We start from the raw sequence: 226,165 nt of genomic DNA, 5'->3' as shown, positions 1-226,165 counted from the left end.
CTAAGAATACATGAACTTCGTAAGGTCAGGAACCTGCCTTATTTATTGCTGTTTGTCAAAGACTCAGTGGCAGGCCCACAGTAGGTGTTTAATAAATTATTTTTGGATATTCTTGAATACGTTATACTGACTTCCAAGAATCCTTTCCTCATTAGAATCACAAAGTTGTTGTAGGACAAAGTTTCAAAACATCCTTGGAATCATGAAGGCATCGATGTAGTAAGTTAGGATTGCATGCTACTTCTTACGTTTTTTGTGCTTTAAGTTTTATGAGCTTTGCAGCAAATTAGGACTCTCAGTATCATTGACCAAATAGGCATTTATCTGACAAAAATTAAGACATCTCAGAATACCATGTGTTGGAAAAGATACTGATCAACATGTATCACTTTTATATTTTGGATGAGAGTGTACTTTGGTTCAACCACTTTGGAAGCTAGTTAGTTGTGACCTTGTAAAGTTAGCATTCACATTTCACATGGCTCAGCAATTCTCTCCCAAGTGGATATCTATGAGAAACTGAATCATCTTGCACCAAGAGATGGTGCAGGATTGTTCACAGTAACCCCATTTATGGCAGTAACAACAATGGAAATAACTCAAGTGTCTAATGACAAGAAAATAGACAAGTTACGTGTGCTCTAGAAACTTTCGAAGCCTTGAAAAATGAATTTACAACTACACATAAAAATCTAGAAGAACCTTAGTAATATAATCCCAAATTAAAACAAGCAAGCCCCAGAAGATTATATAAAATCTAATGCTCTTTTAAGAATGTTTATTTAAACACCCCTAAACTGTTTAGAACAAAAAGAACAAGAGAATGGTAAACTCAGCATTCCCCACGGTGGCTACCTTGGGTAGGGGAAAGGAGGGAAGACTGGGAAGGAGAACACAGTTAAATGGCAGTCGTTGTCAGTGTTCTGGTTCTTGGATAGTTTCTGGCATTAAACCTCCTGCTTCAACACCATTATTTCATATTCCTCCCTCTGCAGGGAGACAACTATAGGAGGTAGACCCAAAGGTGACTCTTACAGGATAAGCTGGACCCAGGGGCATGTCCGCTCAGCTTTGTATTCCCAGGGTCTGTGTACAGTATCCAGCAAAACACAAATCCTCAGTGAACAAATAAGTGAATAAATATGAGGAAAATGTAAAGTTCTTTTGGTTAATACTGCGTGTAATCCAAGTAATCACTCCGCGCCAGACTTTACCCTGCCCCCTACACATAGTGAATTGTGTAACCAATTTCCTAATTCATTGAAAGTAAAAAATACTGACATTTTCCCAGGGTAGTAAAAAACCATAGAGCATTTCCCATATAGACTACTTCACAACACTCATCGATACTAGGATGTGTAGGGACAAAATGATTTCAACTCAAATACAGTACAGAAAAAGCTTTTTAATGCACTTATTTTTTTTCCAGGCAAAAAAGCTTCAGAAAACATCCATCATTAAGTAGTTTTACAAATGGCACTTTTGGCTACATTAGAGAATTGGAGACGAGTCCCATGTGTTCTTTTCTGATAGGTTAGCAGTTGATCAGCTTTATAAATGCAACCCTTTCTTAGAATAAAAAATAGCTAATTTGTTCTAAAAGACAAGAAAAGTGAAACCCTAAAGTCACTGTTTTAAAAATTTAACATTTATTTCATGCTCTACTATCTATTTTCACCTTATCAGTTTAAGTATTATACTACAATTTTTAATAAAGGGAGAACATAAATTTCAATCTAATTTAAAAATAAGCATATATACTAAGTACATATATTAATGCATTTAACAATACCATACGCTAACTTTGATGATGATCTTCATTTTGGCACACTGCAGATTTGTCCTTTTGGTATTGAACTGAGGAAAAACATTATACCTGAAATTCTGCCTTAAATGAGTAAAACCATAGTCAATGATATCAGTAGACTCCAACCAATCAGCAAAACTGAAAAGAGTTATTCTGATCATTTATGAACAAAAATGAAAATGGGATTAATACTCAACAGGAGAGAATAGTTAACATTATTAGTTTAAAATAGGTCCTGAAAGTGGATTATTTTCACAGCATATTTGAAAGGAATGAGTATGTGAAAATGTAAGCCTCCTCTTTGAACTGAAAGCAATGATTTTAATTTATTCACTGCTGCCACTCCAACAGTCACCTTTAAGATGGTGTGAAGTCGATCTCATCTAATCTACTCAGACGTGGATATCTTCTTCATGTTATCCATCATTTCTCAACTAGTCCCCTGATCAATTTATATAATTATTTAACAGACATTAATGATAAAACATCAGACAGTAGGATCAACCTAAAAGGCATTTTTCTCTCTACAACAGAATTAACAAACATATCAAAAGTGTTTTCTCTGGGAACGAAGAATGCCATTTCAGGGATTCTAATGAGTGAAACCTTAATGCAATACACTGCTACACACAGACACACACGTACACTGAAATAAAAGTTCTTAGAAATACTGCTTACTGTTAATTGATAATAATTCTTGGTGTTACATTTAGGGATGGAGTTTCTAAAGGTTAAAGTAGTTCTACTGTCAACATACCACATGAAATACTTATATTTTTTTAAAGGATAATTTAACAACCTGAGTCAATTAAAATGTATACCCTTCACCCACCTTCACAGGTACATGGCACCATTCGCATTTTATAAGTACCCCAAAGCCAAAGGCCTGTTTTCACCAAATTACCCTACACTGCAGAACACCAGACTGGAAATGACATAGGATTGGGGGCCAGGAGACTGGAGTTTGGCCCAGGCTATGAACCCAACAAGCCTCATGATTTTGGACATGCCAGCTGACAATTTCACACCTGCTTTCTCATAAACAGGACAGGAAGATTAAACTGTGTGCTCCATGGCTCCATGTAGCACTATCATTTTAGCATTTTCTGACTTTGAAGTTTTTATTAGGCACTGGGCTTTATTCAGAACTTAATGTTACACTTCTACCCAGTGGTTGGTCAGTAATTTGCATCTGGAGAGCTGAAGTCTTTCAATAACTGGGCAACTCCTTAGTCCTTTATTCAAAAAATAATGTGTACCTACTCTTGGTGGAGTAAAAATAGCCACAAATTCTTTATAGCTCCTCCCATCAAAGGTAGAGGCTACTTCCCTACCTCTTGATTCTTTGTGACTTGCTTTGGACAACCAAATGCTATGCAAGTGACACTGTGTGACTTCCAATCAAGTCCATGAAAGGTCAGGCAGTTTCCATTCTCACCCTCTTTGACCTCATGAGGCCTCATGAGGAAGCCTGGGCTAGCTGTGGGGAAAGGCCACGAGGAACAGAACTGAGGCACCCCAGCCAACAGCCCCAGCCAACTGCGAGACATATGCATGAAGTCTTCCAAGATCAGCCAGCCCCCCACCAACTATTCACTGACCACAAATGTTTGTGTAAACCCAATGGGTACCACATGGAGCAGTGGCTGGCCACCCCAGCAGAGCGCTGCCCAAACTGCCAACCATAGATCATGAGCAAATAAATAATGCTAGAAGGCATGTTTGGGGGTGGTTCGTTGGACGGCCATGGAGAGCTGCCACACTACTGTGTCAGGGCTGCGCTAGGCGAAGGGAATACCTGGGTAAGAAGACCCGTCCATTTTCTGCAGAAGCTCAGAGTATAGTTAGGGAGACAGACATGCAATGCGACAATTTCAAAGTAAATGTCATCAGTGCTGGAATTATAGGTGGTTGGCGCATGAGGGTACATGGGAATTTAGAGAAGGAGCGTGAATCCCAGAAGTAGGGAGCTGGAAAAGGTTTCTCAGAGGAGACAATATCTAATGGGAATTAATGAGACAGATTTTTCCAGGCAAAGGAGATAGAAGGATATTCCAGGGACGAGAAGCTGCATGTGCAAAGGCTGGAGGGAGCTAGATAGGCCCCGCAGAGGGGTGGGAGCATTCACTTTAATCACAGTGCGAGGATCCCACGGGTGGGCTGGAGGAGTAGCTAAGGTGAAGCTCTCTTTGCCCTAAGTAGAATTCTCTAGCATTTGGCCTTTAAACTGAAAGTGATGAGAGCCAAAGGAGAAAACAGTCAGTCCCTCCCTCCCTCCCTTCCTTCTTTCCTGTTGATATTCATACAACCAAAGATATCAATGACACTGCATCAAGTAAATTTCGCAGGCAGGAGGCTCTGTGGAGTAAATAAAGCCGGACACTGACTTCTCTGGTGCTTAGACTGGCTAAAGGGAAGTGATATTGTGCCAGGGTCCAAGATCAAGGGCATTATGACATGGGAAAAATGTACAAGTAGCAGGCAAGAAGATGCCATTTCCCGAAAGGTGGTCCTTCTCTTGTCAATTAATGAATACCTGGGGACAGAAAGCATTTAAGGCTCATCTTTGAAAGCTGTTATAAAAATTTTTAAAGCCACACACTTACTAGTTGTGTGGCCTTGAGCATAAGACAAACCTCTTTGTGGGTCAGTTTCCTCAGTTGTGAAATGCAGACAATGGCATTGACCTCACAGGTCAATTGGAATAAGCAATGTACAGTTTAGCACAGCACCTGGTACAGAGCAAGCCTTCAACAGAAGGTCCCTACAGGGGGGTAGGCTGGGGGGTGGTAACATGGGCTTTAACATTAAACAAACCCGTGTTTGAATCCAGGCTACTATCACTTAGTAGTTCTTGCAGCTGGGTGAACTTAGACACCATTTTTAAACTTGCTCAGACCTAGTTTCCACAACCGAAAAGAGGATAATCCCTGCCTTGGGGGTTGTGGCGGCGATGAAAAGAGATCATATTTGTTAAGACGGTGGCACAGAGACTGGCATACAGTACAAACACACATACGATCATGTGTATGGAGATGATAATATTTCTCAAATGTAGATCGACAGTATTAATAGTAGCCATTCTATCTTACTTTGCAACCCTAGTCTCTGACTAAAGCTATAGATCAGATGTTGGATTACCAGAAACATATATATGTAGCATCTTTAACACAGTATGTCGATTCCACCAGTACCAAGACATTATGATAACCTATCACAAAATAATGGCTGAGGTACATCATTCATATTTTATTTTGTTAATACATAATAGGAAAGTAACCTCATCGTTCAGAATGCATTATATGAAATGAAGAAGAATTCAGCATTCCCTGGCTCCCTAATTTGGCACTTTGAGGAATTTCCTCTATACACCAAGCCTCAAAATTCATTCTTTTCTAGACCAAAAAAAGAAACATGCATATATACAAGCGAGCTGCAAAGTTACAACACAAAGCCTGCTTTTTGGCGAAAAAGAATCCTGCCAAATAAGCAGCAGGCCATTTCCTTAGAATACGTTCTACTAGAAAGCTAGTAAATATTCAGGCCAATAAGGCAATGTCGTTTCAAGTTTTATCACATATGGGCCAAGTTCTAGGATACTTCACTTAAGAGGGGACAACCTCAAAGTGAAATCTTGCCAGAGGCTCGATTCTGAGCTCTATGTGTATGTACAGATGCCTCTGTTTTGACATTCAACACATTCAGCATTAATTCTGGAAGATGCTGTAGCTGATAGAACAAAATGATTTTGGCTCAGACAGACAAAACAGAGCAAACAAGTTTAAGTAGCATCTCCCTATCTACTCACCCATATCATCACAGAGTTTTTGTTTTTTATCTAATGCCATAGTTGAAAACATATGTTAAAAGTTGATACTAAGGGCAGGAATTAAGAAAAAGCCATTTTTTCCATGGCTTTTAAGCTCTTGAATGCTTTAGAACCCCCTTCAAAATGCTAATCAACAGGCACCACTCCTGTGCTCGTTGCTTTAATTTGAAGCTCGGTGAAATCTACATTCTCTAATAAACAGTCCCATGCTCATTTCGGTTAGGATTCAATTTAAAGTCTATGAAAACTCCTCTACTGACTCTTAACGAAGGGGATTTTAGCATGTTGCTGTTTTGGCTAGAGAAGCATTTCAACAACTTTCTGCAAGTTAAGATAAGAAACAGTGGATGAAAACTACAAACAGAGATCAGGTAAAGCAATTCTACCCAGTAAGAAAATTCTGTCTCAGATCTTTTCTACACTGACGTAAGCTGCTGTCTGTAAGATGTATTACCCGGTTCTTCCACTTCATACAGTGTATGAAACTCAAATTCAGATGTGTGTGTGTGGAGGAAAGATCTGCACATCCAGGGCCGCCCAAGTGCATGGAAGTCTGGTCCTTGCACTGCTTCGCGTTGTCTCGGTGTTGCTCCTCTGCAGGCCCCTCGAAGCGCCGGGGGGCCACCCACTCAGCACTCTAACTCCTCCATGACTTCCATGACAATGGTCCGCGGGCCCGTCAGAATCAGATTGCTCACGGTCCGGTAGTCCACATGCAGCACGTTGAGCCCGTTGACAGAGACGACAAACTGACAGACCTGGAGGCAAGACAGAGAAAAACCAACTAGTATAGCTTCTGGTTTTCACGAGCTTCTAATAAAGACGTTGTATAGTTCTCACAGGTCATGTCATTCTTTTTTTTTTCTTTTCTTAATTTTTAATTGATATTTAGAAAGAGGAAGGGAGAGAGAGAGAGAGAAACATCGATCAGCTCCCTCCTGCACACTCCCTACTGGGGATCGAGCCCAGAACTCAGGCATGTGCCCTGACCTGGAATTGAACCAGCAACCTTCTGGTGCACAGGTTGATGCCCAACCACCTGGGCCACACCAGCCAGGGCCGTCACGTCATTCTTAACATACTCAACCATACGCAGCTGACACTGCAATTCCATAATTTCTAAGAAACTACATTTTTTCTGGAAGGCAATGTAACAGAAAAAGGATTTGTTGTGTCATTCTATAAAATTGGGTTTAAATCCTAACTCGGCAACTTACTAGATTAAGCTATAGGTATTTACATTTCTGAGCTTTACTTTTCTCAACTCTGAAATAGGGATGATTAATAATAACAATACCGCCCATAAGATTGTTGTAAGAATTAAATGAGGTAAAGTATGCAAAGTTTCTCCTACAGTGCTCTGAACCTATGGGGTACTCAATACATGATCACAGTCACAGTATTTATGGCTGTTATTATTCATTTGGACCTAATGTATAGGGGGACCTATGGCCTGGTGTTCCCAGGACAGTCCTGTTTTATACCTATTGTTCTTGCATAATTATTAGTAGTGCCTCCTTTGACTTGCCAAGGTGTCCCAGTTGAGATAATAAATTCCACACATTTCCCTATTTCCCATCCTTATGAAAATGGATGAGACCAACAAAGGTCAGCTTTTATGTGTGTGCTTTTTAAAACTGATTTTAGAGGGAGAGGAAGGGAGAGGGAAAGAGAGAGAGAGAAACATCGATGTGAGACAGAAACATCCATTGGTTGCCTCTTGCACACACCTGACAAGGGATCCAGCCCGAAACCTAGGCATGTGCCTGGACAGGGAATCGAACTGGTGACCTTTCGGTGCACGGGATGATTCTCAACCAACTGACCCACACCGGCCAGAGCCAAAGGCCAACTTTTATATTGTCAGTGTTACTTAATCTGATAGGAGAGAGAATTACAATAAGAAAGTAAAAAGGCATCATCCAGTAATGAGAGGCCACTCTGGGTATGACATCTGGATATGTCACAGGGACTGGATACTGACCCACAGCCACAGCCACAAATGGAAGTACTTTTCTTGACGTTGGTGGTGGCATCAGGTACTGGGCACTTTTCATTTAGCTGACACGCATGAACAGATGGCATAGCTGTTGTGCGTCTTGAAGATGTGGATATTCAATATGAGTGATCTGATTATGTCATTCAAGTAGAAAAATGGAGAGAACACAGATCTCTAGCTGTCAGCGATATGAGCAAAACAGAACCAACTGGCACATGGTAGGTACCTGTGGCAAACTAAGTAATACCCCAACCCCAAAGATGTCCACCTCCTAATCCCCAGAACCTATAATATGTTAGTTTATGTGGTAAGGGGAGTTAAGGTTGCAGATGGAATTGGGTTGCTAACCCGCTGATTTTAACAGAGGGAAATTTCCCTGGTTTATTTAAGTGGGCCCAGTGGAATCACAGGCAAGAAAGTCAAAGGCAGACGTAGGAGAGGTTACAACAGAAGCAAAAGGCTGGAGTGATACAAGGAAGGGGCCAGGAGCCAAGGAGTGCGGGCGGCCTGTAGAAGCTGAAAAAGGCAAGGAAATGGATTCTCCCCTCAGAGCCTCCAGCAGGAATGCAGACCACCTGCTGACACCTTTATTCCAGACTTCTGACTCCAGAACTAGAAGGTAATACATTTGGGTTGTTTTAAATCAACAAGCTAGTGTTAATATGTTACAGCAGCCATAGGAAACTAATAAATATTAGTCTCGAATGAATTAAATGAATACATGTAATAAGCAAAAAAGAAAAAAAAGCACAATTAGGGTTGAACATGAAGGGTTTCTTAATTCTGATAATTTATCCCTTCACTTACTGGGTGGCTTTTTGTGTCACTTAAAATCCTCAACAATATGTAAACTTAGATATTTGTTTCAAATTGTTTCCTTGAATGAGGCAAACACCAATAACAAAAAAGCGATTTTATCATGCTTATTTTCAAGGTCGTATTTTTAGAGTCAGGCTGTTAGGAAAGATGTCATCTCTCCCTAAGTGGTGCTAACAACTGCTGTGGTTCCAGCAGTTCCAATGTTCTGTTACTAAAGATGTACAAAATGATAAAAACATACAGGTAGAACTATGTAATATATTCAGTTAAATGGACTTTGATTTAGCGTGTACAGTACACTATGTTCTGCAAATAAACACACATTACAAGTAACCACAGGGAGCGTACAGCCCAGGGAAAAATCATTTTTCTTCTATATTAAAAAGCAAATACATGTAAACAAACAGGAACTGTGATGACCTCTGAATAGGCCTACCTACCTTAGGTGCATATTACCTCCTACCTGTGCTCAGGAGACTTAGAGGCCACCCATAGGTGGTAATGAGAATTCAAGTGAGGTTAAGATGCCTTTTTTTTTTTTAATCAGATCTGCCTTCTAAAATCTGATTACAATTTTCATTTCCCCAGTTCACAGACAAGAGATCAATCGTGAGCTCATGTAGCTTCTCTAAACTCAATCTACAAAAAAAGGAGTACCTTTACTTCAGAAAGAAGGCATATGAAGGACATTATCCTTAAGAAAAAAGGAGAACAAAACTTTCCTAAGTCATAGGTGAGTGAGGTCTCTGACCACAGTAGGTCTGGAGAGAGTTAACAGGGCGAGGGAGGCAGGGCTCGGAACATTTCAGGGTGTGATCGGTTGGGATAAACACCTAGGCTGAACTCCAGCCTTCCTCCTGATAAGGAGCCAAACCAACCAAATAATCTTGCCTCTAATTCCTCTCCCTGTGCCAGTCCTGGCAGATGTCTGACAGCCCTCCGGACAGATTGAGTGCCCGTGGGATTGTGCAATTGTACATTGGTTTTTCGTATGGCTGGAGACAGATCACAATTATTCAATTGTTTCATCCAAAGTGGGAGTGAGGCTGGGAAGAAACACTACACCTAGGATTGCACAAGTGTCCTCTCACTGCCATGGAAATCTGTATTCACCAGGACACTTCCCTGAAATGGCTGCATTCATGTGAATACTACTCTGGTCTCTCTCTACCCCCCACCCCCCCTTCCTCCGTCCCTCCCTTCCACTCTCTCTAAAAATCAATGGGAAAAAAATGTCCTCAGGTGAAGATTAACAACAACAACAAAAAAGAATGTGGCATTTGAGTTCTCCTTCCACCATCCCTGAAAACGGAATAATGTTCCCTTCACCATCATTATCACCACCACCATCATCACCATCATCATTAGCATGGAAGAGCATGACCCGGAGTAGTAAGAGGGCATTTTACTCTCTTAAGAATAACTCGAGCCAATCTTTACATCTGGGCCAGCCCTGGCGGGGGTATAGGTCGTCTTGTTAACCTCAACCAGAGTTCAAATAACCATGTTTCTTTATAAACTGCAGGAGGAGGAAGGTGCCTCTCACTGCAGGCGGCTTCGATCTTCTGCTGGGCTGAGGTGAAGATTAATGACTGCTAGATGAAGATTTTAAAGATGCCAGGGGGAAAAGACGTCACATGAATGTAGGATGCATAATCACCCTGGGTAAGCATATAATTCAGCCAGCAAGCCCCAAACCAGCCATTTGTCATGGTGATTACATCACCTCATCGGTGCAGTTAACTGGCATTACCAATTCCACTCACATTCCTTTTCTGCTGTGCAATCTTTGCTTCACAATAGAAACAGGAGAGCAGAAGATTGAGCAGACCATCTGTCTTCTGTAGGTGGGTGAGAATGTTGCTATCAGGTGATCAGCACAGCATGGGTGTTAGCACTTGCCTATAAAGCTTAGCTTATCCACAGCAGAAATGGATTTCCTAAGAAGTTTTTCTCCAGGGATTCTCGCCTGCCTGCCTTCCCTCCTTGCTCCCTTCCTCCCTCCTCGGTGAGGGTTTCTGCAAGGGTAAAGCTAAGCATAGAGTAATGGAGGAAGCACCAGGAGATAAGTTCTCGTCTCAGCTCTGCAGCCAGGGAGCTGAGTCATTTTGGATCACTTTGAGTCACTTCACTCCTCCAAGCATTAATTTTTCATCTGATAAGTTGGGCTGAAAATTTTTATATTTATTAGGGACTTTAAAGCACCTTTCAGTTCTAAAATTCAATGCAAAAAAAACCCCATTTCTATTTATTAGTGATTGAACTGTCTATTAACAACTTTTGTTTACTGGTTACTGATGTGCCAAGAACTAGGCTAGGAGTTCGTGTATGTTAAATTTGGAAAGGGGTTTTATTTTTAGATACGTAAACTGGAGTTCAGAACAATACAAATAAAAGAATGTAAGATGAAAATCTGTCTCAAGCACTTATATGTTTTAGATATATTAAACAATAACAACAAAAAGATCTAAAAGATATGTTATAAAGCTATATTCTGTTAAGACACTTAAGTAGTACTGATATACGCATAGAGACCAATGTAGCAGAACTGAAAGTTCAGAAACTGACTCTCACACTCAGGCATTTGACTTATGACAAAAGGGAGCACTGCAGAAAAGAGGGACACTTTATGATAAAAGGTTCAATCAAAAAAATTTAAAAATTATAAACATCTGTAATTTTTAAAATTTTTAGATTATAAACCAATGTATATACTAAATGTACATGCCTAACAAAAAGAGCCCAAAACACTAGAAGCCAAATTCACAGAATTCAAGGGATAAATAGATAATTCAACAATAATAGTTGGAGACTGTTCTGCTCCATGTTCAATAAAGGAGAGAACAACTAGGCATAACCCATGTGACACACGTTCGTAACTACGACCTAGCAATCCCGCTCCTAGATACACATCTAATAGTACAATCACAACGTAATTAATTCATATAAACTTAAAAAATAGACAACGAATCTATGGTCTTAGAATTCCTGGGTAATAATTCACTTTGCAATAGTTTGGGATATACATAAATAATTACAAAGTAATAATTTGTACATTTTCTATTTAGCACAATAAAAAGTTTTCACTCTCACCTTTATAACTTATTAGTGATGTGACTAAGCAAGCTACACATTTGCTGAGTATAGTTTACTCCTCTGTAAAACAAGGATCACATCTGATTAACTACTAAGCCCTGAGTTTAATTCCAGTGAATGTTAAATATTTACTGTCTTTTCCCATCTACCCCCTTCCTGCACAATCCTTCCCTCTCAAGTAGTCCAGTGAATGCAGATTGTTAAAAGAGAGACAAGCCATTGCCATGGGTCCATACCAGGAGAGTCAATTTGGGGTTTGGTTTGGGTAATAGAAATAGATGTTAAGTTGGCGTTATTCATTCAGCTCAAAAATGAAAAATAAAAATAAAAATAAAAACAACACAGGGTGATAGGAGGGAAACTTTTCCCACCATACAAGGATAGAGACTCCAGAAGCCACTGTAAAGTAGCAACATAATTTTAAAATAAACAGAGCAGTGGAATTCGGTTAAGGAATCTATGATCCTGTCCATAAGGTATTTGCTTAAACAAAACTGCTTCAGAACTGAAGGAGCCGAACAGTGTAACTAGACTCCTGGATGGTCTTTCCCCACAGCATTAGCCAGAGACATACGCTGAGTCAAAATCTGCTAGTTGCATCTATAGAATGAAGTCCTTACATCTAGAGAATGCTTTATGTTTACAAAAATGTCCACAGTCAGCATGGATACTACTTCGGAGTTCTGGACACTGCAGTAGTAAATAGATTGTGTGTCTATGTTTAGTGAGTAACAGCCCTGACAGCAGAAAACGGTTCTTGGGGAAAAAAAGAAAATTTGCAGCTGTGGGTTTGGTCCTATAAATCTCTCCACCAAATATGCAACTGGCTGGGGAGTGACTGCTGTGGGAGGAGGCAGGGAGCCAGTCCTTGGACAAACACAGGATTCTCTCTCCAGAGAATTACAGTCTCTAAGCTTTATGCACTTGAAGCATGCTGTATGGCGATGTGGTTCCCCGAAGAACAGACTGCGCAATTCGCCCTGAAGGAGAGCCAACCATATGCAAGAATGCTTTCTTTCACAATAAAACAACAACAAAAAGCAACACTTAAAAATTTTTTGTTTCAACTTGAACAATTCAGAGTGCCTGCTGGTTTCAAACAGAACCTACCCCTCCAGCCCCAATGGATCAAAGGTCTATTTCAGACCTAGGCTGGCCTTGGGTCCACTTTGCCCAGTTGCTGGTGGCGAGTGGGGGGGATCAGCCAAGGGGAGACTGCAGGGGGCGATATGAGGAACCCTGGTTCAGTTGAGAGTAGGTGGATTCCCAAAATTAGGAAGAAATCTTGCCTTCCTGGGGATTCTCTCTAGAGTTGTGAGTAAGGCTGACTGGAGGATCTGTGGCTTACCCTGGTGGTTCCTATCACCTTCCCACAGCAGCTCATGATTGCACTAGGACCACTTCCAAGATCTGTTTGTGCTAAGACAGACAGCATGCTCTCAAGCCAGTGATTTCCAAGGTTTAAGAAGTGGTTGGGCACTGAAGAGAAGCGACATCTGCACATTATAACCACAAGATTCCAGTCACCTGGGAGCCTGTATACCACAGGGGACATGCAAATTATCAATCCCACCCCCTCCCAGCTCCCCACACAAAGTTGGCTTACACTGTGGATACAGAAAGTTCCTTAGAATTCCCTGTCATTACCTCTTGGGGCTTCCAAGAGCAGGAAACACACTCGCAACACATATATCAACGACTCCCACAGGAGCTTATAGCTAAAAGGAAAGAGGCTCCAGAAGGTCAGACATCCGCCCTGACCCCAAATCCTTTCCTCCACAAGAATCTTTTACCCAACTAGCTGTTTGCCCTTACGATGTTTACTATTAGTCACTTAATATCCATAAGTTTTATGCTTTCTTCTGGATAATGTTAAAAATGCAAAATTAATGTATCAAAGATTTTAAAAGATAGATTATTCAATGAGATGCGGCATACATCAACATAATTCATCAGGCAAATAATTGCATTATAACTTTGCTTCCAAAAATGCAATGCTTTCTTCATCTATTATTTTGTTCATAAAGGGTGACATCTAGCCTCTAAAGGTGAGCCCAGTCTCAGTCCCCTTATTATTTTACCTCCAAAGAGTGTGTGTGTGTTTGTGTGTGTGTGTGTGTGTGGGGGGGGTGTACACATATACTTTGTAGAGACACACTGGCCACCATTTGTTGATAGTGTTTTGGTGGGAAAAGTAAAAGGATTATAAACAGAACTGAGCGTGGGTGTGATGAGATCTAAGCAACCTTAGACAGTCTTTGCTAAGGCTAATGGGAGCTGAGTGCCTCCAGGGGAGGGAGCCACGCCTCTGGTTTCTGCTCTAGAACCCCTTCATTATTCTGCCAGAACCTGGGTTATATGCAGGATCCAGGACCAAGCAATCTGTGGGCCAGAGCCATGGGTTCCCAATCAGGCTACTCAGGATTCTCAGTTCAAGAACTTGTGCTGGAGGATTGAGAGTTTTATGCTGACTTGGCTAAAGACTGGGAGCAAACCTTTCCACCTCCCAGGGTCTAGCAATAAACAGTGGGCATGGCCCAGTGTGTCATCTTCTAGATCAGCTCATCTTGAGGTGCCTCCCACACCAGTCCGAGAACTGCATGGATTTGAAGATTGGGGTTCCCTCCAATATCTCTACTCCTAGAGAAACATTAACCTCTGGCAGAGTTGCTAACATATTTGGCCAAGATAAGCCAGATGGAGAAAAACTGAGGACAAGAAAAATAATATAATTGGAACACATTTGAAGGGCACCATGATACAATGGCAAGACCATGGGCATTAGGTGCAGACAGACCAGGCTGACATTCTGACATTTAGTTGCACAGCCAGGGTCTATAACTCAATCTCTTTCAAGCTGAACTGTAAACGATAGCTAATATCCAGCTCAAAGGACTGTGACAAAGACTAGAGAAGATGATGACACATGTTAAGCAACTAGCACTGTCCCCAGAATGATGCTCAACCAAAGCTGGTTCCTTCTCCCCGTTATCTCTGTAGACATTAAGTTACATTCAGCGGTCTACCCTCCAGGCCAGCTCCCAAACCTTTGAATGTTTACTTCTTATGCCAAACCACTGGATTCTTAGCCAGGACCAAACTGCCCTGCTTAGTCTTCATGCGAGAAAGTGATTAATTTACAGGCTAGGCCTGGGACACTGACTTCCATTCTGGGCATTGACAAACGCTTCCAGGAACGTTTTCCAGATGGCCCTGTTTAGCCTGGTCATATTTCTTCTGTCTTTTATAAAGTAGCTGAAATAAGCCATGTTGTGAACACAACTAGAGTTCGCTAGAACCAGTTCTTTTTAGAAGTTTGGAGAGAAAAGGCCAGAGGAACCCTATCTTGAACATTTCATTGATTTGGGGTGCCTGCCCCAAGGGGCAAGAAAGAGGGTACAAGAAAGAGACAGTTTCTGCTCATAGAGACAACGGCAGAAAATCCTAGATAATGTCGTATAATTCCGTGCGCGGCATGTACGAGGTACAACACTCAAGGAAAGCCCTCTGCCCTGTATCAGGGCACCCTCTACGCTCCCTTCCTGGATGGGTCGCACGTTCCTTCTCCCCATCCATTGCGTGTGCCTGTCCTGAGGACAATTTGTCGGCCGGATATTAGGAAGAACACGAACACAAATAGGACTAAGAGGAGCTTTGTGGTGACCAAGCTAGAACAATGTGTCACACATCCCCTTTCCAGTGCTATTCCAGGCTCACGTTGAACCCAAGAAGAAATCAGCCCAGCCTCTGGAAGGTGGAAGCAGCTAACACTGCTCCTGGTCGCCATGGTTATACAGAGGCTCCCTCGGCTGCGGAGGCCCAGCCTGCCCTGGCTCTGCGGGGCTCCACGCCAGTTCCCCTGCCTGAACGACCGCCCTGATGACCAGCAGTGGCTTCAAGCCCCCCACCGGCCAATGAGGTCACAGGCTTCTAGAGAGTTCTTCACGAGTTGCCTTACAGGCCCATTCTAGACCCTTCAGGAATGAAAACTAGGGTCACCCAACCAGGAGTAAAGGTTTGGGAACCACGAACAACGGAGGCACTTGCTGAGGGCCCAGGGGATATGAAATTAGTAGAAAAGAGAAGCTATTAATACACATGTGGCGATGTTGACAGATGACACCTTGCTGTCACCTTCCTTTGAGGTGAGAGAGACATAAAGAGGACCTGGTAGCCCCCAGCTTGTCCTTGCTCTTCCCTCGCTCTGTGCCCAGCTCTTCCTCCCACTGCCAGCCCTGCTAACAGGAAGGAATCTCACGCCCACCACCAGACTCTCTAAGAGACGTGTAAAAAAGGAACTTGTCCCCCAGGCTTGACAAGTAGCGGTGGTAGAATCTAAGGGAGGCAAACAAGTGGAGGCTCATGGCACAGCGACAGGTTTGAGGGTAGAGGCTAAAGGTTAATAAGAGAAGCAAGTCTAAGGCGAAGGTGAGGAGGGACTCGGGGATAATAGCATGATGACATAGGCGGGCACCAGGGTCCAGGGTGAGATGGAACACTGGCCTGGAGCTCTGAGAGAGCTGGGGGTAGAATCCACAACCCAGAGGTGGCAGGTGAAGTGGTGGGCGCTGAACATGGGATTGTTACTACACAATGAGACCCCTAATTATAGACAAATGTCTATTTTTTCCAGTATTTCTCTCTGTATATAGGATGTCCCAAAAAATGTATACACACACTTTGAATAATTACAAAGGCAGTGTTTATTAAAATACATTTCATTTTCAAAATTGAGCTATCGGCTTTAAAGTACGCATACATTTTTGGGGGACACCCTGTATATCCTATTTCTACAAGATCCGAAGGCCCTGAAGAGAGTAACTTCAGAACCTCCCGAGTCTGAGGCATGTAAGTCATGCTCCACACACAGGCCCGCAGCCCTGGATCCCAGCTTTCACAGGCAGGGTCCCGTGGCGCTCCCCTTCCCCAGCCCTGGGGGAGGCAGGGGACAGCCATGCCTGCAAAGACACAGTGTGTGCCTGGTCCCAATGACGCCAGGCCCTGTGACATGGAACTTGATCTTGTCAGCCCCAGCTGTGGGCATGTGCAGGTGGCCACCCGCCCAGAACACAGTTTAGTTAGGGCACTGCGGTCCCGCTGTGGTTCCACAGCTGGTCACACGTGGCCATGACAAAGGCAGCTTTCTTCTCCGCGGCGCGGAGGGGCTCTCTGGGCCCTCCTTAAGCAGACCCTTGGCTTTCCCCACCCCAGCAGGAGAGCCCCATTGAAAACCTTGCTCTGTGAACTCCAATCAGTCAGCACAACTTCTGCCAAATCTGGGGGTTCCAGGACTAGGAATGAGAGGAAGGAAAAAAGTAAACATTTTCACCCATCTTTTAAAACTAAAGACCCAACGTATATTTGAATTAATATGAAGTTGACCTCCACCAGCCTTAAACGTTCCTTGTGACAGTGTATAATATATTATCCTTTCTTTTCAAAAGTCTCTGCTGCTCGGAGAGAACAGGGCACAGTGGAACCTCTCCAGGGGACAGGCCACAGCTGTTCACTGGCAGCCTCACCATTCATTGGGGTTGAACCCCATCCTGAAATTCTATCCCTGGGTACGAGACATGCAGCAGGGGCTGTGCTTTATGCTGGCAGTTAGGGGAAGCTGGGCTTTTTCTGAAGTTAAACTTTTTATTTTGAGATCATAATAGAGTCATGTGCAGTTGTAGGAACTAATACAAAGGGGAAAAGAAGGAAACAATTATACAGAGACCCCACGTACCCTTTACCCAGTTTTCCCACAGTGGTAACACCTTGTAAACCTACTGGGTTACTGAGGTTTGGGGGCTGCTTCTTTGCTTGTTTCGCTCCGTGCCAATTCTGACATCAACTGGAGCTAATATATTTTTAAGTGTGCTTCTCACTGACATGCTATAAGGAGATACCTCAATGCCCAAAGTCCACCATCCATATGCCTTCGCAATGCATTTCAAAATCAAACTGTAGAACACTGCCTTCCACCTGAATGTGAGGCCTTGTTTTCTTTACATATAAAATGAGGAGGTTAGACTGGGAGATTATTTTTGTTTTCTTTCAGTTTTATTGGAAGATTTATATTCTGGGGTCCATGCAAAAGTTTCAGATGATCCACAAACAGTATTAAACTGTGTACAATGTCACACACACACACACACACACACACACACACACACACACACACACACACCCCTTTTTCCTGGGAAGAACATCCATAGCTGTCACTGGATTCTCAAAGATGCGTATGACTCCCCAAATCATGTTAAGAACCAGCAGAATCTTTCTGGCTTGAAGTTCCTGATTATTGGTAGTGTAAGTAATACTACAATTGGCAATTCAACAGACATTTATATATGGGTGAACTTCAAACATATTTCATCTATAAATTTACCCAGCACAAAAGGTAGCAGCTCTTATCCCCACATGTGACTTTCCTGAACTCACCTGGAAAGGAACTGCTTTTAAAACACCACAGGCTGCATTTTTGGTTTCATCTGTGTCGATCATCACCCCACAATTTGCTATTTCAGTGCCTAACCAGTGTTGGCTAAATTAATTAGAAATTTCAGATGGTTTGCCCAACCTGGGCTCTCCCGGTTCAGGAAGAAAATTCCATGACATATACAGGTTTGTTGCCATGGGAAGGAAAGAACAACAGCAGGATACATTTTCCTCTAGATGAGAAATAAAAATTTTAAAAGGGGAAGTGGGGGAGAACACAATGACCACTAATTTCTTCTCTGACTCGGGTAGTTCTGTTTCTATGTAAATATGCAAAGAAACAAAGAGAGAAAAGAGGCCCCATAAATCCACATCCATCAATTCATCACAGCAGGAAACAAGAAAAGAAGCCAGGAGTTTTGAAATCCTTCTGAGAGCTGGCATGGGGTTGCCTGAAAACTTGAATACTGTTTCTCACAGGATTTAATTATTCCCACCAGAAAAAATAAACTTTCCAGAAAAGAGCAAGGATATCTTTTGTTCCTTATTTGTAAATGCAGCTCAAATTCCTTCACAGTCTGAGAGCTGAATGGTTTGCTCTGACAAGTGTTTGATTAAACTAACAAAAGTGAATATTTTGTATCTTTCACTTGGATGGCCCTGCAAGTTCTAGTCCTGACCTAAGTAAGGGGCTGGTGCCAAGAATAAAAATTATTTATTTGATCTTCTTCAAGCTGGCTCAGGTGACCATGTGACCGCCCTAATAATTCTTTACGCAAGAGACATGAAAGGTCACGCATCCCTGAGCAGTTTACAAGGCGTTCAAGGTTCTATTGGAATATATCTTCTATTGTGTTCTGCCTCACGGGTTTGTATTTTTTCTAATAACGCAATAGGAAGCTTTGGGATAGAGACCAGGTTTGAATCTAGCTCTGACATTTTCAAGCTGGGTGACCTTGAGAAAGAGATGAACTGGGTTTTGGTTTCCTCATTTGCAAAGCAGGGAGAACACAAACCACCCACCTTCAAGAGCTTAAGAACAATATGAAAAGATGTGTGTGAAATATGCAGGACACAATGCAGGTGTTCAATGAGTGAGTTCCTTTCTATGAAAACATCCATTCACTGGCTCACTCAACAAATTTGCTTCCAGCACTTCCTGAATGCCAGGAATTGTGCTAAATTCTAGGAATATAGTAGTCAAGGCAGACAATGTCCCTACATTTATGGAGCTCCTAGAAACAGATAGATACTGAACATCTAAGTACTATTATTATCAGATTCTGATAAATATTATGCTTTTTAAAAATAAGATAAGGCAATATGATAAAGAGTAACTGGAGGAAGACAGGGAGAGTATCAAAGAGTATTTAAAGAAGGCTTCTCTAAAAAATTAACCTGAGCCTTAAATGACAACAATAGAACCAGTCATCCAGCCTTAGGCAGGAATGAACTTGGTATTTGGGAGAGACAGAGGCAAGGCCAGCGGAGCTGTAGGTGAAACAGGGTAGCAGATAAGGCTATGGTCAGCAGGGCCCAGATCATGGACTCTGTAGGCCACAGAGAGAGTCTGGAACTTACTGTAACGGGGAAGAAGCCATTAGAGGATTTTAAGTGACAGAGTCATTTAACTAGATTTGCTTGCGGGGCAGACATAGGCACAATTATCATGTATTTGTGAAATTACCAGACTGAAGAATAACTACTAGAGGATCATGTAAAATAAAGTTATGATAGATAGTGTGATCCAGAAATGTTTTTAGAATTGATGTGATTAGGAAGGAAGGAAGGAAGGAAGGAAGGGAGGGAGGGAGGGAGGGAGGGAGGGAGGGAGGAAGAGAGAAAGAGGGAAAGAGAGAAAGAAAGAAAGAAAGAAAGAAAGAAAGAAAGAAAGAAAGAGAGAGAGAGAGAGAGAGAGAGAGAGAGAGAGAAAGAAAGAAAGAAAGAAAGAAAGAAAGAAAGAAAGAAAGAAAGAAAGAAAGAAAGAAAGAGAAAGAAAGAAAGAAGGAAAGAAAGAGGAAGGAAGGAAGGAAGAAAGGAAGGAAGAAAGAAGGAAAGGAAGGAAGGAAGGAAGGAAGGAAGGAAGGAAGGAGGAAAGGAAGGAAGAAAGAAGGAAAGGAAGGAGGCAGGGAGGGAGGAAAGATGTCATTAAAAGCTGTGAAGCCATATTTAAGTGAGTGACAGTCATTAGACTGTAGCCTGTGGACTAGCTTTAGAAGGAACTTTATTTCTTCTCAAAGCAGATAAAAAGAGGTAAGAAATAGAATTAGTCCTCCTGGAACAGGTTTCTTCCTTCAGGGTTTTAGTGTTTAGATGCTGGTATTAAATGAACTCATGCACAGAAAGGGCCTGGCACTTTGCACTGTCCTGGGCCAGCTCTTGCCAGTCAGAGGTACCAAGAGGAAGCTTCTGGCCAGAATTTTGGACAATCGCTACCAGCCAGACCAAGCAGCTTGATCGTGGCCCAGGTCAGGGCATGTTCCTGTAGGGTCAGCACCCACATTCCCACCTCACACAACCAGACACGCAGCCTGCAGCTTCCCACACAACGGCTGTGCTGATGAGACAGGTCAGGGAAATAAGCCTTGAGGATTGGATTACATAAGTGGCTCTTTATATAAGTGCAGTTATTCTACACACAATACATATGGTAAAATAGGAAATAATTTACTCAGTATTTTCTATAAAAAAATAATGTGCTGGGCAATTTAAATGAAAACACACAGGTAAGGTTTATGGAAGGGCATGGTATTCCCTGTCACTTTCATTTAACTAATCCTACAATTCAAACTACATATACAGATGATAGATGATAGATAGATAGATGATAGATAGATAGATAGATAGATAGATAGATAGATAGATAGATAGATAGATAGACAGAGATATATATTCATTCCAATACAGAGTTTGACAAAAGGCAGACTAGAACAATTATAGCGCTATATCTTAACAACCTTAAGATTCCACTGGTGTGTTTCTATTAAGGATAAAATGTTGTGATAGGCAATTTAAACAGTTTTCCCCCCTGCTGGATGTAACAGAATTTATAATATGCTAATGTGTTTTATGAATTTCCAAAAGAAGAATAAAGTATACAGCAGCTTCAAATTGTTTTGATCACAGAACCTTAGGACAGGATATTTTGTTGGACCAGAGAGCTGTGTAGCACGTTTTGGAAATGCTGCTCTAGTGAACTCTATACTGCTCTACAACACATGGAAACCACTGTACCACCCTCAAGAAGCTAAGAATATGAGCTTATGGAATTGAAAAAAATATACCAGGCTACCCATCTATCAGGGTATATACATTAAGGAGTTAATTAATTAATCAGTGGACAATGCCTAGAACAGTTATGCATGTTAATCAATGAAGATGCACTAAAATCAATACACTTGGCCAAGCAAAACAAGGTCTTCAGCTGCAATATAAATCCCTTGTTTTCCCCAAAGGAAATGAGCTTAAGTCAAAGCCCCGTGGGCAAGTGAGTGCACGCTCAGGACTAAAGCACCCTGCCAAAAACAATTTATCCTAGGTACTTTACTGTGGAAATAAAATATAAAACTCTTCCTACAGCCAAGAGTTCCATTAGAAATGAAAAAATCTGCCTCGGCACAGATACAAACGCTCGCCCTTTACGCTCCCAGCCAACTTTCCTGCTCTGGGATCCTTTGGTGCTGTGCCCTCTGCAGAACTGAGGTGGCAGGAAGGGCCTCTCACACGGACCACTTAACCAACAGGCTTCTGTAACCTGTGCAGAACACAGGACCTGGGGGGCCTGCGCCTCCCCTCCCGGTATGAGCGAGGTGTTCAGATTGGGGGGCAGAGTCAACCCCTAATCATACCAGCACTGACTACCCAGGCTGGCGGTGATCTGTGCTCTGTGCTCAGTGAGCCAGGCTCCACGCCCACCTTTCTTTTCCAGGAGGAAAAGCAATGCCAGAGGGAAGGTGCTGGAAGCCAGAGCTGTGCAAATCCAAGCTGTGCCTGTTGCTTCACTGGTTACTTCTCTAAGAAAAGGACTGATGGGAGGGGTGAAAGTGGTGAAGAAGTGGTCAGGGGAGTAATCTGTAGCCTTCAAGCCTTTTGTGTCCTGTGGCCCCAGATCATCATGAGATAAATGTCCTCTGCAGGATGTTTTACAGATGACAGAAAAAACCCCACTAAGCTACATAAAGGTGGTTTGAAGCAGAGAGCCAATGCACTCAACATTCTCTTATATCATATTTTGGTATAAATAAGAAACAATTTGCGTGTATATTTATATATTGATGTATATATACATATGTGTGTATCTATATAGATAGATACATATATATGCATACATGCAAGAAGTCTGGAAGCATATAAATCAAAATGTTAATGGTGCTACACTTTATTATAAGTCAATTATACTTCAATGAAGTTGCTTAAAATGTTAACATTGGTTGTCTCTGAGATAGGAAAGATTAGAGGCAATTGTAATTTTTTTCTATTTGTCTGTATTTTCCAAATTTTCCTGACTATGTATGTACTACTTTAGTACTAAAAATAAGTGAAAATTACTTTCAAAAATCTTACACAATTCATTCCATTTTTTGATGTTTGTGTAGTTCTTTGTATTTCATCAAGTGTTTCTACATAGTTAATTCCTAAAACTGCAGAAAGAGTATGGCTTTCATTCCAGAGTGGAGGCCTGGCTCTGAGATGTTACCAAACTAATTCAAAGTCAATGAGCTAGAAACCAGCAGAACCAAAACGTGAATCTAGATCTTTTCCCATGGGAATGTACTTGGTGTAGAACAGAAGTAGTAGAGTTATGATATAAGATTTACGCAAAAAGAAACCTTTTTCCAAGCTCAGTGTTGGTTAAGGGAAGCAATGTGAAAAACCACGGGAGGTTTGGAGACCAAGGAGGCACAGTGAGAGGGGCAGGAAAACTTGTCCTCCCAGTTGCTACCTCACACAGTCTTGGCTCCATTTCAACCCCATTCAGAAAGGGAAAAGGAAACTTGAAAAAAATGGGACCAAACACTTAGGGTGCCAAAGTTCAGATGGCACCAACAATAAAACAAAGCGAGAAGTGTTCAGACACCGCTTCACAGGAGGTACCTTCATTCCCGCGGCGGCCGCGGGGCCACTGGGGTCCACGGCCTGGATGTGGCACGGCTTACTTCCTCGCACCACGAAGCCCCAGCCCACGGCGTCACCGACAATCTGCAGGAAAACCACAAAGAGCCATCAGCAGGCGGCCCCTGGCAATTCGCCTGTCCTTCCCAGGCAGAGAAAGCCAGCCCAGGGTGAAGGGCCTGCCATGACAGATCTCTTCTCTGTTTTATCTCGACCCCGGCAGGAGCGGAAGGAGCACTTTGCTTCCATCATAAACACAGGCATATCGATGCAGAAAATGTGGTCAAGAAACACTTGTTTGGCAGAAAGCAGCTTCTTCTGCGAGGGCGCCACTCAGTAAATAACCGGCAGGTTGCCTCTCTCTCAGGCTGCTATACAATTTCATATCAGAGTCAAATGGGAAGTTTAGAAGGTTCTTAAATATGTGGTTGAATCTTCTCTCCAGAGCCAATTTCTGTTGGGTTGCTCTTTTCCCCTAAATCCAAATGATACTTTCTGGATGACCCTGCTACGTCCCTGTGGTCTAAAGTAACAATTTAAATTACTTATGGTGAGAAATGTGAAGAGTCTTGGCTTTCTCGAAACACAATTTTCTCCACCAACAAAAGAAAGTGAAAAAGTACACAAAGTTCACAATTTACAGGTAGATGCTGGTCTAAAAGTGTTTGAAACTGGAGGATGCCTTTTCCTATAGAATCATTGTTAGAAATGGCAGGTATGTTCCCTGGGCGGCTCCCAGGCAGGTCTTTGCAGTACGGATGAAACACATTCACAGTCAGTGCCTAGTGAGACTGGTATTGACATTTAAAATGAAAAAGAAATACTTTAAAAATACAATCAGCTGTCTCTTGAATGCTTAGACACTGAGGAAAGGCAGGAAACCAATGAAACGTCAGTGAACATTCTCAAAAAGACTTCGAGGCACTTCACTGGCTTTAGGGTTTGCTGCTATTAGTTCATTATACCTAGTTTCACCCCCAAATGCCGCTGACCTTTTCCCCTGAGGCAGGCATATGAGCAGTGCGTTTTCATACTGACTGGTTATGACTGGGACCATCGTATTTTAACTCCTCAGTGTTCAGAATGGGAAGGAGTCCTAGACAAATGTTTGCAGTGTAAATGGGTGTGCATAGATTTTTCCCCCCGAGTCCATAACACAAACGTTAGAGCAGAAGTGTTTTAAAGAGGAGGTCGATGGAGGGGTGAAGGGCCAAGGGAAGGAGGGTGGGTGAGGTGCTGTCAAGCAGAGCACTTAGATTCTGTTTGAGGAAAACCAATGGGGCAGGTAGGAGCGGGAGGAAGGCTGAGGGACCTCCACGAAGGGGCAGGTGGTCAGGAGGTGCTCACAGGTACGCAGTGCTCCCCAATCAGGTGTTAAGCTAACCTTGTCAAAAGCACCGTTCCTTATGGCAGAACAACTTATCCCACAGTTCTCGTTCTCTATCTAACGACTCCCTAATGTCTTAAATGATTTTTAGAATGAACTGTAACCCAGAAGGAATTATTGACTATTTGTACTGCCATTTGCCCTAAAATCTGTAATTATATTACACAATTTTTTTAAGGACACACCAAAAGGAGTTTAAAATGCTGTATTAATAATAAGTCATGTCAAGTCTTAAAGCATTTTAGTGCCTACAGGTCCAGAAAGCCCACTATTATAATTATGCCCAAAAAAAGGAAAATTAAGAGGTTGTTCAACTCCATCTGTAAAATGCATGCTGGCACACTGACATGCTGGCAAGTCCCCCAAAAAACGAGCAGCGCAAGAGAAAAACCAAACACTGAGCGTACCGTGAATGTCTTCCTTGCATATGGTGCTCCGGGAGTCAGGAGTTCCTCAGAGGTGACGGGCCTCTTTAACACTGTAAGACACACACACAGTCAAGGTGCACCCTTCTGAGGCCTCATTCATTCATCCCGCAGATATTTTACTGAAGGCCTCATGTGTGACCATCAGGGAACAAAAGGGGGAAAGATCCCTGCCTCACCGTTTATGCTCTAGCTGAGTAAAGACAGAAAACATTAGCAAGCGTAAGTAAGCCTACACCTGACTCAGAGCTATGGCAAGGAGAAGAAACGGAACCTGGTGGAGGGACGCGAGAGGGCCAGGGGGAGGGGGAAGGAGTGGATTAACATCCATCACCGCACGTAGTTACAAGGGTTATTTTCTTGGGATGAGAACTTTTAAGACCTACTCTCTAGCAACTTTCAAATACACAATACAATGTTATTAACTATAGTCGCCATGCTGTACATTATATCCCCAGTGTTTATTTTATAACTAGAAGTTTGTGCCTTTTGACCGCTTCTCCCATTTTGGCCACACCATCCCCCCACCTCCGGCAACCACCAATCTGTTCTCTGTATCTATGAGTTTTTTGTTTTTGTGTTTTAGATTCCACATATAAGTAAGATCATATAGTATTTGTCTTTCTCTGTCTGACTTATCTCACTTAGTATAATACCTTCAAGGTCCATCCATGTTTTTGCAGATGGCAGAACTTCCTTCTTTTTCACAGCTAAGTAATATTTATATATATATGTTATATAACTTTTATATAAATATTATATAAATGATATACATCTGACTTCTTTATGCATTCATCCATTGGTGGATGCTCAGGTTGTTTCCATGTCTTGGCTATTGTAAATAATAGTGCAGTAAGCATGGGGGTGCAGATACCTTTTTGAGGTAGTGATTTTGTTTCCCTTCAGATAAATTCCCAGAAGTAGAATTGCTAGATCAAATGGTAATTCTACTTTTAATTTTTTCAGGAACCTCCATACTATTTTTCACAGTGGCTGTACCAATTTACATTCCCACCAACACTGCACAAAGGTTCCCTTTTCTTCATATCTTCACCAACAATTGTTATTTCTGGCTTTTAACATACTTCACCTTTTTCTTCTGTTGAAAAATATAAAAACCTTGAAGCCTAGGGAATTATATTTTGGCTTTCTTTTTTTGCAGCCTTTAAAATGTATTTACCCATCACCATGATACCGGTAGATTATGGTAGTACCCGTAGCACTTTTTTTTCCCTCTGGTTTAGGGCATTTGTATACAGTACTGATGTATAAAGTATAAGGATTAAATTTAAATGCCTTAGTAGAAAGGCCTGTTTATCTGCTTGAAGAAAAAAAATCACAGATGAAATCACTGCATCTTGGGATCCCTCTTAAGAATGAAGGAGAAGCTTGTCAGAATATGGGTAAGAGGTAGGACTTCTGAATCACAATTAAGTCCTGATAGCTCTGGTCCTTAAAGACACCAAAAAGGGAACCCGACTTTTCTGCCTGCATATCAGCAAACATTTCCCTGTGAGCCAAGGGGCAAGAAGAAAGAGAAAACAGAACAAACCTGCCTCAGGGAAGATGGATTAATTTAAGTAATTAACGCTTTGTTCATATTCCACTATTGTATGCAAAAAACATGTAAAATGACTTAGCACTGACCCTTTCCTGAAAGGACCTCTTTCACTTCTAATATCAGATGTCTATCAGGACTTCCAATACCCTACTAGTAATAATAAAGTTCTCTTTTCTGAGTCTGCCTTAACAGAAATGCTACACTAATCAAAAAACCCAGTATACTTGAGTGCTCCACAATTTTCCAGCCAGAGTCAGTGTGGAAGCAAGTTTCTTCACTGACTTGCAAGTTAGAACTTTATTCTTACAGCTAACCCTCCAGAAGGCAGCAAAAAAAAAAAAAAAGTTAGGTTAAAAAAAATACCTGCCCTGGCCGGTGTGGCTCAGTTGGTCGGGCCGTCCCATGCACCGAAAGGCTGCCGGTTTGATTCCGGGACAGGGCACATGCCTGGGTTTCGGGCTCCATCCCCGGTAGGGGGAGTGCAGGAGGCAGCCAATCGATGTTCCGCTCTCACATCAATGTTTCTTTCTCTCCCTCTCCCTTCCTTTCTCTCTAAAAATCAATAAAAATATATTTTAAAAAAATACTCAACTGCCTACATAACAGTATTAGATGAGAGCGTTTTCTCGTAAAGCCCATCTAACAACATCTACTTGTCCTTCTCACTAATGCATAACGATTTTTCTTCTCCAAAGAGATGATGTGGTCACTGAGGGAAGGGTCATGACCTCTCATCTTTGTATCCCCAACATCTGGTGATGAGGAAACAACATGAACAAAGAAACAAAGTCTCTTTCCTGAAGGTAATATATTCAACTAAGGATGGACAGAGCACCAAACAAACGGAGTTGAGGGTATTTTCAAGGCAGTGGTTATCATGAAGGACCATGCAATCTAGTCCTGGGAAGGAGGGGGGTCAGGGGCAGTGTCAAGGTGGTAGTATCAGTGGATTACAGGCCCTTGTGGGGCTGAGGAGCTAATTAGGTCAAGGAAGCATTGCTTCTCAGTCCAAGTTCATCAACAATCTCTGTGCCTAGATTGTTTCTGGAATGTAAAGGCCACAGAGGTTGATGAGTACAGTCTGAAACCACCAGGCACCAAGAGTCAATTCCAGGTACAGTTGGGTTTGCATAGACCACGCTTCCTCCTTAGGGGAGCGGGGGCCCCACAAATCTTGGCATCACTTGCAGTCTGGGGAATCCCTAGTTCCCCCGCTGGGTGGAACACTGATATGCTGCTCAAACCCTACTTCAGGACTGACTGAGGGGCTCCTCCCGGCTGCTGGGGCTGCCAGTGGCAGACAGCTCTCAGATGCCAATGCTCTCAACAGTTTTTGCAACTATCTCTCTTGCTCAAAGTCACACCCTCCTCCCAGGGGCAGCCAACACCTAATGACTGGTCAACATGAAGGTACAAAGGCCCGGCCACCTCACCCCAAATCTGGACGACCGTGAAGGGCTATCCCCTGCAGCCTTCGCTGAGACGGCTTGCAGCTCAGTTCTCCTCTGCCCCACCCGATAGCCTTCTCTTCCAACAAACGGTCTTGACCCCAGGACGCTCGGTAGTAAGATCCCCACACACTGGTCTCCCGCGCTCTGAGAATCTGCTTCCCGGGGAACCCAGCCCCCACACATCTGCCCAAGCCCCCCAAGGGCACAGTCAGAAAGGGGCCGCCTTTCGCCACTCACCAGACTTGGGGTTGCAGAGCACAGGGGGGCTGCTGCTGAGGGTGGGGCTGCTGCTGAAGTAGCCGCTGCTGCCACAGCTGCTCATGCTGCTCCTCCTCACGGCCGACACGATCTTGATCTCCTTGCTGGGGCTGACTGCGGGCGGGAAACACATGGTCACCCGGGGCGGTGGTCCTGGTTCCCTAGGGCACGTGGGCTTTCAGCTGCAAGGTACAGCGAGCTGAGTCACCTGTGCCAGGAAAAGCACTCTGTCTTCAGGGTGAGAAAAGCAAGGATTTGTGTAGCAACTCTGCCACTTACCAACTGTACAACCTGAGGCCATTCCCTTCAGTTCTCTGAGCCTCAGTTTCCCCATCTGTAAAGTGGGAATGATGCTATCTCAGAGGATTGGTGCAAGGAGTGGATAATATAATATATGTAAGTACTCAGCTACATAAAATATTATTTCGAGAATGACTATGCCCATGCTGAGCAGTCCCTGGAAGGAAGTAAATTAAGTGCTGGCTATATACTTAATGAATTAACAGTACTAATAAATGCCTCCTGATTCCACATGAAATCATGAATCACCCAGAGCCACTGAAGAGGAGATTAAAATACACAGCACATATTTAGGCTTTGAAAGTGCATGTGAGACAGAGGCTTCAATGATCTGATCTGGTTCTCTCTGCCATGTAGTTGGCTGGCTCTCAACAAAGGAGAGGAGAGCCAGGTGTATATGATGAATGAAAGAAGCCATGGAGAGAACTCAGCTTAATGCCTGGCACATGAGAAGCACAAAATAAAAGCTGGCTTTTATGGTGACCATGGTTACTATTTCCTCCTTCCTATCATCATTACTTATTCAGTTGGGCCCATTTAAAAAACAGACAAACCTTAGTACTAGTAAGAACATGAATACTTCCTCCAAATTTGCAGAAGACCACAACTTAGGGCACCCATAAAACGGGGATAAAAGTCCTTCCTCTTCAAGTTTTTGTGAGAATTGTATGAGAAAATTCATGCAACCAAGCTTGACTCACTGACAGGGGCACAGAACATTCTCAATATAGTTGCAAGTGTTCTCAGTGTCACTCCCTATACATAGCCAAGACACCCGTGGAACATTTTGTCCTCAGGTTAAGCCCAGAGCTTCCAGACCTTAGGCCAACCATAGTCAACCTTAGGCCAACCTTAGGCTGACAATTGTTTATAAATATAAAGTAAATAAGGTGTGAGTGAGAACATGAGAGGTCTTCTATAATTCAAATACATAATTTTATAAAGCAGGCTTCATGATAATCTAATTTGACTCCCCAGGAACAACTTGGTTGTCTTTTTTCTTTTGCATACTTCTTGGTTACTAATAAATAAAAATTTGCTGGGGAACAGAATTTCACAAAGGGGAATTATGACTATACTATTTCTCAAAAGACAAAAACATGTGACCAGATAAACAATGAAACTGATTTACCTGACATAAAACTGGTAGATTTCCGATTGTCGTGGCTCTGCTTCCTCAGGCAGAAGGGACTGTCATGCGTTTCCTGGGAAGGGGATTTTTCATTGAGCAGCTCCATTAGTCTTCGCCTCCGCCGGAAGTTCATTCTGAACTGGTAGAGAAGATTGCTGTCCACAAATGGGTGCTTGTTGGACACTGGGGAGAAGAAGCAACAGATAAGGACTGTCTGAAATCCTGGCCACAGAGCACTGCAATCCAGAAGACTCCAGCCAACAGAGTCAGAAGGCTTAAAGAAAGAATTTAGTGTTTCCGGGCAAGATGGTGGCATACGTAAATATAACACTTGCATCCTCCCACAACCACATCAAAAATACAACTAGACTACAGAACAATCATCATGCAGAACCACCTGAAATCTAGCTGAACAGATCCTACAACTAAGGATATAAATAAGCGACATGGAGACTGGTAGGAGGGGTAGAGACATGGAATGGGCTGGTTTCATACCCACATGTGTCAGATAAAAAAACATCCCACAGGGGGTGTTGGGGGTGGAACACCTGAAGTGCCCAGCTCAGGTGAAGGAGAAGGTTGTGCCACTGGACCCTACAGGACACCTACTACATTAGGCTACTCTACCAGAGAGAATTTCAACAGCATAAAAAAGGACATGGAAACCATAAAAAAAGAAAAATAGTTGGAAATGAAGGATACACTAACTGAAATGAAGAATAATTTACAGGAAATCAACAATAGAGTACATGAAGCCAAGAATCAAAACAGTGATTTGGAATATAAGGAAGCAAAGACATATAACCAGAAAAGTATTCCCCCAAAATGAGGATAGTGTAAGGAGCCTCTGGGACAACTTCAAGCATATCAACATTTGCATCATGGATCAGGGGGTCCCAAAAGAAGGAGAGAGAGAGCCAGAAATTGAAAACCTATTTAAAAAAATAATGATGGAAAACTTCCCTAACCTGGTGATGGAAATACACATACAAGTTCAGGAAGTGCAGAGAGTCCCAAACAAGATAAACCCAAAGAGGCCCACACCAAGATACATCATGATTAAGACAAAAAAGTTTAAGGACAAAGAGAGAATCTTAAAAGCAGGAAGAGAAAAACTGTTCGTTACCTACAAGGGAGCTCTCATAAGACTGTCAGCTGTCACTCACACACTTGGCAATGAGCAGTCTTCTTGTGAAACCATACTGTAGGTAATGTGTGTGTGTGAGGGGTGATGATAGGGGAGCACATCTCTTTCCCCAACTAGGTCACTCGGCTTGGGAGCCCAGACAGTGTCTTAATCATTCTGGCATCTCAAATCCTGGACTACTATGTGTTCAGCTGAATGTGCTCCATAAATGGCTGGAAGGGAACTGTCATGGTGGGTGGCCAGAAGAATGAACAGCATGTCCCGAATACAGGGAACTTTGAACTACCTAGTTCTTGTATATTCCGCAGTTCCCCCAAACCAATCTGTGGGCTGACGGTAGGTCATGAAGAGTTTGCTGGGGCATGGAGAAATTAAAACATTAAGAACAATGCATTGAGTTTTTTCTATAACATTGAGTTTCATACATTTGCTTGGTTTGTGAGGATAGCCCTAGGTATAATAACATAGATCATCATAGTTACAAAAGTTGAAAGAGTGCAGGGAGGCATCCATACTATAGCATCAATCAATCACACATAACGCCCATTCATTTATTCAACAATCTGAGCACCTACTAAGTGCACATGTCCCAGCTATATATCTTAGCAGGATGAGAGGAATATGACACTTTCATCTGCTCATCCTTTCAGGCTTATCAATACCAAAGTCTGCTAAAAGAGACTCTGTTTCATATAAGAACAAACCAATTAGGTTGGGACTTTATTGAAAACTCTCTTATGCTGAATAACTTAGAGAATAATATGCAATGGAAAGCAAAGGTTCTAGCATCACCGCTTCAGTTTGATCCCATTTCTGCCATTTTTACTAGCTGTTATTTGGGCAACTTACGAACAGTTTTAAACCTCTTTTTTTTTGGCATAGTTTTTCTGTGAATGGGATAGTTTATGGAAGAGATTCTAAATGACATCTGACATATACAGTGTTTTAAGTGTTCTTAGGCTCCTAAAAATTGACTTCAGCCTTTGGCCATTTAAGCTCCTGCACAGAACCCATTTCTTCTGTGTGTTTTTTTCTGCCCTTCTTTCAAAGAATACTTTGTCCATCTCCCATGAGCATTTCTGTCACATCTTCACTCGTGAAAAATATGAAATCTTAACCAGACATCCAAGTCTGGCAAGTATCCCACTAGGAGATATTTCAATCTCAGAAGTCAAAGGAAAGCAAGAATTGAAGGAGTGAGTGAAGGCACAGGAAGTTTTAGAAAGTAACTACAATAAGAAAGCCAAACTTTTTTTATATATAGCCATAAATTACATATGTAGAGTCTCAAGAAATAAACAACAGCTAAACGACATAAAGTTTATATTCCAAAGAGAAAAAAAAGTTGATTTTTTCTACACTTCAGCATGGCATTCTCCATGTCAGACACAAAAACCCTTTGCTGCATAGGCAACTTGGTCTTTGTAAAATACAGAAAAAATAACCTAAGATCTGGGGGGGAAACTAAAGAGAAGGAAATAAAAATTAAGGAGAACAGTAACTGTTGTCTCTAAATTTTGCTTGTTCCAATTCTTCATTTTTCAGATTTCAGTGCTAACCAGAACCTTTATATTATGGTAAATGTTGTGACATATAAAATGTAACAAATTTCAGTCTTTGTTCCTTGAGAATTTTAATATCTAAACAGGAAGGCATAAATAAGAAGAGACAATGTTCAAAGCTGACATTTAATGTCTAATATTCTAGTTGTACTCATATCATCAGCTGTAATTGAAACTGACAATTTTGTAGTCATTCAATTGATAATTTCTGGGACTTTCCAAGCCGCCTCTGTTGCACTGGGGGGATTCTCTAGGGGCATGTCTTGGCATTAAATGAGAAATAAAATAGGAGGAAAACCAGACACAGCCAGAAAGCTGAAGAATGTAAATATAAAAGGATCTTATTGTTTAGGAAAATAGGGGCTCGAGAAGCACAATGCTGTTGATATTTGGTAAAAGAAAACAGATCCTTACTCACAGTGTGCATTTACTTTCCAGAAAGCATACGGGAGATGTCATGTAAGCTATCACAATAATAAAGTGACACAGTTCAGATATATTCTTCTTCCTGTGGATAATGTAGCTACATTTTTTTCCCTTAAAAATTATTAGGATGATTTTTAGCAAACATAAAGACATTTTTTTAAGCTGATTATCTAAAGGGAGGAAATTGGCTTCAGTTCCACCCACACATACAGTCCAGGAATGAAAACTTATCATCTTGAGCCCTACAAGCTTAGCTGAATATAAAGGACATTTTAGGCTACTTATCTAGTTGGAGGGAGGAAGGTCACATACTTTCATCCATCCTTGAAATGTTTTCTGGCACATGACATAACACAACAGGCATCATGAAACAAGGGAACTGAATCCAACAGTGTGATAAGACTGGGATGAGGGTGGGGGAAAGAGAATGCAGGTATCAACAGTTCCTTGGACGGCACATCAGGAACACTTTTTTGAAAAGGTGGTCTTGGATTTGGGAATCACATAAACAATTTAGTGGGGTAAAAAGAGGGCTTAAACAGAGAGGGGAACAAAGATACTGACTATTATAATGAAGAAGGTCAGTAAGGGTGAGGCTGGGGAGGCCAAGACTGCAAACCACTGTCAAAGCTAAAAGGTCTTCAAGGTCCTCTTAGAGACAGAGGACCCTCACTAGCTGCCACCTGTTTATCCTTGGAGTTTGTTGGTGCTCTTAAGTAATGTCTGTAGGTCCTAAGTGGTCCTCTCAGGAGGAGATACGGGGATCAGAAGGAGATAAGAAAGCACGCAAGAGGAAATGAAGCAAGTGGTAGCTTGGAGTGACCTCCTCGGTGGCTCAGAATGACCCTCCAGCATCCTATCATCACTACATCCCACAGCAGCAGAGCTGGGTGGCGCTCACCCCTTCGCTCAGTGTACAATGTGGCCGAAGGATCGTACCAACAAACTCCAAGGATCAATAGGTGTCAGACCCAGTCTTCCAACTTAGTGTTTCTAAAAGGCAAATAAATTGTGCAGTGAAAATGCTGCAACTTCCCTGCCAACAACAAAGAAGTGTTCAGTTGTTTCGCACATCCAGGGGTGCAACGGGCACTCCTTTGCTCCTGCTACATCAGAGTTTCTAGAGAGTTCAAGCCCCAGATATCATTTAGTATGTTGCATATGAAAAACGCCATCAAGACTAAAAAATACTAATATTATGCTTTTTAATCCTGTTGGGTGGAAAACAAAAACTGAGAATTAACTACAACAAAAGATTAAAACTATCTTTAAAAGGGAATCTGAGCCGTGGCTCAGTGGATAGAGTGTTGGCCCACCCACTGACGAGTCGCAGGTTTGCTTCCAAGGGCATGTACCTGGGGTGCAGGTTCATTCCCACCCCTGGTTGGGGTGCCTGTGGAAGGCAACTGGTCAAAGTATCTCTTTCACATGGATGTTTCTCTCTCTCCTCCTCCCTCCCCCCTTCCACTCTCTCTAAAACAAACAAACAAAAAGATCAATGGAAAAAGTACCCTAGGGTAAGGAATAACAAAACAACAACAAAAAAGAAAGAAAATCTGAGCTGCACTTAAGGCCATAACCATCCACCTCGAACCATCCCATAGGGATGCAGGAGCTGAAAGAGCCCTGCTTCCTAGAGCAGCCAAAGTCCTTGATTTAAGAGCATTAAGCAACTGTGCTTAAGTGCTCACGCCACATAAGGACAGGGCTTGGGACACAAAACTCTTCAAAAGGCAATAACAACAGTGAGTCAGAGAACTAAAATAATTACTTCCTGAGCACTGACAAGGGGATATGAAAGCAGGAAATTGTTTTAAGGCATGAAGTCCTATCAACTGATATAACTAAAACAAAACACTTCACATTCACAAAGTTAGAAGCCAAATATGCTTATTTAATTGATTGGCGAGAGTAGACAAGGTGAGAAAGAAAAGAAGAAAAGGGATTCAAAGTAAATTCAGTAAAGTCAGCAGGGGGCATGTAAGGTACAGCACAGGGGATGCAGTCAGTACTATTGCAGTGACTACGTGTGGGGCAGGCGGATAGCGGACTCACTGGGGTGATCACTTGCTAAATTATAATATGCCTAATCACTACGTCGTACACCTCAACCTAACATAATATCGTATGTCAAATGTAGCTGAAAAATAAAAATAATTAAATTTTAAAAAGGGAGCAGTAAGGAAGAAAATCAAAACACAGCGTTGTGATTACACAGGCTTAGAAAGGTAATAAACAGAAAGAAGGTTAGGTTATGTTTTATTCCTCTCCATGCACCATTAAATAACAGCCGGCTGCATTCTAGAGACTAGAACCTTTATTGTTAGTGATAAAATTCAGAGCAAGGGGTATGTTTCTTCAGAGAGGAGGCTGTTTTCAGAGCCTAGATCAGAATGGAAGTGCAGAGAGTTCTAAAAACAAGTTTATGTTGTCTGGTAAATGGAATGCTTCAGATCCATAATTCAAATACAGAAATGTGTAACTCTATTCTAGATCTTTTGGAGTGGTTGGCATTAATCCAAAGGCCTAATTAAAGCACTTCAGTATTGGTTTATGTAACAAGAATACATTCAGCATAGAGCATGTATAAGCTACTGTTTAAGACCAGCAGTGGGTGAGGCATCCAAGTTATATAAACTCCACCCAGCAAGGCATCGGACGAGGAGGATATTGATGACAACAATAATGATAATAACCATCAGCTAACATTTATTGAGTGATACTCTGTGCTGGGTCCTGTGCTAAATACACTGTATGATTATGTCATTTAGTTCTCTTAGCAGCGCAATGAGAGAGTTATTATAACTATTCTCATTTTAAAGATGAGAAACCAGGGATTATACAAGGTGAACTTGCCCAAGATCCCAAAGTCATTAACTGAAAGATCCAAGACAGAAATACTGACAAATTAACTCTGGAATCCATCCCTTAACTTCCTCAGTAGTCTGTCTCCCATCCAAAGATGTGATGATGCCAAATGTTGAGGCAGATGGGCTTACAAACATAAGAAAACAGAGTCCACTTTTCCCTCATTTATTCCCGTCTCCACCTTACAGACGGCAGTTTGGCTGGGCATGTTTTCTACAGAACTCTTCACCAGGGCGCAATGTTTATTGCTTTGGAATTGCTTATTACAAGGACATAGCAATAACACAGAACATGCCGCTCTGGCCTCAGATGGCCCTGGGCAAAACACCAGCTTCACTCTTTACTAAGTTACCTAACTGCCCTGAACTTCAGTTTTATTCATTGTAAAATGAATTCAGGCACAAGAAAATAATATAGGGCCCATGAGCATTTCTGGGTCACAGACACCCAATTAAGATTAGCCATGTGTGGGCTTCCGATCAAGGGCCCAGGGTGTCCATGCCCAAAGGTTGCCTTTCCAAGGTACAAGCCTTTACAGACTTCACCTATGTGTAGGGGAAGGGTCTTGAAGCAACTCTAGGTGGTCTGGGGGGAGGGGGGAAAGGAGGCATCCTACCTAAACCAGATAAACTCAGCAAGGCCAACAAACTCAGAGAGAGACATCCAATGTGGTGCTGGGGGTATTGGAGTCAAAGGCTACCCAGGAACCACTGGGTGTGAAAGCCCACCAAAGGCTCACTCCTGGATGTGTACTGTTCCCAGGAAGGTTACCACATTAACCTGTGGTGCTGTACTGCACAGTCATTTATCAGGTGTTCCTTAAGAGCTGAGGAGACTACACTCTCGAAGGAGGAAGCAGCAGACATTCAGAAAAAGAAGATATCAGTGGTGAGATTTAGTGTTTTTTCTTTTAAAATGGTCTTCATATATTTTCTCTATTATTTATATTTGTACTCACCTTCTCTTAAACCAAAAAGGAAAATAGAAGATATAGGAAAAATCTCACCTACTTTTTTTTTTTTTTCAGTAAGCTTTCTATTTTGGAATAATTTTGGATTTACAGGAAAGCTGCAAAGATAGTACAGTTCCCACAGACCCCTCACTCAGCACCCCTAATGTTAATTTAAGCATGGCCAAAACTAAGACATTCACATCGGTACACCTGCTTATTTTAAATCTAGCTTAGACACACAAGGAACTCAGTGTGTGGACACAGGAAGACAACTCTTCCTTGGAAGCTCATGTTTCATAGGGAAGGTCACTAAGTTACCTTAAAGAAATTTGTCCTTGTGGCCAACAAGGCAACTGCCTGCCCAGAACCCACTTCCCCTTTCTTCCACCTTTATAATTTGTTCAGAGCAACAGTGTGTCTGCCAAAAAGTATCTGATTCGCTGACTGCCCTCCAGCAAGGGGTGGCCATGAGGCGTAGCTCTGGCCCAAGCGACGTCGGTGGAAATCCCTGGGAGGGCAACCCTTCCTAAATAAAAAGCAGTCTTGCGAGGTGACGCCCTTTACCCTTTACCTCTGTCATTCCATCTTCTTCCTGCCCCTGGCGCAGCCACGTGGCACTCAGGACACCGGGTCCACTAAGAAGGGCAGAGCAGAGAGGCGGGTGGAGCCGCGTCCGCCTCGTCAGCCCAGGATGCCCCGCCTGGCGCAGCTCGGGCGGGAGGCAGAGGCGCTTCGGTCATTACTATGCTTTCTGGTATTTGTAGCAAAACACCATCTGGATACTGTTCCAAACTCAGGTCTGGAGACAGGAAATCAAAGGCTTAAAAGACAAATGCTTTCTATTCTCTTGCAGCCCACACCTTGTTACAAAACCATGCTTGACTCAGAGGCCAAGAATGATTAGACTGAAAGTCACTCCGGGGAATATGCCTTTCAGCAACTCGGCTCTGATTTCCCCACGACAGACTGGCTCTCGACAGTCACCGGGCCTCAGTTTTCCACCTGTGGGAAAGGAATTACAGTAACTTCTTTTATCAAAAGAAGTAAAATTAATCAACATAGGGGAATCCACAGATCTCTGGAAGACAGGGTCGTAATCATGCCAATGCACCAATAATATCAATCTGCTGTCAGCAAAAATCCAAACGATCCCACGGTGAAGACCAGAAATTTCTGAACGTGCTCCTGAATTTGGGGCCACGTAACTGGGTAATTCCTTTCTGGGCAAAAGGAAAACAGCCAATAATGCAGTCAGCTATTTCTGACTTGTGAAAATATGTTAAAAATCAAAGGAAATATTTAAAAATCAGAGGAGAAAGAAGACATGACTCTGAAATCACTGGGGAAGGGAGAACTGTCACCATTCTGGACACGTGTGTGGCCAGCACCCAGCTTTATTGGGGTTTCCAAACTGGGATCGCAAAATATGATAACAAGGTGCTTCCTCGACACAAACTTTCAGGAATCTGGGTGACAGGGGAACAAAGATCTCTGAGATAAGGGACTGAGAAATGAAATACAGCAGGTTCTCAAATAATGTCAGTTTGTTAGAACACTGATGAGATGCCATAGGAACTTAACTATTTTTATAAAGGTAATGCCTATATATGTGTGTGTGTGTGTGTATATATATATATATATATATATATATATATATATATATATATATATATATATTATTAATTTTAAGAGAGAGGAGAGGAGAGGGGAGAGAGAGAGAGGAACATCCATCAGGTGCCTCCCACATGCACCCCAACCAGGGACTGAACCCACAATCTGGGCATATGCTCCGGCCGGGAATAGAACCTGCCACCTTTTGGCGTATGGGGTGATGCTCCAACCAACTGAGCCACACTGGCCAGGGTGGAACTTAACTCTTTCTTATATCAATTAGCCTGTGGTAAAATTGGTTTCCTTGTACACTGTTTTGCTTAAAGTAGCAGAAATAACCAACGATGTTAAGTGAGGACTTTACTGTACCTGCTCACCAGGATCCCACCCTGCCCTGCTCTGGTTTCCAAAAGGTCTAGAGCTGTGCTCTTCAGGATGGCAGCTGCTGGCCAGACGTAGCTGCCACGCACTTGAAATGTGGCAAGGGCAAACTGAGATGAGATGTTAAGTATAAAATACACACTGAATTTTGAAGACTGAGCATGAAGAAAAGAACATACAATAGCTGACTGGTATTTTTCATACTGCTTATATTGTGAAATAATATTTTGGAGTTAGTGAGTTGAAAATATTATTAAGATTAATTTCATCTGTTTCTACTCTTCTTTGCTACGGCTATTAGAAATTTTAAGATTGCAAATATGGATGGCATTTGTGGCTTACATCACATTTCTACTGGAAACAGGATCAGTCTAGAGACTGGTATCCCATAGGAACAGACAAGTTAACCAAAAGACAGGTCCATCTTGATGAAATGGCTATGAAAATAACTGTCATAACTGCCCTAGGGGAGCATGGGGCCAAGACAGAAATTCCAGGATAACCTTCCCAGCTTCTGAGTGGGAAGGGACCAACACTTGAGTGATCAAGAATGGGACAGAGTCAGAGCTAGAAAAAACCCCACCTGTGATGAGAAACAGAATGGAGACGTTTCATTTCTCAAAGAACAGCCTCTAATTTTTTGTCCCACCTTTCCAATCCCACCTAGAGTGTTATGGTCAAGCTCATGTCCATCAGTAACCGGGACCTAATTACATCACAGGGCTTCTTGACCAGGAGGAGAAAGGAAAGGCACATCAGAATCAGAAGTCTGAACTGTCCATTCCACCCAGGAGACCCCAATATGTTCTAATAAACCTGAGACCCTGGCCTCTATGCCCCACTAAAAATGACCGCTAAAATCCCTGAGTCCTTACGTGACCACATAAGGCCAAGCTGTGCACTTAAGACTGCCTACCTTAGATACAACTGCGTGGACTGTGGGCTTGTGTTTTAAGACTTCCCCATACTGTTGTGAAAACTGCATTTGGGGAAACTGAGGATGACATGCTCCAGGGGACACTGAGCGACAAGCTGTCAACAGGGAGGCAGCAGTCGGGAGGAGCACAGGCCTCACAGCCACACTTGGTCTGCATCTATCAGGCCTGTTCTGTACACACGAAAAGAGTTATACTGATGTCAAGTAAGGAGAGAAATACTTACAGCTATGGCACTGTTCACAAAAGACCTCTGTTCTCTGTGCATAACACTTCTTTCTTTTGGAAGATTACATTAGATAAGGCATCTCTCCTCCCCTTCCCATTTTCTGTAAGTTAAGGCTTGGTGCAGCGACAGACCTATTTTACTTTAACCAAAATCAACACCATATTGTGTGCCAGCATGTGAGCCCTTGACTTTACCAAGCCACCTTGTTCCCTTCTGTTTGCATTGCAACAGCAATCTGGCTTTGTGCGCTTTCCTCCCTGGTCTGGACTCAGCTATAACAAAAAGTAAAAAGAGCCAAAACGTATCAGAGGGCACAGTGGGAAAATTCCCAGAAATTCTAAATGGAGAAAGTAAAAAAGTATTAGATTATGGCTGCTGACATAAGATTATGCTTAAAACTGGAGGTAGATTAAGAAAACATGTTCTACCCAGTCTTTATCTTTTTTCTATTCAGTCTAACACTTAGGAGCTAAGAATGATTACACTAGCTGCAAATGCCTCAACACTGTCATCTAAAACAGAAATAACAATACCAAGTGCATTAATTGGGGGGGGGGGGATTAAATAAACTAACAGCAATTTTAAAAAAACCATCTGTCATCTGTCTGTTGTTTTAGCCTGCTAAGCACTCATTTCTCTGTTGTAACAGAGCTTCCTCCAAAAAAAATTTTTTTTGGTAGAACTCCCACCCATCCAGGCTCAGCCAATCAGAGCTCCTCTGTAGAGTTTAACATCTGGAAATAGCGACTGTATAAGCAGAAAATAGCTAGGGCTGATTTATCTGGCTGTAGCTGGCTACAAATGATTGCCCCTTAGTCATTAGCTGCTGGCACCTGGATCCCCAAGGTCCAGTCTTCGCAGAGAATTCTGCTAAGTCAATTTAGTGAGAATCCCCTCACCATGGACATCTGAGCACTCTTTGGTAGATATATATTTTTAAATATGTTTTTATTGATTTCAGAGAGTGGAACAGAGAGGAAGAGAGAGAAACATCAATGATGAGTTAGAGTCATTGATTGGGTGCCTCCTGTATGCCCCTTGCTGGGGATGGAGCCCATAACCCTGGCCGGGAATCGAGCCTCAGCCTCCTAGATCATAGATCAATGTTCAACCACTGAGCCACGCTGGCCAGGTGCACTCTTGATATTTGATCAGGTTCTCCATCCTCTGTCTTTGATGTTTAAGTTCTTGACCTGCCATTAGCGAGAATTCTCTTAAGTCGATTTAGCAGGAATCCCCCTACCCTTGATGTTTCCTATTAATAAATTTCCATCCACTGACCTCCTCTCCCTGTTCCACAGCTATGAATCCCCACTTGTTCTTGTTGTATTTGGAGCTGAGCCCCATCTCCTTCCCTTAATGTAATACCCCTATTGCAATAGTCTTGAACAAAGCCTTCCTTACTGTTTTAATAAGTGTCAGAATAATTTTTTCTGTAATATCATATGATCTTGGGCAAGCTGCGGTTCTGACTGTGGCCTCAATCATCAGTGTCTTTTTATTCCCTTCTTTCTCCCTTCCTCCTGTCCTTCCTTCCCTCTCTTCCATCCTTCCTTTCCTCTCTCTCCCTTTCTTTCATGGGCTAGGCTATTCGAGGCTTAGGCTGAACTCCGTCAGTGATCTTCATTACTGGAAAGATGGGTAATTCCTGTCTGGATCTGGCACCTTGCTCCCTCTACAGCCCCCAAGTTCTTTCTTCGTGGCCACCGAGTGAATGTCTCATCCAGACAGGGGGAGACTGGGGCAAGCACAACCACCCTCAGCAGCTGGGAGGGCTAAAAAAATAATACGCGTAAAGCCGCTTTGCGTATTGCAAAATGTTATATAAATATACTTTTAAAACAAAAGGAAAAGAAAGGCGGCTTGATGAAGTGTTGAAATTGTTGAAGTGCTCTGACTAAATCTCTAAAAGAGGAAATTATACGCCTGGACACAGCAGCAGTAGCCCGATTGTTCAGGGTCAGCTGCTGCAGCTGTGAGCAATTTACCCACGTGATTATCTGGTTTCTATCTCCCTCCATTTAAGGATAAGATAGCTGCATAGCAGCTAATGCTGTTGAGGGAGAGAGTTTATGTAAATACAGAAATGTGTTCATCACTTTTGATCTCAAGGTACCTAGTGATGATTGCTTGCAGAAAGAATCTTGTATATTTTCAGGCTAACAGTTTCATAGGTGCAATATCTGCCAGACTGTGTGAGCTGATGCAATAAAAGTTGAGAATTTTTTTCCTGGTTAGTATAGCTTATAATTAGCATCCAGTCTTCTTTAGTAATTAAGAGCTAGAATGCCTTGATTTGAATCTTCAATCTACCATTTATAAACTCGTCTTCAGCAAGTTACTTAACCTCATCTTAAAAATGAGAATAATTTTGATATCTAACTCATGGAGTTATTGAGTGGAATAAATGAGTAAATGAGTAAAGTGATTAGAACAGTAGCTGGTGTATAAGAAGCTCTATAAATTTAAAGGTTATTCAGAGTTGATGAGATCACATGCAATGCTCGCAATGGAGGGCCATGAGAGGCAGACGCTGTGCTAAAAGCTTTGCCAACCACTATCATTAATTCTGACAGCAACTCTATGCAAGAAAGAGTTACCATAGCTGCCCTGGTACAGAACGGCCTGCTTGTGGGGCTGGTACATCACTAACATCTGGGAACTTGGCCTTCCAAAGAATCCCTAAGTTACTAACCGATAAGGCAACTTTGTCCACCTGGGGCATTGAACTCTGCTATACCAGCCCGCTTAGGTTGTTTGTGCAAACACTGTGATTTATGGAGAACACGTGCTTTCCTTCTGAGAGTCTGGAATGCTGGTAGTCCTGTCCCTGATGAAGGAAGGAGCAAGATCTGTATGGCCATGGGAGGGAGAGCAGAGGAAGCCTGAGTCTGGATTCTCCAGGCAGCACCTGGTATGTCTTTTTCCCTTATGGATCCTTCTCTGTGTCCTTTAACTGTCATAAATCTTAGCCACTATATGTTGAGTCTTCTAGTACATGTGGGTGGTCATAGGATCTCAAAAAACAAAAGAAAGCAAAACAAAACAATTCTCAGAGGTATACAGTGTGACTCTAATTTCATAAATTTAATAACCCGAGGAACGGAAGAGTTGATATGTCGACAGGGCCACTCAGTAGGTGAAAGAGCTGGGACCTATATCCTGCCTGTCTCCCTCCAAAGATCATGTTCATTCCGGTGTGTGAGGCAGCCACACCTGATTATACACATTCTGGGCCAAAGAAAACTTTCTAAGGCACAATGACTGGTAGCTACGGGCTAGTTATACAACCTTGGGTAAATATCTTAAAGGCTTCTGAACTTCATATGTATTCACTGTAAAACTATAATAATTATAATATCAGTATCATAGAATTGCTGTGAGGATTTAATAAGATTATATGTATATGTCATATGTGTGAAGCATATACATATTAAATACATAATATATTAAAATCTATAAAGTATTTAGCCCAGTGCCTCATAAAAGGTAAACCTCAATGAATGAAACAGCTAGATAAATATGTACATAGATGGCCAATATACATTTGCATAAATATGTACATATATACATATATTCATATGTATCAATAGATACATACATATGCGTACAAGTTAATTACTCATCTGACTAGTTCCAACTTAACTATATAACGTCATTCACTATTTACAAATGAAGCCAATTAGGCTTGTATAAGTGGGCCTGATTTTTACATCCACAGGTTTCAATCTAGGGGACCATTCTTACCCAGAAACCTTCTATTCAAAGCCTAAAAGATGACTTTCTTTAACGTTTACCCCGTGAAATTAATTATTAGCTGGACAATTCAGAGCTTTACTTAAGAAACTACATGGTATTCGTCATTAGCTCTAACATATATATAAGTGGTGGTCACATTTTCATAACTTACAGTTAGAACTGTGATCTAGCAATGAACTGCTGTGCTGGGAAACTGGAACTCCCTTAGAAACTCTAACTTCTATACAGAGAGAATATTCAATCCTCCTAAAACCATGGAAAGCAACCTCTGTGGTTAAGATCTGCTCTCAATAATGCCTGATTTTATCCCTTCCATCACGATTTTAGAGCATTTATGTTTACAGCATTACAAATTTATACTATACTTGAAGTATGATTACTCACTCTTTGAAAATCATTTGGAAACAATTCATGGCATCCTCTATCTTCCCTCTGAAGTCGAGATGTGCAATATCAGTCAGTAAATTGTAGCAGAAGAGGTTGGTTTTCTCCTAGAATTTGATGCCACCAAGTTTTCTTTCTGGAGCCAAGATGACAGAACTAATTCCAACCCAAACACACCATTTTTCTGTGGGAAGCCCCCATCACCCCAACCAACTTTGAGTTCGCATGTATTAGCAGTAATATCCATTTGGAAATTCCTACCCAAGTGGCCTCAGACAAATTATTGAACCTACTGGTGTCTTTGTTTCCTTTTCTGTAAAACAGAAATAATAAGAATACCTGCCCTATAGTTAACAACAAAATGTTGTGCATTTAAGCATTTAAAAACTTGTTAAGAGGATTGGCCTCATGTTAGGTGTTCTTACCACACAAAGAAATAAATTTAACAACAACAACAAAAATAATATCTGCCTCAAAGAGTTTAAGATATTTAAATAAGTTAATATGTGTAAAAATCATTAGAAAAGTACCTAGCACATAGTATTGAATGAATGAATGAATGAAAAATATATAGTATACAATTTACTGTTTTCTAATTGCTTCTATATCCATCTTATTGCCCCAAAAAGACTATAAGCTGTTTAAGACCAGGAGCCACAATGGCACTATATACATGTCTATCTACCTTCCACTCGCAGTGAACTTAACCCCAGCAGCAGACATATTAGGCCATTAATAAACAGTTGTGAGTTTGACTGTAGCAATATCAAATAGGAGAAAACACCCCAGAATACACTGAGTGCCTTTCTAACCAATGCCTTTAGATCAGTGGCTTTCAAAATACTTGACCCCAACACAATTTTTATGTTGCTAATCAATACACACATATGTTTATATAATGTGTATCTAACTGAAATTAAAGTTTTGCAGAACAATACTTAACCTTAGTACATAAAATATGCTCTGATGTTTCTATTCCAGTTAAATCCAGTCCAGGGCATCTCAAACTTTCATGGGCATTCAAATCACTTGGACATCATGCTAAAATGCATATCAGATTCAGCAGGACTTGGGTAAGATCAGAGTTTTCATTACTGTCATGCTCCCAGTGATACTCTGGGTCCACGGACCACACTTTGAGTAGTAGGAGTCTAGTCTAATCTATTTTAAAAAAAATTTAATGCTGGAATAGCTCCTTAAGTTTATTTCAAAGCCCAATAAAGAAAGAGTTGCAATCTGCTGTTTGTAAAACATGGCTCCAAATAATTTCAAGTGTCTTTCATTTATCTCTGTAATTCCACTGTTATCTTCCTAGCCTTGGGAATAGAAATCCTAGGCCTACACAGAAGTGGGGGTAGGGACTTCACAGCAAGAATGACTCAAGTATTACCTTTCCTGCCTGGCCAGCATGGCTCAGTGGTTGAGCACTGACCTAGGATCCAGGAGATCACGGTTTGATTCCAGGTCAGGGCACATGCCCGTGTTGTGGGCTCGATCCCCAGCAGGGGGCGTGCAGGAGGCAGCCGATCAATGGCTCTCTCATCACTGATGTTTCTCTCTCTCTCTCTCTCTCTGTCTCCCTTCCTCTCTCTGAAATCAATAAAGATATATTAAAAAAAAAAAAAAAAAGTATTACCTTTCCTCTTGACTTAGGCTGAAATGCCCATCTGTTTCCTGGCCCTTTTCTCACTGTTCAAACCTACACCTTGCAGCTATGTTAACAAATTGTTGAACACTTATTAAGAACAGAGCAGTGAACCAAGTACTTTATGTCTAATCACATATATTTCTGCAACCACCCTATGCAGGTATGCCCACTTCACAGAGGAGAGAAGGTAAATAGCTCATAACTGGCCGAGCTGGGATCCCAGAGATTATGTTCTTGTGACAGCCAGCCTCCAAGATGGTCCCAGTGATCCTTGCCTCCTGGTGTTCACACTGAATAGGGCTGACCTGGTAAACAATAGAGTACTGAGGATGTGACAGTGTGTGACGTTCTAGGCTCAGTTAGAAGCCATTGTGGCTTCTGTCTTGCACTCCCTCGGACAACTCCCTTTAGAAGAAGCCAAGTTGCCATGTCATGAAGAAGTCTACACAGCAATGGACTGAAGCTTCCTGCCAACGACCAGCACCAACTTGTTAGGCATACAAGTGAGCCACTGTGGAAGCAGATCCTCCAGCCTGTCAACCTTCAGGTGACTTGTAGCCCCGCTGACATCTTGACTACAACCTCATGAAGACTTCAAGAGAGAGCTATCCACCTAATTTCTCCCAAATTCCTAACCCACAGAAACTGTGTGAGATAATATTGTTTACTATTGTTTTATACTATTAAGTTTTGGGGTCATTTCTTATGCAGCAATAGATAACTAATAGAGTTCTTAACCAACAGGTTATATTGCATCATTAGGATTCAGCCCAAAAAGGAAAGTAAAAGTTTTATGAAGATCATTTGGATTACTTCACTGTGGCAGCTTGTGCCATGCAAGATTCAGCAAGTTTTCTTTCTTTTTTTTTAAATTTATTTTTCAATTGCAGTTTACATTCATATTACTTTGCATTAGTTTCAGGTGTACAGCATCGTAGTTAGACAATCATATACTTTACAAAGTGTTCCCACCTGATATTCCCAGTACCCACCTGGTACCATACATAGTTATTACAGTATTGACTATATTCCCTGTGTTGTACTTCGCATCCCTGTGACTGTTTTGCAACCACCAATTTGTACTTCTTAATCCCTTCACCTTTTACACCCAGTTCCCCAAGTCCTCTCCCTGGTTCAGCTAATTTTCAACCTTGCAACCAACTTTGTGAGAGGCATTACTTCCCCTTCAGACTTGACCAGATGACTTCCTGTAGCCAGCTGGGTATGGGAGTAGTAATGTTAAATCATATCGAACATAAGTTTTTATAGATACTACAAGGATCTGCCTGCCCTCTTTAGCTTCTGCCCTCATTTGTAAACACAAAACATTCCAGAGAATGGAAGTTCCTTTATGCTGGGTCCCAAAATGAGAAGCCATGGAATAAGTACCTGAACTTGACCCCTAGCTTGGGGACAAGCTAAGCTGAGCCCAAGCAGAGGCACAGTTGACTTACAGACCTATGAGTGAGAAATGTCTATGGTGGTAATCCACAAGATTTTAGGTTTGCTTGTTACCATGGCAAAAGTTGAGCCATACACTCACCGTGCTGAATGATGCCATACTCCATAAGCCGGTGGCATAGTTGCTCTGCTTCTTTCCTTGTGGTGGCCTCACCTTCCTGAACCAGCCAATCCAGGAATTCAGATGCCATGAAGGTCCGCTCGTACTTGACCCCCTCCTCTTCTCGGGGCTGCAGGAGTGTGTTTTCAGGGCTCATCAGCCTGGGAGGAAGAAAGGGACACAAAATAAACCTATACAAAAGGAAAAGAGCTCATTTGAAATCCTACATTATAGGCTTCTATGTAGCATCACAGCAAAGTTGTCAGACAGACAGATGTGGCTGTCACGTGCTCACAAATGTAATTCTTAAAAGAAGGACCTGCTTTAGACATGAACAAGATGCAGTTTCTCCTAGTAATTAGGAAAAAAACTGAAAATGCTACGGAAACTCTAGCATTAGCAGACTGCATTCAGATAAGCCATCTTGAAGACTCCCATGATGAAATTTCCACCCTTACAGGAAGAGCCCCAAGAGCCTGGCCGGGTAGCTCAGTAGGTTAGAGCACCATCCCAATATGCCCTGGTTGTGGGTCCAATCCCTGGTCAGGGCACATACAAGAATTAACCAGGGAATGCATAAAGTGGAACAACAAATCAATATTTCTCTAAAAAAAAAGGAAAGAAAGAAATAGCTACTAGGCTGCTTTCCAAGGATTAGTCACAGCTGAGTTGGTGTGAGCAATAAGAATTATATTTAATATAATAATGACCAGGCCCTTCTTAGAAGATGGAAAGGACAACTGCTACATATGCATCAACCCAAGTGACAGAATCATGAAGACATTTTCTAGGCAACTATGTGCAAAGATGGTCACACCAGCTCCTCTCATGCTTCTTTCCAATGCAACTCCACTGCTTCTCCCATCAAACGATGGAGTCTGCTTCCCCTTCCCTTGAACCTGCACTGGCTTTGTGAATTGCTCTGACCAATTACATGCAGTGGAAGTGACATATGAGACTTCCAAGGCCAGGCCTTCAGAGGCCTTGCAGCTCCCAGCTTCACCCCCTTGTAATGCTATGATGAGACTGCCATGTAAGGAAGCAAGGCTCATCTCCTGGAGGTAAAGAGGTCACAAAGAGAACTGATGGGCTCAGGCAACAGCCAGCACCAATTCTCGGATACGTGAACGAGGCGATCCTGGACCTTCTAGCCCAGCTGACCCTCCAGCAACCGTTATGAATGAGCCTGAGATGAAAACAGCAAGGGAAACGCCATGCAACCCACAGAATCCAGAGAAATAATACATCATTGTTGCCTTAAACTACTAAGTTTGGGGTGATTTGTTTTACAGGAAGAGATAACATTCATACCAGTGGGCAATGGCAAAAAGATGTGAAAACCCACAAAAAGAGGCATGTCACACCACCCAGAAAGTACTGAAGGAACAATGAACAAATACTGGGAGGTTCCGGAAATAAACTGCATGGAATAAAGCCACGTGGGGGCAGACCTGGCCACCTACATTGGTAATGGGACTCCAGAAAGGAGAACTGAAGAGTTCACGTGCATGCCCAAGTAGGCATACCACCATTTCAACCTTTCTTTTGACTCTCAAGATATTTTGGAGTGAAAATAGAGTAAAATTAGCCTAAGTTTTCCAGTTTCGTACATTATTTCATCTATGAAGTAGTCTGTAATTCCACAAATATGGACCATGTGCCACTTCCAAGGGCTCCCCTAGTTCCCTGCCAAATCCCCTTTCAGAGCCCTCGGGGAATCACCTACTCATAACTGTAAGCTTTTTGAGAAAAGAGTCCCTGTCTACGTGGTTCGGGAATGTTTCTAACACAATAGTTCCTAAAAAAGTATTTACTGAATGAACGACTGAAACTCATTTCTGTGCATTCCCCTGCAAGAGTGTATTAAAAATGACCCCCTTAGGATGTCCCCATGTGGAGGTGAGGTGAATCAAGAGTTTCCACCTTAGTGATTCCCTCCATTTAAAATACAGACACAGACGCCTGGCCTTCACCTCTGTTTCTAACCACTCTTCCAGCTCAGTGATTTTCCTTTCAGGGTATGAGGAGAACAAGTGGATGGGAGTTTACTGGTGTCACTTCTTATAACCAGAAACACCACCTGTCAGCCTTCTAGAGCTTCTGCTAAGTAGCTGGTGGCCTCCAGACAAGTGGCTGGTCAGCGGCTGCTGCCAAGAAAAGAGACCAGTTGGCAGGCTTGCCTGGATTAGCTTGGCTTGCCACTTTATTAAAACATGCACCACCACCCTCAGCTCTTCCTTATTTCATTTCCCCTTAAAATCAACTCATGTCCTCATCCAGGTTCCTCTCTTCAAGATAAAGCCTCTCATGGGATTTGATTTTAGTATTAATATGTAGTCACAGTGTTAAAGCAAGAATTTGACTTAGTACTTGTTCCAATTATGTTTTGCTATGTAACAAGCTACCCCTAACCTTGGCGGCTTTAAATAACCACCATTTAATTATATCCTAAGATTCCGTGGGTTGCCTGGGCCTCAACTGGGCAGTCCCTCTATCAGTCTTGCTGGAGGTAACTCATGCAATTGCAGGCAGATGGTGGCCAGGACAGGGTGTCTGGCCCTGTGGTGCTCCTGAGTCAACACAGCTTCCCTCTCCGGTGAGGCAGGCTGAACACTGAGGTGCGGCACTGAAGAGGAAGGAAGCAGATACTGCCAGGACACTTTAATAGTTTTATTGTGATATAGTCCACTTGCCATGCAATTAACTTATTTCATATGCACAATTCAATGGTATTTGATATATAAAGAGAGTTGGATATGCCACATTCATATACAAATTTTTCTGTGGACATACATTTCATTTCTCTTGGATATACACCTAGAAGTAGAATTGCAGGGTCATATGGTAACTCTGCTGATGTAATCTAATTTATCCATTTCTCTTTTGTCACATGTACTTTTCGTGTCCCATTTTGGAAACCATTCCTTACCTCAAGCCCATGGAGATTTACTCCTAAGTTTTCATCTAATTTTTTATTTAAATATATCTTTATTGATTTCAGAGAGAGGAAGGGGGAGGGAGGGAGGGAGAGAGAGAGGGAGAGGGGGGGGGGAGAGAGAGAGAGAGAGAGAGAGAGAGAGAGAGAGAAACATCAATGATGAGAGGATCGTCATTGATCGGCTGCCTCCTGCACGCCCGACTAGGGATCGAGGCTACAACCTGCGCATGTGCCCTGACCGGGAATCGAACTGTGACCTCCTGGATCCTAGGTCGATGCTCAACTGCTGAGCCACACCCGGCCAGGCTTCATCTAATTATTTTATAGTTTTAGCTCCTGCATTTAGTTCTATGATCAATTTTGAGTTAATTTTTCTACAAAGCATGAGATAAAAGTCCAACCTCACTGCTTTATATGCAGCTATCCAGTTGTCCCAGCGCCATTTGTTGAAATGCTTATTCATTCCCCATTGAATTATCTTGGCACTCTTGTCAGGTCAGCCAGCCATGCCAGGCCTTCTTAATGCCTAAGCTCAAAAGACACAGATGTCAATTACCCTGAACTACATTTGTTTGAGCCATCAGACACACGGTAGACTCAAGGGGAGGGGACACATGTGCCATCTCTTCATGGAAAGAACCATATCACATATAGGAAGAGGTGGATGTGTGGGGCCATCTCTGGAGACTAGCTATCATGTGGCTTTATTTTAATTAGTCAGCTGAAAGGCAATTCCAGTATGTATAGCTCATTCACAGTTTTGTGTTGTTTCTTCCTCATTTAATATTTTTTCACTTCACCTAAAGTGTGAGATAGTTTTAAAGACATGAGATCTAAAGACAAACATGGCTTAAGTCCTAACTCTGCACACTTGTTAGCTCCTTGACTCTGCTTCCCCAAGTGTAAGGTGGCTCCTTGGGCCATAATAATGGCACCTCCTTGGGCAGGTGTTGTGTAGCTTAAGTGTGATAATGCATGAAATGCTGCAGTCATGGTCCCAGTACACCATAAACACTGAATACACTTCAGTCATGGTGATGAAGATGATGATGATGGTGGTAATGGTGCTGGTGATGATGATGGTGATGGTGATGATAATGATGATGATGATGATGGTAATGATGATGATGGTAATGATGATGACAATGATTATGGTGATGATGATGATGACGATGATAAAAGTTTTCTAGATGGAGCCATTATTCAATAAAGCTAAACACCTTTCTTTGTGGCAAAATAAATTAAAATTGTGTGTGTATTTCTATAGACAAGAATAACAATTCCATTCTAATTAGTCATCAGAAATGTGTATGATGCTCTGAAACTCTTAGATTTTATGGAACAAATTCATTTTTAGTCCTTGCTGGCCTATAATCCCGACATAAAGCTACAGGCCTTTCGAGGTGTTAGGCATGGACACTCACCTCCTGCAAGTACTCACTAGATATTGATGGTGCATGGGAGCTGACTTCAGCCTTTCCTGGATATATGTGACTCAGATTTCCCAGACTCTCTTTAACCCGGGGGAAGGCGGCATTACAATAGAAGGAACTGCTACATTTAGGGGCCAGTACAGGAATAGAAATAAGCTGATAGTGATCTCCTTGTACATTGAAAAAAATTCAAACGAGCTGAAAAGGCCCTATATAACATGGGAACATTTGTGAATGGTATACAAGGGCACAGTCTAGGGAGGGAGTCAAAATGACCCGTAGGCTATTGAGCCAAGAACATGTTTTAGATTTTAGAGAGAATGCTTTTAGAAAAGTCAAGTGTTAATATAATGATAAATTGTTTTTAAAAGCAAAGTATACAACTCTATATTCATAATAACTATTAAAAATTAAAAATTCATTCACCCAAATAGTAAAAGTGCTACTTACCCCTGTGGGTAACTTATGAATAGTTTTTCTCTATTATTCAATTTATTCCCCAGAGAGAATGTATGATGTCTATAACTGTTTGTTATCAATAAAAAAGTAATATTAAGGTTAAGCTTATGTTTAACCAGATGACTTGTTCCTCACAAATATTTATATTAATTCCCAATATAATAAAGTAGCTCTCAAAGTACAAATTGTGTATTGAGACATATGCTTCCAACATACACTTTGAGCATATAACATTGACTTATGTGATTAGCAAGAAAGCATTAATTAGGGAGAAATACTTACATGAACATTGGTGTTTTTGAGCACACCTCTATTATTTATAGAACAGATGTTTTACTGATTGACATGATTTTCATAATAATTAGTTTGGGAACTAGTAAACAGAAAGCTGTTCAGCTAATATTTATGAGTAAAAATATTACATACTGGAAAAGGTAAGGGAAAGGGAGGAAAAGTAGCATTGTACACTCTGCCAACCAATATCCTTTACCTTCCTTCACTGTCTCCACGCTACACACTGAATTAAACACACTCATTCTCACCTTCATTCCTCAGTCTGTTCTCTCACATCTTCCCTCCTTCTTTTTCCTGGAGAAATCCAAACTTAAGAAAAAAGGGGGCTCTGTGTACAGTGATACAGGTTGTTCACTGCACCATGGAACCTGGCTTCAGGGAAAAACAAGGGCAGATGTCCAGCCCAGCTCCACGAGAGCAGTTCTGTATGGACGTGAGAGACCGCCCCCGCCCGAAGGCCAGGGCGAAGGGAGCCTGGTTCTCATTTGTGCGAAGGTGCTAGATGAGAGAGTGGGGCTCTGTGTTAAAAGGCTAGATTAAGTACTAATCCCCTTTTGAAAGTATCCCAACTAAAGAGCAAAACTACAGCCCTGGCCAGTAGCTCAGTGGATCGAGCATCGGCAAGCACATGGAAGAGTTGTGGGTTCAATTCCCAGCCAAGGGTATGTACCTGGGTTGCAGTTCCATCACTGAGGGGTCTCTCTCAGGCACCGATGTTTTTCTCTCTCTCTCTCTCTCTCCCCCCTCCTCTCCCTTCCACTCTCTCTAAAAATCAATGGGGGTGAAAATCCTTGGGTGAGGAGTAACCAGAAAAAAGAGAGCGATCTATACAGGTCTCTCTCTTTTTTGAACTGAAAGTCAGTGCCATGGTTTATATAGCCTCTCCATTTTTAATGTACTATATTTACCCCTCCAGCTAAACTAGAAACTTCTGAAGGATGGATACCTCATCTTAAATGCTTTTTATTTCTTAGAAAACCCAGCGCAGGGAGGGGGGTATATATTAGGTGCTTAGTAAATATTTGTTCAGCAACTGACTGGAAACTAAGACGACCACGAGCAACAGTCATGGAGAGTGTTAGTTGTCTTTGATGGTAAAACCCTTCCTCTTTGCTGGCTATTTAAAATTTGCTAGGAGCCAGAACTTTTTAGTGCTGGTTTTATGCCCTGAAGTGACTGATATTCTGGAACCTAAGTTGTAATTTTCATATTCCCCATGGTTTTGAGTGTTGTTCTATTAAACATTTTCAGAACTTGAACAGATTTAGATAGAAGCTGAGTGTGGAGTCCAAGTCCACGGCTGTCCTAAAAGGCTACATTCAGCTATGGTTTCATAACCGAAAAATTACACAAGAAGGAGAGACACCAGGCACTTTTATGATGAATTCAAGACAATTCAAATCTCTGTGAGTCTTTTCAAATAACTGTCAAGGGCAGCTGGGTTCTGAAACATACTATAAAAGCTCTTTTTAAAGGAATGGTTATTATTTATTTTGGAAGCTTTCATAATTATTAGAATAGAAGAATTTGTTGCCAGAAACAAAGAAAGAAAGGGGGTTAAAGGAAAGTTTAGGAGGGGTAAGATGAAGTAATGAAGAAAAATTGAAGACAATACCAGCTAGGGGAAATATGAATATATACATATGAATATATTTAAAAGAGGTAAAAAAAAAAGAGTGATAAAAAACTGAACACAATGACAAGTAGAGACAGGTTAAAGGGTTGGTGACAGAGCAGCTCTGTCCTGCATATTTGTGGAAATGATGTGAAAGAGGAAGGGAGACAGCCTCTGCAATTTTTTAAATCAAGGTCTTACATTGTACAATCATAAGACTACCTCTCTGAAACAGATTTAAAATCATGTCCTTGAGATGTTTATGGTCAACTGATTTTTTATTAGGGTGTCAAGGCCATCCAATGGGAAAAGGATAGTCTTTTCGACAAATGGTGTTGAGAAAATTAGAGTCACATGCAAAAGAATGAAGTATGGACCCTTACCTCACACCCTATACAAAAAAATAGCTCAAAATATATTAGAGACCTAAATGTAAGAGATAAAAACCATACTTCTTTTATAAGAAAACATAAGGGTAAATCTTTATTACTTTGGATTTGACAAAGGACTCTTAGGTATGACAAGAAAAGCACAAGCGAAAAAAGAAAAAATAAATAAATTAGACTACATCAAAATTTAAAATATTTATGCCTCAAAGATACTGGCAAGAAAGTGAAAAGACAACTCATAGAATGGGAGAAAATATTAACAAATCCCAAGTTTGATAATGGATTTGCATCGAGAATATATAAAGAACACTTAAAGCTCAGTATTAAAAAAAACACCCCAATGCAAGAGTGGGCAAATGATCTCACAAGACCAGAGAAGATATACAAATGGCCCATAAGCAAATAGAAAGATGCTAAGCATCATTAGTCAGCAGGGCCCTGCAAATCAAAACCACAGGGAGATAACACACCACACCCACTATCCAGTGGGGAAGCAAACATTAAAAACCTATGTGCAATGGGGGTGGGTGAAAGTGAAAGGGGGTACAGAGGGGATAAGTGGGGATGGAAAAAATAAAGTAAATAAAAATAAAAAACCCTTGAGCAAGGCAGACAAACACTAAAACAGAGCAAGAAGCATATACAGAATGAAAGGAAAGTAAGGAATGAAATACCTAAGTCTACCAGAGGGAGCTTTGAAGCTCCAGGTTAAGGAGAAATGGAAGCTGGCTTTGAGACAGTGAGACGATGTAGGATCAAGGAGTGGCCAGTACAAATGCACAGTATAAGGAGAGATCAGGACGAGCAGCTCAGTGCTGAGTTAGAGGCAGGACGGGGCAAACACGGGGGTGGGAGGGACCACAAAGTAGGCAGAGATAAGCTCGGGAGATAGGCAGCCATTGGGTCAGAAAGGCTTCAGATTCTACAGGTGACAGGGTGGATAAACTCTGAGCTCAGGCGTGTCACTGAGGATAACAAAGATGACACATAATGGTCCTTTGGTATGATGAAGGTCAGTCCCCATTTTGCTTTGTATTGTGGCCGCGGTGCTTTCAGCTCAGCAACTGCATCAGCACTTAATGAAGGCCCCACCCTGGGCTGGTCACTGGGTATACACAGAGTAAGTGAGGTTCCTACTCTGGAAGACCAAGAGGAAGCAAGGTAAACAAAGTTCGTGACAGCTTGAAACTACTCTGAAACTACTCTTACCCACTTTGACTTCGCCCACCTGCTGGAAACCAGCAGCAAGTCGTCAGCACCAAAGGACCAATGCTAATGGCAGTCTGGGGGAAATGGGGTGAGGAAACACTCCGAAAACTGGAGCCACTGTTGTTCATGCAGATCAGCGATTTTCAACCTTTTTCAGCTTATGGTGGCGCACATAAACTAATTACTAAAATTCTGCAGCGCACCAGAAAATGTTGCCCAACCTCAGTGTTCGAGCATCTACCCATGAACCAAGAGGTCACCGGTTTGCAGCCGATCAATGTTTCGCTCTCCCATCGATGTTTTTATCTCTCTACCCCTCTCCCTTCCTCTCTTTCTAAAATCAATAAAAACTTTTTTTTTAAAGTTATATTTTTTGCTGATCTGACAAAAAATAGGTATAATTTTGATTCATTCACACCAGACAGCTATTGTTGTCATATTTTTATTTGATAGTCTAAGGGGAAAAGAGGTCAGCGCCCCTGACTAAATGGTCAGGTGTTGCATGTTTTAAAAATTATTGTAAAAGGGACATATGCAATATTTTAAACAAAAAGAGAATTAAAAAAAAAAAATTCTTGCAGCACAGGTGTTGAAAATCACTGACATAGAAGCAGTCTCTTAGCACGAACCAGAGGGGAGGAAATGGTCTGCTAAAGTGAAATGCGATGGAAAGGTTAGACTTGAGTCTTCCTGAATCTATCTGTCCTGGTGCAGGAAGGAACTCGAGGAGTACAAAACAACATCCCAGTGACTGCAGGAGGAATCTGGGAGTGCGCTCACTAATTGCCATCTCTTCCTCTCGCCTTTTAGCATAACAGTTCCAGAGAGATAGTGGCAAAGGGAAGCAGTCCCGGGGCTGACTCTCCTGACTGTGGCATCCAAGCTGCTGTTGGGCTCTATAATCTTGAGTTTGTTCTTATATGTAATGAGGATAATGATGCTTACCTCAACGGTGTTGTAAAAATTAGAGCTAATCTGTATAAAGCATGTAGCACATCACCTAGCACAAAGTAGCAGTGCGCAAAAGATGTGCACAGCTACACTCTCTCTCTCTCTCTCTCTCTCTCTCTCTCTCTCTGGAAAGCTGACCCCTGTCAACTCTTGTCAATTCTTGTCAGGTTGGGCAATAGTCCAAATCATCCAGAAGAACCAATTCCAAGACTCTGGAAGAGGAGGTGCCACTCAAGTGACGGGTGAAACATAAAAAAGCCAAAGAAGTTCAGTTTCTTAAAAGGATATTTTATATTCTAGAGAATGCTAACGTTGATGCAAAAGTTAATTTTATTTAAGATGTTAAACCATGGTAGAATACAGAGGGCAAGTTCTAAAAATTACTATTTGAGTGGTTCCATAAGCATGTTCAGTTTATGAAAATTTGTTGAACAGCACACTTATGATATGGGTACTTAATATGTATTACACTTCAATAAATTTACCTTTGTAGCTAAACTTTAACAACAAATTGAACTTTAATAAAGTTTAAAATGTTATCTGGATTTTCTTTCTTTCTGGCTGAACGACTCTTTGTTAAGGGCTCTGAAATTATTAAATGCTTTTTGTCACTTTGGTGCTTTTTTGCATTTGGTGGAACAATGACTTTGCTTACACTCCCCAGCTTGTGAAAAAACTATAATTAAGCAGGGGTCTTTCCATTTAGCAAACAAAGCAAGAAAAACAACACAGCCACTACACCTCTTGGAATCATCTCTCTGTGCTTAAAGATAAAGCTACCCACCCCAGGAGCCTCCAAACAAAGCCTGAAAAATAGAATATCCCCCTCCTGTGAAAACTCTCAGCTCCGTCTCCCATTTGTATCACTCATGCAAGACCCACTTTTACTTTGCTTCCACGTCTGCCTCTTCTCTCAGAAGGTCCTCTTCCTCTTCTATTCTGAGGGTTATTTTTCCCCCTTGTTGCAGAATGTCTGGGGAAGCCTCACCCCGTCCCATCCCCCTTGAGCCACTCAGGCTAGAATCTCAAAGCTGAAAAACAAATGAGTTATTTCCTCTAGAAAAGGCCCTGGGTTCCTAATCTCTTCCAGACGGGAAGAAAATGACCTTTGATGTAAACTAGTCATTGGAGTTAAAGAATGCTAGAGATATTATTCAATTTCTATAGGTTCACTCACTGATTTTAAATTTTTAATGGCAATTGTGGGAAAGTAAAGAGCCTGCACTATGAGCAACTTTTGGCCAGTTACTCTTCAGCAACTGGAGATTTAAAGCATGTTACTTAGTCCATCTCAAATTCACTTTCCTCACCTGTAAATTGATGGTGAAAACCTCTCCCTCTCAGAGGTGTAGAAAGAATGAAAAGAAATAATGTGTGAAAAATACTTGGGATGGTGCCTAGAGCAGAGAAGTGCTCAGTAAATAATGGCTATGCTTATAATTCTTAGCCTTTAAATATTTATCATCAGAAGATACAATGAGTAAACATAATCGGAGTGATCTTACAATAGGAAATACATACTACTGGTTTTACTCAAATTTGAACGTTCCACAGGTTAGAGGAAAAACAGCCTGTCCATTGACTTCTTTCCATGCATCCACTTATCTATCTGTTCATCTCTTCAACAAACATTTATTGGGCACATGCTATCCTGGACATTGAGGCTCCAAAGATGTATGTGGCCTCAAGGTCAAGACATCAAAGAGCTTGTAGTCAAGCTGGGAGACTGAAACAGACACAATCACCTTGGAGAGATGGGTGCTCTGGTTGCTAGGCTAGAACCCAGGGTGATACAGGAGCAGAGAGGAGCCAAAATCATTCATTATAATCCAACTGCACTTCCTGCTCATACAACAGTGGCTACTGAGAGTACCCTGTGCCAGTTCTAATGCTCAGAACAAAAACCAGCAAGAGCAAGTGGCATTTCCACTGAGCGTGTGGACCTTTCTGCCTTCTTCTCCATTCTAGACAGGAAACAACCCGTTTCAGTTCCCAGGTGGATCTCACAGGCTCTATCAATCAGGGTCCCAGCAGGAAATGACAAAAATGTGCAAATGCGCTAATAAAAGGTAGTTTATGTAAGAGAACTCCAACAGCTATGGGCAGGATTAAGGGAAACTAAAAGGTATGGTGAAGCTCCCAGGCTGGCAGATGGTGGTGATCATCAACTTTAGGCTTTGGGAGAGAGGGCAGTTTCCAGAGCCTAAACCAGATACACACAAGGAAAGGGCTGCCTGAGAGGAGCTCTAGCCTTCAACAGCAGGAGAGGAACAGATAAGAAAACACTCTGACCTCACTGTCCTCCCTCCCACCTACTTGCTGCTAGTGCCTCCCACTGACCTAGTTGATTGCAATGGAGCCTGTTACAGTCCATATAAAACAGCCTTCTGGGGCCCAGGGTAGGTTAGAAAAGGGGAGAGAATGGATCTGGAAGACAAACAGAAATGTCCTGCATTTTATCATGCTGAATATAATTCTAGCATATAAAGGCTGTGTTTTTTTAAGTGCAACTTGGCTAACACAAGGATATTTTGACTACATGCATTTTCCCTTACATATTAAAAATATAACATATCCTGCATTAGATGAGACTCCATGGAATTTCACCTCATTTAGTCCTGATATAGGAATTATGCCTTTTCTTCCCATTTCACAGATGAAAAACGGACTCAGAAAGGCTGACTGTCTCAGTCAGTGGCTGGGAAAGAACTCTGACGCATGCCTCTCCAACTCTGGAAATCTTGAATGGCTTTTCCAAATCAAAAAGTAACTACAGAGATAGACTGACAAAAAATCGATGCTACAGAGACTTGGGTCGTAGCCTTACAGTCACACAGGATTAAGAACACTTGGCAGAAGTAACCAGTACAGTCAATCTCCATCAATGAACTCAGTCTACTGCTGAAGCAGCAACAGGTTTATCTTTAAATCAAGTCATTTCTAAATAATCAACCAGAACTAGAAATCTGTAGGTGACAATCAGGGCTGATGACTTCTGACAAGCTCAGCTGACCTGCTAGCTGCCCTGCATGTGAACAAAGCTCTAATATTATTGCCATATATTGTGTAGGAGGGGGAGGGTGGCATTGTCAAGAAACAGCAAGGAACATGCAATTTTCAAAACCAGGTCATGGTAAGAGTCAGGACACACACATTTTTCCATTTACATATCGATTACTTTGCGTATTGCTTGCCATTATTTAGTGGTGTTCACTATTGCTATCGCCTGTATCGAAGCTGTAGCATCTTTGCAAAGTAGACGCTGCAGACTGAAAACAGTTAAGATCATGGGCTCTGGAGCTGGAAACCAGGATTCAAATGCTGCCCACGCTTTCCAGCTGTGTTAAGGTAAGCACGTTAGTCTACCTCTGTTGTCTCAATTTCCTTATTTGCCAAAGGGACAGTGACAGTATTTATCCCACTGGTTTAGAATGAAGCTTTAATAAGACGACACACATAAAATACTTGGTATACAATAAACATCAATAATGCCCTATGTTTGCTGTTTTCATCATTATCATCAGAATCTTCAGGCTTACGCCACGGTCTCTTCAACTCCTATTGAGGAGAAAACCACAGGCCTAGATGAAATACCTGATCTAACTGCAGTTTCAGCCTCTCCCAGAAACACAATCTTAATCAACCAGTATGGAATTTTTTTAGTCAAGTCATCTGTCACATGGGCCCTCCCCATCCCCCATAGAGAGAAGAGGCAACCTATGTGATAAAAATCCTCCTCTTTTCCCAAAGAAAAGGTGTCTTGCCCCAAAATGATACTTTCTTTTCTTTTACTAATAGCTCCCTTGCTCCATCCTTCTTCCAGTGAAAACCTTCCATTTTGTACAACGCTTCCGGTTGCTAGATGGGATGCTGCCCAATTCATGATTCGCTTAAAATGCCAATTAGATTTTCCAATTTACTCAGCTGAATTTTGTTTTCTAACACTCCTCTGCACATAGAATGAAACCACTTAAAGTTTTGTTCTAAAGTCAATGTTAAATACACAGAAGAGATGATATGAGAAGAGATGATGGCCCTTTAATTTGTGCGTTTTGTTTTAGTTGTTGGAAGATAATTCTCCATGGGTCTCTCACATCTCTTCCTATCTTGCAGGCAGAAACACTGATAACTTATTTTCTAGACTATCTTTTCAAGAATGTCTGCATAATGAACAGGCTTGGAAGATAAAGGCAGTGTCTCCAGATTTGCTTATGGTCCAGTATGATACAGATAATGTCTCCTTCTGGGCCAGAGAGCAGGAGTGCTTGAAGGCTATTACAAAAGAGTCAGGTTCCTCAAGCTTGGGGTTCCTCTTCTGTAACCCAACCCAGGCAGGTGTCATATGGTCCTGGTTGTGCTGTTCTGTGGGAACAAGGCTTGGGGAACTGGTTCCAAAAAATGATGATACCTCTAGTTATTACTACTGCAGAAGGTAATAAACTGTCTTTTGTCCCTAACCCAGGGGTCTCGTGTTTTCTCCCAGCATCCATGAAACGGCCAGGAAACTTGTTGGCTTGCTAGTAGGGTAAAATCTCAAGACACTTAACAGTTCTTGGCATTAGTTATACGGTATCATAATCAACCCGTGTCATCCAGATAAGAGGTTGCAGAAAGTAACAACTCTTGACCCACTAACAATGCAATCTTTGGACACTCTTCAAATAAACCAAGAAGGCAGAAATTGTTTATTGCAAGATTCTATGAAGCTACTAATTAATTGAGCAACACAGGTAAACTGTGAAAATGCTGTACGTAACATATTAGAAACTATTTTTATTAAAGTTTGCCAAATAATTCAAACATATTTTCAACACAAAATTTGAATCAATTGCAGAACAAAGGATCTCAGTCTGAAAAGCGTGTCCATACCGGAGATGGAACAAAAGCTTGGAGACTTTTTTTTTTAATTCCATCTTCATGATTTAGAGTCATATCATTCATTAAACCTCTCTCTAGCATATGCTCCCCATCTCTGCTGTGGGATTAATTGTGTCTACTAGTTATAACTCACAGAGTTACATGAGGACCAAACATGTTAATATATAAGATGCTTTGTAAACCCTGAAGAGGTAAGACAAGGTCAACCTCTGGCTATCACTGCTTGTCATTAATAGCAAGCTCTCTGGAGCTCTTTCACAGTACAAGCTCAGCAGCTCACAGCCATCACAGTCTGCAGAGTCCTTTGTTCATTCAGCAAATATTTATTGTGCCAGGCACTGGGAGAGAAGGGGAAAAAGTGAATCTGTGTACACTCCCAGGGGCACATGGTAGAGAAACCTCTGATAAGACAAAACACACATGGGGTGGAGGGGGTCAATGGGGGAAAAAGGGGGACATCTGTAATGCTTTCAACAATAAAGATAAATTTTAAAAAGATAAAACATACAAAAGGGCTTTTCCCCTTTGGATACAGTTTTCCTTTATACTTCTTTTTCTGTTTATGGAAGACAGAATATAAAGGAAGCAGTAGGAACTCAACAGAGGTTGAATGGCATACAGGCATTTAAACCAATTCTTCAATCAGGTCTACACTCCTAGGGAGAATAAAGAGACTACCAGGGGTGGAGAGAGAAACTCAACAGCCCTTTAGATAAAACCAACAGCCCTTTAGATAAAAAACTAGACTAATGTCTTTATGAACCAGACCTAGAAGGGGTTTAACTCCATTTAAGACTGAGGTTAGATTAGAACTGAGAATCTCCTCTATGTCTGAAGATGAAATCAAGCTTAGTTTCAAATGTGGGGTTCAACTATTAGTTGTAGTAAGGAAAATCCACATTGTACCTCTAACTCATATTCTCTTTGATGGCTAATTCTGTTTATCAGTATATAGGACACTTAATAATCCAAAGTTCAACTTTTTCTTAAAGGGATCTATTTTTCTAACTGCTGAAAGATAACCAAGTTTTGTAGCTCCAAATGCCTCCCAAATATCTTCTAGCATGTGAAGGGAGTGTACACAGATTCACTGTTCTTTTAAGTAGCAGATATTGATCCTGCTTACAAAGGTTTTCCTTAAAAGCTAAAAATTGTACTGTTTGGGGAGAATGTGAATTATGTTCACATGCTATATGTCTGGGGTACTTGTGCTCATGCTAAATTAAGGGGGAAACTAAGCTCCTCCTGGAGAGATGTCATGCCTCACTCTTTGTATCTCCAGTCCATATGAAATGAAGGTTTAATGAAACCTTGTTGATGAAAAATGCATTGTACCCTGGATGTGCTCAGATGAAGTCCTCAAAATGACAAAGTCTGGGCACTAACCCAGGAGCACACACCCTCTCTCTCATGCTCCCTTCAAGCTGGCAGCTGGAGGTGAGCAACAGGATGCAATCACGCTGGGTCAGCCCTGTTCTGTGTGCTTATACTTAGTAGTTCATTTAATGCCCACAAGAAGTCTGTGAGGTCAACACAATCCTTATCTCCATTTACTAGATGGGCAAATGGAGGCACAGAGGGGTGAAACCACATGCCCAAAGGACCAGAGCCAGGATTCACACCCAGGTAGCCTGGCTCCTGGACTCCTAAGTACTACGCTAGACTACGTTTTAAAATAATGTAAGAATAATAGGCATCATTCACTTATATTATTGTTTACAACTCTAACAGCAGCAGCTCACATTTCTCAGGTTCTCACTGTGAGCCAAGCCCTGTGCTTAGCATTGTACAACCGTATTTCACTTAATCCACCCAACAGCGTTTCCATATGGGTCCCAGCCTTCTCTCTATTTAAGACTGCAGATCAGAGGTTCAGCAGCCTACTCAAGGTCACGGAACAAGAGGCTGTGACTGGAGACCAGGGCTGTGTGACTCCAAAGTCCATACCTGCCCTGACTCGCTGCACGGGAGGAGTCATGTCACCAGCTCACCTTAACTTTTCTCATATTGGGACAACTTGAAAGGGTGGGCTTCTGCCCCTTAACTAGCCTTCGTCTGAGTACCTCAAAGTGAAGGTAACTGGAGTGACAAAGACATTAAGAGGCAGCAGAGTCACTGAATTTCAGTTTTGATACCTAGATTTGTCTTATGAAATAGCTGAGAAACAGCACTGCGGGTGAGAAAGCCAGCGTACGCCCAAATCAGCAAGGCTCAGTAAAACCCCAGCCCGAAACCACCAAGTTTCACCAAGTCTATTCATAGCACAAAACAAGCAAGCAAACACAGAGCAAAAAGGAAACCCTGACAACACAGCCAGCCCCTTGGAGCTGGTGGGAGGTTGTGGAAGAGCAGTGGTCTGCACACCTGCCACCAGGATTCAGGCTTCTCCTCTGTCGCCCTCAAACTGCAGCGTCACCACCCAGAAATGACTTAACTGCTTCTGGTCCCAGAGGCTCCTCCCTCTAGGCCGTAATGTAATGTCCCGTCTAGTTTATATCATTACTTACTACATCATCATTATTATTACTATTTACTACTCTATTATTACTCTATTAAGGAAGTTCAGATAAAATAATCTAATGGAAGTGCTTTGAGGAGTGTAAGTTACAAAAAAAGGCACTACTGTTTTGATGACATTTAAGGAACACCACAAAGATTTACCATGAAGGGAAATCATCTTGCTCTCTTTTGCCAGTATCTGCTTTAGAATCCTGGGATATTATCAATAAATTTTTATAGAAAGTTCCATATCTGGATAGTTACAAACTCCACCTTACATTTTAAGATAAACTACATTTTGAAGTGAGCCTTGATTTTATTCATATAATCTCCACTAAAGGAAAATATTTATTAATAGCCTGGTAGCAATAAGTTTGGACTCTGAGCTCTTGGGTTCACATCCCAGCTTATTTTTACTAGTGAGGTGACCTTGGGTAAGAGACTTAGCCTCTCCCTGCCACATTCTTCTCGTGCATAAAGTGGAGACAATGATAATATAGAGTTTGTTATGATGATTAAATAAAATGGACTAGTCAGGATGTCCAGTACATAGTTAGCAATCAACAAATATTATCAGTTGTCATTTTCTTCAAAGGAAAACAACAAAAGGAATATACACAGGGTGGGACAAAAATAGATTTACAGCTGTGAGTACGTGAAACACAGAATTTATTCTTGTATTATTATGTTTTGTATTATTTTCCACAGGAATAACTGTAATCCTACTTTTGCCCCATCCTGTATTTTGCAAGACCTTCTTTCCCAAATGTTAGAGGTATCCCAAACAAGGGTTCTGGGTAAAATAATATCGAAAAAAACTTCAATTCTAAAATAAATAAAATACTTGAAAAGATTGAAAGATGAGCTATGAACAAAAGAAACAATGCAGTTCTTAATGTTATTTTTAAAAGTATCCAAAACTCACAAAATAATAATACATGCTGAGATTCATGGAAAAGACAGCCAGAGAAACAAGGAAAATGCATAAAATATAATTACATTACACAAAAACTGATCAAATAGGTAAACAGCATACCATCAATTCCCAAGGGCCTAGAGTTTGTTCCATGCATGATCCAGCAACCAAAAGTAGGGGCCAAGATTTGCGAGGTGGCAGCCAGTTCATGCAAGGTTAAGTACTTATTAAATTACTTTACTAGTGCTAATTTCACAAGCAGCTTGGAGAAATAACTTTACTTGGAAATTGAGACACTGAACACTAATGACTGGAAAGCCAACTGCACACAGAGAAAGTACAGCAATATTGATCAACTCGTCCAGGGATCAAAGAGCTTATTCATACTTTTCAGCAAATATTTACCATTTATAACTGGCCAAGCACATGGGAAACGATAAAAAATACAAAGTAGGATAAAGCAGTCCCTACACTTATGTTTCATAATCTAATGCACAATGAACGAAGAAAGACAAAATTTTAATACAGCTCTTTGATGGGTAAACACACAATTGCAGCACCTAATTCAGTCCTAAGGGGATATGGAAGGATTCACAGAGAAGGTCATATTGAACAGGAGGCCAGGAAGAGTCAGAGTGAACTAGGGGAAGGGGTGAGAGTAGTCTCAAGAGTCTTTTAGGCAGAGGGAACAGCATACACAAAAAGTACATCAGAATGCCACTTTTCTACTCCCTACTCTCCAATGGCTTCCCATTATACTTAAAATAAAATCTTCAATTCACATCATAGCCTTAAGGGTACTATATGATCTGGCCCCAACTCATCTACTGTTCTGACCACCCGGGCCCTCTCCCCCATGCACCAACCCACCCATCGCAGAATAGGCTCTTTTATGTGATACACATATTTTTAACTCCCTGAAACCTTGAAAGGCAACCAGAATTAAGGAGGGCATGCCATTACTCCTGCACTCCTTACTCTTATGGTTGCCCAGGGAAAAAAACAAAAACAAAAAAACCCCAGGAAGGTAGGATGGAATAGGGACCAGGGAAATAGCAGATCAGCTCAGAGACCACTGGGGAGATTCAAGATCCACCAACCAAATACTCCTGGGCTATGGTATATTCATTTCTCAAAACACAGAGAGATTCTTCCTCTTAGACCATCCTGCAATCTAAAGTTCATTCATCACTCATTTTTTTTACTTGAACTTAAATTTCCACTGCACTTGGCACTGCATCTCTAGCCATTTACAAGATGAAACCTCCAAGTTATAACAGCATCATTTCATGGCAAACATCAGGCTCCAACCTTCTGTTTTTACTTCTGGGGTCTTGTTAAATCAACTAAAATATAGAAAATACTACTTAAATAAATTGTGTTAAGAATCTTATGAAGTTGACTTCATTTCTGGCAAAGAGAAAAGCAAATAAGTGAGGAAGTTTTCTCATTCTTAAAGGAACAGTTATATAACCATCCCACATGGAAGAGCCAGGCTGAAGCCAAAATGATAAAAGACTAAAATAGCCCTGCTTCTCTCCAGAAGTTAAGGTTACAGTGGGGGATTTCACGGGCAACATACTTCTCATATAGCCTCTGTCCTCGCATGAAGGCCTTCACTTCGTTGTCCAGTGGGAAGGTACCGTCATCCTTTCTAAAGCGGTAGAAGAGTTTGACATCCTTGAATTCCTTGTGCTCGTCACACACTAAAACACAATGTTCAGAGAGGGGCAAATAAGAAAAAATGTTCTTTATTTATTCAAATGAATTAAAATGCTAACTAAGATTTGTTTTACTACCTAATTTCTCAAGCAACCTCCTATATGATTTAATACACACAGAGTATTTAGCACAGTACCTGGAACAGAGTAAGTGCTCAGTGTTCTTAGCTATCACATAATCATCATTATCTATTAAAAGGGTCACAAAATTCAACTCATCATTCATTCCACAAATTCTGCTTGAGCATGATATTGGGGTAGGCATCAACCATAAAGAATGTGAAATCTAGCAAGCTAAAGAGAAATGTCAACAAGTAATTAAAATATGGTGTGATGAGGCTATGAAGGAGGTGAAGAGATGCTGAGGGCCCCAAGGAGGAGTACCCAGTACCCTGGTAGCCTAGCTTTGGAGACTGGATGCTTCTCTGCAGAGTGCATGTAAGTGGAGACATGAACAATGAGTAGCAACTGGGCAAAAGTGAAGAGAAAGGGCATTCCAGCCCAAGAAGGGAACCGCATTTACAAGATCTTGGCCAGGGTTAGAGATTCCAAGGAGATATGTCCATGAATATTCATTGCACCATTGAAAGTAACAGCAAAAAGCTAAATGTCCATGGATAAATGTCCATGACGGCACAATTACGCATGGCAGACATAACAATGAAAATGGAAATCCAGGAGGTACGCTGTCAGTGTGGACGAGTCTCCCCAAAGCATGTTGAGCAAGCTGCAGAAGAATGAACAAGCATCTCTGTAATGATTTAAAACATTTCAAACAAAATGATATGTTGCAAAAAGATGCATATACAGAAAGGGAAAGTATAAGGAAGTCCATGGAAATAAACCCAAATGCCTCCTAGAGAGAGGAAGGAAATGAAGCTGGGGAAAGGTATACACGAGACAATTAAAGTAAAATGTTTTGTTTCTTAGTGGGTAGGTTCATATATAGAAGAGAAGATGCAGTCCTTCATTTCCCTTCAATGACTCTGCCTGCCACCTCACTTACCATGATGAATGATGCCCCGGTCTGCTAATTTCTGCATGAGTTTAATTGCTGTCTCGCGGTCAGAAGCCTCTTTGTGCTCAATCAGCCAGTCAATCAGTTCTTTTGCAACGAAACAGTTTGGGTAGGTTTTGAGATGATGTCGCCTATCTTTAATAACCTTTTCTTCATGCAGCCTGAGCCTGGAAAGAAAATTGGGCAATCGTTTTACAAATTTTGATGACAACACAAAGTATTAAACCAATCCCAGAGAGCAGTGACAGAACGGAAGCCTGAAGGTACCAGAGTGCCATTCAAACATTTCAATGTCAGTGGATGATTTCCACACTGTCAGAGCCCAGAGGTCCCAGAGAGTGAGCCATCCCCAGGCCTACAGGTGATACAGGTAAATGGGAGGGAAAACAACCAGACAACCTAGAGCTCTCCTGCCATTCAGGAGGCTGAGAAAGGCTCTCCCACCCCTCCCCTGCCTCGCTCCCTTCTGTTTCTCTCTCCACCAGTGGGCTTGTGGCTTCAACCAACCAACCAACAAACAGAAACTCCTGAAACCAGGTACTTCCTCTTCACAGATTGCTCGGACTCCACCATATTTGCATTCCCACTCATTCATATTACAAATATGAATTTACGACTATATGTCTAATCACCTGCCCATTAGGTACTTCCAGGCATTGAAGACACACATCAGAAAATACACAAAGATCCTTGCTTTTATGGGCCTTATTTTCTATACAGGCAACAGTTAATCCTTTCATGAGGTTTATGAGGTTCCAGGTGCTAATGTGAGCACTTTGCATAGACTGACTCACTTAATGTTTACAATGACAATCTCATCAGAAGTTATTGCTGTCCTCTTTATTTCCACCCCCCCCCCCCTTTCCTCCCTCCCTTCCTTTCTTCCTGGAGAGAGAACTGAGGTCTCAGAGACATTAAGTCTCAGAGACCTGCCTAAGGCCACACAGCCAAGATATGAACCCTGATGGTCTCATTTCAGAGTCCAGCTTTTCAATGGGAACATCATGCTGCTCTAGCTGGGGAGAAATAATCAAAAATACAGGAGATGGACAAAGCTGTTGAATGAATAAAATTTTTATGGGCTGATAGATGAGTGTGGAGGCAAGGTTGACACAGAGCCTTCCTCTATTCCCTTCAGAACTCAGTAACTTTTTTCCACAAGTCTTAAGCCTGTCTGGAAAAAAAAAAGTTTATCCCATTTATCTTGCCTTCTTTGATCACCTTGCATTTATTTACTTTTTAATTCTCAAGTGAAGGGTTTGAGTTGGGTGAACCATGAGGTCTGCTCTCCTCCTACTTCACCCACATAGCTCCTATGCTCCTTATACCAATTCTCAACATTGTTGAGAAACAGGAATGCCACAGGAGAAAATCACACAGCAACTGTGTGACCTGGGCAAGTAATTTAATGTCTCTTTCTTTCTCTGTAAAATGGAGACGATTGTGCCTACCTTGTCCTTGCAATGTTGAGATTTGGGGACATAATGTCTGTGAAGCACCAGCAACCCAGCATAGTACCTGACACACAACACGTCTCACCTTCCTTCCTGCCACTCCCTAAGGAAGGAACTGGATCATACTCTCACCTATTTTTTTGACCGAGTGCACAGAGTGATAATTAATGGGTTTTGATACCCCAAGGGTAGTGATTAGGAGTTGGGAGCGCTGAGGCTAAGCTACTCTTCCTTGTTAGACACTGTTATAGGTCGATCAGTGTTGCCCTAAAATTCAAATGCTGAGGCCCTAAGACCTGGTACCTCAGCATGTGGCTGTATTTGGAGACAGAGTCTTTGAAAAGGCAATTAAATTACAATGAGGTCAACACGGTGGGCTGGTGTCCTTATCAGGAGAGAAGGTGAGGACACAGACATGCACAAATGAAAGCCCATGTGACACACAGAGAGAAGGAGGCCATCTATAAGCCAAAGAGAGGCCTCAGAAAAAAATAACCCTGCCAACACCTTGATCTCAGATTTCTAGCCTCCAGAACTCTAAGAGTAAATTTCTGTTGTTTAAGCCACTCAATCTATTATACTTTGTTATGGCAGCCAGAGCTGACTATGAAAACCAACTGTTGAAGACTGGAGGCTCCTGAGTAGCCTGGGGAGGAAGGGCTCAGATGGGGTGTCAGGAGGGGGAATGGGACAGGAGAACAGAAATGACAGAGTCCTGACATCTGTTAACTGCATAGAAAGAAAAGAACCATTTTAATGGCATTCCTACCATATGCCCAGCATTGTACTAAGCATTTTCACACATGCTGACTTAACTAACTGCCATGGCCTGATGTCTGCATCCCCCCAACATTCCTGGGTTGAAATACTAAACCCCAAATGTCTAACCACTATGCTGTACACCTGAAACTAATATAATATAGAATGTCAACTGTAATTCAAAATTTGAGAAAAGATTTTTAAAATTAACTTTAAAGAGAAAGAAATACTAACCCCCCGAATGTCAGTTATGAGGACAGTCAGGAGCACAAGACTAGGAATATGGAGATGTGGCTGTCAACCTGACACTGTCTGTAATTCCAGGCGATCAACTTCTGAGCATCAGAGTCCTACTGGTAAAATGGCATCACCCTGATCACACTGTCACAAAGCTAACGGGGATAAAGTTAGCCTTTGAGCCTTAGCATGTGCTAGGCACAGTTTTAACTGCTTTATTGGTATTAATCCTCATGCCAACTCCCCAAGGCAGCTCATATAAAAACCACAAATGATACCCATGTAAAGGTGTAATTATTAATAAAAAATAAATGAGCTCTAATTAAAAAAAAAGTTCACATAGATGCACTAAAGTCATCACATGAATCCTTCTAATGAATTCAGTGACAAGGACACTGAGTAATTTGTTTAACATGCTCAAAGTGGCAGAATGCAAAACATTAATTTTTAGACGTGATGTCTGCCAGGAATTCAAGAATAATAAAGACCAATTTATTTAGAAAGTGAAATGCGGGATAAGCTACCATATAATTTGGTGGAGGGAAAAATAGGGTATGAGCCAAAAGAGGAGTTTTAGCTCCTGTAAACTTTCCAACTTTAAAAAATATATATTAGGTAATATTTATCTTTAAATACTACAGAATGAAACCTTTCAGTTACTTCCTTTCATGAACCCCAAGCTTGGTTCTAATTCTTGAGCATGTTTGATTCCCACTGGTCCCCACCCTGCTCAGTGGGAAAGCACTAGCCAGCACCCTCAGCCCACCAGGGTATGGTGCATTTCCATGTTTAGAAAACCAAGCAGAAATATGATGGAGAGAAAAGAACTCTGGACTGGGGACATAGCATGAAACTTGATATTTTTAGACATGTTACCAGGAGTTAAAAATGCTTAATAACTGTGCTACTATTTTTTTTCTTTTAATCTCAGAAACACAGATTCTAAAAATGAGCACTGAGCTCTGGCCAGGTGGCTCAGTTGGTTGGAGCACCGTCCTTACACCAAAAGGTTGTGGGTTCCATTCCCCACTAGGGTTCCATCCTTGGTCGGGGTGTATACAGGAGGCAACAAATCGGTATTTCTCTCTCATATCGACATGTCTCTCTGTGTGTCTCCCTTCTTCTCTCTAAAATCAATAAAAAACATATCCTCAGGTGAGGAAAATAAATAAATTAAATAAATAAAAATGAGCATTAAAAATTGTACATTCTAGTAAAAAGTCGCCCAATAAAGAGGTAAGAATTTCTACACTGCAAACACATCATTAAGTGTTTTGCCTGGCACCATGGGTCCTTAACATACTGTCTGCGATGTCCAACACCTTCTTTGAGTTAAACCGCCTTCCACCCCTTACCCATCCAAGCAGGGTTCAAACCCCCCTGTCTGTTTTCTTTGCCTGGGGCATCCCTGCCCATGCCCATGGGCAGGTCAACAAGGAGACCAGGGGCATAAGATTCTACCCAGTTTAAGTGACAATAATTGGCTAGGCCAAGCAGAATGGCTCCCTCCAAGATTTAAACTGGAGTGAAGTTTTCAAACTCCAGCTGTGCCATGGGGAACACTTTCCTGAAGCAGCCGTTGCCTGGACATCAATGTGTAGAACAGAGCGATGTGGGGTGCTCTCACTAACGGGGTTCGGGTGCCCAGGGCAGGGTGCCTCCTGGTTTCCCCATCCGGTTCTCCCACCAACCCTGCACGTCCTCCAGACTGTTTACACGGACTCCTAGAACAAAGGCCGAAAGTCTGCAGAACTAAAAGACACTGAGGGGTGGGAGGAGTGGGGTGTGACAGCAACAGGGAGGCTGAGGGGACAGAACGCCTGTGAAGCTGGAAATGAGAGATGGCGAGAGACAACCGTGGCTCTTTCGAGTTTTCCGGGCTTCTTCCAGCTATGCACACCCTACAATAACCAGAACAGGACCGACCCCCTCAGGTCCCTGTGTAAGCCTCGATTCCCTGGATCCAAAAGAACCTCACCTACCCAGGTGCTAAGGAGCGTGCTCTAGAACATATTCTCTTCAAAGGCCTTCCACCCTGACCCTGGGCCTCCCCCAAGCTTCCTGGCTTCTCTCTCACCTCCCAACCACAAGCACACCTGCCCTGCAGCCTGGACGCACTGAGCTCCCCTCCGTGTCTCTGATCCAGACAGGCCCCCCTCTGCTCAGAATGCGCCCTCCCTCAGGCTTCGATAATTCGAAAAATTCTACTTGCTCTTCAGCTCGAAAGGCACTCCTCTGTGGCTGCCCAGCCCACCAAAGCCAGGAAACAACCTGTCCCCTGTTTTCTCAGATTTTAATGACACTAATAAAGCAATCACCTCACTGTCTTGCAATTAAGTGAGGTCAGGAATACTCAGGGAGAGTCGCTTATTTAGTTTTATCATTCTAGTGCCTGGCACAAAGCAGGGGACAGATCCTCAATGATGTGAAAAACATTGTGCCTACTGTGTACTCAGGATCAATCCACATCAGTCAAATCACTCCACACTGCACCACTGGGGAGAGCTAACCACCTCCATTTCAGCTGCCTTTTCAATCCCACCGGCTAAGGAATTCCTTGCCATCATTCATCTCAGACAGCTGGTGTGCAGGCTTTAGATTCAAGGTGATTTTGTCATGTTCTATTCCTGTCCAGCTAACCAGCTGCCGAAATTGCATCAGACAATTTCCTCTTCCCGCCGGAGCAGAACAAACACTACTGAGTGCAGGGTGCTAATAATCTCTACGAAATTACCGTCCATCTGATAAGGGAAGGAGAATTGTTGGATTTTTGTTGTTGTTTTTTTAAAGAGCTTGCAGAGAACTGCAGCAGGTTGTGGAAGCGAAGGAACAAAGGGGAGGCAGAAACTACAGATTCTCATTTAAAAACAGCGTCATAAATCTCAGCCAAAGTAAATGGTTTAATTAAAAAACACAGCAAGCCAAACAGTGGGGCTGACAGTGTGAGCCTTGTGATTTGGGCCACAGCCCTGACATAAATGTGCTTTAAACCAAAGCTATTGTCCTTTCCAGATGTTCTGCAACAGCCAATATCTGTCCCTGGGGATCAGAGAACTCAGAGAAAATCACCCAAAAGGGTGAGAGAAGAGAGGAACAAGTGAAATCTAACATACTGCATTTCCTTTGAACATTTGCATTTATTTTAGAATTAAAATTTCAAATGATCAAAATAATACATGTTCATGGTAGAGAAAAAATTCAAATACATGTAATACAAAGTTGGGTAACGTGATTAATTGGTCCTTGTTGAAACTAGGAGACAGATGCGTGGGAGTTTGCTACACTATTGTATTTACTTTGGGGTGTGTTTGAAATTTCCATCAACCCCAAAGGAACCCAATATTAATAGCTGCATATGTATCCTTGCATTATTATGTACACACATATATGTGTGTTTTTATGTGAGATAAGATCCTAATACACATTTCATGTAGTTTTGCTTCAAGAAGATGTCTGGACTCTCCCAGCCTAGCCAAAACAACAAAACAAACACAGGCAGTGATCAGCAGGAAAGAGAATGGAATTGGTTAATATTAAGAGAGCACACGTGATTCTGGAGAGCCAGAAGGAAGAGGTCTTGGAAACACACACACAGACACACATACATAATATGCAGAAAGCTGCGGTAACCGCCTTCTACTGTAGCAACGTCAAATGGTTCACCAGCAAGGCTCCTTTTCAGGGGGCCTCTAAGCAATGGCTCTGTGAATGAGAAAGGCAGAGCTGTAAGTTCTATCCAGAGCCCTTCCAGGCCTCCTGTCAAGTCAGTACAAAGCAAAGTCCCATGTGTGCTGTGTGTCTTGTCACCACAAAGAACTGGGATAGAAAACACACCCAGGTAGAAAGCACGTTTGATTCGTATGTTGTTCACTATTTAAGATCATGATGAAGCAGTATTCGCAGAAATCATAACCGGAATACCTTACATCTGAAAGGAGCCAGGCACTGTCACAGCTGGGACTAACGATATCCCTGTGAATCCTGGAATCAGAGACCGCTGCTGATCTAGCACCTCACCAGGGAGTGGCCCACTGGCAAACTCATTTGATGGATAAGGGAGAGAGCCCACAAAAATTACAGTGATGTGATCAGTCACATTTTGAAAGGAAGAGAGTCAGGATTTGAACCCAGACCTTCTGATTTTTACGTGTGGAGAGCCTTCCATCCCATCAAATTATAAATGGCAGAAGCATCTGTCTTCTGCCTATTTTATGCTCAAACTGGCTAAGAAGGAAAAAACATTCTAGCTATGCTAGAGTGTCATGGCAAGGTGAAAATTTATACAATTTATATATCACACAGATCCTGCTACCAATGTAAATACAGATGGGGCTCGCAGAAGTGCCTGCAAAACAAGTCATCATATTGTCTTCATGTTGGCATTAATGAAGATGACACGCCTGGGGGACAGGGAATGGTCCTGGTGAGTTACACCATCCCAGGGAGTCAGCATCAGTTCGTGAGGGATATATAACAAATACTTTTTAATGACGTGCATAAAAGTTCAGAAGTCCCTTTCAAATCTCTCATGCCTAATAGCTATGTATGGTTCCAGATGAGTACTAAACTTATCAGGATGATCACTCTGCAAGGTATACAAATGTCTAATCACTATGTGGTACACCCGAAACTGATATAATAGTGTATGTCAACTGTAATTTAAAAATTAAATAAATAAATTTTTCATCTCATCCTTGAGATAAGGCATAAGTACAGGGCCACGATGGGAAGGTCCCAAAGTCAGCCTTCCTTATCTCATTAGACCTGAGATTTTCACCGCTTTCTTCCACATGGGCTTTTTCCTAAGAGGTCTCCTGTTCTAAAGGAACACAGAGCAACATATTGACATCGCCAGCTCTAATGTCATCCTCTGAAGACTCACAAGAGTGGTGCTCTTTCTGCTTGCACAGAGTCTTTCCAAGAAACTCCAGAACCCCCCCCCCCCCAAACAAGTCATTATTTGCTTACACACCACACCCAGGAGTCGCAGGCCTCTAATTGCCATTTTACAGGTGCAGAAACAAGCCCAGAGTGGTTCCCGGAACTCACCGAGGATGCAGTGACTCAGCACCAGTATCTAAAGGTCCTCGCTGTCCTGGTAAAGGACTGGGCAGGGCTCTCGCAGCTTGGCGGCTGCTTCCAATCCAGGCCCCCACACCCCATCCTGCCCCTCTGCAATCAAGGATGCTGTGTCCTGACTCCTTCCTCCCAATACACAGGGGTTTTCTTTCCACTTAGAACAGTGGTTATCAAACTGGTACACAGATCGCGTCCCTCCCTTTACCTCTGTTCCCCGTGATCTTGCACAGGGCTAACAACTGGTGCTGTTCAGGTGGCTGCAAGTGGGCGATAAGAAAGTATAGCTTTCAGGTAGGAATAGGAACTCAGGGGCACTAGTTAGCAAATTCACTGCCTGCCTCCCTCATTCCCCACTCATCATTCCCTTTGAGCAGCAAGGCTCAAAGACAGCCCTCAGGAAAATCACCTGGGGGGCTTTGTTAAACCATCATTCACTCACAGAAGAGCTGCAGAGCCAGAGTTCAAATTCAGGTTCCATCCATTATTCGCTGTGTAACTTTGGACAAAGCATTCAACTTCTCAGTGCCTCAGTTTTATCATCTACAAAATGGGACAAGGACACATGTCTTATAGTGGGGGGATTAAATGAGAAGCTACGTAAAGTGCTTAGCACGTAACAGGCTCTCAACTAACGTCAACTCTTGCTGAACTCCACCGCGCCCCATCCTGGAAACAGAGACCGCTGCTGATCTAGCACCTCACCAGGGAGTGGCCCACTGATGAGACAGCTGCCCTGGACTCTGCGACAACCTCGATAAGCATCTCCAGTAACCCCAGATGGTTCTCCCGGGTTGAGAAAGACACTGCAATCAAGAGTTGGAAACTGAAAACTGCTTCCCTGAGAAAACATGTCTCAGAGCCAATTTTCAGGCAAAGAAAAAAATATTTAGAAAGGTTAACTAAAGAAGATCATGAAATGATAACTGAAATGAATGAATACGAAAAATACATGCCAGGTGATCTGCAGCCTGAGGCAGAGATTCGAGTTAGGGAAGGTGAGAGCAGTGATGCTCAAAGACAGCTTCAGGAAGATCACCTGGAGGGCTTGTTAAACCGCAGATGGCTGGGCCCAAGAATGTGCATTTCTAACAAATGCCCAGGTGATGCTGATATGGCCCCATAGGGAGCACAGTTTGCAAACCACTGGGTTGCAGTGAAACAGAACCTACCAGGTGTTATGGAGTAAAAGAAGAAAAGTGCGATGGGAAGGGGCGGGGAGGGGAGGAGAGCGGCCCATTAGGCGTGTGCTGATCAAGCAGACCTTTGTGGGTCAGGGTGTGGTCAACGTGAGACATACTCTTGGGGAGTAAGTTTCCAGGCACTGAAGCACCTCCCTAGGGCATCGGGAATGGGTGAGTCTATGGCCCACACCTTGTAACAACCCTACAAAGCCGACAAGGGAACTAACTCCAGGCCAGATGTTTCATGTGATTTTTAGAGTCCCTCCTCTAAATGTACCTCCCCATCTGCTCACTGATGCAGGAGCAGCAGCAGGAGCACAGCCTTCTATCGGATAAGAAGTCTTTTTTTAAAGACAGCTCTTGGCTGAGAAATAGGCAACAAGCTTACTCGTATTAAATGTAATCAGCTAAGCAGCAAGTGTACGGGATGCTATTAAACCTGGTCCCATTTTGATTAAGAGGAAGGGAAGAAGAGGAAAGCATTGGTCCCACTGGTGCAAAAGGATGCCCAAAGCAAAAACTGGGCTGAGAAAGCAGACTTGGCTTCGTTCCAGACTGGGTGACCAACAGAAGCCAAGCACTGTGTTGTCTCCGAGAGGAATCAGGCCACTGGAACCGTAGTGTGTGCAGTTTCTGTCTACATACTGTGGCCGGGGAGAGGGCTCTTGTTCAATTAGGACCTGAATTTCCTATTCAGAAAAGGAGGAAGCTGACTAGATTTATCTCTAAAATCTCTTTCAACTCTGACTTCTCTGTTTTTATAGATACCCTGAAAAGCCTCCAGGATAAATCCTCGCTCAGAGATCAAAACAGAACAGGCTGTTTGGGGCACATCTTGTACCGAAAAGGTCTACCGCAAACCACAGCGCCAGGGAGCACGAAACAGCAAATTTCATTTCCTTTGGGCTCCCAAACGAGAATGAATGTATCAAAGAGCATCTTGTGCTGGGCATGCTGTACAAACACCGTGCAGGGTTACGATCGTCTATTTCCAGCTCACGGGACAGATGCTGGGGCTGCCAGAGGCTCTGGGTGCACAGGTCTGGAACACGAGAGAAAAAAACAAGTGTTCTCGGGGTTTAAAAACACTTGGAGAGTCCTCAGAAGTATTTTCAGTGACATCTGCAGCTAGTATGGAGGCTGCTTCCAGCTAAGGGGCTGGAAAAAGATTTTGCAATCAATACACATGGGTCGAGCCCCAACTGCGTAGCAGGCACAGCTTAAGCAACTGCTCGTGGTGAACCAATTTCTGTAATTCAAGGACTGTGTAACTGAAACGGGTATTATTTCTTCAAAATAAAAATGTCTTCTACGTGTATAGGACACACACACACACACACAAACACACACATACACCCCAAAGTATCCATGTTAAAATTGAATCTATCCAACATTATTTTCCTTTCCTCCCATCTCCTCTGTTTTGGCCAAATACATCACCCTTTCTGCCTCTGGCCTGAAATGTATGCTATTCCGTTTTCAGGATATGCTGCCCTCTTTTCCTACCCATCCATTAAAGTCTAACTTAACTCCACCTTCTCCCACTGTTTTCTCTCATCCGACCAGGTATCACCGCTTCCCTGACTCCTGCATGATATATTTCCTACAATGCTCATATTGGCCCATATATTCTTTTATATTAGTTTACTCTTATTTGCATACATTCTCTCTTCAACCATACTACAAATTGTATGAGTAAATAACTATCTCTTTCATATTTCCCAAAGTGTCTGAGATAGGACTAATGGTAAGCAATATTCAGTTAGTATAGGATATTCAGTTAGTATGGGTCTTCATCTTTGTTTTCAGCTGGGCTGAAAGAAACTTTGGCACAGTACGCAACACAAAACTTGAGTGTCTAGCCTTGGGCCCTTTGGTGGCTGTGCACATACCCATCCAGGCTGTACACACTCAGAAGCACTTCAAAGTGTTTCTGCCACTGCCTTTCTATTAATAGAAGGAGCCTCTCTCTGGACCACTTGTGCCTGTGTTTGGTTCCCTTGGATAAGAAATGTTAAACAGTTCTTCCTTCAGGAAGAGCCTATGCTATTCTTCCCAGAATGTGTATCCAGCAGGTTTCTGAGTTTTAGCTCAAGCTCTGTCTGCTGTCAGGATCCAGGCAGGTTTGGGCGGGCCTGGCTCAAGTGGGTGGATGGGGCTCTCCAGGGCTCCACTGACAGCTTTGCAAGGGAGCCAGACCACCAGGGAGGAAGGGAATTTGGAGCAGGCCACAGTACTGACAGCCTCAAGGAAAAGGAAGCAAATCTGAAGGTGTTGTGTTCACTCAAGTTCTGTGAGGTAATGGGCCAAACACAGCTCTGCTGGGGGAAAAAGATGACAAAGCTTCAGGGAGGACCCTAAGGGCAGATGTGACCATCCCTGACACTGTTGTATTGGTAGAGCCCAGCACCAGCCTGCACACTCCACACACACAGAACTGGTAGACACAAATCCATCATCATTTCACTGCTGCCCTCTCCCTCCTCCCTCCTTCCCTGATCTGCCTTCCCCCCAAACACACACATTCTCTTATCATCATTCCCCACTAAACTAGTTCCTCTTCCCAAACATCTGGTTTCTAGGAATGATTCCTCCATTATCCCAGCCACCTGCAACTAAGAACTCCTTCAAGACAGAAGTTAGGACTTAGCTCTTGTTTGCACTCCCCGCACTCTGTATAGTGCCGACAGAAGCTCTTTCTTGCACTCAGTTTCTTTCACCCCCATGTATAAGCTGTCACCAAGTTCTGCTGCTGACCCCTTGGAAATTTTCCCTGATGTGCCTTCATTCCTCAGCCACTCTTCCAAGTCCAGTCTCCTCACTTAGTCTCTGGATCTCCACTCTTCTGACATATACCTGTCGGCCCCCTCAGCTCTCCTCTGCGAGGACACCCAGAGGCTCTCTTTTCACCTTGTTATGCCACAGGCTCAGAGTCCTCTGTGCAGCAATAAAAGCTCCCTCCCTCTGCCTCTCCTCCTCGTCAGCCCTGTTTTCCTCTGGTCCCAGCCCCAGGCTCCTCCTCTAATCAAGCAGACACAGCTCCTTGGGCCACCCCACTTCCTCCTAGTATTCCCACCAGGAGTCCCATCCTTCTCTTCTGCGACTTCCATCTTTTCTCCTGTCCCACCTCACCAGGAAGCCATCTCCTTCTTTTGTAGGTCACAAGGATTTCTCCTTTCTACAACCACTGCTTCAGTTCTTCAAGGTCCTTCACAATATCTTGTTCAACTGTCCCCCATTTAAGCATGGGTTCTTAGTCTATTTCTCCACCTGAAAGTCATCTTCCTGGGGGCACAAATCATGCTTTCTTTCTTTTTTCTTATGTCTTTACTGATTTCAGAGAGAGAAAGGGAGAGGGAGAGAGAGATGGAAACATAAATGATGAGAGTCATTGATCGGCTGCCTCCTGCACACTCCCCACTGGGGATGGAGCCCACAACCCAGGCATGTGCCCTGACCAGGAATTGAACCACCATCTCCTGGATCATGCTGAACTGCTAAGCCACGCCCAGCCGGGCTGTCCTTTTTTCTTTTCTTTTCTTTTCTTTTCTTTTCTTTTCTTTTCTTTTCTTTTCTTTTCTTTTTTAATGTTTTTGATTTTACAGAGAGAGGAAGAGAGAGAGGGAGAGAGAGAAACATTGATGTGAGAGAGTAATGTAGATGGGCAACCTCCTGCACGCCCCCCATTGGGATCAAGTTCACAACCCCGGGCATGTGCCCTGAACAGAATGGAATTGGCAACCCCTAAGCGGACTGGATGATGCCCAACCAACTGAGCCACACTGGTTAGGGCATGCTGTTCATTTATTGATATCTTGTTTAATACAAACAAAACCTGGCCCCACAGGCTCTGTACAAATATTTGCAGGCTGAGTAACTAAAGATAAAATATTATCAGCAGACCTATGTATACAAAGTTATTCTGGGGAGAAAAAGATTTTTAAAAAGGACATATATATGTATGCAGCTCCTAGTTTCTCTGAAATTTGCTGAAGAAATCTGTTCTCTCTACGTACCTGAAAGTATGTAAGCTTAGCTCATCCATAATCAAATGTTAATTGCACTTTTAAAAAAAAGTTCACATACACTGCCTTAAATCTTGTTCAAACCCATCTATTAATTGCAAGGCACTGTTTGTTGCCATGTGAAAGAGAGTCTGTTGCTACAACATCATAGACCCTTGGATTCAAAAGTCCAATAGAAAAATATGCTTTAGATGTTGTTATCAATCCCAGTAAGAGCCATGGTGGGAAGAAGAATGGCCTTGTTCTCTCCAGCTGCTTATACAAGGGCTATTGACCATTCTGATAGGCCTTTCACCAGTGCCAAGTGCTTCACAACATCACTGTTATTAGTCACTCGCCACAAGAACCATGTGACGTGCGGGAATACTACTGTCCCGTTGAACAGCGTGGATGCCCTCATGAGACACAGAGAAATTATGTGAAGGACTTGCCCCCCATCCCAAGATAAGGAGTGAGAGTCAGAGCTTACACTCAAAGCTCTGGTATTCTGCTTAATCCCTGGGAAAATCTACAAAGGTCTTCCCTCAGTAAAGCTGAGACACACTTGTCACCAGCTCCTCGCTTTAGGCTAACTTTCTGACAATACTGGAAACCAACAAACATTTGTTGGGTGTCTAGTAATGCTAGACACTGTGCTAACCAGGGGGCACACAACAGTGAATCTGACACAGCCACCTGGCCTCCCTCATGGAGCTTAGAGTCTAGAGAGCAGCTTACAAATGAGAGGCCTAAGGCCATCCTTTGGGGTGCAACCAGAAAAGATCAGAATGTCTATATTTGTTTTATCTCACCTTTAAAATTTTAAAATTTCTATTTATGATGTACACAATGCATCGAAATAGTAGTGTGTGTGTACAACTGTTAAATTAATATGCTTGTGATGGGGGGAATTCTATGCTCAAAATATATTTATAGATAGAGATGGATAAACAGAAACATTTGAAAACCAATGAACGGAAGGACTACATGGACTTTCCTGAACATGCCACATTTCACATCTTAGAGTCTTTCTACTTGTTATTTTCTCTGCCTTAAATGCACCTCCCCTGCCCCCACTGCACCCTGAGTCAACTCCTTCAAAACCCAGCTCAGCTGTCACCTGCTCAAGGAAGTCTTCATTATCCCCCTCCCTGAGGCAGAGTCAGTTGGTTCCATCTAGTGCTCCCACTGTACCTTCCACATGCTCCTATCGCAGACATCACACTGTGTGTAATTGTCCACCTTTCCATTCTTGACACGAGCTGGCTGGAACCTCTGTCTGTGAGCTCCTTTAGGCAGGGGTCGTATGGTTTACCTCTTGTTCTAGCATTGGTGTCTGGCACATAAGAGACACTCACAGTTGATTAAGTGAGAAATGGATGCACAATTTTCCCTTTCTAACTGCAGCTGACTCGAAGACACAAGTTTCACATGGGCAATCGGAACGTATTTCACTTCCACCTGCCTGACCCTGTGGAGGAGTCAAGGTGCTTTGTGGGTGGGGAAGGGTCTTCATGCTCAAAGTGGTAGAATATAACCCCCAACACCCCAGTTAAGTAGAAAATTTAGAGCTGGATATAAGAAAGCTATACATTTTATTTTTACTTTTTTGTTAATCTTCACATGAGGACATGTTTTCCATTGCTTTTTAGAGAGAGTGGAAGAGAGGGGAGGGGAAGGGAGAGGAAAAAAAGAGTGTGACACATCAATGTGAGAGAGGCACATTGACTTGGTTGTCTCTGGCATGTACCCCAACAGGGGCCAGGGATTGAACCTGCAACCCATGTACATGCCCTTGACTGGGAATCGGACCCGAGACCCTTCGGTGCACGGGCTGACACTCTAACCACTGAGCAACGCCAGCCAGGGCAAGAAAGTTATTCATTTTAAATGTATCAGTGACGGCTGGCTAGTTTTAATCTTGCATTAAAGATGGAGACCAAGTACTGTTAAATTTGGGAAGAACAAATCGGAAATGCAAAGATATGCTACATTAAGGTGGAATTCTTGTGAATATGCCCATGGGACCGGGAGGAAAGGGGCTCAGAGGAAAGCTGCAAGCTTTCCTCAGCTAGACAGACACACACTAACTACCCCAGGGCCACTTAAGACTCCAGAGGAGGAAATCATCTTGACTCCTCAGAAATACTTTCAGAGTTGGCAAGAGGAAGCAGAAAGCAGGGAGGAACCAAGACTGTCAGTTCCATTCTTGCTCTGGTACAAAGTCAAATGGCCACATAAGAGTCATATAAAAGGGCTGAATTAGACTACCACTAAGGTCCCTCCAGCCTAAAGTTCAACAACTTGATTATGTTGACAACATGAAGATGGGATTGTTACCATCATAACTAGCTAGTTATTAATATTAATCATAGGAAGAAAGCAAAGGGAAGGCCAGACATTATATGCATGGCCATCTGGGAAGCTTCACCAGAGAGCTGCAACTTTACACTCCCAGGGAACTACAGGTCCATTTCCTGCAAATCACTGGGGGAAGGGGTCTAACAAAGGGAGAGATGGATGCATGCGCAGTGAAGTCAGGGTGAAGTGAGGAAGGGGCCTGCCTGTCAGTCCAGCCTGGGGAACAAAAATCATTGGCTAAGAGGGCGGAGCCAATGCAAGCACGTGGAATCCTGAAGGGTTCATTGGCGGAGCTCCCACTTATAATTGTCAGACAAAGGAATTCTTGCCCTCTTGTTCCCCTTGCTTCTCTCCTGCCTCCTTGCACTCGTTTGTCCATGACCCATGCTAGTCTTCAATGTGGGCCTAGAAGCCACATGGCCCATGGGGACAACAGGCAATGGACTGCAGCTGGGAACACAAGCTAGGATAGCCAGATGCTGGACTGGATTGTGCTTTGTTATGGAGCAGAAACTCTGGGCAGTGGTTTTGATCTTAGCCCTGCTGAAGACAAAAATGGGACTTTTTCCATGGTAGGCTGGAGGGAGATGGGACCTTGGAGGGGAACTCCCTTAATGTTACCTCATCAATAAAGCCTTCCACGATACCTCATCCTCCCATGGGGGCGTCAGGAAATTCTTGTTCCCAAGAAGCCCACTTGCACCAGTGACAGGTGGGGACACAGAGGACACCCTACTGGTACCAGTATGTTAATCAACATGGTACAATCAGGTGTAACTTGGAGCAACTACTTTAGTAATCTGGACCCTGCCTGGTCAACAAATATTAACCAAACCTAGTATGTATTAGGCATGGTGCCAAAGAACATGGACCACCCTCATGGACTATGTACTTTAATAAACTTCACTTTCCTTGTCTCCCACCTGCAAAGAAGCTTTCATATCTAAACCCCCTGAAATGTAATGATTCAGTGTGAACTCCAAACTGGCATGGCCCTCAAGATTTCCTCTCCGATTTCATGTTTTTTAAAATTCCATTTAAACATATCAGAATTCCAGAACTTCATTTTAGCTATAAAATAATCCTTCATCCAATTTAAGAAATCTGTATTTGAAAACTTCAAATGTATTGCTTTATCTCAGCTGCCCTCATTGGGGCACCAGCACTGCAAAGTGGAGTGTGGGATTTGGAATCGAAAATCCTACTCTGAGCTCTGCCTCCACCACTTAGTAGCCGAGTCCTTCCTAAGTCACTTCCTCTCTCCGAGCTTCAATTCTTTTGCCACGTAGCAAATTTTTATTGCATGTCAACTACGTACCCATCTTGAGATGAACACTGGAGACATAACAATGAACAAGAAAGTATGACAGAACTTTAGGAAAGCACTTCAGCTCTATAGTGGGATTCAAAATACCCACTGATTCTTCTTAGCTCACAGGCTGAGGACCAACACAATGATAAGAATCAATAGAATGATACATAGAAAATCTCGTTCTAAACATAAGATGCTGTTTAAACATTAGCTGGTCATCATAATTTGTATCTCAAATACTGATCACAGAGCTAAGATAGAGGAAAGGAAAATTGTTACTGAACTAATGGAATTTCCTTATATAGTCATCTCACCGAGGAAGTGTCTGTGATTTTACAGACCAAAGCCTTACAGTATGATCTATTTTTTCTGAAGGCATCTAGGCCATCAGCTAACAGTTGCTGTAACTCCATGAGGCTGTAATTACATATCTTTCTAACAGCATCTGTGAAAGCTAAAAATATTAACGTGCTTGTGTGTCATCTTACCTGGATTGTGTAATCAGATGACTCTAAAGTGGGATTTTAATGTTCACACCTAAATATTTAGCAATTTTGAACAGCACAGCTGAAGTGACAGACTAAACTGCAAAAAGACCAAAAAATGTTAACTGGCTCATGAGAGAACTGCTAAGTGTCCTTGTCCATGAAAAGATCTAAAACTGCAAACCACCACATGAAATCAATTAAATAGACCACTCTCTGCGTGTTACTCCCAATGCAAACTCCAAAGCATAGAGAAGTCCAATTCCCCAAACTTTGCTTTTCTTATTTTTAAAGGAGGAAAGGGAAGAATAAAATTTCACTTGGAAACTAAAAGCAATTTCATTTTCCATAAGGGATCAATCAACAAGCATTTATTAACATTCTGCTCTATTCCTAGAACAGTGAAGATACCATGAGAGTTATATAAATAAAATTACAGCCTTCTACGTAACAACATGGTTAGAAGTCTAATGTTTCTATGTATCAAAGCTCAGACAAATGTGAGGGATTATAAAATGATTATGCTATACCAAGCAGAATTAGCCTTTGTTTTTACACTTTGTAACAGGCAAAAAATTTATATAAATATATTTGAGTCTGTGCTTTTAGGGGGGGAAAGAGTGTAACAGGTATCTGTAATTTTTGTCACTTTTGTCACAGGATATTTATATATCCAATTCCTGGTACTAATAAGAAAACTAATTCTGGCTAATTTAAGCAAAAGGGGATTTTACTGAAAGGATAGAGGCTCTTACAAAATCAAGGGAAGGCTGAAAAAAGAAGCTTAGTAAACACAGGAACTGTGTGCCTCTGAGAATATGCTCAAGAGTTTCATAAAGCAAGCAGGGAATGCTAGAAGGAATTAAAATTAGATAGGCAAGATATTCCCAGAGACTTTTAGAGCTTCTAGATGATGAAGCCTGCAAGACCTTGAAGGAGGCTAGCAAGTCTCTCTGAGCTATATAGTGACTCAGTGAATACAAATGTTGGTTGTTTCATAACAGATTTGTGATTTTTAAAAAAGGTTTGACAAAGCAAAATCCATTCCAATTGCCAATAACACACTTGTCTCTGAAAGCAGATATTTTACTTAGCTGAGATTCTTTTTCTTGAGAAATTTTGAGTTTATTTGAGCCAAACTGACAACATATGCCAGGGAGCAAGATCTTAAATGCTCCTGAACTGGGATTCATGACTAACAATTTAAACATATACAGATTTTTACACAGATTAAAAGCATTAACTTCTATAAGCCTATGTTAAGTGTCTAAATGAATGCATGTAGCCTTCTTAGTCCATCTAATAAACAACTTTTCCCTTTTTAAAAAAAAAATATATGAAAATGAATGAAAAGCATAGGTAATGCCTTCTTCAGGCTTCATTCAGATCTTGAGCCCAACAGCACGAATTAACCGAGGTGGAAAGAGACTCCCATGTGCATGGTTAAAGTGCAAACCAGCTAAGCAATAACAGATTTTTGGTGTAATTTCTTATCTAGTGATGTGAAGAAGCCTGAAAACATAAACACACACACGCAGCTGCTCAACGTGTGACGAAATGAAGAAAGCTTTATGTCACAGGACAGGAAAAATTAAAAGAATAATATAACTTTATATCTACACCATTATTTTGAAATCTATAGTGGCTGACAGAAGGTTGAGTAAAGAAAAAAAGTGGGAGAAAATAAAGTCAGTATTTCACATCTGGTTAAAACAGCAACCCACAGAAAACCTGGGAACAGGTTTTCCCAAAAGGAATATGGGCTTTGGGCAGGGAGTACACAGAGAAGATCCATTAGTTGCACCTACATTATGAATGTCATCTTCTGTAGCAATACACCAGGTATTAGGCATCCACAATACCTAATTAGAAAGCAAATCGTTTACTATTCTGTATGGCTAATTATTTAAGTAAAGTCTTTATCCTTGATCAAAATTAGAATATTTCTAACCTTGGTTTCCTACTATAAAATATAAGTCTTTTAAAATGGAAGCAAAAATAATCAACACCAAAGCTTCTCAAAATCAATTTATAAATTTGCCAAACATTCATCTCTTCTTCAGAAGAATGTCATCAACTTCTGGTAGGTATTCCTTAATATAACCTGCACAAACAAACCTCTCCCCCCCCCCCCCCCTCTCTCTCTCTCTAATATACATCAAGAGTTAGCAAACTTTTTCTGAAAAGGACCAATTAGTAAATATTTTTGGCTTTGTGGGCCATAAATTCTTGGGTGCAACTATTTAACCCTGCTGCTGTTGTAGCATGAAAGCAGCCATAGACATGGGTAAATGAATGGGCATGGCTAATTTCCAATAAAACTTTACAAAAACAAGTATTGGGCCAGATATAGCCTACCAGCCATAGTTTTTGCCTATCCTCAACATCATTGATATTCATATTCATTTTAAAATTCATACTTTCAACTTCATAAATAAATGGATACTTTCATTTTATAATTGAAGAAAAAGTGCTTCCAGAATGGTAACTGAGCCATATTGATCTATTTACTATTATTAGTAGCAATAACAACAATGAGTGTTCCTTATATGCTAACCCTTATTCTAAAAACTTTATATGCATGTAACCTCAAGTACTCTACTTATTCTTCCCATTTTATAGAAAAAGAAGCAGAACTTTAAATTGATTCAGTCAATGGAGTATCCAGTTAGAGGCCTTGGATCTACTAAGAGAGCCCATTTATTCAAGAACCCATGCCCAGATTGCGTGCACACACACACACACACACACCCCTTAAAATACTCCTATCCGTTCTTCTGCTCAAGCAAATTTTTCTCTCTCAGGATACTTGAAAATTCTAGATAATACCAATACCCCCTGAAATCTTATAAAATCTTTATACTTATTGTCTTGAATTGAAGATTCCCCAATCCTTAAGAGTTCTGCATTCTCCTAATCCTAAAAATCAACACCTAAACTACAGGACGTATTTTCCACCAAATCTCAAGGTCTAGTGTAAAAAATTCAGTTACAATCATAAAATGATTGCCTTATCCATTCCTATAGAGGAAGTAAGAGGGTCTTGAACTGAGTATCCAGTGCTTGTTTTGCTATCGCAACTTAACACTCTTTGAGAACGATGAGCCCAAACCTCTATGTTATAGTCCATAGTAAGAATCTACGGTTAACTAAACATTCATTCTAGCTCTAAACGGAAACTGAGCAATACCTTGAAAAACTCTTCCTCTACAATGTACCAATAATATTTGGAACATTTTTTCATGTTTCTTGCATGAGATTATACTGACTAATTTACTCCTTATGTGCAAAACATAATTCTGGAATACACATTTTCCTGGAGTTTTGTGTCATCGAAAAGCAGCAACAAGTAAGTTTCCTTCTAGAGCCTAAGATATGGCCAGCTGGACTCACATTCCAGAAATTCTAATAGTTTTAGTTAATGAAAGTCCATAGATGAAGAGTATTTACTATTAATATCTTCAACTAAAACACACACAAGTTAATCTGACACGTTTCGTGTATATATACTTGGTATGCTTCCTACTGATTAGGCATATGGAGTAGTATAAATAGCTAATTATTCACACAAGTAACCCAAGTTTTAGTAGCTTTTAAGTATTTCTTAATTAATTCTTATATCTATTAATGTTGCTATTCATCATTTTGATGTATATAGTTGACATAATGTGTGAAAGTTTAAGTTTTGCTCAACATGGACACAAATATTCGGAGACAAGTCCAATTTCAAAGGTCTAGGCTCCACATCCACAGTAGCAGGGGCATTCTCCACTTCCGACCCCAGGCATCTAAGGCTTAGGGCTGAGTCCAGCTGTGTCCTCAACCTATAAACTCTGAGAACATGGCTTTTGATGGGACATTGTGGAGCTGCAAAGCCCAGCTCTTCCATTTGACTGGTCTTGTGGCCTGGGCATGTTTCCTAAACTCTCTAAGCCTTTGTGTTCCCATCTCTAAAATGGGACTAATGATACCTACTTGAGTATTAAATGATATAATTCATGTAAAGTGCTTATCACACTACTTGCCATACTGGCAATAATACTGGTTATTATCAATAATGTCCAATGGTATCAATAAATACAAATTATTATATTATTATTATTATTTACTGAGAAGGCTAAAAGAAAATCAGAACAACATCAAACCCATGGATATCACAATGAATAGCATAGTAATAAAACAGTCTACTGCCAAGGGATAAAGGAAGCTCAGTGTTAAGCAATTAAAAACTGAGTCAGAGGTTAAAAGACTTAACCTAGTTTAACCTTTGAACTAACCACTCTCATTTATCAAATAAGGTAAAGTTTAAAGTCCTCATTTCAAAACTTCAGAGTAAGTCAAAAGACACTGATAGCACTGAAAGATGGAATGCCTCTTCCGGAACTTTAGGCCGGGAAGCTGGGGACCTAAGAATGAGTAAGACAGTCCTCACTTTAGAGAGTGGCAGGTCTGCCACCTGTGGGGCGCAGGGAGGATTTGTGGACGTGACCCCAGAGGTCCAGCTTGATTTGCCAGGCAGTGAGCAGGCTGGGACTGGAAGCCCGGCCTTTCCCCAGCAGGAGGGGCTGTACCCAAACCCAGCCTCCCCTGGGATTCGTGGCCTCCCTTCCCCAGCAGGAGGGGCTGCGACTTCAACCAAGGCCCCACAGTCTCCAGGTGCTGCACAGCTGGCATTTCCCAGCTCAGTCTGTTCACACTATCTGAGGCCCAGAGATGAGGCCATCCTCACAGTGCACTACAGGAAGCTCGAGCAGCCGGGGGACAGGGTCTGCCAGCTTCGGGTTCCTGCCCAACTCTTCGTGGACTAATGAGAGGGTAAAGGACTATGTGTCCTTCTTGCTGACCCTTTGTACTTATGGGTCTCCAGGAAAGGTGTTCCTTAAGCCACGCCACAAAATTTGGTTGTGGCCTTTACTCCCTTCACCACACAAGGGGGGCAAAAAGGGAAAGGGCTGTAGGGGCCCTGATGGAAGTCTACAAAGTAGAGGAAGGCTCAAAGCGGGCGGAACACCCACTCTGTTAAGTCACTAGAATAAGTCTGGCAACCAAAGCTGGACTTCCCTTTTAGGAGGTGCCATCTTCTGCTTATACTGCCCATTCCTAAAAGTCTGAAGGGGAGACAGGCCTGCAGTCACCCGGACCCTCCCCCTCCAGGAGGACACAGGGGCTCTTGGTGAAGACAACATTTGCTCTGTGAGAATCACATGCTTTACTTTAACAATCCTCCTGCCACGGCAGGCATTTCAGGTCACCTAGATAAGATATAGTTCTCAAGGCCTCATGGCCCAATACTGAAAAATACTGGAAAACTTCTAATAAATGCGGTTTTAAGAGACTAACTAAATTTCTCAAATCTAACCTTTGAACAACTGGACTACTATAGAGTTTTCAATAAGTGTTTTCCTTGATAGACAGTGTACTAAAATCTCCAGGAAGGCCCTTTCCCAGGACTCGCCAAAACAATTAAATAACTGTTTGATGCTCTATCAAGGATAGAATTTTTTACTATAAAGTTAAAAATAATTGTCATATTTTATTATAAGTGTTCTTCTAAGGACTGCTAGGCTAAATTTCAAAATAAAATTTCCTTTCATATAAGCAACCAATAAGAATTGCAATGATTTCCCAACATGTAGATTAGATTCCAAGTATGACTGCTGTGCTCATGGCCTTCCCCACCACCACCCACCCATGTAGAACCTCATGAGGAATGGATTGATTCCTGGCCTCTAGACTTTTTCTCTGGCAGGGGCTAGAAGGTCAGCCAAGGAGGATTGGTAGGGTGGGAACAACATAAAAGAACTGAAAATGTCCCGATAATCCCCAAATTCTCACAGTTTTCAAACTCCTCCCTAAGTAAACATTCTCCAGAACTGCTGACATGTAGCCAAACCAACTTCCTCTCCTGTGTGTTCTCCTATCGGATATGAAATTATCTAACAGCAAAACAACCACCCAAAGTGGAGCTAACAGGAAGACAGTTGAAGAGATTCCCTCCTGTTAATTAAGCATGTAAGTCATCAAATCGTTCTGTCCCATAATAAACAGAATGGCTCAACAAGTCCTGATGCACTGGAAGGGTGGTTTCTAATGAAATCATGGCCCTAAACCCTACACCTTAATTGGAAAGGTGTGACTGTAAATTATAAGAAAGTCTATCAGTTTCTGCTCTTCTTGGCTTAAAGCCTTCATTAGTGCGAAATTAGCAAATGACAAACATGTAGACAGAAGCGTTGGCTCCAAGCCCAGCTTCTTAGATTTCATGGATGTTTCTCAATGGGTTTAACTGGAGCTTCTCTCTTTTGCACTCAACACAGACATCAGAAAAATCACTCTTTTTATATCACAGTTCCTTGTCAGTACTTGAGTACAAAAGATCTGATGCATTTGTACACATCACCCATTTCAAAGAATAAAAAGCTAAACTCATGAAGGTGCACTGAGATATCAGCTTAATTTTTTTTGTTTAAGGGGCTGAGTCAGGGTGGGTTCAAGAGCAGAATTATTCTGTTTTCTTTCTTTCTTTGGATATTTTTTCCATTGCTTTTCAGAGAGAGCGGAGAGAGAAACATCGATGTGAGAGACACATCGATTGGTTGCCTCCTACATGCACCCTGACTGGGGCTGGGGATGGAGCCTGCAACCGAGGTAGGTGCCCTTGTCCAGAATCAAACCTGGGACCCTTCAGTCCGTGGGTCAGTGCTCTAACCACTGAGCAAAACCGGCCAGGGCTAAGCTCAATTCTTATTAACAGTGGAGAAAAAGTTGCCTCTGAAAATCAAAAGCAGCTCCCATTTCCAATTTAAGCAGAAGGGAGGGAGGAAGTTGGTAAAATACATTGAAACACGTGACCCGAAAGACCTGTCTTAGTTGTGTTATGTAAGTAAAGAACATTTGCCAACATTCCCAGAAAGTCTGCATCTTACTTATCCCTAAGACAGCTTTGCTTCAACAAAGAGATAACTTTTTCCACCTTTGGCTGGGACGATCTCTGAGTGGAGGTGTTCCTTGGAAAGACATCAAAACCCAAGTGATACAAAAAGCATTCTTGACAATTTGAACCTGAGCCACTTGCCAGTTGTGAGTTCTATTTTACTTCTATTAGTGAGCAAATCCTGAATACCAGGGCATAATTTCCAAATCAGAGGGTGGTGAGGGGTGAGAGTTAAGGGAGGGTACATATGGATGCTGAACAGGTGATCGTCATGGTGGGGTTTCCAGGGGATATTACATTGAAAGCAGAAGAGCACAACATGTATGCCAATGTCTCCCAACCTTTCCCAAGTTGTATCTTTCTTGTGGCTTTTTTGTGGGTACTAACCTAAGCCTAATGAAACTAGGACAGCATTAAATGAGACTTTCTTAATGAAAGAATATACATCAGAATGCTCACTTGTTTCTCTCATCTTAAGATCAGAGTAGCTACCGAGCATTCTGGGCTAAAACCGATCCTTCTAAATCCTGCCTGATCTGCCACAAAGCACACGGTTCACTTCTCTGTAGCTGTAACAGTTTTGCCACCCAAAAGAGAGCCCCACAGAGCTGGATGATCTAATAAGGCCAAGACCTCAGGGGGTTTTGGGCCATGGCTTGGAATCTCTAGGCAAATAGCAGAATCAAAATCTGTAGGTGCTAGTATTGTGGAAGGACGGTGTCAGCAGGATTGAAACAAATAAACCAACAAGCACGAACAGCAATAACAGAACCACAAGTAGCAGCTGAGGCTTAAGGGTGGAAAGCTTTGAGCCTTTCCTGATGACACTAGCTGCTAACTACCTCCTTCTCTGCAGCTGCTGTGGGCTTCCCAGAGCTGGGCGCCCTGGCATTTGTCCCCTCTTGCCACACCCTAGCAAAAGCTGTGATCTGAAAATTGCACATAAGAAAGGATATCTTGTCCCACACTCCCAGTGTGTTTTCTCTCTCTTCATCTCACCTCTCCTATCGAACCTAAAAAATATTTTAAAATCTACAGAGGGGGAAAAAAGACTCTGTGCAGACCCAAGTCAGTGAGTGTTCTCTCTGAACTCTTCCAGGATGGCACCATCCCAGGCAGCCCTGGTGAAAATAGCTCCTGTTGCCCCTGCTGGCAGTGCCACGGGGAACAGCTGCTTGCAAGCATGCTGTCTGACCCACTAAGCCCTCTGTCCCCACCCTGTCTCCAATGTTCTTCTCCAAGTACCTAATAACCCATGAAAACAGTCACTGACATAAGCTCCCAAGTTTGGTTAAGGCTGATAAATAATGGAACAAGGATCTCAGATGTGAACCCTGCCCTCCTTGGTAGATAATGAAGAATAAAGAAAAGTGTGACAACTCTACATAAAATAAGTGCATAAGGGTATAAAATAATTCCACAATCACTTATTGAGCACTTACTAAGTGTCTTCCATTTGCATGATGTTTTCTGCAAGGGACAAAGTACTTCTCTTTCTCTCCCCCCCCTTCTCACACACACACACTCTTTCACATGCTCTCTCTCCAGGTAACAAGAACCTACTGGGGGCTTGCTCTGTGCCAGAATTGTGCTTGCTGCCCTCAATTCCAATTTGTGAAGCAGAAAAGACATTCACAGGAGCAGGGTATGTGTGTGGGAAAAGCCTCTGATTCAAAGGCAATTCAACACTCTACACCAGACTTCTCTGCATTGAGTCCAAACACAGTGACTCTCCATTTTCTAAAGCCGCCCCCCTCCCCTTTAATCTGAACAGGCAGTAATTTCCTGACTCCAGGATATATATTCTCTCCTCTTTAGAAGAATAAAAGTGTATTCCTTCCGTTTGGATCCTGAGATTTCAGTAGTAGCTCTGAGCAGTAGCTTTCCAGCCCTTTCCTGCTGTTCCTAGACAGTTATAGTGTCTGGTAGAGCTAAGCTAGTAAAGGCTGTCCCCTAACACATTTTCTATGCCAACATAAAGCTCCGTAAGTTCAAAGTGCAGTAAAATGAACTATTTCTCTTTTTTCTATTCTGTATGCTCTAAATTCCGCATCTTAGATTTATTTGATTGTAGCTTGGTCTTTGGTTCAGTGAGCTAGCCTTTACCTTTTATCTGCATACTGCATTAACACTTGCAAAGCAAACTCGGGAAGGCAACTCAACATGTATTGAATCAGGAAAGGCAGTCTGTTATAACCAAAAATCAAACAATCTAAAGAAACTGCTAGTTCCTACAACTTAGCTAAAACTCATTGCCTAGTTAATTGCTTTTAAGGAACCAGCTCTAGTGATTGGGTGAGATTGTGGCAATGAGCATATTTAGTCTAGGTAGCTCAGCATAACTGAAATACCTGAAACGTTTTTCTCTTAATTAAGCATTCCTCATTACATTCTTAATACTCCTCCCCACTCCACTTCCATCCTCACAGCTGGCAAAATCGTGAACTGCAATTTATCTCCCCATTATAATGATTATAAAATCAGAACGAGTGGAGATCAAATTAAGTTTTCAAAACCACATAGCAAGGAAGACCTGGCTTAATAGTTAGTAAAAAAGAGTAATTATTCTACCTTGTCAAAACATAAACACTTCTAGAAATAAACTAGATTTTCCCCAACAGAATGGAAAAAGCATTTGTCTAACTTGTTTGTTTGCAAAAGTTGTCACAGTAGAATGTGATAGTCTTATAAACATAATTCTATTTTACATTTGTCTTGCCACTACATTTTTAACCCTCTGAATTACTAGTTGAGGGCACCATTAAACTGCTGTCTAGCATCCTGCTTATAAGCAGGGACTCTCAGCTCTATCACTTTCTGGCGGAATAACCTTTGGCTTGTTAGTTTAAATGCTCCATTCCTCAGTTTTCTCATCTGTATAATGAGGGTAATAAGCATAGAGTTGCTATAAAGATTAAAGATATGTAGATAGATAGCTACACACTTAGAAGAGTCCTTGGCAGGAAATAAATGCCATATAAGTGTTACCGTTATTACCACGCTCACCATTAGCACAAAAAGAACGGTGATATTGTTGGGCTTCTTTACCTAACTGCTCTATTAAAAACCACTTTCTTGTCAAACATCCCTGAGGTTAGCCTACAGAAGAAACATGAGGTGGATTTCAGATGTCATAATTAGAATCTCATGACTGCATGGGCAAATTTCAAGAGGAAAGATTTATACATAAAACATACAAAAACTAATGATTTGAAAAGACGTAGTATGAAACTCCATTAATATGAATGATTTATATATGGTTATCTTCAAATTAAGAACGTACTGAAGTTTTCTTGACTATTTATGGCACCTTCTCTTCATTTTGTATCAAGAATAATACTATAAAAACATATACGTAAAATGTCAGTCCCTTCTGGTATGGTGATGCGTTACTGAGTTGGCAATAAATATCACTGCATCCTTTGGCCAATCAAAAAAAGAAAGCAAAAAGGTTATTTGAAAAGTTTAAATATTTTGTCTTTCATCACTCTAATGTGTCATCCAAACGCATTTTTGCAATAGTTTTATTGAGATATAATTCACATACCACACACCTCATCCATTTAATGTGATAATGCGATGGTTTCAAGTATATCCACAGTATGGAAATCATCACCACAATCAAGTTTAGAACATTTCATCGCTCAAAAAGAAATTCTATCCCCATCAGCAGTCACTCTCCATTCCCCTCCTGCTGCCTCAGGCAACCAGTTTTTATCTCTATAGATTCGCCTGTTCTGAATATTCCATATAAGTGGTAATACAGTTAATACGATATGTGCCCTTTTGTGTCTGCTTTCACTTAGCATAATGTTTTCAAGGGTCCTCCATGTTGTAGCATTATATCAGTACTTTATTCTTTTTTACTGCCAAATAATATTCCATTGTGTGGATCTATCACACATTGCTTATCCATTCATCAATTGATGGACATTTGAGTTGCTTCTGTGTTTGGATATTATGACCAATGCTGCTGTGAAAATTTGTTCACAAATTTTTATGCAGACATTTTCACTTCTCTTGAATATATATACCGAGGAGTAAAATTGCTAGGTCATATGGTAACTCCATGTTACTCTTTAAGAAAATTCCAGGCTGTTTTCCAAAGTGGCTGCATCATTTTACCTTTCCACCAGCAGTGTATAAGGGTTCCAATTTCCCCACATCTTTGCCAACACTTGTTATTATGTCTTATTATTATAGCCATCCTGGGAGTGTGAAAAGGTTTATTATAGCCATCCTGGGAGTGTGAAAAGGTTTATTATAGCCATCCTGGGAGTGTGAAAAGGTTTTTAGATGTAAAAACATGGGAATACACTGGGCTGGGAATTACAGTATTCTATGACAAGGGAAGCGTGAAGAGATTAGAAAAAGGAGCCTGAGGTCAGGCTGGAAAGGGAAGCAGGAAATGTTTTTAAGTCTGTCACTCAATTTCATGTCCTTAGGCAACCGCCTGCCCTATCCAAAGGGTCAGAATTGTGAACAGCCCTCAATTACGCATCTGGAGCTTATAATAATCATAACTAATCTTGGTTTATTGATTTATTTCACAAACGTACCTTTCTATGTTATATTCCATTGGATCCAGCACCACAAACCTTATATGGGAGGATTGCATTATTCCCATTCTTTAGGTAAGGGAACTAAGACCCAGAGTACCTAACTGACTTACCCCCAAAAAAGGTAGTTAAAATAAACACATACATACATAAATAAATATTAAATTATTAAAATTCACAGAGCTGGGCGTGGAAACCATATTTTTTTATTGACAGAGAGAGAGAGAGAGAGAGAGACATCAATGTGAGAAACATCGATTGCTTGCCTCCTGCATGGGCCCCAACCAGGGATCAAACCCACAAACTGGGCATGTGCCCTGACCAGGAATCAAACCACCACCTTCTCTTGTACAGGATGATGCTCCAACCGAGCCACACTAGCCAGGGCAGAAGCTAATTTTTTTTTATTTCAAATCCCAATCCTTAGTCTCCTCTTTCCTCATTACCTTCATTTACCTCATCTTTGGTGACCCAGAAAGTAATGGATAAGCAAGAGAGGGCAGAGAGGAATTGTGTATATGTGTAAAGCAATTAGAGGCAGGAAGCCTGCACATCACAAACGGGACACAATCAGACTGTGAGAGAACAACTAGGGACGTAAATCCAAGTTGTGACAATGACAGCAAGGATGGCTGCATGCCCACTCCTTAATGAGGGGTCCCTGCAGTAATCAAGAAGCCAGGGCATAAGGCCACTTAAATCCCTAAATTCTGATTATATTATCTGTACTTACAGTAGTATATTTAATTATACACACTAGTCATTCAAATATTTATTGAGTAATTATTATGTGCCAGTCACAGTACTAAGATGAGATTTTTAAAAACAATGACTATAGCCCTGGCCAGGTGGCTCAGTTGGTTGGAGTGTTGTCTGGCACATCAGAGGTTATGGTTTGATTTCCAGGCAGGGCACATACCTAGGCTGCGGGTTCCATCCCGAGTAGGGGCACACACAGGGGTAAACCAATGTATGTTTCTCTCTCACATTGATGTTTCTTTCCCTCTCTCTCTCCCCCTCCCTCCCTCCCTCCCTCTGTCTCTCTCCCCCTTTCTCTTGCTCTAAAAAAAAAAAAAAAATCAATGAAAATATATCCTTAGGTGAGGATTTAAAAAAAAGCAATGACTATAAATAGCTAACATTTACAAAGCCTTTTACATATAGCATCTCATTTAACCCTCACAAAATTCCTGCAAGAGAAATGGAAAGTGAATCATGAGAAGTTAAGTAAATTGTCCCAAAGTCACAGAACTAATAAGCGGCGGAGGCAGAGTAAGAACCCTGGCAGCCTGGGTCTACACCTGTGTTCTTAACCACCACCCAGTCCTTCCTGCCAGAGCTTGCTCGGCTGGAAGTCACATGTGGTGACACACAGAGAGTAATAATACTAATTAATTCCAGCTACCATTTGTTGAATGCTCATTAATACATGAAGCCCAGGGGCAAATTCTCACAAGTCCAAGAAGTACTTATCTTCATTGCCATTTTAGTAGAGGAAAGCGTTTCAAAGAAGTAAATTAACTTGTCCAAGGTCACAGAGCTATAATAGCTTATACAGACCTGGTGCTTACTGCACTCTTCTAAGCACTAACTTATCTAATCCCCATAACAACACTATGAGGTAGGCTCCATTATTACCCGTCATTCTTAATTAAGAAACTTGTCCAAGGCTTCACTCTGATAACTGGCAAACCCAGGACTCGGTCTGGCTTCAAGTCCTCATCAAAACAAAATTCTGACTGTCAACTCATGAGTGTGAGAACCTTCTATCTTCTTACCAACATGCTAAGCATGGCCCTCAAACCTGCGGTAGGGCGGAGGGGTGCTAGGGAAGAAGGGAGTAACAAGAGCTCTGGGGACCCTCCAGAAAGGAGCATTTAAGCTGCATCCTGAAGGTGAAAGTAAGCACTTATTGGACAAAGAGAGGCACCACGCAATTTATTATTTTAAAGGAAATGAGATGTATCCAATTGAGGCCTTGGAAAAAGACAATGTAGTTTCAGATTGAATTATAAAATCTTTACTGTGTATTAACTTTTCAATTAAAATTTTTCTTGATGAAGGAAAACATGGTTTTTAATCGCTTAAATTTGGCTATACATTTAAAAAAAATCAAGAAATAGAAATGGGCCATTTTCGTAACGTTAAACTCAACCCTGACTTCCAATATTTGCTTCCTCAATCTCAATGCTGCAAGCAGGGTGATTACCAAACCCTTGGGATCTCTGCAAGATTTTCTCTCCTTCAAATCTGAAACACAGCATTTAGAAACCACGATGAGCCTGGAGATTCGGATCAAGAACTAGAAGGAACCTGTGCGCGTGCTGTTCCCGCGGGGCGAGAGGCCGGCGGGCAAGCTGTGGCTCCAATGCTGCAGAGCCAGGGCTTTCCTAGCAAACTGATTTATGACCACACGACGGGCAGCTGCAGAACCGGTCAGACCATGAGTACAATTCTCAAACACGAATCCAAGAAGAAGGTCCGGGATGGGGGGGATGGTAAGGCGGGGTTAGTTCGCGGGGGGGGGGGGTGTCACTGCCTGTCCGGGGTGAGACCCGTCAAACCCTAATTCTTGCAGCAGCCAGGCCCATGGGCTCGACGGCCCACAATGCGCGCCGGGGGAGTAGACACAGCGGCGGGGCAGCCGGACCAGGCGCCTCCACGCCCCCTGGCGGACCCAAAGGACGGCGGACGAGCCCGAAGGTGCAGTGTTTCAAACACGTTCTCTCGGTTTAGCCCTCACGACAACCCTTCCAGAGAGTCGCCGCGATCAGCCCCATTTTACAGATGAAATGCTGAGGCTCAGGGAAGTGCAGCAAGACTTGCCAGCAAACAGGAAAACCCCAAATGAAGGCGATCGTCGGGCCGGTTGCTTTCACCGAGGAGGAGAGGGGAGGGCCGGGGCGGCCGGGGCCCCGCGCCGACCCCTGCGGTTCTCTGCGCGGAGGAGGGGCCGGCTGTCAGCCCCGCGGCCCCGCAGAGCCCAGGTGCCTGCGGAAGGAGCGCGCGCGGCGGGCGCAGCGCGTCTCAGGGCGCAGCGCGCACCCCCGCTCGCCCGCGTCCGCCTCTGGAGCCCCGCGCCGGTACGGTCCGCGCGCCCGCAGCCGTCCCCGAGCCCCGCGCGAGTCGCAAGCCACGAAGCACGGCGCGCGCGCGCGCGGGACTGCTGCGGACACGGGTGGGCAGCGCCGCCGCGAGCCCACCGGCACTGCCCCGCGCCTTACCGTAGCTGCTCCCCGGTGACCAGGACCTCGGCCATGCGCTCCAGCTCCCTTTGCTGCGCCCCGCCACTCCCGCTGGGGCTGCTGTCGCTGCCACCGCTGCCGGCGCTGCCAGCGCTGCCGCCCTCCATGCTCGCGGCCGCGCCGCTACCGCTGTCTCGGCTGGCCGCTCGGGGTTTGGGTGTTAAATCAGCCTGCCCTCAGCGAGGCCTCTCCCGCCATCTTTGTTCGGGGCAAGCCCGCTGCTCACCCGCGATTGGCTGGAGAGGGAATCCCTGTGGGTGGCCGAGGCGCCCGGCTAGTCCGCTCTAGGAACTCCAGCTTGGGGGCGGGGCCGGGCCCCGCGTGGTCGGGGGCGGGGCCGGGGAGGAAAATATAAACATCGGGGCGGGGCGCCGCGGCCGCGTTTTGGGGGCCGGTGACGGTTGAATTAGGCGAGCGCCCTCTCCTTGACCCACGGAGCTCCCGCTGCAGGACCCTGGGGACAGGCTGGGAGATTGCTAAACAAGTGTGAAGGTATTTTAATTATACTTTCCATGCCCCAAATGGCCGAAAAGTAAAAATAGTAACAGTATAGCTAAATAGTGAACGATGAACAATATACAGGTCACTCCAGGGCCCGGAGAAATTAAGTATTTTTCTCTCCCCAGTCCTCTTTACCAAAGGCAGTTTACTTACCTTATGTTGTAATGAATAAAGAATGCTGGCCTGGGAATCAGACAGACCTGGGATCCAGTTCCACGCCCACAATCCTGAGTTTCCTCCTTTACAAAATAAAAATAATTGTGGCTACCACTTGTTGACATGTGCTGCATACTTCGGGTAGTTGTTAGTGCAACAAATCATAAAATGGGTTTTTTTCCTCATTTTATATCAGGAAGCAGGCTCAGAGAGATGGGGAAACTTGTCCAAGGCTAGCAGCCAATAAATGCAAGAAGAATCAAACCCAGGAGATTCTGGCTACAAAGTTGTGTTCTTAAAAGATTGTCTCTTAAAATAGGGATATGATGGTATTGTCTACCTTACAGGGAATAGGGAAGGAACTTTGACTAATGCCAAGTGTCCTGTTTTTCTGTCTCATGCAGGGTCAGAGCCTGGTCTACAGGAAAACTCGAGTAATACTAATGGCAGCAGTCGTTGTAGTAAAGGGATATCTGTGGATTGATGTTTTATGCAGTTCGTTACAGTATTTGCATAAATACAAGTCTCTGCACTCTTAAATAAATGTGAACTACTTTTTAAAATTAACAATATCTTGAAAAACAATCTCTCAATTGCTTATATGCAGTAGAAGTCTATAGAATAAAAATGAAAATGAGAGGGGTGCTGAAAATCAACTCCTTTGTATATTTTATACCAATTCTGCTATTCAAGAGTATTTATACCATCTTGAAAGTTTATTGTTTTTATTGTTCAGTTTTGTTATTTGAGTGTCGTTTTTAAAGATCACCATAGCCTTTTCCAACATTCTGCAAGATGACTACTTAACTAAAAATCTGCAACAATTCATTGAACATTTATTCTGTGCTTTACATGGTGCTAAGCACTTTGTTTATGTTATTTAACTTATTCTCACAGAAAGCCTGAGAGTTGAGTATTCATGATATCAGTTTACAAAGGAAAGGCTTAGGCATAGTTTGCCTATCAAACCTAGAAAGTCAGGCAGCCCTCAAACCCTACTTCTGCACACTCCCAAGGCCAGGCTCAACCACACTCCAGAAGGAGAACAGTTGTCCAGTTGCCTCCTGAATTCAACAATGGATATTAGGCAACACTTTTGCCAAAAGAAATTATCTAAATTTCTAACTTTTTAAATAGACCATGGCAAACATGTATACCAGGTGAGAAAATGTTCCCAATGAATGTGATTCTAAGAGCCTCATTCTTCATTGAATAAAATTACTTAACAAAATAGAGTTCCCAGAGTTAATAAGTTTAACAGCTGGCTGTTGCTCATGTTAGTTTGTTTTTTGTTTGTTTGTTTGTTTTTTAAATGTGTCTTTATTGATTTCAGAGAGAGGAGGGGAGAGGGAGAGAGAAAGATAGAAACATCAATGATGAGAGAGTCATTGATTGGCTGCCTCCTGCATGCCCCCCACTGGGGATCTAGCGGGCAAACTGGGCATGTGCCCTGACCAGGAATCGAACCTCAATCTTCTAGATCATAGGTCGATGCTCAACCTCTGGAACATGCCCAGCTGGGCTGTTGCTCCTGTTTTAATCCTGTAACAAAGAATATCAAGAGTTGGCATGGGCTTCACACTCAAACATTAAAAAAAGAAGAAAGGTCTAAAAGCAATGATAAAAAGCTAGAAAATAAAGTAAAGCAAACCCAAAGTAAGTAGCAGTTCATGTTTAATAAATATTCCTTCTTTTTCTTTTCCTTAGGGACATGCGAAAACTTTTTGGGGTAATGAGTATTATCAGTGATATCGGCCCTGGGGTCTTGAGTGTGGCAAAGAAAGAATTCAGAGCCAAGAACTCTAGCATAAGAGGAAGTTTATTTAGTTTGCAAAGCAAAAGTACACTCGAAGAAAAGATTTAAGCGCCTGCTCAGAGAGCTGTCCTGGCCTTTTAGAAAGAAAGTCTCAGAGGCAGGAGAAGTGAGCCAGCTAGGCTGTGTGGACTCACGTAACAACTTACAGAGGCAAAAGAAGGGCCCTTGGAGCTAGGTTCAGGGGGTTAGCCAACGGACGAGCTGGAGCTGCCCACTGCTCTTCTGGTTGCCAGTCTCGTGGGAACCTTTAGAGTTTAGGAGAAAGAAAGCAAAGTTACATGCCTGAAGAAAGAAGGCAGGGGTGTGCTCCAGGCAGAGCACATGCTGTGTCCTTTGACTAGGAGTTTTTATCTGTTTCCTAAAGGCAGGAATTTTAGGGGAGGTCTCAGGGAAGAAACTCAAAAGAATATCATCTTTACAGGTGTGTCCTTTAATATGCTGACTCATCCAAGTGAGTGTATAGAGTCAGGGTCGTTGTCTCTATTGATTAGTCTATGCTAGGATAGGGGGTTATTGGTCATTCATTACACCTGGTCCTGAGGTCAGCCATGACATTGCTTCACCTGATTTTGCTGCTTTTCTGGGCCTGTCCTGAGGGTGTATTGCTTAAGGCAGTGATCTTGCAAGGGAGAAGGAGGCAGGTAATGAGGCCAGTTTGAATCAGCTGTCTCAGTTTCCCCATTCCACTTGCCAAGGAATTTTCATGGCTTCTTGTTATCCTGCCTCAGTGAGAATGTTCTGCATTTGTCAGATCATTGAATTGTACCCTTTAAATGGGTGCAGTTTATTTTACTTAATTTATATCTCAATCAGGTTGACTTAAAAACAGAAGAGCCTTGAGGCAGAAGTGTATCCTGTGAATTTAGAGAATGTGGGGGAAGGGTTGTAACAGGGATAGTATAAGGTCTTAAGGACCTGAGTAAGGACTTTCCTTTTCACTCAGAAGATTGGAATCCTGCTTTTCCAGGGCAGTGTTTCTGTGAAACATAAGACAATACTACCATCTAGTGGGGAAAATCTTGATTGTTTTATAAGCAAAGCCTTAAAGGTTTATTTAACCAAGAATATGAAGTTAAAATATCAACTGCTGTATTTCCCATAGAATTAAATAAGTCATATAAATCAGGACTTTTTTATCTGAAGTGATTTTAAGTAAACACAAGGTAATATAGTTTCCAATCTTCTCCTTAGAGGTAAACATTATTACAATTCATTCAGTTGTTCAGCAAATATACATGAAGATCCATTTCTGTAACTGTTCATGTACCTGTTAAATGAGTTTCTTTTTTCCTGTCACCAGATGAATAATTAAGGAAGCTTCAAACATTTAAGAAAAATGTGTAGAAATTCTTCTTTACTTCAGAAAAATCTATTAACATGGTTTAAAAAATGAATTAATAAAAATTATCATTATTCTATTTTAAGAGAGGAAACCAGGTCCTGCTTCCTGCCAGAAAAGCAATAATCTGATATCATTAGTTAATTAATAATAAAAAATATTTAATAAGTAAGAATAAATGAAACGACAAAAAGCTGTCATTTATTCAAAACCCTTTGTTTTGCATGCATTTTAGAAATGCAGGTAGTGTTATCTCCTTTTTACAGATAAGGAAGTTGGACCGAGAGGAATTAAGCCAACTGCCCTAGGTTACAAAGCTAGCGAGTGCAAAACTGGCTTTCCAAGGCAGGCCTGCCCGATGGAAAAGCCAGCGTTCTCCTTACACTAAGCTGCTTCTAGCTGCAGGGCATGCTTCTGGCTGAACAGAGCAGCCACAATAGCTGATTCCCTTCCTAATTGTGAATTCTCAGGAGGCAAAGGCCTTCACATTCAGCATTTTCCTGAAGCATTCTCGGCTGCTGTAAAATAGGTTAGTGAAGAGCCTTTCCACCAGTCACAGGAACCTTTCCACCACCAACTAAGGAACCGCCCAGCTCCCTTGGGGGGCTCTACTCTGTATTTGCCTATAATTTCACCCAAAAGTTGAAAGAAAATGCCTGTCTTGAATTTCCTTTTAATTCAATCTTTTTTTTAAAACTTGTACCAAAGTAATTTACACAGACTAGTTGAGGCTACCACCTTTTGTTGTTGTTAATCCTCACCGGAGGATATTTTGTTCATTGATTTTTAGGGAGAGTGGAATGGGGGGGGGGGGGAGATTGGCTGCCACCCCACGCTCCCGAGCTCTCAACCAGCTCGAACCTACACCCAGGTTCTTGCCCTTGATGGGAATCAAACCCGCGCCCCTTCCTGTATGATGAGCTCTTCTGTTAAAGCTTTGTATTCAAGTCACTGTAAGATCTGGTCTTGAAGAAGCCTTAGAGAACACACAGTGGGCGGTTTGCCTGTCTACCACAGGAGGCTGCAGGGCCTTGCCACCCCCAGAAAGGCTGCATTCCTCTTGACACCCAGCTTGCCATGCGGCACAGACTAGGTACCCAGCCAGCGGATGGTGTCTTCTAGATGTGATGGTCTCCAGGTCCAAACAGGTTCTACCGGGCCTAGCTCAGCGTCCACGGTGTTTGCACCAAACCCAGCGGGATGCTTTTAGAGCCACAGACCGGGCCGCAATCTGGCTTCGCCACCTCTTAGCTGTACAACCGCCGGCAAGGAGCTCGCTGGCTCCTTTGGAAACAGGATGACCGAGGCCCACTTCATGGGGCCGTGGTGAAGGGGTCATGAAATTCTGCAGGCCAGGTGCTGTCACAAGGCCCGCCACCGGCAGAAGATCAGACTTTTGCAGGCGAGGAAGCGGGGGTACCGCTGGGAAACAAGGGGCGCAGCGGGAGGGGTGGGTGAGGGCTCCACGTGGCACCCCACGGGGTCGGGCTCGCCTCCCGCGGCTTCCCCCGGGCCGGCCCGGGCGTGTTTCTCCGCAGCAGCCGGGGCTCCCCCTGCCGGGGCCGGGCAGCGGCCGGGCTCGCGCACGGAGCCGCTTCGGGGCCTCGCCGGGGACGCGCCCGCCGCGCGCTCCGCCCCGGAAACGCGCCGCGGCCGCCTTGGCGCGCTTTAGGAACCGCGTCCTGGTCCGAGCGGGTTTCGGGGTGGCGGCAGCTCCGCGAGGCTAGTTCTCCTGCTCAGACCCCGCGGCGCCTCCACCCGGTGCGGCGATGCGGCGGAGCCGAGACGAGGTGGACGCGACGCTGCAGATCGCCAAGCTCAACCCGGCGGAGCTGCTGCCGGCCGTGCAGTGCCTGGGCTTCGGCGCCGGGGCCAGCGCCGCGGCCGCCGGCGACTTCTGCCTGCTGGAGCTGGAGCCCGCGCTGTGCCGGCAGCTGGAGGCGGGGGGCAGGTGAGCCCGCGCCCCCGCGCCCCAGCCTCCGATTCTCGGATGCGGGGCAGAGCGGGATGGGGAGCTGGGCCCCGGAGGCGCGCGGGTTGGCCCGCGCGCGGGGGTGGGCGCGGGGCTCCGGCGGATGCGCAGCCCGCCGCCTCGCCTAGGATTCCGCGCCTCCGCTGGGCTCCCAGTGAGCTGGGCTGGTGTGGTCAGTAGGACGGCCCCGGCTGATCCTGGAGGCCTGTGCCATGCAGAACCAAGAGAAGTTTTGAAAATGGTAACTGATGCCAGGGACCGCACAGAAGCCTTGGCCAGTCTAGCTTGAAATCCAATGGTAATGGATAACACTTATAGAGTTTTTCTTGCCTTCTACTTATATTTATTTTACTCAGACGATAGGTGGGACTGTAGGGAATACATTTAAAGCCATTTTACAGACTTGGTAATTGAGGAAGTCCCTCAAAAAAACCACACACACAAAACCAGCCCTGCTTGGGGTCACTCAGCCAGGATCTGAAGCAGTTTCTGAATCTCGGTCAGCTACCCATTTGCTGCAAGACCATGGATTAAAAAACAACCAAAGGAGAAGTCTAGAGAAATATTCTTTTACGTTTTTTTAAAAAATCCTTTTTTTCTTTCTTTATCTCTCAATTTTGTGCGGTCCCAGCTTCTGGAATTGAGGATTACAAGCTGTGGTTTGGTTCTCTTCTGCATTGTAGCTTCCGTCAACACTTGTATTTTATTTTATTAGGTAGTTTGTTCTCTTGTAGGTTCTTTTAAATTGAATCCTTTAGTTGTCTTTCAGTTTTCATGCTTCACCCATCCAACAGTGTTATAGTTAACTAGCCAGTCTCCAGATGCTGGTCACTAAATTTCTGTAAGGGAACTGTCAATGACTTGACTCATGGGTTTTCATCCCAGCTGAGTTGGCAGGGATTGGAGAAGGGACTTAAGGTGTGAGAACCTTCTCTTTGCCCAACTGTAATTAACCTAGCTGGCAAAACCCAGGAAAAAACACAAAAAGCCCCCTAGAAATGTGGGTTTTAAAATTTGTGTGTGCATGTGTGTGTGTGGGGGGGGATGGGGGTAGTTTTAAACAAACTATTTCAAAGCGGGGATAGTGCAATGTAGAAATAAATGTTAAAGAATAGGTACTTGGGACTATTAAACATTATTAGCTCCAGGAGGCTAATAAAAGCCTTTTATTCTTTTCACTTAAAGGCTTAGTTTAAATAATTTACATGGCCTCTATTTCAGGTTTTTAAATTTTAAAAGAAGTTAATTGTATGCGGGAGGGTTAAATGCTTTATAGACAAGGAACACTGCTAGAACCAGCTCTCTTGTCATCTCCAGCATCTTGGTGGTTAGTCTTTCTTTTACCTCGTACTTTCCTTTCCCTCTTCCCTCTTGCTCTTTTCCGTCTGTGACCCTTTGTCAGAGACTTTATTTAGGCCAGTTTGTAAACATATCTTTTTCGTATTTTTTATTCAGCATTGCAGCCTTCTTTTCACAAGGTCCCAATTTCTTTGTGACATAGCTGACGGTTAGGCCACGATGTGTCCCTTTGATTTTTAGGGGTTCTCAGAACAATACAAGAAGGACCACTCTTGGGTGGGATCTGACACCAGCAGCGTGGACATCATCTGGGAGCTTGTTAGAAATGCAGAGTTCTAGATCCCATTCCAGACCTATTGAATCCCCACCTGCTTTTTAGCAGGATTCCCAAAGATGCCCGTGCGTAAGTTCGAGAAGTACTGCTTTAGCATGTTTTAGAAAATTGCGACATCTTGACTGAAGCTACTGGATGCTTTGTCTGGTGCTCTTCCCATCGTTTGCACGATGATGCCATGTGGAGACATTTGGCCTCTTTGATTCTTGCCCATGTTGAGTTATTTTTTTCTTAGTGAGGCCACCTGCTGCCCCGCTGGCTCTCAGTTGGCCCAGCTCTTGCTCTGTGGAGCCCATCGTGTGAGGGCTTTGAGAGCATCATGACAATTTTAAATTCTATCAGCCTAGAGGTATTCGGAAACTGTTTATAGTGAAGATGTCCATTCGTGTTTCAATAGATCATGTATTTTCTTTTCCCATTTTCCTGCAGTATGGTGATTCGTGGTGATAAAGATGAGCAGGCTGTGCTGTGCAGTAAAGACAAAACATACGACTTGAAGATAGCAGACACTTCCAATATGTTGCTTTTAATTCCTGGTTGTAAAACTCCAGACCAGCTGAAGATGGAAGAAACCCCCTGTAACATTATTCACACTGAGGTACTGTATTCTGTCTCCTGATTATTTGAGTATGAGAATGACAACACATTCTAATCTTGCCTTTAATTAAAAACTTTAGGTATGTAGTATATAACCACAGGAAATCTGAAAAGTTCTCTAATGAAATTTGAATTTTCTCAGCACTGTTTTGTTTGTCGTCTTGTGAGGTTGTCTGATTTAATTTTTAAGTGGCAGACAAGTTCACCATTTTCTGTAGCATAGAAAGTTTGCTATTAGGTGATTGATCCTAAGAGTTTTGCCTATTTTTGGTAAGTTTTTCTGTTGGTGTGTTTTGAAAGGAGGTGCCCTCAAACCATAACTAGTGCATTAGGTGATATTTATGAGGTAGAGAAATGAAGACATTTGAATTTTTGAGGGAAGTGTGTTTCTCACCTTTGAACCTGGTTTAGTTCATCACTATCCATAGCCATGTGTGACACTGCTTAATTATTTTGGAGACTACTGATGGCAGAAGCCAAACAAAAGTATCCATCCTGGTAGATTGTTACACATACAACAATCAAAGCACAGCCCTTAATTCTATCAGAATGACTTCAGGCCAGCTATGTCCATGAAAATAGAATTGGAATAGAAATAAGGGAAAATACTGGGAACCCTTGGTCATTCATATGGTGTTGTTAGAACAGAACTTCTAAAATTGTATTTTGGTTTTTGTACGGTTATGTTTTTAATTATAACTGGTTATAACTTTAATTAACTGGAAACAACTGGCAGTTCATCCTTTTGTAAAAGACATTATTTTCTCATCAATATCTGTTATGTGGGGGTTTTTGTGAGGGTTATAAGCTCTCGTTATAAGAATTCTGTGTACTGAGACTGAGTAAAACTTAACAAAGATCCACTAACCTAAGTTTTAATCTCTAGTTGCACTTCACATGCCTAGAACAGGTAGATAAGAAATGCACATGAGCAAAGCAGGCTGGTCTTAATAAATGGTAGTGGGTTCCCCAGTCTGGAGAGTAATAGGGAATGGTGGGGTCTGTGGCAGATTGGAGAACACCCCAATTTGGGGGCCACTACTTGACCTTGAAGGAAAGCAGATTACCAGATCTGATTTCTTTTGTCCCAGTAAAGCTTGAAATTTAGATTTTGGGGGGCAAAAATCTCCTAATTTTTCAATGTTGGCCACTAATTTAAACTCTATGCTAAACCTCTCTTTCTCTAATACACCAACATCTGTGTGCTGGATATAGCCAGCAGGCTGCCAGTTTGTGAACTTTGGATGACATCAATCTTTCTGGTTTAGTCCTTAAGCTCCTCTTTTGAAGGCCTTAAATTCAGCAGCAGACATCAGGCTCTTGGCCTTGTCTTGTCAATCATGCTTTGTCCTAGATTGAGAGCCGAAGCACCCCCTGACCTTCCATTTTAGAACTGGAAGGCACCCAGAGATAATCCATTCCTGCCTTTTCTCTTTCTTTCATGTGAAACACTTATTGGGCACCTTCTAAGGGTTAGACATGGGACAAGTTCTGGAGATACAGGGAGGGATAGCAGCTGTTGATGTATCCTTTCGCCTCTATCAGCGGGATTTCTTTGAGTGGTAGGTCTCTCACTGGTTCAGTCCAATAAAGAACTAGCTGCAATTCTAAACAGTACAAAGTTCTCGAATTGAACAGGAATTTGTCTCCCTTAACTTCTGCTTAATTTTGACATCACGAGTAATACAGAACAAGGGTGCCCCCTCTTCCCTTGAACATTCTTTCGTTATTTGAAGACTGTGATAACGTCTCGTCTTTATTTTCTGTTGTTCAGCCTAAAAATATTCATTTTCAGTTGTTTCTATCTCGTTTGTAAAGTTGTCACCATTCTGGTCATTCTTTTTTGGGCATACTCTAGTTGCCAAAGTACAATTCCATATGGAACTCAGTTCTTGGTTCTCACTGTGTTGGCAGTATCTTCTGACTTGGGCTTTGAAAAGATTCCTGAAGATGCCTTTCAACCTGTTTGAGGTGGCTGGATGGGTGCTTTCCCAACAGAAAGCAGAACGACAATTTCCCTTTGCTTGCTTCTTGTGGAAGGCAGATGGGTGGGTTGAAATTTTGTATGAGATTTTTCTTTTAGAATGACCCCTGAAAGGTTATAATATATTTGTAATTTCTAGATCTTTGGTTTTTCTAATAATTATTGGGAACTAAGAAGATGTAGACCTAAATTGAAGAAGCTAAAGAGACTTTTGATGGCAAATACCTACGAAGGACCTGACAGTCAAAAAGAAAAGGATTCCAATTGTTCAAAAGTAAGATTTTCATTTTTTATTTGGAATTTAAAAAATAGGACATAGAGGCACTTACTGGTGACATTTTTACATTTTAAAGTTTATATTATGAAAATTTCAGGTGTATCCAAAAGCAGAAAGACGACCATGTATTCATCACTCATTTGAACATTTATCAATATTTTGTCAATCTTGGTTTGTTTTTTTCTGTCCCCTGCTAACTCCCACTTTCTTTTCCTTTTTCTGCAGTATTTTAAAGCAAATTCTACATATCATGGTGACATTTATGTAGCTGAAAGCTCATGTTCCTAAGTATGCAAAAATAGTTTTTTTCAGGTTAAATTAATTTTTACTTAATTGAAAATTATAATTAGGGGCTCTTTAGAAAAGATTTTATGGTAAGTATTGGAATTTATGTATTACATAAATACATTATGGAAAGTATTCTTACTCTAATGTCAGAATTGACTAATTCTGGAAGTATGGAAAAATATAAACCAAGTAAAAAAATTTTTTTAAGTTTTTAATGTAATTCAAAATTATAGAACTCTACTGGTATCCTGAGGACCATATTTGTATTAGAAGTTCTCTTCTTCTCCATCGACTGACTGATTTATTTTGGGGGGGGGGCTTACAGCTCTATTTAGATATTATTTATATACCAAACCACTCATTTTTAAAGCATAAATATAATTCAGTGGTGTTTAGTATATTTACAGTGGTGTGCAGAATTTCTGAGGAAGTTTAGAACATTTTCATCACCCCCAAAAGAAACTCTGTACCCTTTGGCTATTATCTTCCAATCCTACTTTTCCCAATTTCCCTCTTCCACCTCAGCCCTAGCAACCACTAATCTACTTTCTGTCTTTATTGATTTGCCTCTTCTGGACATTTAATATGAATGGAATCATATCATCTGTGGCCTTCTCTGGCTGGCTTCTTGGTTGACTTAGCATGATGTTGTCAAGTCTCATTCATATTGTAGCATGTATCAGTGGTTCACTCCACTTTATTGCTGAATATTATCCTACTTTATGAATATGCCACATGTTATCCACCTATCAGTTGATGGGCATTTGTGTAGTTTCTACTTTTTAATTGTTATGAACATGCTTAGAGAGAGGAAGGGGGAGAATAGAGAGAGAGAGAGAGAGAGAGAGAAACATTGATCTGTTGCCTTCCATAGACTCCCTGACGGGATCAAACCCGAAACCCAGGTATGTGCCCTGACCGGGAATCAGTTCTAACTGGCAACCTTTGCTGCACAGGAGGACCCTCAACCAACTGAGCCACTCCGGTGGAGCTGCATCTATGTTTTCATTTCTCTTGGGTATATGCCTAAGAGTGGAATTAATGGGTCATGTGTTTATTTTGCATAATCTTTTGGGGAACTGCCAGACTTTTCCGAAGTGGCTGCATCATTTTACATTCCCGTCATATGAGGGTTCCAATTTTGCCATATCCCTGACAACACTTGTTTTTTTCTGTCTTTTAAAAATCCATCCTAGTGGGTTTGAAGTGGTATATCATTATGGTTTCAATGTGCATTTCCCTAATGACTATTGATGTTGAGCATCTTTTCATGTGCTTGTTGACTATATATCTTTGGTGAATGTCTACTTAGGAACTCCTTTGCCCAATTTTTAATTGGGTTATTTGTCTTTTTGTTACTGAATTATAGGAGAGTTCTTTATATAGTCTAAATACAAGTTCCTTATCAGATAGATGATATGCTAATATTTTCTCCCATTCTGTGGGTGGTCTTTTCACTTTCTTGATTTTTTAAGAATTGTAAATGTACATAACATTTACCATTTGAATCATATATGGTTAGTTCTGTGGCATTAAGTACATTCATGTTGTTCTGTAACCACGACCACCATTCATCTACAGGAATTTTTTATCTGCCTAAGCTGAAACTGTACCCTTTAAACACTAAATCCCTAGACTCCCCTGCCTCCCAGCCTCTGGCCACCATCATTCTACTTTCTGTTTCTATGAATTTGACGACTCTAACTATCCCATATAAGTGGAATCATGCAATATTTGTCCTTTTGTGTTGATGATGTTTTGAAGTACAGAGTACAAAAGTTTGTCATTTTGATGAAGTCCAATTTATCTATTTTTTCTTTTGTTGCTTGTGTTTTGATGTCATATCTAAGAAACCATTATTAAGTCCAACATCAAACCATTATTAAATCCAACATCACTAAGATTAACCCCTATGCTTGCTTCTAAGATATCTACTGATTTTGTGGAGTAATCATTACACATTAACAAAAGAAATTGAACTAGTGTTTAAATATTGCCTTAATCTATTCCATGTATTTAACTCCCCCAAATTCAATAGTCTTAAAAAATATTATTCAGAGGCTTAAAATGTTGTTTGCTTGTTTTTTCTTGTTTCAGTATACAACTGAAGATTTGCTTGATCAAATTCAGGCAAGTGAGGAAGAATTAATGACCCAATTACAAGTTCTAAATGCCTGTGAGATTGAAGGTAGCATTACTTGCCATTGTTATTAATAATGATGGAATTGAACATCATATAAGAGAGACAAGTTTTTGGACGTCTCCACCCTATTGCATATTGTTTATTCTTTTGGGGGCTCACAGATGATGATATTTGTATTTTGGGGTATAGGTAGAGAATACTTGTGATCATCTTTACATGAGGAGTGACTTTAACCTTCTTCTTTGGATTAAGTGGTAATAGAAGAACCATGTTAGATTGAGAAAGGTCTCAGATATCAGCTAGTCTAATCCCTTCATTGTTTTTAGTAGGTGAGGAAACTAAGGCTTATTATAAAGGGAAACTGACTTGTTCAGGGCTACATGTTGAGTTAGTGATTAGAAAAGGCATAGAACCCAGGTAAACTTGAACTCCTGGTTCGGAATTAATTTAATAACCCCATTGTTATCGAGGAAAGTAAAGACTATTTTTTTTCTTTTTGAAAGCAGAGACTTTCAGTGTCTCTTTTTGTGGTGGGCAAGAGTATGCTGCTACTTTATCAATTTATTAGCTAATTAATTTACTTAATATGCTCTTTGATAAATATATATAACTTTGAATTTGCAGGTTATTGGAGGATTCTTGAATTTGATTATGAGATGAAACTTCTGAATCATGTAACTCAGCTTGTGGATTCTGAATCTTGGTCTTGTACTAAAGTTCCTTTGAACATATGTCTTCAGGAGCTGGGACCATTAGAGCCAGAGTAAGTGTTTCAGTCACTGTCCCACCAGATTTTCTTAAGGGAAGAAAATTTTTTCCAGGATGGAACTATCCTCAGGGCATATACTACTTATATTTTGATGGCTTATAGAAATTTAAAAATTACACAATCAAGAAGGACTTGGGGGATTTTTGTCACTGGGGTGAATAAATGTGTGTCATATTATTTTTGCATTAAAAATACAAAGAAGTAATTATGTTTAACCATTTTATATAGATGTGTGCTCATATAATTCATGTAAAAACATTTAGCATGGGATATGGCACATAATAGCTTCCCAGTATATATAAGTTAGTTCCTAATGTAAAGTTTTACTTGGCAGCTAAAAATCACTATTTCAAATCACAAATTTATATCTTAGTTTCTAGTTAGCAATAGTATGTAAAATATAATGTATAAAAAATGTGATAACTTTCAAATGAACGTTTTAAATTTTTCAGAGAAATGATTGAACACTGTCTTAAATGTTACGGAAGAAGATATATAGAGGAAGGTAAGATTTGGAAAGTATTTTAATGGGTATAAACTCTTGAATTGGTATGCTTTTCTGAGGTGTGTTTCTGTTAAAAATAAGGGCTCCATGGGTTGTGGGAGGTGAATTGTATATAATTCCCTCTGGGAATTTCATGGGAGAAAAAATGTTAGGAGTACATTTAATGGTGTAGACAATAGGAAAGGATCAGATACCTTTTCCTTAGGTAAAATTTATTTACTTATTTTTCCAAGGTGAAGTTTATTTTGAATTGAGTGCCGACAAAATCTGCAGAGCAACGGCACAAATGCTACTTCAGAACGCAGTGAAGTTCAATCTTGCTGAGTTTCTGGAAGTGTGGCAGCAGAGTGTCCCTGAAGGAATGACAGCTAGGCTTGACCAGCTTAAGGTGAGGTTGCGATGCTGCTTGTTACCATGACAACAGGTAACGTCATGAGTTACCAGGTGAAAGGAAACTTGTGTTGGAACTGAATCTGGGGCCAGTTTATTTTCCTAGCACCCATTAGGTGTGTACTATACACTCAATGGCAAAATCCTTAAAAAAACCCAAAAACCAACCCAACACTTTATTGAAGTGTAATGTACATATCTATCACAAAATTTACCCCTTTAAAAAGTGTTTTTAGTAAATTTAGTGAGTTACACAGCCATCATCACATTCTAGTTTTAGAACATTTTTAGCACCTCAATGATAGTTTGTCTGGCTATAAATAGCGGTAACATCCCTAAGCAGGCCTTCCACACTTTAAATTTTGCCCACCTCCAGGCCATTCTCTGTGGTGCTATTGGAATGATCTTTTAAAAATGCCAGTCAGATTAGATGAATGTCTTGCTTCAATCATTTTAATGGTTGTCCATTGCATTTAAGATATAAAATCCAGAATTCATATCTTGGCCTACAAGGCCCTTCATAATCTCTCCTTCATACTTTCTGTCCTACTCAATGCATACCCAGTATTCTTTCAAGTTTTCAAGATCATAAACTGTCAGCTACCTTAGAGCCTTCATCCAAGGTTTCTTGTCCCAGAATGATCTCCCTAATTTCATCTGGCCACTTCTTACTCATCTTTGAGTCACTTCATCAAAGAGGCCTTCGTTCACTCTAAAAAAATGCCTCTGTTTTACTCTTCCATAGCACCCTGTATTTTTCCTTCATGGCACTTATCACTTAGGTTTGTAAGTGTTTAATTGTGTGGTTGCCCACCTCTACTTTGGTAGAATTTTGTTCACTGTTGCTTGCCAATGTATAACATTACTGCTTGGCATGTAGTGTATGCTCAATAAGTATTTGTTAAATAAGAGAAAGGATTTGCTCAATATTTGCAGAGCTCCTTTTAAGTCTAGGAACCGTGCTAGATGCAGAGGAGAAAATATTAAACCCAGGGTGCCATCAGGGTCCTAAACTCTATTTAGAAAGTATTTGGGTCCATTCAGTGTATTAGTGAGGAGAGAAACCTGATGAGTTTTGCCCTTTGGGAAGAACACTATGACGGTAATGAAGATGGCTGGCTGGCTGAAGGTTGGCTAGATGAAAAGGAGAACTATCCAGGCTCTCAACACTTCAATACTCCTAACTAAGACAGTACTGGCCAAAGAAATAGGTGATACAGAATGGATAGAGAAATGTTGAGGCTTTAAAACCAATAGGATTTAGTGACCACTTAGGTGAGGGGTTTGAATAATGGAATCTAAGATGATGTCTCGGTTTCATGGCTTCCTAGGATAGTGGGACTACGGCAGGTTTGGGTGACAAATACTGTGAGTTCATATATAGGTTTGGAGATAGAAATCAGATGCTCAGTCTAAGAGACATTTGAGTTGCAGGCTCAAATTTTATAGTCATTAGCAAGTAAATGGCCGTCGAAATCATGGGTTTAGTTGAGGTTACCCAGGACTGTGACAGTGAGACAAGTAGAGGGGGCAGGATAGAGGCCCAGGGAACTGCAACATCAAGTTAGGAGGAGAGTAATGAGATGATGATGTCAGAGATAGAGATTGAAAGAAGAAATAATCAACAAAGAAAACAGGGCTGATGAGATGGATCCAAGAAAGGGCCCAGTGGAACTGGTAATGACAGGTTACTGGTGACCTCGAAAACCTATTGTTAAGTCTCAGTAGCTTGTGTATGTTTCATGTAGCTGACATTTTAAATGTCCTGGGCTAAGCTAAACCTAAAGGTAAGTGAAGAAGTCGTATTTAAACAATAGACCGTTACTTTAACTACTCTTTTTCTTCTCATTTCTTAATAGGGTTTGGCCTTGGTGGACAGACACTCAAGACCAGAAATCATATTTTTGCTAAAAGTAGATGATTTACCTGAGGATAATCAGGCACGTTTTAATAGTCTGTTCTCTCTAAGGGAGAAATGGACAGAAGACGATATTGCTCCATATATTCAGTAAGTAATTTATTACATATGAATTTTGAGGGCGGTTCTTTTTTTTTATACAGAGAGAGTGGAAGGAAGGGGGAGAGACACAGAGAAACATCGATGTGAGAGAGACACATTGATTGGTTGCCTCCCGAATGTGCCGCCTGGGAGGGGATCCTGGGCTGGGGATCAAGCCTGCAACCGAGGTATGTGCCCTCGACCTGAATTGGACTTGCCACCCTTTAGTTTGGGGGCCGATGCTGTAACCACTGAGCCAAATGGCTAGGGCAAGGGTTGTTCCTTTTATAAAGAGTGGCATAGGGCTTTGGATTTATTATTAGAACACATTTAAAAATATATATATATCTTTCTTGATTTCAGAGAGAGGGTGGGAGAGGGAGAGGGAGAGAGAAACGTCGATGATGAGAGAGTCATTGATTGGCTGCCTACTGCACGCCCCCTGCTGGGGGATCGAGCTCACAAACCGGGCACGTGCCCTGACTGGGAATCAAACCACAGTCTCCTGGATCCTAGGTTGATGCTCAACCGCTGAGCAACACTGCTAGGCAGAACACTTTTTTTATTTTTAGTATTTCCCAAGGACATAATTTCCTTTGAAATTTTCTCAAGTGGAGGCTGTCTTCTCTATTATCCTCCGCAAACCCTGATCCTGAAGGTGGGGTATGTGTTATCTTTCTTCCTTGCTACTTCTAAAACCACTTCTCTGACCTCCTCCCTGCAAAATTGCAGCTCTTAGAGGGACAGTCAGATTATATACCCCTCTTCGATTGCTACTGTTAACCTTTCCTGCTGCCTTGCTTTAACATCTTGTAGGAGCCAGGTTGCAAAACAAATTAGCCCAGAAGCCATTGCTCACAGGATCTCACATCCACTAACACTTCCGCCTCTTTGCTGTGTGTCGCCTCTCAGGTCCTCTCTTTTTACCCAGGTTGGATTTCCTAGTCAATTTCTCCAACTATTACTGTATATGCTCTACTTCTTTGGCTTTTTCTCTCCATCTTCTCATACTTCCCAGGCAAAAATCTATAAAGATTAAACCCAGCTTTCTGCTTCCTCTTTGCCCATACCCGGGGAAGCTAAAATTTCCTGGACAAAAATATACAATGGGGCTTGCCAGGCTCACTTAGGAACTTAAGTGGTACTTAGCAGCGCCCCTAGCAAGGCATCATTTCCTCATGAAACTTTTCTACCCTTGGAGCTCACTTTACATCTTTTTTCTTTACGTACCATCAGTATTCCCTGCTTCCTCTTTGCCCTCACCTCACAACTTTTTTTTTTGAGAAAATAGCAGATAAATGTTCTTTCCCACTCCAAATCTGCCAGCCTCCCTGTGTCTGCACCCATTTCCTTTGCAGTCCCTTCTGTATAATGCATGAATCATCCCTAAGGCCAGTCCTCCTGCACTGCATCCATCTCCAGTTACTCACGCAAAAAGTCTAGAAATCAACTTTGTCTTTTTCTTCTCTCATAGTTTGGTTCAAACTGTGAACTAATCCTGATGGATCATCTTGTACTTGACTAAATTGGTCTCCTTACCTCTATTTTTCCCCCTTACCCTTTGCCTCTTTTTACTTTATTTTGGAAAATTTTAAATATTCAGAAGTGACAGTATAGTATCATGAATGCTCCATGAACTCACTACCTAGTTTCCATAATCATCACTCATTGCCTCCATTATTTAAAACTTAGATGGAGTATGCTTTTCCATTAATTAAAACTCTCTTAGTGGCTTTCCAGTATGCTTAGAATTAAATCACAACTCCTTTCCATGTTCTTCAAGGCCCACATGATCTAACCCTTGCTCTCTTCTCATGTCCACCCATTCTTCCCTCTCCTAGTCATAGTGTTCTAGTCATAGTGTTCTTTTTGGGGTACAGAAGAGGAAGCTAAAGTTCAGGGAGGGCAGGTAACCTTAACAAGCTCACACAGGTAGCCTAGTATCCAAGTTCTCTGAGGCTAGATCCCATTTGTATTTCTCATTTGGAGGTTATGTGATAAAATGGAAAAACCAAAAACCATAGACTTTGAAGTCATATAGAGCTGGCTGCAAAATGTGGCTCTATCCTTATATCAGTTTCCTCATATATAATATGTGGTTAAATAATGTGTTGCTTATACACTTCCAGTGAAGTTTGAAGATAATAAATTCAATGAACCTATTCAATTAAGTCTTAGTAACTGTGCCCTTCTCTCTCTCTCCTACAAACACATACTCAATGCTTGCTGGGAAGATGAGATTTAGGGGAAAGAGATATAAATAAATAGTACTGTGAATATTATGTTCCCTAAAATATTCATGCTATTCATTTATTTTTTTATTGTTCCTACAGAGATTTGTGTGGAGAGAAGCAAACCATAGGTGCATTACTTACTAAATATTCTCGATCTTCAATGCAAAATGGTGTTAAAGTTTATAACTCAAGAAGACCCATTTCTTAAAAGAGCGACAATCTTTTCTTTGGACTAAAGTCCCTTTATAAGGTTGCTGGTTATAAGAAGATTCTTTTATGTATTTGTATTCCAGAGTTTAAAAACCTCGTGATATGGGGCATTTTCCTTCTCGTCTTAAGCATCTTGAAACTACTGCTCTTCTTTCTCAAATGTACAATAATAGGATATTTCTGTCTTTCAAGTTATGCTTGTATTAGGTACACAGTGTAAACAAGGACAGAAGAAAGTGTTATTTCTTATGCTTAGTATATCTCTGTAGTCCATTTGGTTTTATTTATTGAAAATTGTTTGCTTTTTTAATATTTAACATTGCATTTCTTTAATTAGGATTTGACATTGTAATCATTATTAAATTTAAGTTTTCAGAGAACTAAATAGCCAAGAGAATTATTTATGCACTTAAATGTCATTTCTTAAGCCAATGGGTTCCCATCCAGTTTCAACCTTCTGTTAGAACAGTTAAGTCACTACATGCTATAAGTTATCTACATTTCATTGTTTTCATTGATGAAATTGGCTTGATAATTGCTCCTCCATATGCCTGGCTGAAATTGGATGAAGTGGATTTGATCCTCAATTCCATGTGAAGGATACTAATAGAACAGTTTATAATCATGTGGTAGGCAGTTAGACAGACATGAGCAGAGCAAGAGCGATGGGCCAGGCACGGTCACCAAGGTAGAAAGCTCAAGTACCTAGCAATGGACAATTGTAGAGTAGGACCTCCTCCCCAGGGTGGCCTTTCCTCCCCTAGCATATGGGTGGTCATGTGGTTTGGACCCCCAAACCTTTCCTCCAAAGAGAACATTTAGGCCTCAGTTGTATTTCAGCTTCAGGCCCAAAAAGGAGCAGAACCAGACAAGGATATCACCTCAGGACCACCTGCATTGAATAATGACCTCCCTGCCCTGGTGCAGACCAATCAATCAGTGGGAACCCCGACCCTAAAAGGATATACCTGGAAAGCTGCTGAATATTCTTTTGAGATCTTCCCCTGAGACCTCCCCTAAAATCTCCACCCTTAAAACCCTTAGTACTGAGGACCCAGCTCACTCTACCTCCCAGGAGGTAGACCTTGCCTTTCCCCTCCTCTACTCCCTCTCCTCTGGTGCCTCACCTTTTACTCTGCTCACTTCTAAGCCCCAAGGACCCTTCCTTTGCGTCTACAACTTGTTTCCTAATCCCTTTTCTTCTACAAATTACTACTTCTACGAATTACTTCTTCTACCTCTGTGAGTTTCTAAATAAACGTTCTCTTATAGCTTGAGTCTTGGCTCTGAATTCTGTCCTAGCCAGAACTCAGCTACCGAGGTTGCTGAACCCAGGTCTGTTTTGACCCCACTGGTCTAACACCTGGTGCCATTCTCATGCCAAAAACCCTATAGTGGAGAAACTGACACAGGTAATACTAGAAAACTACAATACCTCGTTGGTTTTGGAATGCTTGATAAATTTTTTTTTTATAGCTTTACTTACCTAATTTGTTTTCGTTTAGACCAAAGTTCAAATTAATATTGACTTACCTAATGAACTCATCACGGGGACAGTGGGAGGGGGTAGGCCAAAGCTAAATCTGGCCCAAGGTTAAAAATAATGTTAATGGGTAACCCACAACTGACCAAGATTTAACTGTTACTGCAATTTACAAAGTTTTAATTCTCATGCACATGAAATGCAGATAGGATGGCTTCACAAATACCTTTCCTGTCTTTCAACAACGTTTTCTGCATCTATTTGGATCATTTGTTCTATTTTTAAAAATAAATACTGAGTCATCAGTGCCTAGTGAGAACTCTGGAGTCAGAGTAAATGGGGACTAATTACGTATTTTACAACTTAAACCCCTAGGGGCCCAGTGAGCCGGTGTCCACACAGCACACCAGAGCCACACCGTCCTGGGGACAGAGACTCCCCAGCCTCTGGCCCATCGCAAACCTTGCCCCATACTTCTCAATGTGCTTGCGCTAGACCTTCACTCCTCTAAAATGTAAACGCCCCATCCTGCTCTTCTCAACGCTCCCTGTAAATAAATAGTCGTGGTCGCTTTCCTAACCTGGAGCGGTTCCCACCCACTACACACGTGCACTGACCGGGGCAGCGCAAGCCCCGCCCACGTGCCCAAACTTCCGGCCCTCGTCGCCGTCGCACTTCCGCTGACGTCGGAGGTCATAGGTGACGGGCAGGTTGTCGACGGATGGTGGTTTTAGGCGGTGACTGAAAGAAGCATCTCCGTGACCCGAGCTCTGCGAGGGCGGCCGCAGGGAGCCTAAATCCGGGGAGCGAGTTGGGGGGGGCCGCGGCGGGGGGGCGGGGGGCGTGGCCGGGCGCGGGAGCGAGGGAGCCCCGCGGCGCGGCGCGGCGCCTGTTGGGAGCGCGGGGCGCCGGCGCGTGCGGAGCGGAGCGGTAGCCGGGTGATGCCCCGCAGCTGTCCGGGAAGCCGGGACGCCGAGCCCCGCGCGACCGCCCCATGCCGCCCACTGGCTTAGAGCCCGCCAGGATGAACAGGAAGAAAGGAGACAAGGGCTTTGAAAGCCCAAGGCCGTATAAATTATAAGTATTTTTTTCATCTCCCTTTCCTCGTCTGGGTTTTGTTTTCATCAGTCATGTTTTGTGTGTGCTCGGAAACTGACTTGGTGGGCCTGGGAAACCCGGCGGGAGACCAGAGCCCGCTCGCGGAAATGGGGTCTGTAGGGCGCAAATGCGTTGCCCGGCAGTGTAATTCAACAGATTCAATGCCCCTTGCAGGTTAATAAACCTTTTCCTTAAAGTGCTAAACTGTATTTGTCCAAAGAAATTTATTTTCGTGGCTGTCGCTAAATTTAAAACAAGCAAGTTACCCAAATTTGTTGGATTTTTAAATGAAAGATAAAGTGATTTTGAGCTACTTAGAACATAGTCTTTGCTTATTCTTGGGTAGAATTATGCTTCATTTAAATAAGAGAAATATTTTCTTTATTTTTATATATTTTTTTAATGTACAACCCATCAGGTCGTCTGCATCAACAACATAAACTTCCAGAGAAAATCTGTTGTGGTAAGTATATTGTCAACAATTATAAGCAGTAACAAATCCACCCTTTACAACACAGTGCTTAGAAACCATTCCCTTCCAGATAGTTGTTTTAAGAGTAGGTGAGAATTAGCATTCTGATCTGTGTGACGTCCTGGTCTATGGCCTTACAATGTACTGGCTGCCTCCTCGATTCTCCTTTCCCTTTTTTTCTTTTCCCTATTTCTGGATTAAAATATTATTCCTTTTAATCTATTGTGGAATATGACAGTCTGTATTACCAAACATTTTAGAATCATGCATTAAAAAAGAATATGCCCATAGTGAGATTTCTTCTGTGAAAAAATTAAGGTTATAGAGCACACACTGGCTTAACTTGGCTGCTAAGAGGCCAGTTTTATTTTCTGATTCCTGGCCAACCTGGCTTATGTGACATTGGTGGTTAATGAAATTTTAGATACGGTGTTTGAAATCTAGTCGCCTCCTCCGCATTTAGGTGTAGAGTTATGCCATGAACTTTCCTCTTCAACTTAGTTAAGATGAGCCGTATAGATTTTAAAATGTACTATTTTCATAAGAATCATAGAATCTTGGATTTATGAGGATCCTTAAAGATTCATTAAGTCCAATTTCCTCATATAAGGAATTTTTCAGTATCCCTTGGGTATGATTCTTTACCTTGTATCTCATGGAAGGATACTTTAGATGTGTTGTATGAGTTGGGTAGGGAAGATACAAGAATTAGGGAGTCTAGTTTAGAGGTTACTGTAATAATCTAGGGGCGAATTGGTGAAGCCCTGAATGAAGATATGAGTGAAGTGACATAGAAATAGAGTTGACATGGTTGATTGAATTATTGTGAACATTTATTAGGTACATACATGTAAGACCATCTTCTAAGGCTTTATGGTTATGACATACCTCACTTAATCTTCACAATAACCCCATGAGGTAGATACTATTTTAATTTTGATATTTCTTAGTAAAGCAGCTGGAAGAATGGAGGTAAGTAACTTTCTTAAGGGCATGAAGTTAGCATGCGATTGAGCCCTTTTTTAAAAAAGTGATTTGAGAGAGAGAGAGAGAGAGAGAGAGAGAGAAAGAAAAACATCAGTGGGAGAGAAAAGCATTGATCAGTGCCTTCCACACATGCCACGACCGGGGATTGAACCTGCAGCCTTTTGGTGTGTGGGATGATGCTCCAACCAGCTGAGCCACATGGCCAGGGCAGGACTGAGTCCCCCCCCTTTTTTTTTTTAATCCTCACCCAAGGATATTTTTTCCATTGCTTTTCGGGGAGAGAGACACATCGATTGGTTGCTGCCAGCATATGCCCAGACCTGGGTGGGGGAGCTTATGCGAGTTTATGGTTACTTTGGAGCTAAAATGGCAGAGTCGAGTAACTATGACAGAAACTGTGTGTCCCTTAAAGCCTATTTACTATCTGGTCCTTTAGGAAAAAGTTTGCTGATCCATGAACTAATGTAATAGTGTGAGAAAATGTCAGTTCAGGACTATTCCCACCTAAAATATTAGCTATCACCAGTATCTTTCATACTAGACAGTGGAAAGAAATGTGGTGGGTAAAAGAATGTGAAACTGAACTGCTACAGCCCCTGCTTTCTTCAGTTGGTGTCAAGGCTCAAGTTGATATACACAGTTTCCTTATTCGTCCACCCATCCCATTTCCCCCTTTCCTCTTGCTAGCATTTCTTTTGGTCTGACCTAGAGCTTCATTCCTGTAGGATCTGCATTCTTGCTTGATGCCAACTATGATTTTAAGTGCTTTCTATGTATTAAATTGTTCATTTGTCGTAATAACACCGAAAGGTAAATAGTGTCATTATTCTTGTTTTACAGGTGAGGAAATTGAGGCACAGAGCACTAGAGTAATTAGCCCAAGATCATACACTTACTTAGTGGTGGAGCTGGGATTTGAATGCAGGAAGCCTATCTCCAGAACGTGCATTTAATTTAACAATGACACTGTACTGCCCTTGTTTGTTTACTACATGCTATATAAAATCTGTAAATGGTTTAGGAGTAGCACTGGAAACTAGGAGGTTTCCCGTTTTCCCCTCCACTAATTTATAGTGAATGAAAGAATAAGTAGCTTCTTGTCAAGGAGGATTCAAGAGACATTTCATCTAAGGCTAGAAGGTAGAGAAGGAATTTTTGAAAGGGTTGAATGGCAGCTGGGGAGGTTACATAAAGTAAGATAGGGGCTCTAGGAGGAGTCAGAGACCTGATGATACGAGGAGACCAGGCTTTCCTTTATCTTCACGAAATATACTGCGTTCACCATTTTACTGTTGTTAATCTTAGCTTAGAAGGCCAAATCCTGTTCTTATGTCCCACCAGTAGCTAACTGTTAACAGCACTTTCCATAAGCTTTTCTGGTTTACTTTTGACGTTGGTTTTGCTTGCTGTCTCTCAGCAGATTGACACTCTTTTGTATAGATTGGTTATCGCATTGCTGATATGCTAATTAAGGGAATTTGGGTCTTCTTCCCTACATTGCTCACAGTTTACACCTTTAAACACAGAGACTTCATCAGCAGTATTTTTGCATTTGCTCTTCCTGTTCTCATTTGCTTCCACGCAGATCTGCCTGGATGGTCTAATTTAAAGATGTATGGCTCTTCTCTTATTTGGGAACAGGGAGGAAAAGCTACAGTATCTGTAGGCTTTTGAGCGGTTGGGCTGAATGTTATCTAAAAATTCTTGCATGTTTTTTTAAAAGCTGTGTACTGAGAGACGGCATAGTGGGTGGAAATCAATTGGGATCATTTAGATGTGGATTTGAATCTCAGTTTTCCACTTGTTAATATAATTTCTTAACTGCCATCTATAAAAAGCATAGCATAGTCCTTATCTTTTAAAGTTGTTACTGGGAATAGAGAGAATATATAAAAGTAGTGTATATCTGGCATATAGTAGTTCTTATTAAACAGTAGCCATTATAATTGTAAGTTAGCCTTCTATGTTGTTGCCTGCATTTCATCTTAGATATTCCTGTTGCAGCCTCTGAGATTTTTCTGTTCCCTTTGCAGCCCCCGAAATGTTACTATTCCATGCCTTCCCATATTTTGTGTTTGAGAACACAGTGTTCAACCCAGGATATTTAGCTTACTGGACAGATATTCCATGTTTCCTTGGTCTGTCTTTCCCATTTGATTCAACACAAGAGGGTGCTGGCCAGTCAGTGTATTTAGCTGTCTCTCATGTCTTAGGTACATTTTTCAGATAGATTGCTCACCACACAGCTAATATAGTAGAACTACATGTATATGGCCTGTGGGTTTACTTGGTTGGAAATCATCCAGCATTTTGAAGTATCTGCTGCTCTAAGAGGTGGCAATAGATATTCCCTACTTGTCTGAGTATCTCTTGTAGCTCTTGCCTCTTCACGTGTCCTGATTTACTTCCCATAAGTAGAGTTTCATATGTATTAGCTTCATTGATATAGTTTTTTCCCTTTCTTGGGGGTCCATGTTCTTTCACTCACCAACATGGTTTTGATTCTTTCTGCTCTTTTTTTTTTTTCCTTCCTCCCTGTTTAGTTCCAGTCTGTTTAGAAATTATTATATTTGAGAGTAGTGAGTCCTTTTACTTTATTCTAGCAGATGGTCTGATTTTCACAGATAGTGAATGTGAGCCACCAGGATGATAAAGGGTACGTAATTCACACCCACTTAGTCACTGAGACAGCCATGTTCAAAATGAAGGTCTCCGAGAGCACTTGTATATATGTATATATGTAACTGTTTGGGATTCTGTCTTTGGAGTGTACTGTGTGTAGTAGTAGAAATCAAAGAAATATGTTCTTAATTATAATGAAGTTATTATTCTTTATCTTTACAGGGATTTGTGGAACTGACTATATTTCCCACAGTTGCAAACTTGAATAGAATCAAATTGAACAGCAAACAGTGTAGAATATACCGAGTAAGGATCAATGATTTAGAAGCTGCTTTTATTTATAATGATCCAACTTTGGAAGTTTGTCACAGTGAATCAAAACAGTAAGTTATACACTGTAAACGCTGATATTTCTAACAGTAATTTTTTTCATATGATTTGATTAACTTTTTCAGTAGAGTTTTCTAAGATTATTATTAGACTCTGGTTCCCAGGTTTGTTTGTTTTTTCTAATTTTAATTTTTGTTGCTTTTACCACTGCATATTTGGTTCAAGAAATTTTACTAGCTCTACCCAACATAGTAATTATTAAGTTTTCCTTCTTCAGACTACAGTTTTAAAGAAGTACTACTGGAAAACTTTAAATAAATTTTCTTAGCCATTTTTTTTTTTTTTTTACTTTTGATATTTAAAAAAATATTCATAAATATGAAATGTAATTTTTAATAAGTTAGGTGGTCATCATAATCTATAGACCAGAAACTACTTTAAAATATTCTATAAAATATTTTAACTACTTTAGAATATCATAAAATATTGTCTGAAATATCTCATTCCTTCATTTTTTATTTTTATTTTTTTAATATTTTTATTGATTTCAAGAACAGGAAGAGAGCGGGAGAGAGAGATAGAAACATCAATGATGAGACAGTCATTGATTGGCTGCCTCCTGCACGCCCCCTACTGGGGATTGAGCCCCCAGCCTAGGCATGTGCCCTGACTGGGAATTGAACCTCTATCCCCTGGATCATAGGCTGATGCTCAACCACTGAGCTACACCAGTCGGGCTCATTCCTTCATATTAAATAAATATTGTATGTCTTGAGGCTGCTTCTGATTTTTTTTTTTTTTAATCCTCACCCGAGGATGTTTTTTTCCATTGCTTTTCAAAGAGAGTGGAAGGGAGAGAGAGAGAAACATTGATGTGAAAGAGACACATCAATTGGTTGCCTCCTGCACGGCCCCCCGAACAGGGCCGGGGATCAAGCCTGCAACTGAGGTATGTGCCCTGGCCTGAATAGAACCTGGGACCCTTCAGTCTGAGGGTCGACCCTCTGTCCACTGAGCAAACCTGCTAGGGCAAGGCTACTTCTGATTTTCATCAATAAACATGTTGTTGTGATCAGTTTTATGTTCTGCTTTATTCATTTAAATTCTTTGTTTTTACTTTTCCATGTATAATATGATAGGCTTCATTTTAAAATTATTTTTATGGTCAGGTAACATTCCACTTACTTAGTATGCTGTAGTTTTGAGTGATTATTTCTAGTTGTTTGACATTTGTACAATTTCCAGCATTTGTGATCATAAGTAATGTTGAGTAAGTATTTTGGAACAGATTAGTTTCATTGCCTTTGAATTATTTTTTAAGAAAATAGGATTGTTTATCATTGTTAATGCTCTTCTTTGCATTTTACTTGACTGTATTCCAGTAATATTTGTAATGATTTAAATACTGGCAACTATTTGAAGGCACTTGTTTTTTCAAAGTTTTGATAGCATTGGATTATATAATTTCTGTGACTCTCAGTGTTTTGGAGTAGAATGTCCCAAACTATAAAATCTTTTAAAAAAATTATAAACTGTTTAGTCATCATTCTCAATTTTGGTATTGGTTCCATTTTTGAAAATTGGAGTTTTTTTGTTGACTGGCTTTTTCCCCACCCTGTATGTAAACTATCAAAACTGAAGACAAAGGGAAAAATGAGTGTTGACAAGGATGTAGAATAACTGGAACTCTCAAACACTGCTAACAGAAATGTGAATTGAGGTTGAATATATTCATACTCGATGATTGCAGTCTCACTCCTAGGTATACCCCCAGTAGAAACGTGTTCGCGTGTTCACCAACAAATACATACAGGAACGTTCACAGCAGCATTTGTAATTGTGAAAACTGGAAGATGCATCAGTGGTAGAATAGTAGATTGTGGTGTATTCTTACGCTGTTGGAATTCTAAACAGTAATGAGAATGAATGACCAACAGCTAAATGCAATAATATGGATGGATCTCTCAAACTTAACGTCACATAAAAGAAGTCAGATACAAGAGAATGTATGTTAAGCTGTTAATCTATCACATTAGATGTCATAATAATGGGTTATCCTTGGTGGGAGTGGGGCTTGGTTAGTGATTATCAGAGGGCTCAAGAGGGCTTCCAGAGGCTGGAAAAGTTCTGTTCTTGCTCTGCATACCGGCTTTGGTTTTGTGAAAGTTCATTGAGCTCTATACTTAGAATATATATATACTTTTCTGATGTATTTTATGCTTCTATGAAATTTTTTTAAAATAAAGGAAACTCTTAAGTTTTGCAAAATCTGCACCTATAGTTTTGAGAAGCATGTATTCTTTATTTGACAAAGAATTAACATCATTTTAATTTAATGTGGGTGATTATGTAATAGATTCTGTCACCTTAATTTTCCAGTTTTTCAATATCCTCTACAGCATTACTTGTCTTTCAGCTTTGTTTCCTTGAGGTGGTGGTGGTTATAGGGCAAGGGCACATTAATATTTTGTAGTCATTATTCTGAAAATTGAAAACATTTATTATAATCTTGCCTTGTAGTTTTTGGCGTTTATGAGGTTATTATGAAAGAAAACATTTGATTCGTATTATGAAAGCTAACACTGAAATCCAAACCATGAGAAAATTGTTCCTCATAACTGACTTCCTAGTAGATTTTATTTCTAATGACTCACCATTTTGTTTGGACCACTGTACCTTTTCTCAGGAAATGACGTTAAGAGAATAATTTCCCATAAAAAAACTGAACAGCCTAATATGTAATGTTTAAATTTGGCATTTTGTGTAACGATTATCTTTTAGTTTTGAATTTCACAGATAACGGGGGGAAATTACAAGTTCTTCAGCTGTCTTTGAGATTTCATGTTTTTGAAATTTTACTGAAAAGAAGTTGTAATCTGTAGATGTACTAAGTAGTCCTTATATTAGATGTTACGTTAATTAAGTCCTGGCAAGGATGAGGAGGAACAGCTGGCACTTTCATATTCTGCAGGTGGGAATGCAGAGGAAAACAGTTTGGCAGATTCTTATAAAGCTAAATGTATATTTACTGTATCACTCTGGAGCCCCTGGGTGATCAGTCCTGGGTATTTGTACTATTGAAATTAAAATTAAAATCACAAAGAAACTGATATACAGTTGTTCACAACAGCTTTATTTCTGATAGCCACAAGCTGGAAACAACCCAGATGTCCTTCAGTGGGTGAACGAATAAAGAATTTGCTGTACAGTCTATACAATGGAATACTATTCAATGTAAAAAGCAACTCACTATTGATACATGTAACACTTTTCATGAATTTCAGAGACATAATGAGTGAGACAAACCAGCCTCAGGAGGTTACATTCTGTTCCATTTATTTGACACAAGGCGTAGCACAAGAGACTTGGAATGATGAAACTGTTCTCTATCCTGATTGTCGTGGTGGTTACACATGTGTTAAAATTCGTAGAATTGTATACCAAAGAAAAGTTACTTTTACTGTATGGTAATTTAAAAAATAGTCTGTTTTTATTGTGATCCTTGAGTTTTTTTACACCTTTTATTTTACATATTTATCTAACAGAAAGAAATTGTTAAAATTATTGAGCAGTCTGTTTAACTACTTCCAGAGCCTTATGTTATGTAATTGTTAAAAGCCATAGTTAATACTACATCCTTCCTAATTAGTAGAGAGGTGGAGATGGGGAGGAATGGCCTCTATCAAGTTAAGAGTGTATAACCGAATGTTTTATTTAATGGCTTTTCCTTACAATCACTCTGTAGAGTACATGAGACTTGTTTTTTTAAGTAGGTTAAAAATTTACTAAGCTAGTGAAATGTCACCAACTTTACCTTGTGCATTCATCTAATGATAAGGTGATAGACATAAAGATGTGCAATGAGAATATGGCTCATGATGTTGGTCTTTCATCTTGTTTTCTTGCTCTTGCTATCCCTTATCTTTCTTCTTTTTTCCATTTCTTCCATATTCCTTTAACTAATTTCAGTGAGGAAATGTTTTTATGGAATAGGAAAGTCAGATGGGAACAGTGTTTTCATATTTCCACAAGAATTCTGTGTATTTTCATCCAATGGGAGTTAAAGCCAAGTAACTATTGAACAAATAAGTTTATCAAGTACCCCCTGGCATATAGGTGATTTAACAGTGAAGGAGCCCAAAGTTCTCCTCCTTCATTAAGTTTACATTGTCATGCACTGGGGAGTGAAGAGGAACAGTATTATATTTTGAGGAATTGATTCCCTCCTTATATGTTTTAATCATCTTAATGTCTGTCAGATTATAAAGCTTGTTGAATCCATTCAAATTTTTACCAGATTTATAAAGAATAATTATTTCTTAAATTCTACATATATTCTCTATATTTGTATTAGGAAAGCGTATTGGCTTTGGCATTCCAAAATTATTGAATAGTGTGATAATTATAATAATCACATAGCATTGGTGAGTAGACTATATGTCATTGAATTTGTAGTTTAGTAGGTTTTGTTTTGGTAAGTAGAACAACATTTACATGACTAAAAGCTTTCTTATGAATTATGTAAGATGATATAATGCTTACAGACAGATGGTATCAAATATTTAAGAAAATACTTGGTGAAATATATGGCTTATTGTTAAAGTTTTTTCCTTTTTTTTTTTTTTTCCCCAGGAGAAATCTCAATTACTTTTCCAATGCTTACGCAGCTGCGGTGAGTGCTGTGGATCCTGATGCAGGAAATGGAGAACTTTGTATTAAGGTTCCATCAGAGTTGTGGAAACACGTTGATGGTAAAATACCAAGACTATATTGACTGTGCAATACAATCATGGTTTACTGACTAGAACCTTTACATGAAAATGATGTCAAAATTGTAAATTGAAATAATCACAAGTTGGAATCTTTTTTTCCCCCTTAAGGACCACAGGCTAACAGGAAAATAGCAATCAAGGAGTGTGACAAAAAATCAACTCACTTCACTGTTTTTAAAGTGAAAGTTATTAAAAAAAAATTAGAAGATGAATGGAACAGTTTATTGAGATTTCAGAATCCACACAATATCAAATCATTTTAGAATGATAGCATTTTATAGCAGGAAGGGTCCTAAAAATCATCTGGTTTAATTCCTTTCTTTTACAAAAGAGTCATCTGAAGTCCAAAGAGAGTAAGTGACCTCCTGAAGGTCATTAATTAGTAGTAGACGCAACGCCAAAACATCTACTTTGCATGCTTTTGAGCATAGTCTTACTATGTCTAAATTTTTATTTTCTTGAATATATTTATAGCCATTATAATTATTATGTATAATCTTTTGCCTACTTTTACTTCGCCTTATAAAAATTAATCGTGATAAGGAAGTAAAAGACATTTTGCTTTGATTTTGCTTATTTTTGGTAGTTTTTGTGGGGGGGGGATTATTTTAGGGGGAGAGGTTTGCCCAATTTAGGGGACAGGCATGGAACGTCTTCATTATGTTCAGAGATTGGAGATAGTGATATGGTTATAATGTTTTGGGGGGAATTAAAACAACATTTAACCTTATTATGAAAGCAACACATTTATTCTATAGAAATCAAACAAGACAAAAATTAAAAAACATAATAAATAATGCATAATGTAAATCTTGGATAAGTTTTCCATCTGCCCCACCTTTCACTTATTTACCTACTCCCTGAAGTCAACCAGGGTTAACTCTCTTTGGGGGAATGTAATAAGAGAACAAAAATTTTTTTTGTCAATCTTTTTATTTTAATTTTTTAATTTTTGGCTTCTGTGTCCTTTTTAAAAAAAATAAATTTATTAACCTGACATTGGTTATTAAAATTATATAGGTTTCAAGTGTACAATTCTATAACATATGATTTGTTTATTGCATTGTATGCCCTCCACCCATAGTCAAATTTTCTTCCATCACCATTTATTTAACCTGAAAAGTAAGTTTTGAATTAAATCTAGAAGAGAAAGACTTAAGTGTCCAATGTGGGAGTTTTGCATTTTTCTCTTTAGGCAGTGTACCATTGTTGGGAATGAGGACATGGCATAGCCAGAGCTACATTTTCGGAGAACACAGCAGTGACTAGAATTGAGTGGAGCCAAGGACACCTGTTGACCTAGGTGGAGGGATGGTGAAAACCTGAACTAGGTTAAGTAGTGTGGTTTTTCATGTAAAACTGAGCTTTGGATTCCCATTTTGTGTTCAGTGTAAGTATGCTCTTATTACGTAGACCACTAATTATATATTTATGTATCAATGTATGTGTGTATTTATTTGTTGCAGAATTAAAGGTCCTAAAGATACACATCAATTTTTCTTTGGATCAGCCAAAAGGAGGTCTTCATTTTGTGGTACCCAGTGTAGAGGGAAGTATGGCAGAGAGAGGTGCTCATGTTTTCTCTTGTGGGTATCAGAATTCCACAAGGTAGATTATTAATTCTTATATATTTCAGTTAATTTTATTTTCAATTGTACTTTTTCTGTGTAAATACAATGCACATATTTAGTATAAAATGGGAAATACCAGTTTTATCCACCCAACTTCTTCCACCTCTTTCTTGTTCCATTAGTCATTCTTCCTCAACCTTATGTCTTTTCTCTCTCATTTGCAAGTCTACTGTTCTGAAATCATCTCATTTCTTTTATTTTTTAACTATATATTGAAGTAAAACATAAAAAAATTACATAAGTTGTATGTAGAAAGTTCAGTAAATTTGCACCAGTGAACACATCCATTTAATCCACACTCACATCAGGAAAAAGAACATTACCAGTATCTCAGAGTCCCCTTCCCACCCACTTCCTTCACTACCTCCCTACCTGATACTCTCCTGCCAAAGGGTAATCACTTTTCTGATTTCTAAAATGCCATAGATTAATTATATCTGTTTTTAAACTTTATATACATGGAAGCATATGCATTATGCTCTTTTGTTGAACACTGTGGTAGTGAGATTTCGCTTCATTGTGTGTAATTGTAGTTCATTCTCATAGTTCTGTAGTTCACTACATGTTATTGAAATATTACTTTATGGTATGTATTTTCTCCTCAGATTATTAACTCCTCCAAGTCAGGGGTGATATCTTATACTTCTTTGTGTTGCAGTGCCATGTACAGACCCTGGCACCTAATAAAACCTGATCTGAATTGATAGAACGTCAGCTAGAAATTTATGTATGGCATTACCAGCACTGTTTGAATGTATACAATGCATTCTCCAGAAAAGCAGTTTTCTAGCTTACAAAATAGATTCTGATTATTAATTGTGTATTTTAAAACTTTATTACAAGCCTTTTTAGTTTCTGGAAATGAATGCTACATCAAAACTGACTAATGTGAATATACAAGTGAAACATTTTTAATTTAAAAATTGCGAACTGAGAATTGCTTACCCCTTTTTAGGGTTTGAACTGACAGTACCACAAGATATATTTACTTAATATTGCCAGATAATATTTGGAAACAAGATTCTGTCTTTAATCAAATTCTTTCAAGTTGCACAGTAAAAAACTTCAGTAGTCAAATAGCTAAAGTTTCTTTTTGTAGCTATTTTATGAATGTTAAAAAAATTTATATGTGGGGGAAGCAATGTAGGTTACACTTTCAACATATTTTTTATACTGTTGATCTTTTTTCTAGATTTTGGTTCCCATGTGTTGACTCATACTCTGAATTATGTACATGGAAATTAGAATTTACAGTAGATGCTGCGATGGTGGCTGTTTCCAATGGAGATTTGGTGGAGACGGTGTATACCCATGATATGAGGAAAAAGACCTTCCATTACATGCTTACCATTCCAACAGCTGCGTCAAATATCTCCTTGGCCATTGGACCCTTTGAAATACTTGTAGATCCGTATATGCATGAGGTATGGCTTCTTGCTCCTTTCTCTCCTTTCACCCTTTCACTCCTGAGAAAAGAAGGCTATTAATGAAATACTAAGTTTTTCTTAATTCTTCTTTTAACTGTCAAGATTATCATTTGAGAGAGAAGCCTTCCTTTTCTGATATGTAGTTAATGATGTGAATTCCTGAATGAATTCCTTTCAAAATGTTATATTAAAATTTCAGATTTTTTCCGACAGAGGTCTTTGCATTCAAAAGAGCTTCAAATATATTTTGATTAGAGTATATAGGTTAATTTCTATAACTAATTCTGTTCATTATTAATGTCATCTCTTTGTGAGGCATATGTTTATGAATGTCACAGTGTCACCTCTGGATCTAAAAAAGTGCAGTTCAGGATTAAGGAGCAAGATTTGTTCTCACTTCACAACGCAGAGGAAGAGAGTAAAGGATGGCAGGGTTAGAAGTCTGGTCAGCAAACTCATGAAGTCTTCTCCCAGTTTCTCCCATCCCACATCTTACAGCAAATCACTTATCAGTTGATAGGCCAACTAGTGCTTTTAGGTCTCCCCAAGCATGAGATTGCTTGCAGTTAAAAAGTAATTCACTGGTTATTGACCCTCTTGGCTACTGTACATGTTTAAAGTAACACTTGAATGAATCTCTTACTTACTGTTCTTTATGTTTTCAATTTTAATTACTTTTATTTTTAATATAAAGCTTATACTGTGACCACGTATATCTCAACAGTATTTCTTTGAGTTATGTGGGCAAAAATGAGGTCAACCAGGTTTAGGCTGTTAGTTCCTTTGTCTGCTTTTATGTTTGCTTTCTTGAAATTCACAAGATTTGTGAAATCACTCATTGAAAATATTCAAGGTATTTTGTGAATGGTTTTGCTTTTAAAAACTATCTTGACAGTGTCTCTTGAAAGTGTATTTAGTGATAAGATTGGCAGTGAATTTTATTATCTTTGGTAAATTAATCAACTTTAAAATCAACATTTGATTAGTACCTACTTTGTATTTTGGAAAAGTTTTTTTCGCATGCTGAGCCATTGGATGAGAGAAAGGAAAATCAGGCATTTTTCTCGAATCCTTAGAGCGCATGTTTTAGTCTTTTTCTCTCAAATAGTTTTAATTTTTGCCCCAATATCAGTAGATTTGCTATCCTGTAGATTTGTCTGAAAGTGAATTCTTTCTTTGATGAGTAGTTTTTCATTTTGTTTGTGTACCAAGAGGAGTATTAATCATGATGCAGTTTGGGCCCTGCCCATTAATAATACACAGATCTTCATCCCTCACTATTTTGGTAGTCTTTAATCTGTTCTTTTGTAATGCTGTCAGAACAATAATTTTTATTATATTTTTAAACTTTCCTTTCTTCCACAGTCCTGCAGAAGTCAGAGCTCTTTAGCACGGCTTTCAGGATCTTCTAAAATTTGACCCTAATATTCCTTTCCAGCTTTTTTCTAATACTTTCCTATTTGTGTTTGTTATATTCAATATAGATAGTTTACTTAGAGTTTCTTGATCATACCTTATTTCTTCCTATTTCTGACACTATTTGGGATGTCCTCTTTTCCTCTCCTTCCCTATCAAACTTTTGTCCATTTGAGAATATTAGCTCAAATTCAGTCTCCTGCCTGAAACCTTGCCAGGTCATTCTAGCAAGGGTGACCTCTGTCACTGTCGATGCCTTTCATTTGGCACAGAGTTGTAAATTGGGACTGTGATCATTGGTGTGTCGTGTCCAAGGTGCAGTGTAGCCTAATAAGAAAATCAGAATTACTGTTTCTATTGCAGGCATTTCTTTTCTCCTAGCAAGCAATAAGCTTCCCGCAGCTTTCAGTATGTACATGAGATAGTAGAGGAAGACACTACAGTAATTTTTCTCTACGTGCAGTAGAGGTAGTGTGACTAACATTGACTGTTAATTGTTAACATAGTACTATGACATGTCCAATATTCACTAGGTTAGATATTTATGAATCAGTGGTAGGTCTATAGTATATAAGTCTTAGAAATTTAAATCTTTTTTGTATGCATATGCAGAAGAATTTTTAAATATTGTCAAAGTAATCTCTAATTTCACAACAGCATTTTCTTTCAGTTCCATGAATTTATGAAAAAGAAAAATATATATCTGTATGAACATTTATCTGTAATTGAGATATTTAGGAAATTAAAATATAAAGTTAACTTATTTAGTGATCTTCCTTGCTTTTATTTTCAGGTTACTCATTTTTGTTTACCCCAACTTCTTCCATTGCTTAAACATACCACTTCATATCTCCATGAAGTTTTTGAATTTTATGAAGAAATTCTTACATGCCGATACCCATACTCTTGCTTTAAGACTGTATTCATTGATGAGGCTTATGTTGAAGTGGCTGCTTATGCTTCTATGAGCATTTTTAGGTTGGTATTTCTTCAAATTTGAAATGCTTAATTAGGGTAATAATGTGAAGAAAGGTTATTTTAGGATCATTTTTAGGATATGTTTTGAACTTTTTTCTTTAATTTAGATATGGTTGGCTTTGTAGAAAATCTAGTGTTTTTAAAATTTAAAAATGTAAAAAAGCATAAAGAAGAAACTTTTAGAATAACCCAAAACATTCATACTATTTCATCCAGAATTAACTGACATTAATGTTTTACATATTTCTTTAAAATCTTTTTCTGCTTATGTAGTTTAAAAAAAATCATACAACTTACTTTGTGAATAGCTAGTGAGAGATTTTCTTAGCACTATTTAAAAATTTACTTATATTGTCAGAATTTTTTTTGTAAGAAAAAGAGAACGTTATTTTCATTTTCTTTCTTTTTTTACCCTCTTTACCTCTCTCCCTTTTCTATTTCATTCCTTGAAAAGTTTCATATTTCGAAGTTTTATGAGTCAAGGTCAATCATTTTACCCTATCTGGATCTAAATTTTCTCATCTATTAAAAGGGGATAATACTTCCCTCGCGTTCTCCAGAGTGTTGCTAGAAGGATCCTATGGGTCAGTGTATATGAAAGTAAATGATAGAGCACAAAAATTTAATAGTTGTTATTTGGAAAAGATTACAAGAGCCCTTCATAGGAGGATTAGTTTTTGATTAACATACCTGACTAATGATGCTTCCCCTTATCCCACCACCCAAAAGGTATATATACTTTTTATGGAAATCAGTGGGAAACATTGCAATCCTTGCTTTAAGAAAAACATGTCAAGATTATGGATTTCAACTATATTTTGGAAAGATGCAAAAGCTCTTTGGGAGAATATTCTGGTTTTTCTCTTTTATGCCTAACTTAAATTCTGTTGTTTTAAACATATAATAATTGTATTTTGACTTGGTAATTATTTCCTGGTTATAAATAGCTGTCTCTTAAATTCCAGCACAAATCTGTTACACAGTGCCATGATTATAGATGAGACACCTTTGACTAGAAGGTGTTTAGCCCAGTCCTTGGCCCAGCAGTTTTTTGGATGTTTCATATCCAGAATGTCTTGGTGAGTAATTTCAAAATTTACAACTACTGAGGAGAAGAATCGAGAAATTTTGTTTTTATTTTCTTTTCCTGCAATGTAAGCTGACCTTTGTGCTAACTGCAGCAGTTAATTTAAAAGACAGTATTCTCTATATATTTAAAGGAAAATAATGAATATAAACTTCATCCTAAATTTTTGGCCATGAATTCAGTATAGTAAGCTCTGTCATTTGCAATAAGATTAAGGTAAGGCTTTTGATAGCAAAAATTTCTTAAAAAACTGAGTGATTACTGTAGATAAAAGGACTTGATTGTACAGAAAACTATAGTTTGAATTCTAATGTTAGTGCTCAGTGCAGTTGGTAACGCTCAGGATAATATTTAAGGCAAAATAATGGTCCTCTGCAATAGCAATAATGACATAGGACTTTTCCTACTAGTGCCTAGCTTTGTGCTAATTTACTTGAACTATGTAAAACATAAAACTTTTTATTTTCTTTTTGATTAACTTGAGAGTGAATTTGAAACCCCCTTAAGATTATAATTTATAACAGTGACCATTCTATGCTATAAATAGTATGTGATATTGTTTTTCCCCCCCTTGTTGGAGAAGAGAGGATAAAGCCTCTTGATTTGTTTTAAATTACATACTTTCACTACAGAATAGTGCCTGAAACATGGTAGGCAAAATGTTTAAAAGAACAAATGAATGACTGGATAAAGGTCTAAATGAATGATGTCAATTGCCTTTCGTCTTGAGAAACTAAAAAATTAAGTAATTAAACTTCAGGTCTTAGAATCCCATTGATGATTATGCATGGGATTGGTAATAATAGAATGTAGACTTTAAGAATTCAGCAGTACAGCCCTAGCTGGTTTGGCACAGTGAATAGAGCATTGGCCTGCGGACGGAAGGGTCCTGGGTTCTCTTCCGGCCAATGGCATGTACCTTGGTTGCAGGCTCAATCCCTGGTCAGGGCGCGTGCGGGAGGCAACCAATTAATGTATCTCTCTCACATCGATGTTTCTCTCTCTCTCTCTCTCTCCCCCCCCTTCCCTCCCTCTCCCTCTCCCCCCTCTTCCCCCCCCTTCCATTCTCTGAATAGCAATGAAAAAATATCCTCAGGTGAGGATTAAAAAAATAAAAAGAATTCAGCAGTACAGTTCTGATTACAGGCAGGGATTTTTTAGAAGCTGACTGTGTGGACAGAGCTGGGTGAGAGGGAAGCAGCACTGCTGGAGCAGAACACAAACACAGGCACATTGTACTTGAACTAAGACTGTGCAGCGGTCCTACAGTTAAAGGTGATGTACAGAAGGCACTAGGAATGAACAAGCAGAACTCAGCTAGAAGAAGTGGGAAAACCAAATAATTTGTTAATAGCTTTTATTTTCTTTAAGGAACAGAAGTACACACTATACCTGTTATCTTCCATCTTATCTTAAGAATTTTTATGATTAAAAGTTCACATTTTTACTTTCTGCTTAGGTCTGATGAATGGGTACTGAAGGGAATTTCAGGCTATATTTATGGACTTTGGATGAAAAAAACTTTTGGTGTTAATGAATACCGCCATTGGATTAAAGAGGTAAAAATAACTAGGTCCATTATCCACTTAGAAGTCAATAAGATATGTTAGTGTTCTCCTGGTTTCAAAATTGCATTTCCTTTATTTTTAACAATTGTAAAATACTTACTGTTATTTGAAAGTCTAATTTTTTTCCAAAAAACTGAGAATCACTATACTGAGAAAGACTAATGGTCTATTTTATCCCATTTCCATTGTCAGTGTTGGCCTCTGAAGACATTTTTTGCTAAGGAAGAATACTTAAGCTCCTTAAACATCAAGTTAGTCATTAGATATATTCCAGCTTCTCATAGTCGTTATTTTAATGTATCTCTCTGCTTCCTAAATTTGTTTAGACTTACTGTCCAGGTTTTGGAGTGAGATTGCTTTTCAGTCTGCCTCATACCTTTACAAGCTTTATTACTTTGGTTAATCTTTCCATGCCTCATCTGGGTAAGGAGAGTAGGATTAGTATCTACCCCATGGTCGAGGATTATGAGACATCATACATGTAATATGCATGGTGCCTTGTACATAGTAAGTGCTTATTGTATGCTGGATAGCCCTTCAGTGCATTTATGCTCCTGTTATTCTTAGTCTTTTTCCTATAAAGATTTGGCCCAAAAGACAAAAATCAACTGTATTTTGCCTAGCCCATTCATGTACCTATGCATTTCAATCATGCTTAGCTTCTTTCTTCTAAGGTGGAAAGCGTTTAGCCTTTAAAATCCTTATTAAATAGACCCCTGCATTTTTGCCCTTTTCTAATTTTATCTTCATCATCCAAACCTAAACTTGAATAAGCCAAAAGGTAAAAGATTTCAAACATTTAGAACTATAAAAGAATTCCTGCAACTAGAACTGAAGAGTCCATTCTTTATTTCAAAAACTATTAATGCAGGGAAGTGATGTACAGCACTTACCACGTTCTGGGCACTGTTATAAACATTTTATAAATGTTAACCATCTTAATCTTCCTAAGTACTCTGTTATTATCCCCATTTTACAGATGAGGAAAGTGAGGCACAGAGAGGTTAAGTTATTTGGTCAAAGTTGCACAGCTAGTAAGTAGTAGAGCCAGGATTTAGACCTGGCTTTCAACCACTTCACTATGATTTTTACCACTTCTCTATTCTGTGTGTATACTATTTAAACTAGTCATGATTTTTCTAGCACAGTTGTGTTTCCTTTTTTTTTTTTTAATATATTTTTATTGATTTTAGAGAGAGGAAGGGAGAGGGGGAGAGAGAGAGAGAGAAACATCAATGATGAGAGAGTCATTGATCGGCTGCCTCCTCACGTCCCTGACTGGGAATCAAACTGTGATCTGGATCCTAGGCCGATGCTCAGCTGTTGAGCCACTCCTGGCTGGGCATCCTTTTTTCACTTAAGCTTTTTTTTTAACTTTGATGTGTATCATATTGGAGAAGGGTTTTAAAATGTTGATTCCTGACATAATTTTATTCCCATTTCTTCTTTATTGTCTAAATTCTCCATCAAAGCAAAATACAGAGAAGGAAGAAATAAACTTAGAAAACCAGTTAGAGAGGTTGGGAAGAGCCATTGTCAGCCCTGAAGTCACAAAGTAGGCAAGGCTTGTAGGCTCTGTCACTCAGCCATCTGTGTAGTCTGCTTTGTTTGTAAGAACATAAATTACTCTCCAAATACATTTAGTTTGTTTAAGAAATTTACATTCTAATTCCAGGAAATGAGAAGTCACAGGTCAGTTTTAAACTTATATGTAAAAAAGTTTTCACTGACTCCTTTTTTATATCTTTTTTAGGAGCTGGATAGAATAGTGGCATATGAACTGAAAACTGGTGGAGTTTTACTACATCCCATATTTGGTGGAGGAAAAGAGAAGGATAAGTATGTTTATTGTTCAGAAATGATATTATAAACCTTGTTCTATGGGATCACTCTTGTAGGATCATTTGTATGTGTGTTGAGGCCCACACAGACCAAAGAGGTAGTAATAATAGTAGGTAATAATATTGAGGCCCAAACCCTGGTAATCTTCTCATTACTCCTTTCATTACTGTTTTTATTGCATGTGATAGCTATAAGTGGATTTAAACTTTTAAAGAACTTAAAAAAATATGCTTTTCTTTTTTCCATTTTAATTTTCTAATGCTACTATAGCATACTGTTCTCATAAAAGTTTAAAAATTTAATGGAAACTGATAATTATTTTAAGTCTGAGTGAATAATTTCAGTATCAAGACATCCTACCTGTACCTATTTATTTAAATCTTTGCCTATCTAGATTCTTATTTACTCTTTTGTTTTTATGTCCTCTCACCTTCCTTCCCTTCTTTCTCTTTCTCCCTTACTGTCTTTTAGCAAGTACTGTAAAGGAGAAGCCACATACAGCAAAATAAGGGTGCTGGCAGGGATCCTTACTTGTTCTAGGGTCCACGGATTCCCAAAGGGAATGTGGATTGAATTGAATGGGAAGTTTTTAATATTTTCACTAACTATAAAGAGAAATTTTACATTTTCTTTAATTATGAATGCAGACAGTGTTGTGACTTTGTCTGCAGTCGATGTAATGGATACTTTGCTGTTACATAATTGCTAGTAGATATTTGAAACATTCGTTGTACTTGTAACTTCCTCAGAATTCCTGCAGTGGCCCGCTGCTAGGTCTTATTTAATGCACTGAAAAACTCGCACATATATTGGTGTATCAGAATTTTTTAAATATTTTCATAACTGCATTTCATTATAATTGGTTTTCTTTGTAATTCTGTAAATTTCATTTTGTGCATTTTAAACTAGTTTCTCATATGGGGTCTATAAAATTAACCAGACTGCCCAAGTGTCTAAAAGCACAACAGCCCCGCCGGGCGTGGCTCAGTGGTTGAGCGTCAACCTAGGATCTGGGAGATCGAGGTTCGATTCCCGGTCAGGACACATGCCTGGATTTCGGGCTCAATCTCCAGTGGGGGGCGTGCAGGAGGCAGCCGATCAGTGACTCTCATCATTGATGTTTCTCTCTCTCTCTCTGAAATCAATAAAAAGACATATTTAAAAAGATAAAAGCACAACAAAGGTTAAGATACTTGAAATTGTATAACCAGGAGCCCTTTTTTGTTGTGGTCACTGAGATAAGATTAAGCCAGTGGAAAAACATAGGAATTTGGAGTTAGACAATTGGATTCTTTATCATTATTAATTTTGGTCATTTAAGAAAATTGCATAATGTTTCAGAGAGAGTGTGTATGTGTTTTAATGTGTAAACTGACAGTGATGATTCATGATCCATCTTAACCAGGTTGGTTGTGAGATTATTTGAGACAAATCTTCATACATAGTACGTACTCACTCATTAATTCTTTCACTTTCTTCTCCGGGCTGCCTGTTATATGGCAGTTTCCCAGCATATACTTAGAGCATTCCCATCGTGTGAAAATAGCTTGGTTCTGCCCATTTATTTAGTTCTTGTATGTTTAATTTTTAAAATTTATATATAAAAGCAGCACATGAATACATGCTCTTTTAAGAAATAGAAAACAGGACAGTTTAGAAGCTTATGGAGTAAAACATAAAACATCCTTTTTAGCCCCTTTTTGCCACCCCTCACTCCTACCAAAACCTCTCCTTGGAATCAGCCACGATTATAAATTTGTATATTGTCTTTCAGTATATGGACCTTTTTTTGTGCCTTTATTTATGTGTATATCACATTTATAAAATGTAATTCAGTTATTGTACTAGACTGTATCTTTTAATTTACTGCTGATCTCTTAAATTTTTATATAGCCAGTCTGGTCTTAATGTCTAGATTTTTCTTTTGGAAGATTTTCCCCACCCCTAAATTATGGAAATAAATTTTTTCCTTTATTTTCTTGTAATACTTGTTTTTGTTTTAGACATGTAGTTCATCTTGATTTTTTTTGTGTGTGTATGTTTCCTAGTCTTTGTTGCTTTCATACTAAGGAAATTGCTAAGGTATTCCTATGAAGTTCTTGATTTATTGTCTTGATGTGGCCATGAAATATACTGTTTACTTAGTATTTAAATGTGTCATGTTAAGTAAATCTGTTTATTTGTTTAGTCCAGCATCCCATCTACACTTTTCAATAAAACATCCCCATACACTCTCCTGGGAGTACTATACTATGTTCCAGTGTAAAGCTCACCTTGTGATGAGATTGATTGAAAATAGGATCAGTATGGAATTTATGCTGCAAGTAAGTATTAAAGTTAAGAACTGAACAATTATAAAGAAAGATCTATCTGTATGTGTATAATCTGAATACTATTCTGTAAATAGGGTCAGGGTATCTTGGTTTAAAATGTAGAATTCCATTAGTCATTAGCTGTTAGCCCACTTAGACCTATGCTTTTTGTTTGTCTTTCCTCAGATACTGAATGGGTATCAGTACTTGACACACTTAGTGCAGGATTATTGTGAAGGTAAAATTAGAACGTGAGGATGAAAGTAAAACCTAACTTATGCATACAATTTTGTGTTCAGCATTATTTAGAATATTAAGGATGAATTGCCATTTAGAAATGTTTTCAGTAGCAAAAGGCAAACCTAACTAAAATATGTTTATATTTGTTTTTGCTAAATTCTGCCATGTATTGTAGGTAAGTTCTGGTGTAAATTGTTGAGATAGTAGAAACCAGATGTAGTAGAAATGTTCAGCTGGTTTTTTTTCCCATTAATTTTTCCCCCTCTAACATTCTTAGAGGTAAGCAAAAAAAGAACTTTTTAGTAATCTTTTTTTAAAAAATTTAAAATTTGCCCTAAAATTAAGTTAATCCTCTGTCCTTCACCTTGCCTTTAAAGAACAGAAATATTAAATGAGAGGTGGTCCATCAAGAGCCAGTTAGCTTTTTGGAGTGCTATAAATCCTATTGGGTGTTCTCAACTTCTTAAATAATGTTTAGTTTCTACGTAAAGCTCATAGCATAATAAATTATGGGTGTTATATGTTATTCTTATTACAATTCTTAAAAACAGTATTTAATGTTGGGCCAAGACATTATTAAAATTCGATTATATTTAGAGGAAGAATGGATTTTATTCTGGCTATTTAATTCTGTGCATGCTTCTGTCTTTAACTAGAACACTCTATATAGTAAGATGTGTAATTATTGTCTTCTATAATTTTGTATAATAAAGTTATCAAACTTTACAATCAAAGTGGTTTAATAGAGAATTGAAAGCAATGCGTATTATGTTACTAAAGGTTACAAAGTTACTAAATGACACTTTCATCCTTACAGGTTTTCAATAAACTGCTAAGTTTGGCTAGTACTGCTTCATCTCAGAAGTTCCAGTCACATATGTGGAGTCAAATGTTGGTTTCCACATCTGGGTTTTTGAAATCCATCTCTAATGTCTCTGGCAAAGACATTCAGCCGTTAATAAAGCAGTGGGTGTATCCTTTTAAATAGCAATTCAACAGGGGGTTGGGGGTGGGAGTAAGATTATATGTGTAAGGGGAGAGAGGTAGACGAGGGATTTGGGGGATGAAAGGAAATAAGAACTATTTCTATTTCTAAATAATAGTAAAAATAACCAGGAACTGTAAATCATTTCCTGTAAGGTGTTTACTAATAATTGAGATCTCTCTCTCTCTCTCTCTCTCTCTCTCTCTCTCTCTCACTCTCACTCTCACTCACACACACACACACACACACACACACACACACATCTATACTATTTGTAAAGTTTGGAATATTTTGCAGTAGTTTTCAGTGTGAGTACAGCAATAGGCTTGATGGTAGGGAGGTAAATAATTCACCAGACAGGCCTGTAGGATTACTCGTAATATCCAGTGGTCTGGTGACTTGTAGATGTGGTTAGAGGTTGGCACAACTTGATTGATATCTTGGAACTTTTTAGTGTTTACATTTTCTCATTTCACTATATTAACAACCCAGTAGAGTGGTTTTACTTCTTTCAAAACAAAAATTTCTTAATATTTCAGAAATTCTGTTCAAATCTGGGGAAACATTTTTCACAAGGATTTTGAATACTTTGCCACCTGCTTTACAATGAAGTATGCTTTCAAGCTTTGAACTGGTGGTAATGCGTTCGAAAATTATTACTACCAAGTGAATAATTTGTTTAGTACATACTCATTTCAGTATGCAAAAAATCCTTTATAGTTCTTCAGAGACCAGAGTGGAGTGGTAAAATTTTATGGAAGTTTTGCATTTAATAGAAAACGAAATGTCTTGGAATTGGAAATAAAACAAGATTATACATCTCCTGGAACTCAGAAATATGTGGTAAGTATTTTTTCCAAAATGGTCTTTTGCATTACTTCCTCCCCAATTACAGTATAGGAAGGGCTTATGGGTGGGGATCTAGTTAGAAGTTTCATAATGAGATTTTGTTTGCAAAGAATGATATTGAGCAAATACCAAATGTTGCTGAAGGGAAGGCAGGTTACAGATAGAGATTTCAGGGGATACAGATTCTTCCAGTTCTCCCCTCCTTTGGCACCAATTGCCTTTCTCTGACTCTAGATACACATCTTGTATAGTATTATTTTATATATTGATATATATGCCTGTGCCCGTAAGAATACATATTGGTATTTTTCTAGCACTACCTATGAACCGTATGCTTCTTTTTAAAGGGACCACTTAAAGTGACAGTGCAGGAGTTAGATGGATCCTTCAATCACACATTGCAAATTGAAGAAAACAGCCTTAAACATGATATACCCTGCCATTCCAAAAGCAGAAGGTAGGCATTGAATCATAATTATAAATTGAAGTTTATAGTTAAATTGTAAGTCTCACAGATTAAAATGCCAAAATAAAAATTGTAATGTACACCTAATTTTTTAGGTAGAGAACATGTTATCTAGTATCTTTTTTCCCCCTCATTTTGCTTCAGGTTATTACCAAACATCCTTTATTTGCTTTGTGTTTTTGACAACATTTTTATCCTTAGAATTAAATAATTAACTTTACAATTTAGGTTTGAGAATCTTTATTTTGTAGGGGCAGGAGGAGATGGAATTGAAGTTTGAGTTTTGAGAGCTAGGAAAATTCAAGGCAAATTGCTTAGTTTTATTCTTATTAGTCTTATTGGACGAATATGTACAGGAAGTATTGGGGAAATGATCATTGGATATAAAGGAAGGAGCTGAATACATATGTCAATAAAGCCCCTGCATCTTCTACACTATGTGTCTTGTCCCTGTATCACCATGCCCTTACAGAACATTCCTGTCTTCCAAAGGCATAAAGCCATTTACATAGAAAATGTCCAACTGTTCATCTTTTATTTAATATAGTTTTCTTTATTACTTTTTAAAAACTCAGACATTAGAAAGTACTCTGAGTAGTGAAAGATGAGAATACTTTTTGGTTTGCTGGAGTAATGTGTAGTAATACCAGAATTTCAGGAACAGAAGTCTCTACTCGTGACTACATTTAGGTCATCACACATGAGAATGTCGGTTGATTTTGACAGCATTCAGGGAACTTGATTCTGGAATCTCCCTGTAATCACTCTTTCTCTGTGAAAATGCTTTCTTAGTTCAGAGTGAAATCCCTCCCTTCTTTTTATCCTTTCTACCTTTGACATTGGGAATACCTGATTGTTACCCTCCCTCTAGCATTTCCTCAGTTTTTCCCCCTCTATATTAGCAGTATGTCATCTGGTATTCTTTGGTGTGAGGAACACAGGAAGACTGTTCTCTGTTCCTGTTTTATTTGTCTCATCCAAGTTATTAATGTATTATCCAGTAGATTTTATGATTCAAGAGTAATTTGCATGGAAGCACTTGCTTTTGTTTATCTTAAATCTATATATATTAATTGTACATTGATTAGTGGTGTTAAGATGTGTTATATTTAACCACCTCATTTTGTACAGGACAATAGCTGGCACATACAACACGTGTTCAGAATGATTCATGTCTCATTTCAAGCCTGGTTATATTTTCTTTTTTTATAAAGGATTTCTTTATTGATAGCTCTCTTATCTTTTCTATATAAAACTGTAGCTTACCAGTTCTTGGGAATATGTTTAAAGTTGACATTTAATTATATATATATATTTTTTTTGTTAAACTGTGATTGCAATGACATTTCAGTATCATTTGTTTCATTCCTTCAGCTTCAAAACAGGTTTTGTTGTGGTTAAATTCTATTACATTTACTATTTCTTCTTCCTTAGGATATCTTTCAAATGTTGCGTGAAATCCTTAACTTGAATTTTGGCTGCTCTTTATCTCCTTTCAGAAATGGAATGTCATAATTTCAAACTTCTTTTTTCTTAAATGTAGGAATAAGAAGAAAAAAATTCCACTGATGAATGGAGAGGAAGTTGATATGGATCTTTCTGCAATGGAGTAAGTTACTTTAGTTTAAGGACATAATGTTTTCTGCATTCTCATTTGTCCTGTTTTGTAAATCTTAAAGTATATAAATGTCCTGAAATTAGTACTTTTAAAACTTTTGAAAGGCAATGGAACCTTATGCTAAAAACTAATCTTACATAGTCATATACAGCTAGGTACTACTTAGCCATAAAAATGATGAGAAATACTGCCATTTGTGATAACCATGGATGGACCTTGAGAGTGTCATGCTAAGTGAAATAAGTCAGGAAGGACAAGAATCATACGATTTCACTCATATGGGATATAAAACAAAAAGCAACAAATGAACAAACAAAACAAACAAACTCAGGGATACAAACAACTATGTGGTGGTTACCAGAGGGGAGAGGGGTGGGGGAGGCTGAAGAGGGTCAAGGGGTCAAATACATGGTGACGGAAGGAGACTAGACTGGGTGGTGAGTGCACAGTACAGTGTACAGGTACTGTGTGGTAAAGTTGTGCACCTGAAGCTTATATAGTGTTGTTAACCAGTGTAACTCCTATAAGTTAAAAAATAAAATTAAAAGATAATCAGAGAGGAAAAGGTAAATCTAGCCTGGCCCGGGGACATTAAGAGGAAATATATGGTGGCAGTGAGGTGAGCACAGTCTTGGCTTGGGCAGCTTTCGTGCTCCCCTGCTGGCCTTTAGACCAGTGCTTCTCAAGCTGTAACATGCATGTCAGTCACTTGGGGATCTTCTGAAAGTGCAGTTTCTAATTCAGCACTGTTGGTGGGTCCTGATAGTTTGCATTCTTAATGAGTTCTCAGGTGATATTGATTCCCTTTGTCTTTGGACAAGGCTTCAGGGTACTTTAAGGCTCCCTATATTTGCAAAACACAATTTAAATATCATTATTTTAAAGTTTTATGTGGTAATATTTATTGACAGTTTTATTTTTAAATATAACTCAGATTTTTTGTTCATTTGTGTTGTTCCTGTATATTTTTTATAAAACATCTGTAGTTATTTACTAACTTGGTTGCCAAATATCAACCAGTGTTTATATACCATTTTTATAATTTTTCCATATCACATGCCTTGGCTATACTAAGCACTCAGTGATATTGGATGAATTGAATTAATATTTCTGGTGGTGTTCCTTTGATAGAAGTGTTTACATAGATTAGATTGTTTAAAATGTGCTTGTTACTTTAAGAAGAACATGAGAATAAATTTGTGATATGCCTTCGAACTATGATCTCAGAACTTGCTGTTTGAAAGAGGTGATGATGAGTCTAGAATTTAAAAAATAAAGTATTAAAAGTCAGTTAAACAAATTAATTTATCAGAATAATTAATTTCTTAGTCACAGACTGATTTCCAATTACTTGACTACGGGAAGTGACATGAAGGAACTTGTTCTCATTTCCCCTTTCACATCATGTAATCACAAATCAGAGTCCCAAATTCATAGTTTCCGATGGAATTTCTTTGTGACAACTATCTTACTATCCTTGGAGATCTTTTCAGCAAGATTGATATAGATGGAAATTGTGTTGAAGTTGAAATATATTAAACATTATGAAAAAGTTGTCAGTGGGATTTAAAAAAAATGAATACATAAAACTCCAGGCATCCTTGAATACTGTATGTAGAGGAGAATCTGATTAATAAATGCTTTGGTTTTATTTTGTGAATATGTAGAATTGAAGAAACAAATAAAAAGGAAAATTTTTCCTTTCTTTCAGTGCTGATTCCCCTTTGCTGTGGATCAGGATAGACCCTGACATGTCAGTGCTGAGGAAAGTAGAGTTTGAACAGGCCGATTTCATGTGGCAGTACCAGCTCCGCTATGAGAGGGATGTTGTTGCACAGCAAGAGTCCATCTTAGCCTTGGAAAAGTTTCCCACTCCAGCGTCGAGACTTGCCCTCACTGACATATTAGAGCAAGAACAGTGCTTCTACCGAGTAAGAATGTCAGCTTGCTTCTGCCTTGCAAAGGTGAGATTGCATACAGTAGAAAGAATACAAGATTGAGATCGAGTACTGCATATTTAAAAAAAACAGAACTCTGCAAATGAATTAAAAACAAATTAGAATTCACCATAGTCTTCCATTTTACTTGGTAGCTGGTCCCTTGAAAGCTTTTTTTTCTCTTTTCTTTTTTTTTTTCTTCTGTTTTTTTGATCCTCACCAACGGATATATATTTTTTTAATTGATCTTAGAGATAGAGGAAGGGAGCAAAAGAGAGAGAAACATTGATGTGGGAGAGGAACATTGATCATTTGCCTCCCATACATACCCCGCCCAGGATTGAACCCACAGCCTAGGTATGTGCCCTGACCAGGAATCGAACCTGCAACCTTTTGGTGTATGGGATGACACTCCAACCAACTGAGCCACCCAGCCAGGGCTCCCTTGAAAGCTTTTGCTAAAATATTTTAGCAAGACTGATTTGAAAGAAACATGTTTTGACCTGAAAATAGGTAACGTACTAAAATTTTATGATTGTCAAACTGAAAGATTTTAAAACCAAAGAGAAGTTTTTACCATTGTATTGTTACCAGACGGGGTCTGGACCCAGAGCAGGTCTGCCTCGGGCCGGCCAATAGTGTGTGGGTTCTTGACTTCATGCGGGAAAGATTTCATAATAAGTCCAGGTGATTTGAGGGTATGTTTATTAAGCTGGGGACAGTGAAACAAAGGAAGGGCTTAAGGGAGAAGAAGCAACAAGAGAGAGCCTGAGTGGGGCTGCTTTGACTCACTGAGAAATAAAAGTCGCAGTAAAAGAAGTGAACCAAGGTGGGGCTGCTGTTAGCTCACTGAAAAATTAGAGAAAAAGGCTGGCTTTGGGGACAGGTTTTGGGGGTAAGCCTGGGATGAGCTGCCGCTGCCCTCTGCTCCCCTGGTTGCAAGTCTCATGGGGAAGAGTTTAGGAGAAAGAGAGCAGAGATACGAGGCATGGGTGTGCTCTAGCCAGAGCTTGCCATGGGCCCTTTGTCTTGAGGCTTTTTATCTTTCTATGACTGGCTGGGAGGTCTCAGGGGAGAGTCTTACCTTGTGATTCATTAACTGGCATAAATTGCTCAAATTGTTTGGGCCTTATTTAATGACTTTTGTCTCAGTTTCCCTTATTTTACTTGTCAAGGAATGTCCCTAGCTTTTTATTGTCCTCCCACAGTATTGACTTGTCGACTACATTGTTTAAGGAAAGAATATATTTGGTAATAAATTCCTCCATTTGAGATTAGAGTACATGAAATCAGTTCATCTTAACTATCCCACTGTGGTGATCGTTTCATGTTGGTTAGGGTGTAGTAATCAATGTTAGTGATATGTAATTTTAAATGATAGGTTTTATAATTTTACATGCTGGGAAAGGTAATTTATTAGGAAAACTAAATATTTTTCTTCAGATGCAAAAAAACTTTGAAGGTAGAATAAATGAAAACCAGAAAAATGCAGACAAAAATTGGGCCAGAAATACTGGATTCTGAGTATCTAAAAGGCATCTTGATGATAGGTTCATTCCCAGTTTGTGACTCTCTTGCCTTCCTCACTGCTAAATTCATTTGTCCAACATTTCACCAGATTATAGTGGTTTAGATTTGTTTTATCTTTAATGGTCACTGGTGAGTAGTTGGATTCCTACCCTCTACCCAAGTATATGAGGGAAAAGATTATTTTCTTTGATAATCATCTGCTAAGGATACAGTTTCATTGCTTTTATAAAGATCTTTTTGATTCTTGCATGCTAAATTCTTAGCAGATCCATAGAATTATGTTAAAGTTAGTTATAATTTTCTTTTCAGACATGATTTTTATAGACACTAAAAGTGTCAATAGCAAGATACATTTTTTTTTGGTAAGCATCCCTGCAGACTTAAATGGTAGCATTGTACTTTGTTTGTTTTTCAATTAGGGTAGATTTTAAAACCTTTAAAATCCATGGTGATGTGTATAGCTGATAAATATAAAATGTTAGAATTAATCTTCCTAAATGGAAAAACACAAACCTATTTATAACGGAAGCCTCTTGCAAACGTGTTTTCTTAAAATGTAAAGAATACTCCAATTTCAAAATTAACTTGTAGAAAATAATTATAAGTGTACATAAGAATTTAGGAGGGATACTTTTGTATATTTTCTTAGAAATGATAATAGAAGGCTAAAATGTATTAGATTTCTGAGAATTGAAGTTGAAAACTAATCCAATTGCATTGCTAACTTTTAGAAAGCTGTTTTATTTATTTAAAAATATGTTTGCTGTGGTGATGGAAATTACTTTGTTTTCTAATTTTATTTGCAGATTGCAAATTCAATGGTGAGCACATGGACAGGACCACCAGCCATGAAGTCACTCTTTACTAGAATGTTTTGTTGTAAAACTTGTCCCAACATTGTGAAAACAAACAACTTTATGAGCTTTCAGAGTTATTTTCTACAGAAGGTATAGTTTACTTTCCAAATTTCTTATGATTGTTTTATGCCACTATCTGAATATCTCAGTTTAACTTGGAGACTATTCAAATAATAGATGTGTTTACTTTCTTCTAGAAGGTTTTGCCTTTGTTCTTTTTTTGTTTTTAAATTTTTTTCCAAAATTTTAATTAAGGGATTGCTCATTGATTTTATGAGCTGTGGGAAAGTAACTTGCTATCCACATTAAAACTAAAATAAATAGAAATGGATAGTCTGAATTTCGGGCTGGTTACATGGTGGGTGGAGGTATAGGTAAGTCCTTCTAGAAAGTGGACAGCATTCTGAGTCAGAGACTACTCACTGGCAGTTTGTACAAGGACAAGTTCTTTAACCCTCTAAGCCTCAATTTACTCAGTTGTAAAATTTGCCTTTTTTAGAATTAAATAAGATCAAGCATGTGAAGTGTTTTAGATTATATTTATCACACAGTAAGTTTTTTATAAACAGTAATTTAGAAAGTGGTGGTGTAATGGAGTCACTGTTTTAGGAAGGGATGTGAGGATGGCAGGGTGGTCAGCATTTGGGCAATTTTAAATCATTTGTATAATTTTTGGAGTAATTTAGTAATGAAGGCAGAGATAAGATGAACTAGATTGTACTAGAAGGAACAGTGAAGTTGAAAAAACTAGCGAAGCCTATTCTTTCCTGGTTTGGGGGTGAAGAGTATGAGAAAGGAGATATGTTGAGGATAAAGTAGGGCTGAGAAAAGGACATTTTGGGTTTGTTTTGTTTTGGATAGAGGGAGGAAAATTTTGAGGCGTATTTGGCACAGTGAAAGGAACCATTGGAGAGGGAGAGATGAAATATTCAGTGGAAGCCAGTAAGTATAAAAAAGATGGAGTGACTTCTGAAGGTATTAGTAGTGGGTGGGACACAGTAGGGAGGTTAATTAAAGAAAAGATAAGAGCCTGCCTTTTTTTCTGAGGCAGGTGGAAAACAGGTTAAAAGTAAGTGAAATGATAGATGTTGAGGGAGATGTTAAACAAAGTGAGATTTATATACAATAGAGGGAAAAGTAAAAGGATTACCTGGCAACATTGAAGATACCTGCTGAGAGTGGAAGTCATGATACATTTACAGTGAATTTCATCAGTAGAACACATTCGGGATGGTTTGAGGAAAGTCAGTAGTGGTGTGGCCAGAAAAGCCTGTGGGATCCAGTTATTTTATTTTTAAGAACTGAACATTTGATAATACATAAACATATTGCTCAGCTCTCTATTGCCATTTCACTAATTTATGGTATAGGAAGCAAGCTAATTTCTGTGTCTACCCAATATGTCCCCTTCTTTATGCCACTGTGCTTCCATATTCATATTGAAATATGAAAGTTGTGACCCATTAGTGAGGGCGTCATGAAATCAATTTGAAAGTTTTTATTTGTTTTTTAAATAAAGGAAATTAATAGGCACTATCATAATGCAACATATGTAATGAGGGTAGGTATAAGGTATTTGGGTTTTATATTTTAGTTTGTAAACATAGCATTTAAGTGTGTGTGTTAGGTTGGAATGTAAATGTATTTCTTACTGCGTGTTGGAAAATCTATACTTTTAGACCAGTTCACCTTTCACGTAACACTTTTAGTGGCAGAAAAGAGAGATAGTTAGTGCCTAAATCAAACTTGAGTCCTAAAAGGGCAGAACAGGCATAGGACAGATACTGCTATGGAAAAGAGCCCTTCCTCAGTTCTTACAGCATAAATACTGACTGTTGCTACAACACTGACTGTCCTATTGCTAATGAGCTTTCAAGCAAGCAGAGGCCGCCACATCCTTTTTGCCCCTCAGCGTACATGTATAATTATTTTTAATCAGGATAGGGGATAGTCCAAATTTCCCTATGTACTGGGCACTATGATGTCTATTCATCTGTAGTTCTGCCTTGAGTTTAAATAGCTTTATTTTACTAGTAGAAGTCACCACTGCGTAAGTCAAGCTTCCACCTCTTTAGAAAAGTTGCCTGTGAAAATCTGGGAAAGAGAATATTAGGCTGGATTTCATATAATTTAGCATTTTTCCTTAAGCTGAGATGGGGTGGTATTGGAGAATCAGTGTCTTCTCAGACTGATGATTGAACTGTGTGCCTCCAGCCACTATTTCACTTAATCCTGAAAAGGGTTATGATGAATGGTTGTGAGGTTGTGAGGCTTGTGCTTAGTAAGCCCCTGGCTATAGTAACCCATCTTAACAGGTAGTAGAGTAGGGGTTGGACAATGGTCTCTCTCATGTTAAAACCCATACCTTTTCCACCGTAAAACCCAGAACTGAATTTATATCATTTACAGGACATATATTCCCTCTAACAAGTGAAGACAAGGGCACGAGGGCTAGAGAGCACATCCAGTCACTCAGCTCTCCCTGTGGTTTCCTGCTCAGCTCTTTTGTTAGCATGTTTGACGCACATTCTTAGCAGGAGTTGTGGGGGTTAGGCTCCATTCACATACCTGTGTCTGCCCCAGAGTACGTTTTTCTACATGTACTGAATTCAGTGAATTATAGTAATGAAAGGGTTGAGTTATATGCTTAAAACAAAATTTTTTTTGTAGACTATGCCAGTTGCAATGGCTCTATTGAGAGATGTTCACAACCTTTGTCCCAAAGAAGTCTTAACATTTATTTTAGACTTAATCAAGTACAATGACAACAGAAAAAATAAGGTAAGATACCTTAATGAATATTATAAAACTACCCACTGATATTTTGTTTTTAAAGAAATATTTAGACTGTGAAGTCATTGTTGAGTCCATGGTACTTGAAATTTCTAGCATTAGAAACATGTAAACATGATTTATTATAATAACTAGTGGATGAAAACCAAGATTGCTTGATTTTTAAATGTTCCTCATACCTGTTGTAATGTGGAGACAGTAGGGTATCAAATTTTAGGGGAGTCAGGTAACACTTGTTTTGGTGAAGTCTGACAGCCCAGTTTTATTTTTTGCTCCTTTTTTGTTTGACCAAGTGATAACCAGAAACAGTTCCCTTTTGGAATAACTTGTTCATTGATGAATTTGATTTTTTTTTAACCATTGCGTGTCTTTATTTAGCAAGTAGCTATTGGATGCCATGCTTCAAAAGTTATTTCACCTTACTTGTTATCAGATAATCTAGCTTGTCCAGATAGGATTCTAGTATCTGTGAGAACTCGATGTTGTCTAAGGGTTAAATGTTAAGTCTTTTGGTTTTCCTATTTCACCCACACCCCCTCCTCATTTTTAATTTCTGAGTTCATTCTGTAATCCAAATACTTAAGTTAGAAACAGTGGTTAAATAAATGGGCTTTTGCTTTGTTGGCAAAGTAGTTACCAGAGGTAACAATGATACTATAAAAATACTTGAAGAAAACAGCCTATAAATGGTTTGAAAAGAAAACTTTTTCCATAGTGTACGCTTGTGTAGCAGAGTTTTTTGGTTTCGTTTGTTTTTGTTGTGTGCCATTTTTTTTTCCTGCTCAGTGTCTGACAATAGGGATGTTTAGGGACTCTATTGCCATGTGTGTGGATGTGAGGCTCTGCCTCCTCAATGGAAGTTAAAAGGGGGTAGCTATTCCTCTTTCTTCCCTGGCAGTTTGTTGCTGATAGAATTCACTCACTTGCTCCATGTTCAAATCCCCAGGCTAGAGTATCTCATTTCCTGAATTTAAATCAAGCCACACCCAGATTGCCTTTCAGTAAATTACTTCTCTGGGAATTGACTGGGATATGAGTTTAGAAATTAATTTTTTCTATGGTTTCCTCCTCCATTTTCTCTGTTTTTGCTAGAAACTCCTATTATCCCTATGCTATGTTTTCTATACCAGTCCTCCAACTTCCTTGTGCCTTCCTTTCTATTTTTTATCACTTTCTTGCTCAAAAATTTCAGGAGTTTTTTTTAAAAATTTATATTTCAGTTTAATTTTGATCTTGATTCTCTGCATATTTCTTTCTTTTTAAAATGTTTTGCTATTGGGAGCCATCTCATTGGTTATTTCTCAGACAATATTAATGATAGTTTTGGATTTTTTCTACCTGTCAGTTTTCTTTTCCTTGAGTACTCTATTTCCTTCAAGTTGCTTTTTCCCCTTTGTTTGTTCTGGTCTTTTTTATGTTACTTTTCTGAACTATCTGGTGATCTTTGGTTATATGTTTATATATGAGAGGAAAACACTAAATAACTGATTTGAAGCTCTGTATTACCAGCAGGGCTTGTGAACTGTGGTCTTGTCTTCCTTTTAGGTTGATCTGGCTAGGTTCCTGTAAGAATGCCTTTCATGTAGGAAGTATTTATTGAGTTAACTAATATATTACTAATTAGTGAATCTCTTTCACTTTTTTCCTAATGTGTACTTACCAACTTATGTTTTTAGATAAATTACGGTCTTAGGTTATAAATATTTTATCTTATTAATTTTTGAACAGAAGCGTGAATTTTATTTTTATATAATTATTTTTTGGCTTAGTTTTCAGATAACTATTATCGTGCAGAAATGATTGATGCCCTTGCCAACTCTGTTACGCCTGCAGTCAGCGTAAATAATGAAGTCCGGACTTTAGATAACTTAAACCCAGATGTGCGACTCATTCTTGAAGAAATCACCAGGTTTTTGAATATGGAAAAACTTCTTCCAAGTTATAGACACACCATCACTGTGAGGTATGATGACTCTATATTTTCTTTAGTGTTATTTTTTTCTAATTATAAGAGAAATTTATTTTCATTATAGAAAACTGGGAACTATAGTAAAGTTAAAGAAGAAAATTAAAATCCTATGATTCTATCATCCACAGATAAATTATTAACTATACTGTTTTGGAGAGTGGCCTTCTAATTTTTTTCTCTTATAACAATATACATTTTTAATTATTGGACATATATTGTATATATAGTTTTTGTATTCTGCTTATATCATAAACACTTTCTCATGTCATCAGAAATTCTTCAGAAGCATTATTTTTGATGTCTGCATAATATTTATCTCATTGGATATAAGCATTCTTCTGTTAGATTCTTTTAAGATGACTTTTTGCTTCATTCAACTTCTTTGCATTTAATTATCAAAAAGTTCTATTTCTTTAGGAGTTTGCTAAAATAGTCAGTTCACTGTTTCAACCACTGTGAACAGTTTAACCTCCCATATTTATTATTTACTAAACTATATAACTAAAACTTCTGGAGAAGATATTAAGTATAATGATACCTGTAATTGGATTTCCAAACAAGCTTTAAACTTTGTTTTCCTTTAATAGGATTTAGATATTTTTAATTTTTAGGATCATTGCAAAAATTTAATGTTCCAGAATTAAAAGGCAGATTCAAATCAGATCAGTTTTTCAATTCAGTGTTACAGATTAATTTCTAATGTCTATCAAACAAGTTTGATTCAGAATACTTTAACAAAAGTATTTAACTGTAAATACTGTTTTCCTAGTTGTTTGAGAGCCATACGAGTGCTTCAGAAGAATGGACATGTGCCGAGTGACCCAACTCTTTTTAAATCTTACGCAGAATATGGCCACTTTGTGGACATTAGGATAGCAGCTTTGGAAGCAGTTGTTGATTATACTAAAGGTAATGCTTTAGAAATATATGTTCATATCATTTTAGAAAGAAATGTTTGTTTAAAGCCAGTTGTAGATACTGGGGTTTTCTTTTGTATAATACAGATATTTTGATTTTAAATTCTTTTTTTTATTGCTTTCAGATTAATAATTTTAAATTCTTGATTCATTGATTTTTGGTCAATGTAGAATTCTTATAAGAATTAAAAAGTGTGCCCGGCCGGGCGTGGCTCAGCAGTTGAGCGTCGACCTAGGATCCAGGAGATTGGGGTTCTATTCCTGGTCAGGGCACATGCCCAGGTTGCGGGCTGCAGCTGATCAATGACTCTCTCATCATTGATGTTTCTATCTCTCTCTTTCCCCTTCCTTTCCTCTCTCTGAAATCAATAAAGATATATTTAAAAAGAAAAGAAAAAGAAAAAGTGAGAGAAAAGAATAAAATTATAAATAGATATCTTTGGTCTTTCCAAGAAGTCAGTATATCATTCTTATAGTTTTAATTGCGTGTTATTTTAAGAAATAGACAACTTTTGTGAATTTCTAACTATATAAGAAGGATTTGAGAAAACATCTTGCTTCTGTCCCGGATTGATATCTAAAAGTAGAGCAAGAGACATAATCAGGAGCTTCAGTACAGGGATTAAGCAAGGCTTTATAAAATTGGGAAAAAAATAAGGCCAGAAATAAATAAGAGAAAACTACAGGGTCAAAACATTTTCAGAAATACAGATGAGAAATATAAAGAGATGAAGAGGAAAATAAAATAAAATAAATCATGAAGAATGGATTAAGTGACAGAAAAGCAATAATCCAAGAGCTAATAGAATACTTTGATAGGCTGTAAATGAAACTGAACTAAGGTAGAGTCTGAGAAAACTTAAAGTTTTATGGTTAAGGAAAAAATGTGTAAGTGCCTAGGAATATCAGAACCCAGTTATTACACAAGGCAAAAGAACAGTATGGCCAGGGATGTCTTCAGAATATGAAGAGTTTAGAAGACAATGAACAAACAGCTAACATAATGTTTAGGGGAAATTGTGATCTAAGATTCTCTACTTTGCCAAGTTGTTCTGTTGCTTGTGTAACCTTGAAGGCTAGAAGTGTGTCTCCTATGTAACATTTTCAATAATAAACTTCCTAAAGATAATTTTCAGCTGATCTGGATATGAATCACAGTAGTAGCTCAAGAAGAGACATAGTGATGAACAACTGTGCCTGTAAGATGAAGAGCTGAGCTTAAATATTTGTTAGGTTCTAAAATTAACTGCAAATATCAGAATTCTTTAAAAGTTGACATACAGATGTAAGAAATGTGTAAATTAATCTACATTTAAAATTCCAGATTATAGCACTAAAATATGAGATAAGTAAAAAGTTAAAGTATCCTGAACTTTTCATCTGACTAGAAAGAAAGGAAGGGGTGAGGAACGTTCTTGAGTAGATGTTGGTTTATTTTTACATGTTAGAAATTATAAAAGGGTAAGATCAATATAGTGTGTATAATGTATATGTTGATCTAAGTAAGAAAGCACTCAGTCCAGCTGGTGTTGCTCAGTGGTGGAGCATCAGCCTAGGAACCTAGAGGTCATAGTTTGATTCCCGGTCAGGGCACATGACCGGGTTGTGGGCTCAATCCCCAGTAGGGGCCATGCAGGAGGCAGCCAGTCGATGATGTTTCTCTCTCATTGATGTTTCTATCTCTCTGTCCCTTTCCCTTCCTCTCTTACTAAAAAAATCAATAAAAACATAATTTTTTAAAAAAAGAAAGGACTGTCATTTGTTCTTTCTATGAAGTGTTAAAATATATATTCTTTTCAGAAATGATGGTGAGAATAGTGATTTTTTTAAAAAAAATGAATTTCTTAGCATGACATAAAAAAGTAATTATCAGTATCCAGTTTTATTTTGAGATTTTACCAGTTCATGAAATTTAGAAGTTTTGAGGTACACTAAACCTGCCAGTATTCCCAACCTTCTTTCTCAAGGTCTGTGATGTTCACTGTCACATATATATGAAGGTTTCCTGAATTAGCACTACCTGAAATGAAATGGAATGCTAATACTAGGTTTCTAAAAGAACACTAAGTTAATAAGCATAATTTTATTGAGAGGCGTTTAAATGTGATCCATGAAATTTAGATCATTTGAAAATGGAAAATATTAGAAATAAAATTCTGAAAATAAAGCTTTTCAAATCATAATAGCAAAACTTGTTGAAAAGGTGTATGGGAATAACTAATAAGTCATTTTATTGGTCAGTTATAGCATGATTTTTGTAATTGCCTTTATGTTATGTTGAAAAGTTAAGGCTGCTCTTTGGTCTTAAATGAAAGAAACCACTCGGGGAAAAACAGTTCACTTTATAATATAGTTGAGATACCATTGAATATCAGACCTCTCTCTAATTTGATTTAAGCATCTAGAAACACAGTTTGATTTATTTAAACACATTCTATCCATTTAATCATCTCTAATTTAGGGCTCACTAAATTATAATTTGCTTTATGTTGTATTTGCCACTGATTTGAGCTGTAATGAAAAGTACATACTCGGTCCTGTTTTGTGTTTTGGCTGCATGTAGCACAGTACTTAATAAAATTTACAAAGTGGCCTATTACGTTAAAAAAAAGTAAATTGTCCACAGCCTTCAACTCTGATTGGAAATCCAGCTAAGGCAGAGTCCTAAATATTAAGTGTGAACTCCTTGCCTGTAACTTGTTTAATTTGTTATAATTGCAACAAATATATTTCTTTATTTTTATTTTCAGTGGACAGGAGTTATGAAGAACTGCAGTGGCTCCTTAATATGATTCAGAATGACCCGGTACCCTATGTAAGGTTAGTTTTTGTGCTATAATTATTATTTTTAAGTCCTAAAGTAAATTGAATAATTTCAGAAGATTATACATGGAACAAGTCTTTGTTATTTTTGAAAACACAGGAATATGTTATGCTTTTATCATGCCCTTTTTGAATTTGATTTGGCTTTGAAAAGACATTTAAAAATATATTGTTAATATAAGTTTATTTTCTGTAATTTTATGTATGGTTTGTATTGTGACTTAGAGGAAAGCTTATGTAATAAGCACCTGGAGGATCCCTTGTATATCCAAAGTTACAAAACCTCTACTGATTGATTGAATGTCCTTTAAAAATAATTAAGAACAATGTTTTTGGTGTATCCCATTTGTTTCTATCTCATATAAAATCTTAATTTTTCTTAAATAGACTTGGGATTATTTTTATTTTTGTATTTCCTTCTAGTTTTCTTTTCTGCTGCTTTCTTTTGGTTTTGGTTTGACTCCATTTCTATAGATAGTGATTGACAATGGTTTTGGATTGGCCCACCAAGAAAATTCTCAGTTGTCTAGGGAAATAATATGATGCTTTGACCGCTGTCAATATGACATAAACCCATGACTTTCTTAGGATTTGCTTCAGATTTATTCCAGATGTCTGAAACGTATGCTTGTTCTGAATTTTGATGTTTAATCTGTGAAAAATTAAGCGTAAGATTCTTATTGTTTTCCCTTAAACTTTATCATCTTTGAGTACTTGCTTTGAGTATTTAGTCATTTATAAATATTTTATTGTAAAGTCTTCTGTTATCTAAACTTTAAAGAAAAACCTTTTAAAGAAATGTTTAATTACTAAAAGTAATACATGTACTAATCATTATTGCTCTTTTAGTAATAATTTCAAAGATATTCCCAGAGTACCCTTTACAATTTTTTGGAGTGGCTGTAAAGAGTTTGCGGTGATCTGCGTAAATACTATGAAGTTTTATTTGTTCTCATAGCCTTTCAGTAGTCTTTCATATGGTCTTAAAATTTCAAAGCACAAAAGGATGTTAACAGTGAGAGTCTACATCTTTCAGTTTTACAGACATAAAATTGAAGCTGAAAGGGATTAAGTGACTTAACTGCAACATAGTAGTCCACTTTTCTCCCATCTCTTAAGTACTAATCTCATCTGATATCTTTCCGCCAACAATTTAAATACAAAAATTTCCCAGGTTCACCTCTTAAAGTTTTGCTAGCATCAGTAAAAATTACAACCTCAGTTTCTTTCTTCCTCCATTATACCCAAGCATGCCATTACTCTGAGGTTTGAATTTCTCAGGTCTCATTGTAGGCCTGGCTTTTGTCCCTTCACTGAATGTTAAATTACTATCAGAGCCTCCTTGCTTCTTTTCTTTCTCTATTCTTTTTTATGGTGTCTTCTGCCCATAGCATTGGACATTTTCTTTCTCAAATTTTATTCTGGTCACACTGCCCTGTTTTTCAGAAGACTGCATAATTTGTTCAGGTAGCCTCTCACGTAAGGTAAAAACTTGCAATAGCAGGGTATAACTGTTGCCACCTGTAAGGATACTTTGTTATGAATTGACTCTTCTAAATCTCAGTTTATTTTGAGGAAACATTTTGTAATCTCCGTGTTTAAAATGCTTTTGCATATTTCCATGCTTTACAAAGATACTATAATAACAAACTCTATATTCATTTTATCATCTCAAATGTAGACTTCTTGGCCTATATGTGATTTTTTTTTTTTTTTGCCCCATTTTAAGATTTTTATACTTACTGATCAGCCTTTTTAAAACTTTTCTAAGGAGGATAAAATGTTACTTTAGTAGCAGGATGGGAAAGGTTGGTTAAGAATACACAGAGCCTGGTGTTAGAAGATCTCATTGTACACGAAGGCAATTTTAGAAAAAGCAAACCCACCGGAAATTTTTAGTGAAAAAAACAGTATTAAATACTGTTAGGATGTAACGTACACCTTTTGAAATGAAACTAAAAACACAAAGCTACATCTAAGAAGGGAGATAATAAAATAGGAAGAAGGAACTACAGGTGATTTTCAGATGTTTTAATGGTCAGCAAAATTTTAATTTTTCTTTTTCAGACATAAGATTCTAGACATGTTGACTAAGAACCCGCCATTTACTAAGAACATGGAGTCTCCCTTATGCAATGAAGCCCTGGTAGATCAACTTTGGAAACTTATGAATTCTGGTGAGACAGCAGTGGCTTTCAAAAACACAAAATGATGACTGGATTATTTTCATTTTACAACAGGTTTTCAGTACTTAAAGAACTGTGGTTTATTTTTTGTGTTTTTTTTATAAGTAGGATACTTATTACACCTACCTTCACAGTGGCGGCTGTGATAACACTTGCTAAGGGTATATTCACTCACTCTCCCCACAGGGTGATTGAAGAGACAAAAATACTGATTTATGTGAAAGTGTCGCAAATGTTTAAAGAGCTCTAAACATTAAACGGCAAAGTATTATTATTATTGTTGTTATTTCAGAAGGTTACAAAGGGTTGAAAAATAAGTCTTTTCACTTTATTCTTAGGAAATTATACGTACAAATAGAAATGAAATTTGCTGTTTTCACTTAATGTAAGATGGACAGAAAGATCAGGATAGAACTACCCTTTGGCCCCACTCTGTGCACATTTCCAAGCTTCTGTCAATAAGGGCTGCTGGGTTTATTGAAAAACGTACTGAAAAAGTGACTTTTAAAGTGAGCTTTCTTCTTAGCAGCTTTTTGGCTTGTTCAGCTTTAATAGCAATTACTTCAGAAAATGAAGAGATAGTCTTTTTTAGGATCAGATTCACTATTTTGGGGGCTTGTCTTCAGATACTTTCTGGTTTGAATAGAGAACATCAGTACTGGGTTCCCTGCTTTCTTCTTGAGTGCTGTTCTGATTCAGGTAAGCAGGGTTGGTCCCAGTTTCACTGCCAATGAAGACAGAATGGACAGCATTACCCAAGAGAAGAAAATATGACTGTTTTATCAATTTATGAGCATTCTTTGCCATGTAAATGATTGGGGTGGGAGGGATATCTGGAAGATTAAAGAAGTGTCTTCAAAATGCTGTCACAGAAATTGGCAACTGCTCCAGGGCCTCTGTCTAATGGAATTGATTGATCTGGAATCCTAGCCCAAGATCATAGAACTAACTGGAATTAAGCAGAAGTGATTTTTCCCCACTATACCTCTCAACTTAATTCCACTGTAATGACAACCATTTTAAGATTTTATTCCATGGTTTTGAAATATAGGGCAGTTCTTTTATCTTTTTTTGTGATTTTAGCAGAAGCACTGCTATTCATTTTTTATCTTCCTCTTATCAGCCTTAAATTTTAATATTTGTAAGTCAGTTATTTGAAGAAAAACACACTATCAGGAGCTGCCTCTGGAACAAAACAGTAATGTTCTTTCCTCCATCCAAATGAAAGGTAAACCAATGCCAAAAAGCCCACATAGAAATAAAAAGTAAAAACCATAGTCTAGTTAATTTAGTGCAGTTGAGCATCCTTCAGTATGCTGCCTAATTATCCTTAATCTGACTTTCAAAACACAGAACACCCTAGCTTATGAAAATATACATTTCCATTTGTTTTTTTAAATTAAAATAATTTTTTAAAAACTTCAAGGAAGTCACACTCAGCGGCTTAGCTGGTTCTGATGACATATACAACAGAGTGCTCAGGATGGTAGCAGACAGGTGATATTGATCTTCAAGGTTTAGTTTTCTCCCAGTATAAATGTACCCTCAACCATTCTTGGTTTTCTAACTGATAAAATGCCTGAGATTTACTTCTTTTCTTGCTAGACCCACGAATCTATAGCTACAGGGCTAGCTCCTCTGGCCAGATTCCCTCCCTTCTTTTAGAGGGTTGAGCCCCTCCAGCCTTTGTGGGAGAGGCTCAGGACTGATGCCCTGAGGATAATGAAGGCGGCCTACGACAGGCCGGTCCAGCGCAGATACGCATGTTCCAGAGACGGGGCTGGGTCTCCAGTGCAGATTCTCCCTTTCATTCTGTACTGCTCTTCCCACTTCTGGTTTCTTTGTAGCCTTTAGGACATAACCTTGTCCTCCTACCTTTCTCTTGCTTCTAACAGTGCAGTGTTTCTGTTACCTTGCACACAGTAGCAGAAGTGAAGATGTCTCATAGGATTGATAGTAGCTCATTTGCAGCAGTGTGGCCTGCAGGGTGCGTAGCACAGTGTAGTATATAGTGTGAACTCCATAAAATTGTAATTCCTTTCAGGTGGACTGCCTTTGCATATAATTAGTATAATATTTACTTATCAGAGTAAATCTCATCAGAATCACTAGTTGATTATAATTTGTTTACTTATTCTAATGTTGGTTATTTAAAATCACAAAGCTTAATATTTATGCTGTCCAAAATTTGCTGTAGCAGCTTCTTTTTTTGTTTGTTTCTTTTTAAAAATTATGGTAATCTTTTTGAAACCACGGTCAGAATTAAATATTTATAGGGTTTATTTTCTTATTTGGAAGAATTTATATATTGCTTCTTCTCACTTGTTTTAAATTCTCTAGATTATTTTAATTTCAGCCTGGAAATCATAGCAATTACCTAACCCGAGGTGACAATTTTTATCTTGTCAGTCAGTTCTATTTAATGGCGGTACCTACCTAAAGTGCTCTACTGGGGAAGAAAAGGAAACTGAGAAAGAACTCTGGTCTCAGTGAGCTCTGGTTTGTCATTACTTTGGGCAAATGTGAGACCAAAACCCTTATTTTGGAGATGAAAAAACTGAGATTCATCAGAGGAATTGAAAGAACTTGTCTCTAGTCTCTCAGCTACTTTAAACTGAATTTCTAAACAGGCAGTTTTCTGGTCAATACGTGTTGTACTGCTTGTTGCTATCTCTGGGGTTTGCTTGTTATTACTGTTTTTTAAAACAAATACCTAGTATAACAACACAACTGTGAAGGTGTTTAACAAAATATTTTCCTCCTTTACAATGATTCCAAGTTCAGAATTGTGTTACTTCTAGTAGTTGTAGGGTTTCTTATATTTAAAACCTGAACATAATAAATTTGAGAGTTAGGAGAATTTAAGTGCTGGGGTTCATGATGGCTCATGAAGCGCTGTCTTCCTAACAGGCTATTAAGGAAGAAAATTAGACAAGTTGAACAGAGAATGAACGAAAGTGGGATAGTTACAGAGGAGGAGGAATTAAAAGAAAAATCTAAAAACAAAAAATACTATTTTTTAATTCATTTTGTAAAGAAGAATGGTGTGATGATAAAACATTTTCCCAGTTATAAAGTTCCCTAGTTAACTCACTAACATTTATTGTTCCTATAATAATTTATAAGTATCTGTGTTAAGATAAAACGCATCTTTAGGGTAGAGGGTTTGCCAGTGGGGCCTAGGTCGAGAGATGGCTCCTTTTAAGCATCATAATTCTTTCATTTCTTCCCTCTGTACAAGTTCTGGAACAGATAAAAATGTATGGTTAAATGTGTATATTGATTTTTATTTATTATTTCCTTCTTAGGTACTTCACATGACTGGAGGCTACGGTGTGGTGCTGTGGATTTGTACTTTACACTTTTTGGCCTCAGCAGACCTTCCTGTTTACCCTTGCCAGAGCTTGGGTTGGTTCTTAATCTAAAAGAGAAAAAAGCTGTCTTGAATCCGACCATAATTCCAGAGGCCATCACAGGCAATCAAGAAACTGCAGTTAATCCAAGTAGCCACACACAGCTAGTTGGATTTCAGAACCCTGTAAGAATCACATGTTACTGAAGATGTAGTTTTATTATAGCGAGCTCTCTAGGGAAGAGAATTGCACCTTTTAAACTGGCAGTTTTAAAGCCACTAATGTTTTTTTGTTACCTTTTTAAAAACTGGCTGACATTCACTTAGTACTTTGTAGTTTACAAAGTACTACTGACAGCTACATAGTGCTGCCAGTCCCTTTACTCCTTTTGATGACATAAAGATTGTACTGCTCACATAGAATTTCTTCTTTGAGTAGTAGAAAATTGAAATGAATATTTAACCTGTTACATATTAACCTTCTGGTTCGTATATGGTCACAGAAAACTGAACACAAGGGACCCTGACATTTTTTTCTTTTCCTACTCTGTGTAATACCTAGCACAGTTCCAAACATGATAAGTGCCTGGCAAATGTTTCTTGAATTAAATAAATAGGTAGATAGATAACGACAAATGATCAGGTAAGTGAGTTACCTGATTTGGAAGGAGATTATGCATTACATTTAAAAATTTTATATATGTTTGCCTTCAGAAAAGTTTTATTTCTATCCGTGCATTATAAAATTACCAGACTTTTTGCAGAAAGTCCTTTAGGGTACATATTAATCATTTTACTGTAACTTAAAGAACATTTTTCAGAAATGATTTTCTTATTGAAACATTTAGTCATAAATGTCCCCAATACTTCAGGCTTCATTTTTCACCAGTATTTAGACCAGATTACTTGCCTGGCAATTCTCTACTGGTAAGGTGTTCTGGCACCTTAACACTCAATTCTCTCTATACTAGTTAGAAATAGTCACTTTAAATTACTTATTCACCTAGATTTTCTGAAATATAATTGTACTTATATTTGTTGTAAATTTAGAATGTATCCTAGAGTTTGGGTTATGAAGCCGTAGGACAGATCTTTTCATGGGGAAAAAAGTCTCATTAAAGAGCTCTTTCAGATCCGAATAGTTATAAATTTATGGGAATGAATGTTTATAATTCTTGCCCGTTTATGTTAATTTATCCACATTCATACTTGGAGTCTTCAGGATAAGAGGAGAAAATGACACCAAAAAATATATTCTTTTGGGAAAGCTCTAAAAGTTCACTTAAGCAATTCTCCCCCTTCCCCCCCAAAAAAATCACAGCCGACAGGAAAAGGCGAAATTTATTTAAGCTCACTGCTGATACCTTTCAGGCACCGGGCTTGCTCTACTCTGCATGGTTGCTGTAACTGTCAGTGTTCAGCTGTAATGGGAGCTACTTGTCTTCAGAAATCTAATTTGGGTCTTAAATATTGCCTTGGGAAGATGATCACCTTGCCCAGGAAGCACCTCATTCGTAGTGTGTCAGCTCACCAGCAGGGAGTAAGAGGAAGTCTGACACAGCACTGGGCCCCCACTAGGACCCGGTCAGGTCTGGAGAAGAATGAGGGTAGCAGTAAAGTCAGACTCTCAATCCGAGGAAGAGATGCAGGTTAAACCTGTACTCAGTGTAGCGTCCGCCGCCTTGTAATGCTGTGGACCCTTGGTTTTCCTCAGAAGCAGCTGGGGCAGCTGAGCCATAAGAGCCCACATGTCCGTCTCTAAAGTATCCAGCCAATTGTGTGGCCTTTGTCACATGCTGCCTCTCTGTTGGGAGGAACTGTGTGCACGATCTACCCCGACTCATGACTCTCCCGTAACATAGAATAGACTTTAGTTGCTGTTACATTTCCAGTAATTTCCAACCAGCTTCTTTTGGAGGCTGGACCACATAATCTTTTCTTTCTCTTAATACTTTTTGAGAAAAAGAGACTACTTTTCCTTTTAAGATTATTTAGGGGTATATCCTGTGGCCTCTTCTGCTGCTTTTCGTAAGAGCTAAGATCCAAACATAAAGTGACATGATGGCCCTATTTCTCTTTCGTTCTGTGTGTGTGTGTTAGTTTTCAAGTTCTCAAGATGAGGAGGAGATTGACATGGACACTGTTCATGACAGCCAGGCGTTCATTTCTCACCATTTGAACATGCTTGAAAGGCCATCCACGCCAGGTAAGATTAGTGTACTGCCGTCCCTGGGCTGATCGAGAGAGTTCAAATGATACATACCACTGTTTGCAGGTGTGTTGCTTTATTTTCAAGTGAACAACTATAAAGTTTAAAAGTAGCTGGTGTAAAAGAAAATATTAGATTGTATCAGATTATAACATACCAGCAAAGGTATAAATACAAAAAGTAGGGTTTTTTTATTTTGCATTTTATTTTTTTAATATTTGGCATGCTTATACTTCTGGATTTGTTATTTATTTATTTATTTATTTTTAACTTTATTTTTATTGTTGACACTATTACGGATGTCCCCATTCTCTCCTCCTCTACCCACCTCCACCCAGCCCCTACCCCCACTTCCCTCTGCCATCACCACACTGTTGTCTGTGTCTGTGGGGCATGCATATATGTTCTTTGGCTAGTCTCTTCACCTTCTTTTATCCAGTTTCCCTCTCCCTGGGTTTTTTTGTTGTTGTTGTTTTTTTAAATATATCTTTATTGATTTCAGAGAGAGGAAAGGAGAGGGGGAGAGAGAGATAGAAACATCAATGATGAGAATCATTGATCGGCTGCCTCCTGCATGCCCCCGACTGGGGATCGAGCCCGCAACCTGGGCATGTGCCCTGACCAGGAATCAAACCCCGATTGCCTGGGTCCTAGGTCGACGCTCAACCGCTGAGCCACGCCTGGCTGGGCTCCCTGGGTTTGTTTAAAAAAAAAAAATCTATAAGATTCCTTCCAATAGCTTTAATTTCTTTCTCTCTCTTGCTGCCTCTCTCTCTTTTAATAGTAAGCTTAACCTCAAAGTTAAAATACTAGATCTGATTTCTTTTTAATAATATAACCATAATTGTATTTAAAATTCTTTGACTGAAGTTAATGCTGCCCATAATGCTGCTGCTACTCTTTTTGCCTGCCTGCTTCACATATTAGATTTTGCGTGCATCTCTCAAACAGCATAATCTTCTCTTTTGAAGATATTACCTGAGAAAGTATTGAGTTGATATGTGTAATTTACCTTATTATTTCCCTTTTGGTAGCCAGTTAGGTTATTTCTGACTTTTATTTATTACAGGTAATTCTGCATTGCATACCTTCATATAAAAGTTTTGCTTTTTAATCAAATTATGTTTTTTGTATAAATTCCCAATAATATATTGTTGGCAAAATTATTAATTTTAGCTGTATTATGCAATACTTCTGTTCAGATTGTCTTAGCTTTTTATATATAGTTCCATAATGCTTTTTGAAGAGATTACACCTATTTGGTCATCAGCATTTTTTAATTTTCAGGAATAAAGCTTTTATGTAACTTGCAAAGTTCCATGTAAATATTAAGAAATATGACATGGTTTCTGCCCCACAATATAGAATTCCTTTTATATGTTCAGCAGGCCAGTCACCTTAAACTGTCTTTCTTGATTGTGTATTGTTCTCAGACTTACGTATATAGGAACCATGACAAAGGGTTAAATCAAATGGTATCTTCAGCAGTAAAAATGTATTTTTATTATTAGAATTTTATTGTCGAACTGCTTCTGGTATAAACATTAGCTTATAAAAACCTGTCAGGCTTTTTTTCCTTTTGGGAAACAAAGGAATTAATTCATCTTCTCTTTCCCCTTCTTCATTTTAGGGCTCTCTAAATATCGACCAGCTTGCTCTCGATCGGCTTTAATACCCCAGCACTCACCAGGTGGTGATGGCACACCTGCCACAAAACCCCAGTGGGGTCTGGAACTTGCACGGAAGGGAACAGGTGAAATTATTGTTGTTGTTGTTTTCATCAAGAAGAAATCTGTAAATTTCATGAAGTTTTTTTTTCTTTTTACATTCAATATTACATTTGTTTCAGGTGTATAACGTAAAATGTCTTTATTAACTTAAAAAATAAATTAAAAATACAGATCTGAGGACTTGCTTTACTTGAAACACATTGAATTTATAGTATCTAACATAAAGACTATTTTAAATTAGACTTTTTAATATTTCAAAAGTAATGAATGTACTACTCCTATTTTGTAAAACTCAGAAATAACAAAGTAAAAAGGGAGGAGGGAAATGATCTCATGTCATTTAAAGTTACCCATTGTATTAACATTTTACTCTTTCCTTGTTGTGCTTTCTCTAAAAATATCATAATACGAAAGTGTCAACTTCAGTAGAAATCATCAAATCTGAGCCTTTGTACTTTCTTAAAATACAAAAATCAACTACTTATTTCTCCTCTCTCCTTACCCTTGAAAGTTTTACAATTGGTTCAATCCTGAAGCCTTGATGCTACACCTAGAAAACTCACATGTTTTGACTTTTAAATTATTTCATACTAATCGGGCCTAAGTTTATGAAAAGTAATTCAGTTCATATATGTTTATTACCTATTCTACTGTTTTACATTGTCTTCCGCTTCCTCAGTTCTTCTGTTACTTGCAAAGAGAAGATTACAATGCAAATAAGGAGCAAGCAGGGAAGGCTGATGAAAAGATTCAGTCTTCAAGTTTTGGAGGAACAGGGAGTGAAGAACGAGATACATAAGCAGAACCACTTGTAATTAATAGTTTTTCCAAGTCATTAATCTGGCTTTAAAATGTTAAGGGATGGGTTTGCTTATATAAACACTGTTTTTATGATATAAACAAAAGAGTGTTTACCGATTTGAGGAGCTTAGGGAACCAACTGTGATTAGGGGAGACTTCAAACAAACACCTCAAAATATTTTGGTGGTGTAACCCTGGACTGTTGGGTGCTTATATCTCGTTGTGTGCTTTATGCATTTTTTTGTGGTAGGTTCACAAAATATATTTCAGAAGGAAATCAGCTGGAGACTTTCACAAGTGAATTTTGACTTTTTTGACCCTTGCCAGTTTTGTATTCTCTTGGGTTTTGAAAGGATTGTTTTGTTTTGTTTTGTTGTTGTTTTGGTGTACTTTTGCTTTATTGTCATTATACTTTTTAAAGTTTTACTAGACATGAAAAATTTTCTACATTTTTTAAAAATTATAGAACTTAAAGTGTATCAAACCTCTTGGTATAGTTTGAGAGTGATGCTTCTGCCTCCCTTTTATGCCTTTAAAGTATAAATTCCATCTGAATTCCAACAGTCGAAGTCAATTCTTATTCCAGAAAATAATCTCACTAAGTTTGTTTGGTTTTCTCAGTGATGTGGCACACTAACCTATGTAGAAGTTAGTCTTAACACGTTTTTGTTCCCACTAATGTGCTTTTGTATTATTGTGCCATATTTCTTTTAAAAAGACATTTTTCCTTTTCTGGGAATCTCTCTTTACAGTCTTTAGTTCTCATTGCATCATATGGGAAGACTGGGGAGGAGATATAGGGCGAGTGGTGGGGATAGGAAAGCATTAAAATTTTAGCTTCAGTTCTTATCAGTGTAGCAGCCTTTTGTGTCATGAGACAGAATATATCAGTATATTAAATATAGACTGATCGATAAAACTTAACTTTTAATATATTCTTTAATGTGCCTTTGTAATTTATGTTGTTCAGTACCCTATGACTCCTGAGCAAGTCTTAAAATTCAACAGTGTTATTAGAATTTAGAAAAACCTTCGTTTTACAAATGATAGTGTCCCAAAGGTTTATTTCTACATATATTTACTTGCGGATCTAAATACAGTTTTCCTGTAGATACATTATATTTGATGCATAACTTTCACAGACTAGCCAACAAAAACCCTTTTTACTTACACCTGAAGAATAGAAGTATGAAACCTAACCGCTGTGTGCAACAGTGCTTCTGAGAGAAGGGGCACTTTCAGCTCCACCTTCTGAAATGTCAGAAGCCCAGCTTTAACCTAACTCCAAGTAGAGCTGGCAGTGAATCAGGAACTTCCTCTCTCTCCTCCTGCCTCCCAATGGGAGCCGGGGGTCTCCTTCTCTGGTCCTCTTGGCCTGGGCTTGGGAGTTGCGGGTTCAGGGAAGTAGACATAGAACGGTGGTAAGGGAAGCTGTGACTTCTCTTAAGTCTCTAGGGATCCTAAAGTTCACAAATGGGTTTTTGGGGCCTATTCAGTTCATTCAACTGAGGCAACTTTTATTTGATCTCCAGAGGTCTTACGAAGTTTTTGTAGTTGACTAAAAATAAAGAGATTACACATAAAAATCTGGGTTTCCAGCTTCTCTTGACGAAGAGCTGACTGAGAGGCCTTTTTAGGCAGGGATGTGCTGTTGCACTGATTCCATTTGTTTGCACCTGGTGGTCTGTTTACTTGTTTATGCTGTCTCCTTGGGGCCAAGGCTTTTTTTGAGTTTGAGACCCCTGTTTCCTTTTTCATGAGCTGAGATGAAGTCTGAGATAGGTCCTTCAGAGCCAGCAAGCCAGATGACACTTGAGAACTGAAATGTGCTGCAGATGTCATCTGGGAGGGATAGGAAAGGAATGGGGTTTGGGTCAGATAAGGAAGAGCTGGAAACTGTTTAGAGGAAAGTCATGGTTTACTTTTTAACCTTTCCTCCATTCTCTTTCCTTTCATATGATAGAATATTTTGGGGCGGGGATGATACATGTTGGGAGGTTAAGCCATTTGGGGTAGGAAAGGAAAAGCAGCAGGGGTATTTTCAGTACCTTCATTACTTTATACTATTTCCCCTCTTCTGAGGTAAGGAATGGGATTTGGAAAAAGGGCTTATGGTTCCCATGGTGACTGGTTAAACATATGCCATCTCTCCCACCACTGCAGCGTGGTCTGTCTCCCAAACTGCTGCAGGCATTGTTTGATGAAGGGGAGAGGAGGAGGGACAGGAGCTGGAGCAGAGGGAAATCCCTAGTGGTTTCTGTGGGGAAGAAAAGGAGAGTTCCTGCAATTGCCCAGCTGGGGCTGCTGTACTATGTAACGCTTTCTGGCTTAAGTCAGCAAAGCACTGTTCTGATGAAACGCTTTAAAACACAAGTCAAAAAGCTTGAGTTCTTTCTTTTGAAACTCTAATATGAAAAACAGACTTTGATTTTTTTCTTAAATTATGATGACATAATTCTGCACTTTATTTTTTTATAGTGATCTAAAGAAACCAAAAACCAGATTTTACAATTCCCCCAATAGAAACTGTAGGTTTTGTGTTAAATTTAAGCATATACCTAATGTGGATGAATTTAATAGAATTAGCAGATTACTCACTGTCTGTTATCAGCAAGTTTGTTAATGGGCTGAAAAGCTTCCACATCAGGCTTTCTATTTGTTTTACATTTGTACCGCTTTCTGTTTGTTTTGCATTTGTTAAATTGACTGCAGCTAACTCTTATCCATAGTCCATTTTATTCCATCTCTAGGAAAGAGTTTATGTTGGGTAGAACAACAAAACCGAACATCTGTTTTGTTCTTTCTGTATAACATGAAATAGAAGAACTATAATATGAATTTTATATATATATATATATATATATATATTCTTTTCCTGATATATCTGATATATCTCCCATCCTACAATAGAGACATATATTTCAGGTCACTGAAAAAGCTTTCATTAACTTAAAAAATGAGTAGTGCCTAGCCTTGGGTGTGCCTCGAGTTCCCAGGCATCTTATAAACGCCTAAAATAATATGTGAAGTTATGTGTGTAAATGTTTGTGTCGAGGATGGTAATAAATGCATTTTTCTCGGTGGAGATTCTGTAGAGGAACTTCTTATACTAGCATGAAAGTAATCTCATATGTGTCCCAAGTCTGACTGTTCTACATACAATTCCACATGGGAAAGAAATTGCACTTTCTTATCACCTTGGATTAGACCTGGTAAAAATTAGTCAGGAAAGGTAGAGATTAAGCAGACAAAAAGATGTATTGTCTATAATAAATGAAAACTTAAGAGCTAAGGGTTAAAAAAGAGCTAAATGTTGGTGGTAGTGATAGAGTAACATTAGGTTTTGTCAGATGCACTGTTATACAGATGCACTAGTATACAAATTCTAGTCTTAATGAATATTAGAATATGTCTTTGCACATTTGTGGGATACATTTCTGGAAATGAACTTTTTCATTCAAAGGTTATGGGCTTTTGACATTTTCATGGATTGAGCCAAATTGCCTTCACTTCTCCTTTTTAAAAAAATGCTTTGTTTTGGAAAACTGAAGCAGTCAGATGAGTATAGAGAACCCCCATGGATCCATTACTCAGCTTCAGCAGTGATCAGCTCTTGGTCATTCTTGTGTAATCCATACCCTTACTTATTTCCATCCTTCTGAATTGTTTTGAAATAAATCCCACATATCATTTAGAATAATTTAGTATGTATCTCTAAAAGATAAGGTTTTTAAAAAGCCGTAACCACAGTAATATACTTGAAAAAATTGAGTTTTTGTATCATTAAATTAGTCACTCTTTAAATTTTAATTGACTCATAAAGGTCATTATTTTTATTTTTAATAATTCATTTGTTTGAATCAGCGTTCACATAACGTCTGCACATTGCAATTGGCTGATATTTCCTTTTCATCTTTTTAAATTTAAAGTTTTCAGTCCATCTTTCTTATTTTATTTATTTTTTTATTGATTACAGAGAGAGGAAGGGAGAGAGAGAAAGAAACATCAATGAGGAGAAAGCCATTGATCGGCTGCCTCTGGCATGCCCCACACTGGAGATAGAGCCCGTAACCCGGGCATGTGCCCTGACTGGGAATGAGACTTTGATCTCCTGAATCATAGGTCAATGCTCAACCGCTGAGCCACACCCAGCCGGGCTTCAGTCCATTTTTTTATCTCTCCTTCCTCCTCCTTTACAATGCATTTGTTAAAGAAACCAGGATTTTGGTCTGTAGTTTTAAGACTGTATTTTGCTAATTGTATACCTCTGGTATAATTAACATGTTAGAGTCCTCTGTATTTCCTGTAAATTTGTAGTTGTATCTAGAGCTTAACTAGGTTTAGATTTGTAGGTGATCGTGTGTTCTTTGAAGAATAGTATCTGGCTGACTTTTTTATGAGGTTAGCCATTAAGATGTTCAAGGCTTAGATTCATTAACTCTGATGGCTGTAGATGGTGATATTCTAATTTATCTTTCATTTTTACTTAGAAACTAGATTATTTTTATAAAGCTAAAGTCCCCCATATCTCTTATTTCCCAGTAGTACAGGTCATATAGGAAAAAGATAAAGGCTTGATTTTCTCTATTTACCTAATAATTTTCAAATTAATGAATTGACTGACTAGCATCCTCCAGTGTGGTAGTCAGTTAGTTCCAGTTCCAGTCCATTATCAACACTCAAATTGCCCCATCTTTGGACATTGAGAACCTCTTAAGCTGACTCTTGAGTTCATTAAGACTTGAACTTGCTGTTATACCAGGTGTTTCAGACTCATCTTGTGAGTTGTCTCCCCAGTCAGCCATTTGTCCTTAGGATCCCTGGTTCCTAACACCTTTATTCTTGAATCTAGCTAAACTATTGTCTTCATAAGTTTTCATACAAATCAAGGTAAATTTAAGATTTATAATTAATTGTATTTCTAATGCAAAGTATCAGTACCCTAGACAAGAAATTTGTACTTTTGAAGTAGTTACAGGTATTCTTTGGAAAAGAGTACACCCATATACACTCACTTGTCCATTTGGCAGTTGCCTCTGCTGGGAAGTACATTTTCCAATATAACTATTGGCTTTTGTGCAATCCAAGGAGCTTGGCAAGTGTGTAGGATTAGATAATGAGGCTTCCCTCTGTGGAAAGAAGGACCGCAGACTCCCAGTGTGCAGCCAGCCAATTGGAAAGCTGCAAAGCCTGTTGATATAGACTGACTAAGTAATAAGATAAGTGGTAAAGAAATCTGTTCATGAGATTTTCAAGTCTCTTATTACCTCTCCTCACCACCAGCTGTGTGTTCTGTTTGCTATGGAACTATTTACTAATACTCTGTGTATAGAATTGTGATCCTATTCGTGTAATTCATTTAAAATCTAAATTAAAATCAGTACAGCGATGTTCAACCTTTTCCATCTCATGGCACACATAAACTAATTACTAAAATTCTGTAGCACACCAAAAAATCTATTTTTTGATCTGACAAAACAATAGGTATAATTTTATGTCATTCACACTGGATGGCTATTGTGTTGGCTATTGTCTTTTTTTTTTTTTTTAAGATCTAAGGGAAAAGAGGTCAGTGCCCCTGACTAGTCAGGTGTTGCATGTTTAAAAATTCTTGCGGCACAGAGGCTGAAAATCACTGCTCTAGTGGCGTACTTCACTGATACTATGGATCACGTCTCTCTCAGATTTTTTCTTTTTCTGAAGGAAATCTGGATACCAATTATTACAAAATGCCAAACTTTCTTTTATATATATATAAATAATCTCTTTATTTAGCATTTGCAGTATTATTAGTGTTAGCTTTACCAAAACTTATGAATGTAAAAATATATAATTTTGTGGTAGCAGGAACTTAGACTTGTTCACTTGCTCTGAGAATTGGAGCATGCAGGACACAAAGTAAATACAGTGGTCAGTCAACACCAATTGGAGGATCTGTCGCAGTTTCTGTGCTTTATCCTTCTGCCTTCAAATTTAGTGACCTTCAGTTGCATTTAGTTGGACTAAGTTCATCTGACATTCTATTTAAAAAGAAATACAGTAGTTTTATAATTCTGTTATATTAATTCATTTGTTTAATAAGCTTTGGCAGGGGTGAGGTGGTGGGAGTATAGGGGCTGCTAGATGCCGTGCGACACACTGGGATACAAAAATGGAAAAGACAGACTCTCTGTCCTCAAGAAGTGATGAGTCTAATGAAAGAGACCCAAAGATAAAAGATATGCTACAGTGTGTGCTGTGCTATGTGCAGACCGGCAGGGCGGTTGAGAGCACAGATCCTGGTGTCAGGCTCTGGTTTTGTAGCTCAGATCTGCCAGTACAACCTTGGGCAAGTTACTTAATTTCTCTGTGCCTTAATTTCCTCATCTGTGTTATATTGTGGAACATGAAAAAACTAATTTGGAGGGGGTGCATTTTGAGGAAAGGTTCCCAAAGCGATGACATTTGAGCTGAGTTTTAAATTATTAAAGAACCGAAAATGTTTTTTTTCTCATTCCCTTCCTGTATGTCAGCTTAAACACTACTCGTTGGAGAATTTTGCCTCTGATTCCCTCCAGCTTCCACCCTCAACTAATTTAAGGCTCCTGTCTGGCTCCTGTTTCATTCTGTTTTGTCTTTTATTACTCAGGTGTAGTTACTCAGTTTCTTCTGTGCTAGTGTGTCAGGTTCATCACTGTTCCTCTAGTTGCCATGTCATTCCTAATATTTGCTACATGAATGTGCAAGTCAGACAAGAAATAAGGGAAGGGCATTCAAAGCCCAGGGAGGAGCATTTGCAAATGCAGAGCTGTGCAAGGGCTAGCCTAGAGTGTGCAGGAAGGAAGAGCTCGCCGTAAGGCTGGAGAGGGAAGCTCAGGACAGATTATAAACTGTCAATAAAATTAGTGCTGAAAGTGATTTTAGGAAATGTCTGTGTTGATGCTTGTTTTGTTTTTTTTTAACGGTGGTTTGGGGCTGGCTTAGATCAGAATTAGTGCTGAGAACTTATCTTTTAAAAAGGAAAAGAAAGGACTGCATTGCAGTCCATTTTAGTGAAAAGCCTAGTTTTTTAGTTTGGATAAAAAAATAAATTTTTTCAGAAACTGTTTTACTGAAGTTCAAAGACCAGCTTTTATTCTGTCATTAGAACTGAGATTTTAAGCAGATAATTATGATCAGCTTTAGTTTTAGGAAATTTTCTATGTAGCAGTGTCTCCTACACTGAACACTATTGGCCTTTGGGCCATGAAAATTCTTTGTTGTAGGGGCTGTCCTGTGCTTTGTCTGCTGTTTGACAGGATCCTTAGCCTCTACCCACAGGATGCCAGTCACACGTCCTCCCCCAGTCCCACCCAAGTTGTGGGGACCAAAATGTCTCCAGACATCGCCAAATAACCCTTTGCGGCAACAGTGCCCTGGTTAAGAACCACTGCTGTGTAGCTGTGTCAAACATGGGTCTGAGTATAAGACACTGCAGGCAAGAAACCAGTTAATACGAGACTAGTACTGTATGCTCCAGGTGAGGCGAGGTGGTCGGAATTCATACACTTGCAGACAGGAGTAGGGGGCAGATTTAAGGGATACTTGTGAGAATCAACAAGACTTGGTAACCAACTGGGTCTCAAAGGAAAGGGATCTGAGATGATTCTTAGGCTTTTTTCTTAGTTGGCTGCATGTAAAACAGTATCATTAACCTAAACTCAAGAGTAACACAGGAAAAATTTTTCCTTAGGGTTTGGCCAAAGGATTATCGGGCCTGGAGGAAACAAGTCTTGGACGCTAGAGTCTGAAAACTACTGTTGTAGACTCCTAGACTGATAGAATGTTAGAAATGGAAAGAACTTTCAAAGACATTTGATAGATTTTTTAGGCGAGATAGAGAAGGATCAGCTATATGCTGAAGGCTAACAGCAGAACTTGTTCTAGGGCACAGGTCTCCTGACGCTCGGGTTTTGTTTTGTTTTGTTTTTAATGTCACTACTTTTATCTTCAAGAAGAGACATTCTCTTTATATACTCTCCACCTTTTCTGGGTTTCTTAAACTAAGGATGCTAAATATACTTAAGAGTTCACTTTGTCTTTCTATTCCTAGAACTTAAGGAATTATAGAACTTCGGGGTTGTTTTGAGACATCACTGTCAGTAACTTAGTGTGTGGTAAGCGGTTCTCCAGATGTCACAGATACAGCACTGCTACTCCCCCCAAATACCTAGGGCAAAACTGTAGTTAAAGGAGCTATGCTTTCATCGACCAGTGTGGGTCTTAACTTATAACAGTGTAATCATTATTGTTTCTTCACAGCACTTTAAAATAGGAAATGTTAATCTTTGGAAGACTGTTTGATAACACACTGGTATATGTCATAATTTGTATAGACAGGAATTGAAATATTCAACTTCTGGCCATGATGCTGAAAACTTAACTAGTGTGTCCTTATTTGGGCGATAACTCTTTTCCTAGTTGTTCCCATGGAAGTAATGACCCCTTAGGAATCCCTCCTCCTGCACTGTGTCAGTTCCCTCTCGCTTTTCCCTTTCCTTGTTATCAACGGGAACTCATTTTGGGTGTTTTTAATCTCGAAGGTAAAGAACAGTCACCTTTGGAGATGAGTATGCATCCGGTTGCAACAGCTCCGCTCTCGGTATTTTCTAAGGACTCGGCATCCTCCAAACACGGTGAGCACCACCACCACCACCACCATGAGCACAAGAAGAAGAAGAAGAAGCACAAGCACAAGCACAAGCACAAGCACAAGCACGAGAGTAAAGAGAAGGACAGGGAGCCTTTCCCTTTCTCCAGCCCCGCCAGCGGCAGGTCGGCTCGCTCTCCCTCTCTCTCCGACTGAGACGGGGCAAAGGGGCCCTTTCCCTCGGTGTCCGCAAGATGGGTGTCACTAAAGCTTTCGCTCTGTCAAGAATGAGAAGAGGGGGAAATTGCCCCTCATAGAAATTCAGAACCCATTTAAATTCTAAATATTTGATTTATATTATTTATACAGTTGGGATGTGATAAGGAAAATGTGTTTATGTTCTGAATAAACCGTTTCATCCCATTACCTCCATAAAGCTTGCACGCGCGCACACACACACACACACACACACCCCCACACACACACCCACACACACACCCCCACACCCCCCCCACACACCCCCCCACACCCCCCCCACACACCCCCACACCACACACACACACACACACACACACACACACACACACACACACACACCCCCACCCCCACCCACCCACCCACCCCCCCCTAACGTTTTTCCATAAAGGCCCTCACATCCCCTGGCGGGCCCCATTCACATCGTGGACTCTGTGTGTACTGCCAGAAATTATGTTTGAAAGCCTTTGATGGATGTTATCGGGCAAAGTTTTAAACAGAAGCTACTGCCAAATCTGTGGTGAAACCACGACTTCCAGTGATATAGTACATAACACCATTTGGAACTACTGAACAAGGCAGAAGCTTTTCTGTAGGGATCTCTCTAGTGCATGTTTTTTTGTGTGTGTTAACCACAGAACCTAAGCATCAGAATTTATAAACAAGACTACATGGTATTTTCTTTTGCCCTAAAATACTGAAATTTTTAGAAGCAGCTTTACAAAAAAAAAAATTGAAAAACTCTTTTGATAATGCACTTGGCAATTATGATGTTGGAATTTAACAGAACCATCAAATCCAGTTCTCAAATCAAGATGTTTAAATTATGTTATTTTTTTCATTAGGTATAAGTGACTATCCATATGTAGAATATGTTTGCCAAATGTGAACAATTTACACACCCAACACATTCTAAAATTATTTCCATATAATAAATTATGATGCCTTAAAATGGTGTCTATAGACTGTTTATTAACTTTAACATAGACAGTTTGGCCTGAAGAACATGAACGTTTTGGTTTTATACTTCAATAGTTTGTATGTTTGTATGTTTTTGTTTTTATTTCTGAATTTACCATGTACTTTATTGTTTGTTTAAAAAATTTTCATACGTGTTATTTTTATCATTTAGGAAGTTTGGAAGATGCTTCTTCCCAGGGTAGATATTTCAAAGGGATCTAATAGTTAGATTTTTAAATGTATTTGTATTTAACTTGTTTAATAAATAACTTTTTAAATGGATCATTCTGCCTTTGTATTTTTTTATATCTCTTGTTAGCTTTCTTTGTACATAGAATACCTATCCGTAAAGTTGTGGAGAGCTTCGTGGCTAGGTGGGATTTGTGCTGACACTGTTAGGAAGATTGATTTTGGTAGGCAGAGATGATGTGAAGTTATCTGAGCAGAAGAAACTGTGTTTTCAAAAGTATGGAAGAAAGCAAAGACATGTTTCAGGAATTGTAAACCAGCACAGTTGGCCAGGAATGTAAGTGAAAGGGAATGTGATAGACACAGTGACTCCTGAATGTTAACCTCTGCATATCAAATGAACAAAATTTGGATGAAGGAGTAAGGTTTAGTAAAACTCTTTCCATTTCAAGTACCGCCATTTACTTTAAGAATAAGTATGACTACCCTAGTTGCTTAGTGTTCAAAAGTCCTGTTATGAAATGACAGTGGTAGGTGGTTTGTTGGTTGGTTGATGGTTGTTATGACTGTCATTTTAACATTCCTACTTGGCAAGGTCAAAGTGGGTAATCCTTGAATTCCCCAAGTCTAGCAAGCACTGCCGTCAGTCCTTTGTCAACATAGCTTGTGTCTTTATGGACTGTATCTTCTGCTCTTTCACCCTATGGGGGGAAGTAAAGTCGATAATACTCTGCTCATTTTATGGTTGAGCAAACAGACTTGGAGCCATGTGTTCTACATTTCCATCAATGGAATTCAGGCTTGTCCTGGCATTGATTAAAAATCTTTCCAGATACCCCTGTGCATAGTACTTACATGCATAGGGTTATTATATATGAGGCCACCAGACCTCACATGTTCCTTACACCTTACAAATATGGAACCAAGTCCTTTCATGCGGGGGGGGGAGACATCATTCTTTAAGTATTGTGGTTTTAATTAGGAATGGTAAATTTTTTCAACTGAGAAATAGAGATGTCTGTGTTCCTGGCGGAAGCTTCTAACATCTTTTGACTATCTCGCTTTGAGGGGACACTTCCCACATCAGGTTTTGATTCTTATGCAGTTTTCCATTCCGAGAGGAGCTAACCGTTATCCGAAGAGGCCAGTATTTGGTTTCCATGCTTAATCAAACAGGTTTCATGGCTCTTTTCCTATGAAATATGGAGTTTTTGTTGAATACAGATGTCCTTGTGCTGCATCTTAGGTGGTTGCCTGGTGATCCTAAGTCTTAACAGAAGAGTTCCCTTAGCTTTCCCGATCAAGAGGACCCTCATGGCTGGTACCCTCTTCTGTTGTTTTTTACCCTAAACACTGACATGATGTCTGGAGCTGCAGCAGCTATCTCGTGTGCCTGAAGTTTGCTGAAAGAATCACAGATACCAGGCCTGGCCTAGTTGAAATGCTAAGGCAACACTTGCAGGTCTAATATTCAAAAGGTTTGCTCCCTATGTGGCCATGGAGGATGGAGAAGGAGACAGGTCAGCCAGGAGGCAGCTGCAATAGCCCAGGGGGAAGATGAGGGCAGCGTGGAGCACAGAGGGCGTGATGGAGGTGGGCCGGCTGGCCTGCTGGACGGTCGGCTGGCCCGGTGCACCCTGGGACCCGCGTTTGCTGGACGTGTGGTCTTGGGCATAACGGCTGTAAGCCCTCGTTTCCTCACGTACACACCCACAGGAAGCACTTGGCCTGGGCCTGGCAATTAAGAGCTTAACAAATGTTTGTGTTGCTGTTGGATAGAGTCGCTCACAACTAGTTTTGTGCAAAGCTGGAAGATTCCCCATCATCCTGAGGAAGCCCACCACTGGACTTCAGGTCCGTGTGTGCATGTGTGCATGTGTGCATGTGTGTGCATGCGTGCGCCTGTGCTTGTGCGTGCAGACGCTGCTTCTAACACATGAAGAGGAGGAAAAGGGGAGACCTTGGCAAGGAGGCGATTTGAATTAAGGGATGGTTTGTGGCAGGACACACGCTTCCCTTTAGCCCGATGCTGTTTCTCAGGAGCATCTGTTTTGCCTTAAGCATGGGGTCCCTTCAGGGAATGTTTTTAAAGGAAGTTGATCTTTGCCTCAGGTTCCCCCCACTCTGCCATGTGGTTCCGCGGAGGCCAGTGGCTTTCAGAGTTTGCACACAGGCAGCTCTGCCTCCCGGGAGCACCAATTCAGCGAGAATGAGCGTGGACTGCTGAGCGGCTGTCAGGAGGAAACAATTTTCTGTCAGTTCAAATCTAGAACAGATTTGAACTAATGCCCTGGGATTAAAACGCCATCCTGTCCCTGGGTGAATAGAGAGTGATGTTTGCGAATGCATGTTGCAGTTTAGGCCTGTGGCTCCGGTGGGTTTTATGTTGCAGTACCCTTCTCTGAAGTGCCAAACGCTTTATAACTATCTGTTGGGTCCAGTATGGTTTGGATTAGATGATATTCACAATTCAGGGGAAACCTGGTCCCTGACATAGCCACATAGTGTGGGATTTTGGTACCTAAAAGGTTATGCTTTCATAGAGTGTCCACTCCATCAACTCAGGACCTTGGTACTTGCAAAGCAATTACTTATAATTAAATAAATTTTGATGTGCTTAGGGGTGGGAGCAGCATGGTGTAATGGTAAGAAGATGGGCAATGAAGTCAGAAGGACAAACTTGAGCTCTCCTGTTTTCCAGGTGCGACTTCAGCTTTACACCCCTCGAGCCTCTCTTTCTTTATCTGTTAAATGGGCATAATAACATTTTCTACTCAGGGCAGGCCTGTTTGGAGATTTAAACTGCATAGTGGGTGTTGAATACTTCCCTCAGTGTCTGGGAATTAGCAGATCCTCTGAACACCAGATCGCCATCCTGCGCTCCCTTAATGGCCTTTAGCAAAAGTAACGAATCCCATTTGTCCAGCCTAAATCAGCAATGCACGAGTTAGATGTCTTCAGGGGGAGGCAGCTTTAGTAGTTTTCTTATCACATGGCAAGTGCTGGGAGGCAAGTCCTGCGGAGAACTGAGGGTATCACCTTTTTTACTTTCCATGGCTTTCCAGTGGCATTGGGAAAATGAAAAATAGAAATCAACAACAAAGGAAATCAATAACCAGTGACACCAAAGAAACCAAGCCTGAGTCACAACTTCAGTAGGAAGAACATGGGATAGGAGACAACTGTAGGGTGGGCTCAGTCTCCTGAGAAACTCCAAGAGTTAAGAAAAAGGAAGCTTGAGATTCCCGGGCAGATAGGAAGACAGGCCAAAGGGTCAGGCACAGTGGCTCCTCAGGGTGACTGGGACCCAGACTGCCTGGGAGGATCACAGCGCCAGGCTCTGAAGACCCGGCGCCGGCTCTGCGTTCACCAGCTCTGCCTGATGGGACGCGCCAGCGGGACTTAGGCGCAGGTGTCTCCCTAGCTGCTGAGCTCAGCCCTCAGTTGCTTCCCTCCTCCCCCTGCTGAAATGCTCCCCATTGCCTGAGATGCTCCCCTTTCCTTTATGTGAAGGTGTTTTCTAAGCTGCCCACTTATTTCTCTCCCCTTATTAAACTGGAAATACGTTCCCAGGAAAGAAGAGTTTCCCAGTGTTTACCTCCTTTACTGTGGTGAATTGTTGGTTTCCAGGAAGACAGCGAAGGGCAAGGATGCCTTTTTATTTTTATTTTATTTTATTTTATTTTATTTTAATTTTATTTTATTTCATTACTTATTGTTGACAGTATTAGAGATGTTCCCCATTCCCCCCCCCACCGGCTCTTGCTGCCTCCCTCCCCCTGGCCCCACCCCCCAGGCCTTCACACCACTGTCTGTGTCCATGGGTTATGCATATATGCATACATGTTCTTTGGTTAATCTCTTCCCGTCCATCCCCCCCATGCCCCTCTGAGATCTGTCAGTCTGTTCCAGGTGTGGACGAAAAGGGGACACATCCTAAACCTGAAAAGCTCAGGGAGGCCTGAGTGGTGGCCTTGCAAACTCAGAGACCTAAAATAACCTCAAAGGATGGCCTGAAATTAAAACGTTTTAACTAAAAGCAGTCTACGGTGGGTAGTCACACCCTAAGGCAGTATTTTTCCTTCACAAAGGTTAATTTTCACCTTAACTAAGCCCGTTGGTTGTCTTTGTAGCTGGGATAACCTACCTGATTAACACAGGCCTTTGCAAAACAAAGGAATTTCCCCTTTTTCGGGGCCCTCAGTGCATCAGGGCAGAGACCAGGAATCCTCACATTGTTACTGATATCTTGCTAACTTGGCTGTCAACTATCCTGTACCCACCTATGTAAAAGAAGTCTGTCTAATCATTTTACTTTTTATCCAATCCCAGAGGTTTCCCCGCTTTGTTTTCTCCCACCTCCCTAATCTATCACCAGTGGGTTTCATGTAACCCACTTACGTCCCCCCCTTGATTGTAATCTATAAAGCAAGATGCAAAACCGCCGTTCTCTGGGACATTATCTCAATCTGTTGAGGGAGTTAGCTTCCCGGCAATTGTCGACAGTTTGGCTCAAATAAACTCACAAAAATTCTTCACAGGTCTGAATGATTTCTTACGTTAACACAGGCTTCCATGCCTCTGGTCCTATTTTGTTTGTCAGTTTATTTTGTTCTTTAGATCCCACATATCAGTGAGAGCATGTGGTATTTGTCTCTCTCTGCCTGGCTTATTTTGCTTAGCATAGTAATCTCCAGGTCCATTCATGTTGTTGCAAAGGGTCAGAGTTCCTTTTTTTTTTTTTTTTTTTACCAGTTGCCTAGTATTCCATTGTGTAAATGTACCTCAGGATGCCTTTGGAAAGAGGAGGACATGGTACCGAGACCCTATCCTGGCAGAAGTATAGCACCTACATCACAATCCCACCTGAAGCGCTTATTAAAAATTCAGATTTCCCCGATCCCAAATCAATCTTTCAGCAGTGAGATCTGGAAATCTGTACTTGGGATGATTTGATCACAGTTTAGAGAGCCCCTGCCCTGGTGGAGAGACTGTAGGTGTGAACCACACGTAGTTGTAAGCAGCCAAGTAGATGATGATTTGCTTACATGGTTGTCGCTGAAGATGGAATCCACCTCCTGTACCCACCGTTCTGCTGGAGCGCATGCTGTTACTTCTTCGCCGCGTGGGGAGCGCCTGCACAAGCAGGCTGGGATGGAGGCGGGAGCAGAAGGAAGGGTGCATTTTCTTATTCCCTCTGCACCCACTCTGTATTCTGCACTCACAACAGCATCACTCCCAGGGAGTGATGTTGGATCCCAAGTGTGTTCAGTAGAGTCCTACTCTGAGCACAGCTGCCATTTCTTTGTTTGGAAACTCAAAAGGCACTGAGCAGCTTCATCAGGACCTGGCAAAAAGATCCCCAGTGATGGAGCGTTACATATCTGCGGTAACCCAGAAACTCACAACATCCCTGCCCAGTCTCCTAGGACCCGTTTGGGTGTTCTGCACGTTCTGTGGAGACTTTGCTTTGTTTTGGCAGAGCTGAAGGAAAACTATAATGGAGTTGTTTTGCACACTTTTACCATAAATTTTTATTTTTCCACTAGGAAAGAGAGCAATAAATTGAATGTTCTCTTCAGAAAGACATACCGCAGGGAGGAAGGAAACTCGCAGGCTCTTAATGACATCATGTACAAAAGAAAGTCCTTAGAAACCCTGCGTGCTGCCAGTTGGCCTGGATTGGTTGGTGTCTGAAGGAAATTCATTGATTCCTGTTTTTGCCTGAGAGTGAAAAGGGAATTAGACACAATGAATGTTGGCTTTCACCTTGAGGCCTGTCCTTTAACCTTGCAAACAGAAATAAATGTCTTGTAGTATTTTCTGAGTAGTTTAACTCTGAAAGTAGTTTAACTAAGTGAAGGGCGATAGCTCCTGGTCTTCATTTCTGGCTGGAAAGGATTTTTGTATATTTAAACATATTTTAAATAAAAGTGGCAATATGTGAATGCCGAGGTTTGCATTGTGTAACTGTGTATGAAGAGTTTCCACGATGTCTTTATACATCATGAGCTTTCTTAGAGTTTTTGCCTCTATTTTTCATGTTAGTCAAATCAAGATTGTATCAAAGGCTAGACATTTAATGTGTAAGTGTATAGAGCATTTACTTTATGCATTTTACTAACCCTTTGCAAGTCTGATCTTGTAAGAGATCATAGCAGTAGATACGCTGATTTAAATTTTATAGCTAGAGAAACTGAGGCTTGGAGATACCCAAAGTTAAAAAAAAGTAGTGGAGGATTTGTAAATGGAACCTAGATCACCTGATTTCAAAGTCTGAGGAGTTAACACAACCCTAAGCTTGTAGTTTCTACAGTGCTTTGCTGTGTGTGCACATACATATATACATACGCACACATGTGCAAACACACAGAAAGATGATTATTCCTTAGGGACAAAACATTCCTGTATTTTACTTTATAGGGACCAGTTTCAAGATAGAGACAGAGGGTATTAGAGGAAAGAAACATAAAACCCAGAAAGATGTTGGCTCTTGGGAAAACAGGTAAGGACTGGCAGGCGCCTGATTCAACTAATTTTGGCTTTGCGTCTTAGTTTTGTCCCTTCGCTAACTTCTGCGTGTTTTTATGGGTAAGTGGTAATAATGTCCTTGACTCTGGGTTTTCTCACCTGTGAAAGATGGAGTAGGATTAATTAACCATTACATTCCTTCAGCTTCTAATTTTCTATGAGTATACAGTACATGGTTCCTGCCTTCAGGAAGCTTGCGGTCTCCAAGGGGGTGTGAAATACAGGCAATGCCTGGTGCAAATTGAAGTTCAAATGCACAGTGGAAGTGTCTCTTAGATGGTCTTGGAATCACTGTTAAATGAATGCTAATGAAGGTAAGGATGTGAAGAGAGAACATAACCCTGGTGTCATCAGAAAAGATTTCCCCAGGGGGATAAAGCTTAAGCTAGGCCTACAAAAAAACATTTCTTTAATTAGACTGAAAAAAAGTTTACGAGGTGAATCTATGCTCTTTGTGATGAGTCAAGTGTTATAGGAGTGGATGAAATTAACATCCAAGGAAGGGTAAGGAAAATGCTGAGAGCCCCTGCCCTGTAACAGTGTGTTTCTTCAGTTTGCTGTTTGCCCATTCACACTGCACACACATGGAGCTGACTTCATGTGCTATCATTGCCATTCACTCAGGGCACTTTTTAATCAATTCCTCAGCTCTCAGGGTGGACCAGTTTCCTTAGGCCTTGGATGTTGATGAGTGAATTTCCTCCACTATTCCAGCATCTTGTGAAACTATGTACAAGAGGCTAAGATCGCTTCCTGACTTTTGGGTAGAAGTGTATCTAATTCTAGAACAAGGATCCAGAACAGGCATGAAAACAATAATAAGAGTATCGGCTGCCATCAGGGACTACCCAAGAACTCAAATGGAAATGCTGGCCTGAGGCTGAGGGGAAAGGAGAGAGGAGAGTGAAAGAAAAACCAGCTGGTCTTTTCATTCCCACTTCTCACCTCGTGGAGAATTCAGCATGGGAAGACTAGGCCAGTGGTTGTCTCATTTTAAAATTAGTTAATTAATTTGTTCGACAAATGGAGTGTTTACAGTGTCCCAGGCAATGTGCTAAGCTCCGAGAGACCCCCCCAAGACTCATTATTTGTATAAATCTGAGATAATATGAAAAAATGTGTGAGACTGTTAGGGCTGCCATAGCCAAGTACTACAGCCTGGTGGCTTAAACAAGACACTTATTTTCTCACAGTCCTGTTGGCTAAGAACCAAGACCAAGGTGTCATCAAGGTTGTTCCTTCTGAGACCTCTCTCCTTGGCTCGCAAATAGCTACCTTCTCCTTATGTCTTCACATGGTCTTTCCTCTGTGTGTGTCTGTGTCCTACTCTATTCTTTTTATAAGGACGCCTATCGTATTAAACCAGGGCCCATCTATATGACCTCATTTTGCCTTAATTACCTCTTTAAAGGCCCTAGCTCCAAACATAGTCACATCTTGAGGTAGTACAGTTAGGACTTCAACATGAATTTTGAGGAGACACAAATCAGCCTGTAACATGAAGCTTCACACTTTCAGCCTCAATTCAGGAAGGGGAGAGCCTTCGGGGTGTTTCTTTTATTAAAGTTTACCTTTAATAGGTAAATAAATATATGTTCTTCTGGCAAATTGAAAACCAACCTGAAAAAGCCAAAGCATTAAAATTTTCCATTCGCTCAGGGTTTCATTATTTGATAAAGATGGTGATTTTTCCATTTTCGGCACTAAGCTCTGTTAACCACCCCTGACTGTTTTGTTTATTAAGTCCTTGGTTACAGCCTAGAGTTGACGTAGAATGTCTTTCTCTGGAAATGTGTACACATTGTACAAGCTCTAAAAGAGGAAAAAAACATGATACCGTGCTGGCCTGAGTCTGAGTTTTAGTATAAAGGAGACTTCAAGGGAGTTAAAGGAGGGGATAGGTGATGCCGAGCGACTTCATTCCAATGGGTGGAGATGAATTGTTTAGACTTGGATAAGAGAAAACATTTTGACTTGGGATCAAGGAGAATAACATGACATTAAGATTGCTGGTTATGCTTATCAACAAGAACATCTATGCTTGTTAAGTCACCGCCGTTTCCATAGAGGACATTTTCATTTGTGACCTTAATCATGACCTACAAGAGCCTATGCAAAATAATGATAGGTAATGCAAAATTCCATCTCTGAGCCAATACTATTATTATCACAGGGTGATAACTTTTTTAAAAAAACCGTCCCTATTCTGTGCATGGAACACTGAATTGGGGTATTTTGAACAGTACAACCTATCGATTTACAATCGAATAATGTTATTAACTTGATTTTTTTCCATCAAGAAAGAATAGTTTTGCATAAAGCATTCATAGAATATTTGAGCTCTGTGAGATATTCTAAGGCATCTTGTTCAGCTCCCTTGTCTTACAGGTGAAGACACTGAGGTTAGCCATTGTTGCATCTCTCTCCTGTGGTCATCAACCCAAATGAATTCTACATTCCCCAGCTCCCTGTTTAGGGCTTGTTCTAGCCATAAAGTCACAGGGCAATTGTGCTAAACAAGACCTTAGAGGACACTGAGTCCAACACTCTTATAATAATTAATTAATTCATTGTAATTAATTATGTTATTAATTAAGGACTTTGCAGCCCACAAAAGTGAGATAGTCTGCTGAGGTCACAGGGAACTGAAGACAGGGCCAGCAACTGAAACCTACACCTTCATTTTCCAACTGCCTGAGAGCCCTCTTCCAGGATTTCTCCCAGGACACAAACCTAGTGGAAGGGGTCCTGACTCTGTCTTACAGGGGGAGGGAGCATGGGTCTGGTGCTCCTCTTCATGGAATCTTCACCTCCCTTTTGCACAGAAGGAAGATGACACAGGGCTTAGGGATTCCAACAAGAACCCAGCCAAAGTTCCAGTTGAAGAAGAACCTGTTTATCAATTGGTCAAATTATTGTGTAGCTGCTAGTTTTGAAGAATAAAAAACAAAGACAGTAGAAAAATGAAGACTCTTTCTGTGCTTTCACTCTCACTCATGTCGGGAAACTAGATGTAAAGACTCTAAAACATAATAAAAACACACTATGAATAGAATTTTTCTGCTCACATACTAGGTATTCCCTTTTTTAATTTATTTAATAAAGTTTTATTTTTCAAAACATACAGCTGGTAGGACCTGTTGCTCATGCATCTTCACCAGCAGCTGGGGCATCTCCACCCTTGGTGTTTCTGGTGTAAATTACTTGAGCTCTGTGCTTTGAAACTAGTTTAATATGTCCTTTACTAAGGAGCTCCTGAAGGATTGCCCTAACCGAGGAACTGCAGATCTTCAGTCTCCTGGAGACAATGGCTGGGGTTATGAGCTTAGAGTTGGGAATTTCCTTACAGAGTTTGTTCTATGTTGCTTTGTCAAAAAAAGACTAGGTTACTGAGCTTGTTCCAAACTTTGCTTTTGAATCATTTCCTCTTTTTGGCCTTGTCTCTAGATTTGTTCACTGGGTCTTTGTCTTTCTTGGCTGATTTCCCGGCATCTTTCTTCTTTTTGTCCTTGGGCAGGAGAGCAGAGCTTGAAGAGCAGCTGCTACCACGATAGCCTCACTAAGATGTTGGACAAATAAAAAAAGAGAGAGAGAGAGAGAGAGGGAGAGAGAGAGAAAGGAAGGAAGGAAGGAAGGAAGGAAGGAAGGAAGGAAGGAAGGAAGGAAGGAAGAAAGAAAGAAAGAAAGAAAGAAAGAAAGAAAGAAAGAAAGAAAGAAAGAAAGAAAGAAAGAAAGAAAGAAAGAAAGAAAGAAAGAAAGAGAGAAAACCAGGTATTCCCTTTATTGTAGTCTCATGGACACATCTCTCTCCCCTTCTAAATTGAAACCTCCTTGAAGCAAGACTGTCTCTTAGTCATTTCTATCTACAGTACTTAGCATATCCAATACCAGTTTAATTGAAATTAACCTACATTTAACAACAATACAAGATGTCATAATATATAAGACGTCATAAGGTTCCTACATTGGTTAGAATCAAATGCAACTGTGGGGAACAGGAAATGAAGGCAGTAGCTTAAAAATGTAGAAACGGTTGCTACCGCACATTCATGCTGCCAGTGTGCTCCAGGCGCCAAGCGAGGTAGGCACCCTCCTTCTCATCGCACTGCTGAGCATGGCTTCCGTTCCAAACTGGCCTCTAGACTACACATAAATTTTAGCCAGCAGGAAGGAGGAAAGTGATGAAGAATGATATGCCCCCTATCTTTAGGAATACTTCCAATATTCCTAAATTTGGAATTATTTTTTCCCATATTGAAGGAAACTCAAAAGTTGCTGACACCCCCTCCAGACAATTGGTTGGTTGGTTTTGAGTTAGTTGAGCAACGAAGCTGGGTACCAATTATGTTCCCCAGCCTTGGTGTTTTTAGGCTCTTTTTCAGAGAGGCAAGTGGGTTATAGAACCAAGTGCAGAGACTTTGGCCTGGAAAAAACCTCAGTACAACAAACATTCATTGAGCACTCGCTATGTGGCAAGCATGGCACTGAGCACTGAAGATCAATGAGGTCATGTGAGAGAGACAGAATCCAAGAGAGAAGATGACACCTGGATAAAGAGTGATTATAATGTAAGCTCTCGGGTTGTACTTTCATCCCTTTACAGCGTAGTTGGGAACGAATATGTAGGTCTCAGGATGCAAAAATTTCTATAAAGCGCGCAGGGAGCATGTGAAAGATACTTGCATTGCTGCTTTTATTTGCCACTAATCTTGTGACCTTCGCTCGTTCAGTTACCATTTACTGAGCACTTACCACTGCCAGGAATGAAGCCAATGAAAGCAGCTGGCTGTTTTGTAGGAGGGAGGGTGGTAAGTTAACATTTTACCAACCAGTCCTGGTGCATGACAGCCAGAATCTGTAAAAGGAATCCAGCAACAACGTCTAATGGAAGCCACTGAGAAACTATCATCTGAAACATAATTGTTAATTTCCCATAATCTGGATGGAAAGTGAACAGTGAAACAGACGGTGCTTTGAACGCAGGACAGGCCTGTGTGTCCATCTGGCTGCCTGCTTAGCTTCTGGGTGGTGTGCAAAGCCTACTTAATGTCTGTTAGCCTCTGTTTCCCCTTCTGGAGGACTTTTGTGAAGATTCCCTGGAGGGACATGTGCAAAACACTAGTGTATGGCCTGGTGTGTGTTAGACACTTAATATTAGTTTGTCATCTTCCCCTCCGCTCTCCTTCCTTCCTCCCCAAGTTGCTCTTGGCGGTGGCCAGATTCAGTGGAAAGCTTTCAGTGCTCGCTTAACCCTTTCCAACATTTGATCCCATTGACTCTGCATCCTTTCTGGGTCCCCTCTCCTGCTGTTTTTCACAAGGCCACTGCCTCTCTTCCGATGTTTATAATTCTATATTTGTGGACACCTCTCTCCCCACCAGCCCCTAAAGACGGGTGGTGTCCACTTCCATCCATGCCCTGGCTCCAGCCACCCCAGCTCTCAGTCCGCAGGCGGCTTCTGAGCCCACGCCATCGGCCCGGCTCTTTCCTGGATCTCGGCGCCGTGTTTCCAGCAGCCTGCTTCGCACTGTCCTCTGACTGTCCCAGCAACTTCAACAAATTAAACATGGACCTTTTCCCTCTGCCGCACGGCCATCCACCAAGTCGCTTCGAACTTGTCCACTTCCCCCCAACTGCTCTTTTCATCAGTTACAAGGTCCTGTCACTGTGGCCTGTGGAATTTCTCCCAGACTCTCCTTGGCCCCACGACTGCGGCCACCACCGGGTTCAGGTTTGAGTCACCTCTCTTTCATTTTCAGTGGCCACCCCGGGCTCCTGATTGGTTTTTCTGCCTCCGCCCCCGGCCCCTCCAGTCCCTATGTCTAAATCATAACTAGTTTTATATCAATGTATTCTCTCCTGCTTAACTGTCTTCAATGGAGAGATTCTGGTTAAAATAGGGGAGTGAGGCTGTTTTTACCCCAACTCTATGTTCTAAAACTAACTGGAATTTTTTTTTTTTTTATCTTGAAAGAGCTTAGAAAATACAACCCCAAACTCTGAAGAGAAATTGCTGAACACAGTAAAATTTGGATCTAGCTGGGGGAGAACACAGTGAATCCACATTTCCCTGGTGATCTCCAAAAAGAAGCAGTGTGTCTTTGGAGAGCCAGCTGTGCTGGAAACAGGAGCGTGCAGGGTCGCAGGGAGTCCAGGAAAACGTCCAAGTCCCCGCTCCACACTGCGCAGTGTCATGGGACGTGGAGCCGAAAGGGAACCTGGAAAGCGTGCCACCTGCTCAACAACTCTCAGAGTGAGAGGGTGGCGATGGCGGGTGACGGTCGTATCGGAGTCAGCTGGTGTTTACAGGCAGGCGCGTGTGCCCAAAATGCTCAAGACACACGAGGCTTCACTGTGTGCCAGGCAGACCTCCTGGTTCTCCATAAAGAAAAGAAAGACATGCATGTATATCCAAGAAGACAAAAACACACCCTGCAGCAAAAATGAGAAGACAGGGGAAGCATTAAAAATAGGAAACATAACTAAGGGAAAGAACTAAAAACACATCTATCATGTTAATAGATTTAAATGGGGTTAAAATGATCCATTAAAAGACACAAAGAATGAAGAATAAAATAAAATCCACATCTGATCCCTTTTAGCAAAATAAACTCACAATTGATCGAAAATGTAAACATAAAATAGGAAGTCATGAAAGTATGAGAGAAAACATGGATTCATTTAAGAAAATAATATTGGACTGGAAGGGACATTTCTAACTGGCTAGGGCCCAGAAGTCGTAAACAAAATCGTGGTCGACTTGCCTCTTTCCTTAATATATAAAGAGCTCTTATAAATGAGCAAGGAAAAGACCACAAACTAATAGAAAAATTGGCAAGGGAAAGAAAAAAGCTGTTCTTGGAGAAAGAAGTACAAATGGTTTATAAACAGATTAGCAGTTGCTTCTCTTCACTCCGTTACAGGAATGTAAGTCAAAACAAGGGAATTAAAAAAGGTTAACTGATCATATTGGCCAAGATTTCAAAGTTTGATAACAGCCAGGTCAAGGGTGTGTGGAAACAGACAGTCATGCTCTGGTGCTGGGAGTATGTAAGCACTTTTTTTAATGGGCAAGTTGAAGATACCGCTCGGATTTTAAAGGCACATAACCTTTGATCCAGCAATTCTGCTTTTAGTAGTTTTTTTCCTACAGGAATGCTCTCACATGCTTGCAAAGATACGAATACAAGGATGGAGTGAAGCCTTGTTTGTAATAATAAACAACTGGGAACAATTTAAATATGTGTCCACTAAGAATTAAGAATTAAAAGGGTGATGTCACAGTTTAAAGTGTGGCATACCATATAGCTATTTAAAATGCTGAGGTGACAGTGTATGTGCTGAAATGTAAAGATCCCTGGGATACAGTGTAAAGCAAGAAAGAAACACTTACAGTTGACTTTATAAATATTCACAGGAAGACTTATAAGGGCATTTATATGTAAAATTTCGGGAAGGAGAGAGAATAAAGATTTACTACTGAGGCATAGACCCCGTAGTCTGGGATAAAGAGAGGGATTCATTTTTTTATTATACCCTTTTGTACTGTTTGAATACATATATATTTTTACTATGCATGTGGTTTTCATAATAAGACTAGAAAATGCTAAACACAAAATACAGATGGTCCCCAACTTATTTTTTTATTATTTGATGATGGTGCAAAAGCGATAGGAGCCAGAAAGCCCCAAATTTGAAACCAAATCCAGTAGAAACTGTACTTCAAATTTTGAATTTTGATCTTTTCCTGGGCTGAGACTGTGTCATGATGCTGGGCAGCGGTGACGAGCCCCAGCTCCCAGCCACCACGTGACCCTGCGGGTAAACCACCAACGTGTACAGTGTGCCGCGTTGCCAGCGTCTCTTGGATATTGTGTTCTGAGCAAGTTTAAGTAGGTTAAAAATACTAAGTGCACTTTCACCTTAGGATATTTCCCGCGTACAGTGTGTTTATTGGATGTAACCTCATCCTAAGTCTAGGAGCATCTGCACGGTAAGATGCAAAAGAGGAATTTTCGAATTGCCTTAATGAGCCTATACTTTATAGGATTAAGCCCAGAAGCTCTGCCTTGCACCGCAAAGTCTTGAGACACTAACCCAGCTGCCCTGCCCAGCACTGCCTCCCAGCGTTTCTCTCCTGGGCCTTTCCTCTAGCCAGACCTAACCAGTAATTGTTTCTTGAGTACATATGGCCTCAGTGTCTTCACTCACTTACCCCTTCTGCATGAAATGTCCCTGACTCCCTCCCAGAAAATGCGATTCATCTGTCAAGGGCCAGTTCAAATGATGCCTCACCTATGAGGTCCAACACGACTGTTCCAGGCGGAACAAGCTTTTCCGTCCTTGCTCTTGGAGCACTTTAACCTGAGGGAGGCCAGGTTTGTTGAGGTCTCACCTACTCTGTGACAGGACTAAGTGAATCTATCTGAGCCCTTCACAGAGCACCCTGATCAGGTCTCCAGTTGCTGGGTGAATTGGACCCATTCCCTTGGGTCCCATGAGTGGGGACCATGTTCAGTGACAGTTTGGGCTCTGCACTTGCTCAGGCAGGTAGGTCATCATACAGAAGGAAGGGGGCAAGAAGGGTCCAAACTTGGCTGCTAACACCACACACGTGTACACGTTTTCCATAAATTACTTTGTCTGGTCTTCACTTTTCAAAGTAGATGAAGTGAGTGGTGGAGCTTGGTTTTAAATTTGGGACTTTCTGGCTCTAAAGCCTGTGCCTGTTCCATTCTGGAGTCTGTATTCTGGGGAGGGAGGGAGTGGGGACGGGGTGCTGGACGATGCAAGTGTTCTCACTTGAGAGGCTCATCCCCAAACTCTCTTCTCTTGCAATGTGGAGTTGAACATGGACTGGGCTGAGGCTGGCGGCGTGCCAGAGGGTGGTGTAAAGAGCAGGGTTGGGGGAGATGGGGAAGCTGAGTGTGGCGACCTCTCCTCTGCCCGGCATTTGCTTGCTAATCCTCGGTCTTTGGAAGTCCTGGAGTTGCGGACGTTCTCCTGACCCAGGCCCTGTCCTTCCAAAAGGCCAGCTGGAGCTATTCTGTTTTCTGGAATAACAGGGAAAGGAAGATGATTAATACTTGGCAAACCTCGGGGCAGGAAATGTGAAACACGTGCCTGCCTGGGGTTCCTTCAAATGTTTCCAATCAACCAACCAGATTGCACTTGAATCTATTATGGCTTCTCTGAAATTTGTAGTGAAATTGAAAGCCAAGTGTAGCCCTGGACCAATTTGTGGTTGCTCTAATAACCACCCCCTTTCCTGACTCCTTCCACCACTCAGTGAAAATTATTATTGCAGTAAAATTACTTAGTCATACTTTCCAGGGGGTTGAAATTTCTTAGCTTGTCATATGGATAAATCGTATGTTATGTTAATATCAGAGCAGGATGGTTGTACGGGTCTTTGCATGGAATTTGACAGAAGACACAGTTGAAATTAGATACTGAAAACTCTATAGGTAGGATGTACCTATAAAATTCAGTTCAGTTCAGTGCACCTACTATGTGCACCTACTATAAGGGAGGCTGGAGACTGGCTATACAGAGATGGTCTCTACCTTTATTTCTTACAAAAGTCTATAACCTAAACTGAACACATCTTAAAGTGAACTCATTCTCTTTACAGTCCTGAGCTCAGATGATGGCACCATCAGAGATCCAGTTGCCAAAGCCAGAAACCCTGGAATCATCCATGATTTCTTCTCCCTCCTTTACAACCATACTCAATCACATGCAAGAGACTTTCTCCTCAATGTTTCTTGACTTTGTGTCATTTCCATTGCTGTGATCCCATCCCTAGTTGAGACCTTCGCCATCTCTTGCCTGGACTGTTTAGTGGCTTTTCTTTTTGTTTGCCTGCCCCCAGGCTCTCATCTTCCTTACCCTAGATAGAGCCATTACTCAAGACACAAATATGGATATGTCCCCCCTCTGCTTAAAAGCCTTCATGAACTTCCATCACTCACAGGATGAACGCCAAACTCCTCAGCAAGACATGCAAGGCCTTCCACCATGTTGCCTGGGGGTGCCCTGTTGGGGGAGGGTGGGCAGACACATGAATGAAGACACTTCAGAGAGACCAGCATCTTTTCATTTGGAAACATCCACCAAGACTAAAAAAAAAAAAAAAAAAAAAAGAGTCTGGCATTTTTCGTTTGTAAAATTGGAAAGCTGTGGTTTTGGATGAGTTAAGATGAGTTCCTAGAGGTACATCCTTTCAAGTGCATTCTGTGAAGGCAGAAAAAAACCCCATTTAAGACAAATACAGTAGTCCCTCTTTATCGGCAGGGGATATGTTCCAAATCCCTGGCGGATGACTGAAACTGCAGGTGGTACCCAACTTTCGCCTTTCACTTATAGGAAGCACTTTATGGCTTCTCTTTAGCATATTTAAATTGCCAGCACCACTAGTCTTGCACTTGGGGGCCATCATTAAGTCAGATAAGGGTGACTTGAACACAAGCACTGGGACACTGCAACAGTAGATCTGATCACCTAATTGGCTGCTAAGCGACTAGTGGATCGGAAGCGTATACAGCCTGGATGTGCCCGACAAAGGGATGAGTCACATTCCAAGAGGGAAGGAGCAGAACTAGACAAGATTTTGCCACCCGACTCAGAATGGCATGCAATTTAAAACTTATGAATTATTTCTGGAATTTTTCACTTAATGTTTTTGGACTGCAGTTGATAGCAGGTATCTCAAACCATGGAAAGTGAAACCACAGATAAGGGGGAACTACTTTTCAGGACAGTGTGTAATAAGCTTTTGGAGCTCTTTTAGTCAAAACGTGACATTTATTGCAAACGTAAGTTCAAGGTTTTTAGCATATTTATGTATCCATCCACTTATTCATTTATTTCTTTGATCAATAGACACTTATTGAAAACCTAGACGAAGAGGTTATAAAGAACCATGGCACAGTCCCTGCTTTCAAGAGAAGAGAGAATCAGGCAGCTATAAAACTGTAGGATAAACACTCTGTTATGAAAAACACACGGTGCTCTGAGAACACTTATCAGGTGCCCCTAACCCAGGCCAGGAGGGCCAGGGAAGATGCTGTGTAAGAGGATAGCCGAAAGAAGAAGGTGACTTACCCAGGTGAAGAGAGGAGTGGGGAGAATTTCAAGTGGAGAAGAAATGGGCCAAGCGTTGGAAGTGGGACAGAGGGAGCATTTTGAGATGCTAATACGGCGGCATTATAGTGCGAAGGGCAGGATGGAAGCAGGTGTGGGGGTTAGATATGAACCGACAGCAGGAAGTGAGAGGCCCTCCAGGATATGCCTCTAGCCCCTTTCGGGTCTTAGGCAGGAGTGGGCCAGTGCCAGGGCTCATGGCCTGGCATGTGGAACGTGGACTGGGTTCCAGCTCACTCAACTCCTTAGCTACAGACTTGTCTCTAGGCAGCAATCCTGACCAGGTCATTGCTAAACTATGCAAAGGAGTTAATGCTTTATCTTTGGGACAATTGGGAAACCCTGCGGCGTATTAAACAGAGGAAGTGGGTGGTCAGGTTAGAATTTTAGGATATTCTCTGTGGTTGAAGCATTGAAAAGGTGTTCGAAGGCTTCAAACTGGAGTCGAGGAGGATGGCTGGGTGACTTTCTCAGTGGTCCAGATGAGAGATGATGGTGGCCTGACCTACAGTAGCATTTTTTGGAGTCCATGCCATCATGAGTAATTCAGAGAAACTCAGCCGCAGCCTTCAGGGAGCTTGGCAGGAATCATAGTTCTGCTCTTTCTTCCCAAAAGTCTGCCTTTGTGAGACACAGAACACTGGGCTTGCTGGACCACGGTTTTGATTCCATAGGAAATAGGTTCTTTTTTAAAACACACATATATTGAGGTATAATTAACATTTTAAAAAGCCATACACATCTAATGTGTGTAATTTGATGAATGTGGACATACGCATACACCAGTCAATGTAACACACATCCATGACCTCGGAAGGGTTTTTAATAATAGATATTCAACAAAGGAGTAAGGACAAGAACAGAACAAGCTTCTGCTTGTACCCTAACCTGGCTCAAATAAGTGTCCCTGATGTGCTTTATTTGTGTCATAACCTCACCTGAGCCTGATGGGGACATTCATGTTTGTGACAACTTGTTCTGCTTTCCCTCCCACTGGAAATGTTCTCAAGAGGCAATTGAAGAATATCATTCATTACCCCAAGGAGTAACTCGAGCTTTCAAGGTTGTGCAATTGCACCGAGTTAAACTTTTACAGGCCCTTGCTTGACCTGGCGTGGGCGAGATGTGAGCCAGCGCACGGGGGTGTCATCAGTACAGACAGTCAGACACCAGTGGAATTAGCCACATTGCAGATTTGGGTTGGTCTGTGTTTATATCTTCAGTCACCAGCTCAGGGATCCTTTGAGGGCTAGTGCTTGAGCAAGAAAATCATTAATGAACAAAATGCTTGTTCACATTTTCTCTAGCTTTCTAACCATGTTAAAAAAAATCCATTATTTCAACCAAAGGAAAAATCTCTGCCGTAAAAGAACAAGGCGTCAGGAGAGTTGGACTCTATCCCCTGTATTCTCCCTTCTCGGGCTTTGGAAAACTTGATAAGAAATCTTCTCTGGGCCTCATTTCTTGTCTCAAAATTCATTTCAGACATAAAAATACCATGCTTCTGAAGTGTTAGCACACAGTAGGCTCTCAATAGTTATCTGTAAAATTGGAGGAATGAGCATTGTGTGCTGGCCCAGGGTTATTAATAGGAGACACAGATAAATAAAGGAGGTCCTGTGGTTGACTTGTTCATGGTCCGACAGAGGAGATGGTCATACACACAGGTGATAACTGGACGTTGTTTAGGCGCTATGTCACAGGCATGTACAGGAACTGGGGGATGCAGGGTGAGGAAGTCCAGAAAGAGAGACAGCTGAGCTAAATCTGAACAGAGGTTTGCTAGACGTGCAGGAAAGTCCTTTAGAAGCAGAGGAAGTCAGATGAAGGCCCACTAATTACCCCCCATTACTCAAAATAGACACTCAATGCTAACATGCAAGAACAGCTCCCCTGGAGGTGGCAAGATAATTGTCTGATCAATTGGTAGCAAAATCGGCATTTCCTATGGCCACCTGCATACCATGGTGTGTCTGATCGTTGAATTGTCTTCCCAAGTTCTGATTTCAGATGTCTTAAGAGACACCCCAGGAGGGCTTAGCAGAGGATGCCGGGCAGGTCTGCCAGATAACGATGGTAGAAAGAAAATAAGAAATTGCTGGAGAGAAGTGCAGGGGAACAGGGAAGACCCAAGGTCCATAGAGCTAACATTTTCTTCCTGTTAGTGGCACTGAAGAGCACTTGGTGGGAAAACTAGGTGATTTCCATCAGCTTTGTTTTGCCAGGAATCGTCCTAACCCACCTCCTCCCCCCATTTTTAGTTAACAATTGCTCTTCAGCTTCCTCTCAATCTTGCCTCAGTCCCTATGCTCATCAAGCAGAACACAGATGACCATCTGGCAGTGGACACCAGCTCAGTGTGTGAAGTTTTTCTAGAATAACCGTTTGCTCTGTTATTATTTTTTAAAGCACCAGAAGTCTTTTTCCATATTAAATTTTACTTAGAACAACAATATATAAACGGCTGTGGTCAAACTTCAACAACAACAAGAGCATAAATATTTATTAGGCATTTATAATGTCCCAGGTGTTGTACCATGCTCTTGCTATGCATCCCCTCTTTATTTAATCTTTATGATAATATGATGATGTGGTGCTTGTGAGGTAGGAATTATTTGTATCCTGTTTTTAGAGATGAGGAAGCAGGGAATAAAGAGTTACAGTTAATCCATGGCAAATGCAGAGTCTGACCTGGCTAGTTTGCCCTAAATGTGGGCTCCTTATGGCATAGGAGGTCCTGCCCCAATGGCCCCACTGCGATGGGGTGGGTGAGGCAGAGCTGAGCCATCCTGGAATCCATTCCCTTCCCTTTGTTCTGTGGTAGCAGGTGTAGCTAAGCTTCTCGACCTTCCTTCCCCCAGCTCAGAAGTTTGGATAATTTACTGGGTTTCTGTGTAAATATTGTCTAAGAAATGCTGCCTTGGTTGTCCTCCTAGATCTCTACCAGAGCCCATGTTCTGTCACACTGACTCAACATGAAAGGGATGCTCATGGCCAAATGAGTCTTCAAAAGTGGAACTAGACACCAATCACAAAAAAGTTATTATGTGATTCCACTTACATAAAATGTCCAGAATAAGCAAATCTATAGGGACAGAAAGTAGATTAGTGGTTACCTAGGGCTGGGAGCCTGGGGAGCAAGGGGAATGACTGTTAATGGGTTTCTTTTTGGAGTGATGAAAATGTTCTAGAATTGATTGTGGAGATGATTAACTGTGAATATCCTATAAACCACTGAATTGTACAACTTCAATTGAGGGACTGTATGTTATGTGATTTATAGTTCAATAAAGCTGTTAAAAAAAAAAAATCACACCAAACCAACCAACCAACCAACCAACCAACCAACCAACCAACCAACCAAAGCAAAGAAACTGTAGAGCATCTCTTTAAAAGCTCATTCAATGTGTGCCCTGCCCGGGTGGCTCAGTCAGTTGAGCATTGCCCTGTGCACCAGGGGGTTGTGGGTTCGATGCCTGGTCAGGGCACATACAGGAAGCCACCAGTTGGTGTTTCTCTCTCACATTGATGTTCTCTCTCTCCCTTCCTCTGTCTCTGGAAGTCAACAAAAAAAATTCATTCAATGTGTTCATCCATTAATTTGTGATTTCATTCCACAGCATCTGCAGAATGCCATCTCTGGCCGGGCAGTCTGCAGTACACGGGGATACAAAGAGACAAGAATAATCATGACGCAGCAGCAGGCGGCAGCAGGACTGCTCTAACAGGGACATGTGCAAGGAGAGAGGAGGCCCAGAGCCCTTGGGGACCCTGGGAAAGATCTGGCGGAGGAGGTGGGAGTAAGCCCACACCCAGACTCTACCAGGCAGTCCAGCAGGAGGCTCCTCAGGCAGCCGCGATGGGGGCTGGGCGTTCTTGGTAGAGCTGCATCATGTGAAGAAATGAGAATGCACGGCTTGTTTGGGGTCTGCACGCCTGGATGCCAGAGCACGTGGGAAGGGCCAAGGAGAGAAGGACTGGAAGGTAAGCAGGAGCTAACTGACTCCATTCCTTGAGCCACTCATTCGTCCATTCATTTCTCTGTTGAGCATCCCCTGTGTGTCAGGTTAGGTTGGTGACCTTAAGCTTGGCTTTTAGAATTGCCTGGAAAGCTTACAGGAACTGATACCTCAGTCTCACCCCACGGATAACTGGTCTGAGGGTGCTTTGGGCATCAGGATTTTTTACAGCTCCTGGGGAAATTCTCTTCATAGGCAATGTAGAAAACCAGTAACTGTACTATGGAGATGGGGAAATAAAAGATTAAAGCAAAGATGGTCCCAGCACTTGGGAGCTGACAATCAACAAATATTCCCTGAGAGCCTACTGGGTGCACCCTGGGCACTGGGATATAGCAGTTAATGAAAGACAAGAGTCCTGTCCCTTGTGAAGGTTCAGATTGGTGGGAGCAACAGAGGGGTCTCTCATTACAACAGGAGATAAATGATATGATGGAAATCGAGATGGCCAACAGGTAACAACCAGGGAGAGGACAGTTCTCCAGACTGGCTGGTCAGGGAAGCGTCTCTTTGAGGTTGTTTTAAGCCAGGTTCTAAAGGAAGGAACCAGCCTTGGAAGATCCACGGGAAGTATGTTTCAGGCAGTAGATACATGTGGTGTGTGTTACAAGGGACAGCTGCAAAAATGCGGTTCATTGTACGGGAAAGACTTGAATGTGTTTGTAGGTTGTGGTGTTTTATTTATCCTTTTATACCCAGAATCCAAGATGCTGACCATATATAGTTGTTCTATAAATGTTAACTGAATAAATGAACTAATGAAATCAGTAGAGAAGAAATAGAAAGATAGGGGGATGGTTGATGAAAGATTGTTCTAGAGGACATTGATGAGAGGGATTCCATTGCACACAGGACGGGCACTTCTGAGATGAGAGGAAAGGAACTGAGACTGGAAATAAGTTTTCCTGCAGGGGCAGGAAGCCGTTCCCTTCTGATGGCCTGGGGACAGCGAGGCTGTTTGCTGACAGGAGGCCAGCTGGAGTGGGCTCAGTGTTCTGAAGAGGAGGGTCAGTGACTGTGTGTAACTGCAGAGGCGGACTGACCAGGGGCACTTGTGCGGAATACAGTGGTGCTGGGCACCCAGCCCAGGCCGCAGATCACACGTAAATGGTGGCGACAGTGCCCACGGTTGTGTGATGACGTGTAGCTCCAGCAGATAACTACCCCTTGGGCCGGGGTTTTGTAGGTGTGGATGGCAGTGGTGGGACAGGAAGTGAACAAACAGGTGGAAGGAGAGGACTGAAACCGATGTGAAAGTCTAGACAGGGACATAAAGGAAGTAAGCTGGACAGTAACAAGTGGAAGGAACAAAGGACAAACTCTAACGGGTCAAAGCCAGAAGTGTGGTAGGAAGAAGGGAGTGAGAAAAGTGGAGAAAGAAGAGGGAGGGAGCTCCTTGTTACTCCATGTAGGCACCGCACACATTAAATTACTGTAGAACCTAATAGCTACCTTTGATTACAACTGTATGTCAGAGGAGAGGCAAAGGTTTTACCTAAATAATTTCACTTAATCTTCATAGCATAGCCCATAATCTCCATTTTACTGAGGAGAAAACTGAGGCTTCGTGAGGTTAAATATATTGCTCACATTTTTGTAGGTAGGAAGACAAATAAACTGCACCTGTCTGATGACGCTAATGTACCTACCCACTAACCTAGGTTGATATATATATTTCTTGTTTTAGAACAACCTATGACTCTTGCATCATTTTCTTGTGAGTTGATATCATATTCACAGTCACATTAACCCACTGGGCACTGCAGGATGAACTCCATCTTTCCTAGAGTGACACAGGAGGCTGGTCAGAGTCCAAACCCAGCCCTCCTCTCTGGACTCAGCCTCCCACGCTCTGCGCTCCCAACTCTAAGGACTATATTCAGCCCGCCCAAGGCACCAGGACGACTTTTGTACGTGGTGTTGTCTGGGTTGGTCATGTCTTTCTCCTCCTGGCAGACTTCGTGTAGTTTTTCCAAACTGAGTGTGAGTATCACCCCTTTCCCTTTTTCTAAGCTGAAAAAAACGAGGATACCGCCTGACGCACCAGGTGGCCCTCGGGCATCTCAGCAGACCTCCATCCCAGCTCCCCTCATCTCACTAAAATTCAGGGCTCTCTTTACCGCCCCACAGCCCCATTCCCTTCGGGTTAGCCTTCACCATCTGGAAGGACCCAGCCAAAAAAGGGGGGAACAGGCTCCGAGGGTGGCTTGGGGTGGACTCTGGTAGCAGCCTCAGGAACCCCTGGCTTGTACTCACCTCTCAGAGTGGCCAGTCTGGTTCCCATGAATCCTTTTAGCAGCTGGTAAGGAGAAAAATTTAGACAGTAAAAAAAAAAAAAAAAAAAATCAATAAATTCGAGATATCTGTGGGTATCAAAAACCAAAACAGCTCTTATATTAAACCAACTTCTAACAGTCACTTTCAAAATACAAAAAATTAAAATAATGATAGCGACTGTTGCTTTATATTATGTATTATAATTCTGTTGTGCTATAATTAAGTTGTGTTATAATTAATAATTGTTTGTGTGGCCGGTCACCCAGCAGGGAGGTGGGTGGTCTGTGCCTGTGGACAGGAAGGTGACCGAGAGAGAGGACCCAGGTTTCACCTTCTGGTTGGGTGATTGGGCAAATATCTTAGTTTTCTGGAGCTTCTGTTTATCTACATTGTAAAAGGACAGCAACAGCAGAGCCTCCTAGCATTGTCCGGGAGGCCCAATGACAGCAGGACTGTGAAAAGCCCTTTGTAAACTGTAGCATGTTCTGGGGGGGCGGGGGGAAGGTGCTATTTTTCCTCAGTGTTAGAGGAATTTACACAATACAGGCCTGCCCACGGTTAACCTGGAAATGCTAATTCGGGGAACCGTCAACAGCACAGCAGGAATCTTCCGCAGCAAAACCCTTTTGGAAACCAGATTCTTGGAAACAAGAATCCACAGAATGAAGGGAAAATGGCAAATGAAACCTCCCCGAGGCTCTCCTTGGAGGGCTGCGAGATGAAAAATTAACTTGGCACCGTTGGGGGTGGGAATGTGGCCAGCTGCCCTGGATGCCCCTGTCTTCAGCCTCTGGACACTTTCCTTCCCCAAAGGCCTGTTTAGTCAAAGGTCATGTGTGAGTCTTGTCAAAGGCCAGCTTCCAATGGAATCATTGTCCCCCGGGACAGCGGCCCCCTGACTACATCTGCACTGGAGAAATCCCAAAAGCAAACGGCCCAGTGCAAACAAGAGCCGCCGGGGCAGCGGGGCCGGGGCAGAGCTCAGAGGCCCGCCGGCCCGCAGCAGAGGCCGCACCCGCAGCTCGGGGCCCGCAGGCTCCCAGGCGCGCCCGCCCGCCCGCAGCATGACCCGCCGCGCCGACCGGGTACGGTAGGCGCCCCCCTCCCCCTCCCCGTCCCCCGCGGCTTGGGCCCCCGGGTCCCAGCCGCTGTCCTGTCAGCCCGGCAGCCTTGCAAAGGGCCCCCAGGTTTTCAGGAGGACGGTCCCGTGGGGCTGCGTGCCCGTGCGCTCAGCTGGCGCAGCTTCCAGGCGCGCGGCGTGCAGACGGCTCGGCTCATTCCGAGTTTTCGTTGCCAGAGAATGTTTGGGTTCGTGAATCTGTATCTCGTTTCTGGAAAACGAGCCGGAGGGACTTGCAGAGAGGGGCCGCGGACGAGCCCCTAGCCCGTGGCCAGGGGGAGCCCGCGTGGGCTCGGCCAGTTCCAGCGCACGGGGAGCTCTCTTCCCCGGGCCGCCGGGCGTTTTGTTTATTACCTGCTGGACCAGGGCTTTTTGCGAGAGGGATGGGGGGTTTTTAAAGCCATCTGTTTCAGCCCTGTTCTCGGGGGTCCAAAGGAAACGGAATCATCCCGCAGATGGACAGAGCCCCATTGCGCCCAGGGTCCCCTTGCGCGCTCCAGGGTGAAGGCGGCGACTCCCGCGCGCGCAGCCGGCGCGGACGGGCTCTCGGCCCTTTGTACTGAACTTTTTCAACAGGCTGTTTCAATTGTGTTTCAAACGCAACCTGCTCGCTGCGGATCGGGCTGAAGGAGCCTGGGGTCTCAGCTGAGCAGGAGGGCTTTTGATCTGGACTTGGAAACCTCCCAGGGCAAACAGCGGGCGGGGAGGGCCGGCGGGGGCGGTGGGCACGAGCAGCGGGCCAGAGGCTTCCCCGGCGGCCGCCCTGCCACCCTCTGTTTCATTTTAACAGGTTAAGCCCGGAGCCGGTTCTCGCTGACACAGGCAATGAAAACAAAAGCCTTCCTCAGGCTCAGCAGGGCGGGAGGGAAGCGGGCTCTGGTGGCTGGTTATGTGTTTATCACGCACCCAGTGCCACAGAGGGTCGGAGGTTTTCCACCTTTCCATTCCTTAGATGTGTTTGTGAGCTTCTGCTCTTCCCCTCCAGGTGCCATCTCCCCCCCCCCCCCCCCCCAATTTCTTGAAAGAGAGCCCTTGCTATCTCCATGTGCTCACTCCCCAGTCACTCTACCCAGATTCTGGAGACACACCTTGGTCAGGCCGGTGAAGACCCTGATAGCTAAACCTTCCCCCTGGTCTTCTCACTGTCATTTTGAACTGTTGGCCATCCCCTCGCTAGTTTTCTTTTACTCTGTCCTGGACTCTGTGATACTGTGCTTCTCTGGTTTCCCTCTGGACTTTCGAGTTACTATTTAATGACTTTAAAGGACATCCCTTCGTCAAAGTCGGTGTGTCCCACTGTTCCTCGACTCTCCTCCCTTTTCAACCTGTAGTCTCCCTGGATAATCTCATCCACTCCTATGGCTTTGACCACGACATACAAATCTACATACAAAGCCTGTCCTATTTTTCTGCCGGGTACCAACCTTTTATACAGAACATCTCTACTTTGATGTCCCATGGAGCACCTTCAAGTCACCATACTCAAAACTGAATTTGTCTTCTCCCTCCTTCTCCCAGGCCAGCTTTTCCTCTTCAGTTCTCCAATGCCCAGATGACATTGTCAACTGTCCAAGCCAGACAGCAGAATCATCCTAGGTCACTTCCTCTCTTTCACTCCTGACACCTTACCAGTCACCAAGTCCTCTGTACTCTATCTGCTTAATTCATGCACAAACCGGTGTCTCCATCTCTCCTGCTACTGTTTTAGTTGAAGTCAGAACCACCCTATATTCTACTCTGGTCATAACTTCCTGTTAGTCCTGTTGGAGCCAGGGCTGCCCACCCCCAGAGCCCCTCTCCTGTTACCATATTGTCTCAAATGGTCTTTCTGAAGTGCACTGTGATCATGTGGATCTCCTTGAAAAGTCTTCATTGGATTCAGCTTTTAAGAATAATGTTGGTGTGTAGAGGTTCTCCACAACTTGTCTTCTGCGTTCCTCTACAGTCTCATCTGTCATCATTCACTCTCTCTCCACATTTTAGGCACATTTTAATGCACACGTTATGCATGTTGTATGCAAGTTTAGGCAAAATAAACTATCCTTCTCTTAGGTCTGTGCCTAACTTTATTTTCCCTTAAAGACTCAGCTGAGAGCCATTGTCTCTTGGAGATGACCCAGGCCACCTGCTCCCTTTTGGATTAGATGGCCTTCTACTAGGCTTCCAGAGCTTCCTTTATTCCTTCTAGAAGAGTCTTGACCATTCTTTATTGCAACCATCTATTTACTTGTCGATCTCCCACTGGTCTATAAACTCAAGAACAGAAATCAGCTCTTTTTTTTGGTCTTAGCATCCTTAGAACCTGGACCCAACTGGGATGAAGTTCAGTGAAGTCTTGTGAATTCTTGTGCAGTTCTTGTCAGTGTCCTTTATGTTCAGGCATTGAATAGAATGGCAATAATACAAAAGCTTGTCTGGAAAATATCATCTTATAATACAATATGGTTAAGAAAGAAAGTGAAGATCAACCATGATTATTAGGAAAAGGCAGTCTTCCACATATTTAACAAGCAGGTGAGATCTCAAAGGGCTTCTAGAGAATGATGGAGGCTTTGAGAGACTAGGGATGAGAGAATTCAATTTTGATTTTCTAAAGAGAGAAACTGCGCCCTGAAACTATATAGAGAGGTGAATGATGATTAAGTTCTATAGAGAGCTGTTTAAATTGCAAGTTGTTTTTGTTTGAAGCCATGGTTCTTTTGAGATTTGGATGTACATTAATCTCAGGAAAAAATGCACGATATAACATGGCACTTTTCGCAAACTTTCAGGGGGGCTCATATAAGTCTACCCTTGGACCCCTCCGAATTGTCATAAACCTCAGGTTAAGAATCTCTAATCAAAGAATTAATTCATTCAATAGATATTTGGGAGAGTTGATGGTGAGTAATAGGAGGTAGCTTAAGTCCAATTATGTATATTTTCTCTTTTGAGAGGATCTCAGTGGAATTGTGGTATTGACCATGATCTTGGAGTCACAGGCTATGGGCTCATTTCCCTGCTCTGGCATTTACTAGCTGTAAGTTTAGTTTCTCTCTGAGTAATAGTTTTGTTATCTATTAGAAAGGGATAACAGGTGTTGGGAATTTTAACTAAATAAAGTATGTGAAAGCACTTGGAACATGGTTATACTCAACTCACATTAATCAATTAAAAACCTTGATTGCAGGAAGGGCCCAGATCTTGTGATATTTTTCTGGATTAGAAGGGTGCATGTGGGCTGGATTAATGACTGGTTGAATGTATTTATTAAAGGAGAGATGATTAACAGGTGGATTAACAGATGGATGTCTTTGGTGGTATGTTACTGGGTTCTGTCTTCATTCCTATTTTATTAAATATCATTGACATCCATAGAGGCATAACACACTGATCACATTTGCTCAGAGAAAAGGCATAAGAATTAGGAGTCCAAAAGCTATCAGTAAGCTGTAGTCTATTTTGACTTTTTGTTTTTGGAGGAGTGTGCAAAGATAGATATAAAGTGTATTGTGCATAGGTCCTAAAAGTCAATAGCAAATTTTTGGGTATGTGTTCATATGAAAGAGAGAGGAGAAGAGAGAGAGAGAGAATAGAAATTGGCTTACAGAGGCTGAGAAGTCCTGTGATCTGTCATCTGCAAGCTGGAGAGCCAGAAAAACTGGTGGTGTAATTCAGTTTGAGTCCAAAGAATTGGGGGGCTGATGGTGTAAGTCCCGGTCTGAGTCCAAAGGCCTGTGAACCAGGAGTGCTGATGTCCAAGGGCAGAGGAAGACAGATGTCCTAGCTCAAGTGAAAAGAGCAGACTCACCGTTCCTCTGCCTTTTTGTTCCATGCAGGCCCTCAGTGAATTAGATGATGCCCACCTGTACTTGTGAGGGCCACCTTCCTCACTCAGCTGATTCAGAAGCTAACCTCTTCCAGAATCACCCTCACAGACACACTCAGAAAGGTTTTACCGCATCCCTTAGCTCAATCCAATTGTCACATCAAATTGACCATCAGAGTCTTTTCAGAGGCAGTCAAAGTAAAATGAGGTGATCAGGGTGGGCCCCAATCCAATATGACTAGTATCTTTATAAGAAGGGGAAATTTGATACAGACACACACGTGGAGGAAAGATGATATGAAGAGACACAGGGAGAAGATGGCCGTCTACAAGCCAAAAAGAAAGGCCTGGAACAGATCCTTCCCCCACAGCCCTCAGAGGAAGCCCATCCTGCCAAGCCTTTAGTTTGGACTCTTAGCCTCCGGCACTCTGAGACAATAAATTTCTGTTTTTTAAGTTAAACTGTTTGTGGTATTTTGCTATGGCAGCCTTAGCAAATTAATACAGATTTTATGAGAGCATAATCCCCTTAGCATGGTTTCTGCTGGTAACAGGCCATACAACATTATTTCGCTCTTCAACCACCAGAGATTTTGCTGTTGTTCAGGGAATGATAGATGACAGTGAATTGCTATTTCTCAGCAAAGTGTTTTCATATTCATTATTTCCTTTGAGCCCGACCAAAGCATAAGAGACAGGACTTCTTATATCTCCATTTTAGGGCCAGGATATTGAAGTTTAGAGAGACTAAGTGAATTATTCAGAGTTGCTCAGCTGAGACATGGTAGAGCTGGCACTCAAACATGGGCCTTTTGATACTGAATACTGTACTATTTTAATTAATTAAACACAGTGCCTTTGACCTTCATGGACATGTCATAAAACATCTTCCTTCTTTTCGATTTGAAAAGACCTGGCTTGTGGTATGCTGAGGTCTTATTTTTCCCTAAATCCCCAAAAAATGATTTTATAATCCTACTTGTTGGAAGATATCTGCTGCCTGAAGGCACCGACTCCATCCGCATCTTCATTATCAAGTGTTTGTCAGGAATTTAGGCGCCTGTGTTTATGTGCACAGAATATTTCTTCTCTACGTGGAAGCTTTGCTTACTGACAGAATGGGCTTTCTCAGTACACAGTTTGATTGCCGACAAATCTAACTGCAAAATTCTAGACGTGTTGGATATAATTGAGTTTTTCCATCATTAACACTGCTCAAGTATTAATTCAACACAGTGACGTGAGGGGCACCTCACATTTTCCAGGAAGCTGCTTGACTTTAATCAGCAGGGACAAATGCGAGATTATTGCACTTTTTCCTTGGGTGACCTAAGCTTGTTCTTGGCATCCGTGAGTGCAGAGCACTGGCTGTCTCACAGTGTTTCAGTGGCTTCTACCCAGGGGACTTATTAGTTTTGAACCTTGGGGATAATTCCATAAGAATGTAATCTTTTCTCCCCGAAAGAACAAAATGTTGCTTGTGTTTGGTTATTTTTATTATAAATAAAACCAGTGGTTCCCAAATGGTGGAACTACAGAGATCTATAGGTAGGATTGCCAGATTTTGGAAAAAAACACACCAGAAAACAAAACAAAACAGATAACAATAACAAAAACAACAAAAACAAACCCAGGATACCCCAGTTACATTTCAATTTCAAATAAACAATGAATATATTTTTAGTATAAATATGTCCCAAAGATTAAAAATACTAAAAAAAGTATAATCTCTGGCAACCCTACTTATAAGGTCATATTGGGGGTAAAGCGTTGATAATTTTTCAGAAGTCTATGAAAATTATACATTTACCCAAGAAGGCTGCAGACCATCTCATGCTGACACCATACTTAAACTACCATTTTTGATGACATGTTGTGTTCTAGGATCATGCAAAGCACATACATTATCTCATGTAATCTTCAAAACCAGGAGTTGGCAAACTGTAGCCTGAATGTCAAATCTGGTGACTGCCTGTTTTTTTTAAAATTAAATTTTATTGGGACACAGCCGCCTCGATTTGTGGCTGCTTTCACGCTACAATAGCAAGCTGAGTAGTTGTGATACAGTAGTTATGTATGACCCTCAAGGCCTAAATTATCTGTTATCTAGCCCTTTACAAAACCACCCTCTGAAGGATAACTGTTATTTCCATTTTTAGAATGAAAGATGAAAGCCTGAAGAGGTTTAACTGGGCAAAGTCTCATAGTTCTTAGAATTCAAACCAAGGTCTGTTGAATTCCAGAAACTTCTGCTCTTACTACAGCTGATCTGAAGGCTGATTGGCAAATGCATTTGTCTTAAATGGGTTTAATAATGGGGAAACTGATGTGTGATTTCTTATTAAAACCACCCATCTGAAGGACGAGGCAGATGGGATGGTGTATTGGTTAAGCGCTGAGTCTCTGGGGCCACATTGTTGAAGCCCCAGTGAAATCGCCCAGTTTCTCTGTACCTCAGTTTCTACCCCCATAAATTACAGATGATAATAGTACCTATTGGTGTGATTGTGGTTGGAGTTAAATGAGATGATGTCTAAAGAGAAATGAGAAGAGTACCTGACATGTGGTCCCCAAAAGACCAGCTATTTTTATTTCAAATAAGCATTATTTCAAAGCAGGGACAAAGTAAAGAGTTTGGAAAGCTTGCAATCATCGACTGTGCTCTGATGACAGACACCTCAGCAGGGAAGCTCACAGAGCACAGTGGCCCTGCTGGTCAGACAGCAGCTAGGAAAGGTGCGTTTTCAGCTTTTTTATGAGAGAAGTCTTTGGCCCGAGCGTGTCTTTTAGTCCTTGGCTGACTACGTTTGCTTTGGAAGGCATGTTGTAAGATGTTATAGGATGTTCAACCTGTTTTTGCTGGATCCTGAACCGTTACCCCTGATATTTATAGTTCTAATATCCACTCCCAGTAGCTCCAGATTGACTACAAATGTAGTCAGGCTGCCAGAGAATGGCCTTCCCAAATAACACAAGACAAGCCATTTTCCTCAGCAACACCTCAATCTATAATTTGATCATAAGGCAAAATACAAGGGGGGGGGGGGAATCAGTTTTTACCAAGTATTCCCAACCTGCCAAAGCATATTTTGTGCATGGAATCACTAGGAATAAAATCTGTATTGCCCTGGCCCGTGTGGCTTAGTGGTTATAGTGTTGTCCTGTGCACTGAAAGGTTGCGGGTTAGATTCCTGGTCAGGACACATGCCCGGGTAAGGGCCTTGCAGGAGACGGCCCACTGACATTTCTCTCTCTCTCCCTCTCCTTTCCTCTCTCTCTAAAAATCAATTTAAAAATCTTTAAAAGAAAATCTGTATGGAGTGTGTATTAAGCAAATTAGAATAGCCTTGATCTTTTGAGGAGATAGGTTTGTTCCCTGAGAGAGAAGGGAGTGGAAGGCTTGAAAAGCCTGGAAAAATGTTCAACATTGTAACAAACAGTTCAATGACTAGTCAACAGGGAAGCCAAGATGCTGGAGTCTTTGTTAAAGAGGAGTGGCATGAAAGTGTGTGGACACCTTCAACAGGGTTTTGCAAAGTCTCCAGCAGGTCTTGGGTGCATGGGAACAGGCGCCGGGAAGTGGCATTATTTTCCTAGGGTTGGGGCTTAGCGTTTTTCTAAAATCTAGAGAATTCTTGAGAACTGGGGCCAGGTTGGGGAGGGATGGAGGGCGCAGGCCCCAGCGACGCTGCTGCAGACTTCCCAGAGCGTAAAGCTGCGGGACAGTTGTCTGATCCCGTTCTCCTCTGCCTCCAGCCTCCACCTCCTCACTCTGGTTACAGTTTCCTCACCGTTCTCTCCCTTTGTCAGTTTAGTCAACCGCTATTAATGACCGCCCCTGTGTGCCAGGCACTGCGCTAGGCTCTGGGGATACATGGGAAGGGACATAGACTTGTGGAGCTTACAGGCCAGTGGGAGGGGCACATATGCCAGGAGTTAGGGTTAAGTGTTGCAAGACATAAGGGTGGAGAGAGAAAGAGCATCCTGGGTGGGGAGGCAATGTGGTCAGGGAAGTTCTCTGAGCTGAGAACTGAGAAGTCCAAGCAGCCACAGTTTCCAAACTCAGCCAACCAGCAAGTGACAGGACCGAAGTTTGAGCCTAGGTTTGCCTGACTCTAAAAACTACTTTTCACTGCATCTTGACCAAAAAAAGGGGAAAAAATTATACTTCTGCTCAAAATGTTTCCATTTAGCTGTGTTGTACTCGCTGGCGTGTAGCAATAAGAGCAGCAAGATGGAGAAGACCATTCGCCTTCTGGTAATTTCTCAGGCTTCGCCACCCAGCGCCTGCGAGTGCCGAGGCCAGCTGTGCGCTCCATGCTGAGGGGCGCTGAGAAAAGCATTGTTGGGCCGGAGCTGGGCGCTGCAGGAAGAGCCTGCACGCTCTTTAGATTCACCACAATGCCGCCTTCACGCCCTAGGACTGTGACCTTGATTAACATGCAGGGCATGTGCATCCCACTGGTGTGTTCTTTTCACTCCTAGACAAACACAAGTCTAATAAAGAGGCATCTAAGTCCGTCTAGGTCACAAGTCAGTGTGGAGAGGCGGGTGTTTCGGGGAGGCTGAGCTAATGCTGGCAGGTTGCATTGCATCTTGAGCTCTGAGAGTCATTCTGCACTCGGGTTCAAGGGTAGTATCTCCCTCCATGCTAATTACACACTGCAAGCTGCTGCCAAGGGAAGTTAAGGAGGTCTGAGACTTGGGATGGGCACCCATCTTTCTTGGGCATTTAGATTTCGGTCTGTGTGGAGAAGCAGCTGGTCCAGATGTAGAAGGTTTAACACTTTCTATGCCAGATGTTATAGAACTTTCAGGAGTTGATGGAGATGCAATCTCTGTCTTCTAGGGATTTTCAGTTTAAAGAAGAATTTCCCACCTGACAAACTCAATAGCAGAGGCAAGGTGTGGTGGAAAGATCAGGGACTTTGAACCACTCCAACTGGGTTCAGATCCTTTCCCCGCTGCTTGCCGTGTAGCCTGGAGTAAATTATTTCATCTTTCTGAGTCTTGGTTTCTTTATTCATAAAATGGGATTTGATAAGTACTTCATGCAATTATATGACTGCCTTAAGGTGGTAACTGTTATAGTCATTGTTGCTGTATTTATTAATATTATTATCAGAATATGGGAAATCCCTATTCTAACACTGACTGGGTGACTTTGGACGAATTATTCAAACTGTTCTAAATAGGATTATTCTAATGGCCTTTTTTTGTGTGGCTAATTGCATTCTCCTATGACTCTCACTTCTCTATTTATTCTTTTTTTTAAAAAAAATTATTTTTATTGATTTCAGAGAGAGGAAGGGAGAGACAGAGAAACATCAATGATGAGAGAGTCATTGATCGGCTGCCTCCTGCACGCCCCCTGCTGGAGATCGAGCCAGAAACCTGAGCAAACTGGGAATCCAACCGCTGTCTTCTGGATCATAGGTTGATGCTCAACTGCTGAGCCACTCCAGCTGGGTCCTATTTATTCTTTATTCCTAGCTATTGTCACTAATTGATATAGTAATACATTTTGTGTCTTTTTTCATCCAATAAAATGTAAACTCCACGAGCAGCTATTTGGGTTCTCTTGTTAGTTGCTGATGCCTTTTGGGCCTAAAACAGTGCCTGGAACATATTAGATTCTCAATAAAATTATTTGCTGCATAAATGGATGAATGAGCAAATGAATGAGTGCCAAATCCTGTTATATGTTTAGCGAGTGGAGGCTCCCGGCCCACAGCAGCTGTTACCGTGCTTAGTGTCATTATTATTAGAATATGGTGCGTGTTGTGAGAGGAATCAATACAGAAAGATTGCTGCCAGCTCCATCGGGTGATGATCTTTGTTCTCAGCCCTGGCATCGCATCAATTGTACTGTAGCTGGGGTGAAACAACCAGGTCATTGTCAATAGTAAGGTCACATGAGACTAAGTGAAAAAATAAGAGTTTCAGAATTTTTTTTTATCAATTCTCAGGAAGCAGTGGAAACAGCTGCAGAAAGGGAGGGAAGACTGGGCACAGGAGAAAACAGCATCTTTTGCAAAATATTTTATCACGTGAGGCCACAGGCTATGTACATCTGTGACCGAGACTTACCCAGCTCCAAACCTGAAGGCATGCCAAAACCAGCCACACTGGTCAGATGACACAAAAAGAGTACTGGGTAGAATGGCTCCAACCTCCAGTGGGTGTCCACATGAAAAACTTTACAGAATCTCTCCTGTTTCTCAACTGTGAAACGGACTAGAGAAACCCCTCCACTGCCCTCCACATGTGAGATTGGAGGACTTTCTCTTTCTTTCTTTCTTTCTTTCTTTCTTTCTTTCTTTCTTTCTTTCTTTCTTTCTTTCTTTCTTTCTTTCTTTCTTTCTTTCTTTCTTTCTTTCTTTCTTTCTTTCTTCTTTCTTTCGTCTTTATTGATTTCAGAGAGAGGAAGGGAGAAGGGGAGAGAGAGCTAGAAACATCAATGATGAGAGGGAGTCATCGCTCGGCTGCCTCCTGTTGGGGATGGAGCCTGGAACCTGGGCATGTGCCCTGACTGGGTATCGAACCTTGATCACCTGGATCCTAGGTTGATGCTCAATTGCTGAGCCACTCCGGCCGGGCTGGAGGACTTTCTTTTAAACGTAAGGAAACTGAATATTCCCATAATGGTGTGGGCTATAGCAAGAAATACTTAGAAGTGGGACTCAGGTGAGGCAGACCTGAGTTTGAATGAACTTGTGGGAACCTGAGCAAATTACTTAAACTTCTGTGAGTGTCTCAGAAAGAGAAAGCAATCTTTACTTTGCAAGATTGTTGAGAATTCAGTGGGGTCATTTCTGTAGGATGTCTGGCAGATTTTAGGTGCTCCGCGGACTGTAGCTGTGGTTATTAGCAATTAACCCCCACAACAACCCTCTGAGGAAGGTACTGGGTGATTCTCCTTTTACATGCGAGGCACTGGAGGTCCAGAGTGGGCTCCTAACTCCAGGGCCACACATCTAGTAACCAAGATTGACAGCCCAGGACCTTAGTAATTAATAAGTTGTATAACATCCCTTCGAAGAGCAGCAGAAGCTTAGCAGGACAACATGAGGGCCAGAACTTCTGCATTCTCTTGCATAATCCTCTAGTGGCAAGCTGAAGTTACTGGATTGCAACTTTGAAGCAGCTCTGTGTTTACAAAGGATTATGAGAGACCTATAAGGCTGGACAGGCAATATAAGGTCAGCTTGTCTTGGGGCTGTCTTCCAGGTCAACCCAAAAGTATGTTATTTCATGCTTAAGTCTTATTAAATTATTTTGTGAAAGGTGTTTCTTTCCCCTTTCTTAGCCCTGAACACTTAGCCCTAAAGTGTTCCCTTTAATTGGCATTAATTGAATTGCACACACCAATAATATATCTGTCCATACCTAGCTATACCTATATGAATATTTCCTTCAGGAGATGAAAGAATAACATCAAGGTGTGTGCAAGGATGCTTGCCTTTCCTTTTGATTTATCCAGAAAACATAAACCTGAATTCTGGTTATTTAACAATTCGAGTAGCTCTTCGCTGGTCTTTACAGAAAAACTCAGCCCCCTAAGAATTTTAAGAAGATAAATAACAGATGCTCAGAGTTGGAAAGGGCTTTACATGTTATATAGCCAGTCTTCCTCTGATACTTTGTAAGAATTCCTGACCAGCCCCACCCAGCCTTTCCTTAAACAGTGACTGTGAATTCTTCTTTTGTAAGAGAACCCTGGCAGCACTGATGGCCAGAATGTTCCTCTTAGTATGAGATGAAGCCAGCTTCTCTGGAACTTTTAGTTTTGACCAAGGAAGTACATACAGTAAAACTCAGATGCCTTGCATTGCCCTTTGAATATTTAAAGAAAGGCAACCACACCCACCTTCTCCCACCATTCATGTAGAGCACCCAGGCTGCGTAGTCACAGGATCCTCAACCACTGGCCAGAAGGGGAGCTCATTAAATATCCATTCTCTAAATACCAGTAAGAGTGGGCCTTTTGAAACACAAATTGGATTATGTCCCTGTCTACCTGACTCAGATCCCTCCTGTAGCTTCTCATCACACTCAAAATGAGACCCACAGGTTCCACCATGACCTTTGAGGTCCTGCATGAACCAGCCCCCTATTGCCTCTTTGACATCATCTACTATTGCTCCCCCCATCTCCCCCTCTACTCCAGCTCCACTGGCCTTCCTGATCACACACAGGGCTACTCCTACCTCGGGGCCTTTGACTTGCTGCTCCTGAGGACACCGGGCTCTTCCCTCACTCCATCAAGATTTGTGTTCAGACATCGTCTCTCCAGAGAGACCTTCAGTGCCACCCAATTGAAAATAGTTCTTCCCATTATCTCTGTTCTCTTGCTCTGCTCTTCTTTTCTTATCATTTTTCAACTACCTGACATAACATTTCTTTTCCCACTAGAACGTGGGACCCATGGGACAGAGCCTTTATTCTGTTCACTTTGCATCCCCAATACCTGAAACATACTAGGTGCTCAATAAGTTTGTCAAATAAATAAACAAATGAATGAATCAGTGAGTGGATTGGGTAATACGGACCCTACATCATTCTGATCGTGCCCTTCTCATTGGTGTCTAGTAGTGCTTTCCTAAAATGAGACATCCAGAGGGGAACACAACCCAGATGGAGTCCTGGCAGTACCAGGCTCTGCTGAACTTTTCTCTCCTGGATCTGGGTAGTGATTGTTTATTAAAGGAATCTAAGCTAAAATGAGGGCGTTTAGAGTTGTGGTTAAGCATGGGCTCCTATAGAACTTGTAGGTAACAAAAACTCCCAGGTTTCTTTTATGAGAATTGTTATCAGTTCTGGACTCTCCAAGTGTGAAGCTATATTCTCTTTCAAGGCTGTTATCCCAGATCGATCGATCTGGTTCTCTCTCCATTTTTTTTCAACTCTTGATTTCAACCTGTCAAGATATTTCTGAATTTTGATTCAGCCCATGGTACATAGTACATGGCAGTCAGCTGTTGCTAGAAAATTGAGTTCAAGAACATACCCCATATCCTTGATTTAGGAATCAGGAAGCTACTACCATGTATATCACCTCCACAGGTGTCTCCCACTGCTTGGGAAGCTGAAGAGTGGACATTGCAATAGTTGTGCAGAAAACCTCTCATTTCCACAGTCTTGTCTGCCCAGAGAAACCACTAAAAGGGGTAGGAAGATGGATCCTGTCTCAATTCTGCATCCAGATCTCCTCTTATGCATAATGCCAATGTGAGGAGCATAATTGGCAGTCTATAAACTGTGTGTATAACTCATTCTACAAAAAATCTGTAAGACAGGAGGGCCCCCAGAGGTGGCATGGAGTAGAGACTGAGTGAGCCAGTTCTCAAGATCCTCTACACATACCCATTGCATATGTGGATGATAGAACTTACTACAGTGTGTTTTAACAAACCGTTGACTTCCCAATCTCCCATTTAAAACATGCTTTTCATGTCAGTATTCCCGACAGCAAATAGTACTTGGCCCAGAGTAAGCTTTCAATAAGCATTAGCTAATGTAGTTAGTACTCACTAAATCTGCATCGATCCAATATTATGTGAATTTGTAAAACTCTGGATTTTCAAGGTTTAGGGCAGTTGTCTCACAATGACCAGCATTCTCTTTGATCTCTTAGGAGCTTTGAAATGACATGGCTCTGACGCCCACGGTTCTGGTCACTTCCTCATTATTAGCCGATTCTTCTTTTTTTGGGGTCAGAACAAGGTCAGCCTAGAATAGAAGTTTATCTGTGGCTTCTGATATGTTCTGAATTAAGAAACATTATCAAGTATTCAAGGCTTATCAAACATTTATCACAGTCTCTGCTTTTAATACACTCAAATTTCTTCTAGCAAATAGTTGAAATTTCCATTCCTTTTACATCTTGCCAGTTTTGTAATCCTCATTGGGAAATCGTGGAGAAAACACGGTTCCCCCAATTATTAGATACATGAACATGGACATGTGGCCTTGATGCTTCTGACTCATGGAGCTATGTTTTGTTTTTTGTTTTTAAAAACAAGGCATTGTTCTGTTTTTTGTTTTTTTAATTGAGGTATAATTGACATATAACATCATTTAGTTTCAAGAGTACAACATGATTCAATATTTGTATATATTGCAAAATGATCCCCACAATAAGTGTAGTTAACATCCATCACTACACATAATAACAATTTTTTTTTCTTGTGATGGGAACTTTTAAGATCTACTCTCAGCAACTTTCAAATAGGCAGTATGGTATTATTAACTATAATTATGCTGCACATTGCATCTCCATGAATTTTAAGTTTGTACCTTTTGATCCACTTTATCAAGTTCACCTACACCCACCCCCCACCTCTGGCAGGTGCCAATCTGTTTTCTGTATCTGTGAGCTTGTTTATGTCTTTGGTTTTAGATTCTACAAGTAAGTGAGATCAAGCAGTATTTGTCTTTCTCTGTCTGACTTATTTCTCTTTAGTATAATGCCCTCAAGGTCCATCCATGTTGTTTCAAGGCATTGTTCTTAAATTCCCACAACTGTCCCACAAATTGATTACAGTTTGCTGCCATTATGACTCAAACCCCTTGAGATCTGTAGGCGAGAACTGGGTTCTCTTCTTAAGCTATTTTATTTGAAGGTAAAATGAAACGGGACACCTGTTGAAAGTGATATGGCAGAGGGCCTGAGGTGTTCTGAGAAAGTCCCAGGAAATCCTCCTACTTTTAGGAATGTACAGAGATTTCATCATACACAGAAGTTGGTTAAAATAGGTCCATACCGAGACTCAAACGCTTCTTCCTGTTGTTAGGTTTGGAGAGCAACTGAGGTAACTCTGGAGACAGCTTTGAAGGCACTGACCTGAGAGCTGAAGGTCAAGGTTAATGTTCCTTTTCTGTGAGTTCAGAGGCTTTGGAATTTGCTCCCCTGCAGGGATAATCTCACTAGTTCTGGTCTCTCTCTCTCTCCAGCTGTTTTTGAGACATGTTTCTTAAACAGTAAAGTCCACCCTTTTAAACTGTACATTTCAGTGGTTTTTATTACATTCTCAGGGATGTGCAAATATCACCACTATGTAATGTTAGAATGTTTCCATCACGCCAAACAAAAACCCAAAAGCAGTCACTCCCACATCACCTGACAACCACTAATACTCTTTGTTTCTCTTTGGATTCGCCTATTCTAGATGTTTTATATAAATGAAATCATACCATATGCGACCTTTATGTCTGGCTATTTTCACTTAGCATCATGTTTTCAATGTTCACCTACATTATAGCATGTACCAGGACTTCATTCCCTTTTATTGCTGAGAAATACTTTATTGCATGAATATCTTTTATTTTATTTATCAGTTGATAATTCTGCTATGAATATTTATGTCCAAGGTTTGTGTGAACATAAGTTTTTAGTTCTCCTGGGTATATATCTGGGAATGGAATTGCTGGGTCATATGGTAACTCTATTTTCACATTTTGAGATACAGCTGAACTGTTTCCCAAATGGTCTGTACCATTTTACAATCTTACCAATCATGTATGAAGGTTACAATATCCCCCATCCTTTCTAACACTCATTATTATCTTTTTAATTTTAGCCATCCTACTGGGTGTGGAGTGGTGTCTTGTAGTTTTGATTTGCATGGTCCTAATGCTGAGCATCATTTCATGTACTTATTGTCTGTTTATATGTCTTCTTTTGAGAAATGTCTATTCCAACCCTTTGACCATCTAAAAAATTAGGTTATGTGTCTTTTTATTGCTGAGTTATAAGAGTTCTTTATATACACTAGATACTAGACTTTTATCAGATCTATGGTTTGCAAATATTTTCTCCCATTCTGTGGGTCATCTTTTTACTTTCTTGCCATCTTAGCAATAATGCTTTCCAGTCCATAAACATGAATATCTTCTCACTTCTTTAGGTCGTCTGTCATATAATTATTTCAGTGATGCTTTTTTGTTTTCCATGTACAAGTTTCATACTTCTTTTGTTAAATTGATCCCTAGGTATTTTAGACTTTTTTGATGCTATTGTAAGCATAATTGCTTTCTTAGTATCATTTCAGATTGTCCATTGCTAATGTATAGAACTATAACTGATTTTTAAATATTTATCTTGTCTCATGCAACCTTCTTGAATTTATTCATTAGTTCTAATAGTTTTTTAAAAGTATATTCATTAGGATTTTTTATATAAGTGATCATGTCATCTGTGAATATAGATAGTTTTATTCTTTTTTTATTTGAATGCCTGTTATTTGTTTTTCTTGCCTAATGGCCATGGCTAGAAATGTAAAATTGAACAGAGATGGTGGAGGAGACATTCTTTTCTTCTTCCTGATCTTAGGGGGAAAGCATTTAGTCTTTTACCATTATGTATATTGTTAGCTGTGAGTTTTTTGTAGAAGTCTTTTATCAGATGGGAAAAGTTCCCCTTTGTTTCTGATTTGTGAAAGTCTATAGCTATTGTTTGATTGCAAGGGAATCACAGAAATGGCAGTTTTGCTTCCTCCTGGAGCAGGAACCACTGTGCTGCTGAGCATGTGATTATTCCATTCCAGTAGCAAGTGTAAACTTCCTTTTAGGTTTGAGTTCAAACAAATGTGTGGAGTTGAAGCTCAAGTTCTTGGGGCTTTCCAGTTCAAATAGAGGGCCTTTATTATTGCAGTTGAAACCTGTAGTTGAAAGCTGTCTCCAGAGTCACCCTACCCTTTGCCAAGTAAGCACTGCTCGTTTTCTCCTGAGGTTAGAGAGAATTTGGAAAGAGTGATTCATAGCATTCCCAACTTTAATTTACATATAATCTCATCGTAAGTAAAAGGAATTGTCCTAGAACCTATGTCACCACTAAGCACCTGTTAAGGTGCCCAGCACTTTTCTGAGTGCTGACAACATGATAGCAGATGCACTTTGTGATCTTGTATATAATAGTGGCTAATATTTGTGTGTTTTCTATGTTTCAGGCTCTGAGCTACTTGCTTAACATCCACTATGTCATTTGGTCTTCATATCAACCCTGGGTGATAAGAACTATCACTTTTGTTGTGGTTGTTAAAAGACATCTGAGTGTTAGAGAACTTGAGCAAGGTCTCATGCTTGGAAGTGGCAGGCCCAGGTTGGTCGGACTCTGGCGTCCAGGCTCTTAGTCTCTATATCAGGTGGTTTCTTTCTTCTGTTCTTTGGGGAACTATGCTCTTATTGTTAAGACAACAAATACTCAAATGAAACAGGGAATCCTAGAGAGACAAATATCTTGGGTAGAATCTAGAGGTTCTTGAACTGAGGACGGTGGGTGCCTCAGTTGAGAGGGGGAATGTTGTGAAGATGATGCTGAGTCCTGAGGAAGGAGATGGATTGACTAAGAGTTGGATGAGTGCAGTGGACAGAGGAGGACTTCAGGGCTGAGAATCAGCATGAAGAGAAGTGCTGATACAGACATGAGCCAAAAGCTGTTCTTGGGGGAACAGCTTTTCTGGAATGAGAGCATCCATAACTCATCAATGGAAGATGTGGTCTGAGGCAATTTGGGTCAGATTTTGGGATGTGTATACTACAGTGAAGGGTTGGATTTAGAAGATTATTTAAATAGTGGAATTAACTTAGTTATTTGTTGTTTTGTTTTCCCAAATTGCACTTCTTGAATTTCCAGGTTTCTGTGAAGTTGCTGTGGGGAGAAGAGAGGTGTCTAGTTAGCTGAGATCCAGGCTCCCCACCCCAACTTGAAGTAGAGCCACTCTAAATTTAGATGTTTGTATTCCTTTTGAGATTTTATATGGAAATAGGGTTTTAATGCTTAAAAAGGGTTACAAACCACTGAGTTAGCCAATACTTCTGCTTTACAGATGAAGAAACGTGGGCTTGAAGTGTCACAGCCACTTAGTAAGAGAGCAAGAATTCAAGTTCCAATTCAAGTCTCGATGCCAAGTAACTTCATTCAACAAACATTTATTGTCTGGTTATTATCTCCCAGGAAAGATGCAAAGCTCTGTGGAGAGCAGGGATAACTTGTCCCTGCATTGAAAGAGATCACAAGGGATAGAGGTGCCTAAAAAGAGATCACAGATAATGTGGGGGCAGAGCGGAGGATCCCACTGCTTTTCATGGGAAGGGGAAAGCAGGGGAGTGGGAGGGTTCACAAAGGAGTGACACCAGGCATGAGTCTTCATGACTATGTTGAAGTTTGTCATGGAGAGTTGGTCGAGAAGGTCATTCTAGGCTAAAGAAACAACATATAATAAGGAATGAAGGTGTGAGAGGACACAACTTAATCAAGGAATAGCAAATATTTCTCTAATTAAGAAAACTTACCATTTATTAAGCATTCTTCTGTGCCAAGCCTTGTGCTAGGCAATTTGCATGGATTATTTCTATAATACTCTTAAGAATCCTATGAGCTGGAAACTGATGAGAAAACTGAGTCTTAGGATGGAGAAGGGTCATGCAAGTTCTCATAGTTAAACAGTGGTAGAGCTGGGATCTGATCCAGGGAGCTCAATTTCACATTTAGAGTCCTATGTACTTTGCTAAGCACTTTGGGTTTTATCCTTTAGGTCAGTGGTTCTCAAACTTGCTTATCACCTGGTGGGCTTATTAAAACATTGATTCTGGGTTTACGCCCCCCCCCCCCCCCCCCCAGTTTCTGATTCAGTAGGTCTGAAAAGGATTTGCATTTCTGACAAGTTTCCAGGTGATCTAAACCTGCTAGTCCAAAGATCACACTTTGAGAACTGCTGCAATGGGCAGCCATTGGAAGGTCAAGTTTGGGGGGAAAATCATCAGATTTGCGCTTTATGCAGGGCCGTCTGGTCAAAGAATGGGAATAAATTGCAGGCTGGGTAAGAGAGGACTCAATGAAATGGTGTTTGAAGGGGGCAGAGGGGCAAAAGGAAGAGCAGTTAAGAGATGAACTTCTAAGAGCAGTTAAGAGATGAACTTCTAAGAGCAGTTGAGCCTGGCGGGGCGTGGCTCAGTGGTTGAGCATTGACCTAGGATCCAGGAGATAGGGGTTCGATTCCCGGTCAGGGCACATGCCCGGGTTGCAGGCTCCATCCCCAGTAGGGGGCATGCAGGAGGCAGCCGATCAATGACTCTCTCATCATTGATGCTTCTCTCCTTCTCCTTTCCTCACTCTGAAATCAATAAAGATATATTAAAAAAAAAAAAAAAAAGAGCAGTTAAGAGGTGTCCAGTAGCATGAAGATGAAGGGATGCATCTAAAAGTGAAAGGAAAATAATTTAGGTGCTAATAGCATTCAGAAAGCTCTGATAAATGAAGGTAATTATATATATCCACATCTTTCTTATAAGCCAATTAAAACTTAAGTGACTTTACTGAGTATGTATTGGGTCATTACAATGGTTGAATATTCATTAACTCAGGAGTCATACTTAACCCCTCAACCCCTGCCCCTCAACCCCCATACTCAATTCATTAGCAAGTCTTTACCCTAACTCTCCTAGGTTTCTACCTCTCCACTACCACCATAGCCTTTTGGGGGGGAGGTATCACTACCTTTCGTCTGGATTACTGACGTTGCTTCCGAACTGATCTATTGTATCCATTCCTGACTCCTTCCAGTTCATATCCACATAGTACAGCTATTAATGCTTCAAAATCTGATTAAACTTCCACCTGTTTAAGCCCTTTTAAGCTTTTCCATTGCTTTTAGGATAAAGATAATACCACCTAAGGTGACCACTGAGGCCCCACATGAGCTGGTCTCTACTAACCTCTCCGGTCTCATTTCATTCCATGCTAACTTTGCTTTCCCTACACTGGTCAAACCGGCTGGCTTTTCATCTAATGCATGTGCTGCGGTCCACTCTACACAGAACCTTCGCGCATCCTGTTCCCTCTGTCTAGAATCTTTTTCTCCTCTCTTACCTACTTACTCCATGACCCTGAACATCACAGCTCAGTTGATATTCCACAAAGTCTTCTCTGACCCTGCTGACTAGATCAATCCTGAATTACTGTAATCCCCCAATGTCCATGGTTTTGTTTTTTACCTTTTCAGTTACATATGACCAAGTCTGGTCTAAATATTAAAAGAAAAATTCCAGAAATAATATATAAGTTTTAAATTCTGTGCCTTTTGCATTTATTGTGTGTCTATTTGATAAAACTGGAGGGCAGGGGACTATGTCTGGTTCAGCTCCCTACATAATACCAGTGCCCAGAACAGTTTTTGGTACACAGTAGGAGCTAATGAATATTTGTGCAATGAATGAATATTCTTAGCTGAGATTGTTCTGGTATATGGGCTTATGCTTAGATTCCATTGGCAGTAAATGAAATGCATAGAAGTTTATGATATAAATTGAAGCCATTGAAAGATGGGGCAGTGTTGATTTCAGCTCTCAATTGTGTAATAACTAATAGCACAAGCCCTGTTTGCATTGAATAGGCATATGCCATTTCTCCACTGGAGAACCCCCTGGGGACATAGATTACTCACAGAACTTTGCATCTGTGGTTTAGAATCTTAAGTGGTGTCTACTTTATACACATTTGCAGTCCTGGATTGCAAGAGCAATTGAGCCAGCTTGTTTCTCTATTAGCTGTTAGAATGTTTTGCTCAATTTCGATTGGCAAAAGACTGCTGTCCCCTTTTTATTCTGAATTTCCTAATAGCCCTCCATCAGAATTGAAAAACAAGACTTAACTCAAAAAGTTTTAAAATAGACTAGGAAGAACACACGTGGGTGTTGTCTTCTTGCTTTCAAAGTGTATGTGCTGAAGTTATTGCTGATTGATACCACTGAAAATCAGGTGGTCAGTGAATTGTCTAACATCATAGTGTTTGGAGCAGTTCATGAAAGTTTCATAATTACTGCAGGAGGCAAGAATGACAACCCTCAATTACATCTCTTTCAGATCTCACTGTTAACCTCAAGCCCTCTTACCTTAATCAGAGCTTGGGAACAAGGATTCACAGAACCATTTCATGAAAAGGTAGACTGTGCATTTGTATAAATGCAACTACTGTATTGCAATTAAGCAATACACACACTGCTGCTTTGTACCACCAGCAAGGTAAATAAAAGACTGTTCTGCTGCTTACAGTTTGGGGATGATTTCCATGGAGGAGCAGTCATGGTTTGTCACGAAGAGATCTAAACTTTAATGCCCAATTTATAGTAAATGCTATTAATAATATATTCAAATTACATTATGAATTAGACAGAGCAAGTCAACCTTCAGGGCACAAACAAATGAACTGAGAGTAGCTTATTCTAATGCTTCGTTTCTCTCAATGTGGTCCTTACATTACTTTCATCAGAATAGCCTATTGTGCCAGTTCTTTTCTGGCCCCTAAACTCCCCCTTCCCTGTTCCCACCCCCTAGACCTAATGAATCAGAATCTTGGGGGAAAGGCCATAGGCATCAACATTTTAAACAAGCTCCCAGGGTGGTTCTTATGTTCAATAAAGCTTGAGAACCACAGAGTGATTTTTAGGGCCTGAAACTGTCAAAGATTTGTTTATAGTTCTGGGTTTTCTTCTGCCAGGGGGCAGTGTTTTCTGAAATGCAGCTGGATTAGGAAACCATACTGGAAGTTAATTTTAGTCTCTCTCATACATTTTCCTGATTACTGACCAGACTGTGGATGACCTTATCCCAAATCTTAAACCCCAGAATAGGTGAACTTTCTTAATTTGGTTTTGGACTGTATTATAGTCATTTTAGTTGAATTTATTGACCTATGCATTAGCAGACTTTTGGGTTTTCTCAGTTTTGGACAATGAGAGTTGTAGTTTTCTTTTCGAGAGACAATTGTATTTTGTAGTTGATTTGATGCCCAGGGTAGAGATTTCGGTCCTCCTCCTGAGAATTAATATATAATGATGTCTTGTAGTAAAATTCTGGTTAGCTATGGTTAGATGGTGTGCCTGAGAGTGTGTGTGCATGTGTGTGCCCACGCATGCACATGTGCACTTATGTGTATGTGTCCGTTAATAAATTCCATATGCACAATGACCTGGTAGAAGATAAAGTTCTTTGGCAGAACGATTAACAGAAATAGTGATTGAGCTCAATCCTCGTAGATAATTGGTAACAAGTGCTGTACAGAAGCCAATTATGGATCAACTTGGCTATTACACTTACGGCTTTTTCTCCCTGCACAGCTACTCTGCATGTCAAAAAAAATTAACAGATGATGTTCAGC

At 40.7% G+C, this 226,165-nt stretch overlaps 3 protein-coding genes and 1 pseudogene across 4 annotated transcripts; 2 read left to right on the top strand and 2 right to left on the bottom strand.

Annotated features, from left to right (window-relative positions):
* Nucleotides 1–1,626: 1,626 nt before the first annotated feature.
* DEPTOR (DEP domain containing MTOR interacting protein) lies at nt 1,627–99,102 on the bottom strand. The gene is made up of 9 exons (XM_016207710.2): nt 98,975–99,102; nt 67,374–67,552; nt 66,229–66,352; nt 47,048–47,226; nt 29,603–29,785; nt 28,150–28,284; nt 24,883–24,953; nt 23,071–23,175; nt 1,627–6,394 (listed from the first exon to the last, which is right to left on the bottom strand). The coding sequence occupies exons 1-9, from the start codon at nt 99,100–99,102 to the stop codon at nt 6,266–6,268; spliced, it is 1,233 nt and encodes a 410-aa protein (XP_016063196.2). The 3' UTR covers nt 1,627–6,265.
* A 5,444-nt stretch (nt 99,103–104,546) lies between these two features.
* DSCC1 (DNA replication and sister chromatid cohesion 1) lies at nt 104,547–118,193 on the top strand. Its single transcript, XM_016207759.2, has 9 exons — nt 104,547–104,758; nt 106,842–107,010; nt 109,133–109,267; nt 111,656–111,746; nt 112,326–112,464; nt 112,923–112,975; nt 113,209–113,363; nt 115,225–115,373; nt 117,698–118,193. The coding sequence occupies exons 1-9, from the start codon at nt 104,577–104,579 to the stop codon at nt 117,804–117,806; spliced, it is 1,182 nt and encodes a 393-aa protein (XP_016063245.2). The 5' UTR covers nt 104,547–104,576; the 3' UTR covers nt 117,807–118,193.
* Nucleotides 118,194–120,270: 2,077 nt separating this feature from the next.
* On the top strand, nt 120,271–178,169 carry TAF2 (TATA-box binding protein associated factor 2). Of its 2 annotated transcripts, XM_087825373.1 has the most exons (26): nt 120,271–120,369; nt 120,799–120,852; nt 124,693–124,853; nt 129,433–129,551; nt 131,039–131,180; nt 132,396–132,627; nt 134,840–135,024; nt 135,990–136,103; nt 137,571–137,670; nt 139,433–139,518; nt 141,710–141,845; nt 142,891–143,045; nt 143,787–143,901; nt 144,255–144,364; nt 145,917–145,982; nt 147,703–147,955; nt 150,265–150,405; nt 152,986–153,096; nt 154,878–155,071; nt 155,847–155,986; nt 158,745–158,814; nt 160,885–160,994; nt 164,312–164,541; nt 166,456–166,561; nt 168,195–168,317; nt 177,657–178,169. In XM_087825373.1, the coding sequence occupies exons 1-26, from the start codon at nt 120,286–120,288 to the stop codon at nt 177,917–177,919; spliced, it is 3,600 nt and encodes a 1,199-aa protein (XP_087681499.1). In that variant the 5' UTR covers nt 120,271–120,285; the 3' UTR covers nt 177,920–178,169. The 2 variants fall into 2 exon arrangements, with proteins under 2 accessions (XP_087681499.1, XP_016063248.1); XM_016207762.2 differs by lacking the exons at nt 120,271–120,369; nt 120,799–120,852; nt 124,693–124,853; nt 129,433–129,551; nt 131,039–131,180 and adding an exon at nt 130,538–130,962.
* A 10,613-nt stretch (nt 178,170–188,782) lies between these two features.
* Nucleotides 188,783–189,689, bottom strand: LOC107533130 (small ribosomal subunit protein eS25 pseudogene; annotated as a pseudogene).
* Between the last annotated feature and the right edge of the window lie 36,476 nt (nt 189,690–226,165).

The sequence above is a fragment of the Miniopterus natalensis genome, chromosome 16, assembly GCF_054644295.1.
Source record: "Miniopterus natalensis isolate mMinNat1 chromosome 16, mMinNat1.hap1, whole genome shotgun sequence".
Lineage (NCBI taxonomy): Eukaryota > Metazoa > Chordata > Mammalia > Chiroptera > Miniopteridae > Miniopterus > Miniopterus natalensis.
Note: the sequence above shows the minus strand (reverse complement) of the source record. Positions and strands in the feature narration are given on the sequence as shown.

Excerpts from the sequence above, each read along its gene's own strand:
- DEPTOR (XM_016207710.2), bottom strand. The coding sequence starts at position 99,102 with ATGGAGGGCGGCAGCGCTGGCAGCGCCGGCAGCGGTGGCAGCGACAGC. Across the intron at positions 67,553-98,974 it reads GTCACCGGGGAGCAGCTACG|GCTCAGGCTGCATGAAGAAA; the intron begins GTAAGGCGCGGG and ends TTTTCTTTCCAG. Across the intron at positions 29,786-47,047 it reads GTATGGCATCATTCAGCACG|TGTCCAACAAGCACCCATTT; the intron begins GTGAGTGTATGG and ends TCTTCTCCCCAG.
- DSCC1 (XM_016207759.2), top strand. The coding sequence starts at position 104,577 with ATGCGGCGGAGCCGAGACGAGGTGGACGCGACGCTGCAGATCGCCAAG. Across the intron at positions 111,747-112,325 it reads AAATGCCTGTGAGATTGAAG|GTTATTGGAGGATTCTTGAA; the intron begins GTAGCATTACTT and ends TTGAATTTGCAG. Across the intron at positions 113,364-115,224 it reads CTAGGCTTGACCAGCTTAAG|GGTTTGGCCTTGGTGGACAG; the intron begins GTGAGGTTGCGA and ends ATTTCTTAATAG.
- TAF2 (XM_087825373.1), top strand. The coding sequence starts at position 120,286 with ATGCCGCCCACTGGCTTAGAGCCCGCCAGGATGAACAGGAAGAAAGGA. Across the intron at positions 132,628-134,839 it reads TAGATCCGTATATGCATGAG|GTTACTCATTTTTGTTTACC; the intron begins GTATGGCTTCTT and ends TTTTATTTTCAG. Across the intron at positions 141,846-142,890 it reads GTATGGAATTTATGCTGCAA|GTTTTCAATAAACTGCTAAG; the intron begins GTAAGTATTAAA and ends TCATCCTTACAG.